General features: G+C 42.8%; 3 protein-coding genes across 4 annotated transcripts; 1 reads left to right on the top strand and 2 right to left on the bottom strand.

Annotated features, from left to right (window-relative positions):
- Window positions 1-63,380: 63,380 nt before the first annotated feature.
- On the top strand, window positions 63,381-243,083 carry LOC124545487 (waprin-Thr1). Its single transcript, XM_047124431.1, has 4 exons — window positions 63,381-63,464; window positions 213,586-213,663; window positions 218,815-218,979; window positions 242,844-243,083. Exons 2-4 carry the CDS (start codon window positions 213,600-213,602, stop codon window positions 242,948-242,950), a joined length of 336 nt encoding a protein of 111 aa, XP_046980387.1. The 5' UTR covers window positions 63,381-63,464; window positions 213,586-213,599; the 3' UTR covers window positions 242,951-243,083.
- Window positions 106,113-153,719, bottom strand: LOC124545466 (kynurenine formamidase). Of its 2 annotated transcripts, XM_047124399.1 has the most exons (8): window positions 153,612-153,719; window positions 150,497-150,587; window positions 135,740-135,844; window positions 129,228-129,362; window positions 119,961-120,039; window positions 114,446-114,628; window positions 114,216-114,363; window positions 106,113-106,390 (listed from the first exon to the last, which is right to left on the bottom strand). In XM_047124399.1, the coding sequence occupies exons 1-8, from the start codon at window positions 153,648-153,650 to the stop codon at window positions 106,250-106,252; spliced, it is 921 nt and encodes a 306-aa protein (XP_046980355.1). In that variant the 5' UTR covers window positions 153,651-153,719; the 3' UTR covers window positions 106,113-106,249. The 2 variants fall into 2 exon arrangements, with proteins under 2 accessions (XP_046980355.1, XP_046980363.1); XM_047124407.1 differs by lacking the exon at window positions 135,740-135,844.
- Window positions 171,047-186,310, bottom strand: LOC124545481. Its single transcript, XM_047124417.1, has 3 exons — window positions 186,223-186,310; window positions 180,425-180,526; window positions 171,047-171,632 (listed from the first exon to the last, which is right to left on the bottom strand). The coding sequence occupies exons 2-3, from the start codon at window positions 180,505-180,507 to the stop codon at window positions 171,185-171,187; spliced, it is 531 nt and encodes a 176-aa protein (XP_046980373.1). The 5' UTR covers window positions 180,508-180,526; window positions 186,223-186,310; the 3' UTR covers window positions 171,047-171,184.
- Window positions 243,084-247,703: the final 4,620 nt, after the last annotated feature.

Genomic DNA, 247,703 nt, shown 5'->3' with positions numbered 1-247,703 from the left:
CATGTGGGCAGGGGTTTGCTAATGATTGGGAGCTCAAATGTTAGGTGCGTTATGGAGAGCCTTAGAGAGAGAGCATCCTAGATCAGGAAGAAAGCCAACGTGCATTTGGGTATGTTTGCTGGGATGCCTTATCAGAGATGTGGAGGAGGCCTTGCCTGAGGCTATTGGGCATGCAGGGTGTAGTCATCTGCAAGTTGCAGGTCACGTTTGCACCAACAACGCCTGTCGCAAGGGTTCCGAGAGTTCTGGGAAGCACCAGGGAGGAATGGTGAATGCCATTAACCTCATGTGGAGTGCAAGCAGAGCTCACAATATTCAGCATTCTACCCAGAGCTGGTTAGGGTCCTTTGGTTTGAAGCCAAGTGGAGCGTCTCAACCAAAGGCTTCATAGATTCTGTGATGGTCTTGGCTGTAGATTTAAGCGATAGTTTGATATACTCTGATGGACTCTTACCAGTCAATACAATGACACTTTGCTGTTAAAAATTTATCAGTAAATTGTCAATGTATTTGTAACAAAGTCCCTTAATGTACTGCTCTCCAGGAAAGCTCTCATGTTCAAATTATTCTTTGGACTGAGAGTTGGTTGAAACCTGAATTAGATAACTCTGAGATATAAAGCGAGTTGGAAAGGGGCGCTGTATTCATTTCAATCACCAAAAATATTGCCACTATTGAGTTCAAAGTTGAATGTGACAGTGAAGTTATCTGATCACATATAACAGGTGCAGGTGAAACCAAGTTAATTACTGGATGTTTTTACCAGCCACCCAATTCCACTGACAGTTCTAGAGTCTAAGATCAGTAACATATAAATACCCAGATCATGCAATACTAATTGCAGGTGACTTTAATCTACCGAGTATAGACTGGGACATATATGGATTTATTGCAGGGGCTACAGACAGGTAGTCTTGTGAAGTACTTTTGACAATCTAGTTTGGCAGCACCCACACACAATGGAAATATCTTAAACCTTGTAGCTACAGACGGGCTGGATCTTATCGACAGCATCAGTATACAGATAAGGATTAGTTATCATGATGTCATCATGGCAACTATGGTTACAAAAGTTAATAAATCAGTAAAAAAGGCTAGGAGAGAGTTTCTGCTAGCAAGATCAGAAAAGCAGTTGTTAGTGTCTCACTTAGATAATGAACTTAAATCATTTAGTTTCATTATAATGGACAGAGGGATTATGGGCAAAGCTTAAACAGATTGTATGATGGAAAAGACTCACCATGGTTTAACAATGAAATTCGGAAAATGTTGAGAAAGCAAAGGCTATTGCACTGTCTGTTCAAATGCAAACATACAAATGATGACAGGCAAAGGTTAGTAGGGATTCATTTGTGTGTCAAAAGATCTACAACCACCACAATAATTCCTTAACAAAAGCTTTGGCTAAGAACCCAAGAAAATTCTGATCCTATGTAAAATTGGTAAGTGGGTATAAGGCTTCTATCTAGTCAGTCACTAACCAGTCTGTTGTGGCAAAAGAAAGCTGTAGTTTAAGAAATTGTTCACATAGGAGAATCATTCAAACATACCATTATTTTACTTTCAAACTGACCCCTGTATGGACAACATTTTAATAAGCACCCCTGGCATACAAAAACAATGGAAAGAGTTGAAAACAAATAAGTTACCAAATCAGGATGGAATCCCAATTCAATTTTACAAAGAATACACTATGGCACTGGCCCCTTATTTACCTTGCATTCATCATGAATCTCTCTCATCCAGAGCAATGTCCTAAGTGACTGGAAAAAAGCCCAGGTGACCCCTGTATATAAGAAGGGTAAAAGAACAGACTGTGGGGTGGCGGGTGGAATAGTTGTTAATGTTCCTGTTATTTATTTAATGCTGTTGCCGTTCTCAACACTGGCTCTCTAACTACAATATTGGCAACCAGAAAGTGATTAGCAAAACGTGAAGCCTGTAATTTGAATTCCTAGTGCCCACTTCATCTGAGAAATACATTTATAGCTACAGCTTATAGCTCTGAGGACTTAGGATTTTGTCTGGGATTCATAATCAAAAACCATTCTCTCTAAAATGTTCGCTATATTCTGAAAGTCACAGACCAAAGAGAATCCACACAATCCAACTACCAGAGCAGTTCAGAGTCTAATGTGCTGATGCAACTATAACTGTTCAAATTAAATGTTTAAGTGAATGCTCGCCATAATTTGATGATAATGTTCATCAAACGCCACGCTAATAATGGTAGAATGTCTGTCCTGCGGCTGCACATGAAAATACGACATACACAAACTAAAGATAGATCATTAACGTCATCCCAAAATTAACACTTCACTCGAAAATGATTTCATGGTTACGCGTATCCCGAGTAACTTATTACTGCATCCGAGGCTGTTTATATCAATGATACCGACGTGACGCGACTCCTGGCACAGGTGGTGCGCTAATCAGCGTCTGGAGAGAACTCGGGCCTTTTTTCTCATGCAGCGTTCTTACATATAAAGCCGCGGTGCGGACGGCTAAGGGAACGCCTGATCAAATCTGCTCTCCCGACTAGCCGCTGGGCTAGTAATGCACCACTTTAAGTTATCGAATAAATCATTGCTTCCTTTGCTGATGGCTGATGAAGCTCTAAATTTAAATGTGCAATCAGCACACAGGTAAGTAATCATTATAAAAGTCTGATGTGGCTAAGTCAAATATTTTGGGCGAGATAATTAATTTAATTACACTACACGCAGTAGAAGAGCTCTGAACTTGCTCTTTGGAGATACGCTATAGCTATAGTTTTATAGTTATTCTGTTGAAACTTCTCACATTTTTATGATTATAGCGGATCTCCCTTCTACTTAAATTTAAACATCCTAGCTTTATTTATTCGCCTACTTAATCTATCTTGCTTCCTTAATTTCTAAGACAAAAACCAGAAAATCATGAATTTCAACTAAAATTTTAATTTGTGAGATCCAGAATACTGTTTCTACTAAATTATTATGCAAAAGGAATCTAAATACAAATTTTTAAGTTTCTAGCTCTTTTCTGTTGCGCCAATGATTTTTACAGAAAAATATCCAAATTTCGAAAATGGTTAAAGTTATTGAACTGATATCCAACACATATTGATTTTGTATTACTCCTGACATGCTAGAAACGTTTCAGGTTATTTACTTCATTTTAAAGTATTGCGCAATATTTATGATGTCAGAGCTAGTTACAGCGGACTAGGCTGGCACACAATGGAAAGACTGATGTGAATTTTATAAGGCGTGAGTATACTGCTTCCCTACAAGACCCACAAAATTACAAACCAATGTACAGGGTGTCTCAAAATGAATGTACAGGTTCTAAGGCTTTGTAGCATTTATTACATTCAACTTACAATTATAAATAATACATCAAATGAAAAAGCAGCTCAGTTTTCCTTACAAGTGTTCACTTAGGTGAAATGTAAAGTCATCACCGAAGGTGACACGATCCAGAATATCTTCATCATAAAGCAGCAATGCTTCATTTGCAAAGTTGACACATAAACTGTATGCCCTAGGCTTTTTTCAGCTTGTAACAACTGCAGTTCATAAGGATGTAGTTGTAAGCGTCTCCTTAAAGCTCTCCACAGAGAGATCACTGGAAATGCTAAATCATGACTAGCCATCCAAACTCATTTCTTGGTGCTGTGTGTAAAAGGTTCTCACTCATCCAGCACATTTTTCAGTCACTCTGGTTCGTTCCACTCTCTTCCCTTTGCGTACAGGTATACAAACAAAACTGTTTGGGTTGCTCTTTCATTTGATGTGTTTTTTTATATTTGTAAGGTGAACATAATAAATGCCACAAAGCCTCAAAACCTGTATATTCATTTTGAAACACCCTGTACTTAACATCAGTTTTCTGCAGAATTCAACATATTGTGAGTTTGAATATAATATATTTCCTTGAGACTGAGAAGCTTACGTACATGAATAGTGCAGTTTTAGAAAGCATCATTTGTGGGGAAACTCAGCTCACTCTTTTCTCACATTACATTCTGCAAACTACGGATGAAGGGCAACAGGCAGTTTCCATATTTCTAGGTTCGCAGTAAGGAATCAATGTGAACAACCAATGCATACACATTGATGGGATTATCTGATGTGTGAACAAATATTCTATTTATGAGCTCAAGGCCTTGTAAGTTCTTTTTGCTTTGGAAATGTTTCATTACTACACTGAACACACCACCTTTCGCCTTGTGCCTGATAACCAGGCACTGAGCCATGTCTTGGGCAGGACTCCTAAGACCAGACAAATAATGCAATGGGCTACCCGAATACTGGAATTAAGATTTGAGGTTGTGCACATTAAGAGCACTGAAAATTGAATTGCCAGTGGTCTTATTAGACTAGTTAACCAGCAGAATACTACAGATCAGGATATATTACTAAGCACGCCTGTGCAAGTTCATTAAATTTTAACAATCTTCCCATCACTGTACAATGGGATTAGGCACAATCTAGAATAAGATGTAGTCATTGAGGTCATTAAGGACTGACTAAATAGAGGCAAGTTGGTGGCCCCATATTCACTTAAGGAATAACTGTTGGGCTCTACAGCAAAAGATGATCAAAAGCCTAAAGTGATGGCACCAACATTATAACTAATGATAGCAGAGCTGCATCAAACCAGGCTCTGGACCGAAGACCACAACAACAACAGCATTACTAGGCCCAAATACAGCAAATATTTGTTGTAAACAATGCACTGCTGCTTGTGTGGTAGCACGTCTAGTTGGAAACAACCAAGCGAATTTGGGAAACACACTGACATGGACCAAAATGTACTTGTGACCATTCTGAGTTCTAAGCAGTGCTCCTACAAAGCCCACATATAATTTTTCAAAGAGGGTCTCAACTTGGGCGGATGCCAAGATCTTAGTGTTTCTCACTGGCTTACTTAGAGCACAAATTTGACAACGCTTTACTCTATCCTTAATGTGCCCACTCATACCCTTCCACATAAACTTCCCCAGATTATTAAATAATCAAGATGTCCACCCATTGGGCACTCGTGAAAATATTTAACCCTTTCAAGGGCACATTTTTGTAGCAATCCAGTAAAGATTATTTTTGCTGTCCTATTACAATTACCCATGGTCTAGGGGTACCGTCTTTGATTCATAATCAAAACGTCTTCTGTCCTGGGTTCGATCCCCGCCACTGCCTAAATTTTGATAAATAATCAGCATTGGTGGCCGAAGACTTCCGGCATAAGAATTCAGCCTCATTCTGCCAACGGCCTTGTCAAAGAGGGCGGAGGAGTGGATAGAGGTTCAGGGCACTCTCTTGTCCTAGGGGTGGGAAATTGCCCTTAAAGGCGGAAGAATCAGCAATGATCAACGACATGAGGATGCAGAAGGCAATGGAAACCACTGCATTAAAGACACGTAACGTGTAACCACAGGACACGTGGCCTGTAATTGAAGAAGTGTCATGATGATCTCTCCATTGGCAAAAGATTGCGGAATAGTCCCCCATTCGGATCTCCGGGAGTGGACTGCCAAGGGGGAGGTTACCATGAGAAAAAGATTGAATAATCAATGAAAGGATAACGTTCTACGAGTCAGGGCGTGGAATGTCAGAAGCTTAAACGTGGTAGGGAAACTAGAAAATCTGAAAAGGGAAATGCAAAGGCTCAATCTAGATATAGTAGGGGTCAGTGAAGTGAAGTGGAAGGGAGACAAGGATTTCTGGTGGTGGTGGTGGTGGTTAGTGTTTTTCGTCCCGTCGACAACGAGGTCATTAGAGACGGAGCGCAAGCTCGGGTTAGGGAAGGATTGGGAAGGAAATCGGCCGTGCCCTTTCGAAGGAACCATCTCGGCATTCGCCTGAAACGATTTAGGGAAATCACGGAAAACCTAAATCAGGATGGCCGGAGATGGGATTGAACCGTCGTCCTCCCGAATGCGAGTCCAGTGTGCTAACCACTGCGCCACCTCGCTCGGTAAGGATTTCTGGTCAGACGAGTATCAGGTAATATCAACAGCAGCAGAAAATGGTATAACAGGTGTAGGATTCGTTATGAATAGGAAGGTAGGGCAGAGGGTGTGTTACTGTGAACAGTTTAGTGAGCGGGTTGTTCTAATCAGAATCGACAGCAGACCAACACCGACAACGATAGTTCAGGTATACATGCCGACGTCGCAAGCTGAAGATGAACAGATAGAGAAAGTGTATGAGGATATTGAAAGGGTAATGCAGTATGTAAAGGGGGACGAAAATCTAATAGTCATGGGCGACTGGAATGCAGTTGTAGGGGAAGGAGTAGAAGAAAAGGTTACAGGAGAATATGGGCTTGGGACGAGGAATGAAAGAGGAGAAAGACTAATTGAGTTCTGTAACAAGTTTCAGCTAGTAATAGCGAATACCCTGTTCAAGAATCACAAGAGGAGGAGGTATACTTGGAAAAGGCCAGGAGATACGGGAAGATTTCAATTAGATTACATCATGGTCAGACAGAGATTCTGAAATCAGATACTGGATTGTAAGGCATACCCAGGAGCAGATATAGACTCAGATCACAATATAGTAGTGATGAAGAGTAGGCTGAAGTTCAAGACATTAGTCTGGAAGAATCAATACACAAAGAAGTGGGATACGGAAGTACTAAGGAATGACGAGATACGTTTGAAGTTCTCTAACGCTATAGATGCAACAATAAGGAATAGCGCAGTAGGCAGTACAGTTGAAGAGGAATGGACATCTCTAAAAAGGGCCGTCACAGAAGTTGGGAAGGAAAACATAGGTACAAAGAAGGTAGCTGCGAAGAAACCATGGGTAACAGAAGAAATACTTCAGTTGATTGATGAAAGGAGGAAGTACAAACATGTTCCAGGAAGATCAGGAATACAGAAATATAAGTCGCTGAGGAATGAAATAAACAGGAAGTGCAGGGAAGCTAAGACGAAATGGCTGCAGGAAAAATGTGAAGACATCGAAAAAGATATGATTGTCGGAAGGACAGACTCAGCATACAGGAAAGTCAAAACAACCTTTGGTGACATTAAAAGCAACGGTGGTAACATTAAGAGTGCAACAGGAATTCCACTGTTAAATGCAGAGGAGAGAGCAGATAGGTGGAAAGAATACATTGAAAGCCTCTATGAGGGTGAAGATTTGTCTGATGTGATAGAAGAAGAAACAGGAGTCGATTTAGAAGAGATAGGGGATCCAGTATTAGAATCGGAATTTAAAAGAGCTTTGGAGGACTTACGGTCAAATAAGGCAGAAGGGATAGATAATATTCCATCAGAATTTCTAAAATCATTGGGGGAAGTGGCAAAAAAACGACTATTCACGTTGGTGTGTAGAATATATGAGTCTGGCGACATACCATCTGACTTTCGGAAAAGCATCATCCACACAATTCCGAAGACGGCAAGAACTGACAAGTGCGAGAATTATCGCACTATCAGCTTAACAGCTCATGCATCAAAGCTGCTTACAAGAATAATATACAGAAGAATGGAAAAGAAAATTGAGAATGCGCTAGGTGACGATCAGTTTGGCTTTAGGAAAAGTAAAGGGACGAGAGAGGCAATTCTGACGTTACGGCTAATAATGGAAGCAAGGCTAAAGAAAAATCAAGACACTTTCATAGGATTTGTCGACCTGGAAAAAGCGTTCAACAATATAAAATGGTGCAAGCTGTTCGAGCTTCTGAAAAAAGTAGGGGTAAGCTATAGGGAGAGACGGGTCATATACAATATGTATAACAACCAAGAGGGAATAATAAGAGCGGATGATCAAGAACGAAGTGCTCGTATTAAGAAGGGTGTAAGACAAGGCTGTAGCCTTTCGCCCCTACTCTTCAATCTGTACATCGAGGAAGCAATGATGGAAATAAAAGAAAGTTTCAGGAGTGGAATTAAAATACAAGGTGAAAGGATATCAATGATATGATTCGCTGATGACATTGCTATCCTGAGTGAAAGTGAAGAAGAATTAAATGATCTGCTGAACGGAATGAACAGTCTAATGAGTACACAGCATGGTTTGAGAGTAAATCGGAGAAAGACGAAGGTAATGAGAAGTAGTAGAAATGAGAACAGCGAGAAACTTAACATCAGGATTGATGGTCACGAAGTCAATGAAGTTAAGGAATTCTGCTATCTAGGCAGTAAAATAACCAATGACGGATGGAGCAAGGAGGACATCAAAAGCAGACTCGCTATGGCAAAAAAGGCATTTCTGGCCAAGAGAAGTCTACTAATATCAAATACCGGCCTTAATTTGAGGAAGAAATTTCTGAGGATGTACGTCTGGAGTACAGCATTGTATGGTAGTGAAACATGGACTGTGGAAAAACCGGAACAGAAGAGAATCAAAGCATTTGAGATGTGGTGCTATAGACGAATGTTGAAAATTAGGTGGACTGATAAGGTAAGGAATGAGGAGGTTCTACGCAGAATCGGAGAGGAAAGGAATATGTGGAAAACACTGATAAGGAGAAGGGACAGGATGATAGGACATCTGCTAAGACATGAGGGAATGACTTCCATGGTACTAGAGGGAGCTGTAAAGGGCAAAAACTGTAGAGGAAGGCAGAGATTGGAATACGTCAAGCAAATAATTGAGGACGAAGGTTGCAAGTGTACTCTGAGATGAAGAGATTAGCACAGGAAAGGAATTTGTGGCGGGCCGCATCAAACCAGTCAGCAGACTGATGACAAAAAAAAAAAAAAAAAAAAAAAAAAAATACAATTGTGATCAACTGACGATATTTATTTTAGTAAATGGATTTACCTCTTCCCTTTTGTGAGCTGTTACGTGTTGCCATTACACATAAATAATGAACAGTGTTTTCTGTTTTTATTTTGTGTTTTCATTTACTTTATTTAAAAAATAAAATGAATCTCTCATTTCATTATGTACATATACTGCAACTTGTCTATCTTTGTTCAAATCTGCAGAAGAGAGACTGGTTTTTATAGCCATGTATGTTGTAAACATTAATTTCATTTTCCTTTATGTTCTGTCATAGTAAAAATACATGGTACCAGTAGCTTTGTTGCTACTAGTACATCTATTTCACCTCATTTGCTTGATATGTACCATACACTCTGTTAAAAATTCTTATAGTAGAAACGTCTATATTTTTATCTAAAACTTTGTATGTCACTTTTTCTCCAGATGACACCATTAGCAAAACATATAAATGGTAATGCAGTAAAAATGAGCCCTCAAACTTGATTTAAAATAAAGTCAGGATTTAATTTCAATAAATTTTCAGAAGTTACGCCAACACAGGTAACTTCATTGAGAGCATGTTGTACCTAGCACATTATGTTTACATGGACTCGTGTTCACGAAGACAAAAAGGGAATTTTGGAAACCGTTTCTTGCTGTTGCATTTACATGTTAAGGTCTGAAGTGAAGTAGCTAGCCCATTTAAATACTGCATTTGGAAAATGGCTGTTCCTGTTCCTGATTTAGTCAGCACAACCTCTATTTGGAAATGAATTGTGGAAACTGTTTCTCGCTTTTGCATTTACATGTTAAGGTCTGAAGTGAATTTGCTAGCCCATTTAAATATGGCATTTGGAAAACAGCTGTTCCTGTTCCTGATTTAGTCAGCACAACCACTGTTTGTCTTAATTTAAATATTACAGGTACACAGCTAGATGATCAGTCTAATTTTGCTGCTTGTCCTTCACTGCACAGTAAGTCACTCTGCAGAAATAATTTGAAAACAAGGCATAACCTGAATACCCAAGCACATTTCAAAAATGGTTCTGCACTTACGTGGGAGCAAAAATTGATAGTGGAAGTGAAAAACTGGTATCTAGAAACGGATTTTTCTAGAAAAGGATTTCCAGAATAGATTTTGGAGTGTTTACATGTTGTTGTTGTGGTCTTCAGTCCTGACACTGGTTTGATGCAACTCTCCATGCTACTCTATCCTGTGCAAGCTGCTTCATGTCCCAGTAAGTACTGCAGCTTACATCCTTCTGAATCTGCTTAGTGTATTCATCCTAGGTCTCCCTCTATAATTTTTACCCTCCACGCTGCCCTCCAATGTTAAATTGGTGATCCCTTGATGCCTCAGAATATGTCCTACCAACCGATCTCTTCTGCTAGTCAGGTTGTGCCCCAATTCTATTCAGGACCTCCTCATAGTTATGTGAACCACCGATCTAATCTTCAGCATTCTTCTGTGCACCACATTTCAAAAGCTTCTATTTTCTTCTTGTCCAAACTATTTATCGTCCATGTTTCACTTCCATACATGGCTACACTCCATACAAATACTTTCAGAAACGACTTCTTGACACTTGATGTTAACAAATCTCTCTTCTTCAGAAATGCTTTCCTTGCCATTGCCAGTCTACATTTTATATCCTCTCTACTTCGACCATCATCAGTTATTTTGCTCCCCAAATAGCAAAACTCCTTTACTACTTTAAGTGTCTCATTTCCTAATATAATTCCCTCAGCATTACCCAATTTAAATCGACTACATTCCATTATCCTCATTTTGCTTTTGTTGATGTTCATCGTATACCCTCCTTTCAAGACACTGCCCATTCCGTTCAACAGCTCTTCCAAGTCCTTTGCTGTCTCTGACAGAATTACAATGTCATCAGCGAACCTCAAAGTTTTTATTACTTCTCCATGGATTTTAATACCTACTCTGAATTTTTCTTTTGTTTCCTTAACTGCTTGCTCAATATACAGATTGAATAACATCGGGGAGAGGCTACAACCCTGTCTCACTCCCTTCCCAACCACAACTTCCCTTTCGTGCCCCTCGACTCTTATAACTGCCATCTGCTTTCTGTACAAATTGTAAATAGCCTTTTGCTCGCTTTACCCCTACCACCTTCAGAATTTGAAAGAGAGTATTCCAGTCAACATTGTCAAAAGCTTTCTCTAAGTTTACAAATGCTATAAACGTAAGTTTTTCTTTTCTTAATCTAGCTTCTAAGATAAGTCGTAGGGCCAGTATTGCCTCACGTGTTCCAATATTTCTACAGAATCCAAACTGATTTTCCCCGAGGTCCACTTCAACCAGTTTTTCCATTCGCCTGTAAAGAATTCATATTAGTATTTTGCAGCCATGACTTATTAAACTGATAGTTCAGTAATTTTCACATCTGTCAACACCTGCTTTCTTTGGGATTGGAATTATTATATTCTTCTTGAATTCTGAGGGTATTTCGCCTGTCTCATACATTTTGCTCACCAGATGGTAGAGTTTTGTCAGGATTGGCTCTCCCAAGGCTGTCAGTAGTTCTAATGGAATGTTGTCTACTCCCGGGGCCTTGTTTCGACTCAGGTCTTTCAGTGCTCTGTCAAACTCTTCACGCAGTATCATATCTCCCATTTCATCTTCATCTACATCCTCTTCCATTTCCATAATATTGCCCTGAAGTACATCACCCTTGTATAGGCATTCTATATACTCCTTCCACCATTCAGCTTTCCCTTCTTTGCTTAGAACTGGATTTCCATCTGAGCTCTTGATATTCATGCAAGTGGTTCTCTTTTTTCCAAAGGTCGCTTTAATTTTCCTGTAGGCAGTATATATCTTACCCCTAGTAAGATAAGCCTCTACATCCTTACATTTGTCCTCTAGCCATCCCTGCTTAGCCATTTTGCACTTCCTGTTGATCTCATTTTTGAGACGTTTGTACTCCTTTTTGCCTGCTTCATTTACTGCATTTTTATATTTTCTTCTTTCATCAATTAAACTCAATATTTCTTCTGTCACCCAAGGATTTCTACTAGCCCTCGTCTTTGTACCTATTTGGTCCTCTGCTGCCTTCACTACTTCATCCCACAAAGCTAGCCGTTCTTCTTCTAATGTATTTCTTTCTCCCATTCTTGTCATTTGTTCCCTTATGTTCTCCCTGAAACTCTGTACAACGTCTGGTTTAGTCAGTTTACCCAGGTCCCATCTCCTTAAATTCCCACCTTTTTGCAGTTTCTTCAGTTTTAATCTACAGTTCATAACCAATAGATTGTGGTCAGAGTACACATCTGCCCCTGGAAACGTCTTACAATTTAAAACCTGGCTCCTAAATCTCTGTCTTACCATTATATAATCTATCTGAAACATGTCAGTCTCTCCAGGCTTCTTCCATGTATACAGTCTTCTTTTATGATTCTTGAACCAAGTGTTAGCTATGATCAAGTTATGCTCTGTGCAAAATTCTACCAGGCGCCTTCCTCTTTCATTTCTTCCCCCCAATCCATATTCACCTACTACGTTTCCTTCTCTTCCTTTTCCTACTATCGAATTCCAGTCACCCACGACTATTAAATTTTCGTCTCCCTTCACTATCTGAATGATTTCTTTTATCTCATCATACATTTATTCAATTTCTTCATCATCTGCAGAGCTAGTTGGCATATAAACTTGTACTACTGTAGTAGGCGTGGGCTTCGTGTCTATCTTGGCCACAATAATGCGTTCACTATGCTGTTTGTAGTAGCTTACCCTCACTCCTATTTTTTTTATTCATTATTAAACCTACTCCAGCATTACCCCTATTTGATTTTGTATTTATAACCCTGTATTCACCTGACCAAAAGTCTTGTTCCTCCTGCCACCGAACTTCACTAATTTCCACTATGTCTAACTTTAACCTATCCATTTCCCTTTTAAAATTTTCAAACCTACCTCCCCATTAAGGGATCTTGCATTCTATGCTCCGATCCGTAGAAGGCCAGTTTTCTTTCTCCTGTTAACGATGTCTTCTTGAGTAGTCTCCGCCTGGAGATCCGAATGGGGGACTATTTTATCTCCGGAATGTGTTACCCGAAAGGACGCCATCATCATTTAACCATACAGTAAAGCTAAAGTGTTTACATAACCAAAAGGAAATGGTATTGTGAAACTGGATTATGAAATCTGGTTTTTGGGACCCTCATGTGAACACAGAGGTGTAAATTTGTTTGATGCCACTGACTTTCTTTGTGAGTCTTAAATTCCATGTCAGGTCGAAAGGCGACCAAATTATCAGCTATTCTGCGCATTCCCCTCCACTAGCCACTAGCAGCCAATAATATTCGTTCTCTTTCCGAGCGACTGGCAGCGAGTTACAGCTAGACAGCGAGAATCTCGCTCCTACATGCTGCACTGTTGCCGTGCTTCGCGAAAACCGCATTATTCATTCAACTGTCAGTTTTTTTTTTTTTTTTTTTCCCTTGTAGCAGTATAGGTGTGAATGTGTGAATATATATCTGTAACATGTTTAAGGGCGATTAAAAGAAAACCAGGCGACGTCAATAAATGTGAAGTGCTTCACAAGCAGGCAAAGAGGATTATTTATCGCATTTATAACTTTTTCAAACGTGAATTTGAAACCAGGTCTCCTACTGCTGACAGTTGGAGACACAAGAACGGACTCCAGAACCATGTGGTGTCAGCAGGAGGTGTGTAACGAGGATTATAAGCGAAAGTGTCAGAGCTGTAGGAACCATAGGAAAACTTGGTTTCGGGTCATCTGGAAAACATCGAAATCTCAAGGAACCTATAACACAAATGGATGGTTTTAACAACGATATTTTAAAGAGCTCCATATGAATGATGACTGCCCGACATCACAAAAACGTGTTACAGCTGTGGAGGAGAAAAATACCTTCGATGGTAAATGCTGCGTCAATGTAAAGAATTTTAAAAGAGGTTGGTTCCTGATATGTTAAGAACAGAGCTTTTAGTTCAAAGAAGTGCCATAGGTGATTCACGAACTGCATCCCATGTAATTCACGGTACAAGAGAAGGAGGTAGTTCAAAAATGTATTACCTTGATGAAACGATCAGCCAATTAGAAACATTCAAGAAACATCTGCTGGAGATTTTAAAGTTTTCATAGTAATAGGTTCTCGGATAATTATTCTGTATGTTGACTCTTCTTGTGGTTTTGTTTCTGGGAGTAAACTTATATTTACATGTTAAGAAAAACAGCAGTGACTACCATTCTGAAATGAACGCTGTCAGTTTCGTGATGTGTTTCAAAATTCTTGTCAGGGCACCCATCAAATGAGGTAGTATTTGTTGGGTAGTCCCACATCCACAATCAATGTGTACACAGTCTCAGGCTGCAGTATGGCAGGGAGATGATTCCTACCAGACTCTCTGCAGTGGAGAGCCATAGGAAGAATGGAAGCTTCGAAGTTGGTCACTGCCAGTTATAATTCAACTGTTACAGAGAAAATACCAAGTGTAAATACCAGAAAAGCGGATTTTTTTCCCTGGCTTAAAAATAAATATGTTAAGCACAGAATAAACCAGACTTGTACCACTCTGCAGCTTGTTACTTCATACAAGCCATGTGACAGAACATACAAGCTTGACTTCCTTACGTATGAATGGGGTAACACAGTTTTGCGTTAGTAGTGGGAGAAAGAGGGCATCACCCCACTCTGCATAACTATCAAATTTATTCAAGATGGCGGATCCAATGGGCGGCGATAAATGTGGCAACGTGGCAATCATGTCATGGTGGGAAGTTCAAATTTTGGCGGGAAAATAGGTCAATTGGGCTACCTCCACTAACCTAACCCCATCCCCCTGCCCTCCCCCAGAGGGTGGTGGGATGTTCAAATTTCGCTGGAAAAAAGGTAGCTTGACTTCCTCCACTTACCTAAGAAAATGGCGGGAAAATTGGACACTTGGGCTACCTCCACTCACTTACGTCATCTGATCGCCACCCCTTCCTTAGTATTGGCGGAAAAACGACTCAGCCTGTGCTGGATAAAATGGATGTAAGTCTTTATTTTGCATGCAGTGTTTATTTAAACAATCTGAGGCAGTAGCTGTATCCAGTGTGTTCACCATGAGGTCCGGAGTGCAACTGACCTACCACACAGTACTGCCACCAGAGGGTGCTATCGTTCCATGGCGGTCTGGGGGAAAAATGGCAGGAAAAGAACTCAGCCTGTGTTGGGCTGCTGGAGTGAAAGGAGTGAACTTCATTTATTTTTGGAATAATTTATTTAGGGACTGATTTCACCTAGTTTATTTAATCACCAATACAAAACACTCGCCCTGACATTCTTGAGGTCACAGTTAATAGTCTACAAACCTGCAAACTACTCGTAAATCAACGATATAATGCAGTATACTCATGTACAGACATGAAAACAACTCAAAATTGTCAAAATAATGCATGTATAATGCTCTGCAAACACGATTGCTAATTGTAAACTGTCGGAATAATGCACTGCACAGCCTACAGACCTGCAAACTAGTCGTAAATCACCGAAATAATGCAATTCACTGATGGCCAGACACACAAACAACTCGTAAATTGTCAAAATAATGTATGTAAAATGCTCTGCACACACTTTCACTTATTATAAACTGTAAAAATAATGCATACAATTTATTTACAGACGGATTTCACAAAGTTTATTTACTACACTGATACAAAACACTCGCTCTGGCGTTCTTGGGGTCACAACAAATAGTCTACAGACCTGCAAACTACTCGTAAATCACCGAAATAATGCAGTACACTGATGCGCAGAGATGCAAACAATTCGTAAATGACCGAGCGGGGTGGCGCAGTGGTTAGACACTGGACTCGCATTCGGGAGGACGACGGTTCAATCCCGCGTCCGGCCATCCTGATTTAGGTTTTCCGTGATTTCCCTAAATCACTCCAGGCAAATGCCGGGATGGTTCCTCTGAAAGGGCACGGCCGACTTCCTTCCCAAGCCTTCCCTAATCTGATGAGACCGATGACCACGCTGTCTGGTCTCCTTCCCCAAACCAACCAACCAACCAACCAATTCGTAAATTGTGAAAATAATGCAGGTAAAAGGCTCTGCAAACACGCTTGCTAATTGTCAACTGTAGAAGTAATGCATTGCACACCGAACTGCCCCTCCCCCTACAGAACTCCAAGGCGCTCTTGTCGGGCTTTGCACTCACACCAGTCCCATACGTGAGATGCCTCTGAGCCGCGCGTTCATGTTTACCATTGCTGGCACGATGCCTCTCTACCTGCAGTCCAGCAAAGACCTAATTGCTGAGCGACTCACCATTGTAGGCGCAGATAAAAGGTCCTCAATGTTAAACTGATGTCATATGTTTATGTAAATAACAAACAAGTCTCTCTCTCTGTACACGCTATAGAAATGTGTTGCAATGCTTCCCAGAATAGCACAGGGTGCACTGTTCGTAGCGATCCTAACGGGACATGCGAGATGCGTCTAGCCGTGCACGTTTTTACCTTCCTAGTGTGGCTGATGCATTGAGGCAAAATGTTCGCATGGAGACTCACGATCGCAGGTCCACCAAAAAGGTTCTCAATGTTATACTGATTTCACGTGGCTATGTAAATAAGAGCCTAGTCTACCTCTCAGAATTAGTAAAATGCCACATAAATAGTTAATGGTCACTTCCATAGGACTTTCGTGACGTCTCAGCTTGTCTGCATGTAAATTCTCGTCCTAACAGAACCTGTTTGCGAAAATAGCTCCGAATAACGCTGAATGCATCCCTCCCGATAGTCCTAACGTGGCAGCCCCTCCATCACGTGTTATCTTTCCTGGAAGTCGTTATGTCCTGCTTTCAATGAACATCTTCAAAAAGCAAACTTTCTCATTGCTATGTAGAGGCTCCTATGTCCCAGCACAAACGATGTCTTGTGAATGAACAGTGCATTCTGCTCGGCTCTTACTGAATTTACCTGCCAAATTACTGATGCTGCCAGTGTGGAAGCACTGTCTGCCTTTTTGTTTCGGCAGACAAAACTTTCAGCAGCAAAACTATTTGGTACAGATCACCATATTGCACTGACAGTTAAACCCTGAAAAGTGGCCTACAGATCATCAAATATGGAAAGACTCTTGCTCAATTACACTGCTCTGCCACTGAGTACGGAAGCTTGAATATCTCCACATACCATATCAATGTAGGAAACACACAATTCGTATCCTGTACCATACAAGATCGCCCCCTTTTGCATTATGCCAGACACGTATACATCGATGAAGACAAACAGCATAATTGTTGTAACTGCGACCGGAATGGTCCCGGGGTTGAAGCGACAGAATGCGCTGCGGCACCAGCGGAGCGGCCCGCAAACAACAACACAACGGGAGAGAACGGACACGACCAATGAAGGACAGAACGAACAACAGCAAGATCGAAACAACGGAGTCACAAGGAAATCTAACAACCACGTCCCCTCGTACACTGAACAAGGAAGTAAGTAAGCCGTCTAACACTAGGCGATGTGTCCAAAGACGTAAGCTAGATTAGACTTGCTGGCTGAGTAAGAGGCAGTCGCTTAAATACTCTATCGTGGGCGCCGCTGTTGGCAGCTGGAAGCATGTGTGCCACTGTGGCGCCCTCACACTAAATGCAGGCCAGGAGGCGCGCGCTGCCACAGCTTACGGCGAGATGGTCCAGAGACCTCTAGGGGTCTTCAATGTCCACGATGTCTCGCGTGAATTCAAATTCCGCAGCGCGCGGTACCAGAATAAGCACATGCACCATATATACTCCTCGCAGCACTAGATATTTCCCAGGAGGAATGCTGTTGCATCATTGGTCAGTGTTGATATTACTGTAAAATTGCTAAAATTGTTTGCACTACCAACACTGATGTTAGAATTACAGTACATCAGTGGAGTCTTTTCCATCCCATCAGTCCACTGGTATGCTGTTGATTACCACATAATGATTGACTGACATCGCTTGCTTGAGATGGAGGAAGAGTCTTGGTGGAGGAGCAACACGTTCTGGGGGGCAGCTAGCACCGAAACAGTGAGCACGTACATGACTGCAATATGGAGAATCAATTGAAACAGAACACAGAGTCATCAGCTATCCTGTCACTATGACAGATGAGTTTAAATGTAGAGGTCATCAGTCCCTTCGGACGGCAGTTTGAAAACGCTCTACAACACTGCAAAACTCTTCCAGTTTCCTTATGCTGTGACTGTCTTTTATTTAAAATCATCCAGTGTGTGTATGTTTATTATGGTACCAGCAGCAGCAACATGATTTGCACTGTGTGACATCTAGTTTTCTGTGAAAGCCAATGGATCACAATGTGTTAGTGACAGTTTAGAACCTGACACCGACCTGGAAGTCGTGGCAGAAAAACAAAATGTATGGCGGTGTACAAAGCGTGTTACAGTAGAGAAAAGTAGTGTTTCAAACAACAACACAGGGTCACTGGGAGCACCTCTTGCGACTTATAGTATAGCCTGTGGGATACAGTCATCGTCCTACGATACAGGTGATGAAAATTTAAACTGGTCTGTGCCGTGGATCAATAGCTGTATATTTAATAGGATCACCACATGTGCTTGGTGCCAGCATGCAGACGGTATTTGTTTTCGATATATGGGAAGAGAGAGATGTGTTAAAAAACTTATCGAGTTCTCTAACGGTTGAAGTTAGTGGAGCCTTTATGGTTCGTAATTTTTCTCTGTTGAATGGTACAGTATAAAGATGATAGCATGTTGAGGCAATAAACGTGAATGGGCCCTGAGGTACGTGAATCTGCTTCGAATTGCAGTACTCGTATGTAGTTTGGACACGCACCACAATGCAGTAACAAAATCATTGTTCTTCTCCCAGTTCCCGTACTATCTTTTATACTACTTCGTCTTGCAGCAGCAGGCTTCATTTGGCGCTGACCTTACACATCATACACTGTTAGCGGATGCTACGACAACATGTCCTTACCTCTACGAATGCTCAAAACACAGTCCTGTCGCATAAACTCAGGTCACTCTGTTTCTGCACGGGTTGTAAAAGGTTTTAGATATAGCTCTCTCCAACTTCTGCTCAATTCCGACATAAATTGGAACGATCACACATGTAACACTGCACGAATGGCAGCAGTTCCAAGAGATATAGCTACTGACAAAAAGCCACGTTGGATTTTACTGTAACAGCCATGTTCGATAAAAGGTGACTCGTTTTGAGATATGAGAGTGCGAGAAATATGATTCACAAGTGGCTGAGGATCCGACGAAGGTATGTGTTTGAATGAAAAGACTTGATTCAAAATTGTGGACAGCATTTCTACTAGAGAGCGTGACAATAGTGACAGCCTAAGTGCATTTCTTACAACCTCAATCAGCACATCATCTACTGTTTGTTATCCTTCTCAATCAACCATCGCCTAGAACCTAGTGGATACGTTGCAGAAACTGTGCATGACATCGAGACAGAATGTGTTACAAAAACTGGAGAAATATTTAGCGGTGGTGTGAGGGAGTCGCAAATACTGGCTTCATACTGCATTCCTTAGCCAAATCACTTTCTAAATTCGATGATTTTATTACGAGGGTGCACCATCGGCGACATGTAACCGCACTGCTGGTCTGATAATATACACCTACGACCACCGTCTGTATTCAGTGTCCGGTATTTGCCTGGAAAAAACACATCATTCGGAAGTAATGCCATACCTCGATTTATACAGCCGGTATAGCTTTCAACACAGATGCTTGTGAGCGTCGAAGACTCAAGACTGACTGTCGTTGTGATCGTGTTTTTTAGCATCTGGCGGCTTGTAAGACGATTACACCTCTCTTTCAAAGACACAGTGGTACCACTCACAGGAAAAACGTATGAGACGTGTCACGCAATCGCTGATTATTGGTCAGTGTTATTTCGTATCGCTGGCAGTTATTGGCGAAGTATTATACTTAGTAGTAGGGGAAGCGTGATAGGTGCGCCTTGAGCAAAAAGCTTATAAAGAATGTGTGTGTGTTCCAACATGTGCAACGGAAATGACTATGACCAGTCGTAAGGAAGGTATGGATTTGAGGTGGAATTCTTGATAGCAGAGGGAAAAGTACGTCAAGTAATAAGAATGGTACAAATATTTCTATTTCCGGGGCCACAGCCATCAGCAGAGTGATTTCCGATACATCACTCATTGTCGAATGTCGTCCAATTGAGATCGCAATCATAATATTAAATTGTAGGTACAGTGATAAAATATATATGTGGACGGTTTCCTAGGATGATTCTGTCTGCACTGGTGGCCTGTGGCTGGAATGATTCACGTTTCCGGCTGACGGTAGGAGCTGTCCGAATGGAGAGGCCTGTTGGCGTGCAGGAATGTAGCTGACTTAATCGTGTCATCCTCTAGACGGCCGAATAACGAAATAATGCTTAGTATGTGTTAGGACAGCTTTCATGATCGTGTGGAAATTTGAGAAGATTCAATATGGACATGTATTTGCGCTGGACCATTATTCGCTCCCAATTAAATTGTCCAGTTGACTGCTTCTTCACATTTCGCGCCTTTATTTAGTTGAGGGAACATTGATTGTGCTGACATAGAAAAACAAGACATAATGATGGACCAAAAACAGTAGACACACGAGTAGAAAACACAGAGCCGTTCACAGGTGTAGTAAACTAAAAAACGTTCAGCAATTGTACACGAACACTGATGACTGAAATGACACATGTGAGCGATGGAACGTGGGTGGTGAAACACTAAAGCACTAACACGATGGCACACACAAAGAACCGATGGCGATGATCTCCGGCGCGCTAATGTTCACTGTACGTGTATGAGCCCAGGGACCTGCCAAAGGGGAAAAGGTGCGGGAAGAGGGAGGGGTAGGGGGGAGATACCATTGGCAGAGGAGATGGGAGGGGGAGGAAAGAAGGTAGGGGGGTAGGGGAAGCCCAGGGGGAGGAGGGAGGGAGGAAGGGAGGAGGGAGAGAAGGGAGAGAGGGTGCCCTTGGGAAAAAACAAAGGGTGTGGTAGGGGAGGATCAAAGTCAGTAGAAGGGGTAGATGTAGGGGATGAGGGCATCATTAGGGAGAGGAAGTTGGTGGAAGCCACCTTGGGCTAGGGTATGGAGAGTGGAGAGCAGGTGGGACATGGGAATACAGGCACGGCAGCGGACAAGGGTGGGAGAGTATGGGAGAGACAAGCAGGTGAGGGGGATCAAGTTTACAGGAGGTGTAGAGGATCTGTATCCACTCGAGGAAAAGGAGGAGGTGTGGGAACGGAATAAGGTCGTACAGGAGCTGCGTGGGGGAGGGGAGCCAGATGCGATAGGCGAGGCGGAGCACATGGCATTAGAGGATTTGAAGGGATTTGTAAAAGGTAGGAGGGGTGGAGATCCAGGCAGGGTGGGCGTAGCAGAGGACAGGGCAGATGAGGGATTTATAGGTGTGGAGGATGGTGGAGGGGTCCAGACCCCATGTGCAACCGGAAAGGAGCTTGAGGAGATAGAATTGGGAGCATGCCTTGGCTAGTATTGTCCAGAGATGGGGGGTCCAGGAGAGGCGATGGTCAAGGGTGACACAAAGGTACTTGAGGGTGGGGGTGAGGGCGATAGGATGGCCATAAATGGTGATATAAAAATCGAGGAGATGGAAGGAAGGGGTGGTTTTGCCTACAATGATCGCCTGGGTCTTGGAAGGATTGACCTTGAGCAACCACTGGTTGCACCAAGTGGTTAACTGGTCAAGATGAGATTGAAGAAGGTGTTGGGAGCGTTGCAGGTTGGGGGCGAGGGTAAGGAAGGTGGTGTCATCGGCGTACTGGAGAAGGTGGACGGGGGGTGAAGGCAGTGGCATGTCCATTGTATACAGAAGGTAGAGAAGAGGGGAAAGGATGGAACCTTGGGGCACACCGGCGGAGGGGTAGAAGGTGTAGGAATCCGTGTTATGGATGGTGGCATAGGAAGGACGTTGGGTAAGAAAGGATCCGATCAGATGGACGTAGTTGATAGGAAGGGCGAAGGTTTGGAGCTTGAAGAGGAGACCGGAATGCCATACTCGGTCGTAAGCACGCTCAAGGTCGAGGGAGAAGAAGATGGTGGATCAACAGGAGTTGAGCTGTTCTGAGAGGAGATGAGTGAGGTGAAGGAGAAGGTCATCGGCAGAGAAGGATGGTCGAAAGCCATATTGGGTAGCGGGAAGGAGGCGGTACTGGCGGAGATGCTGGTGGATGCTTTGGGTAAGGATGGATTCCAGGACCTTGCTGAAGACCGAGGTAAGGTTGATGGGATGGTAGGAGGAGACAGTGGATTGCGGTTTGTCGGGTTTGAGGAACATCAGAATACAGGAGGTTTTCCACAGGTCGGGTAGTAGCTGGTGGACAAGACCACATTATATAGCCTGGCCAGGGTGAAGAGGAAGGAGGCGGGAGCTTCACGGAGGTAGCGATAGGTAACACAATCGTGACCAGGAGCAGTGTTGCGTTTCGTGTGGAGTGTAGTGATGATATCCTGAGTAGTGATGGGGGCATTGAGTTCACTGTGTGCAATGTTGTCCAATTACTGGAAGCCAGGGGCGAGGGGTGGGACAGAGGTGTCAGTTCGATCGTGGACATCCAGGAAGAGGGAGTAATCGAACTGGGGATCGTCAGGGAGGGTAAAGATATCAGAGAGGTAGGAGGCAAAGTGATTGGCCTTGCTAAGGCTGTCAGGGAAGGGTTGGTCATCATGAAGGAGAGGGTAGTAGGGGGGGTTTAGATCCGGTAAGGCGGTGGAAGGCTGACGAGTACTTGGACGAGTTGATAGGAAGGATAGCATTAAGACGGGTGCATGTCTGTCGCCAGTCCTGTCGTTTCTTAGCTGCGAGCAAGTTTCTGACATGTTGTTGTAGTTGCCGGTGGCGTCATAGTGTGTCACGGTCATGCGTGTGAAGGAAGGCACGGTATAGACGGCGGGATTCACGGAGAAGGAGGATGGCCTGTGGGGGGTATAGTGGGATGGTAGTGGTGGATGGCGACTGTAGGGGCATGGGCCTGCACAGCCTCAGACAAGGTCTGCTGGAGAAAGGAGGTAGCATAGGTAATGTCATCAGGGTGGTGATAGGCAAGGGGGTGGCTATCGGCCTGGGTAAAAATGGTATCCCGGTAGGCATTCCAGTTGACACGGGAATAATCATGGACATATTTCGGGAGAGGGTCAATGCGAGGATTGGGACAGCGGCGACGACCGTGTGAAACGGTGAGGAAGACATCGAGATGGTCATTGCCAATAGGGTTAAGGACGTCCACTGCTATGCGGCCAAGGAGGTTAGGGGAGGAGAGGATGACATCGGGAGTGGTATTGGATTCGGGGTGGGTGTATTGGGTAATGGGAATGAGGTCACCTTGGAGGGTGGAGCAGAACCGATGCCACCGCCATAACTGGGTGGCGGAACGACTATGGATGTTGAGGTCAGCGGCGATCACGTAGGAGAAGAAGGTGCGGTCGATGTGGGAAAGGAAGTCAAAAGGAATAGGGGCAGTAGGGCGGAAATAGATGGTGGAGCAGGTAATGGTAAGGACGGGGAAGAAGAGACTGAGGATCAGATGTTCTGTGGGGTCAGGAAGGAGGGGTTGTAGCTGAACAGGGATCTGGCGGTGGTGGCCGATGGCCACTCTGCCACGTGCTATCACGAGGGGATTATTGGAGCAGTGGAGGAGGTAGGGTGACATGTGTACAGTATACTGGGGCTGAAGAAATGTTTCGTTGAGGAGGAAGGCATCCACGCGGTGGGTCATGAGGGTGTGTAGCAGTAGGTTCTTATTTGCGGGAAGGAACAGATGTTATTGAACAAGATACAGTGCTGTCGCGCCATGACAGGGATTTAGACAAGGGTGTCAAGACGGGAGAAGGTGAAGTGGGCTTGGTTATGGGAATATGTGGCATAGGTGTTGAGATGAAAGACGGATCGGGCAGCGAGGGATATGTGCTGGAGGGTGTGTGGGTGCTGGAACAGGTGGACGTTCTAGAGGACGATGGTACAAACCTGATGTTTTCCTCAGCAGTGGGGGAGGGGGGGGGGGGCGAAGGGAATTGCCAGGAGGGGTGGGGGCGTCAAAATCGATCTATGAGTTCAATATTTGAATAAAACATATAAGTGTTTCCGAGTGTAAATATCACTAGAGTCTTCCACAAAAAGAGCGTATGAAAATTAAGGAAATAAGCATGGGGTTTTGTAGATTGAAGATCAGTGGTCAAATTTTTAATTGCTGTTACTAAATATAGTATAAGCAGAGTATTTGCGCCTCCATCCGCCGGATAGGGAAATGTAAAGTCACGGACAGAATTTACGAGCCGCTTGCCTTATCGTTATTTTGAACTGTACAACTTAACTGTCTCTTACACAGCATAACATGCAAGGAGAAGAACTATTACCAAGATATCGTCAACAGGCGTGAAGTCAAAGAACTATCCGAGCACTATCAGGTTGTTTCAGATAATGGAGGAGATCATACTGCTGCTAATTCATTTCTCTCTTATATTTCTATATTGTCAGTGAAGCGGAAGAGACAGCGGTCTTAATGTGGTGTATTAAATACCAAATTTTTAAAAGTAAAAACTAGGCCTAGGCATCAAAAGCTTTTACTTTTAATTAATACCTAGACCAAGTTTTTACTCTTAAAAATTTGTTTTCTATATTGTGTTCGATAAACTAACGAAAAAATGCTATTTAGTATGCATTATACTGATACAAATCAATTAGAACTTGCCATGATAATATTACGAAAATGGTCTTCTTTAATACTACAAAGTATATGAAACTGTCACGAATTAGCAGGATAATACACAATTTCGGCTTCAGAACTGTCTGTATCTACGTTCAGTCCACAGTCATATTGAAGTAGCGTTACAGGGACTACCACGAAAGTATGCACACGTAGCAGTAGAGGTAGATACGTGACGAAGCCCAGTTAACATATCATTTCGCGCTACGATTAAATCAATATAATTGACGGAAGCAGCAAAAGCAGGCAGTTCCTAGTTTGCAGTTTTATAAGTTTTTCATCTTTAGATCTTGAGAGTGCAGAATGAAGGTGGTGACAAAAGGTATTGAGGACGAAGTTGTCTTGAGATTTGTTTATGGACTGTCGATCTGCCAGCTAGTGGGTCTTTCACAGAAGAGGTAAAAATCTTGACTCCCGCGAGATTGGAGCCGAAAACCAACACGGTTCTCCCCTTGAAGTGTGAACAATTTTCTGCTAAGCTAACATACAACTACAGGGTGAAAAGTATTTAAACAGACAAACTCTGGGAGGTTGTAGGGGACATCAAAACAAGTATTTTTCCCTAATGTCATTTTTTTCCTATGAGGATTATTTAAACCGGTGGAGGCCGTGTTATGCTCTTCAGTTGTTAGAGGCCGTATTACGATCTTCAGTTGTTAGAGCGCGTATTACGCTCTTCAGTTGTAGGCAACTGCTGTACACCAATGTAGTAGTGCATTGTTTCTGTTTCCTAATGGAGCGATACACCTGGAGTGAGTACACTGATATGGTTGGTGTGTACTACGTAGCGCACCACAACTGACGAGCTGCACAGCGGGTTTATCAACAACAATATCCTAATGCCGTATCCCGCATCATACGACCTTTGCTGCTGTGTGCCAACGTCTGCGTGAGACCGGGTCATTTAGCAGATTACCTGGACAGGGACGCCTTCGCACGGTAAGAGCGCTGCAATTTGAGGAAGCTGTCTTGCAGCATGTGGAGTGGGATCCTTCAATCAGGACTCGTGCAATTGCACGTAACATGGAGACGAATCAGACGAAAGTAAGGACAGTCCTTCGAGAGCAATTGTTACGTCCATTTCACTTACAGCGTGTCCACAACCTGGAACCAGTTGATTATCCACCCAGAGCACAGTTTTCGCAGTGGTACCTGGAACAGTGTGAAATGCATCCTACATTTCCATCCTCTGTGTTGTTTACCGATGAAGCAACGTTCGGGCGTGATGGAGTCTTCAACATGCACAATTGGTTCAAATGGCTCTGAGCACTATGGGACTTAACATCTATGGTCATCAGTCCCCTAGAACTAAGAACTACTTAAACCTAACTAACCTAAGGACAGCACACAACACCCAGTCATCACGAGGCAGAGAAAATCCTTGACCCCGCCGGGAATCGAACCCGGGAACCCAGGCGCGGGAAGCGAGAACGCTACCGCGCGACCACGAGCTGCGGACAACATGCACAATTCGCATGTTTGGAGTGAGGATAAGCCACATGCCACAGTTACTAGCGCTCATCAAGTGCGGTTCTTCGTTAATGTGTGGGTCGGTGTTGTTGGGGACTGTTTAATTGGGCCGTATCTGCTACCTAGGCCATTAAACGGCAAGCACTATTACAATTTTCTCGCCAGAGCATTGCCAGAAATGCTGGAAGACATCCCGCTCCCTACAAGACAACGCATGTGGTTCCAACATGACGGGGCGCCAGCACATTTCAGTCGTCGTGTGCGTCGATTCCCGGACCGACGGTTCCCAGAAACATGGATTGGCAGAGGTGGTCCTGTACCATGGCCTGCTCGATCCCCAGATATGTCCCCTCTGGACTTTTTTGTGTGGGGAGAGATGCGCAACCTTGTTTACGCAACTCCTGTTGCATCAGAAGAGGATCTGGTTGCCCGGATAGTAGCAGCAGCAGGAACAATTCAGACAGAATATGATCCGTCGGTGTAACCTTTGTTTACGTGTCAATGGAGGCATTTTTGAAAATCTACTGTAATTGAAATTTGGTTGTGTTAATGTGTTGTCTCTTGGTCATAAAAAAATGGGAAAGTGTTTGTTGGTTTAATTAATTTGCCACCAGAGAAACCTTCCTCTACCGGTTTAAATACTCCTCATAGGAAAAAAAGACATTAGGGAAAAATATTTGTTTTGATGTCCCCTACAACCTCCCAGAATTTGTCGGTTTAAATACTTTTCACCCTGTATAGCAGACGCACGCCCTCTTTGTCCCAGTGACAGCTATGACAGACAATTCGCAATGTATGTGGTGAAGTAACCGGCAGTTTCTGTTGCAAAGCTTTGTGCACTCAAAAATATAAATTTGCGACCTCTATGTCATCACGTAAATGTGAAGAATTCGTACTACTTAATTTAAAGGAGAAGAAAACATCGAGTGAATTTACCAGGATAATTCTGAGCCTCTCCAAGAATTTAATCAACGGACACTTTTTTTTCCAGAAGCGTATTCTACCGTGTTGCCGATTCTCCGTTGGACTAGCGAGCACAGCAGAATACATTTACTCAGCCGACGCGTTCCTTAAGCTGGCAGCACTGGGTGAGGCCGGGGGGGGGGGGGGGGGGGGTCTTCAAAGACGTCGTGGCGCTGGCTGCAGTGCATTGACTGGGAGCAGAAATATCTAGTATGGTCAATGAGTGTTATTCACATTTCTGTAACTATGATTTGGAGCTAAAGCGTGGTTACGAATTATATCTAGATGCACCAACTAAAATTCAAACATCATAAATAAAGAGCAGGGAGAATTATTTCGTCAGATCTCCTCTTCTGTAGCTGTTAGTGTTATTTTATGTTTTTCTGTCGTACACTAACGACGCCCCTAGGTTATCACAACATTCATATGAGAATTATCGAAGTGTAGTTGTTAAAACGGACTGCTACGTTAAATATTACTGAACGTGTAGCCGAATCTGACTCAGAGGACGACGCTAATTACAATTTCATTTCATCTTTGAGACTACTGGAAATAAATTTCATTTATTTCACGTCTATGCCACAGACTTGTAGGTCCTCAGACTACCGGTTTCGGTCAGCAGTGACCGTCTTCAGTCTGAGGACCTACAAGTTTGTGACCACAGACGTGAAATAAGAGAAATTTATTCTACATTTTCGGGTCACTATTTCATTCGCGATCATGTCACAGCTTGTGAGACTACTGGAAATGCTTGGTAATTCTTTGTCTCATAAACTGCTTATCGGCTCGTGCTTGATTAAAAAGTTGAGGATCAGATAAACAGCACAAAACCAGAAGGACTAATAGGAATGGAGTCTAAACATCTCATTCTTTACATCACTGCGGAATAACCCGAAAAAGTTGAATGCTGATAATTCAAAGAATTTGTATGAAATTAAAGTGATGAAATAAATTAAACATTTCGAGATCAGACTTAAATAATTGCTTCAATAAGTGCTCATGAGTCAAAAAAGAAAGATACACCACGCAGGAATTATCCGAATAGCACAGAAATCGATAGATGTAATGTACATGTGCAGACAAACAAATTATCACAATTTCGGAATAATTGGATGATTTATTCGAGAGAAAGATGTTCACAAACTGAGCAAGTCAATAATTTATTGGTCCATCTCTGGCCCTTATTCTACTTGGCACTGATTGACAGAGTTGTTGTATGTCCAGTTGAGGGAAATCGTGCCAAATTCTGTCCAGTTGGTGCGTTAGACCATCAAAACCCGAGCTGGTTGGAGGGCCCAGCCCAAAATGCTCCATAGCTTCTCCACTGGGGAGAGATCCGGCGGCCTTGCTGGCCAAGGTACGGTTTGGTAAGCACGAAGACAAGCAATAGAAACTCCCGCCATGTGCGAGCTTCAGTGCAAGCCCAGGACTGGAATGAGATTATCACTCTGCAGCGGAGTGTGCGCTGATATGAAACTTCCTGGCAGGTTAGAACTGTGTACCGGAACGAGACTCGAACTCGGGACCTTTGCCTTTCGCGGGCAAGTGCTCTACCAACTGAGCTACCCAAGCACGACTCACGCCCAGTCCTAATTATGTATTAGATATAGTATTACTAAGTTACATTAAATGGAACTTTAAGTTATTCTAATGTATTAAAAGCCATCAATGTTCTTCATAATCACGCTTTAGCTATGTAGTTTCTATTTTAAAAATCATACACAGTCACAGTATCTGCACTGTTGTGGTCTGTCGCGCTGTTGATACGCAGTATGAAAATGGCTGAGGTTGCTTCCTTTTCCGTAAAGAAACACGCGTGTGGAACACGGTTAAAAATGCCGAGAAATAAGTTGCCCTTAACGTTTTTCATAAATTTACAGAAATAATCGGCTCTGAAGCTTTCCGACGGACTGTATTACGTACAGTTAACAGATGCATGCACGGTAGATGTATGGCGGTATCGGTAGTGTATAATCCGTTCATCATAAGAGTAAACCTGATGTAAACCAACACAAACGCGATGATAGCTCAGAAGCCGTATCACACGTACCCTGGTGTTGTTACGCTGTTGGAAGTGGGTCCTGCTTATGTATTAGATATCTTATTACTAAGTTACGTTAAATGAAACTTTAAGATATTTAATGTATTGTCAGCTATCAACGTTTTTCTTAATCAGTCTTCAGCTACTTTGTTTTTATTTCGAAAATCGTGTACAGTCACAGGCTTTGCAGCGTTGTACTCTGTCGCGCTGTTGTTGCACAGTACGAAAATGGCTGAGGCAGCTTTCTGTTCCGTAGTGAAACACCTGCGTGGAAAACGGTTAAAAAGTGCCAAGAAATAGACTGTCCTTAATGACCGGCGCGCAGGTCGCCCAGTGTGGCGTCGAGTGTAATAAGACCTGCGCCAAGGCGGCCGGACCTGCCGCCCCGTAAAGGGCCTCCCGGCCAATGACGCCAAACGCTCATTTCCATTTCCAACGTTTTTCATAAATTTAAGGAGATAATCGGCTGTGAAATTTTCCCAGCGTTATATATATAATGCAGTTGAAAATGCTTCCTAGTCGAACGTATAGCGCAGTCGGTAGTCTAGAGGTACGTAAATCAAAAGCAGTTATTAGTGCATTGGTTCAGCTTTCCCCAATATTATTTTTTCTCGTTCAATTTGAAATATCTATATTCTTAATTGTAAAGCTCATCATCATTTTTTTATGAATAATGCACGTCTTCTTGTTTCTCATTGCATATTGGACGCGAAATTCCTGTTTCCATTTCAAATACAAATTCTTAATTATCGGCGTTTTATGAGAGACTGTTCATAAAAGTTGTTTACATTAAGAAACCATAAGAATTTAATTTTTTAAGGCAAAAATGAAAAACCAAATCCTCTTTATTTGGACTGTGTCCATAGTTTTATACCACAGATGTACGTAAGTGTCGCAGAAACATAAAAAACAATCATTTTCACAGCATCGGGCACACCATACAAATTCTGCAGTTTTACATTTGCCATTGTACCCTTACAATATGAAAGCAACAGAACTGATTTGGAGCCAAGTTATGGGATACGGCCGAGAAATGACAAGTGTGTTAATCAAAAATGGTTCAAATGGCTCTGAGCACTATGGGACTCAACTGCTGAGGTCATTAGTCCCCTAGAACTTAGAACTAGGTAAACCTAACTAACCTAAGGACATCACAAACATCCATGCCCGAGGCGGGATTCGAACCTGCGACCGTAGCGGTCTTGCGGTTCCAGACTGCAGCGCCTTTAACCGCACGGTCACTTCGGCCGGCGTGTGTTAATCTGCCAGACGTACTGGAAGTACGCATTGCCGAACCCGGAGGGGGGGGGGGGGGGGGGGGGGGAATGGGACGGCACATCATAAACAAAGAGTAGAAAATGGGGCGCCTGGTTCGCTTCGTGGATTCTGTGGTTCATTGAGTCGTTATAAACTTAGCATATGACTGTTTCAGAACCGAAATGTATTTCTCGGATTCGGATAAGGAAGGAGCTAAGAGAAATAAGTTCAGTGGTTTCAGTATTCATCATTACAGTGACATTCCTGCAGTATGCTTTTGCATCACACATAGCTCACTCAGAAAAACCTATGTTAGGAATTTTCACCATTCTTGTTTGTAATTAGAATACTACTTTAGGTGAAGACGGGAGCATTTTATGCTTTACATCTGGTCAGCTAGGAAGTGCGCGGTAGTGCTGGATTTTTGCCCAATATTATTTCATTCTCTTTAAAAATTAAATGGCATTCGAAGCTATATTGTTTGTTTGTTCGCCTCTTTTTACGTCTGAATTGCATGTGCTCACATGATTGCAGGTTAGTTGAACCACTGGCTGGCCAGTGCTGTCCAAGTTTAATGCGCCGGTAAAGCTGTTGTCCCGCATTATCGCTCAGTCTATGTGCATAAAACATATCCTTACGATCGTACTAGACCTGTAGTGGTCATAGCGTGGCTTCCGCGCCACGTGAAACGAAATCCAATGAGATTCAAGCAAACGCGGAAGAACACATGGCTTAATGTTTACATCAGGTTTATCCTTATTATGAACAGAGTATAGTAACCAAATGCAAATTCTGGCATGTCTTCCCAGTTCCTGTCCGCACCTGAGGGCCATGGTACCAACAACCATCTATCAGCAAGAACCGCCGTTCTAGCAGTCCGTCGCAAGATCTTTCATCGCATCTACAAATCATTGTATTCGACGTTGTAAAACTGAAAAATTCTTAATCGAACTCCAATCTGTAAAGACTTACGATTTTGATTTGTGGGAAAGAACTCATATAACGAGACCTTTAACTGAAAAAGCTAAATGATAACAGACTCTTACGCGAAATAATTGTTTAAAAACTGAACATTTTATCTAATAATCCTGTTTGACTTGTGATATCATGAATATGTTATGGGCTTCAGAATTTAACGTGTCTTCAAAATGACGCGACAAATGCCTATGAATTTCTGCAATATTTGTACTGCCTTGTAACATGTAAAACATTATTGTGCTTTGCTATCCAAATATTCAAATAATTTTCAATGAAGATACAGGATGAGGACAGTACGTCCATCCCCTGGTCTTTTACCCCGTTTTCCTTGGGATGGCGCCTGAATAGATGGGCTAATAATTACAGTCGAGGTACATGTTAGAACACAGGCCTCAGACAAATAACAAGGGCAACAGTAACGTGTAAATGTAAATGTAAATGTAAACGTACTCAAATAATATTCCTTTTTCTGAAATGAAAGAAGAGGTATCCAAGTAATATGTAAAACTGTGAACTTATGACCATGATCTGTGAAAACAACAAATGGAGTGAAGTTAGTTAAACGTTGATCAAGAGTCAAAACAGTGTGATCTCATCATTTAGGGGGCATTTTATAACGTTCCCAACTTCTACACAAACTTCCCAAGTAATGTAACTATGCCAGACACATCTGGATAATATAATCGATAATCACACAAAGGTCGTAATGTGTAATTAGTATAAAACAAGAGCACCACTCTCTTTTCTTTGTTGTGCTCTGTTCTTTTGCTCTTTACTTTTTGCCATTGTGCTTGTCCCTCTCGGTTAGATTGATTCATGTCACGCAGTTAATTCTGCGGTTTCGATGAAATGACATTGATCTTTCTTGGATTATTATTTAATTATTTGCAACTCGACTGTTATTAGAAATCAGAATATCAAGCACATGCATTTGAATATCGCGCGTTTCATGTAGAGGATCTTTTGTTTCAAATATTTAGTTGTGTGAAATAGTGTAATATCACTTTCATTTCTTTAAAATATACTGTTAAAGTTTAGCCATATTTCATTTATAAACCTGTTCTTCCTTTACAGATTCATAATTTTATGCTTCTTCTTAAGTATGGAAGCATTTCTTTTGGGTGCCACAGTTTGCGTGCGCCATTTCATGCGCTGTAGTCTTTTGTTTGCGAAATACGATAGGACCTGCAATCATTTCAATAGTACGAAGTCCGATAGTCAGCTTAACACTAATTTCCGCAAGGAAACATATTTAAATTCACGGTCAGTAACAAATCTTGCCAAAAGATTTGCCCTCCATGCACCAAAACCGTCTGTCGTTGCTACTTTCAGAAGAAATTGCATGTTTCCTAAAAGTTCTGTATTAAGTCAGCCATTTATTGAAGAGGCCCCAATTTCCTTTAACGTTGTCGCCATTGCTTTTCATTCTAATATAAAACTAGTTCACAGCCTGAAATTGCCTTTCGTATTAATTGCAAGTGAAATAATTGAATTCCACTTAACGGGTGGAGACAGTAATAGTGCGTCGACTTGGTGGCAATTTGCTGGTACGGTACAATGACAATTTACGCATATTCTCATTTTCTGGAAGACTCAAAAATAACTTTTCAGGAACTTTTAAAGATGTAATTGTGCAGTATGGTACCACAGACCATTTGTAGTCCATTTTCCGAAATGTGAATTCCAAAATAAGACATCACTGTGAATTAACATTATGACAGTAGGAGCAACGAACTAACCAGTGGCGCCACAGGCTTCACATAACTTGAATGGAGCGTTTTAGTAGACTTTCAAATTATTTATATTTAGTTTCTGTTTTTATAGTAGTATACTAAAATTCAAGGGAGGAAAAAGCATGTTAGGAGCATAACATGACATAATTAATCATTTAAGACAATATCCAGAAAACAGTCAAATACCCCTATTCTGTGTCTTTGAGCAAGCACTCTTTTGACATTAGAACAAACTTTGAAATACGCGAAGTTAAATATTCTTACTAGCTAGTCCTCTCGCAGTTACACAGTGCGGATCCCCCCAAAAATTATATTCTTTCACACAGAAATCATATACAGTATTAGTCATGACAAGGCTCAGGATTTTAGGTACCAATAATAAATAGAGAATTTTGCGATTATTAAGTTCAATTCTAAATGAAGAAATTTTTCACAGTATAATATTACGTCTGTTACTACACCACTTTGCGCTGTACACTCGTGTTCAATATTTATGATAATTAGCGTGTGTAATCTGCGTAACAAAGTAAGAATAATCGTGCTCTCGTCCTGCTTCTTTGAATCCAAATGCTAGACAGGTGTAGATACAAGACTCCTCTCTCAGATAACAAAGTTAACGAAACATGACCGAAAATTACTCAACGATGTAGCATTATAAGTTCTGGCAGCTACTGAACTGCAAAGATTTACTCACTGAATGAAAAAAGAAATTAGGTAAAACAACCTAGAGAAATCGTGTTAGGATGTTACACTGCCCCCCCCGCCCCCCCCCCCCCCCCCCCCCCCCCCCCGATGCCGACGTACATTTAGTGTGTAACGTAATGGATGGAGACGTCGGTGATCAATTAACTGGATTTTTCTGAGGAAGGTGTGTCCATCAGATAATTGTTACAAATATTCAAAAGTTCTAGGCTGTAGATGTCAGTAAGTGACAGTGAATAGAGTATTTCTTTTTTGTTATGTAGCGTTAAGCTTAATCTCATTCACAGTGTATCGTGGTTTTCACTTCACATTCATTTCTCCTGCAGACAAATCGATGAAATTACGCAAGTCCTAGGTAAACAGTAATGCAGCAAGTGTATGAACTTATGGTGTGCCTACGTGAATGGCTTCATAGATCAACAAGCATACCTACTCATACACTTCACCAGCATAGTGTTAAATTACATCAACCTGTCCTACAGGCAAATCGACAACGTAACCTAAATACAAGTCTCTGTAGCAAGTGTGTGTAGTTATAAAGTTCCTATCTTAATTGCTAAACACAAGAGTAAAATACCTATATGCAGATATATACATATACACAGCATTTATCGGATAACAATAACCTACATATACGGGGTGGTCCATTGATCGTGACCGGGCCAAATATCTCACGAAATAAGCGTCAAACGAAAACACTACAAAGACGGAACTTGTCTAAAAAATGGTTCAAATGGCTCTGAGCACTATGGGACTTAACAGCTGAGGTCATCAGTCCCCTAGAACTTAGAACTACTTGAACCTAACTAGCCTAAGGACATCACACACATCCATGCCCGAGGCAGGATTCGAACCTGCGACCGTAGCGGTCGCGCGGTTCCAGACTGAAGCGCCTAAAACCGCTCGGCCACTCCGGCCGGCGAAACTTGTCTAGCTTGAAGGGGTAAACCAGATGGGGCTATGCTTGGCCCGCTAGATGGCGCTGCCATAGGTCAAACGGATGTCATCTGCGTTTTTTAAAATAGGAACCACCATTTTTATTACATATTCGTGTAGAACGTAAAGAAAAATGAATGTTTTAGTCGGACCACTTTTTTCGCTTTGTGATAGATGGAGCTGTAATAGTCACAAAGATACGGCTCACAATTTTAGACGAACAGTTGGTAACAGGTAGGTTTTTTAAATTAAAATACAGAACGTAGGTACGTTGAACATTTTATTTCGGTTGTTCCATTGTGATTCATGTACCTTTGTGAACTTATCATTTCTAAGAACGCATGCTGTTGCAGCGTGATTACCTGTAAATACCACACTAATGCAATAAATGCTCAAAATGATGTCCGTCAACCTCAATGCATTTGGCAATACGTGTAACGACATTCCTCTCAACAGCGAGTAGTTCGCCTTCCAGAATGTTCGCACATGTATTGAACATGCGCTGACGCATGTTGTCAGGCGTTGTCGGTGGATCACGATAGCAAATATCGTTCAACTTTCCCCACAGAAAGAAATCCGGGGACATCAGATCCGGTGAACGTGTGGGCCACGGTATGGTGCTTCGACGACCAATCCACCTGTCACGAAATATGCTATTTAACACCGCTTCAACCGCACGCAAGCTATGTGCCGGACGTCCATCATGTTGGAAGTACATTGCCATTCTGTCGTGCAGTGAAACATCTTGTAGCAACATCGGTAGAACATTACGTAGGGAATCAGCATACATTGCACCATTTAGACTGCCATCGATAAAATGGGGGCCAATTACCCTTCCTGCCATAATGCCGCACCGTACATTAACCCGCCAAGGTCGCTGATGTTCCACCTGTCGCAGCCATCGTGGATTTTCCGTTACCCAATAGCGCTTTTCATGCCGGTTTACGTTACCGCTGTTGGTGAATGACGCTTCGTCGCTAAATAGAACGCGTGCAAAAAATCTGTCGTCGTCCCGTAATTTCTCTTGTGCCCAGTGGCAGAACTGGACACGATGTTCAAAGTTGTCGCCATGCAATTCCTGGTGCATATAAATATGGTACGGGTACAATCGGTGTTGATGTAGCATTCTCAACACCGACGTTTTGAGATTCCCGATTCTCGCGCAATTTGTCTGCTACTGATGTGCGGATTAACCGCGACAGCAGCTAAAACACCTACATGGGCATCATCATTTGTTGCATGCCGTGGTTGACGTTTCACATGTGTCTGAAAACTTCTGTTTCCTTAAATAACGTAACTGCCCGGCGAACGGTCCGGACACTTGGATGATGTCGTCCGGGATACCGAGCACACGCCCGTTGGGCATTTGGATCACAATAGCCATACATCAACACGATATCTATCATTTCCGCAATTGGTAAACGGTCCATTTTAACACGGGTAATGTATCACGAAGCAAATACCGTCCGCACTGGCGGAATGTTACGTGATACCACGTACTTACACGTTTGTGACTATTACAGCGCCATCTATCACAAAGCGAAAGAAGTGGTCCAACTAAAACATTCATATTTCTTCATGTATTGCACGAATATGTAATAAAAATGGGGTTCCTATTTTAAAAAACGCAGTTGATATCCGTTTGACCTATGGCAGCGCCATCTAGCGGGCCAACCATAGCGCCATCTGGTTTCCCCCTTCAAGCTGGACGAGTTTCATTCTTCGTAGTTTTTTCGTTTGATGCTTATTTCGTGAGGTATTTGGCCCAGTCACTATCAATGGACCACTCTGTAAATGTGTACAATATAATAATTTGAAATGAACTGTGGCATACAAACACATCGTTCAGTGATGTAGCAGAAATTTTGGTCTGATCCATCTCTGCCACCTCATATTTTTCGGAAATGAAACAAAGTCAAAATGTGAAAAATGCAATTGACCAGGGATACACCTGTATCAGGGGCTCACATAATGGGTAGGAATGCACAATCGCTACAAGTAAACAAACATCACATCCAACACAATGGTAAATTTTTTAAATTATATATATAAGATTTTACCATCTAAATGATAATTAGAGGAATGATGGCATACTTGGTTTCACTGCTCCAAACCTTATATCTCCTACAATACTTAGATTTTAAATAATGAAATTGAAAGAAAGTTTTTCGTTGTTTACGTTATTGTTACTCTGATGTGTGCAAAGGAAACATAGACAATGCATTTCAGCTGCTGATAAATGCTTGTTCCAATGAATGCAATCAATCCTCATAATTTTCTGTTCGAAATGAATATGGCATTTGCTTGTTGCATTTTCTTCAAGTTTTGTCTTTAAATTGCGTTGCACTCAGGGCACAGGTAAACATTCCAGCAGTCACAGTAAAGATTATTGCTCATGACTTTTTGTATGTATAGCATTAACCACTTCAATGCTATGTCGCTGGCATTGCGTTGCAGAATCACTTAGCATCTACACACCCAATACTAGTGCGCATATTTTCCACTCAGCAACACGGCACTGATGTTGCTGTCACACTGAATTCAAACATTTGATAATGACTGGCAATCTTAATATTCACTTTAGTTTGTTGTGCATGTGGCCTGCATTAATCAATATCTGTCTGAGTGGCTATCACACAGAATGTTGGAAAGTGTTCACCTTCAACCAACCGCACCGACCTGGATAACACTGCTTTCAGTTCTCTTCGAAATATGCAGGGTTCAAGTTTGGGCAAGTATTATCAGATGTTTTTCGCTGTGCAGTATAGAGCATTTGTGGAGCAGTGTAGGCACTCTTTCACACTGTTCGCACTCCAACATGCAGTGAGTCATAGTATCCTGAGTAGGGAGTCAAGCGTCCCTAAAATCACTTCACAAGCTGACTATTCACAGGCTGTTTACCATGAACTACCAAGATTTAAGTGATTACCCCAAATGATTGTTGCTAATGCCATTAAGGTTACACGAGTAAACATGAAACATTACAAAATACAGTGAATCATTTAAACCAAATATATGCAACTCTGTGTGCATACATGTAAATAATTGAATCAAAGTTCCTCTTGCTCGATCTTAGCTGACAGGTTTATGTACATGTATTGTATGTGAACTGAATCACAGCAAAAACACAGTGTTTCCCTCCACCAAAATGTTAAATGTTTATTTATTAATTTATTTTGCTGCACAGAGTGCATATCACCTGGCAGAGCGGTAATATGTCGTCGTGGCTGAGGAATAATTCGTAGCGTTTAGAACAGGAGAGTGTTCATATACGTGTATTTCAATGAATCAACTAACCTGCTTTAAGTAATATAAATAGAATTCCCACAATCTTGACAAACATATTAATTCATGCTACCAGTTTTAGCAATAAAATGAAATACATCGCCGGCCTGTGTGGCTGAGCGGTTCTAGGCGCTTCAGTCTGGAACCGCGCGACCGCTACGGTCGCAGGTGCGAATCCTGCCTCGGGCATGGATGTGTGTGCTGTCCTTAGATTAGTTAGGTTTAAGTAGTTCTAAGTTCTAGGGGACTGATGACCTCAGAAGTTAAGTCCCATAGTGCTCAGAGCCATTTGAACCATTTTTTAAAAATACATCACGATGCATATCATTAAATTGAAGGCAAGGGGAGGGGGGAGAAAGGAAAGGAAAGCGAAGAAACTGATAAATCAGCTGCATTGGGACGTTATGTGGGACTGACAGAGATGAGTGAAAATGTGTGCTAGACCAGGACTCAAACCCAGATTTCCTGCTTACTAGGCAGTGGTGTTAACCACCTCACCATCCAGACACGGTGCTGATCACAAATGCATGGACTATCTCGGCATACTGTCTGGCCGACCGACATTCCTACCTACAGACATCTACCTGCAGTCTCTGTCCAAGTCCTTCATGCTCACTAATTTTAAATCCTAGTCCTCCATACTCACTAATTTTAAATTCCCACTGGAGATGAGACAATATTGTGCATCCGTAATGAAGGATGTCGATTTGCTATCCATCAAGGCGAATCTATTGTATGAACGAATGCTGAATGGTGGTGGAATGTTTAACATGTACTCACAGTTGATTGCGACTGCACTCTTCTCATATACACCCAAATTTTCCCACAAATCTTGAATCTCTTCGGAACAGAATCCACGGCTTTTCTTAGCATCTCATCTGGAACATTTGCAAACACTTCATGGATATTTTGCTCAAGACTGTTAATATCCTTACGTTTTAACTTGTAGGCTTGTTTCGTAACCCAATCCCAAAGGAAGAAGACGCAAGGGGTTAGATCAGGGCTGCTGGTTGGCCATTATTTCGGTCGCCCATGGCCACTCCATCTGCCAGGGTAATAGTCATCAAGTCATTCGATCACTGGGATTGCTTTGTGGGGTGGAACCCTATCTTGCATGAACAGCAATTCCCTTCCATTTTTCCATTCATGAATTACAGGCCATACATATGTTCACAGCACCTCCAGGCATGATGCACCATTCATGATTTTGCATGATATGTATGGACCACTGAACTGCTTGACGTGATCTAACACCAGATGGTTACCTTTGGTCTTATTTCATTTTTTCAACCATTTGGATCCATATTGGATTAATAGTGACAATTGTGATGGTCCACAAAGCCTCCAGAGCGGAGTGTTACGTCATCAGATCGCAGGATATTGTCATAAAGTCGCAATAATCATCTCCCCAACCAGGCTTAATCTCGCAAAATTCCATTCTGCTGTCACAATCCTCATCGAACAGTTGTTGCGCGTAATGTGGCTTCCAAGGTAGAAAAAATAGCTCACTTTTTAAAATGGCCGTTAGCATGCGACGTGACGATCCTATTTTCCTAGCAGCTTGTCTTGTTGACTTTGAAGGGCTCTGTTCATTATGTGCTGAGTAACATTAACATTGTCTTCTGATTTGGAAGTCGAGGGTCTTCCAGATCGACTTGAACCTCTCACACTGACAGTTGTCTTTAATTTCTTATGATAGTTTTCTACTGGATTAGGTTTAATCGTTGTATTCCTGCCTTTCTCTTACTTTCTCCATCTCTGAACTAGCACCACTGACAACCAAACTTCATACCTGGAAGCAGTCTTAGCTCTGTCTACTACATTGAGCGCACCAGCCATTTTTTATCTTTCCACTTTATTAACCTTTGAAGCACCGAATTAGTTAACGTTATTATGTGCCAGCAAGAGCTTTCTAGGAGAATCAAAATTAAAAATACGTATTGAATTTACAGCTACCTTATATGTATTCATCTAATACTGTACATAACAATCAATTCCATTATATATGCACGTTGCTGTATGTTACATACAGCTCTAATTGCTCACCCCTCATTCGTTGAATTGCTTTAGATCTTGATAAGAACATCGCCCACTCACTGACTCAGGATAACCTAGCAGATAACTGCCAGGATGTGGTATTCTGGCTACCACATATGGCCCAGAGTACAATAATTACCACTTTTTGATCTGTTTTGTCACTAGAGCTTGCTTGTGATGACACCTTATTAGAACTTTGTGAGCCAGTTGACAGGTAATCATCCATCCTATATTACTGTCAAAATATTACTTACATACCTGGCTTTGTTGGTAAGTGTAAAGACAGTTTGTTTAATTTTTTGTCCCATGCAGTTTCATAAATAGACAAGTTCCACTCGTTGTTCTCTTGTTTGTCAAGCATTAATTTCCTTGGAGTGCAGTTTGTGGACAACTGACGTACATCATTTAGTATCTCTTCAAATTTTCATATGTTCTGATACCATGAACTATGCTTTTGGTGGCAGTAGATTCGAATAGACAGGTTGAATTCTCTAAACACTTTACTGAGTGTGTTTGCTTCAGGATGGTTTTTAGAGGTCAGGTTGGGGCTAACGTCACACTGTTGAAGAAAGTCCTTTCACCTGTTGCTGGTGAAATTACTGCCACTCTCTGCCAAAACTGCTCCACGATCGCCGATCCTAGGTATGTAATCATTTTGTACTTTTTTTGATGACTGCTTTACTTGTCAAGCTACATGTCGTATATAGCTGCACAAACTTTGAAAAGATACCATACATTAGGAACATATAGCTTACTCCAGCCCTACTCTGGGAAAATGTTCCACAGGCATTGTGGTCCACTACCTGCAAAGGTTGTGTAGGTAAAATCAAATGCCCACAAACATTCAGAGGTTTCGCCTTTTGGCAAAGCACACAAGTTTTTAGTACTTGCTGCACTTTTTTCCTCAAGTTATTAAAATAGCAATCTTCGCTAATTTTCTTAACATAGAATTAATCACTCCAAAATAATCCCGTGTGTGGTGAATGTACCAATTAAGTCTATCTTCTGCCTCAGCGGGTATACACCTAGAAGACCACGCCACTGGGCACCTCAGAGAACTGAGCTTTGCAGGTAGGTTCTCTGGCCAAATTTTTGATTGACTCTTGGGCAGTTGGGATCAGTATCCTGCATCTGTACCATATTTCTGCACAGATTCAGGAAATACCATCAGTTGATCTCATTTCGTTAAGGCATTCCGTCTTCAGGCCACAGGTGGCCCATCGGGACCATCTGACCGCCTCTGCATCCTCAGCTGAGGATGTGGTCAGCACACCGCTCTCCCGGTCGTTACGATGGTTTTCTTTGACCAGAGCCGCTACTATTCGGTCGAGTAGCTCCTCAGTTGGCATCACGAGGCTGAGTGCGCCCCGAAAAATGGCAACAGCGCATGGCGGCCCGGATAGTCACCCATCCAAGTACCGGCCACGCCCGACAGCGCTTAACTTCTGTGATTTGACGGGAACCGGTGTATCCATTGCGGAAAGGCCGTTGCCGTTTCACTTGGTTAGGTGTACATTAATGTCACAGACCTGATGATTAAAAATTCTTACATCATCCAATCGTACAGGTAGCCTAAACAGCGTGTCAGCCACAACATTAACTTGGCCCCTGATATGAATGATTTTGAAGATATATTCCTGCAGGCCAGCGACCGTCTCGCCAATCTGTCATGTAACGATTTACAAGCCAGTAGAAATCTGAGTTCTTGACCGTCACAGTATAAGTGAGGTGGCCACACAAGTAATAGTGAAATCTTTTTAGGAGCCAAACTACAGCCAATACTTCTATTTCCTTAGTGGAACAGGATCCCTCTCAACAGGTGACAATCCTGTTTGCAGAATAAGTACTAGAGATGGTTGGCTTACCATCGATAGAATACAATTGGAAAAGACACACACCCACACCAATATTCAATGGATCGTTTGACAGGCAAAAACCTTGGCTTATGTAAGGATGATAAAATATCTAGAAATTGCAAAGCGCATATATAAGTTTTCCATCGTGGCTTGAAAGTTTCCTAGTAGATAGGCTCCATTCCTTCCGAGATAATGAAGCCTGTAAGCCTGTACCAGATGTGGTTTCAATTCAGAGAAGCACTGTTGACACAAATTGAGAGTTTCATACCAGGTAAACTATACGGGCAGGACACTGTTGTAGGCCGGCCGTTGTGGCCGAGCGGTTCTAAACGCTTCAGTCCAGAACTGCGCTGCAGCTACGGTCGCAGGCTCGAATCCTGCCTCGGGCGTGGATGTGTGTGATGTCCGTAGATTAATAAGGTTTAAGTAGTTCTAAGTCTAGGGGACTGATGACCTCAGATTTTAAGTCCCACAGTGCTCAGAGCCATTTGAACCATTTTTGACACAGTTGTAGAAGCAACGAAGAAAGCATGCTAGATTTAAAAGAATGCAAAATCTCTAGGATGGTGATGTTTCACAAAAGCTCAAAATTTAGCTTGGACTTCAATGCGAGATGCTTTTAATAGTTTTCATAGTGAAACTCTGTCTTGAAATTTGGCAGTAAATCCAAAAAGACTCTAGTCGTACGTAAGATGTTAGAAGTCGAAACCTCGGTGACGTGCAGGAAAGGGAAGCTCCCTACAAAATCATTCAGATGTAAGAGCAACGGCGTTGTGCGACATAAAACGTTTTACTGAACGAAAATTATTAGGGGTGGCCCACCTAAGCATGAAGGTACATGTACCACACCTCACACAAGCATATTAATGAAAGGGCTCATAAAACTACAAAAGAGAACTAATGGTCACTATAGCAATTTGGTTTATTACCGTAAGATGTCAAACAAATTATTTATCAATTGAATTAAACATATAAATAATTAATGTGTGGTCAAAGAGTTGTAATTATGAACTGTAGCCTTGGCACAAGTAGTTGGGTATATGAAAGCATAATATGGTACTGTACCGCAGCTAAAGCCAGTGACTGCATAAATGGTTAGTGATTTGAAGAGAAAACCCCAGAAAGGTAAGTACGACACCAATAGATTCGCCACCGAGCGAGGTGGCGCAGTGGTTAGACACTGGACTCGCATTCAGAAGGACGACGGTACAATCCCGCGTCCGCCCATCCTGATTTAGGTTTTCCGTGATTTCCCTAAATCACTCAGGCAAATGCCGGGATGGTTCCTCTGAAAGGGCACGGCCGACTTCCTTCCCCATCCTTCCCTAATCCGATGAGACCGATGACCAAGCTGTCTGGTCTCCTTCCCCAAACCAACCAACCAACCAACAGATTCGACAAAGTGTATGATGGTAACAACTAGTTAAGTGTAACATTAAAATTGCACAGTTAAACCCAGATGTAAATTATCTTCGCGCCCTATTTAAACCACTGACTGTATCACCAGCTCATGCTTACCACCCTTAAATGGTGCGAGTGTGGAAGACAGCGCCTATAACGGGTGGGAGTTCTCAGTTCATCTCCACATCTGTATTCTGCTTTGCGGTTGTCTGCAATGACTCATCGATCTCCTGGCAGCAAGTGTTTTCTCTCCAGCCTCCCTGAGCAAGTGGTTTCTGGTTTTACGTTCTGAAACTTGGCTGGATCTGCCTGTGTAGGACTTTCACTGACCAATTGCAGCAGACCTTGTGAGCTCTAACAAAGAATAGTTTTAAAAGCAAGTTTAACAAATTGCTACTCTTATGGATTTTGTCAAGTTTAACCAGTAATTGTGTGGGATGGGGAGGAAGGCAGAAAATGTCTACCACTACATGACAGGTTTCCAATCCCGGCCAACCAAAAGGCTTGCATGTAGACACATGAGGGTAAAATGTGCCTTCTAACGATTTTTGTGAGTCAGTAACAGGCCCTCTTACTTGGATTTAAACTAACATTTCTTCTTGCTGTGGCTGCAGACAATGGCTGACCTCTTGGAGTGCTTCACCTGGCTTTCAGAACTTACCACGCCAAAAGGATTCCTTCTAGCGTTTTGCGCAATGCGATTTTTGTGGCATGAAGGCCAACTTACTATATTCCTACTGTGTGGATACAGGACACAGTGAGTTCCCTATCCTATACCTGCTCGGGGCTGCTTTCAACGCCGAACAAGTTTATTATATTCTGGTCCTGTTAAATCAACTTCCTTGTCATGAACCAGCTAAAGCTTCTAAGACTGCGGAAAATAACAGGTCCCCATCACCATAATGAGAGGAAAGGAGAAAAAGAAGTAATCAGCTGTGCAATCATTGGCAGCGGTGAACTACTGTCTACAGTTTTCAAGCACCTTAAAAGAATCGACTATACTGACTATTGGGATGTGCATATTATATAATCATATAGGTCGCATGAAAGTTTGGGATAAACTGCCATGTAACGCAGGGGCAAGGTACAATCAATACCTTAATTGTGCGATAGCAATATTAATATTACCAATGACAGTTTCACTAAAGCGGCGTTACTAAACGCCGGTTCCCTAAATTCCTTCATCAAAGGAGATGCAATAAATATTCCAGAATTAAAATCAAGAGCAGCTGCCAACATGCATAATTTAGAAGTATATACCATCGTTGCAGAGAGGGAACTTAGTCACTTAATAAAGGCAAGCCTTCTGGTACAGGCTGTATACTATATTTAACTACCATCCACAACCACTCACTTCGTGAAAGTTCCATATCTGAGGCCTGGAAGTAGCACAGGTCACACCATTTCACAAGAAAGAAAGCATGCTAATCCGCTGAACTGTAGACCCAGATCATTGACATTACTTTGCAGTAAGAATTGAGAATATGTACTGTGTTTTAACATTGTGAAATACCTAAAAAGAACTATCTATTGGTACATAGCACAGATTCAGAAAATATCGTTTTTGTGAAACACAACTGAACATTCATTGACACGAAATAATGATTGCTATCGACAGGGGATCTCAATTTGATTCCATGTTTCTAGGTTTCTAAAATCTTCTGACACCATTAATCACAAGCAATTTCTATTCAGCTTGCGTGCCTATGGGGAATTGTCTCAGCTGGGTGACTGGATTTGTGATTTCCTATTAGGAATGATACAGTTCGTAGTTATCGACAGGAAGTCATCGAGTTAAAGTGATATGATATCTGGCGTTTCCAAGGAAGTATTCAGGCCCTCTGCTGTTTCAGATATGTATAAACAATTTGGGAGACAATGTGAACAGCCGTCTCAGGTTGTTTGCGGATGATGCTCTCGTTTGCCATCAGAAGACGAAACAGAAAATGAGACAGGTATCTTAATCGTATGGTGCGAAATGTGGCAGTTAACCTTGAGAAATAAACAGTGTGAGATCCGTTAAATTTCTGTTACCCACTTAATAATACAAATTTAAAAGTTGCTATTTCTACTAAATATCTAGCGATAATAATTAAGAACAACCAACATTGGAACTATCGCACACAACACGTTGTGGGGAAAGTGAAACAAAACCTGCGTTTTATTGGCAGATTTCTTTGAAGATGCAGCAAGTGTACTAGACAGGCCCCTACGCTGTACTTGTCCATTCTTTTCTAGAGTACTACTATGCAGTATGGGATCCTTACATTATCAGATCGGACTAACGAAGGACATCGAAAAAGTTCAAAGAAGGCAGCTTGTTTTGTGTTATCGCGAAACAGGAGAGGTAATGTCACAGATATGACATTGAAGATGGGGTGTCAATCGTTAAAGCTAAGCCGTTTCACATTGCAATGAAATCTTTTCAGAAAATTTCAATCAGCAACTTTCTCCTCTATTTACAAAGGTATTGTGTTTCTCCTAACTACATAGGGAGAAACGACCACTTTTTATATTGCATTGAAATCTTTTCAAAATATCTCCTCCAGCTACAAAAGTATTGTATTGAGTTCTAGCTACATAGGGAGAACTGACCATCATAGTACAATAGGCTTCTCCATGGACCTTGCAGTGGTGGGGTGGCTTGCTTGCCTCGACGATACAGGTATCAGAGCATTAGGTGCAACCATAACTAAGAGGTATTTGTTGAGAGACCAGAAAACGTGTGGTTCTGGGAGAGGGGTAGCAACCTTTTCAGTAGTTGCAAGGGCAACAGTGTGGATGATTGACTGATCTGACCTTGTAATTCAACCATCATGGCACTGCTGTGCTGTTACTGTAAACGGCTGAAAGCAAGGAAAAACTAGGGCTATTATTTTTTCCAGGGGTATGCGTCTCTACTGTATTGTTACATGATGTATCCCCTTGGGTAAAATATTCCGCATATAAAATAGTCCCCGAAAACGATTCTGCGAGCGGGAACTACTCAGGAGAATGTCGTCATCAGAAAAAAACAAAACTGGCAGTCTACGGGTTGGAAAAGGAATGATAGAGCTCTTAATCGGTCAAGTAGGTTAGAAAATTTTAAAAAGGGAAATGGAAGCGTTGAAGCTAGACACAGTGGAGATTAGTGAAGTTTGACAGCAGAATGAACAGTTCTGGTCAGGTGATTACAGTGTTACGAAAACAAAATAGTATAGAGTTAATGTAGGAGCAGATTTTAATAATGTATAAGAAAATAGGACTGCAGGTGAGGTACTACAGACAACATAGTGAATGCATTATTGTAGCCAAGATAGAAACAAATCCAATACCCACCACAGTAGTACAAGTTTATATGCCAACTAGCTCTGCTGATGATGAAGAAAGTGAAAAAAAGTATGATGAGATAAAACAAATAATTCAGATAGCTAAGGGAGAGGAAAACTTAACTGTGATAGGGACTGGAATTCCATAGTGGGAAAACGAAGAGAAGAAAAAATAGTAGGTGAATATGTACTTGGTGAAAGGAATGAATGAGGAAAGTTCGTGGTAGAATTTTGCACAGAGCATGATTTAATCAAAGCTAACTTTTGGTTTAAGACTCACGAAAGAAGGTTGTAGACGTGGAAGAGACCTGGAGACACCGGAAGAGCTCAGATTGAATATATAATGGTAAGACATAGATTTCGGAACCAGTTCTATACTGTGAGACATTTCTAGGGGCAGATATGAACTCTGACCACAATTTATTGGTTATGAACTGTAAATTAAAACTGAAGAAGTTGCAAAAAAGTAGGAAATTCGGGAGATGGGATCAGGATAACTTGAAAGAACCAGGGGTTGTAGAGAGTTTTAGAGGGAGATTTAGGCAACGATTGATTGAAACAGGCATACGGGTAACAGTGGACGACAAATGGGTAGTTTTGAGAAATGAAATAGTGAAGACAGTTGGGCATCAAGTAGATAAAAAGACAAGGTCTAGTTGAAATCCTTGGATAACACAAGAGATTTGAATTTAATTGATGAAAAGAGAAATGTAAAAATGCAGCTAACGAAACGGGCAAAAGGGAACACAAATGTCTAAAAAAGGAGACTGACAGAAAATGTAAAATGGTTGTAATGTTATGTGTGCCTCAGTGCTTTTTTTAAACTAATTTGTGCCTGATTTTATGCTCAGAAGCTCAGTAATGTGTGTAAATACCGTAAATGTAAATGTGATTCAAAAAGTACTTGAAGTGAAGTGAAGCGCAGCTGGACAGCAAGAAACTCTTTAGCGCGCAACCCCCGCAACGATAGTAGTTGTGAATCTTTGAGTATGGACTCAAAAAAAAATATTTATTAAAAAAAAGAGGACTGTTAATCGGTATCTTGTGGAAAGAGGGTGTGTTGCTAGGCCGTCGCTCGGAACGTATTCTTACATTTAATGAAAATTGATATTTTAGTGATAAAACCGAGTAAAGTATGTGTAAGAGTTGCCAAACTTTTATGTATACAAATTTTATGGAAGTGAAGAATAGAAATATCTTCTTTTTGGAAAAGGAGGTGAACTTCATTGTCGTCGCCGTCTATCAATCGACAGTATTGTAAGTGTACAAAGTTCACTAAAATACAGGAAAAGAAATGCATTCTCTATAGTTTTCATTCAGTATGTAACAACCTCTCATAATTTCTCAATAACAGTAATTGGATTATGTTCTTGTACAATAGTACGGTGCTGAACTCCACTGACCAATTTTGATGTAGCAGGACGTGTAATATGAAAGAAGTTTGTTTGATCTTATTTAGTTACAACAGTGGTCCCTTAGGTATGAAAAGCTATCGAAACGTGGGCTCAAAGATATCCGCAATACGGCCAAGTAACTGGCAGAGTCGTATTTTAAACCTCATAGAACAATAACTTCCTCCAAATTATAATACGTAACCAACTGGTGCAGAAGCTGATCATTCAAGGAGGCAGCAACCAAAATTCAGGTACCAGTTACGACTTAAAGTAAAAATCTCAATCAAAAATCAATCTCTCTCTCTCTCTCCAAACACATATACAAATATTCAAATTATTAAGATAAAAGTCATTTTTAGGCTAAGCAGCATTGGCTAGAGGAATATATAAATAGGGAAAATATAGATGCTGTATATAAGAAAATTAAGGAGACTTTTGGAGAAAATAAAAAAAGCTGTATGAATATCAAGATCTGAGATGGAAAACCAGTACTAAGCAAACAAGCGGGAGCGGAAGGGTGGACGGAGTATATAGAAGAGAAACATACTGGAAGGCAATATCATAGAAAGAGAGGAGGACATGCATGAGTATGAGATAGGAGATGTAGTACTGCTTCACAGAGCACTGCAAGACGACAGTACCCAGATCTGCTCTCCCTTTGGAGAGTCAGCCATAACACAACTATTCCACCTGGTGTGGAAGACTTGCAATACAGGCGAAATATCGTCAGACTTCAAGAAGAATGTAATTATTCCAATACCAAAAAATGCAGATGCCGACGTGTTTATATATTACTGAACTATCGGCTTAATAAGTCGCGGTTGCAAAATACTAACACGAACTATTTACAGAAGAATGGAAATACTGGTAGCCGATCTCGGGGAAGATAAATTTGGCTTCCGGACAAATGTAGGAACACACGAGTCAATGCTGGCTCTACGAGTTGTCACAGAAGACAGGTTAAGGAAAGGCACATCTGACGTTACTTTCCACGCTTTCCCGACGGATCTGTTGCAAATACTCTTCCCGGGTTTGCCATCGGATCATACTATGCTAATCCCAAAATATTTTGTCATTACAGCTGTTGGACATCTTCAGGTAGTGGTAGCTGCTGTTGTCACTGGTGCAAGATATGGAGAATGCTTTTGACAATGTAGACTGGAAGCACTGTTTAATATTCTGGAAATAGCACAGGTAAAATACAGGGAACGAAGGGTTATTTACAACTTGCACAGAAACTAGACGGCAATTGCGAGTCGAAGGGCATGAAAGGGAAGCAGTGGTTGAGAAGGGAGTGAGACGGAGTTGTTGCCTATCCATGATGTTGCTCAGTCTGAATATTGAGCAAACAGTAAAGGGATAAAAAGGAAAATTTGGAGTAGAAATTAAAGTCCAGGCAGAAGAAATAAAAACTTTGAGGTTTTCCCGCTGACATTGTAATTCCGTCAGAGACAGCAAACGACTTAGAAGAGCAGTTGAACGGAATGGGCAGTGTCTTGAGAGCAGGATATAAGATGAATATCAACGAAAGCAAAACAAGGATAATGGACTGTAGTCGAATTAAATCAGATGGTGCTGAGGGAATTAGATTAGGAAATGGGACACTTAAAGTAGCGGATGAGTTTTACTATTTGTGCAAAAAAATACTAGGATGGGAAAAGTAGAGAGGATATAAAAGGCGGCCTGGCAATGGCAAGGAAAGCGATTTGGCAGAAGAGAAATTTGTTAACATCGAGTATAGATCTAGTGTCAGGAAGCCTTATCTGAAGCTATTTGTCTGGAATACAGCCTTGCATGGAAGTGAAACTTGGAGATTAACCCTTCAGCAAGAAGAGAACAGAAACTTTTAAAATGCGGTGCTTCTTGGGTAGATCATGTAACCAATGATGAAGTACTAAACATTGTGGAGAAATTAAATTTCCCGTATAACTTGACTAGAAAAAGGGACCTGTCGATAGAACACATTCTGAGACATAAGAAGATCACCAATTTAATATTGCATGGATGTGGGCGAGGGGTAGGGAGGAATTATATTGGAAGACCAAGAGATGAGTACAGTAAGCAGGTTCAAAAGGATGTATGTGGCAGTAGTTTTTCGGAGATGGTGAGGCTTGTACGGGGTAGAGTAGCGTGGATAGCTGCATCAAACCAATCTTCGGACTGAAGAGCACATCAACGACAATAAGAGAAATCTGAGCTTGCATGGAAAGATTTAAGTGTTGAGTGTTTCCACGTGCTGTTCGAGAGTGGAACGGTCCATAAATAGGTTGTAAGTGGTTCTTTGAACCCTGCGCCATGCACTTGAATGTGAACTGTAGAGAAGTGATGCGGATGTAAAAGAAATAAAATTTCGGAAGGAGAATATTAAGATCAAAATTGTGAACCAGAAATAAAGGAATTCTGCTATCCATGACGGAAAGTTATAAACGGTGGCCAAATCAAGGAATATTTGAAAAGTAGTCTATCTTTTTTCATAACAGGACTTCTTCTGGTATCATACATTGGCATGGAGTGGAGGACGAAGTGTCTGAAGCACAGCTTTGTAAGTAAGTGGAATGTGGGCAATAGGAAATCGAGGGTTGAAGAAACTGCAAGCTATTAAAATGTGGTACCATCGAAGACTGTTGAAAATTAATCGGAGAGACGAAGTATGGTGTGAAGAAATATTGAAAACAACTGTCTACGAAAGAAGTCTATTGCAAATCTTTACCAGACGTAGTGACGGATTAGTGGGAGGTCTGCTACAGCATCCAGCAATAGCTGGCAGTGGCTGTAGAGGGAAAAGTATTAAGAGCGGACAAAGAATAGAAAAAAATCAAACGGCTTAGAGGGATGTGGTGAGTACTTGGATTTCAAAATATTAGCTCACAGGTGGAGGACAACATGAAACCAGTCACAAGACTACTGATTTGATTTTTTTTAAAAAAATCGTCACAGATGTTCCTAACAACGTGACTGCAGAATCTATTGTTATGAGTCGACAGTTTACTAGAGAAACGAAAAGGTAAGGAAGAAAAGAGTCAATCCAATTCTAGAGTCAACCTCAATCAGGCTGTTGATAACGAATAGCTGGTAAACGATGCTTTCCCTGTTAGTTCCTGAAATAAGTATACAGGGTGTCTCTCCTAAGAGCTGTTAGGCGCATTTTCTTTGGTGTTTCAGCAGACATTTTCAACTTCGTTTTTACGTTGTGTAGCTAGAGTCACCCCAAACAAATAGCACTCATCACGTTTTTCATGCAATGCTCAGTGTCCACGAAAGGGTCAGTTTGTTTCCCGTTACAAATGAAGTGATTTTTGAAGTGAAATTTTAAACGACCATTCGATAGAGCTGTCCCAAATTAGTTTAATTTGATATTTGTTTTATCGATACATACGATAGTAATATTTGAAGAATAAACAGTATTCCTGCATCGACAGCATTGCCCTGGCCTGCACTGACTGCAATTGCCAAGCATGCAGCACTGCTGACTCGCTTCTGGATTGCTGTTAACAAGTCATGGGATTCCTCCTAATATCCTGTCGGACCTTTCTTTGCCTGACGTAGAGCAGCAACTCGACGTGACATAACTCTTTGGAAGTTCCCTGCAGAAATATTGAGCTATGCTGCCTCTATAGCCGTCCATAATTGCGAAAGTGTTAACGACGCACGGTTTTGTGCACAAACTGACCACTCAATCATGTCTCATAAATATTCGTGTGATTCATGTCGAGGGATCTACGTCACCAACTCATTCGCTCGAATGTTCTTCAAACAGTTAAGATGACCCATGGATTGTCACCTGTGGAGGGTCAAATGAGACATCGGGACGACAGCAGATTTGTTTAATTAACTTCTTTGTTCCAGACTGGAGCCCTAGTACATCAGGAACAGCTTGGTGGAGGCATGCAGTTGCCTCTCACGCAAAACATCAGATGTCAGCCATTGCTGGCAGCAGAAAGAGTGGGGCCGAGTGCAGTGTCACTTGAATGCCGCTGTCGGTGACGTCTCTAGCTGCGACCGTGATGACAGCTTGGCAGCGCAGGTGACATACCGTGGAGGCAGCCGCGATCTTCCTCCAGCGAGCCGGAGGGCCTTGCCCTGCTGTGAGTGCTCCCGTGACTCGGGGCAGGCTGCTTCGCCCTGTCGTCGAACAGTGGACCCATACCGCACTCCGGATTTCACTCCTGATGTCAAAAGGTCTTGGTGTCTGCCATGATACTGAGACGAGAATATTTTAGTACACGAATGGCGGAGTACTTACATGCTTCAGATTACGTTCGTTTAACTTAAGGTACATACTCTAAACACCTCCGTGATGGCAAGTGAGGAAAGGCTTCCTTCCTTTCGCTAGCATACTGCACCATGAGCTGTTGCTATACTGCGCCCAGCTGGCTCTGCTTCACAGCGTCTGTCGGCTGTGTTTTTCTTCACAATGCGTAACACTCTCACCCACCTGCAGCTGGCTCTTTCACAATTCACTTCCGCTCTGGCGCGCTTTTTGCCCTCCTTTTCATGAAGACCCAGTCCTTCGGGTCGACCAACCTATCTTATACTTTCCACTAGAGTTTCTGGCGACAGACCCTTCTGACCCTGTTTCACATCTTAAGAATTATTCTAGCTATCGGTTTCCTTATCCCTGTCACTTAATCTTACATATTTCTACAGGGCCCCTTGCCCTGCTTCTCAGCTCAAACACCGTGGAACTTATTTCGTTATTAATCTTCGTGCACAATAACGTCTGTCTATTCCAAACTTACAAGCAAAAGTGAATCAGTTACCCGTAATACTACACCCTTGTTCACTCGTCTTCCTTCTGCTGCTTTTAATGTTTGGGGTATCCAATCCACTGGAAATTAAACGACAGCTGGGTCTGAACTCAGTTTTGTGCTTCATCTTCTACATTCCACACTCATTCTACACTCAGCAAAACAAGTGTCGCTGCAGTCGTTGGTATGCCAATAGTCAGTGTTGTCTCTTTCCAGTACTGACTTTACCAATATAAATTCATATGGTGCACTAAGGTTTCCAGAGAGGCTTGTCCCTTCTGCTGTTTCAGACTGCATTAATTCCGGCCCTAGAGTTTGATTGAAGATGGCGGGATAAGTGGCAATTAACACATCCATGGGCTCCTCTGGCCACTACAAATGAGGCTGCGAAACATTCAAGTGAGTTATCCCAGAAATCGCGGTGGTCAGATGGAAAGTAGTCCCTATTACCTCGCATACTGTTCCATCTAATAACAAACCACTCCCGTTTAATTCTAGCCTCTTCGCTGACATAAGCTTCCCCTGCTGAAAACAACTTACCACTACTATCACCTTGCCAGAGGCAGAGCACAATCACTGTGCCTGGATCTGCTGAAAGTACAATTCCGGTTCCATCACTTCTTTACTCCATTGTCTTACCTCGTTTTGTCCCATTAGCAATTTCACTGCGCATGAATCCTGCCCCTCTCTTATTATCCTGTTAGAAGAGACTATAATTTCCCCTCGCTAGCATTTTTCTTTGTTTCGTCCATTTCTACATATCTCCCCTTGTCATTTGCAATTAATAATAGTCGCTGCGTTTCTACTCTTACAAATTTCTTCAGTATCGTCCACTTGACAGGTTATGCATGAACTATGTAGCATTCGTAACGCACTTGTTTCACTGCTACCGATAATGTGGCTACCTTGAAGTAAGAAGGTAAGTTTTTTGCTTGGGTTCTAAAACCAAGCACAACTCTGGCGGTAGTTTCTTCTGCACTTTTCTTAGACCCTGTAAGTACTGCTCTGGCGACACAAGTTTACCCATAGCTGACCTCTTACAGCCTACTGCGTAGCCTCCTGTAGTTCTGTTACTTTCCCGAGCACTGTCTTCTAAGGACTGCAGCCATTTTGTCATTACTGCTTCCCTATCTAACACTTCTACTTCGGTTTACACTTCACTGACATTCTGGTTAACTGCCTCTTCTGTAGCTCTGACATGCCACATTACTTCTCCAGTCAGTTGTTGTAGTAGTCATGTGTTATTCAATACGTTCTACTCTAAACTTGCAATCTGCATAGTGTGCCAATCACTCAAGGCTTTGTTCCCTTTTGCCCACTGCTTAACCTCTTCTGCGGTGTTGTTCACCCTTCGATTGTCTTCCTCACTAGCAGTGCCAAATATTGTTTTCATAAGCCGACCCTTCTCCCTTCGCGTATGTGGAATAACCCCCAGTACCTGGGTCATCTCGTACGCTCCATGTACTCTCTCACATACCGCGGCACTTCATTTGAGTGTCCCGTGCCTTTCTCTTCCCTGACGGAATTTATCAAATGCTTCTTCCAATCTTCACGCCACGTTACGCATCTCCCATGCGTCGAATGCCATCTGTATCACCCAGCAACGACTGGTGACCACTAAGTCTTCCCGCTTGGCGAACAGCACTCCCCCTTCCAGGTGATGGTTCAGTAACGCTTCCACCCCAACGAAGACCAGTAGTCCCGCTGTAAACCGCATCACATTCCCTTCTCTGCCGCCTCAATTACGAGCAGGAATACCTATTACTTTTCTCCCCCTTAATTTCCTTGGTATTCCGCAGCTGCTTATACTAATTATACATTAAATCTATACCTAACCTGAAAAATATTAAATGACTATCTTGTAGGCCTGAGTCCGAACAGATTCCTCGTTACCATTTTATTCACAACCTCGTGTTGTGGAATAACTACTGGATTCCCTACAAAACGTTTCAGCCGCCCTACAAGCACAATTGTCATTCTCGTCGGCAATTGAATCTTGACATCTACTTGCGGCGTAGTCTCTACCACTTGGTATGGCCCAAGATACTTTGCAGAAAAACGTATTTCTCTCTCTCTGTGGTGCATATGAAGTTGATAGCATCACCCACTGACCAACATTATACTGTGGTATTCTTGCCGTGCGGCCTACTGCTTCTTCTTGTTTCTCCAGTACTCGTGTATTTGCCCTCCGTACTCTGTTCCAGATTTACTTAATCGCTCTGGCAGAGTCTTTAACAGACTCCCCAGTCTTCCGTTTCTTCGTTTTCGATATATCGAATGGTGATGGGATTTTACGACCATATACTACTTCAGATGTCGATAATCCTGTATTCGTATGCTGCTTTGAGTTATAGGCGGAGGCGACATACTTTAGACATCCCAGTTGGTGTGATGTAAATCAACATACTGTCGAAGCATCTTAGCGATTGTGTTATGCACTCTTTCAGTTCTTCCATTGGCTTGTGCATGTAGAGGACTCATCCTTAACTTCTTCACATTCAGTAACTTAACAATTCTTCGAACAGATCTAAAATGAAATTCGTTCCCTGTTCTAATACTATTGTTTCAGGCAAACCAAATTTCAGAATAGAATTATTCACAAGTGCTTGTGCCACTGTTGCTGCCTGCTCCTTTGGCATCGCGGACCATTCCCACCTGTCCTGATACATTATCTTTGATTGTGACTGTGTACTTATTCCCTGTAGATGTTTTACTGAATGGATCTAAAACACCAATCTCCAGTAATTTGAATGGTGCAAATGCTTCAGGTAACCTCTGCAATGGTACTCTTGTTCAACACAAATCCGCCCTTTGTGCACACTGTATGCAATTCCGCACATACTGGTTTACATCCACCTGCCTATTCCTCCACCAATATCTTTCTGCTACTCTTCTTTTGGTTGATCTGCAACCTCCATGACCCGCTAGCATGTGATCATGAGCTTCTTACAGCACTCTACTCCTTAGCTTCGCTGCTAGCACTACCCACAGTCCCATCCTGGTTTCTCTACGTAGCAACACATCCTGCGTAGAAAACTATGACTGTTTATATACTACTTGTGTTTGACATCCACTGTTTCTACAGTTTGCCATTCTTTATGCTCATTTCACCTAACATGTAATACCGCTGCTTTTCTACTTAACCCACCCGCATTTCTGTGATTCTTCCCAGGTTCATGCATGACTTCGAAGTCAAATTCACTTAGTCTTACTACCGACAGCGTCGACATGCTAGAACCATTTTGATGCCGCACGATCTGTTATTACTCTAAACTTTTTTTTCCTTATAGATAACATTTTAAATATGTGATTCCATAAATAAGGTTTAACATTTCTTTCTCCGTTGTGAAATAATTTCTTTCTGCAGAATTTACTCGTCTTGATGCGTAGGATACTGTATGCTCTACGCCTTCTTCCTCTTGCGACAACACACAGCCAGGTGCATGGTTTGATGCATCACGTGATAAAACAAGTTCTCTATTAAAATCCAGAAATACCAATATCCGACTCGATGTTAAAGTTTCTTTTAACTCCTCAAAAGCATGCTGGCACTCTCCTGACCACACAAATGTAGTACCCTTTTGTAACATGTATATCAACAGTCTAGCAATATCCTCAAATCCTTTTATGAACTGTCGGTAATAGTTCGCGACTACTAAGAACGATTGCAGCTCCTTTAGAGATTCTACTACAGGAAACTGATGTATATCTCTAATTTATCTTTGATCTGTCTTAACACCATCTTTACTTATGATATAACCTTGGTATGCTACCTCTTCCATCACTAAATTGCACTTTTCTGAACACAGTATTAATTTCGCTGCTTTTAACTTAGGAATACTTCCTTTAATCGCTACATACGCTGTTCCATATCACTCCCATTGACGATTATGTCATCAGGATACACTAAGCACTGCCGTGGTTGTAAGCTTTTGAGTACTCCATCCAAATATCTCCGAAACGTTGTAGATGCACTGTTTAATCCGAATTTCATTCTTCTGAATTGGTAGCATCACCGTAGTGGTGAAGACGCTGTCGTGCAGCCTCAATCTGGTGATGATCACTCTTCAAATCCACTGCTGAAAAATATTTACATTGCATTAAATGGTCCAAATTTTCTGTGATGTTGGTAAAATGGCAGGTTTTTGCAGTTAGATGTCTCTAATCACAACAAAACGTATATTTTCAAGTTCCATCCATTGATTTTTTTGGCACGATGACTATTCCTGCCCCCCCCCCTCCCCCTATGCAATGTTACTTTCTGTAATTATTCGCCGGCCAGGGTGGCCGAGCGGTTCTAGGCGCTACAGTCTGGAACCGCGAGACCATTACGGTCGCAGGTTCGAATCCTGCCTCGGGCATGGATGTATGTGATGTCCTTGGGTTAGTTAGGTTTAAGTATTTCTAAGTTATAGGAGACTGAAGACGCCTGGAAAAAATAAATCTTTGAATTCCAAAAGCAATTTTTCCATCCATTCAATATTGCTTCCCTTTTCCTAGTAATGCATTTTCAATGGTATTCGGCTAATGTTGTGATGCCTCTAATTAGTCGTAAAAGTAATTACAGTGATATATGCTTAACAAAGAATATTTATCGCAAATAGTGTACTGAAACTTTAGTTTTCTCGTTGTCATATAAAGATTCCATGAACCACTATATAAAGGAAAAACGTCTTCTTATCTTCTTCTTATCGCTTTCCTTTTTGATATTGTTGCGTAGCTCTTGTCTTGTCTTGCGCTAGTAGCTCTATATGTCATTCAATGTGTAGAGGCTTGGTGCCCGATCACGTAAGTTGAATTACCATTAAATAATAATTGTCAGTGTTGAATTTTAAAAATTTGTTCTTGCTGTGGAACGGAAACTTTTTCCTCTCCTTACCATTTACGTAAATGTGGTCAGTGCTTTGCATGGGTGGAAGTTCTTGTGGTATTTTAATTTAATTCCCAAAAGTAGCTTAAAACTAGTTTTCTGTCATTTCTTGTATTCTACGTTCTTAACAAGTTGCATTTTAAAGTTATTTACAAAGTCCGATTTCCAGTTAACACAGCACGGTTATTTGGGAATTTGTGGTAAGGTTCTATGGGACCAAACTGCTGAGGTCATCGGCACCTAGACTTACACACTACTTAATCTAACTTAAACTAATTTACGCTAAGGACGACACACACACCCATGCCCGAAGGAGGACTCGAACATCCGAGGAGGGTGCCGCGTGAACCGTGGCAAGGCCCCCTCGACCGCTCGGCTATCCCGCGCGGCACAGCACGGTTATCTGTGATTGATGAAAATTTACCTTTACATAAAACCACACTAGCAAAAACTTGCATTAATTGTGGCTTGAGCCTGATGAAGTAAGGTTTCCGAATTAAAAGTATTTTCAATTTATTTTGAGAGAGCAAGAAAAATATTTAATACCATACCAGAGATAATTTTTCGTAGCAGTAAAATATATCTATGATTTCAGAATAATAATTCCTGACATCACGATATCAGGATATATTTGAAGTGCAATTTCCATTATTAAATGCATGAAGAGAATTCTTAATATATGTTGTTGTTGTTGTGGTCTTCAGTCCAGAGACTGGTTTGATGCAGCTCTGTAATGCTACTCTATCCTGTGCAAGCTTCTTCATCTCCCAGTACTTACTGCCACCTACATCCTTCTGAATCTGTCAAATATATATATATATATATATATATATATATATATATATATATATATATATATATATATATTCTTGCTTTCCTAGTAAATTTTAAAGATATACTTTCTCAATTTCCCGTAATAAAATCAAGTAGGGTCTAGTTTATTGTCCATGGCTGACAACCTATCTGTGCCATTCCTCTTCTTCTTCCAGGATATCCACCTTTAGTGATTAACAACACCTTTGTTAATCCTATGTCCCCTGCGCTAAAATTAGTTATAAAAACAGATACCTTCTTTTCATCCTTTATTTCCTGCATGGATACAATACCTCTCTTTCTCTTGTGACGGATTCACAAGCTGGACTCAACACTGATCCAAAGTGATTTTCCAGTGCTCTTAGGTACACAATCGTCCAAATCAAGTCTTAGTGTGATCATTCACAGTTTATTCGGTTCGTCTTTCGCTCACTCACAAGCGGCACAGCCTCTTTACATTGTTCAGATTGAACCGCAGCCAGGAAAAATTCTATGTCTACCAATCCTGATGGTGTGACGTCTTTACCCCCACTCCAAACAAATTTTACCATCGTGGGTCTCATTGCTTACGTTTCACCAGATCACTACTGGCGACAAACATGTGGGCCCACGGATCCAATAATATCCTGCAACCCTTTGTTCCTATTATTCCTCTTATGCACAGCCCACTTCTGCATACGATTTCGTAGCATACAGTCTTACTGGGAATGACTGTATTTTGGCCTGGGGTTCCCTCTGGCGTTTAACACCTCATTCCTCCCCAGTTCTCTATTTCAAGGTCTCCCACAAAAGCCTGCACATCCTCGATTGCCTTACTAGAAAAAGGAGCAATTAAACTTGCGGCTGACGAATCTACACCCCGCTGTGATGATTGCGATTTTACCAATCCATGCAGTTCTGAATTATTCGCTGTTAGCCTGCCGTTGGTGGCCGAGCGGTTCTATGCGCTTCAGTCTGGAACCGCACGACCGCAACGGTCGCAGGTTCGAATCCTGCCACGAGCATGGATGTGTGTGATGTCCTTAGGTTAGTTAGGTTTAAGTAGTTCTAAGTTCTAGGGGACTGATGACCTGAGATGTTAAGTCCCATAGTGCTCAGAGCCATTTTCGCTGTTGATTGTACTACCTTTTCTAGCAATTTGAATACTGCTTCCTGCTCTGACACACATTGCGTCTCTGGTTCTCTCGAAGCTTTGTCTTTACAACACTCATTTTGACGATTAACTTTCGCAAGGTAAGAACACAAAATACATTACCTTCATTCTTACTTCTCATCATGAGTCATCTCGACTCCTGGAATTGCTTACTTATATGCCCCTAACAATTATATGTATAATGTTTCACTGGAACTGACTCCATACATGGCGCTGAGTGGCCCTCGACGTCACACTGTGCACATCTAACAGGCACCGACCAACTGTGACTTCCACAACCTCTAAAACTAGAGAAATCCACTGGTTCTCTACTCACAATAAAATCTACCTTACAAAATGCCTGACCATCAAACCTTTTCTCCATGACTAAAATACAATCAAAAAATTTTTGGGCCCACCATATCGCAGGCTGAAGGTTCAAACATTCCTCTAAGAAAGCGACGTCCGTGATCTGACACCAATGTTAGGTGACCCATAGATTGTCACCCATGGAGAATGAAATGAGACGTCAGGACAACAGTAGAGTTGTTTAATTAGCTTCTTTTTCTGGCCCTTGGGCATAGTACATCAGGAACAGCTTGGTGAAGGCGTCCAGCTACCTCTCATGCGAAAAATAGATGTCCAGCATTTCTGGCAGTGCAGAGAGCGGGGCCGAAGATGGCATCACTTGAATGCCACTGTCAGCGACGTCTCTGGCTCGACTATTTTGGACTTTTTTTTTTTTTTGGAAATTTGTGGTAAGTTCCCGTGGGACCACACTGCTGAAGTCATCGGTCACTAGGCTTACACACTACTTAATCTAACTTAAACTAACTTACGCCAAGGACAACACACACACTCATGCCCAAGGGAGGACTCGAACCTCCGACGGAGGGAGCCGCGCGAACCATGACAAGGCTCCCTCGACCGCGTGGCTACCCTGCGAGGCCGGCTCGGCTGTGGTGACAGCATGGCAGCGCAGCTGACGATGCTGCAGAGGCGGTCGGACCTCCCTCCAACGAGTAGGAGGCTCTCTGCTCAAGTGACAGCAGCTCTCGTGACTCAGGTCAGGCTGCCCTGTCTCACGGTCGAACAGCAGACCCCATACCGCATTCTGGGATGTTGTTCTGCGTGTCAAAGGCTCGTGGTGTCTGCAATGATACTGAGACGAGAATATTTTAGTACACGAATGGCGGAGTACTTACATGTGTGAGAGTACGTTCATTTAGGACTTAAGGTACATACTTTAAACACGTCCATGATGGCACGTGACGAAAGGATGGCAAGTGACGAAAGGTTTCTGTCCTTCCACTAGCATACTGCACCGTCAGCTGTTGCTGCACCGCGCCGAACTGGTTCTGCTTTGCAACACATGTTGGCTGAGTTTTGCTCGGCAATGCTTAACACTCTTGCCTCCCTGTGGCTGTCTCTTTTACAACTCATTTCCGCTCTGGCATTCTTTTTGATTGAATACGGTCGATACACTACAGAACCAATTATGAACAATTGTGAACCAGTGCCATAATGCATTGTCATACATAAAAATTCCATCGTTGTTTTCTAACATGATGTCGACGAAAAGCTGCAAATGGTCAACAAGTAGCTGAATATAAACATTTCCAGTCAATGATCGGTTCAGTTGGACTAGAGGACCCAGTCCATTCCAAGTAAACACAGACTACACCGTTATGGAGCCACGAACAGCTTGCACAGTGCCTTGTTGACAACTTGGGTTCTTCGCTTCTTGCGGTCTGCGTTACACTCGAACCCTACCATAAGCTCTTAACAACTGAAATCGGGACTCATTTGATCAGGACACGGTTTTTCAGTCGTGTAGGGTCCAACCAGCATCAACAATGGTTCAAATGGCTCTGAGCACTATGGGACTCAACTGCTGTGGTCATCAGTCCCCTAGAACTTAGAACTACTTAAACCTAACTAACCTAAGGACATCACATACACCCATGCCCGAGGCAGGATTCGAACCTGCGACCGTAGCAACAGCGCGGCTCCGGACTGGAGCGCCTAGAACCGCACGGCCACCGCGGCCGGCTCCAACCAGTATCGCTACAAGTTCAGGAGAGGCGCTGTAGCCGATGTAGTGCTGTTGGCAAAGGCACTCGCGTCGGTTGTTTGCTGCCATAGGTCACTAGCGCCAAATTTTGCGGCACTGCCCTAACTGATACGTTCGTCGTACGTTCCATGTTCATTTCTGCGGTTATTTCACGCAGTGCTGATTGTCTGTTAGCACCGACAACGCTATGCACATGCCGCTGATTTCTTTCTTTCTTTCTTTCACTGCTGCCTTTCCCTTATGGTGCGCAGGGTCGGCAGGGTTAAGTACGGATTTGGCATGGTTAATTTTAAGGAGTGGCCGGTTGTCCTTCCTGCCGCCACCCCATACCCCCTGGCACGGAATGAGTGTACCCCAGCTGTCTGCGTCCAGTGTAAATCGTGAAATAGTGTGAATGTGTAACTGAGGCGGAACGTGGGGGCCAGACGGTATTCACCTAGTAGGATGTGGAAAACCGCCTAAAAATCACATCCAGGCTGGCTGGCACACCGGCCGTCGTCGTTAATCCGCTGGGCGGATTCGATCCGGGGCCGGCGCACCTACCCGAGTCCAGGAAGCAGCGCGTTACCGCTCTCGGCTATCCTGGCGGGTATGCAGACGCTGATCTCGGTCGTTAAATGAAGGCCGTCGGCCACTGCGTTGTCCACAGCGAGAGGTGATGCCTGAAATTTGATTTTCTTGGCGCACTGTTGGCACTGTGGGTTGAATTTCCTAACGATTTCCGAAATGGAGTGTCCCATGGGTCTAGCTCCAACTACCATTCAGCATTTAGAGTCTATTAATACCCGTCGTGGGGCCATAATCACGTCAGAAACCTTTTCTCACGAATCACTTGAGTACAAATGACAGCTCCGCCACTGCACTGCCGTTTTATACCCGGTGTACGCGATACTGCCACTACCTGCATGTGTGCATACCGCTATCCCATGACTTTAGTCACAGCAGTGGGTTCTTCGTGTCTCACTGTCTCTGTCAATACATATCGACAAAACAAATATCGCACTAGACTAATCTGGGGCCATTCTAAAGAATGGGGACATAAAATTCCGCCGGACGGTATGGCCGAGCCGTTCTAGGCGCTACAGTCTGGCACCGCGCGACCGCAACGGTCGCAGGTTCGAATCCTGCCTCGGGCATGGATGTGTGTGATGTCCTTAGGTTAGTTAGGTTTAAGTGGTTCTACGTTCTAGGGGACTGATGACCTCAGAAATTAAGTCCCATAGTGCTCAGAGCCATTTGAACCATCAAATTCCGCTTTAAAAGTTATCTTGTTTCCAAAGGGGAAAAAAACCGATGCTTTCTGTCATCACTGAGCGTCACAATAAATACGTCTTATCAGTGGAATGACATTTTCACTCTGCAGCGGAATGTACGCTGTATGAAACTTCCTGGCAGATTAAAACTGTGTGCCGGACCGAGACTCGAACTCGGGACCTTTGCCTTTCGCGGGCAAGTGCCCTACCAACTGAGCTACCAAAGCACGACTCACGCCCCGTCCTCACAGCTTTACTTCCGCCAGTCCCGAGTTCGAGTCTCGGTCCGCGACACAGTTTTAATCTGCCAGGAAGTTTCACGTCTTATCACTGTTTGTTTGGACTCACTTCCAGTTACACAACGAGAAACCAAAATTGCAAATGTCTGCTGAAACACCCGAACAAATGTGCCTGACGGCGCTCAGGAGAGACAGTCGGTATATACGTTCTGTCACATTTCTTTTAGTCCCCGTTCACCTCTCCTCTTGCCTTACCAGCAGACCACGAACACCACTTATTTCGCTGAAGGGGCTAATCGCCGCGTGTGTGTGCCGACGTTGTAGAGCTCGGACTCGTTCCTCGTTAGTAACGGGCCCGCGCGGAGCCAACTGGCGAGGAGGAGGTGGCTGTGCTGCGCCGGCGGCTGCTTCCTCCCCCCCTCCTTCCCCCCCGCCGGTATCACAGCGCGGTATAAACTGCGGCGCTCCGCCACCCGCCACGGATTCCGAAGCCCCGCTCTGTCCTACAAGCAGCTGCCGGCCACTGGTAAATATGCAACCGCTGTGCGCGCGCCCATGCGTCCAGTTTGCTACTTGTTCGAGCCTTACTCGCTGTTTCAAGAACTCCGTCAGAGAAGGGTTATCCGTAACATAACAAGCTACACACCCACGCAGTCGTGGGCCCAGCACCGCACTATGTCCTGGGAGAGATAATTAACTATAGGCAGTTTTGAACTGAAAATAATTACAGTCCTTGTAATTTTGTGCGCATCACTCTGCGGTAACTGTAAAGCAATGGAAATGATAGATCATTGTCATAAAATTGCATGTGTTTTTGAACAGTTAAGGAATGCATTCGGACCAACTCTGTATCATTAAACAACATTTTACGTTTTACAAATTGGCACAAGAGTATTATTTATCTGTCTGTTGTGTATTATTACGAACTTGCGCCACAGGAACATTTGCTTTACATTGTTGACAAAGCTCGCCTAAAAGTCGTGTGCTGATGTACCTGTACCGTCACATCAAACAACGGAGGCTGCTACACGAAACTATCGGGCAATCAGAAAACTCCGAAATTATGGTTCGTTTGTATTAAGTCAGTGATAGTCTAGCTCATTTAGTGCTACTTTTCAATCTTCTTTTAGTTCCTTTCACTAATTTTAGTTTCAGCCATTACGTACCCTCAAGGTATGTTTTTCTACATAGTTACAACGCTTCTGGTAACGTTTACTTTCGTGATTTAGTGTTTAAACAATTCATATAGGCCAGTGTGCCCATTCTCGCCTACTACATGGCGTTTAGGTTTCCAGCTTCCACAGCTAAGCACATCGTAGCTTTCCCCACAAGTGTATCGTGAATATTGTACCAACCAGATGTCTACACGGTAAATTTTTAATTCGTCGCATTTTACTCATTAACGAGAGCTGTTACAATATACAATCAATCTCAGACATTCAGTACAATTCAGCATCAGCAACGGCAGTTAACAGTCTACATCTACATCCATACTCCGCAAGCCACCTGACGGTGTGTGGCGGAGGGCACCCTGAGTACCTCTATCGGTTCTCCCTTCTGTCAGTCTCGTATTGTTCGTGGAAAGAAGGATTGTCGGTATGCTTCTGTGTGGGCTCTAATCTCTCTGATTTTATCCTCATGGTCTCTTCGTGAGATATACGTAGGAGGGAGCAATATACTGCTTGACTCTTCGGTTAAGGTATGATCTCGAAACTTTAACAAAAGCCCGTACCGAGCTACTGAGCGTCTCTCCTGCAGAGTCTTCCACTGGAGTTTATCTATCATCTCCGTAACGCTTTCGCGATTACTAAATGATCCTGTAACGAAACGCGCTGCTCTCCGTTGGATCTTCTCTATCTCTTCTATCAACCCTGTCTGGTACGGATCCCACACTACTGAGCAGTATTCAAGCAGTGGGCGAACAAGCGTACTGTAACCTACTTCCTTTGTTTTCGGATTGCATTTCCTTAGGATTCTTCCAATGAATCTCAGTCTGGCATCTGCTTTACCGACGATCAACTTTATATGATCATTCCATTTTAAATCACTCCTAATACGTATTCCCAGATAATTTATGGAATTAACTGCTTCCAGTTGCTGAACTGCTATTTTGTAGCTAAATGATAAGGGATGTATCTTTCTATGTGTTCGCAGCACATTACACTTGTCTACATTGAGATTCAATTGCCATTCCCTGCACCATGCGCCAATTCGCTGCAGATCCAACTGCATTTCAGTACAATTTTCCATTGTTACAACCTCTCGATACACCACAGCATCATCTGCAAAAAGCCTCAGTGAACTTCCGATGTCATCCACAAGGTCATTTATGTATATTGTGAATAGCAACGGTCCTATGACACTCCCCTGCGGCACACCTGAAATCACTCTTCCTTCGGAAGACTTCTCTCCATTGAGAATGACATACTGCGTTCTGTTATCTAGGAACTCCTCAACCCAATCACAAAATTGGTCTGATAGTCTAAATGCTCTTACTTTGTTCACTAAACGACTGTGGGGAACTGTATCGAACGCCTTGCGGAAGTCAAGAAACACGGCATCTACCTCTGAACCCGTGTCTATGGCCCTCTGAGTCTCGTGGACGAATAGCGCGAGCTGGGTTTCACACGACCGTCTTTTTCGAAACCCATGCTGATTCCTACAGAGTAGATTTCTAGTCTCCAGAAAAGTCATTATACTCGAACATAATACGTATTCCAAAATTCTACAACTGATCGATGTTAGAGATATAGGTCTATAGTTCTCCACATCTGTTCGACGTCCCTTCTTGAAAACGGGGATGACCTGTGGCCTTTTCCAATCCTTTGGAACGCTACGCTCTTCTAGAGACCTACGGTACAACACTGCAAGAAGGGGGGCACGTTCCTTCTCGTACTCTGTGTAAAATCGAACTGGTATCCCATCAGGTCCAGCGGCCTTCCCTCTTTTGAGAGATTTTAATTGTTTCTCTATCCCTCTGTCGTCTATTTCGATATCTACCACCGAGCGAGGTGGCGCAGTGGTTAGCACACTGAACTCGCATTCGGGAGGACGACGGTTCAATCCCGTCTCCGGCCATCCTGATTTAGGTTTTCCGTGATTTCCCTAAATCGTTTCAGGCAAATGCCGGGATGGTTCCTCTGAAAGGGCGCGGCCGATTTCTTTCCCAATCCTTCCCTAACCCGAGCTTGCGCTCCGTCTCTAATGACCTCGTTGTCGACGGGACGTTAAACACTAACCACCACCACCACCACCGCCGCCGATATCTACCATTTTGTCATCTGTGCGACAATCTAGAGAAGGAACTACAGTGCGGTCTTCCTCTGTGAAACAGCTTTGGAAAAAGACATTTAGTATTTCGGCCTTTAGTCTGTCATCCTCTGTTTCAGTACCATTTTGGTCACAGAGTGTCTGAACATTTTGTTTTGATCCACCTACCGCTTTGACACAAGACCAAAATTTCTTAGGATTTTCTGCCAAGTCAGTACATAGAACTTTAATTTCGAATTCATTGAACGCCTCTCGCATAGCCCTCCTCACACTACATTTCGCTTCGCGTAATTTTTGTTTGTCTGCAAGGCTTTGGCTATGTTTATGTTTGCTGTGAAGTTCCCTTTGCTTCCGCAGCAGTTTCCTAACTCGGTTGTTGTACCACGGTGGCTCTTTTCCATTTCTTACGATCTTGCTTGGCACATACTCATCTAAAGCATATTGTACGATGGTTTTGAACTTTGTCCACTGATCCTCAACACTATCTGTACTTGATACAAAACTTTTGTGTTGAGCCGTCAGGCACTCTGTAATCCGCTTTTTGTCACTTTTGCTAAACAGAAAAATCTTCCTACCTTTCTTAATATTTCTATTTACGGCTGAAATTATCGATGCAGTAACCGCTTTATGATCGCTGATTCCCTGTTCTGCATTAACTGTTTCAAATAGTTCGGGTCTGTTTGTCACCAGAAGGTCTAATATGTCATCGCCACGAGTCGGTTCTCTGTTTAATTGCTCAAGGTAGTTTTCAGATAAAGCACTTTAAAAAAATTTCACTGGATTCTTTGTCCCTGCCACCCGTTATGAACGTTTGAGTCTCCGAGTCTATATCTGGCAAATTAAAATCTCCACCCAGAACTATAACATGGTGGGGAAATCTACTCGAAATATTTTCCAAATTATCCTTCAGGTGCTCAGCCACAACAGCTGCTGAGCCCGGGTGCCTATAGAGACATCCAATTACCATGTCTGAGCCTGCTTTAACCGTGACCTTCACCCAAATCATTTCACATTTCGGATCTCCGTCAATTTCCTTCGATACTATTGCACTTCTTATCGCTATAAACACGCCTCCCCCTTCACTTGGCTCAAATGGCTCTGAGCACTATGGGACTTAACATCTATGGTCACCAGTCCCCTAGAACTTAGAACTACTTAAACCTAACTAACCTAAGGACAGTACACAACACCCAGCCATCACGAGGCAGAGAAAATCCCTGACCCCGCCGGGAATCGAACCCGGGAACCCGGGCGTGGGAAGCGAGAACGCTACCGCACGACCACGAGATGCGGGCCCCCCTTCACTGTCCAGCCTGTCTCTGCGGTATACATTCCAATCTGAGTTTAGGATTTCATTACTGTTTACGTCTGGTTTCAGCCAACTTTCTGTCCGTAGTACTATATGGGCGTTGTGACCGTTTATTAATGAGAGCAGTTCTGGGACCTTTCTATAGACGCTCCTGCAGTTTACTATTAGCACATTAATATTGTTATTCCCTGTTGCATTTTGCCTACTCCTACCTTGCCGCGTCTCAGGAGGCGTCTTGTCGGGCCTAGGGAGGGAATTCTCTAACCTAAAAAACCCCCATGTGTACTCCACACGTACTCCGCTACCCTTGTAGCCGCTTCCGGCGTGTAGTGCAAGCCTGACCTATTCAGAGGGACCCTACATTTCTCCACCCGATAGCGGTAATTCGTGTGATGACAAAAACTAGGAACGGTACTAATTTCACCCTTCGCATTTAGTGAAAATAAGAGTAATAGCACGCTGATCTGTAGGACAATGTCAGTGTGTGCACTGACTGAGGAGGTAGTGGTTATTTGACGTTCTATGGAAAATAAAGTAATGTGCTGAAAACGGAACGTATTACATTAAGCCGCCCCTAAATTCCTGGCACATTTTATAAAATATTTGGAGCAATCAGAATTTTCTAAATTTCCTCACTCATTTAATCTGTCTCTGCAAGAGCACAAACCATCACTATTTCTTTACTGGACATGCTAATGTTTATAGGAAACAAAATTCCAGTAGCTTATTTACTACGCTGAGCTTCTTCATGTGGACACCGATAAATATCTATCTTTAACGATACAATATTTTAGCTCTAGAACACGAAAGGGGGAGGGGACGTTACTTTGTTATTATACCATCCTAAATCTTACTACTCCATATTTTACGCAAAGAAAGTCATAATTTATAATATTAAAAAAGAAAACACTTCCTAATGCTCTGAAAAAATATATTTATTTCGTCACGAACCTGCTTTCGGCTTCTCAGACCTTTGGGTGACAACTGAATATCGCAAACGCTGATAAACATGATGCGCGCCTTACACAGATATTATTTGTACAGAAGATACAAAAATGACAAAGTGTTTACATAGGAAAACATTAAAATAATTACATTAACTAAAAAAGGGGTAAACAATTTTTATGTGAAGATACATTTAACAAATAATGAGAAATAAGATGATTTTGACAAAGAGGAATTTGAGAAATGATTTTGATCATTTAATACTAGACTGTCGTTCTGTGTCATACGTTCGTTGATTTCCAGTATTTCCCGAAGGGTCATCTTCCTGCTTTTCTTGACAGAATTTACAACTTCACATTCTACATCATATGAATGGCTTCTTGGTAAATTTTTTGAATCATTTTATCTAGTTTTTATTGGAAAGTCAGTGGTTACTTTAAAATATTTCATATAATAAAAGATGATCAGCAAAGGTCGAATCTTTCTTCCTTAATCACCAGTTTTTGTTATGTTAACGTAGCCATATTGTTACAGCTCTGACTGCCTGACCAATATATGCTTTTTCACACTGCTTGCGAGTGATTTTATGTTACCATTACGTGCCAACGGTTGCTTGTCCTCACTATTGAATAAGAATTTTATATGTTATTGACATTATAAAATGCAGGTCTTTAGCTGAGACACTTGAAATTCTTTGCAAGATTATCTGAAATGTTGGCAATGTATGGAATTTAGCACCAGACTTCGAAACTACTGAGTGATTTCTTCTGGCCAGGGTACAAAACTGGTGTAATTTCATTCATTTTCCTTGTTTTGACACTTGAAGTAATACTGTTTTACACACATTTGTGTAGCATCGATTATGTCATGCAATTCTACAAAATTTACTTTGGATTTGTGCAAAAGATCTGTTAATACGTATGAGTAGCGTCGATTATGTCATGTCATTCTAAAGGATTTAGTTTGGATCTAAGCAAAAGTCCTATTAATATGTGTTCCTTTTTAATATTGTTAACATGTTCTGCCCAGCATCGACGGAAAATTCAATTAATGTCATAATTTATAGTTTTTTCACTAGTTAATTACAGTTGCAAGATGTCCAATGCTCCACAAAATAAGTAAAAAACGCCCTGTGCAACTTAGCATTTGAATTCTTACGTATGGTAATAGCACAGCTGTAACAGTCTTTACTAAAGTCTTCGCTTATTTATTTATTTAATCGTGCCAAAAGTGTTGCACACAAAACAGACAAAAAGAGAAAAAAGTACTAAATATATAAAATTAATGAATACAGAGGAAATATAGATACAATGTGATGGAATTAGCCATATAATAATAGTTGTATATAAACAGATTACAAACACTAAATGTAATCAGACCAAAAATTGGCGACCTCAACAGCATTACGCCTGGCCCGCAGTAGGTCCTCCAGCGTACTGGAAGCTGGGCACAGAGGACAGCTGTACAAGTGCTTGGTGATGTTTACGGCTCCACATTCGTATAAACTTGATGGGTCCCCTAGATATTTCCATTTGGCCATTTTATCCGTTGTCTACCTACCCAGTTCCGAGTCAGTAGATGGACTTCAACATTTTACATCGCAGATTCTCACCTGGGGCAGGGCCTCCGAAGGTTGGATCCATGATGCAATATCTGCGTTTCTGGTTGTCCACAGATTTTGTGGCGGAAAGTTCTTCCTAGATTTCAGCCTGCTTTGGGGACGTTGGTGTCCACGCTACGGGTAAGCACCGTTCAGTTCCACTTTGCGTCTCTCTGCGTTCGCAGCAGCTTTTCGTCTTATATCTGGAGGCGCTATACCCGCCAGGCTGTAGAGTCTGTGGGCAGGCGTTGCCCACAGGCATCCTAATGTTATTCTACACGTCTCGTTTAGGGCAACATCGACATGCCTCGCACGAACAGAATTGTACCAAACAGGGTGGGCGTATTCAGCGGCAGAGTAACGTAATGCAGGTGCCCATATTCTGAGTACTGTCGGTTGGGCACTTTCTGCTGATGTTGTGGGAGGATACTTTTTTGTTTTGTGTGTAGGCATTCCTTCCTAAAAGTCAGCACACAGTCCAGTGTGACTCCCGGATGATTATGACAGCGCTCCAGCTCCATGCCATTCCATACGACTTTTAATTTTCAGTTGGCGTCTTCGTTTCAAAAATGAAAAATGAAAAGGTAGTTTGGTGGTATGAGGCGAGAATGTGAAGTCCATTTGTTAGACGCCTCTCTACTGTTTCGAAATCTTTGACTTGAGATATTAGCGCCAGTTCGTCAGCATAGATTAAGCTTTTTGTGTTAAGAGGTTATGGCTGATCGTTGCTACAGATGTTAAACAAGGTAGGTGCTTGGACGCTACCTTGGAGTAGACCGCTGTTTTGTATTCTCCATCTATTTTCCTTGCCGTCTAGCTCAACACAGAATCTACGGTTCTGAAGGAGAGGTCCTATGAAGCTAGTAAAGTAGTAATCTCTCGTTATTTGATGCCATTTGTGTAACATGTTATTGTGCTACACAGTATCATAAGTTGAGGAAAAATCCATAAAAACTGGTCCTGTTACCCAACCCCGCTCAAAACTATCCTCGATATTCATTGTCGGATTGAGGATTCGTGCTGTACAATTTTTATTGGGTCTGAATGCAGTTTGGTTTGGGATCAGTTGTGGCTCGGTGACGGGGTTGAGACGACTGAGCAACATTCTTTCGAGGATTTTATAAAGATGACACAAAAGAGATTTAGGGCGAAAATTCTTAGCATCGCAAGCTGGCTTGCCGGGTTTCAGTGCAGCGATGATCCTTGTCCTTCTCCAGATTTTAGGAATCTGCTGTCGTGTTACGCAGATATTATAGAACTGTACTAGCCATCCCACAATCGCAGGCCAAAAATGCTGCATCTGCTCCACCAATAAATCCGCCTTGCCGGATTTATACTTTTTAATAGCAGCTTTCAGTTCTTCCTACGTAAACTTAGCGGACAGCATGTTATGCCACAGTTGTTGTTTCCCTCGCCTCTGCACTGACATCATCTATATTGCTAAGCGGCTAAAACGGTGAACAAAGCAACAAAATTTAATTTTCATTATTTCGTATTACTATTGAATGATGTTTTATTCTACTCATTAACAGGCATAAGCTTATGTTAAAGACTGAACATAACACGTCAAGTTTAAAATTAGAATCTGTGTATATGTATTGAGGCAGCTGAACTTACGGCTCACAAGTGATCCAGAACAGGTTCAGCCAGCATTTGAAGATGAGAGCAATTAGCGATGTAAAACAAACGTTTATCATTTACTGCATATTTGGTGGTCATGTAGTAAAACTTCAGGATCAGTCATGACGATTTAATTTATTACTTCTTTACTACGAACTCATTTGCAACACATTTTTCAGTCAGTATCGGCTTATAACACTGAATATACCTGCAAAATTATAATCAGATGATGAATATACCCCCAAATTATAATCAGAAATTATAACTTCGTAAATAATGAGATGCGTCAAAAACTAACTTTTCTGAAAATCGAGCGCGAATAACTCACGCTACACTCATTTTGAGTTTTTCATTAGTCTACGGGTGAATAATCCAAAACTCATAAAACCAACTTAATTAGGCCTTTGTGTCTTCAATCATAATGATTTTACATGCTTAAAGTCAAACATGTAGCACATTAATCCTTTGTAATAGGAGAATTTGAAGCTGTTTCGTACATGGGATTCCAGTTGTTTAAATATTTGGGGGTTGGGCGGCTTACTGGTTCTCCACTAATGGGATACTCACGGTCGTCATAATCAAAGTAGAAAGAATTTAACACTGAAATAATATAAACATACGGTAGTATTTCCCTCTACCAAAAAGAACTGCAGTTGTTTTAATACCGCTTCAAGGTACGTAGTTCCAATGTGAGCACTTTATCTCCTAGAGCAAAATTCAGGGGTTGAAAATTGGGTATTTGGCATGTACCTTTCATTTGAACCTGCATGAACTGTAGTAGTATCTGTAAACAGGCTTCTGTTATCACAGGTGGACGTAATTATTTTCTTTAAAAAAATTATGCTCAAAGGATTATTTGAGTAAGTAAGAAAGTAACAGCTTCTTCTGAAGTAACATAATGTATAAAGTTTATTTAACTAGCGTAATCAGAAATAGTATTAAGCAAATGATTATGATTTACAGTTATTAAAACGCGCAGATTAAGATTTTAACAAATGATTCAGTATCAGATGCAGCACATAACAATTGAGACTACGATCATGGAAAGTAATAGGCATTACCGATGTTCTTAAACAAAATGCACGTCCATATATGTTTACCACCTGATATGTAAAAACATATGTTTCAAAATTTTGTTGTTCACAACTATCGAGTATATTAATTGCACATGCGTTTTAATTGCCAATGTAGATAAAGCATAGCACGTCCAGCTGATTTTTGAAAGTTTTCTATTCACTGACAAACTTTGGAGCAACGAGGAAATTTCTCGGAGTGGCACATTAATATGTACGAAATTCTGTTTTTCTTGTGTTATTGTGAGTAACTCAACGAGATCTGCAGAACGGTTTTGTTTATAGCCTACTCTTTTTTAAAGTAGTCAAAGTGCTTGCGCTACGTTCAAGTGGAGAACTGGAATTTAGAGCTGACACTAAATTGTTTGTTTAGGACTGTTTATCTCCATCGGCAATTCATCCAAAGTTGGTGAAAATTTGTAACGAGTCTGGTTCTTCATTTTCAGGATGTAGTAGGTGAACGACTGAGTTCAAAAATGAACATATTTCCCTCGAGTATGATACGTTTGAAGAATGTCCCAGAACTTCTGCTGAGGGTGAAAACATAGAGAAAGTGCACAATATGGCGTCAGAGTATCGGCGGTTAAGGCTGTGTGAGTCAGCTGACGTATTACGTTTTTCGCGGTTAATATTTATTTTACGTATATTTAAAAAGTAAAAGGTCAAAAACTGCCTTCCATTACGATCAATAATCCATTTTCACCAACAATAAATTTTTAAGTTGACTGATAATGAAAATCGGTGGGGAGGGTGGGGGCACATGGACCCGCAAATCAATGTCAACGTTTTCATGTGAACCTAGGACTTTCAAAGTAAAATTTTCGTTTTTAGAGTGGTTTTATCAGGATGGCGGATGGTAAAAAGTGTTACAAATCAGTACCAAACATAGATTTATCCTCGTGACAACGAATAACATGAAATGTCGCTCATAAATTTTCAACGTAAAATCTAAAGACGGTGTTGACTGTAACATATCAATGTTTCTTACATTCTGTTATGTTTTCTGGAGCATATATGTTCCACTAAACATAGAGTATGTACAATCCAGAAGAATTACTGAAGAGTATAGTAATGTTTCAAAACAAAGTCGTTGATATACAGGAAGAGCAAGTTAATTACGTCCGTCGTTCTTTGAACTAAGAAGATGGTAACTTCATCTGGTTTTCGTGAAACGGACGCACTGTGTCAGCTTGCTATAAATACTCGCCAGCCCATTCGATCGCTGATAGCCTTCTAAAGTTAGTTCAAATGGTTCAAATGGCTCTGAGCACTATGGGACTCAACTTCTGAGGTCATCAGTCCCCTAGAACTTAGGACTACTTAAACCTAACTAACCTAAGGACACCACACACACCCACGCCCGAGGCAGGATTCGAACCTGCGACCGTAGCGGTCGCGCGGTTCCAAACTGTAGCGCCTAGAACCGCTCGGCCACCCCGGCCGGCTCTAAAGTTAGTACACCCATCCCTTGGTCTATAGTACCTTTCTCCAAGTTTCGAAAGTTTGTCGCTAGCTGGTAGGGCTAGACATATAAGGGATATAGTTGTGCCAAAACTAAGTATTACTTTAGAAGGACACCACGTGTCCTGTCAATCGCGAAAAGATCTTAACAGTGAGAACGCTTTGAATTATTTTAAAAATAATCCAGCTGATGTTGTGGGCCTGTTTGTTGTTGTCAGCTTCCCTTTAAACCAAAGAATGAGTCGTATGTCTGCGGCTGGGTGACTGGGTGGAGTAGGTTTAACCACCTGACTGGGAAGGCTTTACTTCCTCCGCGCGCCATGGCACCTTTCTTCACGGAGTGTGAGTGTTATGTCGTTAAGTGTATGTGTTGAGTGTAAGTGACTGTAATAGGTGTGTCTAAAGTGTGTTGTCGTGGGTGTGATGTGTAATGAAGAGACAAGAGAGAGGATAAAATACAGCGCCGACACCTTAACTACTCCTTCCGAACAGCAGCAAGGGGTTCCAGGTATAATAACCGCATCCCAAGGAAGGGTCTGCATCAATGGTACCACGTGCTTTCACCTCATGAGGAACTGGGGACAGGTTTAGAATTTAATCCATCTCATTGTCTGGTGATCGTGAACTTCGTGTCACCGCCAGTATTCGAAACGGCTACCTCCGAGTAGAGTGCCGCAGCACGTGCGTGCGTTAACGACCTTGGCTACGGGGACAGGTTTCTCGCTAAAAAGAAAACAGCGACCAAATCGATGAGCGGTAGCCGACGACCTTGCACGAAAAAAAGGCTGTGGTCGATGACCTCCGAGATACAAAAGGATTTATCCTTATTGATAACCTAACATAGATTCATAGAGTAACTGGTGAATGTTTTGCAAGCCTTGGGGAGCAGCTGGTTGAAGCAAATGTGTCACTAGAAAGGTAGACTGCAAAAGAAAAAGCGAAAAGTTTCTTCAGAACGGTGTTCCTGCCACTAAGCTTCAAAGTACATTGACTTTAAGGGAACTACGTGGGTTTTTTTATATGCTCTAGGCAGAGTGGGCTGTTTGCGTAAATAGCGCTCGTAGATTCAGAGAATTTTCCGCTAAATACCAGGAAAGCTAGTAATGGGGCAGAAGGAGTCCACTTTGGAATATTTGGGAGCGGGCCTCCAGTTACGCCATTTGACTTATAAGTAACGGAAACCTCCTGAATAGTCATAACAGGCCGATGTGAATTACTTTTAATTTAAATATGAGACTTAAATGCATTTTGTTTGTTTCTTTGAAACCTCAGAAGTCCAGTGCGAGATTGAAGTACTTCCACGTTGTGTACGCGCGTAAAAGAAAAAAGCACGAACTTTTAATTTTATTCGCGGTATACCGTCAACATAGGAAGTGAGTAGATAGAGAGCAGCGTCTGAGAAGCGTGTGACATACGGGGGTTGGACTAAAATGTGTAAAACCGTGCGAAAAGCATGCTTCAACATAAATTCAGATGCTATGGAAGTCTGAGTAGCATCTGTATTTGCCCACGAACTGCCAGTCGTGGCCAGAACAGTTTTGTGTGTAGTTGTGAGCGCATTACGTCGGAACTCAGAGCATTCGAACGTGGGCAGATTGTCGGTGCTCGTGTGGTGGGTCCCGAAGTGTCTGGTGTTTCAAAAGGTACCAGATCGAAGATTTATACAGCATACACGTAAAACACGAAAACATCGTCTACTAAATCACAATTTGGAAGAAACTGTGTGCTGAGTGATCGTGCGTGATATGCGGTCATTAAAGAGTACTGGGACGAAAAATAAGAGGACGACAGCTGCAAAAGTCATTGCAGAGCTGCACGGCGCACTCGTAAACTCTGTCAGCACCAAAACAGCGCGAAGAGAGCCGCAAAAGCAGGGAATTCCTGGGCGATCTCTAATTGCAGAACCACTTATCAGCGATACGAATGCCCATAACAAGAAAACGTAGTGCCGAAGCCACAAAAATGCACTGTGGACCAATGGGAGATCGTCATTTGGTCGAATGAGTCTTGTTACTCACTGTTTCCAATTTATGGCCGAAATTATGTTCCATGGCGGGTGTCGAGTGAATATTTAGGTAGCCATATCGTGGTATACCATTGGCTCTATGGTTGCTCTGTGAGGTCACTTTACTGCCAAAGATTATGTGAACATTTTGGCTAATGAGGTCCATCCCACTGTACAATGTTTGTTCCCCAATGGTGGCGCTGTCTTCCAAAACGACAGGTCTCCTGTTCACACAGCTTGCATCGTCGAGCTCTGGTTTTGTGAGCACCAGAGTCAACTGTCGTGTTTTCCCTGGCCACCAGTCACCAGATCTCAATATTGTTGAGCCTCTGCAGTCTACTTTCGAGAGAAGAATGCAAAATCGTCATCCATCCCCACCATCGTTACCTGAACATGCCACTGTTTTGCAGGAAGAACGGCATAATGTTTCCGTGACAACCATGGAGGGCCTGTATACAGGGTGGTCCATTCATCGTGACCGGACCAAATATGTCACGAAATAAGCGTCAAACGGAAAAAACTACAAAGACGAAACTAGTCTAGCTTGAAGGGAGAAACCAGATGGTGTTATGGTTGACCCGCTAGATGGCGCTGCCTTATGTAAAACGGATATCAACTGCGTTTTTTAAAATAGGAACCCTCATTTTTTATTACATATTCGTGTAGTAAGTAAAGAAATATGAATGTTTCAGTTGGACCACTTTTTTCGCTTTGTGATTGATGGCGCTGTAATAGTCACAAACATATGGCTCACAATTTTAGACAAATAGTTGGTAACAGGTAGGTTTTTAAATTAAAATACAGAACGTAGGTGCGTTTAAACATTTTATTTCGGTTGTTCCAATGTGATACATGTACCATTGTGAACTTATCATTTCTAAGAAGGCATGCTGTTACAGCGTGATTACTTGTAAATACCACATTAATGCAATAAATGCTCAAAATGATGTCCGTCAACCTCAATGCATTTGGCAATACGTGTAATGACATTCCTCTCCACAGCGAGTAGTTCGACTTCCGTAATGTTCGCACATGTATTGAAAATGCGCTGACGCATGTTGTCAGGCGTTGTCGGTGGACCACGATAGCAAATATCCTTCAACGTTCCCCACAGAAAGAAATCCGGGGACATCAGATCCGGTGAACGTGCGGGCCACGGAATGGTGCTTCGACGACCAACCCACCTGTCACGAAATATGCTATTTAACACCTCTTCAACCGCACGCAAGCTATGTGCCGGACATCCATCATGTTGGAAGTACATCGCCATTCTGTCGTGCAGTGAAACATCTTGTAGCAACATCGGTAGAACATTACGTAGGGAATCAGCATACATTGCACCATTTAGATTGCCATCGATAAAATGGGGGCCAATTATCCTTCCTCCCATAATGCCGCACCGTACATTAACCCGCCAAGGTTGCTGATGTTCCACTTGTCGCAACCATCGTGGATTTTCCGTTACCCAATAGTGCATATCATGCCGGTTTACGTTACCGCTGTTGGTGAATGACGCTTCGTCGCTAAATAGAACGCGTGCAAAAAATCTGTCGTCGTCCCGTAATTTCTCTTGTGCCCAGTGGCAGAACTGGACACGACGTTCAAAGTTGTTGCCATGCAATTCCTGGTGCATATAAATATGGTACGGGTGCAATCGATGTTGATGTAGCATTCTCAACGCTGACGTTTTTGAGATTCCCGATTCTCGCGCAATTTGTCTGCTAGTGATGTACGGATTAGCCGCGACAGCAGCTAAAACACCTACTTGGGCATCATCATTTGTTGCAGGTCGTGGTTGACGTTTCACATGTGGCTGAACACTTCCTGTTTTGTTAAATAACGTAAGTATCCGGCGAACGGTTCGGACACTTGGATGATGTCGTCCAGGATACCGAGCAGCATACGTAGCACACACCCGTTGGGGATTTTGATCACAATAGCCATACATCAACACGATATCGACCTTTTCCGCAATTGGTAAAGGGTCCATTCTAACACGGGTAATGTATCACGAAGCAAATACCGTCCGTACTGGCGGAATGCTACGTGATACCACGTACTTATACGTTTGTGACTATTACAGAGCCATCTATCACAAAGCGAAAAATGTGGTCCAACTAAAACATTCATATTTCTTTACGTACTACAAGAATATGTACTAAAATTGGGGTTCCTATTTTTAAAAAACGCAGTTGATATCCATTTGACCTGTGGCAACGCCATCTAGCAGGCCAACTATAGCGCCATCTGGTTTCCCCCCTGAAGCTAGACGAGTTTCGTTCTTCGTAGTTTATTCGTTTGATGCTTATTTCGTGAGACATTTGGCCCGGTCACTATCAATGGACCACCCTGTATATCCATTACTAGACGACTGTAAGCGGTTTTGAATGCCCACGGTTTTCGACGCCGTGTTAGGCGTGGTAACGTGTTTCTACTGTTTCTATATTTTTGTCCACCTCCTGCAGTGCGTATCACAGTGGCTGCCTCTCTCGACTAGGAGCCCAGTTCTCCAGCCTGTACAGCCCGCATCACTGGGTCGCTACGCGCAGCTGTAGGCGTGGGCCCCGGAGGCGCCAGCTCATTGGGGCAAGGCTGCGCCTGCGTCAGGCGGCCATTAAGTACGGTGTTGTGCCTGCCGGCCAAGGACACAGCTGCTGCAACTCATTCGACGTCTGCTCTGCTAGAAGCACCACTCGCCTTTCGCGATCACGATTATAAACTTTCCGCAAACCTTTTATCTCTGCCTGTCGGCACCATTGGGACTTGTTCGACGGTACGAAAACTTGTTTCAAAAACGCTACCAAGAAAAATTGAATCATTGCCGAACTGGTATTTAATTGTGACGTATTTCCTATATACATCATTGCAATCTGTCCAGCGTTTCTTCAGCTAGTGAACTGCGTTCCTGCAACTTGATTCTGAAAAGGCTGTAAAATATCTTCTGGGTTGAATTTCCTCATATTGTGAAATCAGAAGGAGCGATCTTTTTTACTTGGTAAAAACTTTTTAAAGCCAAGATCGCATAAATATTTCTTTATTTACAATCAACCGGTTTCGACAAGTTTGCTGTCATCTTCACTTCTTCAAAAATTTTTGCCATAAAATATGTTCAATTTCAGTTGGACCTTACGCCAAGTTGTCACGTAGATAAAATGTACAACATTACATAAAGGTTTGTCGTAAATAAAACATTTAAAATCAAAAAGGACCTTGTGCACATGGCCATGTCTATATATGTAGCGCTCAACATTGTTACATCAAAAAAACACAATACACAATAAATGTTTAGAACATGTCCACATACTTTGCGTTTTATTGTGTACTTTGTTATTCATGCTACAGTAGTCATCTGTTGACCGCTACATACACACATCAAAAAACGTTTTGCATCACCTCGGTTCCGAGAGTTCCGAAACGTGTACAGAAAACTGGAATAGAGATCAACATAAAAATCATTTCCGCCCTTTTTATTGCCCGTGAAAACCTCACATAGCACGTTGTACCAACATACAGCGAGACCTTCAGAGGTGGTGGTCCAGATTGCTGTACACACCGGTACCTCTAATTCCCAGTAACACGTTCTCTTGCATTGATGCATGCCTGTATTCATCGTGGCATACTATCCACAAGTTCGTCAAGGCACTGTTGGTCCAGATCGTCCCACTCCTCAACGGTGATTCGGCGTAGATCCCTCAGAGTGGTTGGTGGGTCACGTTGCCCATAAAAAGCCCTTTTCAATCTATCCCAGGCATGTCCGATAGGGTTCATGTCTGGAAAACATGCTGGCCACTCTAGTCGAGCGATGTCGGTATGCTGAAGGAAGTCATTCACAAGATGTGCACGATGGGGGCGCGAATTGCCGTCCATGAAGACGAATGCCTCGCCAATATGCTGCCAATGTGGTTGCACTATAGTCGGAGGATGGCACTTACGTATCGTATCATACAGCCGTTATAGCGCCTTCCATGACCACCAGCGGCGTACGTCGGCTCCATATACAGGCACCCCAAAACAGCAGGAAACCTCCACCTTGCTGGACTCGCTGGACAGTGTGCCTAAGGCGTTCAGCCTGACCAGGTTGCTTCCAAACATTTCTCCGACGATTGTCTCGTTTGAAGGCATATGCGATACTCATCGGTGAAGTGAACTTGATGCCAATCCTGAGCGGTCCATTCGGCATGTTGTTGGGCCCATCTGTACAGTGCTGCATGGCGTTGCGGTAGCAAAGATGTACCTCGCCACGGACGTCGGGAGTGAAGTTGCGCGTCATGCAGCCTATTGCGCACTGTCTGAGTCGTAACACAATGTCCTGTGGCTGCACGAAAGGCATTATTCAATATGGTAGCGTTGCTGTCAAGAGCTCCCCCGAGCCAAAATCCGTAGGTAGCGGTCATCCACTGCAGACCAGCACTTGGGCGGCCTGAGCGAGGCATGTCATCGATAGTTCCTGTCTCTCTGTATCTCCTCCATGTCTGAACAGCATCTCTTTGGTTCACTTCCCTTTTTGAGAACCTTTCCTGGCACAAACTAACAATGCGGACGCGATCTAATCGCGGTATTGACCGTCTAGGCATGATTGAACTACAGACAATACAAGCCGTGTACGTCCTTCCTGGTAGAATGACTGGAACTGATCGGCTGTCGGACCCCCTCCGTCTAATAGATTTACTTCTTTAGTCGGGTTTAGTGACATCTCTGAACAGTCAAAGGGACTATGTCTATGATACAACCGAGCGAGGTGGCGCAGTGGTTAGACACTGGACTCGCATTCGGGAGGACGACGGTTCAATCCCGCGCCCGGCCATCCTGATTTAGGTTTTCCGTGATTTCCCTAAATCCCTCCAGGCAAATACCGGGATGGTTCCTCTGAAAGGGCACGGCCGACTTCCCTCCCCATCCTTCCCTAATCCGATGAGACCGATGACCACGCTGTCTGGTCTCCTTCCCCAAAACAACCAACCAACCATCTATGATACAATATCCACAGTCGACGTCTATCTTCAGGAGTTCTGGAAACCGAGGTGAGGCAAAACTTTTTTTGATGTGTGTATTTATGAAATACTCTAAATCTGAAAGCTGAATCCCAAAAGTTATAAAGGTCTGTATAGGCACTTCTGCTGATTATCCCTGAGAATTCTACAAATGTCCTGTTGATGGAACCAACTTCATATTTGGCCTCTGAGATTGCAGTCGTTCCACTGCTGTTCTTGACTGAAGGAAACGCCACCGCGCTCTCAGCCTTGAGCGATGGTCAGAACAGAAATTCCAGCTTCGCTTTCACGTGATGCCTGCCGTATGAAACTGTGGAATTACAGATATCTGGAAGATTCTGGGGAGCCACAAAGTCTCCAAGACTGGTTATCACATTCAGACGAACTGTATGGTCTGCAGCAACGGGCAGGAAAAAATATCCACATTGGAAGATTTGTAATCTCTAAATGATTAGGTCGTTTAGATGGTCGTGCATTTGATATTAAAGGTGTAGTTTAGGTGTATTTCTTGTGTTTTACGTTCTCAATCTGCTTTTGAGACTTGGGAACATAAAAAAATAAATTCTTGTGACGAAGGACACACACACACACACACACACACACACACACACACACACACACACACACTTCTCTTAACTATTCGTCTACTGTACGTAGAAAACAACATTGTACAATATGTTCATATCCTTCCGCATATGGCCGAGCGGTTCTAGGCGCTACAGTCTGGAACCGCGCGACCGCTACGGTCGCAGGTTCGAATCCTGCCTCGGGCATTGATGTGTGTGATGTCCTTAGGTTAGTTAGGTTTAATTAGTTCTAAGTTCTAGGCGACTGATGACCTCAGAAGTTAAGTCGCATAGCGCTCAGAGCCAGCCTTCCGCATATAGTGTTTTCTCAAGTGCAATAAGGGCACCACATCCTAACCACGAGGAACACCGCCATACCCTAACATCACCTCGTCCATATTTCATTGTTGGCACAACGCTTGATGGCAGGTATCTTTTTCCAGGCATTCGCCATACCCAAACCCTCCCATCAGATTGTGAATGTGATTTATCACTCCAAATCACCCATTTCCTGTTGTCCACTGTGCAATGTTGCCGCTCTTTACACCACCTTAAGCGTCGCTTAGCACTGAGTACAGAAGTATGTGGCTTATGAGGAGCTACTGGCCATTGTACCCCATCTTGTTGTCTCCCTACGGAGAGTCCTTATGCTAGGTGGATTATTGGTAACAGTAGGAACTCAAGAGTGATTCCTTCCGCTGATTTCGTGCGAATTTTACAGTCGCATTCCGCAGTGCTCGACGGTCCCTCTCCTTCAATACATGAAGTTTCGATTGTCTTGGTTTATCTGTGGTTGTTCCTTCGCAATTCCATTTCGCAATAACATCATCAAGAGTCGAATTTTTTTGTGGTAAGATCCTATGGGACCAAACTGCTCCGGTCATCGTTCCCTAAGCTTACACTCTACTTAATCTAACTTAAACTAACTTACATTAAGGACAACACACACACACCCATGCCCGAGGGAGGACTCAAACCTCCAACGGTGGAACCCGCGCGAACCGTGACGAGGCCCCTAGACCGCGCCGCTACTCCGCGTGGCTCAAGAATCGACTCGGGCAGGTTTGGAAAGTTTGAAATGTCCATGTTGGATTTGTTACTCAAGTGACATCCAATGACTAGTCCACAGCCTAAGTCACTAAGCACTCCTGACCGACACATTCTGCTATTACTGTTTCTCTATTGACGACACAGTACACACCACGTCATTTTATAGAGGTGCGCCCGCTTCTCGTGACATCTAGCTGTTAGTCCCGCACTAGTTGTGAATCCTGCACTAGTTGTGAATACTCCGTTACATAGAGTTGACTTGTGATCTTATATTGTGGTTTGTTGCTAACAGTTCTTGTACTTTCGTCTTCATTTTATCACCGTGTCGGTATCTGAGAGCGCTAGTGTGACAAACCATGTTTAATTAACAATCGGATCTAAATTAACGGAATTTCGCCTTATAGTATGCCGATTTCTGCATCAGACATAAGACCCATCGTTGGTAAAAGCTTTAAACGATCCAATAGATATCTTCACAAACTGAACTTATGTGGTGATTCTTATCAATCGGTTAGGAACTAAATCCTCCGGGCAATACTTGTAAAACATTTAAATTCCCGAAATATGTGTGTAAAAATACACTTTTAAAAGGTCACGCACATCGCGAACTCATACTGAAACGAATTTGTGGCACATGAAGAAATGCTTCGCAAGACTTCGCTTCGCACATACTTCGCACTTACCGTTAGAAGTAAGTGGCTGGACAAATTGTGGATACATTAGTACTGATTTCTGCGTTACCAAGGTAAAATAGGTGTGGTTTCTATTGGTTTACAGTGCCGTACTGGTGCTCTCAGGTTCGGTTTGGCTGAAAAATTACTTAGTTTTTTAAATCCCAGTTCCTAAGCGTAGGAAGAGAAACAACCATCTTTACAGATAAAAAATCGTCGTAAAACGATGCCTTTTACATGAAACTTGACGGACCAACTTTTCTCGTGCCACTGCCTGACGATATTATCACTGCTTGTCTATATAATCTTTCCTAAAACCGGACCCGTGATGTAAATGTTGAAATTATAAAATAGAAGTCCGAAGTAATCATTGTAAAATTTGGATTACGTGAATGAAAGCTATTACAGAAGATTACACTACTGGCCATTAAAATTGCTACACCAAGAAGAAATGCAGATGATAAAACGGGTATTCATTGGACAAATATATTATACTAGAACTGACATGTGATTACATTTTCACTCAATTTGGGTGCATAGATCCTGGGAAATCAGTACCCAGAACAACCACCTCTGGCCGTAATAACGGCCTTGATACGCCTGGGCAGTGCGTCAAACAGAGCTTGGGTGGCGTGTACAGGTACAGCTGCCCATGCAGCTTCAACACGATACCACAGTTCATCAAGAGTAGTGACTGGTGTATTGTGACGAGCCATTTGCTCGGCCACCATTGACCAGACGTTTTCAGATGGTGACAGATCTTGAGAATGTGCTGGCCAGGGCAGCAGTCGAACATTTTCTGTATCCAGAAAGGCCCATACAGGACGTGCAACATGCGGTCGTGCATTATCCTACTGAAATGTAGGGTTTCGCAGGGAGCTAATGAAGGGTAGAGCCACGGGTCGTAACACATCTGAAATGTAACGTCCACTGTTCAAATTGCCGTCAATGTGAACAAGAGGTGACCGAGACGTGTAACCAATGGCACCCCATACCATCACACCGGGTGATACCCTGTATGGCGATGACGAATACACGCTTCCTATGTGAGTTCACCGCGATGTCACCAAACACGGATACGACCATCATGATGCTGTAAACAGAACCTGGATTCATCCGAAAAAATGACGTTTTGCCATTCGTGCACCCAGGTTCGTCGTTGAGCACACCATCGCAGGCGCTCCTGTCTGTAAAGCAGCGTCAAGGGTAACCGTAGCCATGGTCTCCGAGCTGAAAGTCCATGCTGCTGCAAACGTCGTCGAACTGTTCATGCAGATGGTTGTTGTCTTGCAAACGTCCTCATCTGTTGACTCAAGGATCGAGACGTGGCTGCACGATCCGTTACAGCCATGCGGATAAGATGCCTGTCATCTCGAGTGCTAGTGATGGTTCAAATGGCTCTGAGCACTATGGGACTTAACTGCTGATGCCGTCAGTCCCCAAGAACGTAGAACTACTTAAACCTAATTAACCTAAGGACATCACACACATCCATGCCCGAGGCAGGATTCGAACCTGCGACCGTAGCAGTCGCGCGGTTCTAGACTGTAGCGCCTAGAAACGCTCGGCCACCACTGCTAGCGATTCGAGGCCGTTGGGATCCAGCACGGGTTCCGTGTTACCCTCTTGAACCCACTGATTCCATATTCTGCTAACAGTCATGGGATCTCGACCAACGCTAGCAGCAACGTCGCGATACGATAAACCGCAATCGCGACAGGCTACAATCCGACCTTTATCAAAGTCGGAAACGTGATGGTACGCATTTCTCCTCCTCACACGAGGCATCACAACAACGTTTCACCAGGCAACGCCGGTCAACTGCTATTTGTGTATGAGAAATCGGTTGGAAACTTTCCTCATGTCAGCACGTTGTAGGTGTCGCCACTGGCGCCAACCTTGTGTGAGTGCTCTTGAAAGCTAATCATTTGCATATCACAGCATATTCTTCCTGTCGGTTAAATTTCGCGTCTGTAGTACGTCATCTTCGTGGTGTAGCAATTTTAATGGCCAGTAGTGTATGTGTAATCTGCACCATGGGAACCATGGGAAACAAGATTGCCGTTGTCGAAAAAAGAAACTGATCTGTCAGCTTTTTTTTCCCCTTGCTGTCCGGATCAGGAGACTCTGGTCAGCTCAGGTTATGCGAAACTCCCTTTTAACTACCAAGAAGCAGGAAACGGCGGTGAGCGTGTTTCCTTTAGCGCTTTATTTCTGGAGGTGAATGACGACCCATCCTATCATTTCTGTCGCTACACTGTCAGCCTTTACTGTCGTAGGCATTTGCTGTGCCAGAAGAAAAGAATGAGCGAGAAGAAAATTCACAGAAATCAACTTTTCAAATGGTTCAAATGGCTCTGAGCACTATGGGACTTAACTACTGAGGTCATCAGTCCCCTAGAACTTAGAACTACTTAAACCTAACTAACCTAAGGACATCACAAACATCCATGCCCGAGGCAGGATTCGAACCTGCGACCGTAGCGGCCACGCAGTTCAAAACTGACGCGCTTAGAACCGCACGGCCACACCGGCCGGCAATCAACTTTTCATCCCAAGGAAGTGCGTAGTACGTAGGGACTCAGGAAGGTGAATTAAAGAGTCCGCGCATTATACGCTGAGCTAAGCACAGTGAGCAGTTTTAGTCCAAAACGCTGGGTGAGATCATTCGTAAGCGATTTTACAGAAACTTTCGGTAAAAAATTTCATTTTTTACCCATAGCTTTATATGCCAGGTTCACGGTGATGTGCCCATCTTTTCGTTAATGGTTATAGTTACTGCGATATTTAAATGAAAGTAAGACACTGCGCGAAATTCGGGAAAGTGTGTAAAGAAAAATAGAGGTCACTAAGATTTTGCGTTTGGCGCATATTACATAATATGCTGTTGCACATGAAATTTAGCTAACATATTGAATTTATCTTTAGGCTTTGGTAGATGTATATATCTATCACCAATCTCGAGAAAACTGATCTGACGTAGCAGAGTCATTTGCGGTCGCACTGCGCAAGCGATAAAGCCAGAGTGAAATTTCCACAAAATTCCTCATATATCATAAATGGTTTGAGATATCGAAAAAAATGGTTCAAATGGCTATGAGCACTATGGGACTTAACAGCTGAGGTCATCAGTCCCCTATAACTTAGAACTACTTAAACCTAACTAACCTAAGGACATCACACACATCCCTCCCCGAGGCAGGATTCGAACCTGCGACCGTAGCAGTCACGCGGTTCCGGACTGAAGCGCCTAGAACCGCTCGGCCACCGCGGCCGGCTAATATATCGAAATGAGATTTTGGCAAATGAGAGCACACAAAGAGGAAAGTATTTTTCCACATCGTTATTGTGTAAAACTTCATTATCTATTGTCTTATTCCACTAACTACAGACTTTTCCGATGAAATAATGTAATTTTCTAGGCCGTACTTGGCTGGTAAAACGAGAAATTCTTTGGTTTTAGAAAAAAAATAAGTGAAGAAATTACACTTTTTGTGCTGAGGATGTGCTTTTTCATAAGCTAATGACTTTACTTTTCCTCAGTACCGCAATATACTTAATAAACCACTGTTTCAGAATACTCCCACAACTATATTCGTGCACATGTTAGTGAGATGAGACTGTGTAAACTACGCTGTTTTTTTTGTTATGGTTTTAGGGCGCAAAACTGCTACGGTCATTAGCGCCCGGAAACTACGCTGTGTATTGGCAAAAGAAGCAAATTTTAACACGACAGCCAGAGAAATGTGTAAGTTTTACTTAAAATTCGCCACTCATGACGCTTCTCTGAAAGTTACAGATGGTTAACAAGCAAGCGAAAACAAATCGCTGCATTTTCGGTGGAATTATTTTTAGACACTAACCAAAGAAGAGGGAGGTGACAGTAGATCTTTTTGAATGGTCACCAAGGAAGTGCGGGCGTGGAGGGCCCCAACTAACATTTACAGAAAATGTGAGCATGGGCTTCAGTTTAGAACGGAGCTTCGCCTTCAGCGCTCAGCATTTCCCCTACAACGCCTGCCTGTAACCCCCACCACTACTGCTTCCTACCACGCGTGCCCTGTCGTCCACGCATCCACCAGCCACTGCACCCTTCACGGACTTGTGTCGTCTCAAGCTAAAACCATTGCACAACAAGAATCATGCATTGTCATAAGAGACAACATGTTCCAGGTTTCCTGCAGACACTGTTGCAGTATGGGTAACAAGTGAATCACAGAGTGCAAACTAAATGGCGCGGCATCTGGAAACGTACTCAGAAGTATGTGGGACAATACTATTCTTGTGGGCAAAACGCCTAAATTTCACCCAGATTCACCATGAACGTTGGGCGGTATGTGGACGAAATGCAATGTCGCATCCAGCCATAGAGAAATGGTGCCAACAATTTGACCAAGACTGCACTGGCGTGGGCTGTGCTGTTTGGGAAGTTAGTATCTTCGACTACGCGATTTCCATCTTTTCGGCAAGGTGAAAGAACATCTTTGTAAAAGAGATTTTCCAACGATGAGGACGTTCACACAGCAGTTGTCGGACGGCTTTGTGACCAGGGAGCGGATTTCTGCAGTCAAGGACCATTGTTTACAAAGACTTCGTGACTAATGACATGTGTCTGTTTTGCTTTGAAGTGTAGTGCAGTGTTCAGACAAAGTAACTTGGCCTGCTATAACGGCTTCTTGAAGTCCTCTCACGTATGACTCAGTCTGCAAGCATCTGAGAACTATGTTAATTGCTCTTGCACAGCCTGCTGCGGTCATAGAGGGTGACCCACCACCACGCAGGGCTCCACAACACTCCTGTCAAGCTTTGAATGGAAAGATCGAGACTAGTAATTTACAGGCACACTCGTCATCACAAAACGTAAGTGAGGTCAGAATTTTAGGTGTCATTGACACAGAGATTTATGAAACAAAGCGCTGGCTCATTCGGACAACGACAGCACATGTCGCTGTCAATTTGGGTGAATGAATTCGGTGTTCTCCAGCTTCAATGTGTTAGCGTGATGCATCCTTGCTAAATGACGCTTGTCAGAGACGAGTGTCACCGCTGTGGTGAAGATAACCCACGGTAATAGGCAAAATGTTTGGATAATTTCATTTTTATAGAGTCATCATAATCATTAATGAAATCTAGGTATAAAGTGAATATTTTAATCGGCTTAGTCGGTAACAGTAATGTCAAACGTATTTATTTTTTTTTTATTTATTTATCCATCTGTAGACAATAAATATTGTGTGGATGTTGTCCAAAAGTACATCTAAATTTATGGGAAATAATTTTTGGAAAAGGAACATACAAAATTTTACATATAGTAGTTCAAAGAATAATGCATACAAAATTGTACAAAAAATGCACAAAGAATAATACTTGATCATACAAGACACAGTAATACACCTTTTTATTTAGGCATACTAACAATATTGTAACTGCATAGTCTGTTTGCCCTAAGACTTTATTTTTGTCTTCCCTAAACAGAAGCCCCTTATATTCACTACAATAATTCAAAAAATGGCTCTGAGCACTATGGGACTTAACTGCTGAGGTCATCAGTCCCTTAGAATTTAGAAATACTTAAACCTAACTAACCTAAGGACAGCACACACATCCATGCCCGAGGCAGGATTCAAACCTGCGAACGTAGCGGTCTCGCGGTTCCAGACTGAAGCGCCTAGAGCCGCTCGGCAATACGGCCGGCCTACAATAATTCAGTAAAGATTTTACCACACTCAACAGCTGTCCGTCAGGCATACAAAATTAACAGAAACTTTTTCTTCGTGAACCATACAGTGCATCAAAGTAAACCGTATTGAAAGACGTAATGAGACGATATCAGTCCACGTCAGTGTCACATACTGCCCGCAAATCGCATGAGTCAGACAGTCTATTTGTTCCTGGTGATGGGGAATCTTCTTCGGCGGTGCGCTCATCTAAAAGACAATGATCGAAACTATCTGTCGATATTTTTATGATCTGTCAACCACAAAAGAGGAGAGAATTCTGCAGTACGATGACGTGTTCGCGTATGTCGTCAACCACAGTAACGTCTCACCTCTTGCAGTGCACTACAGTTTACGGCCGAACTTGGTTCGCCAATGTGTCCGACGCATGCTTTTAAGGGAGATGGGACATACTAGCATAAAAGATGATTATTCAGGAGGAAGAATCAAAGAGGGACGTGATTAGTGTTTAATGAGAGGCAGAATTAACACCCAAAATTAGATGGGTTATTTGTGATGTTTACTTGTTTTACCCATAAACAACTCCTCACACTATGAATCCATTCTGTCTGAACTATACGAGATAAAAATGCAAAAGGGAAGAACGTGAGGACTGCTACAACCTGCCGACAAAGAATTTTTTAAGTGAATGAGCGTGAAGTCGCCTGGAAGACCACCCATATGCGAAGTAATTCTCTAACCAGTAATTAATCAGTTTCTGCGGTTACAGGTGACAGTAGTTGCAGTTTCCTCCACGCCCGCCAAACCTATCTTTAATTACTTCGTATTAAGGGACAGATTAGTCTTGGAAACTTCGAGCTACGGGTAATGAACAAAGAACGTGTGTCAATGTCGTGCGAAATTTTGTTGCTCGTTATTTGGTAACGCGTGCCCTGTTCAGCATTGTGGTCACCATAGGCTCCGTAAATACTCGACTAAACTGCAGATTTAAGATCGTCGACCGTGACGAGAAATACTGCAGCTTCGTCAATCACCACATATATTTTGAGTTTTCTTAGTTGTCACTCTATTGAGGGAAACTGTGCCGATTCCTTGCCCCGGTTGCGACTTCGGTGCTGATCTGCAGTCAGGTTGGGTACACAACCGTGCCGAAGATACGTCTTTAAGCTTTTTCTGTCGCTTTCTTGTTCCGCCCTTACAGAGCCGCAGGAAAGAGTCGGTCTCTCACCCTGGAACATGGGTTCCGTCGTAGATTCTCAAAACAATAAAATATATTGCAGCTGTGTACGTGCCAACAATCATTTGCCCCAGTTCGCAAAAAAAAAAAAAAAAAAAAAAAAAAAAAAAAAAAAAAAAAAAAAAAAAAAAAAAGGAAAGAGAGAGAGAGAGAGAAGCTCTATTGTGGGTGACTACATCTATAAAAATTAAAGCTTGGAACTAATGCAAGAAACCTGTTAATTTGAGCACACGTGACGTTTGATAAGAAAACAGGTGTTAATACACAGTTGAATACGCCTTTTTGAAAGTTTATTTCCTGTTTCTCCATTTGGAGGAGTATTGGCACTTTTGTTGATATCCATCAGGATTTTCTCAGTCATTCTGACCTTTTTCAAATTTTTAATATTCAGCTTGAACCTAACATTATGGGAGTATGAAAACATTATTTTTGTGAATATTTTCTAGCTTTATTCCGTAGCTCGTTGGATATGGTCAATATGATCATATGATGATGTAATTTCACAACACTGAACAAAACAAGAGGCATCCACGTTCAAATTAATAACATAAAAAGATGTACTTTGCTATACTATCGAAACATGCTCATCGTTTAGTACTCTATTTAAAAATGCTGAGAAGACAACTATCAATCTTTTGAGAATTAATTAGTTTTGTTTACTTCTTGTCAAATTTAGTTGTTGGGGCACGACATATTTTCAAACTCATCTAATGTGTTGTATAAATACTGGAAAGTTTTGAGTTTCTGCGAACGCCCAAGGTTTGCTCTGAACCCTCTGTTAACGTGCAACATTCATGTGAACAATTCCCAGTACTTAATTTGGAGGTGTGTATATATTTTTGTCGAAAATTTAGGTTTCGTTATTGTAACAGAAACCAGGTAGTTTCGTTATTTGCTGTTAATTATTTAGAAACAGCATCTAGTTTCTAGTGGATAACATTCATCTTCACACTATTGAAACGTGCCTTATACACACGTTTTGTTCAGGAGTTCGTCTAATAATAGTCCCACTGCGTAAAAATAGAGTTTCACTAGTAATTCGAACGAATGTTTTAAGGAAATAGCTGATGTAAAAATAACCAAATACACATAGTACCCGTAAATATAATTATGTGTCATAAATATGCAGACAGGTAATATAAAATTATCATCATCAGTCTTCAAGAAACAACAAAATTACAGAAAAATGTTTTCTCCACGATATATTAAGTGAACACGCGTAGAAATAGCACTGTACGGCAGTCAGCATAAGCCTTACAACTGACCGAAGAGCAAAGATAAATGATTTTGTGACGAATCTCTGCAAAAATGCATTGTGTCTAGAAAGTCAATTAGACACATGAATGGAAGTTAGGATGTTCTTGAACTTAAAAGGTGTCCCGTTAATAAAGAGGGTAAACGGAGAGGTATAATTTTAAACGATACATTAGTGACAATAGGAGAGGAATAGTAGTTCCGCAATCACAGTGTTTTGGTAACGCCAACAACTTTAACGGAAGATACGTTTGTGCACGGGAAGGTTCAGACTTCCATTCATGCCGCTGATTGACCTTACTTGATGGAAAACACTATATGTCTCGTAACAAGTTTATTGCATAAGTGTGAAGTTATATCTCCTTACCAACTGACTTTGCTCTTCCGTTGTACGTAAACACGCTCAAATGTCATACAGACTCAATGAGCATTGGGTCTTTACTCTTCTGTCATTCGTAATGGTCCTCGGATGTTGCAGTGAGTCTACGGCCATAAATACAATATTTGAGCGTGTTTACTTATGTCAAAAGAACAAAGACAGAAGGTAACAGAGTAACAAATTGCCCCTTCTAAGAGTACCCACATACTTCATTGTGGGGAAAACCGTTCTCGATCAAGACGGTAATTTTCACTTTGAGATCGTCTTTCTGCGCAGTTAAGTTCAAAATGGTTCAAATGGCTCTAAGCACTATGAGACTTAACGCAGTTACGTCAAACAATCATATTGCAGAAATGCTTTTTTTCTTTCCACAACGATTTTTCTTGCAGCATTCGTCCAAACCATTAATTACACTTCATTTTGTGGCATTAGTACGAGTTGCTGAACGAAACTTCCGTATTACGCTTGTTTCAGTAGGCTGAAGATGAGCTGTTACCCATTTGCAACTGATTATAATTTTCAAATAAAGAACAACGAAAGTCAGAATTAACTGATGGTGTTTATTACATTCACATTGGAAACTGTATATCAGATTCACGGAGTTGGTGTTTATCCAGAACAAATAAATTAAACAGCAGGAACTTCTCCACAGTATGGAATCAGTTCACCTGCTCGCACTGGCCAACGTTTATGGAATGTTTGCTCACGAACAGAGAGAGGAGAAACGAGGGCGAGAGCTTTGGAGGTCCAGGCTGCAAACAGCGACTTTCACATTTCCTTCGTGGCGGCCGTTACATGCGTCTGCTACAAGATACATAACGTCTGGGATATGTGTCGCTGCGTCAGAAGTCCGCTTGTTCCCACCGCGCAACACCACACCCGATTACGCCGAGCTTTGATTGCTTTTCACACGAACTTCGATAGACACACGAACATTATTTTCGAATCGGTATATCCTCTACGTCACTCGTAGGTAAGGAAGACACGATCGTGTTATATGTTAGCAGATTACACATCTCACCAAATTTTATATACGACGCTCATAATCTCTTTGTTAAGCGATGCAAATTAAAAACAAAAATTGTTGAACACAAAATTTAGTTCGGTGTTAAAGCTAACTAAGTTATGGTTCTATAGACATCGTTATCTGGGTGAAAGTTTTATCCGGATTAACGAAAGTGAAATCGCAGGGGCCGGCCGTAGTGGCTGTGCAGTTCTAGGCGCTACAGTCTGGAACCGAGCGACCGCTACGGTCGCAGGTTCGAATCCTGCCTCGGGCATGGATATGGGTGATGTCCTTAGGTTAGTTAGGTTTAATTAGTTCTAAGTTCTAGGCGACTGATGACCTCAGAAGTTAAGTCGCATAGTGCTCAGAACCATTTGAACCATTTTTTTTTTTTTTTTTTTTTTTTTGGCATTTTGATCACAATAGCCATACATAAACACGATATGGACCTTCTCCGCAATCTACATTATTCGTGATTGTGTTGGTAGCATAGTCCTCTGTTGTTAATGTCGTAACGCTATACCTGGTTGTTTACGCTGTCTGTGATAGTAGATATCATATGATGAAGCACTAAAGCAAGCATTGTATCAGATAACTTACTCTAGGAACGCTGACACACGGAGAACATAGTTTAAACTGGAAATCCAGACAACACCTTGTTGATGTATGTAGCAGTGTATCCACCAACGTGTTAGGCTTGGCTTGGCTGAGGCATACAAATTTACCTAGAAAGAATTGGAAGTTGAGTTGTTACAAATTTATTTTGGATGTAATAATTGAAAAAATGTTTCTTCCCGCTTACTTATGTTACGCTGTTAAGAACAGCTTGTTCAATACAAATTTTTACCAATTAGTTTCATTTACACGCACGTTTTTGTAGATGCAACTTTATCTACGTGCACATCATACTTCTTTCTCGTGTTTTGTCGGGGATCTTCTTTTTATGGTCTGACAAATGTAAACTTAATGTTTTATGTTGTAATAAGTACCTTGTGGTTTATTTTGGAACATTTATCCGTCACATAAATAATTTAAATTAATATGAGAAAGTGTAAACTCTAAAACTGATCTTTTTGGCACCTCAACATAGGTAAGATATTTTTCGAAGTTCCAACGGCTTTCATTATGATCTCAGAGAAAAGACTGACTAGTGATGCACTGTTGACGATAATGATTGGCGTTCGATGTCGCACATGAGCAATGGCTCATCATCCACCACTACATTACAGACTATTGTTTTGCCCAGTGAACGGCCAGCTTAAATTCTACAAGGGAATGGCAAATCTTACGTCTTTGTACGGCTGACATGCGGGGCCAATAGAAAACGTAACTATGAGAAAATGTAACTGTCTAAAACAAAGTACCTCTGAAAAGTAAAATATTGCCGCAGAGTCGATGAAAGTAGAAATAACAGTAAAAAAAAGAGCTATATGTAACAGTAACGATACAGAACAAAATTAAATGCACCGAATATGTTTGACTAATGCCAGAGACTTGGATTCCGAAACGAATTCTGCATGTCAACCGTTTAGGAATGAAAGACTTTAGACGAACTGGTTAAACAGGAACGGGTTGTCTCTTTGTAATCTTGGTGTCAACAGGAGAAGAGAAGAGATCTAGGAATGACTGAGATTATTAGAACGACCTGCCATACACCTTGGAAGGACATCAGGAGCAGTTTGTGCGTGTGTGGAGATTACGAGATTGCAATACTTTGTCACGTAAGGTCAGTCAGAGATGTAAATGGAAACTGAAGCCTTCCCGTGAACGAACGCAGCTTCCGTCAAATTGATATAAACATAGCACTTTTGTTGCAGGACTAGTATCTTTCCGTTATTGTCATTAATGTAAAGTATAAAACTACATCTCTGTCATTTACCCGCTTTATTAACGGGACCACGTTCGTAACGATACACATGCACGGCCAATTCTTATGGATTCGAGCACACACGAATGCCGATTATAATAATCTCGCCGACCTGTGGCAGAATCTTCCGAACAGAACTCGTGTTAGTCAGAGCTAAAATCTTCCAGTGAAAGAATTACCTTTCACAAGCCCAGCCTTCTAGCTCTTTCCTTAGAAGACAACGTATTGGCTTACACATTTCAGTTTGCGGAACAGGTTCAAGAACTCACTATAGTGCTAGTGAATCGGAGAACCATGCAGGAATGAATAAAATCCTAATGTAAATTAGGAATTCTATAGTGAAGTTCCTCAGTGACCAGAATCTCTAGTGCCCATTGGACGTATGCAACAAAACAATTGCTTTAGATTAAATATGTAACATATCTGTGGTTGCAGACAAATCGTCACTTGCAGCAAACGTACTGAAGCAATATGAAGAATCGTTCGCCTATATTTCTTTACAGGAGTCCGCTATGTTCGAAGACTGTTATGGAGACTTCAAGCTCTATTAAAATTACATGTCACTGAAATGTTTGCCCGTGATTCCTTCATAATCATTTTAGTCTCGTATGTAATTGTGTTGCAGTATCAGCCAATCGAGGTAAAATTAGATTCTGACATTTGAAAATATGCGAGTCACATGTGATGGGGTGATGGGATGATGGTTTGTAGTCGAATATTTGGTCTGGTACAATAAACACAGGATTATGGAATCGTCTGTCTTTGATGAAATAATCGTGTATGGTAGAGGTAGTCTGACATATTACGATATTCCGACTTTCTTGAACCAGGGCATCTGCTACCAACAACGTTTTTCAGCAGCAAGGTTCCGTCACCGCCATATCGGCGAGTTCTTAAATTTTATGTCTAAACTGCCTGAAAAATGACTCAATTACACAGAAGGGGACGGGGAAACGAAATGAAACTTCACGGATTGGGATGGTATGTGATGTTATATCAGTGAATACAAAATCGAGTCAAACTTACAAAGAACTTGGCAGTATGAGCCCGCTTATTCGCAAAACATTGCACCCCCTCTGGCCAGGATGCATGCACTGATTCTGTTGGAAAGGATGTGGTAAAGCCGTTGTGTCCTCTCCTGAAGAAAGCTGACCCGCCAGTGTTGTAGCCGGTCCTTAGTATCCCGGATACTGTCACTGCCACAGAGCTGTAGTCCCAGATGGTCCTGCAAGTATTCTACTGGGGACAGATCTGGGAATCCTGTTGGTCACGGAAGTACCTCAACATCACGCGGACGTTTCATAGCGACACTTACTTTGAGTGGACGAGCAACGGCCTGTTGAAAAATGCACAAACATACTGTCGTGTAAGAGGTACAACATGAAGACGCAGGATGCCCTCACTCATTACAAACCCTGACCTGAAGTGCACCCGATGCCTTCCCCTCTTGTGGCGCCTAGAGTAACACCGCTGTGCCTCTTCAAAACATCGGGAGAATGGGACCCCTCCCCAGGTCCCCACCACATTCGCCGACGATGAGGTAGTGCTGAACTGCAATTCATCGCTGAACACAATGCGATGCCATTCATCAACAGTCCGTGCTTTGCAGTCATGGCACCATTCCAAACATATCCGCTTGTGCTGCGGTGTTAACGGCAGCCTATCCGTGGGATGGTAATTCCCTACTCTGGCTCTGGTAGGCTGCAACCAAAGGTGTGGAACGAGAAAGAATGTTGCAGCAGGGAGTGCATTACTTGATCCGCACGCAGGCGCAGATGTGAAGGGATTACAATGTGCCTGGTACACAGTACGGCGATCTTCCCATGTCGTAGTCAGACGTGGTCGACCGGAACATTGACGACGAGTATGCGGTCCAACAGATCCAGATAACTCTGCCTCACACGAATATGCATCTGTTCGCTATCCTTTACGCTGCTGACTACATCTGACGCTGTTCACGCCCAGTATATACCCTACCAGACCTAGTAACAATACTAAAGACGAACAACACCAATCCACTCTCGTCGCCATTGTACCTGTCACAAGGAACTGCAATTCTAATCATTTCAAAAAATGGTTCAAATTGCTCTAAGCACTATGGAACTTAACATCCGAGGTCATCAGTCCCCTAGATTTAGAACTACTTAAACCTAACTAACGTAAGGACATCACACACATCCATGCCCTAGGCAGGACTCGAACCTGCGACCGTAGCAGCAGCGCGGTTCCGGGCTGAAGCGCTAGAAACGCTCGGCCACAGCGGCCGGTTCTAATCATTTCCATACCGACCCTTGATGTGCACGTGTGCGTATTTACATTGACACCTGACCACGCCTTCTGAGCGCTTCACTTCGCTTGTCAGACAGCGTATATATCACAGAATCAGAAGACACTTATATATCGCAGAATCAGAAGATACGGAATTATATCTACAGGTACATCTACGCCGTAGGCTCATACTTCTGTTGTGCTACTGCATACAAATCGCCTGCACTCAGGTACACTGGATTCTGTCTTATGAGACTGCATCTCTTAAGTGCGTAGCTCAGTGACACAATACTGTAAAAAATTGTCAAAAATAACTCCACTGCTGCTCTTATCTTCCAGTAACGACGTGCTGGAAATGGAACAGCATCGCAATATGACGTTATTAAAAGTACGTACTCTTTTCCTGGAACGAGTGGCTTTTGAAGTCTTATTCTACAATGGGATGTTTACACTATAACTCCCCAGATGCATGTTTATTTTTCAACAATGGTTGCTTAATGACACATTCTTCTTTGGACACGTAATTGGATTTATTAGTTACATGTGTAAGACCGTAGCATATTATTAGTAGTTCATTGCTACGAGAGGTCCTCGTAGGATACTGTTTACTGGTCGTCTTTTTTCATTACTTATTTGAAGCAGAAGCTCTTTAAATACGTCTTGAATGTAGCAAATTTACAGAAACTTTGCTCTATTTGTCACCCACGGAAATCGAATTATCCAGTGAAGAACAGAACTGACCCTTCTCATAAACGTTGGACTGGCATTCAAGAGAAACAGGATTCAAACGAACGTACGGCTATCGAGATTTGGCCTTTTGTGGTGTGAGATGAAACCTAATCCAAGCGCGAGGTGGTTTGCGGAGTATAGATGTAGATGTAGAAGAAAAGTATGAGATGAGGACCTAATGCAAAGCTGGTAGAGAACACTGGAAAACATGCAGAAGCATGATGGATGCTTGTTCCTTCAAGACCTTACTACATGGAAAAGTTTGCAGGAGGCCTTTATCTGGTAGGGGACAGCGTACAGCTTTTCTTATGTTTGAAACTCAAGGCAACGTAAATCGTAACTCCTGAAAAAAAGAAAAAAAACGGAAAAGGACGGTTACGGTGCATAATGGGAAGTGATATACACTCCTGGAAATTGAAATAAGAACACCGTGAATTCATTGTCCCACGAAGGGGAAACTTTATTGACACATTCCTGGGGTCAGATACATCTCATGATCACACTGACAGAACCACAGGCACATAGACACAGGCAACAGAGCATGCACAATGTCGGCACTAGTACAGTGTATATCCACCTTTCGCAGCAATGCAGGCTGCTATTCTCCCATGGAGACGATCGTAGAGATGCTGGATGTAGTCCTGTGGAACGGCTTGCCATGCCATTTCCACCTGGCGCCTCAGTTGGACCAGCGTTCGTGCTGGACGTGCAGACCGCGTGAGACGACGCTTCATCCAGTCCCAAACATGCTCAATGGGGGACAGATCCGGAGATCTTGCTGGCCAGGGTAGTTGACTTACACCTTCTAGAGCACGTTGGGTGGCACGGGATACATGCGGACGTGCATTGTCCTGTTGGAACAGCAAGTTCCCTTGCCGGTCTAGGAATGGTAGAACGATGGGTTCGATGACGGTTTGGATGTACCGTGCACTATTCAGTGTCCCCTCGACGATCACCAGTGGTGTACGGCCAGTGTAGGAGATCGCTCCCCACACCATGATGCCGGCTGTTGGCCCTGTGTGCCTCGGTCGTATGCAGTCCTGATTGTGGCGCTCACCTGCACGGCGCCAAACACGCATACGACCATCATTGGCACCAAGGCAGAAGTGACTCTCATCGCTGAAGACGACACGTCTCCATTCGTCCCTCCATTCACGCCTGTCGCGACACCACTGGAGGCGGGCTGCACGATGATGGGGCGTGAGCGGAAGACGGCCTAACGGTGTTCGGGACCGTAGCCCAGCTTCATGGAGACGGTTGCGAATGGTCCTCGCCGATACCCCAGGAGCAACAGTGTCTCTAATTTGCTGGGAAGTGGCGGTGCGGTCCCCTACGGCACTGCGTAGGATCCTACGGTCTTGGCGTGCATCCGTGCGTCGCTGCGGTCCGGTCCCAGGTCGACGGGCACGTGCACCTTCCGCCGACCACTGGCGACAACATCGATGTACTGTGGAGACCTCACGCCCCACGTGTTGAGCAATTCGGCGGTACGTCCACCCGGCCTCCCGCATGCCCACTATACGCGCTCGCTCAAAGTCCGTCAACTGCACATACGGTTCACGTCCACGCTGTCGCGGCATGCTACCGGTGTTAAAGACTGCGATGGAGCTCTGTATGCCACGGCAAACTGGCTGACACTGACGGCGGCGGTGCACAAATGCTGCGCAGCTAGCGCCATTCGACGGCCAACACCGCGGTTCCTGGTGTGTCCGCTGTGCCTTGCGTGTGATCATTGCTTGTACAGCCCTCTCGCAGTGTCCGGAGCAAGTATGGTGGGTCTGACACACAGGTGTCAATGTGTTCTTTTTTCCATTTCCAGGAGTGTATTTTTAAACAAGGTAGGTTAAAAAGAGCCTGTAATCCTAACTTACCGCTTAGCACAATAACCGTTAACTTCAAACGAGGTGTTGTTTATGCTACTATATGGGTGTTTTATGTTCTGCATCCTCTTCTAGGTCAGCTCGAACGTGTGTCGTTCTTAAACTGTAACAGAAAATCGGGTACCTGTTGATGGAGTAAATCTTCTAGAAAACTCAAATAGTTCTCTGATGCTCTTCTCTGAAGCATTCGTTGTTCGTGATTGTAGGTGTTTTACACCAAGATGTGGACCAATTCAAAAATGATTGGCCTAACAAATAGCTTCTAATATTTATTCAACAAGCATACGAGCTGGAATGCTAATTTCTGTGACAAATACCGTGTGCTGTGCGAGATCCTTGCAATATTAAGAATGAACTAGCTAGTAGCGATCGCGTCAACCCTCACACTCTACCGTTGTGTATTGACGCCGACGTAATACATCGTCCATCCCTAAAGATTGTCATTGACTACTGAATTAGACCTCTTGTACTACGAGGCTGAGACCTTCTGTAACATGAAACAGAGAGGTGCATTCGACTGCGATATAAATTCTTAATCCCAAGCCCTGTCCTGTAAGTTGGCGTATCTGTGTCCCATCCATTACAACTAGCTTTAAACTTATTTTTAATAAAGCCTATGTCCATTATTCTCACTGCCAAACGAGCTGTTATAAATTAAAAAGTGTTCTGTTTGACAGCTGTCCATCTGTTTGTGAATTACGTGCATATATTGTACTAGATTGAGTGTCGAATTCCTTAGTCAATAGGGTCGTGTAGATTCTTATCGGCTTCGGTACAGTATAAATGATAAAGTGAAAGTTTCCATGTAGTGTACTGTAACTTGAATAGCGTCATAGGCTACTTTTCACAACTGATTTAGTTTTCTCTGACGTATGAAGTTTGTCAGGTAGTGGCGGCTGTTTCTTGACGCTTGTTTCACACCTAAGTATGTGCTTGCGTAAGGTATCGCATGAACGCGTACTTGCCTGCAGCTTCTTGCAGAACTTTGACCTCCTGAGCTCACCACATGACACCTCCATTTACGAGACTCGTCTTGCTTACCATTCCTGCATTGGCCAATGGCTGCATGTGAACATCCTAAGAGTCAACAATTAACCGTGGTTTCCTACTACTGACTACTGTTTACTTTTTACTTTCTCCATCTCTCATTATACCCCCTGCATTACATGATTATTTATTGGTGTACACATAGCACCTACTCCGACATTAATGCTTATTCCTTTTCTGCCATTTTCAACACGTAACGTCCTGTCGTCGTCCAGCGATACAAAAGTACTGGTGGCCGCTTATCAACAGATGTCAGCTCCGCCCGCCAGCAACTTTGCTGGCTTGTGCCCAATACAGTATCAGGAGCTATCTCTGAAAAAATAAGGAATTTAATGGGAGTCTGATGGAAATGTTGACTCATACGAGGGTAATCCCAAAAGTAAGGTCTCCTATTTTTTTTATAAGTACATAGACCTGTTTATTTTTACAATGGTTTACATCAGTTTACAGCTTGAACATTTAGCTATTTTTCGACATAATCACCATTTCTGTCGATGCATTTTTGTATGCGCATGTCATAGCAGCTCGCCGCCATGCTGTTCAGAAAGTTATGAACCTCTACTTTCACCTCGTCGTCGGAGATGAATCGCTTTCCGGCCAAATGTTCTTTTAACCTAGGGAAGAGGTGATAGTAACTGGGCGCCAAGTCTGGACTGTAGGGTGGGTGGGTGATTATGTTCCACTGAAACTCTTGCAGGAGAGCAACGGTTTGCCGAGCAATGTGTGGGCGAGCGTTGTCATGGAGAACGTGTACGCCTTTGCTCATCATTTCGCTTCTCCGGTTCTGAATTGCCCGTTTGAGATTTTGCAGAGTCTTACAGTATCTGTCAGCGTTATTGTGGTCGCAGCGATTCAGCTCCGACGACGAGGTGAAAGAAGAGGTTCATAACTTTCTGAACAGCATGGCGGCGAGCTGGTATGACATGGGCATACAAAAACGACCACAGCGTCTACAAAAATGCATCGACAGAAATGGTGATTATGTCGAAAAATAGCTAAATGTTCAAGCTGTAAACTGATGTAAACCATTGTAGAAATAAAGAGGTCTATGTACTTATAAAAAAATAGGAGACCTTACTTTTGGGATTACCCTCGTAGTATTGCCTGACGCAGCCATCGGGCAAGAAATATTTATCGGCCATTGATAATGACTAACCACTGAGAACCGGTTTAGCTACTGAATTTTTCGACTGAAATAAATTTTATCGTTAAACGTAAAGTGCTCGCTGATGCTCTCCACCAATAACGTGACAAATATGAACAAATGGATCGCTGAAGAGTGTCGCCGTCATAGGTGCATGGTTCACTTTGTCGTCCTTTCACGTCTTCTCGGTGTCAAACGAAGCAGAGCACATGGATAACTCGCAAGTTGGTCCATCTGATGTCGTTGCGCAGCTACGGACCAGGCGCGTGGCAATCTGTTTTGATTAGTGGTGGGCTGCTCGCGGCAGTGGTGCAATGCTGGGCCAGCATTGGCGGACAAAGAACCCACACTTAGCCACCACGAGTAAGTGGGACACGCTATGTGAACTGTTATGACGTAATTTGGGAATCAGAACCCGAGACAAATCGTGACACTTTTCTTAAGCTTAAAGAAACAGGAAGAATGCGAGAAGTTGACCCTTTTAGTCAGGAGATTGGGAAAGCTGCCACGAGTCGCTCACGGCTGGGGGAAGTGGCTCACACAGGCAGGTCTTGTGGCCAGGCTCCTCAAGTGACAGCTGCCCTTCATTCAGGAAGTCACGCTGTTTTCGAGAGGGGAGAAGTAGCCGCTGTTGCGGCTATGGCCATTTTGATACAAGAAAGAAGACGAGGAGAAGAAAGTTGTGGAGTCGTCACATTATTGCCACAAGACACTAGAGGCTGCAGCTAAATAAAAGATTTAATTCGAAGGTACATTTGCATATTTATATTTTGCCAGTCAACTGCATTCGGAAGTACTCAAATTCACAGTCCACAGATTTAAAATTTGTTGGTGAACTGGTAGGCCCCAGTAGCTTTGGAGATTAGTCTAGTAGTACAGTTCACTGATTTCAATGACATGCAATGTTTAACGGCATGACCACATACTGCTAATTCCGCTACTGTAACTAATTTACCCCGTTTGAATGAATTCGAAACAAAATATCTCTGCATTTTTTCAAGTACTTGCAGATTACACGTTGGATTTATACTTTAAGCTAGCTACATGACCCTTAATCTCTGCTCTTCCCCCATGTGAAGCAGAAACATAACACGAGTTGCACATTCTGCTTCATAGTCATTCTTCCTCGTTTAATGAAGAACCATTGTTCTGAATATATTCCTTAGAATGAACACTTCCTCTTTGGCACCTTGAGATCACTTGAAACAATCAAACACTTAAATAACAAATTAACTGCGATACTACTCAGGCAGAGCTACTCAGGCAGAGAAACAGAGAACCATGTTTGTGCAAAGTTTAAACTGATCTGAGATATGAGACAATAACGGAAACTCAGCAACTTTACCGCGCAATAACTCCCCTCAAGGCACTCATCAGTTGCGGTACTAAAAACTTTGGTTATTTAGCTTCAAAGCTGGAGTTGAAATATGCATCCAAGCAAGAATTTACAGAAAAAATAAATAGTATGAGAATATTTCTCAGAAATCCGAAATCCAGGACAAACTGCCGTCCTGAACATATTTTTCGGAACACTGGTTTCTTTAATCTAAATCAAGAACTGTCCCGGAAAACATAGACATGTCGCAACCCTATTAACTTTCTATATCAGGAACTGTGGGACACTTTATACTTTCGCTAAGAGAGTACCATCTCAGTGAAAAATGTTTTATCCCGAAGTCTGTCCATCTAACTTTGTGTCCGTGTAGTAAACCTAAGAATTATGTTCTGCTCCATTTCACTGTTTTTTTTATTTGTCTTTTTATTCATTCCGTAATTGGGTGATCTGGACTTTTGAGATGTAAACTCTTTACCCGGAAAAAAGCTACAATGAACATGTGAATAAAATAGCGAGGAATGTTTATGACTGATGGTGAGTATTTGTCATATATAGCTCTGATCTGCCGGGATCCACCTGCTTCTGCAAAAAACACTCTTATTTTTGATTCCTTTATCCAGTCGTGTGATCTGTACTCATGGGCATCATCAGTAAGACTTTACTTTGTTTCCAGTCTGAAGCTTAAAAATACATTTTGAATGATAATAACGACGTCATTAAAGATTTAGTCAACATTTCTTTACTATTACTATTGTGTTTTGACTTTGTCATTTGATTTTGCTTACACAATATTCATTAGTCTTGCCCGGGTAGCCTGTCATATAAAATAACGTGGTTATTTAATAAGGCAGGAGATTTTAAAAATCAGCTTTCCCTATGATTCTGTGATATCGATGATTCATTTTGCTTTGAAAATATGTTCTTACCGTGAAAATGTTGCAACAAAAACTCTACACTTGTCGTATTACCCACAACACTCCAAATAAGTAAAGTTACGTTCTTCACTGCACAAGCTTTCTTGCAGAATTTTCTATTTATTATACATTGCACAGTGCTGTGTATTCATTGCAAACAAATTTCCCTTCTACTCCCCTCTGTTGGTACAAACTTTTTATAGATGAGATGTTAGGTTCTTCAGAATTAAAAGAAATTATTAAATCGTCTCTATTTTTATTGGTGGACGGATTCAAACCAATCGGAAACTGATAACTTAAGAGAAACTGTTTGTTAATAGCCGCCTTAATTAAGTGTTCAGTAAATTTGCCGCGTGAGCTGTTGTTTTCCAGGCATCATACTCGTATACGCTCGGAACACTTCCTCTGAGAATTACTGCATGTCAGATCTACACACAAAGACTGAGAAGAGTTGACTGTTCGTTCATTAATTTAGTATATACCTTGAATGAGTTGTATGTGAAAGTGCTAAGTGATGGTATTGTGCTTATTACTACGCTCTGTGTTCCAGACAAATAAACTTTCGGCAGAAATGTAAGTAAAGAAGTCACTGAAATGATTTAAACATACAGCTCACTTAAGATTTACATTGAAGCAAACGAATATTTCTGTACAGGGTTAAATTTCGGTACATGGCCTCACCGGCACACCCCGTAAATAATCCTCTTCACACTTCAGATTAATGTAACTATAATACACTTGATGACGCCAGCACGCTGCCGATACACGTTGTACTAATAAATATTAGTAAAGGTGATTGAAGCAGTAAAAATTTAATAAAAATGATTATTTTTGTGCCACTATATTTTATCTTGTGCTTGTCATGTTTTCTATGCCTTATGAATCCATGTGTTGTTTTATGGATATCATCATGTCGTATAATAAAATACACACATCAGTTCACAATATGCACAAAATTTACAAGTGTACAACACCTCACACTACCATAGCTGAACCTTGAACCTCCCTCTCTGGATCTTCCAGCAACCAACGATAGACGACCTTGTAATTTATGGAGATACAGAGTCCCTATAGACGTTTTTGAGGATACCTGACAGTATTTCAAGAGGTGAAATCTTGGGGGTAAGACTTTTACAAAAGCAATATCCAAAGCATAGTCTGTGGCGAAATTTGCTTGTTTGCTCGAATAGGGGCGTCCATGTTCTGAACGCGAGAAATTATGCTTTATTAACCATTCGTTAATTTCTGTCAATTTTAACGGAACGTAATCGTTTATTATTTGTTTTCAATAACTGCCACAACCGCCAGAAAAACTAAGCTGTTAAGATCCTGAAAAGTCGAGCAGCAGCTGAACTAGCGTGTGCGTAATTTATCCGGGTTTCATGCCTTGGAGTTCTGCTGTCATCTCATCGTTATTGAAGTGTGTTTAACTGGATTCCGTTTGTGGCAAACATGGTACAGAAAATAACGTGTTATGCTGTTGATTTAAGTTTATACATTACAGGCATTTTCAAATAAATTAGAATAATACAAATAGTCGTCAATGTGTTCCAGACGTTTGGTGGTAACAGGACGAAGCAAGAATTTTCTGCCATAAATCTAGCTTCAGTAAAGACAAAAGCATTCTACCATCTTAATAAGTAATTTATTAAATTCTGTAAGGCATGCATCGAGGAATCAAGTTCCAAGATAACAGTACTTTTCTTGCAATCGTTGAGGTGTGTGGAAATATCTTATTGAGAACTGCGTATACTGTATTTTTTTCCTTAGTTTTTTGTTTACACTTGCTTCTGTAATGTCTTTGCCCCTGTTAGGACGAAAATTGAAGCTAATATTAACCGATAAATAAATAATCATCCAGTGTAAGTCACAACTATGTGAGAAAACAGTTATTATTTTCCAGAAGTACAAAATTTATCGTTGATGTTTTTATTGAACGATTCGACTGAACCATAGCGTGACGTGCTTTTAAAGAACAAAACAGAGAAGAAAAATGCACATAGCTGTCTTCTCAGTTGTCGCTGCCCTTAATCATTCCAATAATTTTCTTCGTCAGGATGTAATCTTCTTTGTGCAAGTTTTCCACTACGCTGAAGTGGTCCATATCTGCAACTTCGAGGTGCTCCACGTGATCGCAGATGCCACGAAGAATCTGAAATATTGAGTGATGTTCAGAGTAAGACTACACAACTTAGAGTTTGTTTAGATAGCATGAAGAGTTTCTAAAGTACTCTACCGTACAATGCATACTCGTGCGCATTCGAAAAACAAAAAATGAAATGTGTTATTCAATTCCTCTTAATTTCCCATTGTATGCAGGCAACGCCTCTTGATGTTTTAAACCGTTCTTCTCAAAGTAATTTCTTCACTTTTACGGAACCGTATAAAATATTATGGTTCAAAGTCGGAAGAAAGAGGAATGGGCTTCTATTTAATGCTCTTGCCACTGAAATGGTGGACTTAATCAGTGTGCTAAGGTGCATGTTTAGCGGACAACGGAAGATAACGTGCAGGCTAGAGCCCTACTGGCGTACTGGTGATGTCGCCTTTAAAAATTAAGATACGAAATTGATTGTTCCTATGATCTGCTCTCATTGCAGGCTCGTTTAGAAATCACGGCGTTATCGGTGGCTGCTTTTTTTCCTGGACCATAGTTACATGCCCAGGCTTCAAGAGCTTTATTTGCGCTCGTCTAAGATTTCACAGCAGCTAAGACCATCAAAGTTCAGCTCCTTTTTTCCAGACGGACGCATATTGCCAACTATTATTCCGAGTTCCAGGTGATTCTAAAAGCTAAAAGATTCCTCGAACAGGATGGTGCAATGGTTGAGGAAAGTGTGTTTTATGTTCCTATTTCTTCATCACACTTTAGTTTTTCCGTAAATCGCTTCTGACCATAGCTGGTCCCCATCCCTATAAACTGACCCCACTGCTCTGTCTATGATAACTTCGACGGAACTTATTTATTTATTTATTTAACAGTACAGAGTAACCCACCGCCTTGAAGTGTAAGGTGGGTCGGACGGTTCTGAATCTAATAGCAAATACTACTCATTATTACAATCTTATTGGTAAACAATTGTTAATGTTTTTTTAATAATATAAAGAACGTAATATATAAAGATTTCTTTGAGGTTACAGCGAACTGAATGCTTAACAATTGTTAAAATGGTTTGACGGAACTATAAGCTCTAATCTACCTTTCTTCCTGACTGTTGTCTACACTTCAGATGAACCGATCTTCATGGTAATAAGTATTTCCTCAAACGCTGCACTTCTGTCTTATTCCACTAGCTTTCCACAATAAACAGTTTTTAGTCCTCGTAGTCTTTCGCTGTGGCATGCCTGAACAAAGTCAAGCCGGCTGCATTTCTGCCATGCTGTGGGGCAACGAGCAGTGAGACTTGAGCTGCCGTGACATGAACTGAGACCAGTGGTCCGATCTGCCTCCAAGAAAACAGATATGTTACACCTTGTTAAAGATGACGTATCCCTTCGAGTGTGGCGGGTGTCCCTTGCGAATGTAGCAGCTTCCATACAGGTCAAACAATTAACACTATTCTGGAGCATTGCACTGAGAACAAGCGACATGCTGAACAGACAGAGCTTGGGAAGTCGGGCTTAGCTGAGAACTGCCTGGAAAACGGACACACACCACAATTCGGAAATAAATGAGAGTCTTGGCTCCTGCGTCATCGTATTGGGATTTCGTTGTAAAGGAGTATACATTTGGTAGGGGGTGGGGGCGGGCTCTGGATATCGAAAGACAGCAAAGACTTGACACATGTAGGGAGGCGGGATCGGCGATTTCAAACGTGGCGCCGGTCCCTCGCATCACCTGACGTCATTGGTCTCGCGGCGGACCGGGGATGCTGTGAGCTGCGCAACTCTTCCGCGCGTGCGTCACTTCGGCCCTCTCTGGTTGGTTCCAAATGCTGCTGCAGTTATGGCCATATAAGCTAAAAACCGCCATAGCCACCAGATCCGACCAATCCTCTGCCCCCCCCCCCCCCAAAAAAAAGTTCTGTAAGTCCCTCCAAATCCTCAAATGCCGCGCACCTCGCCTTGTTTTCCGCATCCGTTTACCTTTCTCCACATGGATTGTCTACCATATCGCCGAATTCCCACCCCTCCTCACACCTCCGCGTCTCCTACACTATCCGCAAACTAGGATACAATAACCCCATCCTCTCTCCTCTGCTCACCAACCGTTGTATGATGCTGCCCCTTCACTAACACATCCCTCCGTCCCTATGCTTGACACTCCATATTATCTTCCAAAAAAACTTCAACCAATTCCCATTCCCAGACAATGAGATTCGCCCGATATCTTTACCTCCCACCAACTTTAACTCTTCTCCACCTAACCCAGTCCACATCAGGGCTCCTCTCTCCCTTTTCCTCTCCATTCATCACTATCCCTTTTCTCTTGTAGCTACTATCCTACCCACACACCGCACTACTCGTCACCCTCTTTCTTTCCCGCCGTCTGTATTCCCACTATCCATCTAATCTCCTACCTATCATCTCCATAGTTTTCTTACCTAACAGGCCCCAATCTTTTTACCTACACCCTTCAAGCCAATAGAAGATATTCTCTCCTCCCGCAATACTTCTCACCCAGTGCAGGTCCTTCAGATTTTATGTGAAACTGCAGTGCTCCAGTGCTCTTTCATAGAACAGTATCACCATGTTGCAAGTGTGTTTGTTTATGAATGTCGGTTTGTCAGTGTTTATCCGCTGAAGATGTTCACCGTTCTGCAACGTATTTTTAACATGTATATATTTTCGTTTCTTAGATTTTTATTTTAAAATAGAAAAACAGCCCTAATGTTTGCAACTCACTTTCATTATATATTTTTTAACTCGCTTGACTGAAGAGCGAAATATTGTACCGCTGTCAGCCCACCTCCAGCCCATATTGGGCGAGGGGGGATGAACAGTAATAAAGGAAAAAAAACTAGTCCCCGGCAGTCGGTGGTTTTTTACTAGAGACGACGACGGCGGAGACAGCCATAAAAGCTCGAGTGTTTCATTCGATATGAAGCTGCTTGTAAATCGCAAAGAGTTTATTCATATTTTGCTCTGTTTCTGCTGTTTAAGAACCTACAGAGCGTAAATCGTTTTGTAATTGTAAGTTTCAGTTCGCAAACCCACTCAACTCTGTAATATGTAATGGAGGGTGTCCTCTAAGGACATCATCGATCATTTATGAAGCTTGCCTAGTTCCAACGCAACTTCAAACTGAATTTGCATCGTTAAAATAAATACACTGCTGTTTTGCTATTCTGTAATAAATGCAGTTTCATTCTCCCGGAGAGTCCATCATCATTGAGAAGGAACGGGACTTCAAACAAGCACGATAAGCATTTGATTTCAGCCTCATCATTTTCATAATGTTTGCACATCTTAGTCATGTTTGCATTACCGCCTTTTCCGTATTCTACTCATCAACCCGAAGACTAGTGGGCTCTCTCTTACTTCTTCCCTTCCTGAAACAAGTTTCTTACTGCTCTCATACTTTCTAATTTCGCCCATGAACTCCTATTATGGCCGACCTTTATGTCTTTTTCACTCCGCCATTCCCTCAATTAGCTTAATGAATCGGTATGACTTGCGTAGTAGGTAGCGAACCATATTCTTCCTACTAGCGAAGATTGAGTAGGCTGCCTGGCTCTGCTGCTGGTCTCAGTACTTCTGTGTTTGAGACTGACGATGTCTGCAACATTCTGTTCCACCTCCCCACCTCAAGGACCCGCAGTTTTGTCTCTTTTCTGTCTTTCTCGGTGTCCAAGTATCTGATCTGTACATGTACAGACTCCACACGCAGCTCCTGAATATCTGATTTCTAATGTGCTTTTTGGAGCGGCACGATTTTGCGTACTACACCACTCATTCATAGACACGTATATTGATTTTTTTAAAATCGAACCATACTATAGTAGTGACTGCAAATGCATAAAATAGTGATTCAGGAGCAACATAAAACGTATAATGCGAATATGTAATCAAAATTAGAACTCAACTGAAACTGTTATGTTTCATTGATTGTCAGTGCTATGATACACTAGCAAACCTGCTAGAAAAATACTTATTTTGATTGTAAGCAAAAACTAGTTTTGCAAATTGAAAGCTAGCTACAGAAGCGATAGGGAAACGGTAACTTAAAGTAATCTATAAAAAAGAAAAAATGTGATATGTAATATTCGCTTCATTAATGTAACTCTGCACATTAGTTTGTTATTCTTCTATATCTCAAAAGAACCAAGATATGAGTTAGGCTATAGCGATCTTGTGGGGGTTTAGCCGACACCCCCGGGATAACAAGGCCGTCCAGCAGTGTTAGTGACGTCACACTAAGCGGCCCATAGCCGACGCAGCAGTCCACGGACACCTCCGTACAGACGCGCCTGATGCTAACGATCTTCTGTCCGTCATACAGAAAGGAGCGAACTATAATTCGAACCAAAGACCAAATTATATATATTCTTGTAAACAACATAAAGGTTCATAACGAAATACCGATTACATATACGGGCAGGAATAAGTTTAATCGATTGAGGAACTTTGACACTATTTTATAATTGCCAGAACACTATTTAGCTTTAAAACTCGCATACAGGTGGTGACAAATACTTAACATTTTCAAGCTATTACACTGAAAGTAAATTATCTTAAATACTATCATACATAGCAAAACCCTCACAACTTTCGTTTACAATAAGGTAACAAGAGTTCGCTTTATCTCATAAAACACATGACTATTGTGAATTTACACATATGTTCATGGTGACAGCTCTTTTCAAGAATTTTTACAAGTGTATCCCCAATAATAAAGAATGGAAACAAAAGATAGATATCAAATATCCTCCTTTTAACATAGACATCACTGAACACAAGATTCTGTCTCGCACTGTGATACTAAGGGACTGCTCTTTCCTTTAATAAAAGCCTGACAATTTGAAGTTCACTCTGCTATTGAAGATACACTTCTTGAAACAGTATTAAAAATGTTATGAAAGTTAAGGAAATGAAAAACAACCAAGTGCATTACATGTAAGAATGTGAGCAAAAGTCTGAGGCTCTCTTTACTTACCATTTTCAATGTCTCTACAGCTTTTCCACGTAGAAATCACCAACTGCTAGTCTCATTATTGCTGTCTGTTACTAACAAAGTGCTTTTCTATTTAGAAAATCTGACAATTTGATGTTCATTCTGGTACTGAAGATAAACACATTTCAGAGGAGTTCTAGAACCTATTCCTGCCCGTATATGTAATCGGTATTTCGTTATGAACCTTTATGCTGTTTACAAGAAAATATATAATTTGGTCTTTGGTTCGAATTATAGTTCGCTCCTTTCTGTATGACGGACAGAAGATCGTTAGCATCAGGCGCGTCTGTACGGAGGTGTCCGTGGACTGCTGCGTCGGCTATGGGCCGCTTAGTGTGACGTCACTAACACAGCTGGACGGCCTTGTTATCCCGGGGGTGTCGGTTTAGCCCCGATCTTTCTGCTGTGACGTCACTGCAACAGTGGTCGACGTCGCCGGTAGTAGTTCGTTGTTGGTTCTGAGGAATGATCAACAGTTACATTTGAAAACGCGAAGATAATGCCAATATCTCTGTAATTAATATAGCTATGAAAGAGACTATACATCGCTTAGCGAGGACTTCATCACATTCATCTGGGTGAAAACAAAATTGTGTAGGTGACATATTTAAGTGATTAACATGTCAAGATCGCGGATTAATGTAAGCGTGATATAATCTATTGCAAATGTGAAATGCTAGTACATCAACAATCGGTGTAACGGCCAGAATGTTGAATTCGAGCGTCCAAAAGTGCATGCGTTGCTATACAGGTGCCGGATGTCAGTTTGGGGGATGGAGTTCCATTCCAGATGCCTCTGTTCGGTCAATACAGTGACGGTCAATGCTGTTTGTGGATGACGCTGGAGTGTCGCCTGATGATGCCCCATACTTGCATCGACTGGAGAGAGGTCTGTCGATCGCACAGGCCACTCTGTAGAACACGTCGGGTTACAACACGGTACGTGGCTCAGCGTTATTCTGCTGATAACACCCCCTACAAAGCTGTTCATGGATGGTAGCATAACAGATTGAATCAGCAGACTGGCGTACAACTTTGCAGTCAGGATGCGTGGGATAACTAGGAGAATGCTCCTGATGTCATACGAAATCGCACCCAGAGCATAACTCCATGTGTAGGTCCAATGTGTCTAGCACGCACACAGGTTGATTGCAAGCCTTCAACCAACATCCATCTAACCAACATGCAGCCGAGGCAGAACCAGCTTTCATCTGAAACAGACCTCCACCCTCTCCTCCATTTAACTCTCGCTTGACGCCACAGGAGTCGCAGATGGCGGTGGTTGGGGGTCAGTGGAATGCACGCCACAGGTCGTCTGGTTAGGAGCTGTCCTTGATTTATAACAGTCTGTTATGTCAGAGTGACGCCAACTGCTGCTCAGCAGACTGCTGCTGATGCAATACGATGCGCCGGAGCCATAAGCCGAACATGATGGCTTACTCTCTCGATGGTGCCACGTTGCCGTCCGTGTTCTTGTGACAGTATATTCCCGTGATCATCGCTGCCAGCAATCATGTGCAGTGGCTACGCTCCTGGCAAGTCTCTCAGCAATATCGCAGAAGGAACGTCCAGCTTCTCGTAGCCCTATTACACGACCTCATTTAAACTCAGTGAGGTATTGATAAAGGCGTCTTTGTCGCCTTGAAGGCATTCTTGACTAACATCAACTCACCACGTCCATCCTCAATGGTAACTAGTGCTCACAGCCTTACAGCGTGTATTTAAAGCAAACCTTATAATGGAATTAGTACCGCCACTCTTATGCGACTGGCGCGAGATTAGAAGTCATATTTGAGAAGTAGAAACACGCCTACCAACTTTTATGTACGGCGAACAACTCCTACCTGGCGTTGCGATTTTTTTCCCGTCAGTGTAGCATGGCAGCACGTTCAAATGCCCTGAAAAGTTTTCTTGGCTACCCCGCCCCCCCCCCTCCGCCCCCCCCCCCCTGAACCATGGACCATGGACCTCGCCGTTGGTGGGGAGGCTTGCGTGCCTCAGCGATACAGACAGCCGTACAACCACAACCACAACGGAGGGGTATCTGTTGAGAGACCAGACAAAAGTGTGATTCCTGAAGAGGGGCAGCAGCCTTTTCAGTAGTTGCAGGGGCAACGATCTGGATGATTGACTGATTTGGCCTTGTAACACCAACCAAAACGACCTTGCTGTGCTGGTACTGCGAACGGCTGAAAGCAAGGGGAAACTATTGCCGTAATTTTTCCCGAGGCCATGCAGCTTTACTGTGTGGTTAAATGATGATGCCGTCCTCTTCGGTAAAATGTTCCGGAGGTAAAATAGTCCCCCATTCGGATCTCTGGGTGGGGACTACTCAAGGGGGCGTCGTTATCAGGAGAAAGAAAACTGGCGTTCTACGGATGGGAGCGTGGAATGTCAGATCCCTTAATCGGGCAGGTAGGTTAGAAAATTAAAAAAGGGAAATGGATCGGTTAAAGTTAGATATAGTGAAGTTCGGTGGCAGGAGAAACAATACTTTTGGTCAGGTGAATACAGGGCTATAAGTACAAAATCAAATAGGGGTAATGCAGGAGTAGGTTCAATAATGAATGCAAAAATAGGTGTGCGAGTAAGCTACTACAAACAGCATAGTGAACGCATTAGAAGAAGGGATCGGTTGGTAGGACATGTTTTGAGGCTTCAAGGGATCACCAATTTAGTATTGGAGGGCAGCGTGGAGGGTAAAAATCGTAGAGGGAGACCAAGAGATGACTACACTAAGTAGATTCAGAAGTGTGTAGGTTGCAGTAGGTACTGGGAGATGAAGACGCTTGCACAGAATAGAGTAGCATGGAGAGCTGCATCAAACCAGTCTCAGGACTGACTACCACAACAACATATTTACCTTCGAGTATTCTCGAGATTGCTCGTGGAACGCCGGAGAGTCGTGCTGCCCAATAGCGACCAGAATGCTCATATTCTTGATAGAGTCCTTGGAGTCGGGAGAGAGCTCGAAGGCCGCTAGCGCGGGGCTCACCGAATCGGCCGTCTCCCTGTGAACCGTCAGAGCAGACACAGTGGAGGATGCGCCGCGGCTGAGCCACAGGGGAAGGAATGCAGGTGGCCGGGCCGTACCTGGTGAGGCGCAGCGCGTGGTTGACGTAGGTGGGGACGAGCGGCGCCAGCCGGTAGACGCCCGAGACGAGGACGAGGCCGCGCAGCAGGCGGCGGGCGGCGGCGCCCAGCCGGTCCAGCCACGGCGACAGCAGCCACGCCGACAGGTGCGCCCCCGCAGAGTGCCCGCACACCCACACGCCCCTGCCGGCACACACAGAGCTTAGCTGGTATTCTTGTGAGCTAGTCTCCTAGCAGTTCAGACGGGTCTACGAAGGGGAATCTGCTCCACCATAAAGCCAATGCTAATTTTCGTCTGTTTTGGAAGTTAGGAATGGTGCTATCTGGTACATACTCTGTAGTATTTTCTGGCCAGTTGAATTATATATGTAGAGTTACGAATGTGACTGCCCGATAGGCACTCGACAGGTATAAATTTAAGAAATTGTAGAAACACACATCGTGTGCGGAGCCTTCAGCTCGGTTATGGTACAGGACTTCCACTGCACCCATAATACCGGCACTGAAGACTGGTCAGGACACACTGAGCCGACGAATAGCGTAACGCCATTGATGTTAAAATCAAAGCGTCATTAGTAATTGCTGGGGACACAGACTGCTCGATGGCCTTTTAACTGAAATCTCCGTGTACTAGTAACGAAAATGAAGCTTTTCAGCCCTGTAGAATTTGTGAACTGCAGTATTGCCATGAGCCATCAAAAACTGTGGAAGAAATGGCCTCCACAACGAAGTAAGTCTGTACAGTGCGTGCGGACTTTCAAATAATAATGAAATGATATGATGTGGTGTGGCCCCCAACTATGTACCCTCTGACTCAAAGTGGAATATTACAAGTTTCGGCTGGTTTCGTTGTCTAGGGGCTGGGCTACGTAGCTCCCGCATTACAAGCCAAATACTGCTGAGTCTACAGTATACAATATGAATATACACATGATCGAACGGTCGAAGGCTCCTATCACTGGGCAACTGCGAATTTTGAATGTTATATAGACGTCTATAAATGAAAGATTGCAATTACATGAATTCTGCAGGTGCTATTTTAACGACTTTAAATCACGAGTACGATAGCAGAAGTACCTTTAAGAATGCCCTTTATTACTATAAAACACTTATTGGTGTCGATGGTCCAGCATTTAAATACAATAGAAGTTGAAAAACGGGGAAATAATAGATTCCTACTTCACGTAATTAGTTATGAACAACAACATAGCTCGCGAGATATTCACATCTAAACGCATACTATGTCTTCAATGCAGAAGCCACGAAAATCTCACAAGTGCACAAGTCGGCACTACGAAGTATTTCTATCTCCCGCGACCGTTCTATTTAGAACTGCCATGTGCCTTCTCTCGAAAACGGTGCTCCTCCCCCACTTCAGTAGTCGCCTGCTGTAGTAACGAGCACTGTGATTGGCTAGAGCGCTCCTGCCTTGTTTTGAAGCCAACGCACACTCACAAACATACTGAAACACATACGAAACACTGGATTTGCAATTAACTAACTTGAAATTAAATAAATATTCCTATGGCTGGACCATAAACACGCTCTAATATACATTATTAAATACATAAACAAATTAAATAAACATACATCAAAGGAACAGAACAGAAATAAGCCAGTAGCCTAATGTCTCTGTGCTTAAATAATTGACCAATTTCTTCATGAATAATATATATCGGATATAAACAAAGATATAGACGAATAAATATATTTATAAGCATGCTGCTACCGTTTTTTCGTGTAACTGTGGAGTACTTACGGCCTGATGCGATCGATAGTAATTGGCCACTTTGACCTCCAATAACTCACGTACTATTCAAGTTACATGCCTGTAATTTATACCAATTTAGGTTTACACTAATTGCTTTCTAAAGACACGTCGATCGACAAAATCGGATGAACCGTTTAGATTTTGGAAATTCGTTGTTGGGTGTTACTTGTATAATTTATCGTCAGATAATAAACTTTAACTAATAAAGATATTGAAAATCTGATTACACCATCAGAATCGTCGGGCAAATAATGGTAATGGAAAAGGTTTTTTTTTTTTAGGTATAATGATTCATCTGGCTACTATTAATTTCTACACGAACTGTGAAATGTCTGCCATTAAGGTTTCACAAAGTCCGCCATCTTTGGCACTCTCGGCGTGTCTCCTTCGTCGACACAGCGTCACCAAGGAATTCCCAGCTGCACAGTGGCTGGACCACGTGCTAGGGCTTGCCCCTCTTGTCAGGCACCTGCCAAGCGGCCCGTGCGGCCACGCCAACTCCGAACTTAGAATATTTTCAGGGCGCCACAACTCGGCTGTTACCTCACAACAGCCATTTTGCAGCGGTGATCTGTAGCTTCGCTGGCTTTTAAGTTGCAAAATAAGTAGTGTATTGCATAATCCTGCCTTATCTGTGTGAGCGCATGAATTTATTATTGACACTAGATCAAAGTCTGGCAAATTCCTCCACGTAAACGTGCAGCTTTCGAACCGCTCCCTTGCATGTTACTCCAATTTACGTTTTGTTTTTAATCCATAGCGAAACAGTAATCAAAGACATAACTACTCCTATTACAGTGGAGCCCTACTGCATCTGAAAATGCTACTACCTAGACTCATTGGGGACTATAAGTAACGTAGAATTTCTACAAGCTAAAGTCTAAAAGCTCGATCTTGAGTACTCCCGTTCGAAAGTGAATTGGTGTGGTAAAAATTTTGCGAACTGCTTCGGAAAGCAACAATGGACAGATGAAGCTATCCATTCCGTAATTCATAGCCAAACAGCAGCAAAACTTACTGTCGTCAAATTCAGAATCTCAGTCTCCATAACTGTCCCCAAAACCGCTGTTCTACGCAACTACATTGTGCGCCAAAATAAGAGCGCCACTTTTTCGAAACCACACCATTTCCTCCCATTATGGCGCAAAATTTGGAAATTTGGTTCTACAATGTCTAGAACTGTCCTTTGTAAAGGTGCAAGTGCATGGTGCTTTGCGACGTCATCCTCTGGAACGGCGACCCTTCAAACAGCCAGAACAACAAAGAAAAGACCAGAGTTCAGTAGTTCGTGTGAAGTGTAACGTGGGTCAATGATGTGACATTGACGCCACATTTGACTACAATTCCGCTCAGCGCTACCATGGACGCGTCACAACATGCGAAGGTCGGCACACCTGTCCTTACCCGTATCTCACCCCTTCTGTTGTCGCCTCTGTTGAAGGGACCGGTACCACGACACCCGGCATTGAAGTTACACAGTTTTCTTGTGGGTAGCCGAGAAAAATGTTCCTGACACACTGCTGCTCAGAATCGACACACAAAAGCCTCAGGATGTATCATACAGGGCGTGAACGAAGCCACCCCTTCCCTTGGTAAGTTTATTTTCACACACTTCGCGGTCGAAAACGGTAGTTATCGTTGAAATGCCCAACAAGAGACGACGTTCTTGACAGACCCTAGACAATGCTGACACTCCCGACAATTCAACCCTTCTCTACGGACATCAGGGCGCTGCAGCCTCACTGAACATCATCTCATCCTTTTGGAACGTAGCCAGACCACAGTTTTTGGCCTGGTATGCAGGACGGTACCAATAGTGACCGACAAAAACAATTACACGAAATCTGACCATGATGCGAAGCAGGAAAGTGTGTTTTTCATCCCATCTTTTTCACACCCTCCAATGGCGTGTGCACTGGGGGAAGGGGTTGAGGGGGGGGGGGGGGTTGGTGCGACATTGACACAAATGTGAATAAAATGGCGAAAGTCCCTCTAGCCGCCCCCCCCCCCCCCCGCCCGCCACTCTCCCTAGTTCGATGCACCTCCGTGGCCGCAATAGGCAATCCTTTCAGTACCCCTCAGATTCTGCATGCGCCCGACAGTACATGGTGTTGAGAGGTTTGCCCGTCCCGTTGGTGTGTAGGGATCGGTGCATTAGTGTCTCTGTACAGAGATATTTTTAAAGTGCTCAACAGAGCTGTGCAGGCGGTATCAAGAGAATTGCCGATCACGGGGTCTTAGAGGGATCCGTTGCCGTTTTCTTCACGAATGTATCAATGTCGCGCTCCCCTTATACACTTGCTACAGGTGGGCGCGAAAGGGAGGGATGAATAAGAATGAACTCCCTTTTCTGCTTCGGCGCGTACATATTTCGTCGAATGTTTTGAATGATCTCTAATGGTCCCACCCTGTGTACAAGAGCAAAAATTGCGGTCATGTTACATTCCATAGGGCTGAGATGACATTCAATGGGATTGCAACTCTGCGATGTCCTTAGAGAGGGGTTGAATCGTCTGAAGTGTCAGCAAAGTCAGAATTTGTCAAGGATGTTGTCCTCTTCTACATCGCACTGCAAACTGTCACTTTCCACCCCAAAATGTGTGATAATGAACTTACCAAGGGGAGGGGCGGCTTCATTCGCCGACATCTTTCTGTGTGAACAGTCGCCGAGTCCGAGGGTGATGTCGCAGAGCGTCACGCTTTTGCGCCATTTCAGAGGAAGGTTGTAGGCAAGTTCGAGTCAAATTTCGAACTTCTTTGTCACAGTGCGAGAAAATGACGGTGGCTCTTCAATTTTGTTGCAAAGTGTACGTACGGCAAGCTTCCATAGCGGCTTTACCGAACGAGGTGGTGCAGTGGTTAGCACATTGGACGCGCATTCGGGAGGACGACGGTTCAAACCCACGTCCGGCCATTATGATTTATGTTTTCAGTGATTTCCCTAAATCACTTCAGGCTAATAAGGGGATGGTTCCTTTGAAAGGGCACGGCCGATTTCCTTCCCCATTCTTCCCTAATCCGATCGGACCGGTGACTTCGCTGTTTGGTCCCCTCCCCCAAAATCAACCAACCAATCATGGTGGCTCCGTCGCAGACATTCTTTACGTACAACGCAGAGCTCTGTTTAAGGCTCGGGAGTGTGAGTAAATTATTTTTGTTGGTGTTTTCCAACTTTATGTCGTAACCCGTTGTATCCCATGGATTTAATCACATGAGAATGAAGTTTCAGATTGAAGAATGAAAAAGATGGCATCCAAATGCATATTAACAAAATAAAAAGATGTACATTACATATATTACTGAAATTTGCTTACTGTTTGGTGACCTAAATAATCTGCCTTAAAATGTAAAGTAGACGTCTATTAATCTTTTGAGATAGAATAAATTTTGTGCATTCTTGTCACATTTAATTCCTGCGGACTATACATTTTCAAATTATCACCGGATCAATAATATCCATATGACAAGTTTCGAATCTTGTCTCCTTTTGGATAAACTTCTGTGCACGACGCTACTCGTACGTATTTTCTTCTGAAATGGTTTAGAAATAAGACAGGAGTCCTCATAAAAGCGTAACACAAATGATAACTCCTCACATACGTTGACGCAATCTGAGGCAAGAGTCATCCATGGCTACTGAAAATTATCATCAGCTGAGACTGGTTTAGCTACTGGCGATTTTAGGCGAGTATCTGACAGCAAAATACACGAAACAGCTATTGTCACTCCGAAAATGTTACATACCTCGAACCACGTTTCTGGGCGAAATTCAGCACGAATTCGACAGCAGCCTGTATTTGCTCCACGATGTCCGATACATTCACTGCAAAAGAAAAGTGAAAGAATAGCAAAATAAAATCAGACTGTAAGTCAAATTGTAAACAAATGCGCACGTAATCATAATCGTGAAACATGCGTAAAAGTGAGAATAAAACCATTAAAAGCACCTAACTTACGAATAAGATGTTGTTACCACAACATTGGATTTGCAATGCGAGATTTGAAACAGAATGTTGCCTCAAAAATATATTGCTTCAGTAAATTCATTCTTTACTTCGGTAGCCTATGAAATTGTCAAATTTGGAATATCTGGTGGTCAATACCAGTTTCCAAACACTAGAATCTATTTCTCAAAAAGTTGTTGCATATGATATTATAGCACAATCACAGGATCTGGACAGTCTAGTAAAGGTGTAAGGAGGAAACTTTCGGTAACGGAACAAACATTTCAATAGATCGATGAAATAAGCAACCAAAAACCTGTTTGGGAAAGCAATGGAATATAGCAGTAGACGTTACTTATGACTAAAATCAATAGGAAATGCAAGAGAGCAAAAACTAAATTGCTTTAGGAACAATACGAAAAAATCGAAAAGGAAATGGTCGTTTTATGGAGAGAATCAGCAAATAGAAAAGGTCAAATTAGCTTCGGAGAAATCGGAAGCAAAGGAAACAGTTCAATTGTTAAATGTAGAAGAGAAGCGGCTACACTGATAAGCCAAAACATTATGACCACTGTCCAACGCGACTCTGGATGCCACCTGGTGGCGCTGCTGGTACGTGACACTGTAACAAAAGTATGTAGGCGGAGCAGACACGGACGGGGGATCACCCTAGCGAAGGGTGCAAATCGGGAGATAAACTGAGATAAGCGACTTTCACAAAGGGTAGATTGTTATTCACCAGAGCCCGTGAACGAGTGTCTCGAAAACGGCGAAGCTGGTCGAATGTTCACGTGCTACTGCCGTGATCATCTACGGAAAGAGGTAGAAGGACAGTGAAACTACCACTACGCGTTAAATGGTTGGACGCCCACGACTCTTTACAGAACATGGGGTTGGGAGGCTTGTCTGTCATGAAAAGTAGGATAAATAGTGATACGATTCATTTCTGCCAAAAGAGCACGATACTGGTGCACGTGCAAGTGTTTCGCAACACACTGTTCATCGTACATTGTTGAACATGGAGCTCTACAGTAGACCACCACTATGAGTTCACATGTTGACCCAACGACATCGTCTCCTTACAATTCTAGTGGCCACGGGACCATCGGGATTCGACCGTCGATCAAAGGAAACGTGTCGGTTCTTCGGAGGAATCACATTTTTGCTACACTAGGTCGATAGACGTCTTCACAAACGCCGTCATTGAGGTGAACGGCGGCTCGAAGCGTGCAGCGCGCCACGAACACAGGTTGGTGGGAGCAGCCTTATGTTATGTGAGACATTCTCCTGCGCTTGCACGGGACCTGTGGTAGTAATCGAAGACACGCTGACGGCTGCGAACCACTTGCATTCCTTCATGCTTAATTTCTTTCCCGACGTCATGTTTCAGAAGTATAATTGTCCGTGTCTCGGAGTCAGAACAGTACTACAGTGGATTGAGGAGGATTGTTCTGAATTCATGTTTATTTCTCGATGCCCAGATTCGCCTGATATAAATCGAACGGAGCCCATATTGATCGCTATCGGACGCTATAACCGTGTACGCAAATCAGCGACATGTTACGTACGCGAAATACATGACCTGTGAGTAGACATCTAATGTCATATATCTCGACAAACCTACTAAGAAACTGTCAGATCTCTGACACGCAGAATCAGTTACGTATTTCGTTCCAAAGACAGACAAACAAGCTATTAAGCGGGTGGTTATAATGTTTCGGCTCATCAGTGTACACTGAAGGCATCTACAAGGGGACGAACTGTCTGCTGACGTGATAGAAGAAACATGTGTGTCGATCTGGAAGACCTAGGGGACCAAGTATTAGAATCCTAGTTCGAAAGAGTTCGGAAGATTTGCGATTAAACAAGGCAGAAAGCACAAATAACATTTTTTATAGAATTTATAAAATAACTGTGACAGAGGGCGGGAGGCGGGGGGGTAATGTTAATCAAACAGTTATTCAAGTTAGTGTGTGTAATCTTTGTGAAATAAGGTACTTGCCATCAAACTTTCGGAGTAGCACCATCCACACAATTCCGAAGACAGCATGGACAAACAAAAGAGAACTATCGCTCAATGAACTTGCAGCTCAGGAATCTAAGTTGCTGACCAGGATAACAGAAGAGTGGAAAACAAAACTGAGTATCCCTCAGATGACTGTCAGTTTCTCTAGAAAAAGAAAACACGGAAGGACTTGACACTTGGTTCAAGAATCATGAAAGCAGGTTACGTACATGTAACAGAGAGCCAAATGTGGAATCTGATGACCAGAATTTGTTGTTATTGTTTTTTATGAAAGCTCCTCCACTTGACTGTATAGATTGTTTATTGTACTGTACAATCATGATTTCGGCCTTTGGCCATTTTCAGGTACCACAATGCTGGGAATGATCAGACTTCTATAAATGAAGTCACAGTGGAAATATAATAAAACTTGGTATATTTCGACGATAACTTCGTTTATAGAAGTCTGATCACGCTCAGCATTGTGGTACTTCAAATGGACAAAGGCTGAAATTATGATTGTACAATACAACAAACGATGTATACGGTCAAATGACGGAAGTGTTACTTGAGTGGGGCTCCAAATTATGATAAAATAATTAGCAATTTGTTGATTACGAACTACAGCACTGAAGAAATTGAAAACTGATAGGAAATTAAGGAGATGGAACCTGGGTAAATAGAAGAAACCAGAGGTTATTGAGAATAACAGAGGGAGCATGAGGCCACGTTGGACTGAAACGGGGGAAAGGAATACGAAGGAATATGATAGAAGGCGAATGGATAGCTTTGAGAGATGAAATAGGGAAGACAGCAGAGTATCACATATGTAAAAAGACAAGGCGTTGTAGACATCCCTGGATAGCACAGAAGATGTTGAATTTAATTGACGAAAGGAGAAAGCACAAAAGTGCATCAAATGAAACAGGCGCAAAGGAACACAGACGTCTAAAAATTGAGACTGACAGAGAGTGCAAAATGGCTAACCGGGGATGGCTGGAGGTAAAAAAAAGCTGTAGAAGCATGCTTAACTATAGGAAAGATAAATGCCGCCGTCGGTAAATTAAAGATATCTTTGCAGCAAAGAGAAGTAGCTGTATGAATATCAGGAGCCAGTTGGGAAGCCAGTACTCAGCAAGGAAAGATTTTGTTAGACAGCAAATGACTTGGGACATCAGTTGATTGGATCAGGCAGCATCGTGAAAAGAGGTTAAAGTGGACGTTAGTAACAGTAAAATTAGAGTAATTGAGTGTAGTGAAATTAAGCGATGCTGAGGAAATTAGATTAGGAAATGAGAGTTTTACAATTTGGGGAGCAAAATAACTTATGATGTCAGAAGTGGAGAGGGTATAAAATGAAGACATACAATAGCGAGAAAATGAGGAGTCTATTATCTAATATAAGTTTAAGTGCTAGTAAGCCTTTTATGACGGTATTTGATTGTCTGTAGTGTAGCCTAGTATGTAAGTGAAACCTCGACAAGCGGTTCAGACAAGAAGAGAATAGAGTCTTCTGAAATGTGATGCTGTAGAAGAATGCTAAGGATTGGGTGGGTAGATCGAATAAAAAATGAGGAGCTACTGAATCGAATTGGAGAATAAGTAAATTTGTGGCACAGCTTGACTAAAAGATGGAATAAGTTGATAGCGCACACATCCTGAGGCACCAAGGAATTGTGAATTTGATAACGGAAGGAAGTGTGGGGGTAAAAATTATGGGGGAGACGAAGACTTTAGTGCAGCAAACAGATTCAAATGGATGCAGGTTGCTGTAGTTATGGAGAAATTAAGAGGCTTGCACAGGATACACTAGAATGGATAGCTGCATCAAACCAGGCTATGGACTGAAGGAGACAACAGCAACAACAACAACAACAACAACCAAAATAACAATTAAGGTAAAATGGTGTACACTTTAATAATTAAAAATTGGAAATGTTAAGGGAAAGTACACTAAGCAAATATGTATTGATAATAAAATTGGCTCTACTTATAACTATGTAGATCACAATAGTTGTAATGCAAAACAAAGGAATGTGGAGACAGTTTAAATAAACAAAACAATCTAAAATTCAATACAGTGCACACAGCAGAATATTAAGGAAAAAAATTGAGAGTAGCAGAAAACATTTCTTGTGAATGGCACTCCGTGGTTTCCATATACTTGATAAACGACGTGTTTTAAGTCATCTTTAAGCTGCGTACAGGTTATTAATTATTCGACTTGTGTTTGAAACTTGCCCATTATCAACTGTCTTACACTGGTACCAGCTATATACACACTGGAATCTTGTATATCGCCTACGTATCCTTGAGGTAATCTGCGGTTTCTTGGAATGTTTGTGATTGGCTTTAACATAAGAAGAAGTTTGAGGCACAAATGAGGCAGCTACGTGGATATAATTAATTGAAAGGTCGTAGGTTTGGGGTTTAAAAAGGGTATCGGAATGCGATCTGCGACTGAAAGTTGTTTCTAAGGTGCAAAAAAATGGCGGGCCTTTTTTTGTCGGTCGACAGTAAGTGAGTGAAATTGAAGATCTAATAGTCTGTGAAATATGCGAGACAGGAGCGCTACTGTGTGTTGGTGTCATTCACGTCGCCTATGGATTTGGTTGGGAAGGACAGATTCAGAAGTTACACTAAAGGTGGGTATGTGGTGTAGGGAGAAGTTTGCATTAGGAGTAAGATGACTACAGCTTTTCAGGGCAGAAATCAGCATAAATCGTGGTGTTAACGTGGCAAGGATTTGCAAGATGAGCGAAAGGCGTTATTTCAGATAGTGGTAGGCGATGGATTCATGCCCTGTGGCGCTACTGTAGATCCACTCGAGTAACGTTTCAATGAGTCGAGTTGTTAAGACCCGTTCACCAGAAATCGTCTGCCATATCATTTATCTTCACGTGAATTACAAGTCGTTGGCGAGGTGCAAAGACACTCTTGGCACGCGTTTCGTCTGCTAGGAATGCCACAGTTCTTAGCTGCATAGTGTAAAGCACGTCTGTACCCTATACGGTAACTAGACGTAACTGACTCATCATTTTTGACAGGGCAGTGGCGATTTGAGCTAGCAGGTCCAAGTGGACGGTGAGATAGAGAAATTTGTGTTTTCTGCGATCGCTGTGGCTAGACGCATCATGTAGATGTTACCTGCAATTTCCTGGTTCTGTTGGTTCAAATTTGGGGACTTTGTGAAGTGTTTCATTTTGATGGCCATTTCTGCGCTGCAGCCGACTAGGATTTGTGGTAAGGACGTTGCTCATTCGCGCGCTTTGGCGTAATGCTCTCCTTTGTTTTCAGCTTTGTAGTTGTACTTTCTTCGTGGCTAAATCTAATTCCATTGTTCAGAGCGAGAGAGTTTGTTCCACGTACGAGGGTCAGTATCGGTGCATCTTTGGCTCATCCGTAAATATAGGTCATGGCTCGCATTACTACCACGGTAATTTAGTTACAGAGTTATACAGAGTTCCTTTTGTTCTGATTTCGATTTTTGGTCGTTGCATACGGAGCGCTAATGTAATTTAATTACTGAACTATCGTGTTGCTTTTCTTCAATAAACAACCACTGTCCCAATTTTTCATTCATTATGTCTCATGCCAAACCATTCATAACTCAACTTTCTTTATCAACTCCCACGTGCTCATTTATTCTTTGTCGGAAGGCATAACCAACGTGAGAACACCTAAATGAATACGCTCTCCCTTCAGTGGAATGGTTGTTTTATTCAAGCTGCCAACTGTACATTATATTGCAGCAAGAATGAGCTAGGCTTCAGCTGCAGAGAATTTCGAGAAAGTTGCTGATCCTGAATGTGTTTAGAATGTCTATTGTGATTAATCCTTCTTGTAAACAGGAGTTAATTTATACATCGTGGAATCTGTTTCTCCAGTGCACACGTGCTCCCAATAAGGGAGTAGGCAAGCTTTGAATAAATTGAACGTAAAGTGCATTGCTTAAACAATGTTCAAGAGTCCCTTTATTTACGATTGCACTATAAAAGACTTTCCTACCTCCGAATCCATACGTATCATAAAAATGGGTGTAGTAAATGATTATGTTATGTATGTATGTATGTTCTACATCTCCTCCTAAACCACTGGACCGATTTCAAGCAAACTTGGTACGCATATCACTTACTGTTTGGAAAGAATCGCTGTGAGGGTAAGAACACGTATCTACCAAAGAGAAGGCGTGAAAAAACAGTGTAGACCATGGCGCAAATTCTCATACTTTAGTCATCTATCTGAGAAGGAGAGCACTTAGGAACAAACTTTGCAAATATTTTCAGGACTTTACGAAACTTTTTCTCGCTGAAAACCCACACAAAAAGAAGGAAAAAAGCTCATCGCTTAGTACATTTTCGCTATTCGTGAAGTAAAACCGCCACGTGAAGTACGACGTTTTAATTCTATTCGCAACATACTTCGCAGACGGTATCCACGCATGTCGCTGAATGCACCTAGAAAAGTATATCCACTGTGCGGTACAAAGTTCAGGAGATATGGCGTCAAATACTGAGATGCGCGACAAACTGTAGTATCATTTACGGCGTTTTAATTTATTACTTCTTTACTGCTAATTCTATTCGCAACACATTTCTCAGATAGTATCCACAAATGCCTCCGAATGTACCAAGAAAAATGCAGCACTATACAACACATAGTTCAGGAGATATGAGACCAAATAATGAGATGTGTGAAAAATTCCACATCATGCATGACGTTTTGACTTATTATTTTTTTACTACTAATTCTATTCACAATACATTTCGCAGGCGCTAGCCACATATATGAGTGGATATACCTGCGAAATTATACCATTGTACACCACATTGTCCAGGAGATACGACGTCATAAACATTGAGTAGCGTGAAAATAAAACTGTAAGGTGAAGTTCGCTAGAGATATGGGTGAAATATGTGTACAAATACGTGTGAATTATGTTACATATGTATGAAATATATTTGACATACGCATTCGTGGGCAAAGACACAGGTAGAAACCTCATCCTAAACCCCTGGAAGGATTTCAATGAAATTTGCTAAACATATTAGTCACTATCTGGAAAGAAATATTGTGGTGAAAGATCCATTCCTATTGGGGTGAGTGTGATAACGTGGGAATAGAAGGGCGGAGGATGAGATGGACAGACAGCGAAGTTGATGGGGGAGATGAACACACATAGGAGCAGAAGAGATGGAATAAGATGAGGGAGGAGGAGACAGATAGAGAATGAAGGAACAGATGAACGCATGGGGAAGGGGCAGATGGACAAAGAGAGCAGGGAGGAAGAGATGGACTGAGAGAGGTGTGGGAGGAGATAGACAGGGGGAAGGAGGAGATGGACTATTAGAAAATTGGAATAAACAAATATCGGGTCAATACCAGCTAGAATCTCTCAAAGAAAAATGTCAGACCCCATTGAACATTGATTTGTGTGTCAAAATCTTGATGTATGAGGGGAATATTTTCAGGGCATTTATAATGAAATCACACTAGTTATACGCTCAGAATAAATTTATAAAAGATTAGGAGGTTTTTCATTTTGAAGGGCGTATTTAGGTCTTCGTATTTTGTGTCTGTACATTCGAAACTTGGAGGAACGGATTAGACGTTAGTGACGGGAGGGGCTGAAAATATTTACGAGATAACAAACGACTAGGCAGGTTTTGCAACGGTTGATTAGCGTGTACGTAGTGTAAAGTTGAGTTTTGTACGTGTTCGCTATGTCTTGGTGCTGCTCTTCATTTGTTTCTTCCCGTAATAGTGTACGAATGTTTAGTTGTTAGTGGCGTGAGACAGTATTCTGGTCTCTAGTACAGAAGATTTGCTATGTAGGACATATCCAACTCAGAGGTTTGATGATTAATTTAGAGAGATCTGCTTCAGTTGTAATAATTATTTATTCAAACCACCATCGGTTTCAGAATTTTGAAATTCATCTTCAGGGTATGAAACTAGTAACACATAAGGTGCAGTCAGGTCAGTAGTTGGCATTCCTACCGTGAAGCTGCCCGGCAGTGGACAGTTACCACCAACATGCAGTGATTAGAGCTTCTACACTGACAGGCCCAACCACATGTTATGTGTTACCAGATACAATAATTTCATACACCTGAAGATGGAATTTTAAAATCCTGAAACTGACCGTGGTTTGAATTGATAATTACTACAACTGAAGTAGATCTCTCTAAATTAATTATCAGCTCTAGTATAGAGGAAGGATTGTTTCAATCGACAGGATTTTCTCAGAGGAAGTAAAGCACATAAATACGTATAGGTTGGCAGGAGTAGAGTGGACGCCGGATACTGTGCGTGCACATGAGTTCAGGAAAGGTTTCTCGAATACAGGATGCAATGAAGGGTCTCTCATTATAGTTTAGGAGGGTAGTGGAGATGGCTTCCGATTTGGGTACAGTTTGTCCTATTAAACAAATATTCTAAATGGCACGAGAGTTTCTCCAAAAACTGCCTTAAGCTGCCCAATCACAGTCTGACTAATCGGGAAAACCCACTTGCCGAGCTAGTCTGCCCCAACACGTTTGCCTCTGTAGTGTAGGATTTTATAGCAGTCGGGTCCAGGGTCTGGGTACGTCTGCTCCAACAGCGCACCATCTGCTATTCCCAATCACTACCTGCTACCCGACTCATTGTCCTTTTCCCTTCTGTTCTGGCGCAGTGAAAACTGACACGTGACTGGCGCAGGTAGGGTCTACCACGCAATCGCAGTATTCGAACACACAGCTGTCCGCCCCCGGAAGCTTAGTGATCAGCGCGACAGAATGTCCATCCCGAGGGCCCACGTTAGATTCCCGGCTGGGTCGGAGATTTTCGTCGCTCAGGGACTGGCAATTGTGTTGTCCTAATCATCATCATTTCATCCCCGTCGACGCGCAAGTCGCCGAAGTGGCGTCAAATCGAAAGTCTTGCACCCGGCGAACGGTCTATCCGACGGAAGGCCCTAGTCAAACGACATTTAACACACAGCTATATGGGTCGGCGACCCTCGAAGTGGTGGGGGTTCGCCTATACGTCGGCCTGTGAATGGGCGGCTTTATACGTCACCTTGTGGAGCGAGATCGTAGCCGACGACGGCGACGGCGATGCCAGCGCCGTGCAGCGGCCGCACGCAGTAGGCGGACAGCTCCCGCGACAGCTCCTGCCAGTAGCCGCCGTGCACATACACCAGGAACGGGCAGTCTGCAACAAGCGGCCAGTCAGTGTCACAACGAAGGCCGCTACAGGAGCAGCGCCAGAGCGCGCGCTCGTGACAGTGCCAGCCCCAGTTTTTGCACTGGAAATGTGTGTGCGAGAGTTCTGTGCGAGAGCGAACAAAGGCTGGCCTGTAACAGTTCGTTAAGAGAAGGATGGAGGGAGAAATCATTTTGGCATCCACTTAGCTGGTTGGATGATTTTCTAAAACAGAAAAGTAGGTGTTGCTGGATTAATAAATTTGCTATTACTGGACGAACAGAAACATTAAACGACATGAAGTGTTGTAAGTGAAGCAAATAAATTTTCAAAATGGAGCTTCCAATACGTCTGGAGTTGAAAGTTCGAATGTTTAAAATCAGTCTGTACTACAGCAAAAACCATTCAAAACTTGGGGGGTTATTCAGTGAACAATGGGGAGACGCAATTACTAAAAGAAAGAAGAAACAAGTAGATCAGGGAACAAGATAGAGTGGAACACATATTTATGACTTTAATGAAAGTAAAATGGCGGAGATGTAACCTGGCGAGTAGGTGGTAAGTGGTCAAAGCTCTTTCATAGACTCTGAGAAATAAAAAAAAAAAAAGAGTAAGGCGGGCAAATCACGTTAGAAAATGCGCTGTACAAGCATGGATGTGTTTTGCTGAATATAGCATATACTAAAGGTATTTATACAACAGTGGATGGGTTGTAGTGATGGATTAAAGTCTTCCAGAATACTGATGACATAAATTAAATCTTAAAAATAGTTCATGTGGCTATCGCAAAGAAAGCGCAACGACATATCCACAACGCCAAAGTTCCGAGGAGTCTCAAAAACAAAGCGTCTTCCAAGGAATATAAGGAGGACTCAGTGGAGAAAAATCTGCTGGTTCGATCCAAAGTCAGACATAGCAAACAGTTGACCCAGAAGCTGGAGTCCCATTGGAAGCAACTGCAAGAAACACTAGAGAAGATGAAATTTCCTGGTAGATTAAAACTGTGTGCCGGACCTTTGCCTTTCGCGGGCAAGTGCTCTACCAACTGAGCTACCCAAGCAGGACTCACGACCCGTCCTCACAGCTTTACTTCTGCCAGTACTGCCTGCACTTGCCTGCGAATGGCAAAGGTCCCGAGTTCGAGTCTCGGTCCGGCACACAGTTTTAATCTGCCAGGAAGTTTCATACCAGCGCACAATCCGCTGCGGAGTGAAAATCTCATACTAGAGAAGATAATTAACAACACAACTGCGAATGTAATGTAGTTTTGAGACAAAGGTAAGCTTCATGGGTGAAATTTCACTCAGAACTGAGGTAACTGGACGAAATTCACGGGTGCGAGAAAACACGCTGCTGAAATTAGCCTTTGGGTAAACGTGCTTTTGGTGAGAACCACTTGCTACATATTGAGGAAGGCTTCCAGGAGAGCAACGTAAGAGATTTCTATAAGAACTGCAAACGAAACAGTAACAAGTACAATCCCCTAAGTTTAGATTTCAAATGCCCTGATGGTAAAATTACCTACAGTAATAAGAATAACTGTCATATCATAGCAAACTATTTCCAATTCGTCCTCAATTGTAAGGCTCCAAAATCGAGTTTGAAGTTCTAAAACAGCTCACCCATCTGTCCTAATTCATTATTTCCAGCAAGAGAAGAAATTAAGCACACAACACATTCGCTAAAGAACAGCAAGGCAGCAAGCAAAGACTCGATAATTGCTGTAAAGTGGAAGAGTGTCGGAAACAAGGCTATTGAAAAACTAACCGAGATAATCCACAACATTTGCTCAACTGAGCAACTACAATGTGGCTGGTTCCATGCACCGACTTTATAGAAACAGTGACAGAATAGCTGTAAACAATTATCGTGACATCTGTCTTCTCGTAATAAGCTAGAAGATTTTTTTTTTTTTTTTTTTCAAAAGCTCTTCAAGGGCAGAAATCAATTGGATACTCAGCTGGATGATTACCAATGAGGCATTAGAAAAGGACGCTCACGTGCCGAACAAAGCATGAATCTTAAATATGTTCTTTCTTAACTGAAACGCAGAAGTAAGAAATTCGTAGTGACCTTCGTAGGCTTTAAAAAGGCTTGTGATTCAATTGACAGTATAATTCTTCTCGAAATCCTCAAAGAATTCACGGGAAGTGGACAAAAATATGGAAACCCCTTCAAACACAACACGTTAGACACTATTATGCTTAACACGGTGTAGGAAAACAGTTGGCATTCAAAACAGCTTCCTGTCGTCTCGAAATAGATACATACTGACCATTCACGGCTTTTAAGAAAATCTTACATCATCATTCTTGCAAAATAGGGGCAAGTCAGGTGACGACACTGGAAGTGGATAGCAATCGTGCACCCTTCTCTCTAAAGTAGACTACAAAGGCTTAATAAGATTGAGATGTGGCCACGGAAGATGTGAGAATTCATCCTCGTGCTGGGTGCTGTGTGAACAGAAGTCCTGTCTTGGAACTCAGCATCACCACTGGCAGATTAAAACTGTGTGCAGGACCGAGACTCGAACTCGGGACCTTTGCCTTTCGCGGGCAAGTGCTCTACCAACTGAGCTACCCAAGCACGACTCACGCCCCGTCCTCACAGCTTTACTTCTGCCAATACCTCGCCTCCTACCTTCCAAACTTTACAGAAGCTCTCCTGTGAACCTTGCAGAACTGGCAGATTAAAACTGTGTGGCAGGAAGTTTCATATCAGCGCACACTCCGCTGTAGAGTGAAAATCTCATTCTGGAAACATCCCCTTGGCTGTGGCTAAGCCATGTCTCCGCAATATCCTTTCTCTCAGGAGTCCTAGTTCTGCAAGGTTCGCAGGAGAGCTTCTGCAAAGTTTGTAAGGTAGGAAGCGAGGTACTGGCAGAAGTAAAGCTGTGAGGACGGGGCGTGAGTCGTGCTTGGGTAGCTCAGTTGGTAGAGCATTTGCCCGCGAAAGGCAAAGGTCCCGAGTTCGAGTCTCGGTTGGGCACACAGTTTTAATCTGCCAGGAAATGATCACATAATGCTTGGCAGTTATGCGAACTTCCAGAGTAACCGAGGGGCCCATGGAATACCAGGATATGACTGACGAAATCATCACCGAACACCGCCATGTTTCACTCGTGGGACGTGAAGTCGGCCACAGGTTGGAAGCAGTGTGAAACAAGACTCTGCCAGTTGCAGAGTCAGACAATGAGACGAACTGTAGCCTCTACTTTTCATCTGTTTACTTAAGAAAGTGATCCGGGAGTGACGATAAAGAATGAGCCACAAAGATGTTGAAAAGGGAATCAGCCTTGGCTATCGATGCACGAATTCGGCAGTTCATTTTGTGCTCTTTAACAGATGGCCTTGCAAATTTTTTCTGATTCTCTAGCCACAGGTTCACAACAAATAATGAACTGAAGACACGAGTAGAAAAGTGGGACTCCAGATATCCTTCGAGAACATTAAATTTATTACAAACACCAAGTAACTATCCAGAATACTAGAGGTAGAAGATGGAGCAATTCAACGGACGGAGAAGTTTTCTAGCAGACAGACCAGAGCATATAGTTCTAGACAGAGAAAAGTCTTCAGTCGCAAGTGTAACTCCTAATGGAGTGTTCTTGGACTATTACATTTCACAATACATATAAATGACCTAGTGGGCAACGTCGGAAGTTACAAGAGGTTTTTCGCGGATGATGCTGTTGCATACAGAGAAGCCGAAACGCTAGAAAATAGCAGCAAAATGCAGAAATACCTACAGAGCATCGACGCTCGGTGCAGAGATTGGTGGCTGACCATCAACAAAGAAAATGTAACGTTTTGCGCATGAATAGGCGGAAAGGTCCATTATTGCATGATTACACGATTGAATAACAATCTCTGAAAGCTGTCAAATCCATTAGATACGTAAGAGTATGGGTACATAGCAATTTAAAGTGGAACAATCACATTAAAAAAGTGGTAGGTAAGCCGTATGCAAGACTAAGATTGGCATGAAGAATCCTCAGGAAATGTAGTCCACCCGCAAGGGAGGTAGCTTATAAAAGCCTCGTTCGACCAATTCTGGAGTGTGGGATCCATATCATATGTGATTGATAGGGGAAGTAGAGAAGATCCAAAGAAGAGCAGCACGTTTCGTTAAAGGATCATTTAGTAGGCGCGAAAGAATCACAGAGAAGCTGAGTCAACTCCAGCGGCAGATGCTGCAAGGGAGGCGTCCGGCATCGCATTGCGGTTTACTATTGAAGTTCCGAGAGCGAACGATACTTGAAGAGTCAACTAATAAAGTGCGTCCTTCTAGGCATATCTTGCAAAGCGACCATGAAGGTAAAATTAGAAAGATTCGATTGATTGATTGATGGATTGAGGGGGTTATGGGACTAAACGACAAAGTCACCAGTCCCAGAGAGAGATTTGAGCCCACACGGAGGCTTATCAGCAGTCGTTCTTCCCGCGAACCATTCGTCAATGGGAACAGGATGAATGGGTAGTGACAGTTTCACATTAAGTACCCTCTGCCACATGCCGTAAGTTGACTTGAGGAGTATAGACGTAGATGGAGGTCTAGGAGGGTGGACAGAGCCAAACTCCTCCGAGAAAGAAGTCTTTGCATCACGGTGCAGGAAAATGGAAACAGCATATCAACAAATGTATGTACAAGAAGAAGTCAAAATCAGTTACTGCCAAAATATGACATGACTATACAGTAAGACGACCGGAGTCCGTATATGCCGCAGAATTCCTTTGCCTAATCGAAAAATTAAAAATATGAGAGAGAAATATCTTAGGGAAAATCCTAGGCCCGATCGTACAAACTGGTGAATTCAGGAGACGACACAACCATGAACTCGACAGACTTGTAGAAATGGTCACAGACACCATTCACAGGAGGAGAGTTGTATTTTTATGACCACATTGACTGTAATAGGCCTACAAGACTGAGCACTCAGATGGTCCGTTTATTTCGCAACGAGAAAGCCGAGGAGACCTGGTTCACTGAGGCTGGAAAAAACCTGCAAGAAGTGGGGACAATACAGGAAAATATCCATAAACGCATTCTGCTCAAGAATAAACTCTAAGAATTCCAAGAAAAGCCAAAAATAAAAGCTGTCAAAAGATGGGCTGATGCTAGGAAGGAACAGCACAGAAAGCAAATGCAGGAATACTGGGCTACAGTTAAAGCCGAGATGAAAGGAAAAGGAACACCGCCCGCATCGAATACGCCCAGTGGATTAACGACGAGAGCCGGTGTGCTGGCCAGCCTAGATGCGGTTTTTAGGCGGTTTTCGACATCCCACAAGGTGAATACCTGGCTGGTTCCCATGTCCCGCCTCAGTTACACGACTCGCAGACATTTGAAAAACGTTCACACTATTTCATGGCTTACACTAGACGCAGACAGCTGGGATACACTACTTCCATCAGGGTACAGGGTGGTTATAGGAAGGGCATCCGGCCATCCCCTGACACTAACATTGCCAACTTCGTAGTAACAGGGCTGACTGTGGGTTGAAGTGGGACAAAGGCCCAAGCAAATGATGATCATGATGACTGGTTCCTGACATTGTCCTCACACTAGCTAAACGAGCTGCTGCATTACCAACCACTGAGCAGTCCTGTTTGGCACTTAGTTCCAGATTATAAGCGACACAGGCAGATTCAAAACAGCAAAAAGACTGATGGGAAGAAAATAAGAGCAGGTAAAAAGTTATCACGATCATGACATGGCAAAGTATTAGAAGTAAAAAAATACATTTAAGCCAGTTAATTGAATAAAAATAATAATCAAAGTAATTCGATTTGGTTTAGAAATAAAATAATTTGCTGTACTGGATGGGATACGAGGCTACAACCTTCTACATGGCAGGTTTGTACGCTAACCACTGCACTACACCACTACACTGCGGAAGAACGTTTACGTCTCCGCTGAAGCAGTCGCAACGATGAATTCAAACCTTCAAAAATTCGGCTTCAGACAATGTGTGAAGCTTATCTAATGCTAGCCGATTTCTGTGATTATAGCTGTATGTGTGACGCTGAATCGTGTCTTGTCCCAGAGAAGTGTTTAGTTGGTGCTGTGTATGAAAAGTGTGTATTTCGTTTGCGTATTTCTGTGCGTGTTGTTTTTGGTGTCGTTATCATATGTGACGAAATGTGAAATAAAAAGGTCAGACAGAGAATTCGGGATCCAAACAGACCAAGAAAGAAAGCCAGAAAAGGAACCGGAAGTGACCTGACCAGTCGTTGTGGCACTGTGGCAACGGCGAGCGGTTCGGACGTGACGTTGAGCGCAGTGACTAGAGGAAAGCAGCTACAACGCGTGAAGTGGCAAGTAGCAAGTAATTTTAATCGCGCAGTAGTGCAGAGCGTATCGCAGTGCAGCAGTGGCGCCCTCACCTGCGGGCAGCTGCGGCCCCACGAACAGGTCGACCAGCTGTCTCGGCCCCGGCCCCACGCGCGCCGTCTCCAGCGGCGGGAGCTGCGCGCGCACCCGACCGCTCTCTGCAACAACAGCACACCTCGTCATGTGTCGTGACCCGCCCATTACCTCGTTACAACGAGGGAGAAGTGTTACGGTTCACACCTTTCTTCGTCGTCCAGCTCCAGAAGAATCATTGTTCTGAAGCAAAAAACCTAAGTCAGGAAGGCTGGACGGAATTTCAATCGTGCTCCTTGCAGTACCTTAACCAAAGTCTCACTGCTTCCAGAAAAACCTCTTTGTAATTAAATGAGCACTAGTACACTTTCTTCCTGTCCGAATAACAAATAACAAACTCAGAAAAAAGATAGCAGTTTAGGAAAATGTCACTCACTAATTTTGTGTTACCTTCATTCCACTTACACCAGTCATTAGTGTTCTCAATTACCGCTAAAGTCCTGATGGCAACGGTCAATATCCACAAAATGCCAAGGTAGATGTTTTAATAATTTTGTAGCGCTTATGGTACGAACATACCAATAATCCAGATGCACTACATAAATTAATGACTATCCACTCTACATTCAAGAGGATGCAAAGGTAGTTCTTTTTTGCTGATGATGCAAGTACAGTAAGCACAACCAACAAACAAGAATTATCTGGGGAAATTGTAAATACTGTCTTTTAGAAAATTATTAAGTGCTTCTCTACAAACGACTCTCATTAAATTTTAATAAAACACATTATATACAGTTCTGTACTGTAAAGGGCATATTAACATTAACAAACATAGAGTTCGAAGAGAAGTCCTTAGCTAAGAGAGAATACTCCAAATTATTGGATGTGTGCGTTGATGAGAGATTGATGATCTATTGAAAGGTATGAGTTCCGCTACTTATGCTATTAAGGTTACTGCAAATTTTGATGATAAACGTATCAGTAAATTACCCTGCTATACCTATTTTCGTTTACTTCTTTTGTATGGCATCATATTTTGGTGTAATTCATCATTAAGGAAAAAAGTATTCTTTGCTGAGAAGTGTATAATCAGAAAATAGCTCGAACCCACTCAAAATCATCTTGGCCGGCCAAAGTGGCCGAGCGGTTAAAGGCGCTACAGTCTGGAACCGCACGACCGCTACGGTCGCAGGTTCGAATCCTGCCTCAGGCATGGATGTGTGTGATGTCCTTAGGTTAGTTAGGTTTCAGTAGTTCTAAGTTCTAGGGGACTTATGACCACAGCAGTTGAGTCCCATAGTGCTCAGAGCCATTTGAACCATTTGAAAATCATCTTGTAGACATTTGTGAAAGGAACTAGGGATATTCACATTGCCTTCACAATATTATTATTATTATTATTATAACGATTGTTCCCCTTTAGGAGAGCGATTGAACTTGAATTTATAATTTCATCTTCGGATGTTTTTCTTCTTTGCTTCCCAAAGCCTCCTCATCCTCTCAGAACGCCCCTTCTTCCGTTCCTCTGTCCATTTTTTACCGGGCTGACGCGATGTTCTTTCCCCAAACTTCACACTTGTGATTTTATGCCGGCACTCGGTGCGATCTTCGAGATTTTTTATGTTGATCTGCTGTAGATCCCTCTGGACTTCTTTCAGCCATTCTGTGCCAGTTTTACCCCTTGTTATAATATTGAATAATTTCTTTGCTGTTCTGGAGTCTTCCATCCCGTAGATGTGTGTATAAAATTTGGCTCGGCGCTTTCTGATTTCATCTGTCACTATGTTGATCTTTCTATAGAGTTCGTTTTGTCCTCTCTTCATCCAAAAACCATTTTTGTTGATTGGACCGTAAATCTTCCTGACAATTTTCCTTTCCTGCTTTTCTATTTCCTTAATTTTTGAATGACCATCAATCACCATTGTTTCAGCTGCATAGATTGCTTCTGGAAGAATCACTCTTGTATAGTGCCTTAATTTTGTGTCTGTCTAAATGCACTTCTTGTTGTAATGCGTCCATGTTAGCTTGTAGGCCTTCTGGAGCTTGGTGATTCTTTGTTCATTGGCAATTCGGTTTAATCCTGAGGACTGTATAGTTTCACCGAGGTATTTAAAATGGCAGACTTGTGCAATTTTACCATATTTTGTTATTAAAGGGGATTTATTTTCTGGCTGCCGTTCCATATATTGGGTTTTTTCATAAGATATCTGTAGTCCGGTTTTTTGTGAAATTTCATGTAGTTTTTCCACTGCGTGAATCGCTTCTGTTCTGTTGTTGGTGATAATTGCAATATCGTCAGCGAAAGCAAGGCACTTGACTTTAATTCGGTTCTCTTTCTTGATACCAATTTGGATACCCTTTACGTGAGGTTCCCATTCCCTGATTATCTTTTCTAGAACAATATTGAAAAGGATTTGGGATAGTCCGTCCCCCTGTCGGACTCCAGATTTGATTTCGAAGGGTTCTGATACTTCGCCCATGAATTTCACTTTGGCCGTTGTTCCTGTAAGTGTCTGTTCTGTGATTTTTCGTGTCTTTCGATCGATCCCAAATTCTTCCATGATTTTAAGCAGGGTTCCACGGTCCACTGAATCATATGCTTTCCTGAAGTCGATGAATGTAACTGCTGTGTTTCTGAATTTCCTCATTTGTAATATTGTCTTTAAGCACCAGATCTGTCCCGCACATGAGCGTCCTTTTCTGAATCCGGCCTTGTATTCACCAATTAGTGTATCTGCTTGGGATTCTATCCTGTTTAAAAACGCTTTGGAAAGGATTTTGTAAGCGACTGGGAGCAGGGAAATTCCTCTGTAATTGTTCATGTCTGTCTTGTCGCCCTTTTTGTGTAGCGGGTGAATTAGAGCGCATTTCCAGTCCTCTGGTATCTGCTCCGTTATCCATATGTCTGACATTATATGGTGCAATTTCTGCATAAGTATAGGATCGTATAGTTTCCAGAACTCAGCAATGATCCCATCTTCTCCTGGTGCTTTGTTATTTTTCAACTGCTTGACTATCTCCATAATTTCTTCAAGATCCGGGGCATGTGAATCTGGGTGTGTGAATACTGTAGAAGAGAAGACAAGTTTTTCTTGGGGTGGTTCGCAGTTGAGGAGAGAACTGAAATATTGGGCTAAGATTTTGCAGTTATTTTTCGTGTTGGTTTCCAAAGAGCCATCTGGTTTCTTGAAGCACAAGCTAGGCGTTTGGTATCCCTGTAAGTTTTCTCTGAAAGTCTTATAAAAATTTCTTGTATTATTTCTGATGAAATCCTGCTGGATTTCAGAGAGTCTGTTGTTGTCATGTCCCCGTTTTTCTTTTCTAATTATTTTTGAGGTCTGTTTTTGAGTTTTAAGAAAGTTCTCCCAGTTTTCTTCAATTTTGTGACTGCAAAATTTTTTCCATGCAGTTATTCGGTTGTCGACTGCCTCATCACAGGTTGCATTCCACCAGCGATGTTTCCTGTTGCGAGGGGTTGTCCTAATTTGAGGGCTTCCTGAATTTTCTCTGTTAGTTTCTTCTAGTCTGTTGATTTTTCCTGGTTAATTCGCATGATGGTTTTATCTTTGTTGAGTTGCAGATATTCCGGATCTGGTTTGGTACTTTTGGGTGGCCATTTTAGCATTCTGTTGGGTTGGAATTTTGTTTTTATTTGGAGAAGATGATGATCTGATTCAAAGACACCTTTGCGGGTTCTGATGTTTTGAATTTCTTTTATGTTTTCTTTGGAAATTGCGACATGGTCTATTTGGTATTCACCCTGTCTAAGACTGAGTGATCTCCATGTGGTTAATTTATGTGCAGGTTTTTGAAACTGGGTACTCATTATTTTAAGTCCAAAGTTTCTGCAGAAGTCGATTAGTTTTTCACCATTCTTGTTGGTACGTTTGTGTTTGGTGTGGGGTCCCGTGGTATCTCTGAATTTTTTTTCCTTCCCTAATTGTGCGTTAAAATCGCCTACTAAGATTTTCACATGGTGCCTAGGTACTTTATTTGTTGTTTCTTCTAGTGTTTCCCAGAAATTGTCCACTGTTTCAGGGTAGATTTTATTGTGGTGATTAGTGGGGGCGTGCACATTGATCAGAGTGTACTCTTTATTAGCTGATTTTACTGATAACAGGGAGACTCTTTCATTGGGAGACGTGAAGTCAATAACTGAGTCGAGTACGGAAGTGTGTACGGCGAATCCTGTTCCGAAAAGTGGCAGTTTGTCTCTTACTTTTATGGCAGGTTTGCCCTTGTAGATCCTGTAATTCTCTGTGTTAAAGTGTCCTTCATCTGTGAATCTTGTCTCTTGCAGTGCAGTGATTTTCAGGTTAAATTTTCCCATTGCGTTGGTAAGTTGCTTTAATTTGCCTGTTTTAGTGAGGGTGTTCACATTAATTGTACCAATAAAATTTTTACGTTTCGTTTTGAGAGTGTGAGGTGTTTTTGAGAAGCTCCGATTCTTCTCCGCATGGTGTCCCTGATCCCCCAGAATCCGATGATCAGGTGAATCCAGTCTATCGACTGGTGCCTGGGGTAGTGACTCTGAGGTCGTCTTTTCCATCATGCGTTCAAGTTGAATTTTAGTTTTTGTGGTGATCTCTGTTGAGACCACAGGTATACGACTCGATTTTTGAGTTCGAGAAGATTTTGTGCAGCCGCCTCAACTAGAGGAACAGATGCTGGCCACTGGCCGCCAGATGCTGAACAGACACCACTGGGTTTATTGGTTTTTGGTCCGCCCTGGGGATTTCATTTCCCCAGTACCACCTATATCTAGGAAGCTTTCCCCTATCCGCCACCCGGGGAGGCGCCCGATGGGGGTACCAACAACCCCACCCGTCCCAATTCAGAAGAATCAGCCATGTGCATAGCTACAGCACTAGGAGAGAGGCTGATCTTCACTATTTTGGGTTAAATCTAATTTTAGCACAGAAACGTGTCAATTATACTGCCACAGAAGTCTGTGGTTACTTACTATTTAGCATGTAAAGTCTTACAAATACACAACCATAATTTAAAAATAAATTAAAAGAGTATCTGAATGACAACTCCTTCTAGTCAAAGAATGAATTTTAGATTTAAATTAGTAATCACACAATAATTGAAAAATAATAAAAAAATAAAATAAAAGGTCTTTAATTATGAGATGTAAAGGAAGTTTTGTTTAACTGACACATTCCACATCATTACGAGGTGTTCTGTTTATGTTCTATGGAGCAACTATTTACCTAATCTAATCTCTAATCCAGCCTTCTCTACTTCCGTTAAGTATATATTCTCACGATTCGGAATAGTAAAGCCGGCCGGTGTGGCCGTGCGGTTAAAGGCGCTTCAGTCTGGAACCGCGTGACCGCTACGGTCGCAGGTTCGAATCCTGCCTCGGGCATGGATGTGTGTGTTGTCCTTAGGTTAGTTAGGTTTAATTAGTTCTAAGTTCTAGGCGACTGATGACCTCAGAAGTTAAGTCGCATAGTTCTCAGAGCCATTTTTTTTGGAATAGTAAATAATACTGCACATTGAAAAGTACTCAGAGAGTACCGAGAGATATTGCACAGTGCTTGAGGCACTGGATATGTTGTACCACCTCCTCGTTGTTAGCAGCCACCTCTAGATGGTAGTTTATAAAGAGCTTGTCCCGATCTACAGGCCAGGTAAGGTAAACACACTGCTGGGATTTAAACTAACTTCCTGCTCAGTCTCGACAGTGCAAATCATCGCCTTCGTACTTACACTACTGGCCATTAAAATTGCTACACCAAGAAGAAATGCAGATGATAAACGGGAATTCATTGGACAAATATATTATACTAGAACTGACATGTGATTACATTTTCACGCAATTTCGGTGCATAGATCCTGAGAAATCAGTACCCAGAACAACCACCTCTGGCCATAATAACGGCCTTGATACGCCTGGGCATTGAGTCAAACAGAGCTTGGGTGGCGTGTGCAGGTACAGCTGCCCATGCAGCTTCAACACGATACCACAGTTAATCAAGAGTAGTGACTGGCATATTGTGACGAGCCAGTTGCTCGGCCACCACTGACCAGACGTTTTCAGTTGGTGACAGATCTGGAGAATGTGCTGGCCAGGGCAGCAGTCGAACATTTTTTGTATCCAGATAGGCCCGCACATGACCTGCAACATGCGGTCGTGCATTATCCTGCTGAAATTAGGGTTTCACAGGGATCGAATGAAGAGTAGAGCCACGGGTCGTAAAACATCTGAAATGTAACGTCCACTGTTCAAAGTGCCGTCAATGGGAACAAGAGGTGACCGAAACGTGTAACCAGTGGTACCCCATACCATCACACCGCTAGTATGGCGATGACGAATACACGCTTCCAATGTGCGTTCACCGCGATGTCGCCAAACACGGATACGACCATCATGATGCTGTAAACAGGACCTCGTTTTGCCATTCGTGCACCCAGGTTCGTCGTTGAGTATACCATTGCAGGAGCTCCTGTCTGTGATGCAGCGTCAAGGGTAACCGCATCCACTGTCTCCGAGCTGATAGTCCATGCTGCTGCAAACGTCGTCTAACTGTTCGTACAGATGGTTGTTGTCTTGCAAACGTCCCCATCTGTAGACTCAGGTATCGAGACGGGGCTGCACGATCCGTTACAGCCATGCGGATAAGATGCCTGTCATCTCGACTGCTAGTGATACGAGGCCGTTGGGATCCAGCACGGCGTTCCGTATTACCCTCCTGAACCCACCGATTCCATATTCTGCTAACAGTCATTGGATCTCGACCAACGCGAACAGCAATGTCGCGATACGAAAACTGCAATCGCGATAGGCTACAATCCGACGTTTATCAAAGTCGGAAACGAGATGGTACGCAAATTTGGAGCAAGAAGTTTAGGGAGAATAAATAAAAACTTCAAGGTTTGCCGATGACATTGTAATTCTGTCAGAGACAGTAAAGGACTTGGAAGAGTACCTGAACGGAATTGACAGTGTTTTGAAAGGAGGATATAAGGTGTACTGCAACAGAAGCAAAACCAGGAATAATGGAACGTAGCTGAATTAAATCAGGTGATGCTAATAGAATTAGATCAGGAAAAGAGATACTGAAAGAAGTATATGAGTTTTTCTTTTTGGGCAGCAAAATAATTGATGATGGCGGAAGTAGAGAGGATACAAAATCTAGACTGGCAGTGGTAAGGAAAGCGTTTCTAAAGAAGGGAGATTTGTTAACGTCGAATATAAACTTACGTGTTAGAAAGTCTTTTCTGAAACGATTTGTCTGGAGTGTAACCATGTATCGAAGTGACGAAAAACAGTTTAGACAAGAAGAGAATAGAAGCTTTTGAAATGTTGTGCTACAGGAGAACGCTGAAGATTAGATCACCTAATTACTGGCGAGGGACTGAATAGAATTGAGAGAAATGAAATTTGTGGTATAGCTTGACTAAAAGAATGGATCGGTTGATAGGACACATTCAGAGACACCGAGGGATCACCAATTTAGTATTGGAGGGAAGGGTGGGGTGGGGGGTGGAGGGAAATCGTAGAGGGAGACCAAAAGATGAATACGGCAACCAGAGTCAGAAGGAATTACAGTAGTTATTCGGAGATGAAGAGGCTTGCGCAGAACAGAGTAGCGTGGAGAGCTGCATCACACGAATCTTTGGCCTGAAGACTACATACAGCACACGCAACAACAGTCTTATAAAAAAATGAGCTTAAAGTATCTTTCACTGACATTACGTCAAATAAAGAACACACGGTACATCAATAGAGACCTTCATCAGAGATTATTACACTGAAACACCAAAGAAACTGGTATAGGCATGCGTATTCAAATACAGAGATATGTAAACAGGCAGAATAAGGCACTGCGTTCGGCAACTCCTAAAAAAGACAACAAGTGTCTGGCGCAGTTATTAGATCTGTTACTGCTGTTATAATAGTAGGTTATCAAGTTTTAAGTGAGTCTGAACGTGGTGTTGTAGGCGGCCCACGAGCGATGGTACGCAGCACCTCCGAGGTAGCGATGAAGGGGGGATTTTCTCGTACGACCATTTCACGAGTGTATCGTGGATATCAGGACTCCGGTAAAACATCAAATCTCCGACATCGCTGCAGCCGGAAAAAGATCCTGCAAGAACGGGACCAACGACGACTGAAGAAATCGTTCAACGTGACAGAAGTGCAACACTTCCGAAAATTGTTGATGATTTCAGTACTAGGCCATCAACAAGTGTCAGAGTGCGAAACATTCAACAAAACATCATCGATATGCGCTTCCGGAGCCCAATGCCCACTCGTGTACCCTTGATGACTGCACGACACAAGGCTTTAGGCCTCGCCTGGGCCCGTCAACACCGACATCATGAGTTGTAGAATTTTGGAACACGTATTATGTTCGAGTATAATGACTTTTCTGGAGACTAGAAATCTACTCTGTAGGAATGAGCATGGGTTTCGAAAAAAGACGGTCGTGTGAAACCCAGCTCGTGCTATTCGTCCACGAGACTCAGAGGGCCATAGACACGGGTTCAGAGGTAGATGCCGTGTTTCTTGACTTCCGCAAGGCGTTCGATACAGTTCCCCACAGTCGTTTCATGAACAAAGTAAGAGCATATGGACTACCAGACCAATTGTGTGATTGGATCGAAGAGTTCTTAGATAACAGAACGCAGCATGTCATTCTCAATGGAGAGAAGTCTTCCGAAGTAAGAGTGATTTCAGGTGTGCCGCAGGGGAGTGTCATAGGACCGTTGCTATTCACAATATACATAAATGACCTTGTGGATGACATCGGAAGTTCACTGAGGCTTTTTGCAGATGATGCTGTGGTGTATCGAGAGGTTGTAACAATGGAAAATTGTACTGAAATGCAGTTGGATCTGCAGCGAATTGGCGCATGGTGCAGGGAATGGCAATTGAATCTCAATGTAGACAAGTGTAATGTGCTGCGAATACATAGAAAGATAGATCCTTTATCATTTAGCTACAAAATAGCAGTTCAGCAACTGGAAGCAGTTAATTCCATAAATTGTCTGGGAATACGCATTTGGAGTGATTTAAAATGGAATGATCATATAAAGTTGATCGTTGGTAAATCAGATGCCAGACTGACATTCACTGGAAGAATCCTAAGGAAATGCAATCCGAAAACAAAGGAAGTAGGTTACAGTACGCTTGTTCGCCCACATCTTGAATACTGCTCAGCAGTGTGGGATCTGTACCAGATAGCGTTGATAGAAGAGATAGAGAAGATCCAACGGAGAGCAGCGCGCTTCGTTACAGGATCGTTTAGTAATCGCGAAAGCGTTACGGAGATGATAGATAAACTCCAGTGGAAGACTCTGCAGGAGAGACGCTCAGTAGCTCAGTACGGACTTTTGTTAAAGTTTAGAGAACATACCTTCACCGAGTAGTCAAGCAGTATATTGCTCCGTCCTACGTATATCTCGCGAAGAGACCATGAGGATAAAACCAGAGAGATTAGAGCCCACACAGAAGCATACCGACAACCCTTTTTTCCACGAACAATACGAGAGTGGAATAGAAGGGAGAGCCGATAGAGGTACTCAAGGTACCCCCCGCCACACACCGTCAGGTGGCTTGCGAAGTATGGATGTAAATGTAGATGTAGACATTAGACTGTTGAAGACTGGAAAAATGTTGTCTGGTCGGACGAGTCTTGTTTCAAATTGTATCCAGCGGATGGACGCGTACGGGTATGGAGACAACCTCATGTATCCATGGACATTGCATGTCAGCAGGGGACTGTTCAAGCTGGTGGAGGCTCTGTAATGGTGCGGGGTCTGTGCAGTTGGAGTGATATGGGACCGCTGATACTTCTAGATACAACTCTGACAGGTGACACTTACGTAAGCATCCTGTCTGACCACCTGCATCCATAGTGCATTCCAACGGACTTGGGTAATTCCAACATGACAATGCGACACCCCACACGTCCAGAATTGCTAAATAGTGGCTCCAGGAACACTCTTCTGAGTTTAAACACTTCCGCTGAGCACCAAAGTCCCCAGACATGGATATTATTGAGCATATCTGGAATGCCTTGCAACGTGTTGTTCAGGAAAGATCTCCACCTCGTAGTATTCTTACGTATGTGTGGTCAGTCCTGCAGGTTTCATGGCATCAGTTACCTCCAGCACTACTTCAGATATTAGTCGAGTCCAAGGCACGCTCGTGTTGCGGCACTTCTGCGTGCTCTCGGGGGCCGTACACGATATTAGGGAGGTGTACCAGTTTCTTTGACTCTTCAGTGTAGTATCATAAGTTGTTGAAACCAAACCTATAGTGTTTCCAGGCTTGGGAGAGTCTATGTAAACAGATTATGTCACGCTATGGAGGGGATACTGATTCCACGAGCTTGCAATCACGTTTGCAAATGCTGTTGCTGCGGTCATTTCTTACCAATGGCCGGCACTGTCGATGTTCGGACGATGTGCAACGAAGTTGCGCACGCATTTTAAAAGCGGTGACCTCTGTTTTCGAATGACGTTACGACCTTCTGTTGTAAGTAATGAACAGGGAAAACTGCGACTGGTTCCAAGGCGGCTCGTGCCAACAGCAAAGCGCGTTCGCAGCGGCGGCCTCTCGCAGCAGACCTCAGTCCGGGTGCAAGGTAACAGAGAGGTGAGGCAGTGAGCAAATAACGCTGGTGGCGGTCGCGCACCCAGACTTTATCGCTTTCGAGGCGCCGCACTTCAGTGAGCTTTTGACCCTAAAATAAAGGGCAGTTGCCAACCGCATGGAGGTGCAGATTAATTAGTTACAGGTTCCTTAAATCATTTGAATGATTTTTTTTTATAGACATGATATGGAACGATTCAGTTTACCGGCTTTTCAACTCCTTTCTGAGCCACTGGCAGCTTTAACAGTGGACAATAAAGGTCATTTTTCCCTCTAGTCTTGTAGATACGTACGAGTACATCAATGTTTTCAGATTTACATTGATAATTTATGTCGAATTTAAGTAGCAAATACACGTATTGTGACAGCGCAGTTAAATTGCCTAGCTCTTTGAAGAGGTACCTACATAACGACCGTGGGTGAACACCGTACATTATTCTTACTGCTCGCTTTCATGCAATCAATACTTTCTTTCTAAGTGGTAAGTTATCCCAGTAACTTATTCCATAAGGCATTACTGAGAGGACATATGCAGAATATGTCAGCAGGTTAATTTGTTTGTTTCTAAGATTAGCAATCATACGAAGAGCAAATATAGCTAAACTTAATTGTTTGAGAAGCTCAGTAATATGCTTCTTCCAGTCCAAGGTTTCATGAATATGGACGTCCAAAAAATTGGTGCGTTTTACCCTATTTACTCACACTTGCCAATGAGCTACACCGTATTATTGTTGGTATGACTCCATTTGTTGTGCAGAAGCGAATATAGTGTTTTTTATTTTCTTCAAAATATGGGGAGAGTTCAGTTTCTGAGAACCACATAATATCCACTGACAACATTTTTTTCCTTAAGACTTTTACTATTTGATGTGTGTGTGAATGTAGAAATAGCATTCTCATTCGGGCAACGCTTCTGGAATCCAAACTGTGATATGATAAGTAAGTTGTTTCTACTTAAATGTGAGGCTGCTATTGAGTGCATTACTTTTTCGATCATTTTATAAAAAGATATCAGTAAGGGAACTGGACGATACTTGTTTCTTGTCGGCATGCCGCTTAACAGACACACTGTAGAAGTTTTGATAAAAATACGCGTTGAACACAATTACATCGGTTTTGTATGCGTTGCAGAATATCAGGACTGACTCTCTGACTGAGATGCAGTGATTTCGACCAGCACGACAGAGAGCTCCCCGGGGGATATCTAACAGCGACTTGTGCGGCACTTACTTCAAATCGGGAAATGCCGGCAAGGCACACGTATGAACCATTCAGTTCAGTTCAGAGAGACCATAAAGACTGATGAGCACTTTAACATTTTCTGTGCTCAGGATTAATAACGTAAAACAATATATTATACGTTATAATAATGCGTTATAATGATGTATATTGTCTGCATTAAAAAGCTGAAGTGAGATTTTCGTACCCCCCTCCCCTCCCCCCCCCCCCCCCCCATCACCCTCGCACATTAAATGAGATTTGGTGAGATTTAGCCGTACCCTTCTCCCTTCCTTTTTAAGCTTACGTAGTAATGGACGCCTCCTTAGCAAACGTGCCGACATCAATGAGAGGTTCTGTGATGATCATCTACTGCACCGATTAGTGCTTGCCGCGAGGACAATGTCACTTATGACAGCCGGAACGTGATATATTTTCGGACGAATGCACGCCAAAGAAATGGTCTCATTCTCTTATTAGAGGCATTGTCAGAGTCGTCTGTACTCATTGTCATCTACTGATTGTCTTCACATGATCACTGAATTAATTCGCCTTGTGACTTCCTGGCATGATCTATGAAAGACTGACGGACGCCTTCACAGACTGCTTCAGTGAATTCCGGATTTGCTCAGCGGTACGACACCAGCGATTTAAACTCCACGCCGTTTTTGACCACATAAGAGGCAAGACTGCGGGGTGTCCTTCACGTCTTTGGTCATGGGGTCCTTGTCCTGCAACAGACAACGAGCTTTGTTATCTGTCCGCACCACGGCGAACCAGGATTCGTTTCTAGAGGCCACAAGCAACACAGTGTCGAATTCCAGTGGCGGAAAATATATTTATAAGATAGTCGCTGCAGCATGCAATTGCGTTTAGGTAAGCGTAAGAACAATTATTAGACACACATCAAAAAAAGTTTTGCATCACCCCGGTTCCCAGAACTCCTAAAGCTAAACGTTGACTGTGGATATTGTATCACAGACACAATCCCTTTGACTGTTCAGAGATGTCACCAAACCCACCCAAAGAGGTAAACAACCATGCATGGGCGTACGGTCCAAGGCGTCTTGTCAATGTTCGCGCGGCTCCCCCCGTCGGAGGTTCGAGTCCTCCCTCGGGCATGGGTGTGTGTATTGTTCTTACCGTAAGTTTGCTTAAGTTAGATTAAGTAGCGCGTAAACCTAGGGACCGATGACCACAGCAGTTTAGTCCCTTAGTCCTTACCACAAATTTCCAAAAATTTCCAACCATGCATGAGCAGCGCCTATTAGACGGAGGAGGTCCGACAGCCGATCAGTTCCAGTCATTCCACCAGGAAGGAGGTACACGGCTCGTGTTGTCTGTAGTTGACCTAGACGGTCAATACCGCGGTTCGATCACGTTCGCATTGTTACATTGTGCCAGGAAGGGCTCTCAACAAGGGAAGAGTCCAGGAGTGAACCAAAGCGATGTTGTTGGGACATGGAGGAGATACAGAGAGAGAGGAACTGTTAATGACATGCTTCGCTCAGGCCGCCCAAGGGCTACTACTGCAGTCCATGACCGCTACCTACGGATTATGGCTCGGAGGAACCCTGACAACAACGCCACCACGTTGAATAATGCTTTTCCTGCAGCCACAGGACGTCATGTTACGACTCAAACTGTGCGCAATAGGCTGCACGATGCGCAACTTCACTCCGGACGTCCATGGCGAGGGTAATCTTTGATACCATGACACCATGCAGCGTGGTACAGATGGGCCCAACAACATGCCACTCAGGGTTGGTATCACGTTCTCTTCACCGGTGAGTGTCGCATATGCCTTAACCAGACAATCGTCGGAGACGTGTTTGGAGGCAACTTGGTCAGGCTGAACGCGTTAGATACACTATCCAGCGAGTGCATCAAGGTGGAGGTTCACTGCTGTTTTGGGGTGGCATTATGTGGGGACGACGTACGCCGCTGGTGGTCATGGAAGGCGCTGTAACTGCTGTACGATACGTGAATGCTATCCTCCGACCAATAGTGCAACCATATCGGCAGCATATTGGCGAGGAATTCGTCTTCATGGGCGACAGTTCGCGCCATGGCTTCCTTCAGGACAACGACATCGCTCGACTAGAGTGACCAGCATGTTCTCCAGACATGAACGCTATCGAACACGCCTGGGATAGATTGAAAATGGCTGTTTATCGACGACGTGACCCACCAACCACTCTGAGGGATCAACGCCGAATCGCCGTTGAGGAGTGGAGTAATCTGGACCAACAGTGCCTTGATGAATTTGTGGGTAGTATGCTACAACGAATACAGGCATGCATCAATGTAAGAGGACGTGCTACGGGGTATTAGAGGTACTGGTGTGTACAGCAATCTGGACCACCACCTCTGAAGGTCTCGCTCTATGGTGGTACAACATGCAACGTGTGGTATTCTTGAGCAATAAAAAGGGCGGAAATGATGTTTATATTGATCTCTGTACCAATTTTCTGTACAGGTTCCGAAACTCTCGAAACCGAGGTGATGCAAAAGCTTTTTTGATATGTGTAAATTACTCGTTTGTCTTTGTAGTACAGCCCAGATATCATCAGCGTCCTGAATATTTTATTGCTCCTTACGTTATTGAAGGGTTGCTAGGTTCACACTGCGTAGAAAGAAGCATATTTTTCCATTTTAAGTCTCAAGTCTTGTCAGCCTTGCAGACTCTGTAACAGTAATCTGATTGTTTTAGCCTGAAATTAGCATTGCGTTGATCTGTTACCATTAATTACTTTTGCTTTAATTTCTTGTTTTCTCAGTAATTGCGTCTTCGCTTTTCAATTTTTTTCACGCAGTATTTCCGTGGTTTACAGCTCAAGAAGAGAGGAAACGTGAGTAGAAGTTAGCATAATAATTTGGAATATGACAGGAAGTGCTGTGTTTGTTGAATACTATAAAATTCAAGTCAGCTGGATTCAGCCCATACCTTCTGTCGCGAACCGGACGTGTTCACTGATGACGTAGTCGGCATCGCCTCTCCGAGACCATCGACTGGGCGAGTACTGCTCCTCCAGCTCCTGCAACAGGGTTCCCATGAAAGCGACACACACCTGCTGCTGCTTCCAACACACGGTGTCCACGCATTTACACTCACACTTCGTAGACTTTACGATCTCCACTAACACGAACGTTTCTCTCTTTCAGTACAATGCAACTAGATTTTTACAACAGACGTCTAACCTTTAACTTCGGAATGAAGCGTAATCTGTGTACTGGTTGTCCCTTTCACTGTAATAACGTGCGAATTTACGACATATTTTGATATGATATCTTCTGTGTACAGAGCTATTCAGAAGTGAAAATTAGACATTTAAATTTAAAGTAAAGCAATAAATAAGCGCCAAGAATCTGAAATATGACGATTTATTCACGATTAGTTTCAACAGAACTATCTTCTGGTCGAACTATTAACATAGTGCCAAAAAGTATATAAAATGGTGAAATGGCGCCATTGATAGTTTGAAATCAGAATTCTGAGATGTGAAACCTGCAAGTATAAAACTACGTAAAAATGACATTTGGAGATTGAAACCATGACCTCTTGAGATGAAATACTTGCCTGAGGCTGGGAAAATAACAAAGTCTGGAATTTTGAAAAAAAAAAGAATGTCCCCTCTGAGGGTCAAACCCAATGCTTAGGACACGATGCCGCTAGGCAACAATGACACGTGCGAAATTCAAATAAATTATGAAAAGTCCTAACAAAAAACAACAGTAGCAATGTTTTGCAAATAAGTGCCACCAATGATACTCAAACCCATGACTTGACAGTACGGTGTCTACTAAGTATCGAAACACCAAAAATATCAATTTCTGAAAAGATGTACTCACTGAGTCTTCGACCAGGACTTGCATAGCGTGAAGCCCCGTATGTTGGTACTGTCCGCCATTTTAACTTAGGATACAGTGAGTTAGTCTCGAAATCTACCGTCCCCTCCGAAATTTACGTTTCTCCCCGTGTGGGGTAAGGGAGATAGGGAATAGTTTTTTTTTTTTTTTTTGTTTTCATATAGTGCAATTGGCATATTTGGATTTCTTGTCTCCGCCAAAATTTGAATTTCCTTCCAGAGGGTTGTGGAGAGATTGACCTAATTAGTAATGTGAAATCAGAAACTAGTCTATTAGTGAAAAAAGGTCACTGTCAGTAATATCGTTACTGGCACAAAGTCACTATTCGTTAATAATCATACATGCCAAATTAAAGAACATAGTTTAGTGTCTGGACACTGCTTAAGGAGTTAAATATGCCAGCAGTAGAATGTGCATCTAGCGTTCATAACTATTTCGTTAATGTCTACTTGGAGCAGTCAATATTGCAGGCGTTCTGAACTAGACACAGTTTCATCGAAATTTTGGCCTCACAGTAAGCAGTTTAAGTTTTCTGGAATGATAAACATCGAAGGACACATGTGAGATTCATATTACACCACTTTTACTCATCAACCACATCAGTATAACAACTGTAACGATTACGAAACACCCTCGGTGATAAAAATAGATGAGAGAGAGTAATTAATTCAGGTACACACACGCACACGCACGTACGCACGCACACACACACACACACACACACACATACACACACACACACACACACACGCACACACACACGCATGAAAAACTAATCACATTTCATCGTACATTCTACAATGCACATAGTACTGCAGTATTGCATGATGCCGTTGATAGGATGAAACATATTTTTTCCCATCCATATGTGACTGAAACCCACCTAAGTACCCGAGTTCGCTGTCGCACATCTTTGCGGTGGCGCTCGAATCGTAACTTCCCGGTTCGAACCCTGGTGGACGAAGAGATTTTCACCACGTGTATCTAGGTGGAAATGGAAGGAGAGGTAGTGACGTAAAGTTCCTCATGACCAGACTTTGCGCCAAAGCGCAGAATTAAATACGAAAACCCTCTGCAGTGTTTTATGAAGTGAGGGTATGTGATACTGTTGGTGGTAATCCAGATTTCGGTTGGGAACGTTAAAATTGGCGGCACGCTTGGTGCTGTTCGAAAGCACTACATGTGTGCCAAAACCGGGTTTCGCTCTCTCCGTTTCTTCATCAGCATACAACACTTACATGTCACCACATTGTACATACATCCGCTACAGTTACTTACATTCAACAGATACTCGTAAGAAGTAAGTACTATAACTATTACTGGCGGTGCGAAAAAATTTTATCATTATGCAGGAGAGAATGGTATTTGAACCAACAAGCACGTTTCACCAGCTCGAAAACCATCTCATGAATCGTGGAGGTTTGACCAGTACGAACAAACTGTATTATTCAAGAAACTGGTCTGCTGACCGAAAGCTTCTAAATCCTCGTCCTGTTGAAGATAATAATTGTCAATCATGTGGATACTGTTCACTCCCCCATCACGTTAAAATTCCTGTTAAAGCTGAGAATTATCCTGTGTTGCCCCGGCAGTTAGCAGATGTGGCGTGGGACGTTATTTCACGGACAAAATTCGTAATACACTGACCCTACTATCATAAATACTGCTTAAATGTAGCTGACATTCGAAACGATCAAGAACTAATTTAACAAAACATTGGACATATTTCTTCAAAAAAGACATTTTGCACTGGGTGATTTCATCGTTCTGTGCACAGAAAGCAACGTGTTTCGAGAGCCTCAGACGTATTTCGTTGTCAGGACCATCTGAGGACACTTACTTCAAGGACAATACGCCGATTTCATCGTCAGTTTATTTCACTGACTAATGCCGCGCTCATCGCATCGTGCAGCAACGAAAGCCAGCCAGCTGCTCTGACTTCACATATTCCTGCCTGTTGTCGACTCACGAGTGAGTCCCTGCCCTCCGGTGGTGCGAGGCTTACGTAATGAATACGAAATCTTGTATCAGTCACATAGTACCGCGGCACGGACTAAACTCTACGCCGGATGGAAGCGATCGTAGCAGAGCGGGAGCCCGGTGCTTCACACAAGACGTGTGAGGAAGCTGTGTGCTATACACGAACTTATATCTTGAGATATATGTGCGAGCCGGCAGAGTGGTTGACATACCTGCCGCTGGGCGCTGCTCGTCGCGCTGTCGTGTGCCATGCTGTGCGCGGAGAGGAGGCGCCGCGGCCACTGGGCCAAGCGCTCCTGCTCTGCCGCCGTGACGTAACAGTCGGGCGAGGCACGGCGGGTTATCGTTACCGACGCGTTTGCAGACGCGTGATCCGATTACACGCTCCCCTGGCGACCGTCGCCTCGTAACCCCGAAGTGAGCCGACAGCGGAAACCGATGTGACACAGCTGCAAGGCATTGGACCAATTTTCGGGACAAAATGTTCAAACTGTGAATTCCTAAGGGACCAAACTGCTGAGGTCATCGACCCTGGACTTACACACTACTTAAACTAACATATGCTAACAAGGGAACCTCCCCATCGCACCCCCCTCAGATTTAGTTATAAGTTGGCACAGTGGATAGGTTTGATAAACTAAACACAGATCAATTCAGAAAACAGGAAGAAGTTGTGTGGAACTATGAAAAAATAAGCAAAATACACAAACTGAGTAGTCCATGTGAAAGATAGGCAACATCACGGAGAGTGTGAGCTCAGGAGCGCCGTGGTCCCGTGGTTAGCGTGAGCAGCTGCGGAATGAGAGGTCCTTGGTTCAAGTCTTCCCTCGAGTGAAAAGTTTACTTCCTTTATTTTCGCAAAGTTATGACCTGTCCGTTCGTTCATTGACGTCTCTGTTCACTGTAATAAGTTTAGTGTCTGTGTTTTGCTACTGCACCGTGCGATTAGTAGACGAAATGACGTGCCTCTCCAATAGGAAACGAAAACATTTGATCGCAAGGTCATAGGTCAACCGATTCCTCCACAGGGAAACACGTCTGATATATTCTATACGACACTGGTGACGGCATGTGCGTCACATGACAGGAATATATTGTCAACCCACCTAACTTGTACACTTGGCGAATGGGTAAAAAGATTCTTCTACCTTGCCCGATTTAGGTTTTCTTGTGGATGTGATAATCACTCCCAAAAAAGTGATGAAAACATAAGCGTTTGTCACATAAACGGAAAATAAAAAGTTAAACTTTTCACCCGAGGGAAGGCTTGAACCAAGGACCTCTCCTTCTGCAGCTGCTTTTTTTTTAAATTCATTCTGTTCGATATTGTTCGTTGCGTTTGGTTTGGGCGGACGTCACAAGACATCCGTTCAAGTTCATCGTTGATTCTTTGACTCAGTTTTTTTATTACAGAGAGCACGCAGCCCTCTGACCGAACACGCTATTTTTTTATTTTAATCTCATTTTGTTCGCTTATATTCGTTGCATCTGCTCGGGGCGGACGTCGCAAAACATCCGTTTAAGTTCTTTGTTGATCGATTAGCTCAGGTTTTTTTATTACAGAGGGCTGCTAACCCTCTGACCGAACACGCTGAGCTACCGTGCCGGCGCTGAGCTACCGTGCCGGCACTTCTCACGCTAACCACGGGACCACGGCACTCCTGAGCTTGCTCTTTCCTTGTTGTTGCCTATCTTGCGCATGGACTACTCAGTTTGTATATTTTGCTTATTTTTTCATAGTTCCACACAACTTCTTCCTGGTTTCTCGATTGATCTGTGTTCAGTTTTTTAAGGCCTATCCACTGTGCCAACGTATAAGTAAATCTGAGGGGGGTGCGATAGGGAGGTTCCCTTGTAAGAACAACACACACACCCATGCCCGAGGGAGGACTCGCACCTACGGCGGGAGGGGCCGCGCAATCCGTGACAAGGGGCCTTAGACTGTGCGGTCACACCGCGCAGCCATTTTAGGGAGGGCGGTCGTCCAAATCAGATTTAAAATTTGAATTGTGTTCCTAAATACTGGCCCTATGACTTATCTTAGAAGATAGATTAAGGAAAGGCAAACCTACGTTTCTAGCATTTCTGACTTAGAGAAAGCTTTTGACAATGTTGACTGGAATACTCTCTTTCAAATGGTTCAAATGGCTCTAAGCACTATGGGACTTAACATCTGAGGTCATCAGTCCCCTAGACTTAGAACTACGTAAACCTAACTAACCTAAAGACATCACACACATCCATGCCCGAGGCGGGATTCGAACTGCGACTACAGCAGCAGCGCGGTTCCGGACTGAAGCGCCTAGAGCCGCTCGTCCACAACGGCCGGCAATACTCTCTTTCAAATTATGAAGGTCGCAGGGGTAAAATACAGGGAGCGAAAGGCTATTTACAATTTGTGCGGAAACCAAACTGCAGTTATAAGAGTCGAGGGGCATTAAAGGGAAGCAGTGGTCGAGAAGGGAGTAAGAGGGGGTTGTTCAATGTGTATATTGAGCAAGCAGTAACGGAAACAAAAGAAAAACTCGGAGTAGAAATTAAAATCCATGGACAAGAAATAAAAACTTTGAGGTTCGCCGATGACATTGTAATTCTGTCAGAGACAGCAAAGGACCTGCAAGAGCAGCTCAACGGAATGGACAGTGTCTTGAATGGAGGATATAAGATGAACATCAACAAAAGCAAAACGAGGATAATGGAAAGCAGTCGAATTAAATCAGGTGATGCTGAGGGTATTAGATTAGGAAATGAGACACTTAAAGTAGTAGATGAGTTTTGCTATTTGGGGAGCAAAATAACTGATGACGGTCGAAGTAGAGAGGTTGTAATATGTGGGCTTGTAATGGCAAGGAAAGCGTTTCTGAAGAAGAGAGATTTGTTAACACTGAGTATAGATTTAAGTGTCAGGAAGTCTTTTCTGAAAGTATTTGTGAGGAGTGAAACATGGACGGTAAATGGTTTAGACAGGAAGAGAATAGAAGCCTTCGAAATGGGGTGCTACAGAAGAATGCTGAATATTACATGGGTCGATCACGTAACTAATGAGGAGGTACTGAACAGAATTGGGGAGAAGAGGACTTTGTGGCACAACTTGACTAAAATAAGGGGTCGTTCGGTATTCTGAGGCATCGAGGGATCACCTATTTAGTATTAGAGGGAAGCGTGGAAGTAAAAATCGTAGAGGGAAACCAAGAGATAAATACACTAAGCGGATTCAGAACGATCTAGTGTGCAGTAGTTATGCGGATGTGAAGAGGCTTGCACAGGATATACTAGCATGGAGAGCTGCATCAAACCAGTCTCTGGACTGAACGCCACAACAACAACATCACTCCTTAATCGTTCGATGCGTATACAGAAATAGTTCTATTGAAGGGGCACGCCCTAATCCTGTCTAGACCCTTCGTTTCACCGAGAACGTTTTCATCTGTAAATCTAGTCGTCGATATGACATTAAACCTTAATCTACCTTCTTTTTCTAGTGAATGTCCGTTTCATGTCAAGAAATTTTTTGCAATTTTAAAAACGACTATTAGATGGTGTCCTTGACTTGTGTCATTCCTATTCTTTTAAAGGTTGTTGTTGTTACAACAATGACAACTCAAAAACTGATCGAGATGTTTACAGTGGGCGTTGAAAGAAACAAATACAGTGAAAAAATGGAAGTTTCACGTATGCGTTTTTGTTGGATAATTTTTTAACATATTAGTAAAGGTGAAACTTAACAACTAGTACCTTGAATCGCAAAGATCAAGTTTTGATAAGATAACGCGTTCATAAAATGCTGTTTAGAATTTGCAGAATTCTGGCGTGGTCGTGCTTTCGTCAGTGGCGTTGAATTTCGTAAACGTCTATAAAAATCAGTTGTTCTTCCAAAAAAATGTTGATGCCGCGCTTAACATTATTGAAGGAGAACGTTATGTGACTTACCGTGAGAGGAGCCATCCTTGCCATCGAAAACTGCATTATGTCTACATCTACATATTCCTATTCTTCGGCCGGCCGGAGTGGCTGAGCGGATCTAGGCGGTACAGTCTGGAACCGCGCGACCGCTACGACCGCAGGTTCGAATCCTGCCTCGGGCATGAATGTGTGTGATGTCCTCAGGTGGGTTAGGATTAAGTAGTTGTAAGTTCTAGGGGACTGATGACCTCTGACGTTAAGTCCTATAGTACTCAGAGCCATTTGAACTATTTGAAACAATGTGTTTATAGTGTTTGCAGTGACAGATAGTGAGATATTAGTGAACAGTGTGGCTTAACATTATTTAATAAGTTATTTGTAAAAAATGTATTGTATACCAGGAGTAAATTTAATGATTATCTCCAACTAGAAGTATGTAAATGTATGTGTATACGAATTAGCTCACTTTAAATTGGTCTAAACTTGTAAATACTTTGACATGTTCCATACCCTTGTAAAAAGAGATCTACGGATGAATAAAGCTACTACTACTACTACTACTACTACTTGTACCCCAGTAATTATCGTAGAATTCTGCAAACTACTCTCAAACGAGTGACAAAGGGTTCATTCCATTGGACCACTTATTAGGGCTTCTACCCGTTCCACTGGCATATGGAGCCCAGGAAGAATGACTGATCAGATGCCTTAGTCTAATCTTACAGTGGTGATCCCTACGGGAGTGGTACTTCGGGACTGTAGTATACTTCTGAGTGTCTGTTCTTGAAACGTTTAATGTGGATTTTTGAGGTGTAGTTGGCGTCTATCAAGTTTTGGGCGATTCAGGCTTCTGAACATCCCTGTTACGCTCTCCGATGGGCCAAACAAGGCTGTGACAATATGTGCTGCCCTTGTTTGTATATGAAAAATATCCACTGATAGTCCTATCTGTGTCTCACACTCTTCACTAATATTCTTGGGTGGGTCGCACGAGCATTTTTTTGTGTTAGATGTTTCATTTGCATGATCTGTGAAAAATATTTGTTCGCGACGGATTTCGCACAATCTGAAAGAAACTAAAAAACAGGATCGTATCATTTGTTGCAAGGAAATGCCCAAAACTTCGTCCGTCGAAGTACCGACTTCATACACAACATCCTCACAGGAAATCCCCAAAACTTTGTCCGTGGAAATACCGAATTCACATACAACATTGTCACAGGAAGTGCAGCTTGGATGTACACCATCCATCCAAAAAGTTCCGTTACCGATTTCATTGTTGGTGTATAAGCACCGTCGGCGCAGAAGCTACGGCGGAAGCTTGAACCAACGACTGTAAGCAACAGAGTGCATAACGTTTTCAAAAAGAAGAAACTGTGCAAAGTTTGCCCTGCGTATCTTTACTGTCGAATAAAAACAAGGGATCGTGGGTGCCGGCCGCGACTTGATTGAAATGCAAAACGGGGAAGAAGGACTTCTCTGACAGTTTCACATTGTTCAGTGAACGTTCTGTACGTTGTACTCTAGTAGAGGTGGGATAATGGGGGAGGGGGAGGACTATGTAGAATACTTCTACATCTGCATGATTACTCTGCAATTCACAGCTGACTGCCTGTCAGAGGATTCATCGAAAAACCTTGAAGCTATTTCTCTACTGTTCCACTCTCGAACGGCACGGTGGAAACATGAGCACTTAAATCTTCCTCTTGAGCTCTGATTTCTGTTATTTTAATATGCTGATCACTTCTCCCCAAGTAGCTTGGCACCAACAAAGTATTTTCGCAATCGGAGGACAAAGTTGGTTGTTGAAATTTCACGAGTAGATCCTGTCGCAATGAAAAACACCTTCGTTTTAATGATTGTCATCCCAATTCAAGTATCATGTCCGTGGCACTATCTCCCCTACTTCGTGATAATACAAAATGAGCTAGCCTACTTTGAACTTTCCGATGTCTTCGTCAGTCCAATCTAATGCGGATCCCACACCAAACAGAAACACTCCAGGAGAGGGCGGACAGGCATGGTGTAAGCAGTCTCTTTTGAATACCAATAGCGCTTTCTAAGTGTTCTGCCAATAAATTGCAATCTTTGGTTTGCTTTTTCCACTATATTATCTATGAGATCGTTCCAGTTTCAGTTATTCGTAATTGTAATTCCTAAATACTTAGTTGAATTTACAACCTTTATATTCGTGTGATAACTGTGTAACCGTAATTTAGCAGACTGCTTTCAGTACTCATGTGGATGAGTTCACACTTTTCGTTGTTTAGAGTCAATTGGCACTTTTCGGATTTGTAAACTTGAATGTTGTAGATTTTATTTAAACATTTATTTGGCTAACATCGCGAAGTGGGAAACAGTGATTACTAGTTTCAGCCGCTTGAACATTCATCTTCAGATCAGGTTCCAATACGCGATATCTAAATCAAGAGAATAAGTAAGACTCTTAGTCATTACAGGCTTAACATCCTCAAGGAAATGAGAACTTACAATATACGTGCATAATACATTTCGTGCAAACATGTTGTACTTCACGTTCCCGCCGAGCAATGACTGTTCCATTAAATTTCTGGTGTGCAACCCCATAAATTCCGCTTATCCTTCTCAAATTTCGGCTGTATATCGTTCACCATCTTCTTAGAGAATTTCTAACTTCGGTGATTTATAGGTCTAGCAGCTTGACTGTTTTCCGTAATATTTCCTCGGTTTGCTTATTGTTAAATCTGTTGAAGATTTTTCTGCTGTATTGGTCACTTGTTTTTCTCGATCTCGTGCTGGTGCATGTTGACACTACTCGCACAACAGGCCACTGACGGTCCAGCTTTATTTTTCCTTTATTCTTATTTCAACCCCCTAGCCCCATATGGGCGGAAGGTGGGCTATTAGTAGTGCAGTTCTCCGTACTTCAGCCAAGCGAATTAAAAATAAAATACAACGAGAAAACATAAACAAAACTTGGGTTTTTCTATTTTAAATTAAAAGTCCAAGATGAACAGTTAAGAAAACCAGAAATATACAAATTTTAGAGACACTTTGCAGGAAGGTGAAATTCCAATAAAAACACCGAATCACTCACTGCACTTTCACCTAGAAACTGATGGACTTGCAGTAGGATGAGAGGTATTGGCGGAGGAAAGAGTATGTTCCCTAGGGTTGGAGTATGTGGATAGAAAGATAGGGGTCTGTTAAATATGAAAAACTATGGAGATTTGAGGTAGGAGCTGAGGTTTATAGTGGGAAAACAGACGATGGGAAAGACAGGGGGTGAAGAGTAGTGTGGTGTTTGAGTAAGGCCGTGGCTGCAAGAGGATAGGAATGGCGATGGTTGGAGAGGAAAAAGAGAGAGAAGACCTGATGCGCAGTGGGATAGCAGGGGAAGAGTTGGTAGGAGGGATAAATATCAGGACGGATCTCATTGTCTGAGAGAGGGAGTTAGTTGAATTGCGATAGAATATGGTGTGTGTGGAGGTGTACGGATGGAGGGTTGTGTTTGTGAAGGTGCGGCAGCATACCAGGGTTGGTAATCAGAAGTGAGACAATGGGGTAACTGGGTTCTTGTTTGTGGACAGTATAGGAGATGTGGAGGTGTTCGATGTAGGTGAGGAGAGGTGGGAATTTGATGAGATGTTAGAAGGTTCACGTGAGGGAAGGTAAACGGATGTGGAGAGCAAGACAGAGTGAATGGCGTTCAAGGATTTGGAGGGACTTATAGAACTTTGGTGTGGTAGAGATCTATGCAACAATTGCATATCAGAGGATGGGCCAGATCAGGGTTTTATAGGTGTGGAGAATAGCGGAGGGGTGCCATCCCCAAGTTTGGCCAGTTAGTAGTTTTAGTCTATTGTGGGCTTTCTATTGAGTGTTTAGTAGGTGGGGTTTCCAAGTTAGTTTCCAGTCGAGGGTTAATCCAAGATATTTTAGTGTGTTAGTTAGTCGGATAGGATGGTTGTAAACGATAGGGTAGAAGTCATGGAAGCAGAAGGTATGGGTGGTTCATCCTGTAGTTATTGCCTGGGTTTTGGAGGGCTTGATCTTAGGAGCCATTGGTTACACCAGGAAGTAAACTGATTAAGGTGGATTTGGAGGGATCATTGTGACTTCTGGGGTGTAGGAAAGCAGTGTCATCAGCGGTGGACTGGTGGGGGTGGTTTGGGCATATCAGCAGTGTAGAGGAGACAAAGGAGAGGAGAGAAGACTGAGCTTTGGGGCACTCCTATAGCGGGAGGGAAGGTATGGGAATTGGTATTGTTAATAGTGGCAAAAGAGGGGCGATTAGATAGGAAGGATGCTATAAGGTGGACATAGTTAACTGGATACGTGTGTGACTGGAGTTTGAAAAGGAGATGGGGATGCCATACACAGTTGTAGGCCATTTCTAGATCTAGGGAGACAAAAATAGCAGATTTGCGGCAGTTGAGTTGATGGGGCAGGAAGTGGGTGAGGTGCAGGAGCCAGTAATCAGAGGAGAAATAGAAACAAAAGCCACACTGGTTAGTGGGAAGAAGATGGTGTTGGTACAAGTGTAGATGGATGCATCGGGAGAGGATGGATTCGAAGAACTTGCTAAACATTGAGGTCAGACAGATGGGCGGTAGGAAGAGGTATCAGTAGGAGGTTCGTGGGGCTGGAAGAGAAGTAGGATCTTGTTGAGAATAGTAACCTATGGAAAGGATAGTTGTGTAAAGAGTTGGAAAGGTGATGAGAAAGGACAGGGGGCATTCTTTGAGGTATCAGTAAGTACTGTAGTCATGACTGGGGGAAGTATTGCATTTTTGTGAAGCGTTAGTCTTATGTCGCTTGCTGTAATTGGTGTATTTAATTCTGTTTATGTTGTGTTGTCCAGCTACTGGAAGCTGGGAGCCAGCGTGGGACAGCGGTGCTTGTACTCCATGAATGATAGGGAAAAGTAAATAATCAAAATGTGGGTCATCAGGGATGCAGAAGATGTCAGACAGATAGGATGCAAAATAGTTAGCTTTGCTCAAGATGTCAGCTACGTGATGGTTGTCATGGAGAAGCAGGTAATAAAATATAAAGTTTTTGCTAGGGCGTCCATCGAATGCTTTCCAGTACTTTCCAGCACCTCTGACAAGGTCTGCTGCCGATAGGATGTGGCCTGAGGGACATCGTTAGATTACTGGAAGGACAAGGGATGGCTTCCAACCTGGGTGTCTATGGAGTCCCGGCAGACATTCCACTTGGTTCAGGAGTAGTCTTGGATAACTCTTCCGTGGAGATTGAGATGGAGTGCATGAGGGTGAGGTTGGGTGTAGGAGATGGGGAGGAGTACAGGTAGGTGGTCGCTAATCAGATCGAGGACTTCTGCAGTGTGGCGTCCAATGAGGTTGGAAGATGTGGGTTGACACTAGGAGTGGCTCTGATTTCAGGATGGGAGTGGTGTGAGATGGGAATAATGTCACATTGCAGTAAGTCAGTAAACTGATGTCACCGCTGGGCTCTGCACGGGACCTACTGTGGATGTTGATGTGTGTGTCAATAATAAAGGTATAAAATAAATATTTTCAACATTTCGCGGCCCTGTCAGCAACTGTATAAATATTAATTTTAATTTTAATAATCAACAGCCTCAGTTGCAGCGTTTACCTATAATTTACCTAGGTTTCAGTCGGGATAACCCAATCTTCTTCAGAATAACAGTAACTACCGTTTGTACATAGTGGAACTGAGGCTGTTTATTATTAAAATTAAAATTAATAGGTAGAAAAGGTACGACCTATGTGGGTGAGGATGTCATAGGGGACGGGCTGAATAGTGATGATGGATGGGAAGAATGGTGGTGGAGGTAACGGTTATGGTTTGGACGAAGAGGATAAGGGTAAAGTGTTCGGTGTGAGTATAATATAAGGGTTGTGGCCGAACAGGGATGTTCTTTTTGTGGGGAGGGGGTTATCTGTGCGATGGAGGATACAGGGAGAGGTTTGTATGATGTGATAGGGTTGGAGGAATGTTCTATTAAAGATTAATGTATGAACTTTGTGTTGCGACAGGATGTTTATTGGTGGTGAGGACGCATCTCCATAGCAGGTACGTATGGTGCTACAAATGAAACTAAACGTGGTCATAAGCAGTGCAGAAGAAGACACCGAAAGGTTTAAATGCTTGGCTTTTCTGTCATATGTGGGAAGCCTACCGTCAAAAATAGAAGAGGTCCTCAGCAAACACAAATTAAAAGTGATTTTTCGTCCTCCACCGAAGACAGTATCATTCTTGGGATCCGTTAAAGATGACTTGATGCTCCAGAAGGCCGGTGTTTATAATATATCCTCCTAATGTGGTCCCTCATACGTTGGACAGATGGTTCGTACATTCCACGAAAGATGTACGGAACATCGTAGATACACCCTGCTCTTTCAGTCAAATAGATTGACTGTTGCATAACGCTGTATTGATACCAGTCACTCTGTTATGTACGAAAACGTGAAAGTTTTAGCGTCTACATGATCTTTCTGAGACTTGGTGGTGAAAGAGGCAACCGAAATTCGCTAAGCGACGAATTTAATTAACAGAGATAGCAGATTCCGCTTGGATGAATCATGGAATCCAGTGTTTTCCGTAATAAACTTACAAGGACGTCACGATCGTGCTGATCAGCGTGATCCCAGCGTGGATCGAATGCGCAGCCATAGACAAGTGCCTTGCACATTGTACTCCTTTGCCGCCGATTAATGCCTCTGGCACCTGTGTATCTGTCGCCGCATGCGCAGCGCGCGGTCCGCGAGTTTAAAAGGACGAGCGAGTGCCGAAACGTCAGTGTTTCGGCTTACTCAGATGGCTGAACGATGCATAGCCGAAATGTTATAAGAAGAAGAGGAATTCATGCTGTTGCACACCCGAAATTTAATGGAGCATCGCGGTAGTAATTTGAATATGTCTTAAGTCATAACACCCGGTCACAGTGTCAGTCAAAGTTAACCAGATCAAGGTAGTAAACAAACTCACTAAATACGGCTGTAAGTTGACATTTCCTTAAGGATGTTAACACTCTAATGATTAAGTGTCTTACTTATTCTCTTCATTTAGACTCTGCGTGTTTCGATCCCGATCTGAAGATAACCGATTAAGCGGTTGAAACTACTAACCACTGTTTTTTACATTGCGATTTTGGAAAAATAGAGGTTTTAATGAAATTGATAAATTGCGGAAAAGAACATCGAATTAATGTCTTTCTGTCAGTATTCATTTTATTTATCGCTTAACGATTTCTTTTTGTTCCATTACATCGAACAAAACATGCGTGGACTGAAATTTTCATCTTCAAGAAGCTGTAAGATACTTCCAGAACTATATTTTCGAGTTAGCAATATCAGAGTAGGAGAAACGTTCTCTGCATTGGTTCGAGCGCACACAAAACTACATACTTTTTACAGCCTTGTGCTTGCTGAGGACCTCTTCTATTTTTGACGGTAGGCTTCCCACATATGACAGAAAAGCCAAGCATTTAAATCTTTCGGTGTCTTCTTCTGCACTGCTTATGACCACATTTGGTTTCATTGACAACAGTAACGCGAATTAATAATCAAAGGAAGGCTTTCACAGCTGGTATTTGTGTACGTGGTTTTTTTTTTTTGTTTCTTTTTTTTTACGTTGGAGGAAGCAGCATATTTGTCGACTCTTCTATGGACGAACGCTCTCGGAACTTTAGACACTAACAGTAGACCTCACTGTGATGTAGAAGGTCTCTATTGTAGCCTCTGCCATTAGAGTGGGCTGCGCAACCCCTTGACGCTTTCGCTCTTGCTAAATGAACATGTAAAGCAACGTGCTGTTTTTCATTGGATCTTCTCCATCTCCTCTATCAATCCTATCTGGCACGGTTCCCAGACTGCCGGGCACTATTCAAGTATTGGCCGAACGACTGTTTTGTAAGCTACGTACTTCCTTTGTTAATGAACGACATTTCTCGAGGATTCTTCCAGCGTATATCAGTCAAGCTTTTGCTTTACCCGTGATTAATTTTATGGGGTGGTTTGACTTTAAATCGCTCTGTATGAGTAATTATAGATATTTTATGGAAGTAATTGCCAAGGAGAAGGAGACCATGAGAAACAGATTGAATAACCAATGGAAGGTTAACGCTCTACGGATCTGGTCGTGGAATATCAAAAGATTGAACGTGGTAGGGAAGACAGAAAATCTGAAAACAGGGATGCAAGTTGGTTCAAATGGTTCTGAGCACTATGGGACTTAACATCTATGGTCATCAGTCCCCTAGAACTTAGAACTACTTAAACCTAACTAACCTAAGGACATCACACAACACCAAGTCATCACGAAGCAGAGAAAATCCCTGGCCCCGCCGGGAATCGAACCCGGGAACCAGGGCGCGGGAAGCGAGAACGCTACTGCACGACCACGAGCTGCGGACAGGGATGCAAGTGCTCACTCTAGATATAGTAGGGATCGGTGAAGGGAAATGAAAGGAAGACAGGGATTTCTGGTCGGATGAGTATAGGGTAATATCAACAGCATCAAAAAATGGTATAACGGGAGTAGGACTTGTGAGGAATAGGAAGGTAGGGCAGAGAGTGTGTTACTGTGAACAGTTCAGTGATAGGGTTGTTCTTATCAGAATCCACAGCAAACCAACACCGATAACGCTAGTTCAAGTGTACATGCCGACGTCGCAAGCTGAAGATGAACAGATAGAGAAGGTATATGAGGATATTGAAAGGGTAGACCAATACGTAAAGGGAGATCAAAATCTAATAGTCTTAGGGGACTGGAATGCAATGGTGGGGGAAGGAGTAGAAGAAAAGATTACAGGAGAATATGGGTTTGGAAATGAGAGAGGAGAAACACTAATTGATTTCAGTAATAAATTTCGGCTAGTAATAGCGAATACTCTGTTCAAGAATCACAAGATTGTGAGCTATACTTGGAAAATTCCGGGTGATACAGGAAGATATTAGTTACATTACATCATGGTCAGACAGATTCCTTTGAAAACAAGTGGGGTTAAAATTCAAGCTGAAAGGATACCAATTATACGATTCCCTGATGACATTGCTATCTTGAGTGAAAGCGAAGAAGAATTACATGTTCTGGTGAATGGAATGAACGGTCTAATAAGTAGAGAGTACGGACTGAGAGTAAATCGAAGAAAGACGAAAATAATGAGAAGTAGCAGAAATATTGAGAAACTTAACATCTGGATTGATGGTCACGAAGTAGATGAAGTTAAGGAATTCTACTATCTAGGCAGCGAAATAACTAATGACGGTCGGAGCAAGGAGGACATCAAAAAAAGACTAGCACTGGCAAAAAGGGCATCCCTGGCCAAGAGAAGTCTTACTGACCGAGCGAGGTGGCACAGTGGTTAGCACTCGCATTCGGGAGGACGACGATCCCGCGTCCGGCCATCCTGATTTAGGTTTTCCGTGATTTCCCTAAATCGCTCCAGGCAAATGCCGGGATGGTTCCTTTGAAAGGGCACGGCCGAATTCCTTCCCCGTCCTTCCCTAATCCGGTGAAACCGATGACCTCGTAGTTTGGTCTCTTCCTCCAAAACAACCAACAACCAAGAAGTCTTACTAGTATCAAACATAGGCCTTAATTTGAGGAAGAAATTTCTGAGAATGCGCAACATTGTATGGTAGTGAAACATGGACTGTGGGAAAACCAGAACAGAAGAGAATCGAGGCATATGAGGTGTGGTGCTACAGATGAATGTTGAAGATTAGGTGGACTGATGAGGTAAGGAATAAGGAAGTTCTGCGCAGAAATGGTGAGGAAAGAAATATGTGACAAGGAGAAGGGACAGGATGATAGGACATATGTTAAGACATCAGAGAATGACTTCCATGTACTACAGGGAGCTGAGGGGGGAAAAACCGTAGAGGGAGACAGAGATTGGAATACATCGAGCAAATAATTGAGGATGTCTTTGCAAGTGCTGCTCTGAGATGAAGAGGTTGTCGTAGGAGAGGAATTCGTGGCAGGCCGCATCAAACCAGTCAGAAGATTGAGGACTCAGAAAAAAGTGGTCCTGTAAGACTCCCTTGGCGCACACGCCTCTGAAGACTTCTCTCCGTTCAGAACGACATGCTGTGTTCTGTTAACTCAATCCATTCACGCAGTTGGTCTGATATTGCGAACACTTGTATTTTGTTCATTAGGCGGCAGTGCGGAATTGCACATAATGTCTTCCGGAAGTCAAGGAACAAGACATCTGTGAGCGAGCTGGTTTTCACACGATCGTTGTTTCCGGAACCCATGTTGATTCATGCAGAGGAGATTTTCTATCTCTAGAAATGTCATAATTTATGAGCATAAAACGTGTTCCAAAATCCTACATCAGAGATAAAGGCCTGTGGTTTTGTGCGTCTGTTCGACGGCTCTGCTTTGAAACGGGGATGACTTGTGTGGTTTTTTCCGATCAATAGAAACGCATCGCTCCTCTACGGACCTACGGTATAATGCTGCTAGAAGAGGGGCCCATTCTTTCGCATGCTCTCATACTCTGTGTAAAAAAAAAAATGATATCTCGTCAGGCTCAGTGACCTTTCCTCTGTTAACCGATTTCAGTTGCTTTTTTGTTACTTAGTCACTTCTTTCCATATCAGTCATTTGGTCGTTCGTGCAACGATTTAAAGCAGGTACTACAGTGTGATTTCCTCTGCGAAACAGTTTTGCCAAAAGACGTTTAGTATTTCGCCCTTTCCTGAGTCACCCTTTGTTTCAATGCCATTACGCTTACAGAATGTCTAAATAGATGGCTTCCACCGGTTTACTGATTTAACGTAAGACCAAAACTTCTTAGGATTTTCTGCCAAATTGGTAGACAGAGTTTTATTTTCGTTTTCGTTGAACGCTTCATGCATAGCCTCCTCCTCCCCCCCCCCCCCCCCTCCTCCTCTTACATTTATTTTGACTTCGTTTGGTTTTTGTTAGTCTATCAGGCTTTGGCTACGTTTAAATTTGCTGTGAAACTATCTTTGATTTCGTAGCAGCTTTCTAAGACGATTGTCGAAGCACGGTGGGTATTTGCCACCCCCACAATTTTGCTTGGCACATATCTGTCTAAAGCGTATTATATAACTGACCTATCAGGAATCTGAAATCTGTCTCTTGTCGCTCTTGCTAATAAAAATGATCTTCCTCTCTTTCTCTCTATTCTATTTACAGCGTATTCAGAAATGCTGTATCGGCCTTTATTCATTGATACCCTGTTCTACGCTGAGTCGAGAAGTTCAGGTCTGTTTGCCATCGTCAGGTCTAAGATATCATCTGCAGAGTCGATTCTCTGATTAACAGTTCAAGGTAATTTTGAGAGAAACACCTAGAACAATTTCACTCTGATTGATCTCTGTCCCTACAATCCGTCCTAAACTGTGGAGCTAGTAGTGGGAAAAAGTTGGCACTATTTGCTTTGTTTAGCACTAAGCCCACAACTTGTCTAATTTCAATCCTTCTTCTTTACCGTTAATTTTTTTTTTTTTTTTTGTAATTTAAAATTTGTATGGCCTCTCAGTATATTCTTATATAGTAGCCTAATAATTGTATCTTGATAAAACCGCAATATCAAAGAAATGAATGTGATAGGTCCCTGGTCCCAGTGAATCATCTGCTACTACCGATTTATCCTTGTGGCCCAGACAACTGATCTTTTGTTGTTGCGTATGTGCAAGAGATTTTATTGTCATCTCTGTATACAATCACGACCACTGAATTACATGATATGTATCACTCAGATATATATATCTGAGGATAGACAAGAGGCGCTCTTCTAGCGGATTTTACCAAGGCCGGCTATTGGTGCCTAACGTGTGAAAAACGTCTTATCCGTGATCGTGTATAGAACGAGTTTTCCGCACTGCTCCGTGTCAACCATGCACGGTGAGTAAGTACCCTCATTCAGGAGAAACGGTCACCAACTATTGGTTACCACGGGCAACTGCTACCAAACTGTCGCAGATGGTAAAAGCGAACAGATGAACGAAGGTGAAGCAATCACTCGTTAATTCAATGAGTCAGTGATCAGCCGGACCATTCAGAATAACTTCCTCACTGTGGCGAACAGACACCACCACCTCATACGTGTATCTCTGCTCAAGGCACGTCGCTGGATACAGAGATTATCAGGGATGCCATTGAACCCCCAAAGGCTGGAAATACGACGTCTGCACTGATAAATTGTGGTATGTATTGATACATATCGATGGCAATCACAAAAAAGGAAATCACATGGTGCAAGTAATGGAGATATTCGTAATAGACCCCTGAAATATCTCCATATGGTGTGAACATATGCTTTCGTGTTCCGCCTGTAGCAGACCACAGGTTGTGTTGCCGGGTCAAAGAACAGAAAAACCGGTGTCGGACATTTTGCCCAAAAGGTGGACTACCTACTTTAAACAGAAATAGTCATTTGGGTATTTTCAATCGTTTGTTAATAGTCAATTGCTGTCCGTTTTCAACTGAGATCAGACTTAAACGTGCTTAAACTGAAAACAATCACCTAACAGCCATACAATTTGACAATTATGACAGCGACTAAGTGCTCAATTTTCATAACTGCTCAATTTTATTTCTAAGATAATTTCATGTCAAAAGTAAAAAAAATTCTTCATTAACCGAAAAGCATATATCTATTCTTCTGCGACGAGAAACGAAAAGATGTTCAATAACAATGGAAATTTCCCCAAAAGTTATAAAAAATAACAATAATATCTAATTAGATATTGATATTTCTCATTTGAACCCACATCATCAAGAACGTTATTTTTCTTGTAAATGAGTTCGTGGAACTCTTGACAGGGTTCCTTTTTGCGTTCCTTTGTCCGTTGGGAGATTGTGAAACAGAACACCCTTTTGACGTTGACATTGTGGCCTGGAATAGCAAAGTAATATTCTGCCAGCTTCAATAATGCCGAATAAAATTCTTCATTATGATGTGACCTGAAATGAGCTGTCCACTTTCCATGAACCAAAGGCGTTTTAAATTCGTCTTTTTTTAATGAATTTCGTTAAGTTGTGCCATTAATCAAAGAATTAAGTCATCCAACTTCATGTACTTCTACAATAGCATTCGATGGTATATCTATGTATGCTTATAGCATATCTCGTGATTCCTCCTTAAACTTTATTACTCACGCTTACTTCATTAGCTTGGAACGGGCCTTCGTTGTGCGTTCTCCGCTTATTGGCTAAAAAGCCTAACAAAATCCATATATATTTGGCCGTACACGATCTTAAAATGCCGGACATGTCCGGCTAAAGCAGGACCCCTGGCAAGCCTAACCACAGCCAACATGAACGAGTTTTGCTCGAATAGCTTGACGAATACTCTCACAGACTTGAGGAAATATGTCTCTCATATTTTGAATTATTCCTGTGAGGATGCTTCAGGAAACACATGTACGGGAGTCTTGTTGGCTCTGAATTAGTTCTCGTCGTCAGGATCGCTGATCCAACTGGAGAGGTTTGAGAGTGACTGCAGATGTACAGGAACACATTCGCCGAGAGTGCGAATCTCCTGTGTGTGGCAATCGTCCCTCGGTCGAGCGTCCACTGTATAATGCTGATAATACAAATAAACCTTATGCTACGGTACATATGGCTCCTCTTTCACTTCACCTTTTGCATTTATTAAACACGACATATGGATGCATTTGGTATGCCAAAAATTATCCATTTTACCACTATTTATGTCCTTCACTGATACGGTTAACTGACAGAGGAATGAGAGAAGCAATGTCATTAACATTAAAATAAAACGCACAGATTAGATGAATGTATCAGTAAACTTTATTTCACTAGTTCAGAGGGCAGTGTACAGGACCACAAAGTCAGCAGTGCGTGACATGCTGCTGGTGTGTGTCAAACAGTAAGTTTCCGGGGAGTGTAGAGAGAGGTGAGCGACTCACTTGCCGGGACTCTGGTCGGAATCGAAGTAGTGGCCGTCGTCGGAGGCACCGCCGACGCCGCCGTTGGCGCAGCTGTCGTCCCAGACGTTGGCGCAGCGCTTGGAGCCTGCTCTGGCGCGCAGCAGCTGCAGGCGGTGCAGCTGCTGGCTCAGCGACCTCTTGCCCGGGCTGTTGCCGGAGCCGAAGTACTGCCCGTCTTCTGACGCCCCGATGAAGGCGCCGTTGGCGCAGCTGTCGTCCCAGAGGTTGGCGCAGCGCTTGGCAGCCGCCTGCCGGCCCATCTGCTCCAGCAGGTGGCGCACCTGCTGCGGCGCCCAGCGCTTGCCTGGGCTGTTGCCCGAGCCGAAGTAGTCACCGTCGTCTGAGGCGCCGCTCACGTCGTTCAGGCAGCTATCGTCCCACAAGTTCGCGCACCGCTTCGCTCTGTGCACCTCTGCTGCTCCCCTGTCAAATTGCAACACTCCCTGTCAATATTTTATCGTAAACTAGGACATTACAATACTTTTTCTTAAGTTGGATCATTGTGAGAAGCAGGAACCAGAAGGCTGTCCTCCAGTGTCAACAAACACGGAAGATGTTTGAATCGGAGTGGGATAATATAAAGACGGTGGTGACGCAGAGTTCAGCTTTGGATCCGTTGAGTTTCTTGATATACAAGGTAATTCAAAAATCATGTCTCATAGCCGGCCGAAATGGCCGAGCGGTTCTAGGCGCTACAGTCTGGAACCGCGCGACCGCTACGGTCGCAGGTTCGAATCCTGCCTCGGGCGTGGATGTGTTTGATGACCTTAGGTTAGTTAGGTTTAAGTAGTTCTACGTTCTAGGGGACTGATGACTTCAGAAGTTAAGTCCCATAGTGCTCAGAGCCATTTGAACCATGTCTCATAGGGCATAGTCTCCATTCTTCTTCTTCTTCTTCTTTGACACTACAGCCCTTGATGAGACTTGACCTCCTCAACAATCTTCCTGCAACCACCTGTTTTTCCTTTCCATCCTCGGATCAACATCTTGGTAAGGCCGGCCAACACTTTGTCCAGCTCTTGGTCGGCCTTACCTTCTGGTGGAATACAATACGCCTTTCATAAAGCTTTTGCGCATCCTGTCATGTGTCATCCTCTCCGTATGTCCTAACCAGATTAGTCTATGAAATTTAACAAATTTCGCTTTACCTTTCCATGGTATAATCTCTTGTATTTCATGGTTGTATCCTATTCTCCAACCCATTACCTCTGTCACAGGTCCATAAATTTTTCGCAGGATTTTGCTTTCAGATGCCCTTAGGTTTCTCATATCTGCTTCTGTCAACGTTCACATTAGTGGCCCATATGTAATATTGGTCGCACAAGGGAATAGTATACTCTTTAACTTGATTGATCTTGCAATTAGAGAATTCGCAAATACTTGTAAATTTACATAATAAACTCTTTTTTCTTGCTTGTATTCTTTCTCTAATACATTGTCTCATATTATTATCGCTGGTGACGAGGACATCTAACTGGAAGCTTTAAATTTTTTATTAGAGACCTACAAGTCATGTGGTGTGTTTTTGCCTTTAATTGGATATTACCATGTATTTTGTCTTCTTTTCATTTACCTTAAGTCCAATTTTTGCTCCTTCTCCTTCCATGGTTCAAATGGCTCTGAGTACTATGGGACTCAACATCTGAGGTCATCAGTCCCCTAGAACTTAGAACTACTTAAACCTAACTAACCTAAGGACATCACACACATCCATGCCCGAGGCAGGATTCGAACGTGCGACCGTAGCAGTCACACGGTTCCGGACTGAAGTGCCCAGAACCGCACGGCCACCGCGGCCGTCCTTCTGCTTCCATTATTTTGCACATTTCTTTAAGGGTGTTTACGTATCTTGCCAAAATTGCAGTATCATTTACATGAGCACATATATGACTAGTTTTCGACATTATTGTTCCTCTCTGTCTTTTCTTTTGTATCAGAATATCGCATTGCAAAGTTGGACAGGAGTACAGAGAGACCGCCACCCTGCTTCTCTCCATCTATAAAATTAACATCAAAATGACCAAAAGCTTTAACTTTAACAAAGTCTACATTGGTGATTCAAGGGTATGACAGGATATGACAGGAACGATAATTCGAAGCGAAAAGTCTACTGAACATGCATACCTTAAGAGCTATGAGCACTTCTTCATCTTTAGTACTGTGACATAAATCACTTCTGCTGCAGCTCTTTGCTTTCCATGTTTTGAGAAGTTTTAGTATGGACGAAAACAACACAAGATGTCCAGTAAACATGGACTGTAAAGCGTATACCTTAAGAGCTATGAGCACGTGTTCATCTTCGCTACTTTGAAATACACCTGAACAAGTGCTCATTGCCGTTAAGGTATGCATTTCAGAGCCCATATTTACCGGTCATTATTTTTGTTCTGTTCCTTACTACATCCTCCAAAAACGTGGAAAGCAAAGACCTTACAGGAAAAGAGATTTTTTCCAGAGAATCGAAGATGGATAAGTGCTCACAGGTCTTCAGGTATGCACTCAAGAGCCCATGTTTACTAGATTGTTTTGTTTCGAATCATCGTTTCGGTCGTATCCCTGAATACAACTTTATCCTATGTGCCAAGACTATTCAGTCACGAATGTAGACTTTGTCCGACGGGACATGAGTTTTAAATCATCCTGCATATAAATGATCAGCTACAAAACGCGGCAGTTCACAGAAAAACTTTTCCAGTGAAAGAAATGGACCTTAATATAATTAATTTACACTACTGGCCATTAAAATTGCTACACCACGAAGATGACGTGCTACAGACGCGAAATTCAACCGACAGGAAGAAGATGCTGTGATATGCAAATGATTAGCTTTTCAGAGCATTCACACAAGGTTGGCGCCGGTGGCGACACCTACAACTTGCTGACATGAGGAAAGTTTCCAACCGATTTCTCAAACACAAACAGCAGTTGACCGGCGTGGCCTGGTGAAACGTTGTGATGCCTCGTGTAAGGAGGAGAAATGCGTACCATCACGTTTCCTACTTTGATAAAGGTCGCATTGTTGCCTATCGCGATTGCGGTTTATCATATCGCGACATTGCTGCTCGCGTTGGTCGAGATCCAATGACTGTTACCAGATTAAGGAATCGGTGGGTTCAGGAGGGTAATACGGAACGCCGTGCTGGATCCCAACTGCCTCGTATCACTATCAGTCGAGATGACAGGCATCTTATCCGCATAGCTGTAACGGATCATGCAGCCACGTCTCGATCCCTAAGTCAACAGATAGGGACGTTTGCAAGACAACAACCATCTGCACGAACAGTTCGACGACTTTTGCAGCAGCATGGACTATCAGCTCGGAGACCGTGGTTGCGGTTACCCTTGACGCGGCATCACAGACAGGAGCGCCTGCGATGTTGTACTCAACGACGAACCTGGGTGCACGAATGGCAAAACGTCATTTTTTCGGATGAATCCAGGTTCTGTTTACAGCATCCCCATGATGAGCGCATCCGTGTTTGGTGACATCGCGGTGAACGCACACTGGAAGCGTGTATTCGTCATCGCCATACTGGCGTATCACCCGACGTGATGGTATGGGGTGCCATTGGTTACACGTTTCGGTCACCTCTTGTTCGCTTTGACGGCACTTTGAACAGTGGACGTTACATTCCAGATGTGTTACGACCGGTGGCTCTACCCTTCATTCGGTCCCTGCGAAAGCCTACATTTCAGCAGGATAATGCACGGCCGCATGTTGCAGGTCCTGTACGGGCCTTTCTGGATACAGAAAATGTTCGACTGCTGCCCTGGCCAGCACATTCTCCAGATCTCTCACCAACTGAAAACGTCTGGTCAATGATGGCCGAGCGACTGGCTCGTCACAATACGCCAGTCACTACTCTTGATGAACTGTGGTATCGTGTTGAAGCTGCATGGGCAGCTGTACCTGTACACGCCATCCAAGCTCTGTTTGACTCAATGCCCAGGCGTATCAAAGCCGTTTTACGGCCAGAGGTGGTTGTTCTGGGTACTGATTTCTGAGGATCTATGCACCCAAATTGCGTGAAAATGTAATCACATGTCACTTCTAGTATAATATATATGTCCAATGAGTACCCGTTTATCATCTGCATTTCTTCTTGGTGTTGCAATTTTAATGGCCAGTAGTGTAATTAAGCTAACAGGGCAGACAGCAATAGTGGCAGGTGTTTTACACAGAACAGATTAACTCTTGTCTAGACTTACGCTGTACCAAAACTACAGCTCGGTAGTTTTGGTACACTGCATAAATGACGTAATAAATGGTAGGATTACCGGTAGTATTGGTAGCATTGTTAGGAAAGAAATATAAATGAATTTGCAACAGACAAACTGGGAGCCGACGACTTCTCTTTGTTTGCTTGCTTGCTTGTTTTGAACATAATTAGAACAGCACATCATTCAGTGTTAATTCATTGCGTATTTTATATCTTTACAGAACATAAATAACATTTTGAAAGTAAAAAAAAAATTCAAATAACTTGCGGGAATGCAACCGGATGAAAGGAGCACAGCCGCTCATTTTCAAGACAAATCTGCCTTCAAAATGGACGGGTGTGCACCTATCGAAATATCGACGACGTCACGCGGCTGCATTCCGTAAGTTATCTGAGCATTGTAGAAACTCAAGTCTCACAAGAAATCAGTTGATTGAGTAACTTCTGCGCTTTTGTGTAACTAAATCAATTACTTTTGAGCAAGTACAGTTTACAGGCACACACACACACACACACACACACACACACACACACACACACACACACACACACACACTCACACACACACATATATATATATATATATATATATATATATATATATATATATATATATATATTGTTATTTTGAACTCAATATGACGTTTTTCATCGTGGTCAAAAGCAAGAGTTTGCTGTTATTACTGAGAAATGCGAAAGCTGTTTATAAATAGAGTGGTATTGAAGCGACGTGTGATATCATTTTGTTTTGCGCTTTTTATTTTACCTTTTTGTTGAACAAATTGTGTTTTCTAGGTCTGTATGATAAATATGTATTGTTTCCTGTACGTTGAATACAACATCCCTTTGTTTTACTTCACAAATCAACAATACTGTTTACTTTTAAGTAAAAAACAGGAGGATTAATATGTAGAACAAAATTGTTCCGTAGGTTACCTGGCCCGTTATGTATTCTCGGCGATTCTCTACTTGCGGATTTTTGGGGAATCTAGTTAAGGCACTGATCGCATATGTAAAGAAAGTGATCGCTATGAGGTAACGCCCAATAGGTATGCAACACACCTAACATACAGGTTATGTGGCACGACCTTAAGTGACCAAAGCTACTAGGAAACTACCGTAATCTATGCTTGCTTATGGCAGTCTACTTAACTCGTGGTTTCCTTTTCAACTCTACTATTGACCCTAACAAAACCCAGTGCGTACAGTTTCTGACACAGAAATTTTACTGTCTGAAGGTGGAAAAAAAGTGAAGTCTACCATTTCAAACTCTTAGGGATGAGGATAGATGGAACACTTTCTTAGAAGGATCACGATCAAGATCTTGTACAGAAACTGAATGATGCTATCCTCACTGTACGAATGATTTCCACTGTCTACGATATTGAAACACGAAGGTTTGTTTACCATACTTACTTTCATTCCGTTCTCTCTTACAGTATCACATTTTGCGACATCTCTGTGGACTCGCTGAGAATATTCTTAGGCGATAAAATGGCACTCAAAGTGTCAGTCCGCGAACTTCCTGCAGCCCGTTGTTCAGGTGTCTCGAAATCCTAAATTTTCCGTCCCCGTTCATCTATTCCATCATGAGATTTGTTGTTGACAATATTGTCTCATCTGAAGAAACTGTAACGTTCATTCTATGAACACTATACATAAAAACCATATGGACTTGGGTAACGCTTCCTTGAGCATTGTACGGAAAGGTGTACGCCATTCAGCAGATTTTATTTTCAGTAGGCGTGCTGCAGAACTGGAGAAATTAAATGATAAACACGAAGTATTCAAATCCAGATTGAAATGTTTTCCTTGTGGCATACTCCTATTCTGTAGAGAAGTTCCTCGCAAGAGTTTAGCACTTTTTTCGGTAATGTCTCATTCATTCGAACACTTTCATATATTTTTTATCTAATTCTTTGTTCAAGTTTTTTTCTAAACAGCAATTCTGTAAAATATGTACTGATTCGTTCCATGAGCAAGTAGTTTCGGCTTGCTTGGTCTCACGAAATCTGATACACAAATAAATAAATATATTGCAATATTCGTGTGCTATAATTTTTTAAAGGACATCATATTCGCCGTTGACTGTAGAAGTTATTTGTTTCACAACTGCATTTTCAGCCTTTGGGCCTTTTTCAAGTGGTAGTGCAAAAGATTTTTCTTCAGCACATGTCATCCTTTAAAATTCATCGTCAAAAATAAACCAGAGTTTCTACTGGCGTATACAATTTTCAAAAAACTTACGGGAATTCAGCCACGTAATATTTACAGCGACCGCAGATATTTCGATGACAGTACACCCCGCCATTTTCAAGGCACAAATTGCAGATCCATACAATTCTAGACTGTTGTGGATGATGGACCCCTCTGAGGAAGTGAATAAAAATTATCGACTGAAAAATAATTAATGCATTGGAAAAATGCCTTAGAATCCTCTGCTTAATACCTCGTTTGCCCTTCTTTGGAACGAATTACATAACTGATTCTGTGTATCAAGCATCCGACAGTTTGATGGTAGATTTGTGGAGGTATGTAGCATTAGCTGTCTACGCACGGATCATGCAATTCGCGTAAATAACGGGCTGGTGAATTGCGCACGCGTTGATGGAACCCCGTTAGCAATCCAGACAGGTTCCCTAGGATATACCAGGCGAATTTGGTGGTTGAGGCATCAACGTGCATTCACTATAACGCTCCTCAAATCACTACAGCAGGGTTCTGGCTCCGAAACAAGGACAATTATACTGCTGATAAATGACGTCGGGGAAGGCATCAAGCATGAAGGGATGCAGCTGTCAGCGTATCTTCGATTACTACCAAATGTCCCACGCAAAGGCAGTAGAATATCTCCCATAGCATAATACTTCTCCCACCAGACTGCATCCAGGGCGTGCTGCACGTTTCGAGCCACCGTTTACCTCGATGATGACGTTTGTGGAGACGACTATTGATCTAGTGTAGCAAAAATGTGATTCACCTGAAAAGCTGACACGTTCCCATTGATCGACGGCCGAATCCCTATGGTCCCGTGACCACTGAAATCGTAACTGGCAATGTCGTTGGGTCAAGATGTGAACATGTGGGGATGGTCTGCTGCAGAATCCCATATTCAACAATTTACGATGAACGGTGTGCTCCGAAACATCGCCCGTGCACCAGCATTGTACTCTTTTGGCAGAGATGCTACAGATAAACTATCCATCCTACTTTACAGAGCAGACAAGCCTCCGAACCCCACGTTCTATGAAGAGTCGCGGACGTCCAGTCATTTAGCGCCTAGTGGCAGTTTCGCTGTCCTTCTACTTCTTACCATAGATGCTCACGACAGTAGCACGTGAACATTCGACCAGCTTCGCCGTTTTCGTGATACTCGTTCACAGGCTCTGCGTAACAATAATTTACCCTTTGTCAAAGTTGCTTATTTCAATGGATTTCCCCATTTGCAGCCCATATCTTCCGCTAGGGTAGTCCCCTGTCCGTGTCTGCTCCGCTTACATACTTTTGTTATCGCGTCGCGTGCCCGCAAAACTATCAGACGTCATCCAGAGTCAGCGGTCAAAATGTTTTGGCTCCTCAGTGTAATTACACCTACGCGATTCCTTGCCTGTGACTCCTTCGCCTTGCGGGTTAAGGCGTTTCGGTAGCCGTGCAGCTTCATATAATACTTTTAAAAATAATGTTGGCAGCGTTTCCGGGCGATTAGAAGAATTTTCTCAAAAATCTTCTTATCTTCGGTGCTTATTAGAAACCGCAAAACCGAGCGAGGTGGCGCAGTGGTTAGCACACTGGACTCGCATTCGGGAGGACGACTGTTCCATCCCGTCTCCGGCCATCCTGATTAAGGTTTTCCGTGATTTCCCTAAATCACTTCTGGCACATGCCGGGATGGTTCCTTTCAAAGGGCACGGCCGACTTCCTTCCCCATCCTTCCTTAATCCGACGAGACCGATGACCTCGCTGTTTGGTCTCTTCCACCAAATCAATTAGCCGGCCGCGGTGGCCGTGCGGTTCTAGGCGCTCCAGCCCGGAGCCGCGCTGCTGCTACGGCCGCAGGTTCGAATCCTGCCTCGGGCATGGGTGTGTGTGTGATGTCCTTAGGTTAGTTAGGTTTAAGTAGTTCTAAGTTCTAGGGGACTGATGACCACAGCAGTTGAGTCCCATAGTGCTCAGAGCCATTTGAACCAACCAAATCAATCCAGTCCACTCCAAACCGCAAAATGAAGAATAATCCTGAAGCAGGATCGTGCTATGGGGCTGAAACTTTGCCGAGGTTGTTATTGTAAATGCCGTGGTATCACATCTAAAAATATTAGCCCAATGTTCGCAATAGCTCCTCTACTATAGTATTTGAGTCTGAACAGTAGAAGTTCTACGTCAGCTGAATTTTCGAAGCGGTTCTCTTAGGCGCACAACTTCCAGTGTGAAGTAGGTTTGAAGGATTTTGCTCTTTTGAGAGGCTAGGTGGCAAACACCAACTGACAACTGAGCACTGACCAAACAAAAACACGGTGTTAACGTACTCGACAGAAGAAAGCAAAGGTTGTCAGTAGGTTTTCCATCGAGAAATTCCCAATATACTGATTAGCGAGATCAGCCATTCGACTGACTTTTTTCTGGTCACTTTCCTAAATAGAATAAAGAAGCATCATGTAAGAAGCATAATTTCCTAAAATAAAACTCTGATACTGAGATAAAAATACACACATGAACGTAATGGTCGTTTATGGAGGACAATTTTTCAAAGAATTTCCCTGTGTTTTTCGTGGGAGTGAACCTGTAAGACATTTTCGAGTCAGTGCTGCTCTTCCGACCGTTGACTATTTGTGCGTCTTAGTAGGTTTTCCTAACTAAGGGCACGGACACACTTCTGAATATTTGCTATAGTTCTAAAACATCTACAACGTTAACATTTCCGTCCGAGGTTTTGGATTTCCGTTTGTTGGTGAGAAATATCGTGTACTTCGGTTTCGTGCACGAATTTGTCAGTGATACCTGGCAGCAGCAACTTGTAGCTGTTCAGTCGGATTGGCCAGGCCGACGGCAAAAAGGCACAACAGCACGACCACCTCCATCATCTTCTGCGTCGCGTAGTCTCTGTAAATGGAGAGACAAAGTCAACGGAGAGTCAAGACTGATTAGTACTCTATGTTTTAGAAATATAATAATTGTCCAATCATATTTTGTTAAGGGTTTCCACAGATTCACTTCAGTTTAACTGTGTTGTCAACACAAAATGAAGTGAGAATTAAGTAGGACTAGGTCTAATAATTAACAAGAAAATAGCAATGCGAGTAAGCTACTACAGACAAAACTGTAAATACATTATCGTAGCCACGACCACCACCTCAGTACTACAAGCTTATAGGCCTACGATTACTAGCTACTTAGATGATGAAGAGATTGAAGACATGTAAGATGATATAAAAAAATTATTCATGTAAGGGAGGCGGGAAATTAATTGTTGTATTAGGAAAAGGGAGTGAAAGAAAAATAATAGGACAGCATGGACTAGGGGAAAGGTATAAAAGGGAAATCTGCGTGGCAAAACTTTATGCAGAACACAATTTAACCGTCGCTAACTCTTACTTTAACGATCATGAAAGAAGATTGTACATGCGAAAAAGACTCTGAAACATCGGAAGGTTTAGAAACCACACATTAAAATTTAAAGCATTTCCAGAGACAGGTGTTGACTCTGACCATACTTTATTAGTTATGAACTGCAGATTAAAACGAAAGAAATTGCGTAAAGGTGGAACATTTAGAAGATGGGTAGTGCAAAACTGAAAGAACCAGAGGTTGTTGAGAGTTTCAAAGTGGACAGTAAGTAATTATTAACTGAAACAGGAGAAGGGAATACCACAGAAGACGAACGGGAAGCTTTGAGAGATGTATCAGTGAAAGCATGTAGGATCAAATGGGCCAAAATCAAGTCTCAGGAGAAAACCTTGGATAATGCTCGAGGTAATTAATGTAACCGACTAAAGAAGAAACCATTGAAACGCAGCAAATGAAGCATGCAAAAGGGAATACAAGCGACTAAAAAAGAGACTGACAGAAAGTGCAGATTTGCTAAGCGTGAGTGGCTAGAGAACAACATCAAGGCCGTAGTAACATGCATGACGAGGAGGACGACAAACGCAGCCTGTAGGAAAAGTAAAGAGACATTCAGAGAGCATATCTTGAGCTCACTTCACAAACCAGCTTTACGCAAAGAAGGTAAAGTTGTATGTTAGAAAGAATGTATGGAAGGGCTATACAAGGTAAATTAACTTGAAGACAGTATTATAGAAAGGGAAGAGGTAGTAAATGAACGTGAACTAGAAGATAAGATATTGCCAGAAGAATATGACAGAGCACAAAGCCTCTGTAGCAGAAGACATTCCCTCAAAATTACTGAGATCTGTGGGAGAGCAAACCATGAGAAAACTATTCGACCTGATGTTCAGGATATATGAGAAAGGCAAAATACCCTCTGACTTTAGGAAGAACGTGATAATTCCAAGTCCAAAGAAAGTAGGTGCTGACAGCTGTGAATATTACCGAACTATCAGTTTAACAAGTCATGGTTGCAAAATATTGAGTCGAATTATTTACAGAAGAATGGAAAAATTGGCAAAAGCCGATCTCGGGGAAAATTAGTTGAGTTCCGGAGAAATGTTGGAACACGCGAAACAATACTGACCCTACGTCTTAATTTAGAAGACATGCTGGAGAAAGAAAGACCTACGTTTTTAGCATTTCTAGATTTAAATGAAGACTTTGACGGTGTTAACTGAGCTGCACTCTTTGAAATTTTGAAAGTGGCAGAAATGTAAAACAGTGAGGGAAAGTTTATTTACAACGTGTACAAAAACGAGACTTATACAACTAGAACAGTCTAAGGACGCGAAAGGGAATTCGTGCTTGAGAAGGGAGTGAGACACGATGGTATCCTATCCCCGATGTTATTTAGTCATTACATTGAACAACCTGTGAAACAGACAAATGAAAGATTTGGAAAGAGTATTGAAGTTCAAACAAAAGAAATAGAAATTTTAGGATTTTCCGATGACACTGTTATTCTGTCAGAGACGGCAAAAGACTTAGAAGAGCCGTTGAACAGAATGGTTACTTTCTTAAAGGAGATTATCAGGTAAATATCAACAAAAGTAAAACAAGCCTAAGAGAATGTAGTTGATTTAAATTGGGCGATGGTGAGGGAATTAGATTAGGAAATGAAGCACTAAAAGTAGTAGGCGAGTTTTGCTATTTGGGCAGTAAAATAACTGATGATGCCAGAAGTAGAGGTGCTATGAAATAACGACTGGCAATAGCAAGAGATGCAGCTCTGAAAAATAGGAACTCAACCTGGAGAATTTTAAAGGCGAAAAAGACTTCTGAATCCGTTAGTATAGAGTGTAGCTCATGCGAAAGTGAAATTTGGACAAATTAACAGTTCAGACAAGAAGAGAATAGAAGCTCTTGAAAGATGGTGCTACAGAAGAATATTGAAGATTAGATGGATCAGATAACCATCTGACCTTTCCATCTAATCTTCAGTATATTTCAAAAGCTTCTGTTTTTTTCTTCTCTGTACTGTTTATCTTTCAAGTTTCGCTTCCATAAAATGATATACCCAACAATTACTGTTAAGTATGAAAATGAAATAAAGGTACTTCTAACTACAAGTTGTTCCCGTGGAATTCTCGCTTCTGACGAAAGACCTTTTAAAATCTCTTTCGCAGTCCCATGAACTTGACTGTTTTAACTCAGAATTCCGTATTTTAGTGTGGCCATAGTAGAACCACACAACCTGCTACGAAAATACAGGCAAAAGGTAAATCATGGCAATTCTAGTAGGCCGACAACCGCTGATAGCCTGGCAATTCAGGAACGTACGGTTAGCAGCGAAGAGAATGAAAGACAGGAACAGATAGTGCTGAGATATTGCACCTGTCGATACCACCTATTTGATCCATGACTTCTACAGCGATTACTCTCGACGTCGGAATGGCGAAAATAAACATCTACACATCTACGTCCGTAATATACAAAGCACTGTGAAGAGCATCGTAGAGGGCACTTCCCTGTGTATCACGTATGAGGATTTCTCCCCGTTCTTTTGGCGTATTGAGAGTGGGAGAAATTTTTACTTTCATGCTGTAATTAGTCTTACCTTGCCTTTGCATCCCCATGGGGTATAATATCTACTCAGACTCCTCAGTACTGTTCTTGAAACTTTGTAATTGGCTGCCGCGTGATGGTTGAAGTCTAGCTTCAAGCGTCTGCCAGTTCAACTTTTAAAAAAAGGAGTCAACAAACCTGTGACATTCGTGCTGACTCTCTTTGTATACGTGTCAGTATTCGATGTTAGTCTCATTTAGCATGGCTCCCACACACTTGAGCAACATTGGAGGGTAGGACGTTCGAGTGTTTCGTAAGCAGTCTTCTTCGTAGACTGAGAGCATTTTTCTAGTAACCGTTCAATGACCCTAAGTCGGCCACCTGCTTCAGCTACGACTGGGCCTATGGGATTATTCTATGTCACCACAAATTGTTATATCCAGGTCTTTATGTCGACATATGAGACTAAGTTTTTGCGTTTTGAAATTCGCAATTTAACGTTTCTGAACATTTAAACCAAATCCTTGTAAAGCTTTGAAATATTATCAAGATCTAACTGAAAATTTGCACACCTGCTATCAGAGCACTTCGTTGTAAGTAACATTGCCTTCTGCGGAAGAGTAGAAACTACTAAACTCCGTCCGAAAAGGCCTCGGAAGGCCCAAAGGTACCGGCCGACCGCCGTGTCATCCTCAACCCGAAGGTGTCATTGGATGCGGATGGGAAGAGCCGTGGGGTCAGCAAATCGCTCTCCTGGCCGTTGTCAGTTTTGCTGACCGGGAACCGCTGCTTCGCAGTCGAGTAGCTCCTCAACCGGCCTCACGAGGGTTGAGTGCACCTCGCTTGCCAACTGCCACGGCAGACCTGGGCGGTTAAGTTCTAGACACGGCCGTAATTTCGGTGATCTGCCGGGAAGAGCCGGCCGTTGTGGCCGAGCGGTTCTAGGCGCTTCAGTCCGGAACCGCGCTGCTGCTACGGTCGCAGGTTCGAATCCTGCCTCGGGCATGGATGTGTGTGATGTCCTTAGGTTAGTTAAGTAGTTCTACCTCTAGGGGACTGATGACCTCAGATGTTAAGTCCCATAGTGCTTAGAGCCATTTGATTTTTCTGCCGGGAAGCCATGTAACCCTTGCGGCAAGGCTGTTGGTCGCAAAAGTGTGAGGTGACTAGTAATATTTTCCGCCAGCATTTTTATATACCATGAATAGCAAGAGTCGTAATAAACTTTCCTGGGGCACGCCTATGGTTACTTCTACACATGTCGATGATTTTCCAATCTTTTGAATATTTATGTAGATCATGCCTCCCGAAAATGGGAAGAAAAAACGCCAGAAGGAACCCATATAAGCAAGAATAAATATACTAACATACTATTACACACTGACGACATTGTTTTAATGAAAAATTTTGAAAACGAGCTAGAAAAATCAATCCATCTTTTAAACTTAATGGGAAAGCATTACAATGTTAAGATGGCAGTAAATAAAACTAATATAATGGCATTCCATGCGAAATACTCCGTACGGAACAAAATGGTAATTGAAGATCTGATTTTGGAAGAAGTCCAGTACTTCAATTACCTAGGGAGCTGTATAACTTTTAAAGAAGAGATATCAGAGCATATGTGGTAGTGCAAGCAGAACATTAAAAATATCCACGAAAGGACGCAAAAATGAAATTCTGAAAGGCGAGAGCTGTACCCGTTCTATTATATGGCAGTGTATTCTGGGTTATGAAGAGAAAAGATTCTAGCCATCTTCAGGCGGCTGAAACGAAATTTTTACTAGTAGTCAGAGGTTGCGCTAAGTTGAGCAGCATTCGTAATGAAAAAATTAGACGAGAACTGAATATTCTTGCAGTAAATGACAAGTGGGAAGAACATAAACAAAAGTGGAAGGAATATCTGGCACGAATGGAAGAGACAATGGTTCCAAAGGCAGCCACCACAGAAGGTCGTTAGGCGTAATATGTGAAAGAGGGAATAAGCAGAATGACAAGCTGCATCTTCTCTACCGAGAAATCCTCAATCTTGTCACAGATATCGTTTGGTACCGTATGTGGTCGTGCTTTCGTTAACAAGCATGGATGTAGTGCTGAGTGAAATATATTTTGAAAGTTGAGAAAAAGTGCCTCGATACGTGGCTTTTAGGATGACGTGTGGAAAAAGCGCAAAAGAAGTGAAAAGATACTCAATGTGGCTACAGAACTTTTATATGGTATTTTAAATACATATTTAATGACCTAATATTATGGAATTCGGAGCAGAAGGGCCAGTTGGACAACGAAGGAAGGCATTGGATGTGTCTTTTCAAAGTAATCAACCTGATATTCACATACATCTTTTGCTCTCCTCTAAGGAAATGCCCTGAGGCCCAGGAGGCCTACATTCAAAGGTAGAATGACGAGTGGTAGCTTCGTGCTACACTCGTGCTTGCTCGACACATGCCTCAGTTCTTTATATAACAATTTGACCTCCAGAGGAGAAAATCTCTTTAAAACGGCAAAAAGAGACGTCGCTTTCCTTTGGTGCTACGTAAGTTACATTAATAAATTAAACAAAGAAATGCCAAATGTTGATAGTTTCAGTGTTACAATAACCAACGACAGAGTGGCTTCTACCGGTCTGCGTAGTTCCTGTGTATGAGGGCAGACGAGGCAGTAAGCGGCAGCTGGCGGCGACTCACGTTTATCACGTCCTGTCGGCGCGGCGGTGTGTCGGTCCACAGGGATGCGGCGGGCTGGGGGTCGGCTCTTATAGGCGCAGAGGGATCCGAGACCGCTCCATCACGACGATTAGCGTATTTGCGGCCAATATGCGCTGATTATTTGCACTGCGGCCGTATCAGGCACAGGGACAGATGGCGGGAACTGTCCGCTAAATTAATATGCGGCGCACTCGCAGGGAGAAACAGTTGAGTAGCGGCCACTTCATCAAATGGACTCAACGTCTCTCGCTACTTCATGGCGCACGGATAATATTTTTGCCAAAACCTTGGATTTCAAAGTCAATGTTAAAATCTAATCTTTCTAATGTTTGTTAATTTTTTGCTTCTTCTTTTCGTCATTTTCCTGTAAGTGTCACACACCACACCCTTTCATCTCTTTACAGTGAGCCCTTTTTCTAACTTTAAGATCGTCTCTGTTCTAATCTTTTTTAGCTTAAAATATTTCTATTTTTAAAATTCGTTTCTCAAAACGTTACTCTCAATTATTTCTTCTTCTTTTCTGTTGTTTTTCTTTTTTCCAAATATTCTTCAAGTTGAGGAATTCAGCATTCCGTTAAGAGCTGTTTCAATAGCTATTTTCAGATTTTTAAACCTGTCATCATCCATTCCCAGGAATTCTCAAAGAAATATCAGTGACCTGTTTCCACTATTTCTAATTTTTTCTATTGTTTGGTGCATTTTGTCATTACCTCTCAATCTGCAGACTCATTTCTAATAATACTGGTTATACAAATCTGCAATTCAGTGCTCTGGAGTCACTTGCAAGCAAGTATGGTGCTTTGGAAATATGTCGCAATGCTCTGCTTTGCGTTGATTACGTATATAGACTTTCTAGTGAACAATCATAAATATGTGATTTTGTTTCGTTGTTTTTTCTCCTTCATAGAAGAAGTCCATGCACCACTTCCAAAATTGTCTCTTTTATACCTCTGAACTTTCACCTTTTGTGTTTGACGTACACTCAATACTAATAGTAAACATACTTCTTCCATTCAAGTCCTTAACATTGTGCTACGGGCTACCTCTTGTAAGTGGCTGATTTGCGTTTATGATTTTTTAGTTTCTGTAACCAATTGTTTGTTTACGTTTGATTTTAATGCAGCTATTGCTCATGAGCTTCTGTTTACGCAATGTTTGCGTCTGCGAAACGCAAATGCAAACTCAAAAACATGTTATATTATTATTTGAGCCTTTGCTTGATTTTCATACTAAACTATCTGAAACGAGTAACACATAAACTGAAATGTTGTATGAAACTTATATTCATGAGAAATAATTATTCGAAGATTAATGCGAATTCTTTGAAGTCGCAAAAATCCGCCAGAAATTGCTTTCATTACTCTGTGCTTTTATGTGTGTTCCTATTCAATTTCGCCTAACAATTGCCATTAGTGTTTACCGAGTAAACGACCTGAGAGTTAACGTGCTTCTTAAAACTAAAAAAAATGTTTAGAAAATAAAAAAGATGACATGTTATTGAAATGATTTGTCTAAAGGTAAGAAATAAAATAGATGACAGAAACATTTGACACGGTCTGAATGATGCTCGAAATCATACCGCAAACATCCTCCAATACTCTTTAAAATTCTGAAGGTATAAATTAAACACTGAACTTTAAATTCTTAATCGGCACTTCACATTCTCCAATTTATTTTATTTTTTACTTCTAGGCAATTCATTTCTCCAACCATCGGATCGTAACCTCACAAAATGGTACTGCATTGATGTTGATTCTATACACGTAACCCACGTTCAGAAGTTATTCTGCAGATCGAGGTGATGGTTCGCTTGAGAAATTTCGATCTGTAAACGACGTGTTTGCCTCTCTCCGCATAGTGCCTTCCCTGTCAGTGCTAGGAAGATATAAAAAATTTTATACGGAAGCTAAACACCAAAACATAATCCTCTGGAAATTGCCTGTGCTGACCAGTCTTATTATTATCATCGACTATTCGATTGCAGCTTTTTACCCAAATTACTACTATTGTCGGTCTGCGATTTCTATATGCTATAACCTCGTCTGTTATAATAATGTAGTAGTTGCCTTTCAGGGATTATTTCCTGGTTTCCAGTAATTCCACTACACACGTCGAGTCTGTTAGCAGCGTTCTTCTAACAAATTTCAATGCAAATATGATCACAATACTTTCGGTTGTAAGTATGGAAGATTGTCCAGCAAACTGGAACAGTTTTTGCGGCCGGAGTGGCCGAGCGGTTCTAGGCGCTACAGTCTGGAACCGCGCGGCCGCTACTGTCGCAGGTTCGAATCCTGCCTAGGGCATGGATGTGTGGGATGTCCTTAGGTTAGTTAGGTTTAAGTAGTTCTAAGTTCTAGGGGACTGATGACCTGAGATGTTAAGTCCCATAGTGCTCAGAGCTATTTGAATTTGGAACAGTTTTTCTATTGATATCAGTGGACGTAAAAAGGCACATCCTTCACGACATTCATTTTTAATTTTTGATTTGTCTGTGGAAACTGGAAAAAAATGGTTCAAATCCCCACTTCATCGCTACCTTGGAGATGCTGTGCCCGTAGGCCGATTATAACATCACATCAGACACTTGTCTTATAAAGGCGTTGTCGACCGCAGCCTCGTATTCTGCCTGTTTACATATCTCTGTATTTGAGTACGCATGCCTACACCAGTTTCTGTGGCGCTTCAGTGTATACACAGCTGATGCGAAAATGGCCAACTCAAAAAACTTATTATTAATATTCTACATCTTTATTTTCATGTCTTCAGATTTATTTCTCAACATAGTCATCCTAACGACAAACGCATTTCTCGCAAGGAGAGACCAGTTTGTTGATACAGTCACTGAAGAATATTTGACTTTGTTGACGGAGCCACAAACTCACCACTTCATCACTACCAAAGTGAATTCCTCGAAGGTGTTCTGTAAGTTCTGGAAACAGCTGAAAACCTGATGGGGTCAAGCCGAGACTGTATGGAGGATGACAGATGACAATGAACTCATGGCACCGAAGTGTTTCAGATGTCTCACTGATCGTATGTGGTCTGGCATTGTTAAGCTGAAGGAAAGGGTACCCCGAATTCGAAACTCATGCATGCTGTTTTCCACTCACCAACATAGTTTCATTACTCATCGCCATGTAACACGCTGTAGTTCGGGGCCTTCTAACAGCAGAGGGTTGCAAATTTGTAGACTTGAAGAATAAAGATGTAGAATGTTAATAACGTTCGTTTTATTTAAAAAAAACTTTAGTGGTTGTCATACACAAGTTTCGGAGGCATTTATTTTCAGGACGCTCTCGTATGTTAAGGGCAGATTTTCGGCTTGCAATTACGATACTGGCTTAGGGTATCCAGCATCGAGCACGCACATACAGGTTGCATTCAAAATAATGCGCAACACGCAGGGAGCAAATGTCTCATGCAGTGATTTATCATCTTTGATGTATGCAGCGTTATAGTTTTCCCATTTTGTTTTAGTTTCAATGTATAGCTTTTTGTGTAAATATCATATTTTTATTTGTTTCCCTTAGAGTTACACATACAGCATCAACTTTTAATAATGCCTACTACATCAATTAATTTCAAACTGTTCAATACAACTAATGAATTATTTCTTTCATTTCGGAGCTATTTTAGCATTGCTTCATTGTAATATAAATAATGGTAGCTTTCACAGCAGAAATGTAGCGTAAACCACATTCTAATGTTCGCACATACTGAAGTTTAATAAACTTATATAAATCCTTTTATTTTATGTTGGTCTGAGGCACAAGAATAGTAACTCTGCGCGTTAAGTTCAAACAGGAGCACTAACCAGAGTTTTGTGTTTATTAGCAAGGGCATGATGCCACCCAGCACTTGATTTAACAAGATGAACTGACTAAATGTCCATCTCTTTATGACAAGATGGCGTAGGAATTGCTGCAGCAGCAGAAGTAGTCGCTTTAAACTTTTGTATATAACGAAACTGTCTCATACGAATTTAGCGGTGGTAGTGGATACTACTGCCTACCAACTTAATTGCTTGCATCTTTTTATCACACTTCCTTCTGTTTCTTGTGAAATCCCGTCATTTGGATCGTTGAGTTTTGATAAAAATTTTGTTCTTCCCTATCTGCAACTACACTACTGGTCATTAAAATTGCTACACCAAGAGGAAATGCAGATGATAAACGGGTATTCATTGGACAAATATATTATACTAGAACTGACATGTGATTACATTTTTATGCAATTAGGGTGCATAGATCCTGAGAAATCAGTACCCAGGACAACCACCTCTGACCGTAGTAACGGCCTTGATACGCCTGGGCATTGAGTCAAACAGAGCTTGGATGGCGTGTACCGGTACAGCTGCCCATGCAGCTTCAACACGATACCACAGTTAATCAAGAGTAGTGACTGGCGTATTGTGACGAGCCAGTTGCTCGGCCACTATTGACCAGACGTTTTCAATTGGTGAGAGATCTGGAGAATGTGCTGGCCAGGACAGCAGTCGAACATTTTCTGTATCCAGAAAGGCCCATACAGGACCTGCAACATGCGGTCGTGCATTATCCTGCTGAAATGTAGGGTTTCGCAGGGATCGAATGAAGGGTAGAGCCACGGGTCGTAACACATCTGAAATGTAACGTCCACTGTTCAAAGTGCCGTCAATGCGAACAAGAGGTGACCGAGACGTGTAACCCCATACCAACACGCCGGGTGATACGCCAGTATCGCGATGACGAATACACGCTTCCAATGTGCGTTCACCGCGATGTCGCCAAACACGGATGCGACCATCATGATGCTGTAAACAGAACCTGGATTCATCCGAAAAAATGACGTTTTGCCATTCGTGCACCCAGGTTCGTCATTGAGTACACCATCGCAGGCGCTCGTGTCTGTGATGCAGCGTCAAGGGTAACCGCAGCCATTGTCTCCGAGCTGATAGTCCATGCTGCTGCAAACGTCGTCGAACTGTTCGTGCAAATGGTTGTCGTCTTGCAAACGACCCCATCTGTTGACTCAGGGATCGAGGCGTGGCTGCACGATACGTTACAGCCATGCGGATAAGATGCCTGTCATCTCGACTGCTAGTGGTACGAGGCCTTTGGGATCCAGCACGGCGTTCCGTATTATCCTCCTGAACCCACCGATTCCATATTCTGCTAACAGTCATTGGATCTCGACCAACGCGAGCAGCAATGTCGCGATATGATAAACCGCAATCGCGATAGGATACAATCCGACCTTTACCAAAGTCGGAAACGCGATGGTACGCATTTCTCCTCCTTACACGAAGCATCACAACAACGTTTCACCAGGCAACGTCGGTCAACTGCTGTTTTTCTGTATGAGAAATCGGTTGGTAACTTTCCTCAAGTCAGCATGTTGTAGGAGTCGCCACCGGCGCCAACCTTGTGTGAATGCTCTGAGAAGCTAATCATCGCGTCTGTAGCACGTCATCTTCGTGATGTAGCAAGTTTCATGGTCAGTAGTGTAGCTTGCTGAGCTTGGCAGGGAGGCTATCTCAGAACACTTCTCCGCTGTCATCCCTCTCTAAGGAAAGCAAACTTGTTGTGAAATGGAACCAGTCTCATTAGTCTGGACACCCAACTTGGGAACTGATAACGGGGGATCATTGAAGGCCAGGGCGCTGTTTGCGGACAGTTAGCCCGCACCTTCCGAGGTCAAAGCACAGAGCTTAGGGCCAGAACTTGAAAACGCAAATAGGATTTGCAGTCTACTACATCATCCCATATCCACCATTCAGTATCAACGGCCTGCGAGCCAAACAAACAACTCTGGGAAATCACAAATCTGCCACAACCACACCGGTTGTACGTGAACAATCGCTAACCGAACCTCAACAATCTCAGTAACTTCAACAATCTCTCTCCGATCTACTGCCAGTTACTCACTATCAAATCAACAAATTTCCTCACGAAACCCAATATTCTGATACACATGATGATGAATTTCCAACGATACGCTGCGGGCGTAAATTCAGACGAAATTCCTCTGTGTTCACTGAATCCGATGAGAACCCAGCAAAGGTCGATCTCAATATCCAATCAACAACAGGTATCATTAAAAATCTTGACCACTAGGAAACTGCTAAGTCTTTTCATATGACACGAAAGCAATTCAACCTGGTGCAATTTGTGGTTGTCATGAATTTCAGGAGCCACAGAGTCAAAATTACCACTTAGCAAACTAATTTTAAAACTCAGCTCAAAAGGCAATTGGCACTACTTACAGACTGGAAGCAATTATCAAGTCAATAAGCCTGCACAGTAAGCGACAGTCCTATTGAAAACCACATGGACCCTTCCTCAGTGCCGTCAACACTAATTTAGATCGTGATGTCACCAACGAGCAAAACGAAGAAGAACTAAACATGCAGGGATACCAATTTAAAAAGCAGTGTGCATCTACTCGCGTCTCACAAAACGACCCATCAAGAAAATGTGTCATTTCTGATCAAAAGGAGACTATAGACAAACTTTTTGCACACCAGTACTATATAAAGTTGAACCATCCAACCTCCTGCCTTCGCAACCTACGCAATACAAAAAATGCAACAGCTTTCAGCACTTCTCCGAAAACTGTCACAAAGAAACCAAATTTGGGAAAGGTAGCGGACCTCACTCAAAAAAGTAAACACCTAAATGCAACAACTGCAATGGTACTCACCTCGCTACCGATCTGAACCCCTCAGAAAGGCCAAAGCAACCCATCTCCGCCGATAAAACAGAAAATGTCAAGTACATCGACGATCCTAATAATCCTCTGCAGGAATGCTCACAAAGCGAAAATTTTTTGCGTGCGTTCACCAGTACACTTCTCAACATTTTCCCGAAACATAGATTTCTCATTACTGAAACTATAAAAACTGTTCCCAGGTAGTTCCTATGGCGAGGTACCGAAACAAGGTACGCCTGGAACGAGATACGCAACTATGTCACCTAGCCGTCAGATTCATCAGTTCATGTCAAACCTACTGCTACATTCTATTCACTTGGTAATTGTTTCACATTCACCGTGAGACATGACACTTGGTCAACGCACATGGTTTCTGTTCTTAAAAACTAGCTCCTAGAAAAATTAGTTCGGGAACAAAACATTACGATTGTCGGAATTGCAGAAACCAAATGCTTCGGCCAAGACATTATGTCTGCCGCAGACTGGACAAACCCAAATCAGGAAGAGGAAGAAGTTCAGAAGGAGCTGTCGCAATATTTCACACAAAACAACTGGCCGCTATAAGTTTCGATTTTCCACAAAAACTGAACACTCATCAAACTGTTGTCCTAAAAATCATAGGAAAATACTATAAACCAAACATTTTCGCAGCTATATATGTGCGTCCCACTGAGGATCTACAAATAGATCTTTTTGAATACATCTCTTCACTTGTCCCAGCAAACATAAGAGGAGACGTAAATGTTAGATCCACCGTTTTTGACCAGAATACCAACAACAAAAATGGCGATTTTCTCTTTGCAACTCTAAACGATAATCTGATCCCTTGAGAAAATAACTCACCTAATTTCATCAATCACACTGGAACATCCATAAATTATCACATTGTCTACACACCCAAGATCGCTAGTCACTGCAGCATTTCCAGCTCTCACCTACCTATCATTATAGGAACAACACCTGTCACTAACGTCAAACATGACAATAACAAAAGGAAAAAATCCATTGATTCCAAAAAGCTCAAGGTAGAAAACTTCAGAACAGAATTTTTAAACAATAAACCCAACAAAACAGCCGTCGATACTATGGAAGACCTTAACAACTGTAACCAGCTAATTGTCTAAGCGATACTATCTGCTGTTGTTAATAATACATCTTTGTAAACAGACTTCGTACACACATTCTCAACCTCATCATGGAAAAAAGAAAATTATATAGCTAAATCAAACGAAAACCTAATGAAAGGGCTAAAACAGAATGGAACCATCTTAATAACCAAGTCAGATCCGAAATTTCCTAATTCAGAGCAAACTGATGGGAAAGTGATTCACAAGGACTTCACCACGTAACCTCACTCTCTTTTGGAACAAGTTCAAGCGAATCAAGGGCAAAACCGTCACCGAAGAACCGCTTCTACAAATCGATGACCACATCACTGTGGACGAAAGAGAGGAGGCTGAAATATTCCACGATTTACTCTAAAAAGTCCACGATCATCCACAAAACTCCAAATTTGCCGATAATCACAAGGATATAATTACTCGGGAATTTCCTTTAATACTACATAGAAACACCGCACCCACCGATCATCCACTGTTGAAAGAAATAACAGAATATGAGTTAGCGTCTGCTATACTAAGAGGCAAAAATACAACTGGAAATGACTGCACTGGACGATTTCATCTCATATTACTTTTAACGCAGGGACTTGCTCGTATGGTAAATCCTCTATTTAACGCGGTCTTAATTTAAAAATTGTGCCATCTCAATGCAAACATTATAATTATTCCGAAACCTGAAAAGCAAATCTAACTCATGTAGACCTACAGTCTTGTCTCCAATAATTGGCAAACCCTTACAAGCAATAAACAACAACAGATTACAGCAATTTGCAGAAGACAGCAACATTATACGACACGAGCGAGCTGGTTTCAGAAACAATCATAACACCGCTGATCCATTACTAAGGCTAACTAGCAAAGCAACAAAAGCCAGCAACTTAATACATGCGACTGCTGCCCTCATTGGACATAAGACGCGCCTTTCATAAGCTATGGCACGCGGGACTTCTTCACAAAATGCTAAAGTACAACTTTCCACCCGACATTGTGCAATTGACAGCAAGCTTCACTGGAAACAGAAAAGCGCAGGAACGAGATGGTGATCAAGTGTCATCATGGTTCACTCCCTCAAGGAGCCGTCATCTCGTTGTTATATACGATATATACAGCTTATGTCCTAAGACCCAGATGGCGGAATGAAGAAATAGCTCTATACGCTGATGACACCCCTTTTTGGCTGCCGTGTAGTCACCTGCAGTAAAATCAATGAACGGGGTAACAGCTACATCAGCTAACTTGGAGCCTGACTCAGTAAATGGAGGATCAGACCAAATCCAATAAAAAGCTAACTTATTCTAATCAGGCACAGAAATCTTACCAATCGTCGACAACAGGACCCTCACAAAATTCAAAATTCGACTCAGGGCACAAGAAACCACTCCACAACCAAACGCAAAAAATCTTCGAACGATCAGTATGAACACCTAAATTGGCAGAAAAACATATCCATAAAAGTTAAACAAGCTGAAAGACGATTCAGCTTAATAAGTGTGGTGAGATACAGAACACGTGGAGTGAATCAACGAGTTATTCTTCTTACATACAAAATTTTTGTCCACTCCCTTCTCGAATATGAATCTCAAGAATGGATAATGTCACCTAACCAAACGAAAAAAATTGTGTCTGCTGACCGGGCGGCACTTCGAATCATTCATTTTGGACTCAACAGATTATGTCACAATGGACTTAAAAAATCACTCTTATAGCACGACCCTGTAACGTTTAACTTACCGAAAATCAAATATGCGTACTCTCCATACGTCATCTCGAACAAGTATGCGATTCACTCCAAGAAAGTGCTGGATAACGAAGAAATCAAAAAGGTCATCTACAGAGCGAAAACACCTACAAGCATTTGAGATGATGTAGTAGTCCGACACACAAAAACAGCTGTATAAGGAGTAGTACTCCAATCAATTTCTACAGAAGGAGAGAAGAAAATTCTCTACATCTACTAAATTTTTAGGATTTCAAGTTTCTACGGAATGGGACAAAAATTCTCTTTATAAATAAAAAAATTTCAAAATCAGAATGCTTAAGCATCAAGGCCACTAAGATAATAAGATAAATAAGCCATAGCAACAGGCAACCAATCCCTGCTGAAGCTTTTACGATGGGAGGTTTTCGCCTCACCCGTAAGGCGAATGCTGGGATTTCGAATAAAGAAAACATAAATAACATCTTCCTCCCACCTATCCATTCACCTGCAATAAAAAAATCTTACTAAATTAAATAAGTACCCAGTTACCCTAAATAAATTGTGTCACAACAGAAAAGATTACAAAGACTGGCTGAATAGGGTTATACTCTCCTATAGGCCAGTTTTGCTGTGTCTCAATTCAGTGCGGATATATTTATTGCCACAGTTGTTCCCTTAAATGTGCACACATGTATGCTAAATTTTATCCCATCTTACAGCCCACGAAATGTGAGCCGCTAAAAATAATACGACAGAATTCATAAAGTCTGATCAAAAGATAGGAACACTTATTAATGGACATTAATGCGGCGTGTGTCCAGCCTTCGCCTTTATGACAGCTTTAGCGCCGCTGGTGACACTTTCAGTGAGGTGTCTGAACGTCTGTACAGGAGTGACAGGCATTCTTCCTCTGGAACCAAGAGCAGAGAAGATAATGACATCGAATACTGGGGTCTGGAGCGAGATCAGGCCAGGACTATAGACAAACCACTCCACTCAGGAACGTTATTGTCCACAAACCATCGCCTCACAGATGCTGTTTTATCGCAGGGTGCATTGCCATGCTCATACAAACATCATCCTCTCCGAACTGTTGCCCTACTTTGCATAGCACACAATGTTGCAAAATATGTTACTACCCTTCCGCATTTAGCGTTTTGTTAAGCTCTATATGGGGACCACTCCCTTACCACGATAAAACAACTCTCTACCGTAACATCACTCCTCCATACCTCACTGTTGGTTTTACACATGATGGCAGGTAACTTTCTGCCCGCATCCGTCAAACCCAAACCCATCAGATTGCCAAAGGGTAGAGCTCGATTCATCACTCCAAACTACTCTTTTCCAGTCATTTTAGCACTGACTACAGAATGTGTGATTTGCGAGGAGCTGTACGACCATCATTCCCCAGTTCTTTAACGCCCAAGTATAGTCATTGTGCTAACTGCACTGGTGGTAGCCGATTGGAACTCACGAGTGATCTCTTCCGCTGATTTCTCACCACTTTTTACAAGAACCCTTCCCAGTGCTCGACAGTCCTTGTCCGTCAATGCATAAGGTCTTCTTGGTTTTGCTTTAGCTGTCGTTTCTCTCTTTTCCACGTCACAGGCACATCGCCAATAGTCGACTTTAGCAGCTGTAGAATGGATTTATTACTCAGGTGACATCCAAGGCTAGTCCACATTTGAACTCATTGAGCCGGCCGCGGTGGCCGTGCGGTTTTGGCGCTGCAGTCCGGAACCGCGAGGCTGCTACGGTCGCAGGTTCGAATCCTGCCTCGGGCATGGGTGTGTGTGATGTCCTTAGGTTAGTTAGGTTTAAGTAGTTCTAAGTTCTAGGGGGCTTATGACCTAAGATGTTGAGTCCCATAGTGCTCAGAGCCATTTGAACCATTTCGAACTCTTTGAGCTCCCCGGATCGACCCGTTCTGTATAATTACTTCTCTGTTGACAACACGATACGCCCCGCCTCCTTTTATACTGGTTGCCTAACCTCTTGTGACAAATAGTAGTCGATTGTGCGTTACATAGGGGTGCCTAGAAACTGTTGTCAGATAGTGTATTTCTAGGCCAGTCTGTGACAGTAACTTTAGAGCTCTGCCTCCTTAAAACGAACAGGAAAATAAAATTTGGAAAAGCTGTCATAGATGCACTGGAGTCTGTAGTATATCAATGTCGGCCGAGCCCGTAGTCTCGTCCGTTTGGCTATCGTGTACGCCAGTCGGTCTTTCTGTAATTCTAGATGGACTGTGTTCGTCACCTGCCACGATGAGTTAAAGGCTAGCCACATTCCCATGACGCCACATGTTTCCCAGCTTCTTTTGGGAACAAAATCTGAAAAGTCAAACAAAAGCTGAAAAGTCCTAGCAGGAGGCGGCATCTCCACAGGAGTTTCGCGAGCAGTAGTTGACCAGAGGCGTACCGGGAAAGTCATGTTGGCCGATCCGCTCTTGCGGGAACGAAGCCACGCAGGCAGCCGCTAGTCCAGTCTCTTATAGTGGGGTGGCTGAGGTACTACCAGTAGTACGTAGCTGCTGTTTGGATGACGACCCTGCCTGGGACACTGACTTTCTCGTTTCCACTGTCACTTCCTATACATTGCCCACGACGACTTTGGTTAGGTTACGGATTACGCGTTCGTATCGGGAGCAGGCAGAAAAGTGATTCCATCATCGATGCCACTATTCTGTTCGCTCCCCATACGAATGCGTAAACCGTAACCAAAGTCAAAGTCGCCGTGAACTGGGCACTGAATGGAAAGCATTGGTGGGAGCAAGAAAGTCAGTGTCCAAAGCAGAGTCGCTAGCCGAATAGCAGTAAGGAGTAACCGGTAGTAACTCATGGAGTGTACTGTATTAGAAAGATGCAAGAATGAGATTAAAATTCTGGATGAAAGGATATCGGCGATAAGATTAGCTGACGACCTTGATACCCTCAGTGAAAGTGAAGAACAATTACAGGATCTGTTGAATGGAGTGAACAGTGTAATGATTACAGAATATGGATTGAGAGTAAATCGAAGAAAGATGAAAGTAATGAGAAGAAGCAAAACTTAATATCGGAAATGGGAATCACGAGATAGATGAAGTTAAGGAATTCTGCAACCTAGGAAGCAAAATAATCCATGATGGATGGAGCAAGGAAGACATTAAAAGCAGACTAGCACTGGCACAAAGGGCATCCTGGCCAAGAGAAGTCTACTAGTATCAAACATACGTCTTAATTTGAGGAAGACTTTTCTGAGAATCTACGTTTGGGGCACAGCACTGTATGGCAGTGAAACAAGGACTGTTGGAAAATCGGAACAGAAGAGAATCGAAGCATCTGAGATGTGGTGCTCCAAAAAAATGTTGAAAACTAGGGAGACTGTTAAGATACGAGAAGGTTCTCTGCAGAATCGGAGGGATAGAAATATATGAAAAACATGGGCAATAAGGAGGAACAAGTTAATAGCACATCTCTTAAGATATCATGGAAAACCCAATGGTACTGGAGGGAGCTGTAGAGGGTAACAACTGTAGAAGAAGGCGGAGATTGAAATAGATCCAACAAATAGTTGAAACATAGGTTACAATTGCTACTCTGAAATGAAAAGGTTGGCGCAGGCGAGGAATTCGTGGCGGGCCGCATCAAACCAGTCAGACGATTAAAAAACAAGCACAAGACCTAATTATCGGCTGCCTGTATGACCTTGATCCCACGAGAGCGGATCTGCCCACGTCACATGCCCGTACACTCCTCGCGGCGAACGTCGATCTCAAGATGCAGCGCCTCTGAGCTGCAATCGATATCCGCCTTTGGCGGGGTTACTGGAGAGGTGTTGTACACTTTCTGTCTAGTGGCCGGATTCTGAAAGTAGTTGCATTCCTGCAGGGCATTTATTAGTGGTACGGAAGTACTGAGAGTTTTAACCCTGTCTAACGGGTAAATACAATACTGGCGATCCTTATTTAGACTGATTTAGTAGTGTAGCAGCGCTGAGGATTGATACAGGTCCAGCTATAAAGGTTTCCCAGAAAATCTGTGGAGCAAAATACGTCACGTGTTTGGTCTCATGCATCACACATTGCTATGAGTGTGGATTCTGACCACGGCCGCTAATAGGACTCCATGGAAGGTCTGAGGACGACATGAAAGTAACATCATCACAAGTTCATTCCTAAATCTGCAGGCATCAGATCTGTGACTCGTTCTGACTGGTTTTCTGATGTGTATAAGAGATGTCGACAGTAGCGATGAGGCATTTCACACCCGAACCAGCGCATAACTTAGGGTGCCGCTGTTCCGGCCTTCTTGAAATTGCTCAGGTAATCCCACGACACTGACTGGGCACTCAAACATCTCTGGGCTACTGAAAGTGCTAGAGGTGATGGCTTACGGACCCAGGGTACTGTCACCGACATTGACCACCTGTGAGTGTGTGTGTGTATGCTGACGTGATGCTGAAATTAATCTGATCGGCCCCCGCTCATGTCGTGGAGCATATGGCGTGTCGGGCTACTCGCACCTCCCTGTGGCGATACACGCCTCGTCGGCAAACAGAGGAGCCTGCCGCTGGGGGAGCTATCGCGCGTGACGCGCATCCAGTTCCGAGGGGCCGTCCGTTCAATATTCTCGGTACACGCGGTGAGATCAGGCGCCGATAACGACAGATAAAACTTTAATATACTGACTAAACAGAATTAACTCGACGGAAGTTCATCATAAATAATGACGAAGTCAAATGGAACAAATTTGACAATTCCCGTATATATTAATTCAAGATCCGGTAGGGGTAATTTGTTATTTTCGTTGACTTTCGCTATTTCAGCAGTTACATGTGTCATTACTTCTGTCCAGAAATTTAGCAATTCCAACTTCTTCCTTTTCATTATTTGAGTAAAGTATTTTTATAACTTGTGGAGTCTTATGAGAAGTCCTGAGTCCTGTAAAAATGTAATGGTACTCCATGTGCCTTATACCATTTGTTAATATTTTCAAATACGCTCCGGAAAAAAATGCAACAACCTCAAGGACAAGGGCACTATATTAACAAGTGGGACGACAGGCGGTTCATCATTATAGACTGGCATAGGCATGCGTATTCAAATACGGAGATATATAAACAGGCAGAATACGGCGCTGCGCTCGGTAACGCCTACATCGGACAAAAAATGTCTGGCGCAGTTGTTAGACCGGTTACTGCTGCTACAATGGCAGGTTATCACGATTTGAGTGATTTTGAACGTGGTATTATAGTCGGCACACGAGCGATGAGACACAGCATCTCCGAGGTAGCGATGAAGTGGGGATTTTTCCGTTCGCCCATTTCACGAGTGTACCGTGAATATCACGAATTCAGTAAAACATCAAATCTCCGACATCACTGCGGCCGGAAAAAGATCCTACAAGAACGGGACGAACGACGGCTTAAAATCGTTCAACGTGACAGAAATGCAACCCTTCCGCAAATTGCTGCAGATTTCACTGCTGGGCCATCAACAAGTGTCAACGTGCGAATCATTTAACGAAACATTATCGATATGGTTGTTCGGAGGCGAAAGCCCACTCGTGTACGCTTGATGACAGCAAGACACAAAGCTTTACGCCTCGCCTCGGCCCGTCAACAACGACATTGGGCCGTTGACGACTGGAAACATGTTGCCTGGTCGGACGAGTCTCGTTTCAAACTGCATCGAGCGGATGGACGTGTACGGGTATGGAGACAACCTCATGAATCCATGAACCCTGCATGTCAGAAGGCGATTGTTCAGCGTGGCAGAGGCTGTATAATGGTGTGGGGGGTGTGCAGTTGGAGTGATGTAGGATCCCTGATACGTCTAGATATGACTCTGACAGGTGACACGTACGTGAGCATCCTGTGTGAATACCTGTTTCCATTCATGTCCATTGTGCATTCCGACTGACTTGGGCATTTCCAGCAGGACAATGCGACACCCCACAGTCAAGATTTGCTACAGAGAGGCTCCAGGAACACTCTTCTGAGTTTAAACACTTCCGCTGCCACCAAGCTCCCCAGACATGAACATTATTGAGCATATCTGGGATACCTTGCAACGTACTGTTAAGCAGAAATCTCCACACCCTCGCACTCTTAACCGATTTACGGACAGTCCTGCAGAGTTCATGCTGCCATTTCCCTCTAGCACTACTTCAGTCATTATCCAAGTGCATGTCATGTCGTATTGCGGCACTTTTGTCTGCTCGCAGGGGCCTTTCACGATATTAGGCAGGTGCACCAGTTCCTTTCACTCTTCAGTGTAGGAGTGTATGATAAAAAATTCAGATCAAATGAAACACACATGTCACAGTAAAGGGTCCAGGAACAGTCCCCACCCCTCCCCCGCCATTTCAAAAATGGTTCAAATGGCTCTGAGCACTATGCGACTTAACTTCTGAGGTCATCAGTCGCCTAGAACTTAGAACTAATTAAACCTAACTAACCTAAGGACATCACACACATCCATGCCCGAGGCAGGATTCGAACCCGCGACCGTAGCGGTCGCTCGGCTCCAGACTGTAGCGCCTAGAACCGCACGGCCACTCCGGCCGGCCCCGCCATTTCAGCCGGCAAAGCAGACATGAAGTCTCGTATCCAGACGATCATAAAGGTCATAAAGGCGCCGAATGGCATCCTGTGGCAGATTGTCCCAAAGTATCTCGCTCTCTTTGTTGCAGTGGTTCTTGCAGATCTTAGGGAAAGAGCAAGCTCTTGTTTTATCATGTCCCATACGTGTCCAGTTGGCGAGTGACCTGGTGATCTTGCTCGCCCTATGGCAGATGCCGTACACTACGAAAAACCGCTTCACCCTCCTGTTGAAAAAATGAGTAACATAGGGATCCTGTGTAATGTAGCGGGCAGTGATTCCGTTACCCTGCAGAAAAACTTAGCGAGACCGCGAGTTTGACTGATGGCCCGCACATCATAAAACCTGTGATGCGATCTGTGTGTCGTGGGTGATTGTATTCTGGACTAGGCAGCACACCAGGTCTTCACCACATACATCTTATTTTGTTATTGTTGTAGCTTTTATTTTAAATGGTTTTAGATGTAACCATCTCTTTGCATAGAAACCCCCTCTGAACTTGTATTACAATTGTATTGCAATACTTTCAGCTTAAAGATGGTCTAAATTTTAGACCTAAACCAGTTGCCAACCAAAATAAATATCTATTGCGAGCGAGACTGTTTTACTGAAATTTTAGTACACGTGTATGTCCATTACTCGCATAAAGATAAAACCTACTCTCGTGAATGAAGACAACAGAGCGCCGTTTCACTCTCTAGTCAACCGTTTCACTAAACCAGAGTAGCCATGTTTGCCGGTGTCGTCATCTCAGTGGTAGCGTGACCAGAGGAACGCGTGATCTTAACTTGCTGCTGGCAGATGGTTCCTGATGAGACAGCAGGTCCAACATGTGCCTGGACTTCGTCCCTGGCTGATGTTCGATAAGCCACCGCTGCTCCCACAGTGCTTCAGTCATAAAGGGTCTGGACAACGTGGACGCCCAGAACCTGGCGTACTGATGTGGAATCCACTATAGACCACTACTGAAAGTAACGATTCATCACCGATACACTGTCGCTAACAAGTTCAGCAGTCCATCGACGCGCCCATTCAGCTTCCCCTACGCCCACAATGCTACCCCGTTCAAACGGCTGGAGCTGTCCAACAGGAGCACGTGCTAGTCGGTGAGGCATCCTCCTGAGCGTCACCTGGCTGCCGATTCCTGTGACAAATGAATCACTAACACTACAACCCCTCAGTATGCACTTACACTGTAAGACAAAAAAATAAATAAATAAAATAAAAGACCCACTGCGAAGTAATTACGCAAACTGGACGAAGATCGATAGATGTGATGTACATGTACAGACGAACAGATGATTACAATTTCAGAAAAAGTGGATGATTTAATCAAGAGATAATGCTCCCCAGACTGAGCAAGACAGTAAGACGATGGACCACCCATGACCTACATGCAAGCAGTTATTCTGCTTAGCATTGATTAATACCATTGTCTGATATCCGCCAGAGGGCTGTCGTGCCAAATTCTGTGAAATTGACGCGTTAGGTCGTCAAAAACTCGAGCTGGTTGGACGTTCCTGCCCACAGTGCTGCAAGTTTTCTCAGTTGTAGAGAGATCCGGCGGCCTTGCTGACCAAGGCATCGTCTGGTAAGCCCAGGATGGCTTGCCATGAAGGGCAACAAAACGGGACTCAGAATATCGTCGACGTACCGCTGAGCTGTGTGGATGCTGCGTATGACAACTAAAGCGGACCTGCCACAAAAAGAAATGTCATCGCAGACTCACTCCTGGTCGTCGAACTTTACGGCAGGAGACAGTCAGGTCGGAATGCCGCCGCTGTTTGGGCCGTCTACACACACGTCATCGGTGCTCAGTTCGAAGCGGGACTCATCACTGAAGACAGTTATACTCAAGTCAATGAGATTCCAGGCCGACGACATGTCTGAAGGCGCGGTGTGATACCAACCTAACTGCTACCCACCCGCCATATGGCGACCTGTGGTGCTATGTCTTTTCTTAACAGGACCTCTTTGGCTGCCATATGCGGCACCCTTACAGCACGCCCCGTTCTGCTGCCCTTCATGGCAAGCCAACCTGAACTTGCATTTCAGCAAGATAACGCTCGTCCGCACACGGCGAGGTTTTCTACTGCTTGCCTTCGTGCTTGCCAAACTTACCTCGGTTGCACTGTCGCTGGATCTTTTCCTAATCTAGAACGTTTGGAGCATTATGGGTTGCGCCCGCCAACCAACTCGGGATTTTGACGATCTAATGCTCCTATTAAACAGAATTAGACACGACGTACCTCAGGCGGGTAATCAGCAACTGCAACAGTCGATGCTAGGCCGAATAAATGCTTGCATAAAGGTCAGAGGTGGACCAACGTGTTGACTCGCCCAATTTGTGAAGCTCTTTCTCTTGAATAAGTCATTCAATTTTTCTGAAATTGTAATAAGTTGTTTGTATGTGCTTGTACATAACATATACCGATTTCTGTCCACTGGGATAATTCCTTCGTAATGTGTCGTTTCTTTGACTTAGAGTGTGTTATACTCTGGTGCTACTGAACGCAATCCATGAGGGTGCTGTATTTTTTTCCTGCAGTGTATTTCATTACCGGTATTTCTGTGACACATCTGTTACTATTTTTTATTGCTATTCTTATATAATTTACATTCATACTCTACAAATCACAGAGGAATCAACGACAGACAGTACTTCTTACTGCACCACATTCTGTTTTTTTTCTGTTTCTGTTCGCATGCGGAGCGTTGGTGCAATACCTTCTTAAAGATCTTGCACCCACTATAATTAGCGTTAGCTTCTCTTCGCGGTCCGTACAGTTACGATACATACCTGGTATAGCATATTTCTAGATTCTCACTTAATACTGCTTCTCGAAATTTTTGCATGCAGGCTTTCAGAAGCGTTTGTCATTTCAGATTTGTCAGGTGTTCTGTGACTCTATCCCGGGAGACTAACAAATATGTGACAAATAATGCTGTCCTTCTTTTGCAAACGTCCATCCCTGTTAGTCCTAGTTGGTGTGAGCCTCACATAATCTAGCAGTATTCTAGAATGAGTAGATCGACTACATTTTTCCAGTATACTATCAGCGAACCGGTCTTCCACCAGCTTCATCTACGACTGAGCGTATGTAATGATTCAGTTTCATATACCTACAAATATTTAGACTGTGATATTTGCTGGAGATGACTGACTTCAATTGTGCTACTCTGAAATCGTAGTCACTGGATAATAAGTTTTGCATTTTTGAAGTGCAGTTATATTCATGAACTTTTAAAGCAAGTTGCCAATATTTGCATCATCTTCCAATGTTATCGATATCTGGCGGGGTATTTGAACATTAGGATATCGTGGTTGACACAGTCAATATCGTTAGCGAAGTCAGAAAGTATTTCCAAGGTAATAATTTACAGGCAATACTGTGACCAAACAATATCGCTGGATGGATGTCAAACAAACTGTCACGAAAATGCCGATATTAAGAATATAATCTGACAACTACGTAAAGTAATAAGTCAGGTAAGATGGTAAGCAACCATTATTACTATAATAGCTCTAACGGAATGTAGCAGAATAGACAGTGACAGAACCACTGATACAGTACCACATGGATATCAAAACCATAACCTGATGGTGGCAATTCAGCCGAAATATGCGTATTGTAAAATAAGACCAGCCAAACTTAGCAGTGTACTTAAAACTATAAATTATAATTGTACAATGTCCTTAAAAGATAACTACGAGGCAGCGGTCCCAGAAGAACATAAAAAGTTACTGCTTCTTAACAAACAAAAGCCTGCTGCATCGATATTCGCAGTCCCTGATGTGTTTTCAGTGTAGTTTACGTTCACGACGGGTTGTCGAAGAGTGGTCAGTACACATTACAGAAACTTACAGGCAAATATTTGATGTATGGTGCTGCAGGATGTTGTGTTAGGAAATACAAACGAACATACAAAGAAAAGGAGTTGCTTTCAAGTGTAGAAATCCTTTGCAGTACTTAATAGTTAAGCTGCAATAACGTTTCTGTAAATATATGTACACATGTTAAAAGTACAATTAACCTGGGTGCGTGGGCAATGTCACAGCCATATTAGTAGCAGCGCCGTTTGAGGGACTGACCACAACAGCAACTTCTTTCCTTTCGGATGACCCGACCGAACAAGGCGTTGTAGTGATAAGAGATGGACTAGCATTCGAGATGATGGCTATTCGAATCCCTGTCTGACAAACGAGCTTTCTGTTTGTCAGGGATTTCTTAAAATGTGTAAGGCAAATGCCGGGATGGTTCCTATGAAAAGGACACTTATCTTTCCGCAGGCAGAGCATGCACTTCGTCTCTAACGACCTCATCGTTGACGGGACGTAAAAACTTAATCTACATGCCTTTTCTTTGTGTCATTCGCCATGTAACATGCCATCATACAACGAAAATTTGTCACGGCACAGCCTATTATTATACTGAAATTACAATGAAATCCAGACCGTTGGCTGCTTACAGGCGTTGATAAACATCAACGGGAACAGTTGCAAATGTGTGCCCAGATCGGGACTCGAACCCGTGACCTCCTGCTTACATGGCAGACGCGCTATCCGACTGGGCCTTTTTTTCCCATAGTTAGCGAAAAATCTCGTCCCGACGACATCTGAAGCTTGCCTTCACGAAGTAATGGCGTAAGTGCTTCCGTGTCGTTCCACATTGGTCTGCATTTCAGTTTTCCGAAGGTATCAGCCTTAATTGTCAACTCTTAGCTTTGAGAGCACGTCCGCCAAGATTGCAGCGGAGCCGTTTCCTTGCCCTATAATGTAATGAAAGGTATATTATGTATTTCTTGTGAGTTGTGGAGTCAAAAACAACATCTATATCTACATGGAAACTCTGCAAATCACATTTAAGTGCCTGGCAGAGGGTTCATCGAACCACCTTCTCAATTCTCCATTATTCCAATCTTGTATAGCGCGCGGAAAGAATGAACACCTATATCTTTCCGTACGAGCTCTGATTTCCCGTATTTTATCTTGGTAATCGTTCCTCCCTATGTAAGTCGGTGTCAACAAAATATTTTCGCATTCTAAGGAGAACGTTAGTAATAGGAATTTCGTGAGAAGATTCCGTCGCAACGAAAAACGCCTTTCTTTTAATGATGTCCATCCCAAATCCTGTATCATTTCTGTGACACTGTCTCCCATATTTCGCGATAATACAAAACGTGCTGCCTTTCTTTTTCGATGTACTCCGTCAGTCCTATCTGGTAAGGATTCCACACTGTGCAGCAGTATTCTAAAAGAGGACGGACAAGCGTAGTGTAGGCAGTCTCCTTAGTAGACCTGTTACATTTTCTAAGTGTCCTGCCAACAAAACGCAGTCTTTGGTTGGCCTTCCCCACAGCATTTTCTACGTGTTCCTTCCAATTTAAGTTGTTCGTAATTGTAATACCTAGGTTGAATTTACGGCTTTTTGATTAGACCGATTTATCGTGTAACCGAAGTTTAACGAGTTCCTTTTAGCACTCATGTGGATGACTTCACACTTTTCGTTATTTAAGGTCAACTGCCACTTTTCGCACCATTCCGATATTTCGTTTAAACCGTTTTGCAGTTTGTTTTGATCTTCTGATGACTTTATTAGTCGATACACGACAGCGTCATCTGCAAACAACAGAAGACGGCTGCTCAGATTGTCTCCCAAATCGTTTATACAGATAAGGAACAGCAAAGGGCCTATAACACTACCTTGGGGAACGCCAGAAATCACTTCTGTTTTGCTCGATGACTCTCCGTCAATTACTACGAGCTGTGACCTCTCTGACAGGAAATCACTGATCCAGTCACATAACTGAGACGATATTCCATAAGCACGCAATTTCACTACGAACCACTTGTGTGGGACAGTGTCAAAAGCCTTCCGGAAATCCAGAAATACGGAATCGAACTGAAATCCCTTGTCAATAACATTCAGCACTTCAGGTGAATAAAGAGCTAGTTGTGTTTCACAAGAACGATGTTTTCTAAACCTATGTTGACTGTGTGTCAATAGACCGTTTTCTTCATGGTAATTCATAATGTTCGAACACAATATATGTTCTAAAATCCTGCTGCATATCGACGTTAACGATATGGGCCTGTAATTTAGCGGATTACTCCTACAACCTTTCTTGAATATTGGTGTGACCTGTGCAACTTTCCAGCGAACGGTTGTATATGATTGTTAAGTATGGAGCTAATGCATCAGAATACTCCGAAAGGAACCTAATTGGTATACAGTCTGGACCAGAAGACTTGCTTTTATTAAGTGATTTAAGTTGCTTCACTACTCCTAGGATATTTACTTCTACGTTACTATGGTGGCAGCTGTTCTCGATTCGAATTCTGGAATGTTTACTTCGTCTTCTTTTGTGAAGGCATTTCGGAAGGCTGTGTTTAGTAAATATGCTTTGGCAGCGCTGTCTTCGATAGTATCTCCACTGTCATCGCGCAGAGAAGGCACTGATTGTTTCTTGCCGCTTACATACTTCACATACGAACAGAATCTCTTTGGATTTTCTGCCGGGTTTCGAGACAAAGTTTCGTTGTGGAAACTGTTGTAGGCATCTCGCATTGAAGTCCGCGCTAAATTTCGAGCTTCTGTAAAAGATCGCCAATTTTGGGGATTTTGCGTCTGTTTAAATTTGGCATGTTTGTTTCGTTGTTTCTGCAACAGTGTTCTAACCCGTTTTGTGTACCAAGGAGGATCAGCTCCGTCTTTTGTTAATTTATTTGGTATAAATCTCACAATTGCTGCTGATACTATTTCTTTGAATTTAAGCCACATCTGGTCTACACTTATATCATTAATTTGGAATGAGTGGAGATTGTCTCTCAGGAAGGCGTCAAGTGAATTTTTATCTGCTTTTTTGAATAGCTATATTTTTCGCTTATTTTTCGAGGATTTCGGGATTACAATATTCAATCTTGCTACGACAGCCCTGTGTTCACTAATGCCTGAATCGGTTCTGATGCTCGTTATTAACTCAGGATTATTTGTTGCTTAGAGGTCAAGTGTGTTTTCACAACCGTTTACTATTCGCGTGGGCTCATGAAGTAACTGTTCTAAATAATTTTCAGAGAATGCGTTTAGCACAATTTCGGATGATATTTTATGCTTACCTCCGGAATTAAACATGTATTTTCGCCAACATATCGAAGGTAAATTAAACTCACCACCAACTATTATCGTATGAGTCGGGCACGTGTTTGGAATCAGACTTAAGTTTTCTTTGAACCTTTCAGCAACTGTATCTTCTGAATTGGAAGGTCGGTAAAAAGATTCAATTATTATTTTATTCCGGTTGCCAACAATGACCTCTGCCCATACTAACTCACAGGAAGTATCTACTTCAATTTCGCAACAATAACAAAATTTCCACTTTCATTTTCTGATATAACAAATAGAATTTTCCTGAACATGTCTTGTACACTGTATACGTCCTGCTTCTCTTTTTCCTTAGCTGCAAAGAATATGCGTTATGAAACAATACTGTCCGTAAAAACTGATAAAAGTTGATACCCTGGTATGAAGAAATGAAACAAAAGAACACTGCAAATGGGTCGCACTCTTAAAGCATTCCATCATGCAAAGCCACGGTTAGAAAATTCTGATACTTTTCTTTACACTTTCATATTATTTTAGTCGCACGATATTCGGTAAGAAGATACAAATAATAATCAGAAAGAGTAGACGTTTGAGTTGCGAGCATATAATATACGTACTCTTCGATTAACCAGGTGTAACTATTGTTCTTAGATTTGGGAAATAATTGCCAGTCCGGGTGGAATAGATCTTGCAGTCGCATTGCGGAGGGCGTCGTTCTATTGATAAGTGCCACTTTTTTTCTCGTCCAATAGCGTCTGATCTCTGCAGTGAAGTAGGTGTTGCAATGTTTGCACATGGCCACATGTGTCACAATACGGAGTAGGTCGTAAGTTGATTTTGCAAAATTTTTCCGCTGTAGGCACCACCTCATTCACAACATCATACCGTACGAAAGTAACACGAGAATGAAGATTAGGACTGCTGACATTCATCCAAATTTGTCTCCAGTTCTTGCCAGCATACTTAAATTCAATAGGGTTATTCTGCTGCCGTTTTGCGAATGCACTGTAGATAGCTGCAGTATTGAATTATTGCAGGTGTTGATGAACGTAGCTCAACTAAACGTAATATCTGCGTATGTGAACGAGCTCGGAATGTATATGTCCAACATTTATCGGTGGCGTCAAATCTTGTGGACGTAACTGCTGGAATAGACTACCTGTAAGACCTGTCTAACTGCCTTGTATGATCCTTAATGTTCGAGTCAGAAAAATCGCCAAGCAGTGCAATTCAACGTCTTTAACGGCGAGATCACCTCAGTACCGAGGTAATGCGGTAGCCTTGGAAGAGACTTTAAAAATATTACCCCGCCAAATGTACCAGTCGGCAAGTGCTAGAATTCTATTCGCAATATCGGTAGGTATAGGTAGAACTGCGGCAACATGGTAAATCTTGCTGAGAACATAACAATTGACGAAGAGTGCCCTCTGAATCCTGTCGAAAGACCGCATGTTGTGCTCTCGAATCAAAGCTTGAAGGACGTTAAGGTTCTGTTCCCAATTCACTTTCACCACGTCCCCTGGATTTGGAGTGATGATCAGTCCAAGGTGCTTGAACTGGTGGGTTGCCTCTAACCGAGCACTGTTCGCAAAGTGCGGCTGTGGACCTAAGTGCAGAACTTTGGACTTTCGTTCATCGAGTCGCGCACCACAAGAGCTGGCATACTAGTGTACAAGACGACGCACTGTATCTAACTTTTCATTATTGTTGACAGTTACGCTGATATCGTCAGCATAGGCAGGACAGACCGTCTTCGTGTTCAGCGTTTGAAGTCCCGGTAAAGTGACACAAAACGTGTTCAGCAGTGGCACGATAGCTATGGCGAAAAGAGTCGTAGAAAGCGGGCACCCTTGTCGCACACCTTGTTGAATTGGCACAGGGGCTGTTAAGAGGCCTTTGAATTTCCGGCGGGAAGACGTACTGAAAATACATTTCCTTATTATCTTTACTAAATGCTGATTGAAACCCATTTTTTCCAGGGTTCCGAACAAAAATCTGTGGTTAGTTCTATCAAATGCCTTGTCGAAGTAAAAAAATACTATTGACAACATGGTCTTGCAAATCCAGGTCAAATACGCAATATCTCCGTATTCGCTCAGGGCGTCTATCATTGAACGGCCATTGAACACACTCATTTGGTAAGAGCCAAGTACTTTGATAAGGACTGGGTTAAGTATGGGATTCATAATCCTAGTAAAGATTTTGAAATCGGCATTGAGTAGGGTTATGGGTCGCAAATTACCAAGTGCCTTTCATTGTGACTTTTTGAATACTAACACAATCAGCCCCTCGGAGAACTGCGGTGGAAATTCAGCATTTGTTAACAATTCATTATACATTATGGTCAGTTCGTCGCCAAAGACATCCCAGTACCGAATATAAAACTCAACCGATAATCCGTCTATTCCCGCACCTTTCCTCTTCACAGCAGACGTAATGACTGATTTAGCTCCCGAGTTAATGATGCTTGAAGGAGTTGTGCGTGGTCTTCCGCATCCACCGCTGCCGTAATGTGAGACAAAAAATCCTCCTCCGCCTCTACATCTATGTCAGGCGTGGAGTAAAGTTGTCTGAAATAATTCTCAATAAAAATCTTAATCGCGCCTTGCTCATTATAGACATGCCCATCGTCATCCGTCAGTTGAGTAATTATTTTTTTGTCTGCCTCGTTTAGCTTCCTGTATGACTCGTTAGAGGTGTCATCGGAAGCGCGTGTCCGTACTTGCTTTCCTGCCAGTGACTCACGGACCAAAGCGGTGATTTTTGCTTTGGTACGCTTTATGCGAAGAAAGTTGTCATGCCATGCAACTGAATTATTATGTAACTGTCAGAGACCGGTACACTAAAACACTAACGTCTGTTTTTGCCAGTACGCCTTGGCCCTGGCAAACTGACAAAGACATTCCTTTATTTGCAGTTTCACGAGCTCTGTCCACGAATGAACACGCTCCCTATACCTTGGTTGTCGCTGGAGGCTCCATTGCTACGTGACAACAAGGTCCTTCTTGAGGTCGTCGTCATCCAAGAGTGCAATGTTCCGTTGCCACACGCCTCGACTCCAAAAAGTTTTCTGCGGGACATGCCTAAGTGTTATATGAAACGCACAGTGGTCACTAAAATTAACAGGCCATATTTCACAATCCAAAACAGTGCCTAAAATGTCTTTAGATATATAAAATATGTCCAGACGACTAGCGGATGTAGCGATAACGTAGGTATATCCGGTCACCCGTGGGCGAAGATAGCACCAGGTATCTCTTAAGTCCAGCCTATCAGCTAAATCTTGTAACTCCTGACAAACATTAAAATTCGGACACTGGTCTTCCTTGCGTAGAACACAATTAAAATCACAATCCAATATAATCTTCGAAAAACCATTGGAGAATGACGGCACAATTTCATCGCGATAAAAAACACCCCTGCTCCGTCTACTGTTAGATCCTGTCGGGGCATAGACGTTGATCAAAAGCAAATCTTGAAATTGCACAGGAATTCCTCGTCATGTTTTTAGAATCGCTCTAGACTGCAGGGACATCTCTGGAACACACCCCGTGCGACCCACACTTCCAACTTACTGTCCACACACTACATTTGTAGTTCCCCTGCCCACTATACTCATTACTCGCGGCAGTCAATCTACCGATTCCCGTAAGAGTTTGAGCAATGCGAGTGCATCCGATCTGAAGGAGATAAATGGCCGGTAAGCCTTATCTATATGAAGATGGCATCTGTCATCAACGCCTGTAAGCAGCTAATGCTGTGGATTTTATTGTAATTTTATTTTTCGAGAGCTGCAAGATAGCCAATGGTATCTGTTCTTTGGAACAAGTACGAAAGAACATATGCCACCTTCATATATTCATATATTATCAGACTGGCTTATCCAAAAAAAGTCACTCTTCTTTGACTGATGTCACCATCGTAGAAATTTGCATTTTCTCTAAGAGTTACTTTACAAAACATTGATTCTAATGGCAGTAACATAGTTGTACTGCAGTGTGAGCCTTCAGTCATTTATGTATAATTATTTCTCACAAAAATTCATTTCGTGTTAGTGTATTCTCTTAAACTACCTGTGAATTACTCTCGCTAGTTTTAATTATAATAACCTCGTTATTATGTACAACATTTTATTTTCAGAAGCTTCGCGCAAGATGTTACTCTCGGTGATTACAGTTGGCGTGCTCCTAGTGCTGGCGGAAGTTTCTGCTCAAGGATGTAAGTATTTTGAGTTGATGGCGGGACTATCTGCTAGAAATGTTCTTAGCGTAACCATTTTACCTACAAGAGTCTCTTTTCTCATAGGGCAGTGAGCATCTCAGAATCAACGTTCGACTGTACAACAAATAGTAATAGTTGGCCGCTTCACTGTACAACAAATAATAATAGTTGGTTGCAAGTTAAATACATTCCTGCTAAAAACGTTAGTCAGTAGTTACGTTAATCTCCTGCAATAACATTTTCGACGTGAGTCTTATTGTAATAGCAAGATAAGACAACCCTGAAATACATACATTAAGGTGACCGGTAAATGCGTTAGGTAATTACGGCGATGGATCGAAACGGAACTGTGTCTTTTCTAAGGCCAGGGAATAATAATCGCATTAAATGATTCTTTGCCTTTCCTTCCACAATATACGTTGTACGTTTATATATACGAACATAATTGTGCAACGAAGCAGTCGTCCTAATCATGGTATACACTGATGAGCCAAAACATTTTGACTATTACCCACCGCGAGATTGAATGCTTCCTGGTGGTATCGCGGGTACGTAACGCAGTAAGAGAAAGAGTGTAAGCGGAAGAGAGACGAATGGACAGTCATTATAGCGAAGATACGGGTCGCAAATGTGGAAATCCATTGATCTGACAAAGGGCACATTGTTGTGGCGCTGCTGCAGGATACGAGAATATCTGAAACGGCGAAGCTAGTCGCCTGTTGGAGTACTACTGTCGTGAGTGCCTTTGGAAAGTGGTTGAAGGGCGATAAAATAACGAGCTGGGCGTGTGGTACTGGACAATCACGGCTCGTCACAAAACGTAGAGGTCGAAGGATCCTCCACAGGGTAATCGAGGATGGGGAGTGATCTGTGGCTGATCTGGCGACAGAATACAACGCTGGTGCAGTCACAAGTGTTTCGGAGTACGTTGTTGAACATCGAGCTCCACATCACACAACCGACTACATGTTCCTGACATATATATGATGATGGTATCTGTTCTTTCGGACATGTCCGAAAGAATAGATACCATGTTCATATACATATAGTTAAGGCTCACCGGCCATTTGACCATCTTCTTCTGTGCGGATGCACAAAAGGTCCCGAACTCTAACGGGAATCGGCAGTAAAGCCGCGAGTAATGAGTATAATGGGCAGGGGCTCTATGAATAGAGTGGGGACAATAAGTTGCGAATGTAGGTCTTACCGGAGGCGTGCCAGAGATAAGTCCCTGCAGTCGCACTATCCTCTGTGTCCTCGGTGGCTCAGGCGCCGGCACGGTAGCTCAGCGTGTTCGATCAGAGGGCTGCTCGCCCTCTTAATAAAAAACTGAGTAAAAGGAATCAACGATCAACTTGAACGGATTTCTTGTGACGTCCGCCCAGACCAAACACAACGAACAACACCAAACAATATGAAGGAAAAAAAAAGATGGATCGAGGGTGTGCCATGTAAGCAGGAGATCCCGGGTTCGAGTCCCGGTCGGGGCACACATTTTCAACTGTCCCCGTGACTTACATCAACGCCTGTATGCAGATAGAGGTATTCATTTCATTGTAATTACATGCTCCTGAGTTGACCAAACGACATCGTCAGGTATGACTGAAGTGGGCACAGCATCACAGAGTTTTCACCATGGATCGATAGAGAAGTGTCGCCTGTCGAATGAATCGCATTTCTTGTTACACCAGGACGATGGATGGGTGCTTACACGCCGTCATCCACATTAATGGCTGCACGAAATATGCACCGCGCCACAGATGCAGGCCGGTGAGGGCAGAATTATGCTATTGGGTTGGGCTTCCATGGGATTTGTGGTGGTAATCGGAGGCATCATGACAGCAGTGAGCAACGTGAACATTACTGCGGACCACCTGCATCGCCTCATGCTTGAAGTCTCCCCCCATGGCGATGACATCTTCCAGCAGAGTAACTGTCCGCGTTGCAAGGTCAGAATGAAGCTACTGTGATTCGAGGGGCATTAAAGTGAACTCACATTGGTGTCTTGGCCAGCAAATGTGCGTGATCTGTACGCATGGTAACACATATCGGACGCCAGCTGCGTGTCTGTAAACATCCATCTCGTAATTTGCGTGAATTTCCTGATCTGTGCGTAGTCACCTGGTGCCACATACTTATAGAATCCTGTCAAAGACTTGTAGAATCCTTACCAAGCAGAATGTCTGTTGTTCTGTGTTTCAAAAGTGGAACAACACGGTATTAAACAGGTGACATAATGTTTTGGCTCATCGGTGTATGTTTTAGATATACAGCATCTGGGTCTTCAGCACCTTTACGAAGATCTTTCAGACATGTTAAAAAAATCCATAAAAGTTTCTGCATGACTTAATACTTACCAATTCCCCAAGATCACAGTCTCACCCACCCACCCACACACATATCGATACCATCGTCACTTCTAAAACTATTCAAACTTCCATCTAATAATCTGTGATGGAGTCCGATCAAGTCCCATTATTTTAAAGCTTGGACCAAACTCGTCTCGCCATTAACATGTGTCACGATACAACACGAAAATGGACAGAGGCACTAACATATGCCTCGCATATGAAGCACTGTTTGCAACCCTCCTGTCAGCTTTATCGAATGCAACTTCAGTGGCACATGCGAGAAAATGCGTCGCTGAAACCGCTGCTCGTGTAACTACGAGAGGACTGCAAGACTTTGTGTTTAAGTCCTGCCTAAAAGAAAAGTAGAGAAAATGAAAAGAAGATGAACACTACACAGATAAAATGTAACAACAAGTGGCAACTGTATATCCTCTCCCACAAACGGTTTCGCACGCGGGAGTAATACAACCGAATAATATTTAGAACTCCCGACTAATTTGTTCTAACAGTAAGGCATCATTTCACCACTACTGGATTGACATCTGTGACCTCACATTCTTCACGAAGCCATCGAATTATACTGTAGTTTCTACGACCCGAGATAACATTGTTTGTGCTTACAGAGATGCTCCTTTTCTCTCCAGTTCTTGCAATCACGTAAGAAAGCTAACAGCTGCCCCCTCAAGTATCAGTCATTTTGTAGAGCATAACGTATTGGCCCAACTGCGTCGTAAAATTTTGTATCCACTAAGTCCGTGCAGCAGACCATTTCATAAAGTCGGTGGTAACAACATGTGTCAGGGCGACAAATTATAACTAAAGGAAAAACACAGCAGCCATGATATTTCAAGATTAACCGATTTCATTGTTAAGGCAAACTTTTCTAATTCTAGTACGCTCTACGAAAGGGCGCGTTGAAACCTGGGAATTGGTTGTGATGTATGTCATATCACTAGAATGATGAAGGGAGTTGTCCATATCTGTTTGCTTACCAGCCTCGCCTCCTTTGGAGTTGAATATTCCTATAATCATGCCTAATAGATTGAAATAATTGAAAGTCACAATAAGTAAACCACCATTCTGCTGTTTTAATTTATTAAAGTAAGGGTAAAGTTCGTTCATAAAATACGAGTAATGGAATGGTAATCGCTCATAATCATGTATTTTATTTACCTCGTGTGTTTGTGAGAGAACGCTTTACATTTAAATATATTATATCTGGATATTTACTTATTTCTGTCTTTATCATCTATTGTTTACACATTTGGAATATGTCGTGTTTACATGATTTTTAGAACTTCTTGCATGATGTAACTGATAACAAAGTTTTGTTTGATAATAGTACTGGTTATAATAAGTAATAGTAGTAAGTAATATATTATAATAATGACGAAGTAATTGTGAAAATAATGTGTGTTAGTAGTAGTATCGACGGAGATATCATCCTAAACGAATAAAGGAAATGGAAATTAAAAGAAGAACGAACATTACACAGACAAAATGCAACAGTAAAAGGTATGGGTGTGGCTAAAAGGACAGAGTGACATCACCTTATAACTAAACTCCATCCGAAAAGGCCTCGGAATGTCCAATGGTACCAACCGTACGCCGTGTCATTCTCATCCGAAAGGTGTCCCTGGATGTGGATATGGAGCGGCAAGTTGTCAGCACACTGCTCTCCTGGCCGTTGTCAGCTTTTATGATAGAAGCCGCAATTTCTCAACCAAGGAGCTCCTCATTTGACCTCACAAGGGTTGGGTGGACCCTGAATGCCAACAGCGCTCTGTAGATTCCGACGGTCACCCATCCAAGTGTTAGTCAAGCCCAACAGCACTTAACTTCGATGATCTGACGTACTGGTGTTACCACTACGGGAAGGCCGTTGGCATAAATGCTGATGAACCAAAACATTGTGACCGTAACCGATAGTGATACTGAATGCTTCGTGTTTACACTGCGGGCACGTGATGCAGCAAGCAAGTTTCAAATGGCTCTGAGCACTATGGGACTCAACTGCTGAGGTCATTAGTCTCATAGAACTTAGAACTAGTTAAACCTAACTAAGGACATCACAAACATCCATGCCCGAGGCAGGATTCGAACTTGCGACCGTAGCGGTCTTGCGGTTCCAGGCTGCAGCGCCTTTAACCGCACGGCCACTTCGGCCGGCCAAGCAAGTTTGGTGGTGTACTCACACAGTAGGTACTGTGTAGCTACGCAGACTTCCACAGCCCTAGGTGCTAGCACTATAGCATATCCAAAAGATGTCCCCATAGTAGCCTTGCACTCTTTGGAGTGAGTGCACAAAGTTCGCACAGTCTTCATATGTGTCGGAGACTGACCGCTTGCCTATAAAGAATCGACTAGTGAGGAACCTCGGAACGGAATGCATGTCCGTCAAAATTCCGTCAGATGACTGTTTAGTAATTTATCAAGAGTGGTTCGGTGGTACAATAGTCGGTGATTCTAGGATTTTTGTATTTCACTTATCACTTCTTTCATCTGTGGAAATGTTTATTGACGTGAAAAATACCGAGCTGCACCGTGGCTCGGAGTCCACCTATAACTGTAGGTCCCCTATACGCGCTGCGTTAATTGTAATGTCAGAGGAAGACAGAGACATGCCACTTACAATGCCTAGAAAAGCCCCGTGGTGTTCAATCTAACCCTCCGACTGGTTGCAGCTTTACCTTTTTAACATACGAGGAAGTGATTTTATTCTTTGACGTAGACAGCGGTGCAAACGTGCGCCGTCTCTGGCGCTGGCCTCTGAAGTGTCGCTTTGTGCTGTTGTCAGCGCGGCCCGGCCACTGCCCGCTGGCGTCGACGGTCAAGCAGTGCACGCCGCGCTGCACCAGCGACTGGCAGTGCCTGTCCTCGGCGGAGAAGTGCTGCCCCAACCTCTGCGGCTCGCACTCCTGCGCCAGGCCCTCCTCCACCAGCGTCCAGGACAAGTACTCAGGTCAGTCCTCAAACGTGCTCTCTCGATAGACAAACTTCTTCAAAGCAATGATATTCCAGCTAAATTTCTTTCTTTCTTTCTTTCTTTCTTGGGCCTTTGTCCCGCTCCAACGCGGGGTCGGCTTTGTTATGACGGATTTGGCAGTGTTACTTTCAGAGGGTGGCCGGATGCCCTTCCTGCAGCCACCCTGAACCCCCCGGGACGAAAGTAGTGTACCACAGCTGTCTGCGTCTAGTGTAAGTCATGAAAGAGTGCGAACGTTTTCAAATGTCTGTGAGTCGTGTAACTGAGGCGGAACTTGGGGACCAGTCCGGTATTCACCTAGCGGGATGTGGAAAACCGCCTAAAAACCACATCCAGGTTGGCCGGCACACTGGCCCTCGTCGTTAATCCGCCGGGCGGATTCGATCCGTGGCCGGCGCGCCTACCCGAGTCCAGGAAGCAGCGCATTAGCGCTCTCGGCTACCCTGGCGGGTAAATGATATTGCAGCTAAATGTCATTGCAAAATGTGAGTTCTTTAAAAGTTCCGAGTGCGTATTTTGTCGCGTCAAGATGGGGCGTCCCAACGGTGTAATGCCTGTGATAAAAATTGTTTAGTGATCTGAAAAGATAAAAAACATCAGTAATAGATATTCTCATTAAAAAAATAATATCTCAGGCCAAAGCATTTTGATTATCTGGCCGTCATAGTTCTGTGACTCTCGAAGTTTAATGAAATTCTTACTCTGAAAAAAATGTAAAAACTAATGTAATCGGACTTTGATATTGGCGAATATATGTTCTTTCTCTATTACAAGAATGAGTAAGGAAAAGCGCACAAATGAAGCTTGACATATAGTCTCTTTTCATAACTATGTTAGATATTTTTGAAAAACGAATTTGACGTATCAGTACTAACTTCTCTTTTTCAAGTGGAAGTTTAGTAATTTTTGCTGCTAGTATCGTATTTCCAAAAGAGAAGAATTCGACTGTGTTTCATTCTTCGAAAGTCGATTAGTGTTTTCGGAGGCATTACGATACACTCCTGGAAATTGAAATAAGAACACCGTGAATTCATGGTCCCAGGAAAGGGAAACTTTATTGACACATTCCTGGGGTCAGATACATCACATTATCACACTGACAGAACCACAGGCACATAGACACACGCAACAGAGCATGCACAATGTCGGCACTAGTACAGTGTATATCCACCTTTCGCAGCAATGCAGGCTGCTATTCTCCCATGGAGACGATCGTAGACATGCTGGATGTAGTCCTGTGGAACGGCTTGCCATGCCATTTCCACCTGGCGCCTCAGTTGGACCAGCGTTCGTGCTGGACGTGCAGACCGCGTGAGACGACGCTTCATCCAGTCCCAAACATGCTCAATGGGGGACAGATCCGGAGATCTTGCTGGCCAGGGTAGTTGACTTACACCTTCTAGAGCACGTTGGGTGGCACGGGATACATGCGGACGTGCATTGTCCTGTTGGAACAGCAAGTTCCCTTGCCGGTCTAGGAATGGTAGAACGATGGGTTCGATGACGGTTTGGATGTACCGTGCACTATTCAGTGTCCCCTCGACGATCACCAGTGGTGTACGGCCAGTGTAGGAGATCGCTCCCCACACCATGATGCCGAGTGTTGGCCCTGTGTGCCTCGGTCGTATGCAGTCCTGATTGTGGCGCTCACCTGCACGGCGCCAAACACGCATACGACCATCATTGGCACCAAGGCAGAAGCGACTCTCATCGCTGAAGACGACACGTCTCCATTCGTCCCTCCATTCACGCCTGTCGCGACACCACTGGAGGCGGGCTGCACGATGTTGGGGCGTGAGCGGAAGACGGCCTAACGGTGTGCGGGACCGTAGCCCAGCTTCATGGAGACGGTTGCGAATGGTCCTCGCCGATACCCCAGGAGCAACAGTGTCCCTAATTTGCTGGGAAGTGGCGGTGCGGTCCCCTACGGCACTGCGTAGGATCCTACGGTCTTGGCGTGCATCCGTGCGTCGCTGCGGTCCGGTCCCAGGTCGACGGGCACGTGCACCTTCCGCCGACCACTGGCGACAACATCGATGTACTGTGGAGACCTCACGCCCCACGTGTTGAGCAATTCGGCGGTACGTCCACCCGGCCTCCCGCATGCCCACTATACGCCCTCGCTCAAAGTCCGTCAACTGCACATACGGTTCACGTCCACGCTGTCGCGGCATGCTACCAGTGTTAAAGACTGCGATGGAGCTCCGTATTCCACGGCAAACTGGCTGACACTGACGGCGGCGGTGCACAAATGCTGCGCAGCTAGCGCCATTCGACGGCCAACACCGCGGTTCCTGGTGTGTCCGCTGTGCCGTGCGTGTGATCATTGCTTGTACAGCCCTCTCGCAGTGTCCGGATCAAGTATGATGGGTCTGAGACACCGGTGTCAATGTGTTCTTTTTTCCATTTCCAGGAGTGTATTTAGAGCTGTCGTGTCAGGCTGGGAGGCGCTCCAACTTGACGCAGCTTAGAGTCTACTTGCAAAAGCGGCACTCACAAAATCACAAAAAGAACTGAAGAAGTCTAGTCATGCTGATAAGCTGATTGAAACTGGCAAATGAGTTCAGGATCAGGACGTGTTTCCAGTGATCGTGAGGAAGGAGGGGACGTTTGAAGTGTCTCCTTCCTATTTTCGTAAAGGTTTAGGTCAAGCTACTACCTTAAAAATGGTTAAAAGATTGTAAAATGATACCTTACTGGTTGAATATGACAGGTGAAAATACTAAGACAATCTAAAATTTGGATGAATTTGATATAGTTGGTGAGAGATTCCTTGCTGGTTGGTGTTGACAGGTCGAAACAGGAGAAAATACTAACGAAATCTAAAAAAATTAGGTGAATTTGACATAGTTGTTGAGATGCACACCTTCCTCGACTCAGGCTATGCTGTGGTAACATGCCGTGACGTAATGGAGTGGCTACCTCGGAACTGAAACAAGAAGAGTGTCACAGGCAATAAGTCGATGTGATGCAAAGAATGCGAAGAAACAATGGAGGTATACAGAAGACCGCCATCTTTATTGCGACCCTCAATTCTCCATCGCTACCGTAGTACCATATGGCAAGTTTCTTTCTGTTTAGGGCTACATTTTACATACCCAACTCTACGATGTGTTACGAATGATAGCGATTTGGCCACACAACACTGAGTTGCGAAGGTGAAAAAACTTGCGGGCAATGTGGAAAGGCAACCCATAAACCTGGCACTGACCAGCAGTCAGCTAAATGCATCAATTTGTCTGGGAGACACCCACTCTGGAGCTCAGACTGCACAATATTCACTGAAGAAAGAAAAAGCAAGGAAATAAACGTGACAAAAAGGATCCCTTATGCAGAAGCCAAGAAAGAATATAAGATGACGAAACCCCCAGTCTGTGCCACGTCCTACGCTTCCTTGGTGGAAAAACATGTCACTAAGGTGGATATTTCGACGCAAACCACGTCCAGAGAAACAGAATCTACCGTAACACCCATACCTGGATATGTACCTGCAAAAGCGAACAGGGTAAGGATACAGTACCCCAGGCAACCATGACACGAGATAAAAGGGAACTTTAACACTCAATGTAAAGAAGGCGCCTCTAAAATTACTCTTTCCCGCCAACCGCAAAGGGAAAAGCGCCAGGGAAACGAAACAAGCCCGACGTTCGAGTCAAGAGCCGTCCTGGGTATCACCAGACGTCATACTGGCACGTCGGATTCATGAAGAGCACATCACAGTCAGTCAACTGTTTTCGAGCGGAGTGAATGGTCCGTTGAGACACTGATGCGTCCATCCCAAAGTTATCAGGAACACCTAGGAGGCAACCTGACCTTTGGTGGAATGATGAGCGTAGTTCTGCAATGATGAACAGGAGGGCGTCTATGCAAAGGTTCAACCGGTGCCCAATGGATGAGAATATTTCGAACTGTCGGATGGCGAAGGCAAATGTGAGGGAGAAGAGCTTGTGACAATAGCAGCTGCACGAGAGCAGGGATGTCTCCTAACAACATCACGTCGCCCGGACAGTGGATGAATTTTATTAGAAAATTACTGTCAGTTAGAGCCAGAATCCAGCTTTCCATAGCTATCGAGCGACACAGGCTTTCCTCTCTACAACAGCTGAATTCTACCTTGCCACTTGCTTGTGATTGTGTCCGTTCTCAGCCTTATAAGATACAGTATGTTAAAGTAGTCGAACCAGCTGTCGAAAAAGGTCATCCTACGGTTTTAATTAAATTTGGCTGACAGGAGAACTATGAACTTGTGGGAAGACCCTGTTTTAATTCCAACTGTAAAACTATGGAGGGATCGTACCAACACCAGTAGTTATCTAGTGTCAGTGTCCCTTGCTCCATAGGGAAGACACTGGACTGTACGGTCAACTGGCGCTTACTGTGGGTTCCGGAAACCAGGTCACTGCTAATAAGTCGCTTCCAGTGGAGGTTCAGAAGATGTCACGTATCACTCGATAACCTGACCCAGTTAGGACCAGCAGTTCAACAAGCTTGTAGGTGTATTCTTCGATTGGGAAAAAGGCTATAGTTCTTGCATAATATTTTGTTTTTACATTACAAATGGGTTTTCAGTGAACGCTTCCCCACATTAATACAGTTCTTCTCGTCACAAAGGTTTTTTAGATAGTGTGTCGGGAATGTCCTGGCGGTGGTGTTTTATTTTTTATACGTGAGGTTTCCAGCAAATAATGCAGCACATTTTTTTTCTGAAAGCAGGATGGTTTAGGATTCTTGTGGACCGTATTATTCCCCACTCTCTTGGCTACAAAACCCGATTCTTCAACATAATCTCCCTTCAGTGCGTTGGTCTTGCGCCACTTGAATGGGAGGGCTTACTGATCGGCGTTAAAGCCAACATCTTACTGCATCAATAACCTCCCCATCATCCACGCACTGCTACTCTTGGAGTGCATCCTTCATTGGACCAACCAGATGGAAGTCGTAAGTTGCGAGATCCGGGCTTTAGGGTGACTGAGGAAGAACAGTCCAATGAACTTTTGAGAGCATTTGTGAAGCCTTGCATTGTCATGGAGAAGGAGAAGTTCTTTTGGATTTGTGTGGGGACAGGCACGCTGAAGTGGTTTCTTCAATTTCCTGAGGATAGAACAATTTACTTCAGAGTTGATCGTTACACCATGAGGGAGGACATCAAGTAAAATAGCCCCTTCAGAGTCCCCGAAGACCGTCGACATGATTTTACTGGCACTTTACTGGCTGAGTGTGTAGCTTTGACATTTTCTTCGGAGGAGAGGTGGTGTGGCGCCACTCCATGGATTGCGGTTTTTTCCAGTTCAAAGTGATGAACCCATGTTCCATCGCATGCGACTATGTTCGAAAAAAAAATTTCACGAACAGCCTCGTAATGCACAAGCAGTTCCACACAGATGGTCGTTGGTTGGTCTTTACGATCTTCTACTGTTAGGTGGCGAGGAGCCCACTGGACACACACCCTTGAGTACCCCAACTACCCCAACTGGTGGACGAGTGCGTCAGCACCACTAATAGAGGCGTCAAGCTGAGCAGTGAGATGTTTTATTGTGTTCTATCGATCATCTCGAATGAGAGTGACCGCACGTTCCAACACTGCAAGATTCAGAGCTGTGTGCTGCCGGCCGGCACGCGGCGGATAGAACAGATTTGCGCGACCTTGTTACAATGATGACAGACACCTCGCCCAACGGCTCACCGTGGTTTTTTTCGCTGCCAGGTCTCCATAGACATTCTGCAAGCGCCTATGAATATCTGTGATGCTCTGGTTCTCCTCCAAAAGAAACTGAACGACAGCTCTCTGCTTGGAACGCACCTCCATTTTGAAGGCTACGTATAGCGGCGCCACCTATCGGAACTCCATGAAACTATAGGGGTCGAATCGGGAATATTCTGCGACATCCCACAACAAATTCCACATTATTGTAACCGAAAAACACTGCTGCTTTTTTTTTCTTAAAAAAAAAAAGGGAACAGGCTAACGTGACTGCCATAACTAAAATTAAAATGCCTTGAGGCTTTAAATATTCTAAAATCCTTCAGTCGTAGGTCTTGGGGAACAGATTTATGGACCAGCAAATCCTTTGTACTTTAAAATTCTGGATGCATAGAGATTTAATATCCTCTATGCATCCATAATTTATCGTGATCTTCGTCATTCAGAAGGATCATGTTAGCGTATTGTGCAAATGTGAACTCAACCATGTTGCTCTGACACTCACTGACAAGCGAATAAGGCTCAAACCATGTCAGAGAGGCAGGCTGGTTGGTTGGTTGATTCTGCGGGAGGGCGGGGGTGGGGGGGGTGGGGGGGTGGACCAGACAGCGAGGTCCGCGATCCCATCGGATTAGGGAAGGATGGGGAAGGAAGTATGCTGTACGCTTTCAAAGGAACCGTCCCGGCATTTGCCTAAAGCGATTTAGGGAAATCACGGGAAACCTAAATCAGGATGTCCCGACACGGGTTTGTACCGGCGTCTTCGAATGCGAGTCCAGTGTGCTAACCACTGCACCACCTTGCTCGGCCCAGAGAGGTAAGATGGACGTCAAATAACATCACCCGATCCAACACACCTGACCATGACTGCCCTGTTGATAACCACCTAGCCAACATGTTTTCAAACGGCAGTCCCAGTTCAAAATATTATCTACTGAGTCCCTTCTACCAATTCCAGATGTTTATGCGGGGAATTTTAGAGCACCCTGTATAAGCTACACCATATTGAGAAGGTATTTTGTAAATTCTAGTCTTACGCAATAGCACTTTGCTGTTCATAGATACCAGCAGGTTTCGAATCTTAGATGGTGGACAGAAAACCAATTTCATCTGAAAATTACTGAGGATTCTTGTTATTTTAAATGAAATATTTCCAACAAAGAGAAGAAAAGCCAGTGGTTTTGTCGGCGTCCTCTCATCTTTATTGTCATAGTGTGACCTCACGGAGAAAAATTAATCGAGCTTTTACATCACGTCAGCTCCATTGTTACAAAATCCAGTTCTCTGTGGAATTAGGGATGTTTTCGTTGTATTGAAGAATGATAGTTCTATCGGACATTCAGTTTATCACAAACCCACTCATACCTATTCGTATTTACAGTCATACAGTTGTCATCATCCATCGCAAATTGTGCGTGTGCTTGATACAGCCTCAAGTGCAGATAGTTTGCTTAAGGAACTCGGCTACCTGAAAACAGTGTTCAGGAAAAATAGATATTCTACCGACATTTTAACAGCTCAGTATCATTAAAACTAAGAACCGGGAAGTGGACAAAGAGGAGAGCATCTCAGCAAAATCTCTAGCTTTCCTTCTCTTTGTTGGCAATATTTTGCTTAACCTAGAAAGAATTCTGCGTCATTTTCAAGTCAAAGTCGTTTTTCGCCCAACTTCTAAGATTTCAGATCTGCCGGGATCAGTGAAGTGAAGGACAATTTGTTATTGCGAAAGACTGGAAATTGCGGAACACCTTGCCATTGAGGTGTGGCTTATATTGGCCACACCACGCGCACTGTGGAAGAACGCTGCCCCAACATCAACCGAACTTTGTCTCTCCTTTGGATATTCAGTGTAATTTTGGTCACCGCAACATCCTTTTGGTGCTCCATTATTGAAGAATCAGTGGAGATATGCTTGACAGAAAATCGGATGAAATATGATAGCCGCTACCAATTGGACAATGCGTGGAACCCCATCATCTCCTCCATTTACTCTAACATAAGACAACAGAGAATGCCGACGGGCGCGGCGAGCGGCAACGCCGAGGACAGCAGAGTTCCGCTGTTCCCTCAGCGAGGGCGCTGCCCCCTGGTAGTGTGGTCCGCCTGTCACCATGACCTTGACGCATCCACTTTTTTTCCTTTTTTTTTACGCGACGTGGAGCCCCTCGACGCCCACACCTGCATGATGGTCAACTCAAAAGGTCTACTGCCATCTCTGCATAAGGGCTAGTTTTCACTAAAGTCAGGTGTCGCAGGATGTGGATACTGCGATGTTTGCGTACGTCTGGTTAAGGTTAACCATTAATACACGCTCATCTGGAGATAGATTGGGTCGAACGTCGAACGAAGGGTAGCGGTTTGAACGGCAGAGGAAAAAAAGTGCCAAGGCAAGAGCCAAGGGAAAAAAAACCTCTGCGATAGTTAGGTCGGGTGGTAAGAGCAGTAGCGGATGTCTTGCTGCCTACGACAGGTCATGCAAGGGTAGGCTTTGTTAGTAGCGGGTATTATGCGTGTCGATACCTTTGACGTTGTGCGGTGCTGTTACTCGGCGGCTGCCGCTGGGTGCCGGTGTTGATCTCTTGGTCAGCGTCAGCAAACCTGTAACAGGTTCATCATCATTTTGGGTCCGATAGGTCATAGATGCACAGCGTAGGGTGTTGTCGGCGATTTGTTTGTGCGTCAGTGGACGAGCTCGTCGGTTTCCCTACTGTAGCCTGTTGGTCGGCTTTAATAGAAGCTGGTATATCCAGTCAACGTTGCTGATACGCAGGGGCTTGCCGCCGTTTGTCGCTTGTTGGTGTTGCCGTAGGCGGTTATGCCCTAGCTAGTAGAGTCTTTGGTAGCTTATACTTCCACCTATGGTTGTGATCATAGTTTCCCAGAGTAAGGATGGATGGATTGTTCGAGTGCCTCGAGTTCCTGTATATTCGTGTGGCGTGTTTTTTGAATACTTCGTTCAGGGTTTCAAGGCAGTATACATTGTGAAGATCCACGGTGCGTGTGTAGCGTGGAGCGTTGCTGATGATTCGTAGCACTTCTGCAGGCGGCGCGGGAATGTAGGAGTTGCTTGTCGCCAAACGGGAGCTGCGTCCACGGAATACTCACAGAGCGCTATATACCGCAGAATGGAGGACGTCTTTGTCAGATTTGGCCAGTCTCGCTGCGGGAGTAACGCCCCACCGAGGCAACCAAAGGATGGCTCCGCCACCACACAAACACAAGCAAACTCACCCGTCAGGTCCACAAAAGGAATGACACCGAATTGCTTGGCCTGTGCCTTCCCTGAGCCTCGGGAAGGCTCACTAATTCTAATGTCAGCCTCTTCGTCAGTCTTCATTGTCTCACCTGAGTATAACTGGCTGGTGCACTGTCAAAATACCAGGGAGTGTAGTTTTGTCTGTCGTCAGAGTTGCTTCCTAAAATATTGAGTGTGAGATTTTAATTTGTTACAGAGCGGTTTGGCTAAATGGCTCTGAGCACTATGGGACTTAACTTCTGAAGTCATCAGTCCCCTAGAACTTAGAACTACTTAAACCTAACTAACCTAAGGACATCACACACATCCATGCCCGAGGCAGGATTCGAACCTGCGACCGTAGCGGTCGCGCGGTTCCAGACTGTAGCGCCTAGAACCGCTCGGCCACACCGGACGGCCACAGAGCGGTTAGTCACAGTGACTCTCCTGATGTCACTGTCGTATTTTAAATTCTTGTGTGTTGATACAGCTGTGTTTTAGAATTTGTGGTTGTTATGATAGATTTCACACTCATCTCCATTTCATGTAACGGCGTTGATGGACTCGCCGTTTAGCGCCCTAAAACACTAAACTCTAAGTGACCGTTAGATTTTCAGTGAAAAATTGTGCATATTTTTTACCTGTTAAGGTTCCTTTAATGTATTAAGGACCAATCACGAAGTCTCTTAATAATCCTGCTCCAAGCGCTCCACTGCCTCCGATGTTCCGCATGCCTTAGCCAACGCAGATTCTCAGCAACTCAATAAAGCAAAGTTGTTTTTTCATGCATGTCCGAAGGAACATTGTATCGTTCTTCTTAACAACACAGGCACTACGATGTCGTTTGTCATTTATTTTTCCATAACTTGTAAAGGTAGTTTCATCGGCAAAGAGAATTCTTTGAAGAAATTAGCTCTTGTCTCGATGCTGTATCAGAACCGAGTGACAGAATTCCAAGCGTCTTCTACAGTCCTGCTGGTTAATTTCCTGGTAAAAATCTGAACTATGCTGGACTGACTTATTTCAGAGGAGCTCTCAATATCTCTGGAGCTAACCCATAGATTTCGAGCAACAGCTGCCACGACAACTATTTTGTGCATTCCGCTGGTTACAGGATTACTCTTTACCCTCTGCGTTGTATTCCAGAGCCTTTCCAATAACAACTGTTTGCATATTCGCTGAACTGTCATTGCTTACGACTTAACTGTTCTCTTCACGTCCCATATACATCTTCTGTAAAGAAGTAAAGAAGCCGCGTATCTAGTTACTCCTGGTTTGTGAATGACATTTATTTTTCAAACTAACTACCACTAGACACATGTCTTTGTTATAGAACAGAATGAAAACTACACACACACACACACACACACACACACACACACACACACACACACACTGCAATGGCGGGATTTCTTCTAATTTCAGGCAATGGTGGAGTTCAAACTTTGAGTTGTGCCTAGAAACTGAAAATGGGGTAGGTTAATGTCTTAAGTATGTGGTTGTCTCTAGTGATGCTGCGCAATATTGTCTTCTTGTCATCTCGTTCTGTCAGCCCGGTAGTAGCTCAGCAGAATGGACCAACTTATGGAATTAAATCTCCCGTGTCTAGGGCACACATGTGCTAGTCAATTGACTGTTCAGTCTTCCGGTAGAAGAAGCGTGCAGTTTGGCGGCACCCCTTGTGAAGGGAAGTACATCACTGACACACATAAAGTACTGGTCGGGTATCGCTGTGACAGATGTAGTGCCAGGCAGAGGCATGGGTCTGCAGATGACTATTGTACATCTCCACCGCATTGTTCCAGACAACCACCGCATATTCGAAGAGTGAATGAACGAACGTCATGTTGAATGCAACACCCAATTGATGTGGAATCGTGTTCCGAGGGTTGAGGAATTGCTATACCAGTCTTCCCGTGGCTGTTTGGCAAAATTTATTTCTATGTTACTTCCAAGCGAGGTGGCAATCAATGGTAATGCCCAAGTACTTGTCTGTGCTGCCCCAGGACACAGGCATTCTACAGATAGTGAACAATGGCAGTGCTGCAGGTGTTTGTCAATGAGCAACCAAATGGCTTACGTCTTTCACTGTTGAACTTAAGATGTCATTAAGTGACCCACTGAATCAAGTCTTCTATGGCTTGTTACAAGTAATGCTGAGCGCCATATTGTCGGCATATAAGGAACATTGGTTAGGTTAGTGGTGTTTAACGTCCCGTCGACAACGAGGTCATTAGAGACGGAGCGGAAGCTCGGGTTAGGGAAGGATGGGGAAGGAAATCGGCCGTGCCCTTTCAAAGGAACCATCCCGGCATTTGCCTGAAACGATTTAGGGAAATCACGGAGAACCTAAATCAGGATGGCCGGAGACGGGATTGAACCGTCGTCCTCCCGAATGCGAGTCCAGGAACATTGGACTCGGACCTTTCTAGATCTGTTCACTGTGTACTTTTTGTACAGCAACAGTTCAAGGACGAACCCTTGTACAAAGCTGGGTCATTCTGAAGACTTCTTCTCCACCCACTCGGTGAGATAGGATCAGAGTAGGCGCACATGTAGAAGAGGGCTGCCATATCCGAAAACTTGTAGGGAAGCCCCTGATGTCAAACGAAGTTCAACACTTTTGTTACGTCAAGGAATATGACTCCAAAACACTCCCGGCATTCAGCTGCACCCACTGTCTCTTCCACAAGTCGAAACAGTTGATGTGTCAGCTTGTGGTGATGTCGGAAGCTGAGCTGTACCCATGGGAGCAGATGCTCTGTCTCAACATGTTGTGGAAGGTGGCGTAAGTGAAGCAGTTTGAAGACTTTGCTGAGTGCTGCTAGAAGACTGATAGTCCACTAGTTGGTGGAAAGCCTGCAATTCTTCCCGGAAAATGTAGCTACATTTCCTCTGTGCGACTTTTACACTGGTATCGCAGTGAAGCAACACCCTGTTTCCTGACCATCAAGCGTGCTGTATTCCCTGATTTGAGTATGGAGCCGCGAACTCCTGCGTAAGATAGCGATTGGTTTCATGAACAAAACATTTAAATACTAAGTTATAAACATTGTAATTGTGTGAAACTAGTATTCGGATTTTGAAGAACGAAACCCCGTTCAGTTTGTCTCTTTTTGAGTAATGATATTAACAGCAGAAATTTCTACAGTCGCATTTTCAATAAAGCAACGTCGATAAAAGTAATTCTGCAACGAATACAGCTGTGAATGGAGACTATGTCGTTTAGTGAGGACATTCTAAGTATGTGTGAGGGTGAAATCGGAATTATGACATCTTAAACAGTTCTGCAAATGTTTGGGATAAATTAGCTGAATCATTCTGTATGTATTTACCCATTCTATAATGCACTAGAGAAAATTCTAATCCGCATAGACATTGTGGCATTAAGAGCCCCAGCATTACATAGTACTGTTCAAAACTTCTTTTTTTTCTTTCACGAGTTAGGCCCTGTTAGACCTGTTGCAACAACATTTGGTCCCTTCATCTTTTTGTTGGCCTTCCAAGCATCTTTAAATTTACTGATAATATTGTCAAAAATTTAGTGGTTATCTTGAGTCCTCATTTCACAACATATGGGATATTTGCGTTTTTTCTTCAATCATTTCATTTACATTTTTAAATTTCTTCCTGATATCTATACTTCTTTTATAATCTAACTTTGACTTTCCTACTATGTTCCACAGAAATTTTGTTAAATTGGCCTGTAATCTTATTTTATCTTTTTTTCATTACCCTAGATTCACTCCCATACAGCAATGTCAGTACAGACATAAATTTCTTTTGGAGAGATCTTTATTTTTGAGAGGTCTTTAATGTTTATGTAATAGAACTTCTCAGTTTTGTCTTTTTTATATTGGTCTCCTCTATATGATGGCATGATCACTAAAAATTTAAAAGTATCTATGGGTGATGAAATCAGAGTGCAGCTACTCATTCTTTTAAATATCCCCAGGACCAAAAGTCACTTGGATTCAGTTCAAGTAATCTTGCAGGCCAAGCATCTGGATAGCGCCTGGAGATAATACATTCGTGGAAGGCAGATCTTTCACTGGATGAGTGACATGGTGTGTTGCCTTATCTTGAATGAAAAAGTAGTTTCCCCACAGTTGTGCTCTTCCAAAGCAGGAATCACACGATGTATAAGGAGGTGTGGATAACTTGCAGACATCATGGTGCACATGACAAGCTCTCTGGGTGTATTCTCTTCAGAGAAGTACAGACCAAGGATAAAGGTGCTTGGGGAATACGCAACACACAGTCACATATGGCGAATGCAATGGTTCCTCAAGCAAAACATGCATTTTAACTGTACCCCAAATTCGGCACCCTGTAGTGTAATGTGTGCCTCACCACTCCACAGAATGTTACCCAGTACATGTCATCATCTTTTATCCATACCATAAACAGAAGAGCACATTCAGAACATTATGCAGATCATGAGGTTCCAATTGCTGCACCATCTGGATCTTGAACTGGTATCAGTGTAAAACAGAGAGCGAAACTTTCTGGTCTGTTGACCATTGGACGGACAATTCTTGTGACACTGGAAGAGAACTGGCACTACATGGACTTATGCTGCATGGTCAGTTACAGCAACAGCAATCTAGCACTGGGATAGGATGCATTCCTCTTCCAGGTGCCACACCAAGCTCACCCATGTTTTTGAATTTCTTTATTATCTTCTTTAAACCATTTCATGACATCGAGCCTCTCCTCAGACCTTTCAGTCAGCAATACTCTCTTAATGCAGCACTGTAATTGTTGCTGTTCACATAAAACAGTTTCACTAACATCTCACAGTCTCTCTTCTCAACAGCCATACTCTTTACTCACTTATGGCTTGTCAAATAACATGTAGATGTCATATCATCATACAAACAGTGTAGAGTGCTGAATTTGCACCTGGTGGCCACAATTGGAACTAATGCTCTTTCAAGGTAACTCGGTTCCACATTAAAGCATTAGCATATCTGTCAAGTTTTGTTGCCATGTGACGACTACAGCCCACACTGGACCACCGTGCACAGCTGCACCTTAATTATAACCACCTGGTACTTGCTCTATGATATTTTTTCTGTTAGCATTGTTGTCCTTTCTGGTTTTTTTTTACCCACAGAACATCATGACTTTTTTGTATTGATACTGACATGTTATTTACCTGACACATTTTGTGTAGCTATTAGGCAGCTCTGCATTACATCCTCACTGTTCAAAACCAAAAAACTGATCATCTGCAAATAGCATTGTCATTATATTACCTTGTTGATTAAAATTATATGAATAATTCTGTGGTTTGAGTTTCTATTTCCACGCAATTTTGTCAGTGTCCATGCTAAACTTGTTGATCGTTAACTCAACAAAACTGCTATATTGGAAGTGACTGTTAGGACTATGATCTGAAGGAATCAGGTGCTAACAACATTTTGTCAGTAGAAGAGGTCAATCTACAGAGTGTCATGACATGGCACCATCCGTAGTAGATAGGTGACTAGGTCAGCTAGATGTTTGTTCAGTATCAGTTACGTACGAGAATGGTTGACCATCAGTTACCTTCAGAAGGTGAAATTATAAGTACTGCCAATAACACATGCAACACCGGAAAAAAAATCCTAGCGTTCAGAGAAAGAAGAGGAATAGGTTGAGGAAAGTTAGAAAGGAGGGACAGCTCACTTAGATCCCAAATTTGACCGACCCATATTGTCTGAGGATGAATGGGGAGAAAGTTCCTCATCTCCTTTTTCCTCCCAGCAAAAGGCATGAAGAGTTCAGAAAATAGGACAGTTTTTTCAGTTTTTGTACATGTCTGTTGAGAATACTTACAATTCCGTCTCCTAAAGGTAAGTGGTGGCTCCACTTTCCACCTCTTCGTAATTTTATATTTTTCTCAAGTCAGTTTTCCTTTTGATGCAACTGAGGTATTGAGTAGGGAGTTTTGTACTGTATCAGTCATTCCTACTGAAAGATCAGCTTTGTAGCTGCATTATATGTGGTAGAGAAATTAACAGAAGTAGAAGTACAACTGTTATACTTGGAGCCATGCTGACCAGTTGTGTTGCATGGGTGCTCTATCTACACTTCGAGAATGGCCTCTCTGGACATAATATAGTGTGCCCTTGCTTCTAATTTGGGCTGCAGACATGAGCGTTACACAATCACGGTAAAAGTGAAATGAAAATGTTACAAAATAAGAGATTTTAGTGTGGTTATGGTTTTATGGAGTGGCAATGTTCATGCAGCCATTATATGCTGATACATTGATCATCACCATGTGAATATGGTGCTGCTTATAGAGGTCTAGAAGGCATCGGGTTGAGATGGTGGCATCACCGATACTTGCTGACCAGCTACTGTGGTTGGTATTACATATGGTCACTAATGATGATAATGTCCCTGGGGTGAAGCAGAAGAGAACTAAATATTGTGAAACATATTTAGGCTGCTTGCATGAGAGTTGGATGTAGGACAATGATGTGTTGATCCATAGAGACACCAGGGAATGAAAGGCCTACTAGCAGAAGCACAGTTACATGTCAGAACAGATAACTGCAGCACCTGATGAAGAGAAACAGATATATGCTGGCATACTTGCAGTAATCACCCAGTATTGATGAATAAGAAGACAGTTGGCTTCATTGATCTACTCATGGGGTATATACAGTATGTTCCATGAGGAACGGTCAATATATAGGGATAATACAAGTACAATAATTCAAAGCAAAATATGTCTAGTGTACATTGACTCTAAAACGCATACTGTAAGATATTCATATTTGGAAAAAAAATGAATGCTGAACACAGTGCTGTTTTGTAAATTATTTATGCACCACTAGTTTCAGTCATAGACCTTCACAGTGGAAAAATATCTTTTGCAAAGCTAACACCACATAACTTTTGTACCTTTAAACATGAAGTGAATTTCATGTGTTTATGTCTTCGTAAAAGATATTTTTCCGCTTTGAAGATGGTCTATAACCAAAACTAGCAGTGAATAAATGATTTACAAGACAGGACTGTGTTCATCACTCATTTTTCCAAATATATTGATGCTGTTAATAGCTGCCTGAAGAAAATATTCTTGTGCCCTTAAGAGATATGAGAACTTGTTCAGTTGAAGAGATATGTTTTACAGTGTCAAACACAAACAAATGCTCGTGGTTCTTAAGTTATATATATATATATATATATATATATATATATATATATATATATATATATATATATAAGACACAGTAATAAACTTTTTATGCATGTATACTAACAATATTGTAACTGCATAGTCTGTTTGCCCTAAGACTTTATTTCTGTCATCCCTAAACAGGAGGCCCTTATATTCACTACAATAATTCAGTAAAGATTTTACCACACTCAACAGCTGTCCATCAGACATACAAAATTAACAGAAGCTTTAGTAGTACACCTATAAAGTTTTTCTTCGTGAACCATGCACTGTATCAAAGTAAACTGTATTGAAAGACGTAATGAGACGATATCAGTCCACGTCAGTGTTATATATTGCCCTCAAACCGTATGTGTCAGACAATCTATTTGTTCCTCGTGATGGGGAATTCTTCTTCGACAGTGTGGTCATCTAAAATACAATGTCCGAAACTATCTGTCGATATTTTTATGACCTGTCTACCACAAAAGAGGAGAGACTTCTGCAGTACGATGATGTATTCGCGTATGTTGTCAACCACAGTAACTTTTCACCTCTTGCAGTACAAGACAGTTCACGGCCGAACTTGGTTTGCAAATGTGTCCGAAGTATGCATTTAAGGGAGATGGAGATAAAAATTCATACTAGCATAAAAGACGATTATTCAAGAGGAAGAATCAAAGAGGGAGGTGATTAGTGTTTATTGAGAGGCTTATGCCCAAAATTATACGGGTTATTTAAGATGTTTCCCCCATGAACCACGAACCTTGCCGCTGGTGGATAGGCTTGCGTGCCTCAGCGATACATGTAGCCGTACCGTAGGTGCAACCACAACGGAGGGGTATCTGTTGAGAGGCCAGACAAACGTGTAGTTCCTGAAGAGGGGCAGCAGCGTTTTCAGTAGTTGCAGGGGCAACAGTCTGGATGATTGACTGATCTGGCTTTGTAATACTAACCAAAACGGCCTTGCTGTGCTGGTACTGCAAACGGCTGAAAGCAAGGGGAAACTACAGCCGTAACTTTTCCCGAGGGCATGCTGCTTTACTGCATGGTTACATGATGATGGCGTCCTCTTGGGTAAAATATTCCGGGGGTAAAATAGTCCCCCATTCGGATCTCCGGGCGGGGACTACTCAAAAGGAAGTCGTTATCAGGAGAAAGAAAACTGGCATTCTACGGATCGGAGCGTAGAATGTCAGATCCCTTAATCGGGCAGGTAGGTTAGAAAATTTAAAAAGGGAAACGGATAGGTTAAAGTTAGATATAGTGGGAATTAGTGAAGTTCGGTGGCAGGAGGAACAAGACTTCTGGTCAGGTGAATACAGGGTTATAAATACAAAATCAAATAGGGGAAATGCAGGAGTAGGTTTAATAATGAATAAAAAAATATGAGTGCGGGTAAGCTACTACAAACAGCATAGTGAACGTTTTATAGTGGCCAAGATAGACACGAACCCCATGCCTGCTACAGTAGTACAAGTTTATATGCCAACTAGCTCTGCAGATGACAAAGAAATTGAAGAATTGTATGATGAGATAAAAGAAATTATTCAGGTAGTGAAGGGAGACGAAAATTTAATAGTCATGGCTGACTGGAATTCGACAGTAGGAAAAGGGAGAGAAGGAAACATAGTAGGTGAATATGGACTGGGGCTGAGAAATGAAAGAGGAAGCCGTCTGGTAGAATTTTGCACAGAGCATAACTTAATCATAGCTAACAGTTGGTTCAAGAATACGTGGAAGAATCCTGGAGATACTAAAAGGTATCAGATAGATTATATAATGGTAAGACAGAGATTTAGGAACCAGGTTTTAAATTGTAGGACATTTCCAGGGGCAGATGTGGACTCTGACCACAATCTATTGGTTATGAACTGTAGATTAAAACTGAAGAAATTGCAAAAAGGTAGGAATTTAAGGAGATGGGACCTGTATAAACTGACTAAACCAGAGGTTGTACAGAGCTTCAAGGACAGCATAAGGGAACAATTGACAGGAATGGGGGAAAGAAATACAGTAGAAGATAAATGGGTAGCTCTGAGGGATGAAGTAGTGAAGGCAGCAGAGGATCAAGTAGGTAAAAAGACGAAGGCTAGTAGAAATCCTTGGGTAACAGAAGAAATATTGAATTTAATTGATGAAAGGAGAAAATATAAAAATGCAGTAAATGAAGCAGGCAAAAAGGAATACAAACGTCTCAAAACTGAGATCGACAGGAAGTGCAAAATGGCTAGAGGACAAATGTAAGGATGTAGAGGTATATCTCACTAGGGGTAAGATAGATACTGTCTACCGGAAAATTAAAGAGACCTTTGGAGAAAAGAGAATCACTTACATGAATATCAAGAGCTCAGATGGAAATCCAGTTCTAAGCAAAGAGGGGAAAGCAGAGAGGTGGAACGAGTATATAGAGGGTCTACACAAGGGCGTTAACTTGAGGACAATATCATGGGAATGGAAGAGGATGTAGATGAAGATGAAATGGGAGATACGATACTGCGTGAAGAGTTTGACACAACACTGAAAGACCTGAGTCGATACAAGGCCCCGGGAGTAGACAACATTGCATTAGAACTACTGACGGCCTTGGGAGAGCCAGTCCTGACAAATCTCTACCATCTGGTGAGCAAGATGAACGAGACAGGCGAAATACCCCCAGACTTCAAGAAGAATATAATAATTCCAATCCCAAAGAAAGCAGGTGTTGACAAATGTGAAAATTACCGAACTATCAGTTTAATAAGCCACAGCTGCAAAATACTAACGCGAATTATTTACAGACGAATGGAAAAACTGGTAGAAGCCGACCACGGGGAAGATCACTTTGGATTCCGTAGAAATGTTGGAACACGTGAGGCAATACTGACCTTACGACTTATCTTAGAAGAAAGATTAAGGAATGGCAAACCTACGTTTCTAGCATTTGTAGACTTAGAGAAAGCTTTTGACAATGTTGACAGGAATAGTCTCTTTCAAATTCTAAAGGTGGCAGGGGTAAAATGCAGGGAGCGAAAGGCTATTTACAATTTCTACAGAAACCAGATGGCAGTTATGAGTCGAGGGGCATTAAAGGGAAGCAGTGGTTGGGAAGGGAGTGAGACAGGGTTGTAGCCTCTCCCCGATGTTATTCAATCTGTATATTGAGCAAGCAGTAAAGAAAACAAAAGAAAAATTTGGAGTAGGTATTAAAATCCAGGGAGAAGAAATAAAAACTTTGAGGTTCGCCGATGACATTGTAATTCTGTCAGAGACACCAAAGGACTTGGAAGAGCTGTTGAACGGAATGGACAGAGTCTTGAAAGGAGGATATAAGATGAACATCAACAAAAGTAAAACGAGGATAATGGAATGCAGTCGAATTAAGTCGGGTGATGCAGAGGGAATTAGATTAGGAAATGAGACACTTAAAGTAGTAAAGGAGTTTTGCTATTTGGGGAGCAAAATAACTGATGATGGTCGAAGTAGAGAGGATATAAAATGTAGACTGGCAATGGCAAGGAAAGCGTTTCTGAAGAAAAGAAATTTGTTAACATCTAGTATAGATTTAAGTGTCAGGAACTCGTTTCTGAAAGTATTTGTATGGAGTGTAGCCATGTATGGAAGTGAAACATGGACAATAAATAGTTTGGACAAGAAGAGAATAGAAGCTTTCGAAATGTGGTGCTACAGAAGAATGTTGAATATTAGGTGGGTAGATCACGTAACTAATGAGGAGGTATTGAATAGGATTGGGGAGAAGAGAAGTTTGTGGCACAACTTGACTAGAAGAAGGGATCGGTTGGTAGGACATGTCCTGAGGAATCAAGGGATCACAAATTTAACATCGGAGGGCAGCGTGGAGGGTAAAAATCGTAGATCGTAGAGGGAGGCCAAGAGATGAATTCACTAAGCAGATTCAGAAGGATGTAGGTTGCAGTAGGCACTGGGAGATGAGGAAGCTTGCACAGGATAGATTAGCATGGAGAGCTGCATCAAACCAGTCTCAGGACTGAAGACCACAACAACATATATATATATATATATATATATATATATATATATATATATGTGTGTGTGTGTGTGTGTGTGTGTGTGTCTCCATGCATAGTTCTGGAATGTCTGGTGCAATTCCAAGCAAACTTGATACTTATTTGAGTCACTATCTGGATAGAACATTGAGGAAGTGGACACCAGACACCACTAGCATGAACATGTAGGGATCTAGCATGCATGAGAAGGTTTCGACAGAATTTGGGACACTTACTTCCTGTAAGGAAAAAATACAGTACATTGGTTGTTTTCTAGTAATTATCTCTTTATTTTCTTAGACGATGATTTAAAATTGTGCTCTGGGCACAGGATATTTATTGATTGAGAAAATGTATTATTAACCATCAATTGTTTATTATAAACCTGTATGTCTGTTGGTATTGGTCATTGACCACAGTCATAGGATGTAAAGTGAAAACAGATCAGGTAAAAACGTATTTCATGTTCCATATAGGTTCATATAACATTAAAGTCACCATAGTGAAGGCTCACAATCAGTAATAAAATGCAGCACTTACAATAGCTACATAATATCACAATGATTAATTCCAAAGTAATGAAATGCATAGAGGAACTTAATATATGAAACAAGCAAAGACAGTTGTCTAGACATCTTATGTTTTGTGATGAATGTCGATGACCAAAACCGGTAGACATATAGCTTTCTAATAAACAGCTGAGGGTTAATAATGCATTTTCTCAATCAATCAAAATCTTATGCCAATAGCACAATTTCAAATCATCAGCTCAGAAAACAAAGACAGAGGCCATTACTGGAAAACAACCAATGTACTGATTTTTTTCCATATAGGAAGTTGTACGTATTAATCACTGTAACACTGTGTTACTATTGTAAGTGCTGCACTTTGCTGTTGATTGTGGACCTTCACTATGATAACTTTGATGCTATGTGGGCCCATAAGGAATGTGAAATATGCTTTCACGTGGTCTGTTTCCACCTTACACGCTGTGATGACGGTCTATGAGTGAAACCGGTAGACATATAAGTTTGTAATAAACAGACGAAGGTTAACAATGCTTTTTCTCTAGTACTTAATGGCTGTTGGTTGTCAGTTAACTAAAACTTTAAGTACTGATCGATATCAGAAGAGCATTTACTGTTTTGAAGGTGGGTGTGATCTCAGGAGTTCCAATCTATACTTACGAAATACCACAGGTAGGGTTGTAGTCTGATATCTATGTTTGTGATGGCCCTATTGCCCCAAGCAATGAATTTGATTCAGCGTGAAGTGAATGGGAGAGGATATGAGAAGTGAAATGAAACTGAGGCAGCCTGGCAAAGAGAGACCACCGTACAAAAAGATTTGAATATCCTGGCAGATGGTCGGATGTGCCTATGAGGAAAAAAAATGCCCATGAAAGACTATTCATAAAAGTGATGATTCCCGTGGTACCACAACTAATTACGAAAGTATGACAACTGCTGTCGTGGAATCTATATCCAAATTTGGAACTGCAGCTGAATTGAAATTGATGATCTGAATCAAGGATGCAAGCACTGCTGTTGTTGAATATGTTTTCGGGGTGCAGACAGAGTCAGAATGTATAAGAAGTACATATGTTGCTCAAAAAATAGTTTTGCATCGTCCTCATGACTTGCATAGTTTGTATTTCTTTGTCCACAGGAAATCCCTACATACAGAAGTTTGTGTAATGGAGGTAAAAATAAACCTGCGTTCTCAGTGCAGTTCACTAGAGGGCACCAGTTCACCAATCATGACCAGGAAAATACGATTTTTCTAGGCTCTTCAGCCTTCCAGCACGCCTTGGAAGGCCATTTAAAGATTAGACGTTGCGTGCATAGTTCACTATCAGTTGAAACTCGAGGTCAGATCTGATGTTTCTGCAGGGTAAAATGGCCAATGCCCATTACATTTCATAGGCTGTTATCCCCGTGCTACTACGATTTCTTCGACAGGAAGATGATGTACTTTTTCAGAAGGATAATGTACGTCCACACACGTCTGCTGCGACGTGGTGTGCTCTTCGTGGTGTACAACAGATGTCCTGGCCAGCAAGATCAGCAGATCTCTCTCCAATTGGACATGTATTGGACACGATAAAGCTGGAACTTAATCGTTCTCCAGGGTCTGAAAGAACCATTGCAACAACAGGCGCAAGATGCTTGGTACAATCTGTCGCAGGACGCCATTTGGTACTGTTATGATCGTTTGCACAATACATACCTTCGTTGCCGCCGGAGGGGATGCAATGCGTAATTATGCTTCTCTACGGTGACGTGTGTGTTCACCTCACTTGTCAGTAAAATGACCTTGTCCTTGAGGGTGTCTCATTTTTTTCCAGCAGTGTAATTGTTTTTTAAAGTTGTTTCTAATACAAAGGGAAGAGAGAATGAAACATTTATTGAGTCGTTGCGTCAAATCAACCAAAATTCGTACCTCTAGTTAAAGTCATTATGTTGGACTGTATAGTTGCTAAATACACTATTCGATCAAACGTATTCCGACACTCATAGTGGAAACACGGGGAGTGTCCACACTTCAGCTTTATGACGCAAGATCCTGCTGGGGGCGTTTCAATGAGGTGTCTCGATGTCTGTAAAGGAATTACAGCCCATTCTTCCTCAACAGCCACAACCAGAGAAGCTAGTTATGTTGGACGCTGCGGGCAGGAGCGAAGTCGACGTTGTAACTGAGCCCAGATGTCTCCAATTGGTTTCAGGTAGGGACTGGGAGGCCAGTTCATTTCTGAAGTGTTGCTGTCCACAAATCATTGCCTCACTATGCTGCTTTGTGACGGGGTGCACTGTCATTCTGATAGAATCATCACCTCCGAGCTGTTCCTCTACTGCACCCAGTACACAATGCCGTAAAATGTATTCATATCCTTCTGCATTTAGCGTTTTCCTAACGCAGTAAGGGAACCACACTGGAACCACGAAAAACCCCCATACAGTACCACGACCTCCTCCTTACTTCACTGTAGGCAGTACATATGACGGCAGGTAACGTTCTACAGGCATTCGCCAAAGCCAAATCCTTCCATCGGATTGCCACAGGGTACAGCGTAATCCATCACACCAAGTGACCAGTTTCCAGTTTCCCACTCTTTATGCCACCGCAAGACCGCTTAACATTGACTACAGAAATGTTTGGCTTGTGAGGATATGCTCGACCCTTTTACCCCATTCTTTTTGATTTCCTACGCACAGTCATTATGCTAGCTGGACTGTTGGTAGTACTTTGGAAATGAAGAATGATTCTTTCTGCTGATTTCACGCGATTTCTTTTACAACCACCATTTGGAATACTCGACGGTGTCTGTATGTCAGCACATGAGATCTGCCTAGTCTTGCTGTAGCTGCGGTTGTTCCTTCTCGATTCCACAGTCAGATCACCAGTCTATTTGGGCACCTTTAGAAGGGTTGAAACCTCCCTGATGGATCTGCTAATCTGGTGACATCCGATGACTACTCGAAGTCACTGAACTCTCCTGGCCCACCCAGATTGCTGTCACTACTTCTCCACTCACAACACAACACTCCCCGCCATCTTTTATACTGTCAGGTCCACCTCTAGTGACATCTAGTTGTCAATGGCGGATTTCATAGTGTGTCCGGATACTTTTGATCAGACAGTTGTGTCTTCGTGTACATGAATAATGCTCTTCACAGCTGGATGTTTGGGTAGCTGTGTGAATGTCGTGATGTAATGTGAGTGGCGGTGGTGTTGCAGGTTCCGGTGGCAGCGGCAGCGGCGTGTACTGCGGCAACACCAAGTGCCGGCCCGGGCAGACGTGCAAGGCGGACCGCTCCACCAGCCGGCCCTCCTGCTCCCCCTGACTCACCTACTTCTCATCACATTCTCGCTTGTACATGCTAATGTGCAACACTCGACATATTCATCTGCGTATGTCGCAATGTACTGTTGGTTCCACATATTCATAATAAATTAAAAGAGTGAAAATGTTTGACTAAAACAATTGTGTACTTTCTTCTATTGGTTGTGCCTTGTTCCTTCTGAAGTCCACTTTCTTTGCAGCTGTCTTCATCCGAAATGCGAAAGAAGCCGTTTCATTAATTTCTATAATAATTATCGAAAAACTCTGAGCATGTCCTACATAAAGAGGGCTGTTTAGAAATGACCCTTACCTACGATTTTCTTTTGACACTTAACTGTTTCGGAATTAGCTTCTTAATGGATTTCTGATTAATTTCTCATGTTCGGGGTTAACAGTCACGTAGATTTTTTAAAGGATGTCATATTCGCCGTCAACTCTAGAAATTATTTATTTCACAATTGCAATTGCGGCCTTTGGTCCATTTTCAAATGGTACTGCGAAAGATTTTGCTTCAGCACACGCCAGCCTTTAAAATCCTCCGGAATGTATTTATGTCATCTTCAAAAACAAGCCTTTTCACTTCTGACGGTCACATGTGTACATGTCGGATGACTTTAAAGTCTGCTCGAAAATGGTCCAAAGGCCAGCAATTGTGAAATAAATAATTTCTACAATCAACGGCGAATATGATGTCATTTAAAAATAATGAATTTCTGTTTTAGTAGAAACCTACATGATTTGCTTTGGGACCATTTCGAATATGTTGTAGAGTTAAGGAACCTCGCTTGGTACTAACAGCCGAATACCGGCAAAAAAGAAATCAAGGATGCTTAGAGGTAATATCTCGTGTACGCCAGGACCATTAGAAACGGAACATCACAGTTTTATCTTCTCAGAAAGTAGTCTCACAGAGCATACACTTCTGCAGAGTGAAATTTTCACTTTATCAATTTATACGTAATGAATAATATCTAAACGTGGTCTTATATTAGGAATGATTCCGACGTTCGCCTGAATCAATATAGTCAAACTGACGAAATACTGAATTCGAATGCAATCCTTTCGAATATGAAACCAGAAACTAATTTTGTGCAGACTGACAGAAATGATTGATGTACCTATAATTTTGCAAACAATTTTCACTATGGAGTTTTGAAAACACTGCTGCTGTATTCAAGCTTTGGGCTATAACACATAATTAAATTAGAACGGCTGGCAGTAGCAAAAAAGTAAAAAAGATAGAGTTTAGCGTCCCGTCGACGACGAGGTCATTACTGCCGAAACAGACTTAGGATGGACAATGATGGGAAAGGAAACAGACCGAGTTCTTTTCACACAAATTATCACTGTATTCACTTTAATCGATTTGGAAACACGGCAAACTTAAAACTAATTGGCCGAACTGAGATTTGAATTTCTCTCTAGCCAAAAAGGTGTCCATTGCTTTAACCACGACAATGGCAGCAGCTTTGCTATTTGAGTCCCAGTCCACTCTGGAAGCAATGTTACAGACCACGCTCAGCTGTAGAGTGCAATACTCTCTTTATAAATATATACATATTTGTTATACCTACTATTGCTCACGCACCCAGTGAGTACACTGCAAGACAACACTGATCTGAGATAGTACTGGCTCGCGGTGCTATAATAAGTGACCACAATCAACCACGTGTGTAGTGCTGGTTTTGTTAAGCCTCTTTGGGAAGTTGACTTATATACTTACCGATTTTTATGCATCCAGTTTGTAAAACTAATTTATATACACAGCACATTTAAGTGTGGCATTTACAGTCAATAAAACGGCTTATGTGTACCAACTGTAGTGACGTAATTAAAGTACATTATCATTGCTTTCATTTCCAACATAGTTTTCTATCCTTGGCCACAGCTAAATTTATCATAGTTGCCCTTCACATACTTACTAGCGTATTCTGAAAACAATCAACATGTATCTATTTCACAGACCAAAGCAATACGGAAATAAGCCCATTCTATTAATTGAAAACCTCTGGGTCACTTTTCTGCGTCTGAATTATTACTTGTGCTAGCTGACTTCTTTAGGAATCCATTACTGAATTTCATTGGCAGGTACAGGGTGGTCAATTACTGCCATAACTAACTCGCGGCTTTCACGCGAGATGGCCAAAAATGGCTGTCGTGCCTCTGGCCTGTTCCAGGCGTTACTAACAATGATGCTGAGCTGTTGACCTGCCTCTCAGCAGACATTAATGTGCCTGCCATCAGGTCTCGCAGCAAAGTGTTCCACAGTAGATCTCTGTCTCCTTTCCCTTTGGGGTTCAGCAGACTTATCTCTCTGAGCATATTATTGCTACTGATTCATCATCTCGAAATCTTCGTTTCGAATTATTTACTAGCAACTTTCGTTGCTTTTGAGTATGCCCTCTTTTCCAACACTAAAAAGTGATTTGCCGAAAAATGATTACAGGGTAGTTTTTAGTTTTACAATTCTAGAAGAATCTTCAATCTCCGTGTCCTTTTGACCGTATTATGCTCACGTCGCACACACAATGAGGGTGCCTAGAGGCCAGCCGAGCAGAGGTCGGTTCCAAAGATAAAATATCATTGGACTTGCGTGAGCTGTTACTGTCTAAAGAGATACTTTTCTTCCGGTCTTCAGATCAGTCCATAAATCGGCACACTACAGCTGCCGTAACTTCTCTCCATAGGTAACTAATGAAGCTGCAGGAGATTCAACCTTTGTACCCCCTACTTAAATTTCCAAGGCTAGATACTCACATACAGACAGCATGCTACTGACATTAACGTTCTTTCGTGATTTTAGTCCCGTCTTCTCATTGGCGTTCACCTCCCTGTAATAAGTTACTATTTATTTAATGTTCTTTGTACGTAAGGCATAACTTGTTCCTATTAGGCTGTAATGTACACTCATCTGCATTTGCACTCAGTTGCAGGTCATCCACAGGGGACTTTTTTTTTTTAACTCTTTAACTAGAAGTTAGTCGATCGCGAAGTTGCGTTATGAAATAATTCCTGTACAAACATTCGTTTTCTGAAAACTTTTGTAAATAAGGACAAAAACGTTTTATAAAATATCCTTAGAATCACGTTCACTCATATGTAATTCAAGTTTTCTATAATATCCACCACCATCTGCATCACGAGGGAGGTGATACATTCCACAGGAGTGAAGGATGTAATGGTTTACCCTGCGACCAGCGCTGGAAAGTAGTTTGAGTAGACTGTCGCACGGAACTGCTATGACATTAACACGGAATGTTAAGCATACATAATCTAAGAGAAACAGTCAATCCAGATCACAGTAATTATTTATTTATTTATTATAGTAACCGGTTTCAGACTAAGCAACCATTTTCCGAGTAGTAGCTCCTTGATGACGTGTGGGGCCGGTTTTCGGTGCTGCTGTGCGGACCAAGAAGCACCGTCGACAACTGCTCTGTTATGCTGTTAAATGCGATCGCTGCCGTTCCGCTGTGACATCAAAAACTATTAAGAACAAATATCTGGGAGTCTGTGGTTCTGAATATTCTTCACAGGGAACAGTATTTTTTTATCTTCTTAATAGGCTGAAAAACGGTATAGTCCACAGACGGAAGGAATACCATTTCCTGACGTTATTGTGTTAGCCGACCGGGCGTGTGGCTACGTATTCCAGACAGCTTTGACTTGATCTTCCGTGGTCGATATGAATTTTGTCTGAACAGAAACACCGCATGGGTTTTTCGTCACCGAGATGCTTCTCATTTGCTATGCGTTCAGGTAAAAGGATTTTGGATAGGATGATGGATGCTGTGGCCGCGTTGACACCCGTCTGTGTTGCTCGTTTATGATACACACAGTAGCCAAGTGCACCGTATGGATTCCGGTCAATCAAAACGTCTACGAAGAGCAGGTTTCCTTTCTCCATTTCCACTGTAAACTTTATGGTGGTATGTGTTCAGTGAAACTCTGCAACGTCTACCTGTCATGACGGCAAATTAAATGGGTACCAAACTCAAAACGATAAAAACAGGACGAACCGTTGAAGGCGATACGAATAAATATTTACCATTTTATAAAAAGTAATTATGGACAGCACGTTCCAAAACAATGTTATAATTTTTGGAGAGAATTGATCACCCGATAGATACACTATCTTCTGCAGGGACATACGTAAATATAGTAACGATAGCACGTTTAGACAGATCAACTACATCTGTCATCATTTGTTTGACAAAAGTTAACAAACGAGAGGAGCTGCGACATAGCGGCGATAATTCACGCTGTGATACAAAACCTATAAAAATTTCTTTATTATTTTCAGCACTATCTATTTCAACCAGTTACGAACATCCTAGACGATAGTCGTTCTTGACTGAATCCAGTGTCTGAGGACAACATTTGTAATCAAGGGCTGCAAATTAAGAAAAAAATTCCTGAACAGTCTCGGACTTTTACATAGGTAAGATATAACGTGATACGTTCACCGTAACCATTTTATACAACCATTATATTGATAAAACGTCATGCTTACGATAAAAGAAAAAAAGACAGACTAATCAGAGTATGATCTCACATTGCTAATGAAATAGTTTAAATGTTCTATTTCAGCAACTTTCACAAACAAGCTATGACGAGACACAGAGTTACGCCTGTCTGTGATATACAGGGTGAGTCACTAACAATTGCCACCAAGAATAACTCCGAAAGTATGATAGTAACTGAAACGTTTGTGGCACGAATGTTGCATGGGGCAACGGGAGCCACAATATGAC

Source organism: Schistocerca americana, chromosome 1 (genome assembly GCF_021461395.2).
Source record: "Schistocerca americana isolate TAMUIC-IGC-003095 chromosome 1, iqSchAmer2.1, whole genome shotgun sequence".
NCBI lineage: Eukaryota > Metazoa > Arthropoda > Insecta > Orthoptera > Acrididae > Schistocerca > Schistocerca americana.
Note: the sequence above shows the minus strand (reverse complement) of the source record. Positions and strands in the feature narration are given on the sequence as shown.

Bases quoted from the DNA above. Each gene is read 5' to 3' on its own strand.
- LOC124545466 (XM_047124399.1), bottom strand. From the start codon at position 153,650: ATGGCACACGACAGCGCGACGAGCAGCGCCCAGCGGCAG. The intron at 150,588-153,611 runs GTATGTCAACCA...ACCCTGTTGCAG, and splicing joins CGAGCAGCGCCCAGCGGCAG to GAGCTGGAGGAGCAGTACTC. The intron at 120,040-129,227 runs GTGACGTATAAA...TTTCTTTTGCAG, and splicing joins CTACGATCTCGCTCCACAAG to TGAATGTATCGGACATCGTG.
- LOC124545481 (XM_047124417.1), bottom strand. From the start codon at position 180,507: ATGATGGAGGTGGTCGTGCTGTTGTGCCTTTTTGCCGTCGGCCTGGCC. The intron at 171,633-180,424 runs GTATCACTGACA...GCAATTTGACAG, and splicing joins CTACAAGTTGCTGCTGCCAG to GGGAGCAGCAGAGGTGCACA.
- LOC124545487 (XM_047124431.1), top strand. From the start codon at position 213,600: ATGTTACTCTCGGTGATTACAGTTGGCGTGCTCCTAGTGCTGGCGGAA. The intron at 213,664-218,814 runs GTAAGTATTTTG...TGCTGTTGTCAG, and splicing joins GGAAGTTTCTGCTCAAGGAT to CGCGGCCCGGCCACTGCCCG. The intron at 218,980-242,843 runs GTCAGTCCTCAA...GTGGTGTTGCAG, and splicing joins CGTCCAGGACAAGTACTCAG to GTTCCGGTGGCAGCGGCAGC.